At 40.4% G+C, this 280,287-nt stretch overlaps 2 protein-coding genes and 2 long non-coding RNA genes across 7 annotated transcripts; 2 read left to right on the top strand and 2 right to left on the bottom strand.

Annotated features, from left to right (window-relative positions):
* Positions 1 to 7,293: 7,293 nt before the first annotated feature.
* LOC122560156 (transcription elongation factor A protein 2-like) lies at positions 7,294 to 69,569 on the bottom strand. Of its 4 annotated transcripts, XM_043710490.2 has the most exons (11): positions 69,379 to 69,426; positions 68,284 to 68,346; positions 64,388 to 64,493; positions 64,210 to 64,315; positions 53,007 to 53,094; positions 49,788 to 49,918; positions 32,890 to 32,946; positions 31,804 to 31,958; positions 26,079 to 26,225; positions 17,184 to 17,255; positions 7,294 to 7,626 (listed from the first exon to the last, which is right to left on the bottom strand). In XM_043710490.2, the coding sequence occupies exons 4-11, from the start codon at positions 64,298 to 64,300 to the stop codon at positions 7,618 to 7,620; spliced, it is 750 nt and encodes a 249-aa protein (XP_043566425.1). In that variant the 5' UTR covers positions 64,301 to 64,315; positions 64,388 to 64,493; positions 68,284 to 68,346; positions 69,379 to 69,426; the 3' UTR covers positions 7,294 to 7,617. The 4 variants fall into 4 exon arrangements, with proteins under 4 accessions (XP_043566425.1, XP_043566419.1, XP_043566423.1 ...); XM_043710484.2 differs by lacking the exon at positions 64,388 to 64,493 and having other exon boundaries at positions 69,379 to 69,569; XM_043710488.2 differs by lacking the exons at positions 64,388 to 64,493; positions 69,379 to 69,426 and adding an exon at positions 68,553 to 68,600.
* Positions 69,570 to 99,687: 30,118 nt separating this feature from the next.
* On the top strand, positions 99,688 to 229,098 carry LOC122560157 (uncharacterized). Its single transcript, XR_015759562.1, has 3 exons — positions 99,688 to 100,933; positions 215,432 to 215,546; positions 227,889 to 229,098. It is a non-coding gene; the product is annotated as an uncharacterized LOC122560157 (long non-coding RNA).
* LOC148147637 (uncharacterized) lies at positions 111,330 to 148,171 on the bottom strand. The gene is made up of 5 exons (XR_015759477.1): positions 148,071 to 148,171; positions 139,771 to 139,867; positions 132,349 to 132,501; positions 122,950 to 123,071; positions 111,330 to 114,296 (listed from the first exon to the last, which is right to left on the bottom strand). It is a non-coding gene; the product is annotated as an uncharacterized LOC148147637 (long non-coding RNA).
* Positions 229,099 to 239,940: 10,842 nt separating the features above from the next.
* LOC122560159 (transcription factor Sox-18B) lies at positions 239,941 to 242,276 on the top strand. The gene is made up of 2 exons (XM_043710491.2): positions 239,941 to 240,329; positions 240,874 to 242,276. Exons 1-2 carry the CDS (start codon positions 240,050 to 240,052, stop codon positions 241,725 to 241,727), a joined length of 1,134 nt encoding a protein of 377 aa, XP_043566426.2. The 5' UTR covers positions 239,941 to 240,049; the 3' UTR covers positions 241,728 to 242,276.
* The last annotated feature ends 38,011 nt before the right edge of the window (positions 242,277 to 280,287 follow it).

The raw sequence follows: 280,287 nt of genomic DNA, 5'->3' as shown, positions 1-280,287 counted from the left end.
TCTACATCCAGCCCATGGAATGCACATTCCTAGACAGCTTTTCCTTACCTGTGCTTCACTAGACACTTGTCACAGGTATATGTTGCTTCCTGAAACAAATTCTATTTTCTGTTGAGCTGGGTAATCTGTGCTTTTTCTGAGGCATATGTCACCACCTTTGTCTCAGGTTATTTACAGGACTTTAGAGTATATTTCTTGCAGTTCACAAATATATTAAGCATACCACCAACACCCTTTGTCAGAGCCAACAAGGCATCATTTGACTAGTTGAACATCAAAATACCTTAGTAAATTGAAATCAATGGGAAATCAGGGAAACCTTGCAACTGTTTGAAGTCATACTTATCACAAAGGAAGATGGTTTTGGTTGTTTGAGGCTAATTAAGCCAATGCCAGGATATTGTTGTAAACGTCCTCAACCAGTGTCCTAAAACTAATTATTTTCTACCTGCTCATCCGTGACATTCCTTCTTATTTAAGATCAGAATTGGAGTTATTATTGATGATTTCAGTGTTCAGTATCCTGTGCAACCCCTCAGAACATGCAAGTCCTGCTCAAAATTCAAACGTAGACTGATAAAGCGGCAAGTCACATTACTTCAAATTGTTTCAAGTACAAATACAGGATGTTTTTTGTTTTGTCAATGGACGGAACAGCTTGATGGAATACAGCTTTTCCAGAATACTTAATTTGGGAATTTGGTGAGTGAGATAATTTGATGTTGTGATGCAAGAGTTGGGTTCTGGTCTTCTATAAAACAAGAACTGGTCTAAGAGAAGTAATAAGAATGAATAAAATTGAGATGACACGGTAGGTGAAATGTTACAACAATAGCCCATAGGAACTGATGAGCGCCAGCCTGATTCACTGCAACCACATCTAAAGTAAGAGTCTGCAACTTGAGGACCTTCAGCTCACAACTATTGAACTTGAGTCAGAGCTTTGGGCACATTGATAAGTGAAGAAGTGAGGAAATTACCAGGACTTCGTTCCAGGAGGCAGTCAAACTCCTTACGAACGTAATGTTTGTTCTGTAGTTAGGAACAGGAGTGTCCAACTGCAAGTAGACAAAATGAATTTGTGGAGGTTGCAGTGAGGGTGCCTCAGACTTTACACTTGCCCAACAGACACAGACTTTTACAGATTGAGGATAAGAGCAGGAATTGCAAGGTGGGTAAGCAAACTGGTAACAGTATTGTACAGGGACATTCCAGTTGGGGAGCAAAAAGGAATGTAATAATTTTAATTGGTGATATTTAAATAAAGAGGTTCTACATCAGGAAAATGAGCAGCTAGAGGCCAACTTGAAAAGCAGAACCACAAAGATAATAATCACTGGATGATGAACAAGTAAATTATCAACTGTCTAATCTTATTTATCTTTGCTAATGTTGCTCAAAGATTGACCTGGAAGAAGTGGATTTTAATTCATCGGCACTGATACTAATACAAGGCAAATAAGAATCTGTTATGTGGTTACTTAAACCAGGCTGGGACCACTGTCCCAGTGAATTGAATAACTAAGGCAGTAGATGTGGCTTTTAGCTAAATTTGCTGGAGCTTCAACTGTACAGCAGGTGTAGGGTTCAAGTGAGGGGAGCTTTAGAAATTTAAAGTGAATGAACAGATTTTTAAGCAAATCAAACTATAACTGCTTTCCTAGTCACATAAATAAATACAGTATATAAATGAATACGAACAACTTCCACAAACATACAGCAAGGAATAGCAAAGCTAAAGTGGATATTGATCCCTTAGAAGATGAGATTAGGAAATATAGAGCAGGAAATGGCAGACTCCGAACAAATAGTTGTCATCCTTCTTCACAGGAGATACTAAGGGCATCCCAAAAGTGACAGAAAATCTAAGCACCAAACAAAGAAAGGAGCTTAAAACAATGATTGACAGGAAAAATGTACTGTGAAAATAATGAGTAAAAGGTGGCATACCCTGGACCTGATAATAGGGAAAGTGGACGCATTATTGTAATCTTCCAAAATTTCCCAGGTTAGAGCAAAGGTCCTTTTGGCAGACTGGCAAACTCCAATTGTAACACTCTGTTCAAGAAAGGAGGGAGAAAATAGGATACCATAAGCCATTTAGCCTCATGCTCTCATTGGGAAAATGCTGATATCCACTATTGAGGGAATAGCAGCCATTTTGAAAATCATAATATAATCAGGTTGAATCAACATGACTTTATCAACAGAAATTGTATTTTAAAAGTTAAATTGAGGTCTTTGAGGATATTACAAGCAAAGGGTAGAGGAACCAGTCAATGCAGTATATTTGGATTTTCATAAGATATTCAAGAAGTTGTCACATAAAAAGTCTACTATGTGAGGTAAGATCTTATATCAGTGAGAATTATATATTAGCAATGATTGGCTAATATTAGCAAGGATAGACAATCGTCTGACAGGAAAATAGTTAAATAGTTCAATTTAATATTCTGGGGATTACTATTGACCAGAAACTCAAATGCACTCACCACATAGACACAGTGGCTACAACAGCAGGTCAGAGGCTAACAATAGTACAGCAAGTAACTCACCTCCTAACTTCCCAAAGCTTGCCCATTATTTACAAGGCACAAGTCAGAGTGTGATGGAAAACTCCCCACTTGTTTGCTTGGGTGCAGCTGTAACAACACTCAAGAAACCTGACATTATCAGACAGAGCAGCCCGCTTGATTGGCACGGCATCCTCAAACATCCATTCTCTCCACCACCAACGCTCATTAACGGCAGAGTGTACTATCTACAAGATGCACCGCAGAAATTCACCAAAGACCCTCAGACAGTATCTTCCAAAGCCACAACCATTTCCATCTAGAAGGACAAAGGCTAAAGGTACCTGGGAAGACCACTACCTGCATGTTCCCCTCCAAGTCACTGACCAATCTTGAGTTGGAAATATATTGCCATGCCTTCAGTTCCTGGGTCAAGATCCTGGAAATCATCCCCTAATGTCATTGTGGGTCAACCCACAACAGGTCGAGTGCAGCAGTTCAAGAAGGCAGCTCACTACCTTCTCAAGACCAACTAGGGACAGGCAATAAGTACTGGTCAGCAAGCAAAGCCCACGTCTGATGAATATTAAAAAATGTTTTGTATTATGAAATTAATTCTATTGTTCCCTTATTAATTCCTTGGTTCTCCTTTACTGTATTCTAAAAACCTCCTAATCCTCAGATTTACCATTTCTGGCCACTTTACAAACCTTTCCTTTGAATCTTATACAATCTAACTTCATTTTGCAGCCACGGTTGACTGAGCCTTTTTGAGTTTTTGTACCCTGGAGGAATGTATAATTGCTGTAAACCATACAACAGTTCTTGAAACTCTATCCATTGCCTATGCAGTTATGTTACTTAAAATATTTTCCCAATCCACCTCAGCCAATGTGGTTCAAAACTTACAATTTTCCATATTCAATTAAACACTTCATTAAACTATCTCACTTGCAAACATAATTCTAGCGTACCATGGTCACTCATCTCTAAAGGTTCTTTACAAGATTATGAATTAAACCTTCTTCATTATATAATACTACATTTAAAATAGCATGCCCTTAAGTCAGTTCTTCAACATACTGCTCTAGAAAACCATTCTTAACGCATAAGTAGGCCTACACAGTTTTAGCACTGAACTGGTTCATCCATCTATCTGCAGATTGATGTTACTCATAATTACAGTGCCGCCCATGTTACATAAATCGGGGCAATCTTCATTTCCAATGAAGTGGTCATTTGTTGGATGAGAGAAAAAGATATAATGTAATCCTTCAACATAATACATTTGTTTTTATAGCAATCTCACCCCTCTCCAGTCTTTGAAACTAAATTAGCCTATTTTGGTCTTCAGCGTTATTTAATACTTCCTGATCCTTCCAACAAAATAAGTGGCTTTCACCTTATGTGACATACAGCTTTTGGAGGCTCAAGATGCTTCAGTAAATCTAACTTTGAAAATAATGGGATAAGTAGCAGCGCATTCACATACAACTTCTATTATTCCAAAAGGAATGCACATTCAGTGAAAGCACAGACTAAAATAGTCTAAACAAAGCCATTATTAGCATCACAGCAAAAGTGTTTGTCAATTGGCTGCGCTTACAAGTTGTTTTATGATTATATATCATATATACAGGTAAACCTGCTTTAACTTTGGCAGGAGCATTGGATCCAATTTGGTACCTATGGGGGGTCTGCTTCACACTCCCTCATTAAATTCCTTTTTCTTTTCAAAGGACTTAGGAAAGTTTTACTTCCAATATGGGTTGAAACTCAGAGTCAGCGTTGTACAGATCGGAACCAGACCCTTTGGTCCAACCAATCCATGTCAATCATAATCCCAAACTTAACTAGTTCCACCCTCCTGCACTTGGCTCATATTGCTCCAAACAGTTATTATTCATGTACTTATCCAAATGACTTAAATGTTGTAACTATACCCACATTCACCACTTTCTCTGAAAATTCATGCCACACATGAACCAGTGTGTACAAAATGTGCCAGTCATGTCTTTTTAAAATCTTTTTTCTTTCACCTTAAAAATATGCCCTCTACTCTTGAAATCCTCCACCCTAGGGAAAAGTCACCTGCCTTATCTATATCTCTCATGATTTTATAAATTTCAGTAAGGTCACTTCTCAACCTCCTAAACTCCAGTGAAAAACAAAAGTCTATCCAGCCTCTTCTTATAACTCAAACCCTCCATTCTCAGCAACATCCTTTTAAATCTCTTCTGAACCTTCCCTAACTTAACAACACCCTTCCTATAACAGGGTGACAGTACAGGTCTCCCCCATGTCTTGCACTACCTCAACATGACATCCCAACTCCTACAAAGATCTGAACAATGAATTCAAGAGTGCTAAATGCCTTAACAACCTTATCTATGTGACAACACTACTGTTCTACAAAACTATCAAGGCTCTACTTAAGCATACAAACCCTACTCTTGTTTATTTTACCAAAATGCAATACCTTGCATTTATCCAAGCTGAACTCTATCTGCGACTCTTTACCTCCATTGACTCAATTGATCAAGATTGCTGAAATCTTAAGACTACCTTCTTCACTGTCCACTATACCACCAATTTTGGCGATTTATTGCAATCTGCCAACTACAGAAGATTATATAAATCTGTTGCAAAGCTCAAGTTTCAGCTTCTACCTAGTAGATGGTTTTCATAATATTAAGAAACCTGGAAAGATGCCACATATACCACTATTCAGCACAAAGGGAACTATGACCTTTGCTCATTAACCGACATACTGAACAGTCACTTTCCTTTGTGGAATGGTAATATTTGCACAGCCTCATATGCTGCATGCAAGCCTTGAATGAGCTGGTTAATGCTAGGAATAGTTTTTTCAATTGAAAGTGTAAACTCAAGTAGGATAAATAATAAAATTACTTCCACTCTTGCAGAAGCAGGAACCATTTTAATTGAAAGGTGAAAATTAGAATAAATCTTATCACAGACAGAACTATTAGAACGTGATATGCTTTACCACTATCAAGGAAAGGTCATAATGTTATTTGGAAGGGAATTTCATGGTAAATATTGAAAATATGAAATGATAGTAAGAAAGGGAAGCAGGGAGCTCCAGTTGAAAAGTTAGCACTGACACAACTGGCTAAAGTTCTATGTTTTAATTTTGCAATCCAATAAAAATCTAACTATGAATTTAAAGTAGCATTACTGCTGAGTGGTGCATGGATCTGATCCTTGAAATGTTTTATTAGCTCATTCTAATTGAGAAAGAGCTGCTTTTCACCAAAAAGAGTGGTGAGGTCTCACAACAGAGAAGCCCAAGACATTAATGTAGGAATTTGAACCACTCCCCACCATAATCAGCCATACCCAACCTATTCTTGTGAAAATATGAAACAAATCAGGTTGTCTTTGTGCATACACATGTTCACTAAATTGATTTCAGAGGTAAGGGGTTTGCTTTACAAAGAGGCATTGAACATTTCTCTGGAGTTTAGATGAATGAGAGGAAATCTAATGGAGATCTACAAATGCTAAAGGGGGTTGACAAAGCAGACATGGAAAGGATGTTTCCTCATGTGGAGCAATCAGGAATGAGAGGTCATAGCTTTAGGATAGAGGAAGCAGATTTAAAACTGACGAAAAATTATTTCTCTCAAAGAGAGTCATTAATCTTTGGAATTCATCACTTCATCAGAGACAAAGAAACTGCAGATACTGGAATCTATGGTAGACAAGCTGGAGGCTAGACAAACACAGCATACCAGGCAGCGTCAGGTATAGGAGAAGTCAACGTTTCGGGTGTAACCCTTCTTCAGGACAGGTGGGTGGATGTAAGGGGAGCTGCAGATAAAGGTAATGCAAGGGCAGGTAGGTGAGGTGGGGGATAGATGAAGACTGGCAGACAGTACGACCTGGTTGGTCAATGGGAGGAATGAGTCCGGTAGGCAGCAGGGAGGTGTGGAAGGGAGGGAGATGATCTAGGGAGGGAGTTAGGGGAAGGAAAGGGAAGTTATTTGAAATCAGAGAACTCAATTTGTTGAGTAATCCTGGCTGTAGGCTGCCCAAGCGGAAGATGAGGTGTTGTTCCTCCATAACGAAGGCACAAAAGTGGGGCTGAAGCCAAGATGAGATCAGCCATGATTGTATTGAATGGCAGAGCAGGCTCGAGGGCAGAATTTTCTGCTCCTATTTTAATCTCTGGTCGAAAGAGCTAATTTTTACAACTTCATTGCAATTAACTCTCACCCATTTGACTGTACAAAACGCAATAAAGTCACCTAAGTGTTTGTAAAAGCAACAATTATAACTACCAAAAAAAACATCTCAATAAAAGGGGAGCACTGGATACTTAAACTCAAAGCCAAAAGCAAAAATTACATTTCTGACAGCAACTCTTCCATAAGATCCAGTTGTCATAATACTTGATGCATATTCTTTATAGTTTAGGCATTGGAATGCTTTTCTCATCTTACATCAAATGTTTTTGGAGCAGTCTCATTTCAGCAGTTATGGTGCATGGAGAATTGTTTTGCTTCAATAAGCTGTGTATTTTGAAAAAACATTACAACCATTTTCCCAAAAGCTTATGGCAATTTCACTGCCTTCTGCCCTCCCCCCACCCAAACACATTTTATGGTAATAGAAAATTGATCTTTCTCACGATAACAAAATATACAAAGGAATTGCAACTTTATGAAACAAAGTATTTCTTGTTTTGAGCTTTTTACAACTTCAGTACAATATGCAAAAAGAAACAGAAAAGAATACTACGTTGGAAACAATGGGCTGTTGTGGACAATCACATTTTAATTAAAAATGATTTCAACAGATCCATACTAGCAATAGTATTTCATTTTTGAAACCCTAACATATAAAGAAGTTTTAAAACACTGAAGTGAAATGCAACTTCTTGTACCATACAATGCATTAATTAACAGATTCAATTACAGTACAAGTTTAGATTACATCAGCTGAGCTGAAAAGGATTATAATTGCAAAGATTTAATTTACAGCGATATATCTAACAAAATGTGAGATTTAATATACATGATGATCCTTTATAATTTAGGTATTTCATATACTGGTCCAGCTGTAGTCTTCTCGTTACTTAAGAAAACTGAAAAATAAACAAAATAGCTGTTAAACACGAGATCACAGAATGTAATCAAATTCTATAGACAAATTACATATTAAAATCAGATTAACACACAGCATGAATTAATGCAAATGCAAAGTACTACACATACTGGTGATCTGAAAGAGAAACAAAGTGCTGGAGAAACTCAGCATCTGTGGAGAGAGAAAAACAAAGGAAATTATTTGAATCCATATATTTCTTCAGAAATGAAGAATGAATTCATGTAATCTTGTGTAGCCTTCTTTTAAAATGTGAATTTAACACTTCTCCCCCACATTTATTAGATTCAAATTTATTCCAATACGCACATTTTTGCTTGTCTGATTGACTATTAGGATCAACCAAACATCCAGACAACTCCCATTTCATCCTAACTCAACACAATTGAAGGAAGCAATTCTATTTTGATTAATGAGTACCACATACCTTTGAGTACTTGCAATTTCTGTGGAATTATTCAAAGGAGTAAACATTAAGTCTGACTACTTATATCTGTTCAAATATTTAAATCAACCCAAACTTGTAGCTCCTCATGACAATCTGCAACTGGTTTCAAATTCTTCAATATGCATACTTCAACTTTACTTTGCTAGTTGGATTTTATATGCTATCTGGAAGGAGGCAAATCTTCTGGTGTAGGAAAGACAGAAGTTGATGGACCGATGCACATCTGACAGCAGCTCAGATTCAGGTTCAGGCGGAAGAGGACCAGAGATATGGTTTGACTCAAGCACAGTAGGAAAATTAATACTGATGGCAAAGTCCTGCCTGCCTGTGGCAACTCCAATTTTCTCAAATGTTCTAGCATCTTTATTGCCATAGAATTTAAGATATTTTCTAATTAACTTGCTCATCGATGCTCTGGAGCAGGTGGGACTCGTATCTGGCTAAGAGGTAAACATGCTATCACTGTGCCACAAGGGTTCCTGACTCTCATGACTGTTTCTTCCACTATATTCAAAGGGCTAGTATCCTCTGCTCGTTTTCTACCAGTCACAACCCTCAGTTTTCTAGGAGAAAGTGAGGACTGCAGATGCTGGAGTTCAGAGCTGAAAATGTGTTGCTGGAAAAGCGCAGCAGGTCAGGCAGCATCCAGGGAACAGGAGAATCGACGTTTCGGGCATAAGCCCTTCTTCAGGAAAGATTCCTGAAGAAGGGCTTATGCCCGAAACGTCGATTCTCCTGTTCCCTGGATGCTGCCTGACCTGCTGCGCTTTTCCAGCAACACATTTCCAGCTCTGATCTCCAGCATCTGCAGACCTCACTTTCTCCCCATACCACCTGATCACAAGCTCACTTTCATATCCCAAAGTAATCAATCCTCAACAGATATTTCGCATTTCTGTAACACTTTTATATAATTCTCAGTGAATTTAAAACAAAGTTTCAATGACTTCTGTCTTCTCCAAATCCAAATTTAACAAACTTCATGCAAGCCAATACTTAGGATGAAGCAGGAATTTTGTACAGGGAATGAGGCAATGCTGGAAATGTGGAGATAATACTGAATTTGCAGCAGGAAATATTTTGCTTCTGTTTTCTGTTCAGCTGGCAGCCACTGTCTGGATGTCAGGTAGGAAATCCAACATTAAAAGGATGAAGTTGAGGAACCTTAGGCATAGCATTGGGTTATTGATCACAGAAGGGGAACAGTAAGATATTGGAATTGTTGGGGGGTCAGGTGGTCAGACTCTGGAGAGTTTGAAGGCATCAAAGGAGTCATGATATGTCCAGTGAAGAACTGTTTGGAACAAAAATTCCTTGAATCAGGAGCTTCAATATTACATCTAAACCAGGCTCCCTGGTGTTCTGCATGTTGAGGGTCAGACACTGACAACAGAAAATTGGTGACACATACTACAAATGCTGGAGGATGTAATCCAGATTAAATTTGTAAAAAAAAAATTCTGCTCTTAACACTCTTCCACTCACTGCCAGCAGCTCTGGAGGTTAGGAAGTAACAAGGGGTATTACCTGTAAAAACAAGAGTCCAGAATGAGGACTTTCATTATGAGAATAGATCGAAGAAGTTGCAACTGTTCCTCTTGGACAGAAGGTGGCTAGAAGAAGACTTGATAGAGGTTTTCAAAATCATGAGTGAGCTGGATAGGGTAGATAGGGAGAAAGTGTTCCTGCTTGCAAAAAGGAACAAGAGGGCATAGATTTAAAATAGTCTGCAAAAGAAGCAAGGGTGATATGGAGGGAGAAAAAAAACAGTAGTTAGTTATGATATGGAATGCATTGCTTGGATATGTGGTAAAGGCAAGTTCTGCAGCATTCAAGAGGGCATTAGAGGATCACAGACAAAAGTTATGGGAAAGTTATGGGAAAAAGAACAGGTGATTGGCACTCGATAAATGATGCTAATTTAACATGACAGTGCAAGTATGAAAAGCTGGATGGCCTTCTTCTATACTGTAATAGATCTGTGATTCTGAACTCAGGCCTCCTAAATAATCACACTAGACTAATACCAGACCAAATCCCAAAACATCCTAGTAAAAAATAGCTGAGCATGAATATCAACAGCACCTTCACTGACCCTGGTGCAAAGCTTCTTAAATTTTGCCATTTAAACTCTGTAATCTTAATAGGATAAACACTGCTATAGAGTTAGGGATTAGTACTACCAACAACTTGTACTATATAACAGCTTTAATGTTTCAAGGTGCTTCACAGAAACATTATAAACAAATACGATACAAAGCTACAAGAGGAGACATTATGTCAGATAGCCAAACCTTTGTTAAAGAGACAGATGGTAAGAATTATTTTACAAAACTGAAAAAGGAGCTAAAGAGGCAAAAGGGACGGAATTCCAAAGGTAAGAGCCCAGGCAACTGAAGGCATGGACATCAATGATGGAACAATAAAAACTGGGGATATAAAAGAGGCCTGAACTCGAGAAGCACAGAGGTCAAAGAGTGTTGAGAGATTGGTGTCGATAAAGAGGAACAAGCCCACAGAAAGACTGGCAAACAAAGAAAGATGAGAATTCTAAACCTAAAATATTGGTGGACCAGGATCCAAAAAAGGTCAAGGAGCACGGGAGTGACAAGCCAACAGAGCTTACTGCGACTTAAAGACAAAGTTTTGGATACACTCAAAGTTAGAGTGGGGATAGTCACCAGTAATGCACTAGAAAAGTTGGTCTCAAGCTAACAAAGTCAAAGTCATCATAGTCATAGAGATGTACAGCACCGAAACAGACCCTTCGGTCCAACTTGTCCATGCTGACCAGATATCCTAACCTAATCTAGCCCCATTTGCCAGCATTTGGCCCGTATCCCTCTAAACCCTTCCTAATCATATACACATTCAAATGCCTTATAAATGCTGTAATTGTACCAGCCTACACCATTTTGCCTGACAGCTCATTCCATACATGCACCACCCTCTGCATGAAAAAGTTGCCCCTTAGGTCTCTTGTATATCTTTCCCCTCTCAGCCTAAACCTATGCCCTCTAGTGCTGGACTCCCCCACCCCAGGGAAAAGACCTTGCCTATTTATCCTATTCACGCCCCTCACTATTTTATAAACCTCTAAGGTCACCCCTCAGCTTCCGAAACTCCAGGGAAAACAGCCCAAGTCTATTCAAACTCTCCCTATAGCTCAAATCCTCCAACCCTGGCAACATCCTCATAAATCTTTCAGAACCCTTTCAAGTTTCACAACATCCTTTCGATAGGAAGGAGACCAGAGTTGCATGCAATATTCCAACAGTGGCCTAACCAACATCCTGTACAGTCGCAACATGACCTCCCAACTCCTATACTCAATGCTCTGACCAATAAAGGAAAGCATACCAAACATCATCTTCACTATCCTATCTACCTGTGACTCTACTTTCAAGCAACTATGAACCTGCACTCCAAGGTCTCTTTGTTCAGCAACACTTCCTAGGACCTAACTATTAAGTGTATAAGTCCCGCTCTGATTTGCTTTTCCAAATCGCAGCATCTCACATTTACCTAAATTAAACTTCATCTGCCACTTCTCAGCCAATTGGCCCATTTGATCAAGATCCTGTTGTACTCTGACGTAAAATTCTTCGCTGTCCGAACTGAGGATTTCAGCAGCGGATGAGATTAGAAAGGGGTGAAAATCAGGTAATGGTACGATGGTGGAAATAGCTGATCTTATTGATGGCTCAAATCAAGTCTCAATTTCTGTTTCAAAAATGGCACCATGAATGCAAAGCCTGATTCAATTTTACTGTTGGTATGGGCAGCGATGGAATAGATAGTTACGAAACAGAGTCTGGGGCAGAGGTGAACAGTTTGCAAGTATAGGCTGTGACAAAGTTGATGTCACTGGACTAGTAATCCAGGAACCCAGGATAATGTTTGAGGACATGGACTCGAAATCCATCATATAAAAATGGTGAAATATGAATTCAGTAAAATATGGAATTAAAATTAAGTCTTATGTCATTGCCTATCATTGCAAGAACGCATTTAGTACTCATCTGGTTCACAAACATCTTTTAAGAGAGGATAACTGTGGTCCTGCTGGGTTTCTCTAGCAATCTGTGTTTTTGTCACTGTGGTTCTTCTCTGGTCTGGTCTATGTGACACCGGTCTGGTCTAAATGTGACTCCAGACCAACAACAATGTGATGGACTCTTAACTGTCTTCAGAAATGGACTAACAAGTCACTCAGTTGTATCAAAACTGCTACAATTTCTAAAGGAAGGAATAAAACCAGATGGACTATCAAGGATCAAAAAAAAAAGACTGACAATCCAGCTCTGTACACCCTGCAAAGTCCTCTTTTCTAAATCTGGGGGCTTAGATCTTGTGTTTGAATACAGTTCTCATACACACGCAGTTGAGTTGCTAGATCTGTTTGAAGTCTGTCCCATTTAGCATAGTTATAGTTCCACACAAAATAACAAAGACAGTGCAAAGACAGGACTTGGTCTCCAAAATGTGCAGTGGCATGGTGCAGCTATAATTGGTAAGTTAGTGACAATGAGGTGAAAAAGTTCTCTTTTTGTTGGTTTCCTCACCACCTAAGATCCAGTCTTAGGACTATTGGCTCAATCAATCAGTATTGCTGCTTCTGAGCCATTCTTGGTGCTGGACATGAATTCCTCCAGCCAGAATACATCTATGCCCTTGCCACACTTAGTACTTCCTCTCAGTACTGAGACTTTATAAGGCAGGGAGTCAAAATGTTGATGGAGATATAATGGGAATGTCACTGGAATAGTAATTCAGAACCCCATTTTATATTCCGAGGATATGGGTTTAAATCCCACCATGCCAGATGAATTCAATAAAACAATTCTCGAAAAATTGGACTAATGCCACCCATGTAACCAGTGGTTATTGTAAAAGAACAAAAATCCATCTGATTCACTAATGTCCTTTAGAGATGGAAATCTCATCCTTTGCTGGTGTGGCTGGCATGACTCCAGACCTACAGCAATGTGGTTGACACTCAATTCTGCTCTGGGCTGGCTGAGTGGGTGACACCCAGATCTCATGAATAAAAAAAATCCCAACTGTATGTCACTGTACTACTCTCTGCCAGTGTAACAGGACATACGCAAATGAATCTGACCTAAACTTGGCAGTGTTGCCATATCTAGTTATGAATGGTAAACATTTAAACACTCAATAGGAGGTGAATGCTACATAAATAGCCTTATTAATAACAGAGCAGCATGAGGCACATCAGAAGTATTTGTTAAAATTCCAAGTCAGGATGGATGCAAGGTTACTTCACTTTCGTTGGGTCAAAAACCTGAAACTCCAACAGCACAGTGGGTGTCCCTACACCCCAATGACTGTAGTGGTTCAAGAAGGCAGCTCATTGCCACTTCCTCAAGTATAACTAGGGATGTACAATAAATACATGTATTGCCAATGACACCATCAAACCTGGAAAAAGTTGAAAACATTTTATGCGCAGTAAATTTCCACTCATCCAATGCTGTCACATGAGCTGGGTATTAGCTTACATACGAAAACTAACATTCTACCTTTGCAGGATGCCAAAGGCCAGCACTTAGATGAAAAATGTACCTTCCAACCTCTACCACTGATAAGAACACTGATGGTTGCCATTACGAAAGAGATAGTGCTAGAAAAGTTAAAAAGTCTTAAAATTGATAAATCTCCTGGCCCCGATGGGATACACCCTAGAGTTCTGAGAGAGGTGGCTGAGGAAATAGCAGAGGCGTTGGTTGAGATCTTTCAAGAGTCACTGGAGTCAGGAAAGGTCCCGGATGATTGGAAGATGGCTGTTGTAACCCCCTTGTTCAAGAAAGGATCAAGGCAAAAGATGGAAAATTATAGGCCAATCAGCTTAACCTCGGTTGTTGGTAAAATTCTAGAATCCATCATTAAGGATGAGGTTTCTAAATTCTTGGAAGAGCAGAGTCTGATTAGAACAAGTCAACATGGATTTAGTAAAGGGAGGTCATGCCTGACAAACCTGTTGGAATTTTTTGAAGAGGTAACAAGTAGGTTAGACCAGGGAAACCCAGTGGATGTGGTCTATCTAGACTTTCAAAAGGCCTTTGATAAGGTGCCACACGGGAGGCTGCTGAGCAAGGTGAGGGCCCATGGTGTTTGAGGTGAGCTGCTGGGATGGATTGAGGATTGGCTGTCTAACAGAAGGCAGAGAGTTGGGATAAAAGGTTCTTTTTCAGAATGGCAGCCAGTGACGAGCGGTGTCCCGCAGGGTTCGGTGCTGGGGCCACAGCTTTTCGCATTATATATTAATGATTTGGATGAGGGAACCGGGGGCATTCTAGCGAAGTTTGCCGATGATACGAAGTTAGGTGGACAGGCAGGTAGTACTGAGGAAGTGGGGAGGCTACAGAAGGATCTAGACAGGTTGGGAGAGTGGTCCAGGAAATGGCTGATGGAATTTAACGTGAGCAAGTGCGAGGTCTTGCACTTTGGCAAAAAGAATAAAAGCATAGACTACTTTTTAAATGGTGAGAAAATTAATAAAGCCAAAGCACAAAGGGATCTGGGAGTGCTAGTCGAGGATTCTCTAAAGGTAAACATGCAGGTTGAATCCGTGATTAAGAAAGCGAATGCAATGTTGTCTCTTATCTCAAGAGGGTTGGAATATAAAAGCAGAGATGTACTACTAAGACTTTATAAAGCTCTGGTTAGGCCCCATTTGGAGTACTGTGTCCAGTTTTGGTCCCCACACCTCAGGAAGGATATACTGGCACTGGAACGTGTCCAGCGGAGATTCACACGGATGATCCCTGGAATGACAGGTCTAACATATGAGGAACGGCTGAGGATACTGGGATTGTATTCTTTGGAGTTTAGAAGATTAAGGGGAGACTTAATAGAGACGTACAAAATAATACATGGCTTGGAAAAGGTGGATGCTAGGAAATTGTTTCCGTTATACGAGGAGACTAGGACCCGTGGACACAGCCTTAGAATTAGAGGGGGTCATTTCAGAACAGAAATGCGGAGACATTTCTTCAGCCAGAGAGTTGCGGGCCTGTGGAATTCATTGCCACGGAGTGCAGTGGAAGCCGGGACGCTAAATGTCTTCAAGGCAGAGATTGATAGATTCTTGTTGTCTCGAGGAATTAAGGGCTACGGGGAGAACGCTGGTAAGTGGAGCTGAAATGCGCATCAGCCATGATTGAATGGCGGAGTGGACTCGATGGGCCTTACTTCCACTCCTATGTCTTATGGTCTTATGGCACAGGACCACCACCTGCAAATTTCTTTCCAAGCCACACACCATCCTGACTTGGAACAGTCTTCATTCCTTCACAGTTGCTGAACCAAAATCCTAGAATTCCCTTCCCTAACAGCACCATCAACATACCTGCACCACACGGCATTTCCGCCACTTCCAAACAGACCCCACCACCAAGGATATATTTCCCTCCCCACCCCTATCAGCGTTCCGGAGAGACCATTCCCTCCGCGACTCCCTAGTCAGGTCCACACCCCCCACCAACCCAACCTCCACTCCTAGCACCTTCCCCTGCAACCGCAAGTAGTGCAAAACTCGCACCCACACCTCCCCCCTCACCTCCCTTCAAGGTCCCAGTGGATCCTTCCATATCCGTCGCAAATTCACCTGCACCTCCACACACCATTTACTGTATCCGCTGCACCCGATGTGGTCTCCTCTACATTGGGGAGACAGGCTGCCTACTTGCGGAACGTTTCAGGGAACACCTCTGGGACACCCGCAACAACCAACCCAACCGTGGCTGAATACTTTAACTCCACCTCCCACTCTGCCAAGGACATGCAGGTCCTTGGCCTCCTCCATCGCCAGACCCTGACCACACGACGCCTGGAGGAAGAGTGCCTCATCTTCCGCCTAGGAAACCTCTAACCACACGGGATGAATGTAGATTTCTCCAGCTACCTCATTTCCCCTCCCCCCACCGTACCTCAATCCCAACCCTCAGATTCAGCACCGCCCTCTTGACCTGCAATCTTCTTCCCGACCTCTCCGTCCCACCCCCTCTCCGGCCCATCAGCGTCACCTCCTTCCACCTATCATATTCCCAGTGCCCCTCCCCCAAGTCCCTCCTCCCTACCTTTTATCTCAGCCCGCTTGGCACACTAGCCTCATTCCTGAAGAAGGGCTTATGCCCGAAACGGCGATTCTCCTGCTTCTCGGATGCTGCCTGGCCTGCTGTGTTTTTCCAGCACCACATTTTTCAACTCTGGTCTCCAGCATCAGCAGTCCTCACTTTCTCCCTGTAGTGGTTCATTACCACCTTAAGTGCAATTAGTGATCGGCAATAATGCAGGAATGTCAGGAATGTCCACACCTCATGAACAATTTTTAAAAAATAGGTAGAGGCCAAATCTTAATCCCTGAGCACTACAATGTCATATCTCAACCCAAATTACTGAATATCATGACTGTAATGTCACATTCAATCAACCCAAGCAATGACATAGGAGGCTTGCTTTTCTGCACACAATTTTAAATTATCCATTCTAAAACACAAAGAACATTTCTCATTAACAATCCAATAGGAAAAACTTTTAAAATGTCCAACACATTTCAAACATTCTTTTAAAATTCCCTTTCTTCCCACCTCACAATTCATTTCTCATCTCTTGACGGCAGCATTTGATTGAAGGAGCAAATTACTGCAGATGCTAGAATCTGTACTGAAAAAAAATGCTGGAAAGCGTGTCAGGCAGTATCCATGGAGAAAGAGCATGCTAACGTTGAGTCTAGATGGCTCTTCAGAGTTGGCCATTTGTTTAATGCACTGAACTTTAGGCTTCAGCAATCCTTTTTTTTTTACTATTTGCCAGCACTTGGTAGGTTTGTGTTTTCCACTCAGGTTCTTGATGACAGGAACCTGACTCCTCAGATGATTTTTTTCTTCCCCCTTTTTTAAAGCCAGGGACCCAATGGTTTGAGATCAGTTAACTCAGTACAGAGGGTACTCCAGCCCTTAAACTGGCATGGTACAATATTACATTATTCAGATCGTCAGAGCTTAATGAAATGCCACATTTCTATATATTTTAGAAAATTACTAGACTACAATATGAAAACATACTTTCCATCGGTTACCACATTCATTACAAAAGACAAATGTTGTCATGGGTTCATCAGCACTTCGTGTTTGAACCTGGAGAAAGACAAAAACAAGGATAAATCAGAAAATGGCTTTCTTGATAAAGCTTTGTTCTTATAAAGCCAGAAAACTACAGGCAATATTTTTTTCTGAACACATCTTGCAGAACTGTGTTTGAATTCCAGGTGACAAGAAACAAAACATATTAAGTATTTCTGTAGGAAACTTGTTTTTTATGTGGCCTGCTCTACAGGAAGGAAGAAGGAATTAACAGAAAAATAGGTCAATAATACAGGTTTGGTAGTTTAAATATTCTGTTATAAATAAAATTGTTTAAATTTCAATAAGTGGCAAATCTACATCTTTCTCTAGAAAAGAGATGCTTATTCCAAGTATTTCCTTCAAATATTTTAAGAGTTTAATATTGCCTTTGATTAAAAGGTTTTAAGATTAGAAAAATTTTGAAAGCAGGTTTGAAAATAAATTAAATGTGGTTGGTTAAGGTTTACTCAGAAATATGGAGCAATTACAAGGTGGCAATAGGCCTACCTAGAATTGATTCTATGATTTTGACTTGGACAGGGAGTTTTGCAAATTGGAGAAAGCGTGGCTTACATGTTGGACATTAATATCTTCACTCTTATCACTATGGTTACATATTCTCATGATTCATTCAGTGTAAAAGTGTTTCTGGCTGACTCAGTCATCAAAGCTAAAAATCATTAAAACCACTACAATGGTGTAAAACTCAGCTTGCTGAATGATGCAAAGCCAGCTTGAGGCTTGCAGGGATAGATAATTAAGCAGAGTGAGGCAAAGAATGTTGAAAGCACAGAGCACAAAGGCTCAAAACCAAAAGCAAGCAGCAAATTTAAAATGTATGGAATAACATGTCAGAGCATTTAGAAATCACCTGATAACTGTTGCATCTTTGTTCAAGAAAGCTGTAAGGAGAAACCAGGGAACTATAGACTTGTGAGTCTGACTTCAGAGGTGGGTAAGTTGTTGAAGATGATTAGAAAAAATAGGATTTATGGAGATAAATACCACAACACCGAGTTATAATCCAACGAGTTTATTTGGAAGCACTAGCTTTTGGAGTGCTGCTCCTTCATTGTGTGATTGTGGAGTATAAGATCGCAGGACATAGAATTTATAACAAAAGTTTAGTGTCATGTAACTGAAATTATATATTGAAGACGACCTGGATTATTTGTTAAGTTGCTCATCTTTCAGTTTTTTCATATGTAAATCCCAGAACTTTTTAAAAGTTACACCCTCAAGTGAACGTTAACAATAGGTGACAACGTGGGGACACCTCCCACCAGGTTCATGGCATGTACATATGTGACTCGGCCAACATTGTCTGTCTATCTCATGCATCAGACAAGGATGGTGAGACCGAGCAGAGGCTTCAGCAATGGATGAATGGACACTGCACAATAAATCAACAGACCGGAGTGTTTCATTCCAGTCGAAGAACACTTCAGGGGTCCGGGACTTACGGGTGACCATCCTCCAAGGCAGACTTCAGGACAGGCAACATCACAAAGTGGCCGAGCAGAGGCTGATAGCCAAGTTCAGTAACCATGGGGACGGCCTCAACTGGGACCCTGGGTTCATGTCACACCACATGCACACAGACCCCATCTCATACGCTCACACATACTTATAACCCTACCCTACCCCACCCCCCGACACACCAACTCAAGTTTGTGGGGTGAAATTTACTTGCAGAATTAAATTTTATTTTGCTCAAAAACTTCATGAATCCATGTAATATTCCATAAATCCCTTTATTAGATTAGAATCAGTCTGAACATCCTCACAGAGGGCACCTCAATGCATTCTCTGGACCAACATGGCACCTATTGTTAAAGTTCACTTGAGAATGTAACTTTAAGTTTGGGATTTACATATGAAAGAACTGAAACCAACATGCCCTTTGTAAAAGATGACAGACTTGAACAATCCTGGTCTTTTTCAATATACAATTTCAGTTACATCACAATGTAAACTTTTGCTATAAATTCTGTGTCCCACAATCTTATACTCCACAACAACTGATGAAGGAGCAGCATTCCGAAAACTAGTGCTTCCAAATAAATCTGTTGGACTATAACCTGATGTTGTGATTTTTAAAACTTTGTACACCTCAGTCCAACACCAGCAAATCCAAATCAGGATTTGGACATTTCGAGTGGCAAAAATTGATTATGGATAGTCAGCATGGTTGTGTGTGAAGGAAATCATATCTCACTAACTTGATTGACTTTTTTAAGGCAATTACCAAAAAGACTGATGATGGCAGAGCAGTAGACACTGCTGATCTGGACTTTAGTAAAGCCAGTGACAAAGTTCCACATGGGAGACTAATCAATAAAGCTAGGTCATATGGGACTCAGGATGCTCTTGCCAATTGGATACATAATTGGCTTAACAGGAGACAACATAATGGTGGAAAATTGCTTTTCGGACTGAAGGCCTGTGACGAGCAATGATCCAATGAGATTAGTTTTGGGTCCTCTTTTGTTTGTCATTTATATAAATGATTTGGATAGGAGTATAGAAAGCATGGTTAGTAAGTTTGTAGATGACACCAAAGTTGATGGTATGGTAGGCAGTGAAGAAGGTTTTCTAAGATTACAAAGGGTTCCTGATCAAACAGATCAATAGGAGCTTGAAAAATGAGAATGAAAAACGGTAGTTGGAGTTCAACTTGGATAAATATGAGGTATTGCATTTTGGTATAAAAAATGATAAGGCCTTGATTAGAACAGGTGGACCTAGGAGTGCAGGTACATTAATCTTTGTAGTTTGTGTCACATATAGACAGGGTGGTTAAAAAGGCATTTGACACTTGCCTTCATTGCTCAGTCCTTAGAGTAAAGGAATTGGTAAGTCATGTTGAGGGTGCATAGAACATTGGTGAAGCCTCTTCTGAAATACAGTATCTAATGATCACTTATTGTGATGATGTTGCTCCTTTACCAAGGTTAGGTTGTCCTTGGTTTTTTTTTCCAGAGGGGTCATAAACCCATACATTTCGGAATCTGTGTTTATCTACATAAAGAAACTTTTAAGTTTTAAAACAAATACTTGCACAATGAAATGGGAGTAGCCAGTTAGAACATAACAGCACAGTTTTGTCCCTCTATGTTGAATCGACCTGTGAAACCAATCTGAAGCCCATCTAACCCACACTATTCTATTTTCGTGCATTCCACGCCCCTACTACTCGGAGTAAAGAGACTACCTCTGACATCAGTCCTATATCTACCGTCCCTCAATTTAAAGCTATGTCCCTCGTGCTAGCCATCACCATCTGAGGAAAAAGGCTCTCACTGTCTACCCGATCTAATGCTCTGATCATCTTGTATGTCTCCATTGAGTCGCCTCTCAACCTTCTCTCCAACGAAAACAGCCTCAAGTCCCTCAAACCTTTCCACATTGCACATGCCCTCCATACTAGGCAACATCCTAGTAAATGTCCTGAGCCTTTCTAAAGCTTCCACATCCTTCTTATAATGTGGTGACCAGAACTGTATGCAATATTCCAATTGTGGCCGCACCAGAGTTTTGTGCAGCTGCAGCATGACCTCATGGTTCCGAAACTCAATCCCTCTACCAATGAAAGCTTAACACACCGCATGCCTTCTTAACAACCATATCAACCTGGGTGCAACCTTCAGGGATCTATGTACATGGACACTGGAGATCCCTAATGTCCTATGCAACCTCAACATGACTTACCAATCCTTCATCTCCACTAACAAGAATCTTATGCCAGCACTCTGCATTCCTGCTGCTCCTTCCAAAGTGAATCACCTCACATTTTTCCATATTAAACTCCATTTGCCATCTCTCAGCCCAGCTCTGCAGCTTATCTATGTCCCTAATGTCCCTTCTGCACTATCCTCAACTCCACCAACCTTCGTTTCATCCGCAAATTTACTAACCAATCCTGTTACACCCTCATCCAAGTCGCTTATTAAAAATGACAAACAGCAGTGGACTCAAAACAGATCCTTGCAGTACACCACTAGTAACTGAACTCCAAGATGAACATTTCCCCTCAACCACCACCCTCTGTCTTTTTTCAGCAAGCCAATTTCTGATCCAAACCACTAAAACAACTCAATCCCAGCCTCTGTATTTTGTGCAATTACCAACCGTGGTGTACCTTATCAAACACCTTACTGAAATTCATATACACCACATCAACTGCTTTACTCTCATTCACCTGCTTGGTCACCTTCTCAAAGAACTCTAAGGTTTGTGAGGCACAACCTACCCTTCACAAAACTGTGTTGACTATCCCTAATCAAATTATTCCTTTCTGGATGATATCAATCCTATCTCTTATAGCCCTTTCCAACACTTTACCCACAACTAAAGTAAGGCTCGGTGGTTTATAATTACTAGGGTTGTCTCTACTCTTCTTGAACAAGGGGACAACATTTGTCATCCTCCAGTCTTCTGGCACTATTCCTGCAGACAATGACGACATAAGGATCAAAGCCAAAGCTCAGCAACCTCACTGGCTTCCCAGAGATTCTTAGTATAAATCCCATCCGGCCCAGGAGCCTTACCTATTTTTACACCTTCCAGAATTGCTGACACCTCTTCCTGGTGAACCTCAATCCCATCTAGGTAAAAACAATGACTGCAGATGCTGGAAACCAGATTCTGGATCAGTGGTGCTGGAAGAGCACAGCAATTCAGGCAGCATCCGAGGACAGGCAAAATCGACGTTTCGGGCAAAAGCCCTTCATCAGGAATAAAGGCAGAGAGCCTGAAGCGTGGAGAGATAAGCTAGAGGAGGGTGGGGGTGGGGAGAGAGTGGCATCGAGTACAATAGGTCAGTGGGGAAGGAGATGAAGGTGATAGGTCAGGGAGGAGAGGGTGGAGTGGATAGGTGGAAAAGGAGCTGGGCAGGTCGGACAAGTCCGGACAGGTCAGGGGATCGAGTTACTGGAGGTTAGAAGCTAGGATGAGGTGGGGGAAGGGGAAATGAGGAAACTGTTGAAATCCACATTGATGCCCTGGGGTTGAAGTGTTCCGAGGCGGAAGATGAGGCGTTCTTCCTCCAGGCGTCTGGTGGTGAGGGAGCGGCGGTGGAGGAGGCCCAGCACCTCCATATCCTCGGCAGAGTGGGAGGGGGAGTTGAAATGTTGAGCCACTGGGCGATTTGGTTGATTGGTGCGGGTGTCTCGGAGATGTTCCCTAAAGCGCTCTGCTAGGAGGCGTCCAGTCTCCCCAATGTAGAGGAGACCGCATCGGGAGCAACGGATACAATAGATGATATTAGTGGATGTGCAGGTAAAACTTTGATGGATGTGGAAAGCTCCTTTAGGGCCTTGGATAGAGGTGAGGGAGGAGGTGTGGGCGCAGGTTTTACAGTTCCTGCAGTGGCAGGGGAAAGTGCCAGGATTGGAGGGTGGGTCGTAGGGGGGCGTGGACCTGACCAGGTAGTCACGGAGGGAACGGTCTTTGCGGAAGGCGGAGAGGGGTGGGGAGGGAAATATATCTCTGGTGGTGGGGTCTGTTTGGAGGTGGCGGAAATGTCGGCGGATGATTTGGTTTATGCGAAGGTTGGTAGGGTGGAAGGTGAGCACCAGGGGCGTTCTGTTCTTGTTGCGGTTGGAGGGGTTGGGTCTGAGGGCGGAGGTGCGGGATGTGGATGAGATGCGTTGGAGGGCATCTTTAACCACGTGGGAAGGGAAATTGCGGTCTCTAAAGAAGGAGGCCATCTGGTGTGTTCTATGGTGGAACCGCTCCTCCTGGGAGCAGATACGGCGGAGGCGGAGGAATTGGGAATACGGGATGGCATTTTTGCAAGAGGTAGGGTGGGAAGAGGTGTAATCCAGGTAGCTGTGGGAGTCGGTGGGTTTGTAGAAGATGTCAGTGTCAAGTCAGTCGTCACTGATGGAGATGGAGAGGTCCAGGAAGGGGAGGGAGGTGTCAGAGATGGTCCAGGTAAATTTAAGGTCAGGGTGGAATGTGTTGGTGAAGTTGATGAATTGCTCAACCTCCTCGCGGGAGCACGAGGTGGCGCCAATGCAGTCATCAATGTAGCGGAGGAAGAGGTGGGGAGTGGTGCCGGTGTAATTACGGAAGATCAACTGCTCTACGTAGCCAACAAAGAGACAGGCATAGCTGGGGCCCATACGTGCGCCCATGGCTACCCCTTTGGTCTGGAGGAAGTGGGAGGATTCAAAGGAGAAATTGTTAAGGGTGAGGACCAGTTCGGCCAAACGAATGAGAGTGTCGGTGGAGGGGTACTGTTGGGAACGTCTGGAGAGGAAAAAATGGAGGGCTTGGAGGCCCTGGTCATGGCGGATGGAGGTGTAGAGGGATTGGATATCCATGGTGAAGATGAGGCGTTGGGGGCCGGGGAAACGGAAGTCTTGGAGGAGGTGGAGGGCGTGGGTGGTGTCTCGAACGTATGTGGGGAGTTCCTGGACTAGGGGGGATAGGACAGTGTCGAGGTAGGTAGAGATGAGTTCAGTGGGGCAGGAGCATGCTGAGACAATGGGTCGGCCAGGGTGGTCAGGCTTGTGGATCTTGGGAAGGAGGTAGAACCGGGCAGTGCGGGGTTCTCGGACTATGAGGTTGGAAGCTGTGGGTGGGAGATCTCCTGAGGTGATGAGGTTCTGTATGGTCTGGGAGATGATGGTTTGGTGATGGGGGGTGGGGTCATGGTCAAGGGGGCGGTAGCAAGAGGTGTCCTCGAGTTGGCGTTTGGCTTCAGCGATGTAGAGGTCAGTGCGCCAGACTACCACTGCGCCCCCTTTGTCCGCTGGCTTGATGATGAGGTCAGGATTGGAGCAGAGGGATTGGAGGGCTGCGCGTTGTGAGGGTGAGGGGTTGGAGTGGGGGAGGGGGGTCGACAGGTTGAGGCGATTAATGTCCCGGTGGCAGTTGGAAATGAAGAGGTCGAGGGCAGGTAATAGGCCAGCGCGGGGTGTCCAGGTGGATGCAGTGTGTTGGAGGTGGGCGAAGGGGTCCTCGGAAAGTGGGCGGGAGTCCTGATTATGAAAGTAAGCTCGGAGGCGGAGGCGACGGAAGAATTGTTCGATGTTACGGCGTGTATTGAATTCATTGATGCGTGGACGGAGGGGGACGAAGGCGAGTCCTTTGCTGAGGACTGATCGTTCGTCCTCAGTGAGGGGGAGGTCTGGGTGGGATGGTGAAAACTCGGCAGGGCTGGGAGCTGGTGTGGGTGTAGAGCTGGGAGTGGGGTCGGAGCCAGTTCCTGGAGTGGGTGTGATGGTGGGGGGAATGGGGGTAGAGTCATGAGCAGGGGTAGTGTTCCCCTCGGGGTTCTGGGGGGTGGGGATAGTGATAGTGGGGTCTGTGGGGGGCGTGACACCCGCACCAATCAACCAAATCGCCCAGTGGCTCAACATTTCAACTCCCCCTCCCACTCTGCCGAGGATATGGAGGTGCTGGGCCTCCTCCACCGCCGCTCCCTCACCACCAGACGCCTGGAGGAAGAACGCCTCATCTTCCGCCTCGGAACACTTCAACCCCAGGGCATCAATGTGGATTTCAACAGTTTCCTCATTTCCCCTTCCCCCACCTCATCCTAGCTTCTAACCTCCAGTAACTCGATCCCCTGACCTGTCTGGACTTGTCCGACCTGCCCAGCTCCTTTTCCACCTATCCACTCCACCCTCTCCTCCCTGACCTATCACCTTCATCTCCTTCCCCACTGACCTATTGTACTCTATGCCACTCTCTCCCCACCCCCACCTTCCTCTAGCTTATCTCTCCACGCTTCAGGCTCTCTGCCTTTATTCCTGATGAAGGGCTTTTGCCCGAAACGTCGATTTTGTCTGTCCTCGGATGCTGCCTGAATTGCTGTGCTCTTCCAGCACCACTGATCCAGAATCCTCAATCCCATCTAGTCTAGTAGCGTGAATCTCAGTATTCTCCTCACCTACACTGTCTTTTACTACTGGGAATACTGACAAAAAGTATTCATTTAGTGCTTCCCCTATCGCCTCTGGAACCATGCACAACTTCCCACTATTATGCTTGATTGGTCCTAATCTTACTTTAGTCATTATTTTATTTGCGATATATCTATAGAAAACTTTAGGATTTTCCTTGATCCTATTTGCCAACGACTTCTCAAATCCCCTCCTGACTCTTCTTTACACTTTCTTTAGGTCTTTCCTGGCTAAATCTGTAACTCTCAAGTGCCCTAACCGAGCCTTCACATCTCCCTAACACAAGCCTTTTTTCTCTTGACAGGAGATTCAACTTCCTTAGTAAACTACAGCTCCCGTGCTCGGCAACCTCCTCCCTGCCTGAACAGTACATACTTAACAAGGACCCACAGTAGCGGTTCCTTGAATAAGCTCCACATTTCAATTGTGCCCATCCCCTGCAGCTTCATTTCCCATCCTATGCATCCTAAAGCTTACCTAGTCGCAATATAGTTGCTTTTCCCCAAGGTATAACTCTTGCCCTGTGGTATATACCTATCCCTTTCCATCGCAAAAATAGATGTAACTGAATTGTGGTCACTACCAAAGTGCTCACCTACCTCAAAGTGTTAGGGTCATCTAAATCAATATTTTTCTTGGCAGCACAATACAGCTTCTTCAACCAGAGGTGCAATTACTTTTGATGTAAATAAGCACAGAGAGGGAGAGAAAAGAAAAAGCATCCTTTGTATTCATGAAAACCACAAAAAAAACCTTAAATAGGACAACCCACGAAATAAGTATTTCACTAATTAAACAGGTAGCCTGAAAGAAACTGGTTCCAGTTCTGCTCTACTAATTTAATGATGCTTCTTTGCAACTTTTGCACAAATGCTCAGGACTACTTAACTGGCCCTCATAACATCAACCTCATTCTTACCTGTGTATAAGTACAGTTCTTCTGTTTGCACCTCCCACAAGTGAAGAGGGCAGTTTCAGTACCACCAGTCTTGGCCATCTGGCGCTCTCTGATAGCTTCATTTGTTAAAGCTTTCCGAATCTCTCTCAGTTCGTCACTTGCCATTTCCTTTATTTTTGGTGAAAAAATAAGTCAGAAGGTAAAATGTTTTAAATAAAAACACATTTGAGCCCAGGTTACATGTATTTTAAATATGTCTTATGAAGAAGGCTCAAAGTGAATTTTCATTTACAATATTCTTCCAATTTAGATATTTTAGCCTTTCAAACTACAGGAAACTGAATGTGTTTTTGTAAAAATCCCTACCTGGTAGAAAACACTAATTGCATTGTTGATTTTCAGCCCTGATGATCTACCAGTTCACATATTTCTTCATTTAAAGAAGTCACACAGTTAAGGTTGGTTAAAAGCATATCAAGGAGCAATTCAGTATGGTTCAGTATCCAGCCAACCCAAGAACTGTAACTGCAGTTTGTTTCTTGCTGCTTCTGCCCAAGAAATGCTCTCGTGTCAATACCACTAAGTGATTTGACAACTCTTAATAAGCCAACACACATAAAGCTACTTTAAAATGGCTATGTTACTCAATTCCAAAGAAATTACCAGGTTTTCAGGCTGAATGTCTATTACGTGTGAGATGACCAATGTATGTATCCATTTTGATACAAGTGTAAAAGTCAGGATGATGATCAGTGATAGCAGATTTTGAGTTATGAAAAGTGCGTCAAGCACAACTAGCTGAATATTTAACTTGCTTCCTTTTTAAGTTGGGGGGTGGAGAGAGAGAGGCTCAAAACAATCAATATTTCAGGTCAGATTCCCACGTAATGTGAACATCAGTATACAGATATAGTTGCACCAAACACCAGTAGGATCCAAACTGTTTAAAAATATCAATACTTTATTTGAACATGAGCTTGATTCTTTGTCAAATTGCATCTCAATCCAGAATGAAACTAATTTTAAAGAAATCGTTAATGCCCCTTTCTACTCTAAATACTACATGAACTTTATCAAAGTGAAAGAAAATTCCACTGCCTGGGAATAACAGGGATATAATTTAATCTTTCTACACCTATTCAAGATAAATTAAATCTTAATGTTTCTACTTCACCTTAATCACACGGCAGCCACCTTTTAAATCACAATGAGGTCAGGGTTGCAAATTTCAAAATGGTGTCACCTCCAACATGCGTAGTGGGATCACTACATCTTTTGATTGTCACAGCCGATTTTCAAAGAAAAAACACACACAAGAATTGAAATATTGGTTAAGTATGTAGTGTATTGCAAGTTCCTCGCAGCAAGTGTTTTCAACTCCAAATCACTATTTAATGTATTTAATTTTTGGTTAAATGTGGTATCTAATGTCATAATTTAGAACATTAAAAGTTAGGACACTATAAAAAATTCATCCCATTGGGAATTCTGAAGTACCTAGCTATTCACTTTTTTGCTTGTATATAAAAAAAAAGTCAGAAAAAATTTCTTTACACCTGCTTTTAGATTAGATTAGATCACTTACAGTGTGGAAACAGGCCCTTCGGCCCAACAAGTCCACACCAACCCGCTGAAGCGCAACCTACCCAGACCCATTCCCCTTCACCGAATACTACGGGCAATTTAGCATGGCAAATTCACCTAACCTGCACATTTTTGGACTGTGGGAGGAAACCGGAGCACCGAGGAAACCCACACAGACATGGGGAGAATGTGCAATCTCTACACAGACAGACAGTCGCCTGAGGCAGGAATTGAACCCGGGTCTCTGGTGCTGTGAGGGAGCAGTGCTAACCACTGTGCCACCGTGCCGCCCACCGTGGACACAACATAGTCAGTACATTGGAAATAGAAGTAAGTCTGGAAAGCTGTGGTCACCAATTTGTCATCCTGATGCAGTTCGCCATTTTCAAAGAAAGAAAATATTGCACTGGGTTCATATTACAGATGTTTGGCCTGCTTGTATGTGGCCGTAATGGGCCCAACATTTATTTCAGCCCAGTATCATTCATACATCACCTGCAATAAGTTGGCAAAAAGACCTCTGCCAAATTTATGGCGAACAACCGCTGGCTGTGGCTTCTACACAAGGAGCGCTTTTTCATTGGGCAACAACATTGCATCTCCTCAAAACTCTCTTCTCTTTAGAGGATCTCTTGTGGCACAGTGGTAATGTCCCTGCCCTGGACCAGGGATGGCCAGGTTCAAGTCCATTTGCTACAGAATGATGTAACGACATCTCTCAACAGATAGATTTTAAAAACCGGTTCGACATAAATTTGCATAGAGAACATAATTATATTGATACTTTTTGCCTCACTAACCTCTCTGCCCTGTCCCTAACTGCCTCCACATTAAATACTTGAAGAAAGGTCACACCAAGTATTAACAATGAAAAATCAGGGTACACCCAAATTTCTGGGAGCACAGGCAGCACGGTGGTTTAATGGTTAGCACTGCAGCCTCACAGCGCCAAGGACCCAAGTTCGATTCCAGCCTCGGGTGACTGTGCGGAGTTTGCACATTCTCCCAGTGTTTGAGTGGGTTTCCTCCAGGTACTCTGGTTTCCTCCCACAGTCCAAAGATGTGCAGGTTAGGTGAACTGGCACTGCTAAGTTGCCCATAGTGTAAGGTGCATTAGTCAGAAGGAAATGGGTCTGGGTGAGTCACTCTTCAGAGGGTCGGGTGTGGACTTGTTGGGCCGAAGGGCTTGTTTCCACATTGTAGGGAATCTAGTCTAATCTCTGGCAAGGGATTTATTTGTAATTAAATGTGTGGAATGCACTTGGCTATGATCAACATTTCAAAATGTATCGAGAGGGTAAACGGCCTAGTGCACCACAACAGTATTGCAACAACACAGAAGACCAGGAAAGAGAGAACTTTAAATTAGTATGAAGCAAAAATACAGAGAACAGTATAAAGAGTGGACTGCAAGAGCAAGGAGAGACTCCGAATGAGATTAAATCTATGGACTGAAATATTGCTTGTGTGTCTGCCTGTATTCTCTGGGTGTTGTAAATTTAATCGACATTGCAAAGTCAAGTGTGTAAACTGAATCAAGGGTTATAAGGAATAGAAAGGATTTGCAATAAATAAAGTCTTTTGCAACCTGGTGACAGCTCAAAAAGATCTTTACAGCCAATACAGTATTTGTGAAGGAAGGTCACTGTTGTACAATAGGGAAATGTAGCAGCCAATTTTCACACAATAGTAGTATCTCGTTGCTGTTTGAGGAATGAAATGTCCAGATAATGTTGGTGGTTGAGGGATAAATATTACTTAGGATACTGACAACTCTCACTGTATCTTTGAATAATGCTATGGAACCTTTTATGTCAGCATAAGGGGAAAAAACACAGGGCTTTGGTTTTGTATTTAATTCAAAAGGCAGTATCTCTAACAACATATACTACTTTCTCAACACTGCATGCAAAGGTCAGCCTGAAGGATATTGTCAAGCCATGGAGTGGGGTGTGCAACCTTTTGACTGAGGGGCAATATCAATAACACTAGGCTAAGTATAACTTATCAGTTAAGAAGCTGATTTGTGTTCATACACAATTGAGGGAAAGCTCTGTTTCTACATGTGGGTAGAACATAGAACAGTATACCATAGTACAGGCCCTTTGGCCTCAGATGTTGGTCCGACCTTTTATCCTACTCTAAAGATCAAACTAACCCACACTTTATTTTGCTATCATCCATTTGCCTATCCAATAGTCGCTTAAATTGTCCCTAATGTATCCGACTCTACTACTACCACCACTGCTGACAATGCATTCCAGGAACCCAAAACTCTAAAGAACTGACTTCTGACATCCCACTTAAACCTTCCCACAATCATCTTAAAATTATGCCCCTTTGTGAAAGCCATTTCCTCCCTAGGAAAAGTTCTGATTGTTCACGCTCTCTTTGCAGCTTAACATCCTGTACACCTCTATCAAATCACTTCTCATCCTTCTTCATTCCAATGAGAAAGCCTTAGTACCATCAACCTTTCATCAGAAGATATTATCTCCAGTCCAGGCATTATCCTGGTAAATCTCCTCTGCACCATTCTAAAGCTCTCTTCCAGACTCTTCCTATAATGAAGCGACCAGAACTGAACACAATATTCCAAGTGTGGTTTAACCAAGGCACTACTGCGCTACAGTATAATCTCGCAGCTCTTAAACTCAATCCTCCTGCTAATGAAAGACAACACACCTTACGCCTTCTTAATAACCCTATCAACTTGGGTGGCACTTGGAGGGATCTGCGGACGTAGGCCCCAAGACCCCTCTGTTCCTCCTCAGTGACAAGAATCCTGCCTTTAACCCTGTACTGTGTGAGGGAACCAGATAAAAGCATTTTTAAAGTGCAATGAGAATACATTCTCAAAACAGCAAACATCCTCAAATTTTAGCATGTGTCAATGTAGATGAAACCTGCAAAATATAAAACACCCCTTCAAACACTGCTATGTGAAATAATTCTGAACCAATTTATAATGGAGGTGGCATGGTGGCTCAGTGGTTAGCACTGCTGCCTCACAGCACCGGGAACCCAGGTTAGATTCCAGCCTCGGGCAATTGTCTGTGTGGAGTTTGCACATTGTCCCAGTGTCTGCAAGGGTTTCCTTTGGGTTCTCCTCCCACAGTCCAAAGATGTGCAGGTGAATTGGCCATACTAAATTGCCCATAGTATTAGGTGCATTAGTCAGAGGGAAACAGGTCTGGGTGGGTTACTCTTCGAAGGGTCGGTTTGGACTTGTTGGACCGTAGGGCCTGTTGACACACCATAGGGAATCTAATCTAATGCCCATAATTTTCTCTCAGATATTTGAAAGTTTTGAATTTAGAGGGCTAATGGAGAATGGGACTAGGTGGATAGCTCTTTCACTAGCTGGTACAGACACAATGGGCCAAACAGCATCCTGCTGTACCCCAAAATTCTATGATTCTAATAATTAGCAAAATTACAAATCAGCACGCTGCTAATGGCTGCCCTGTTAGAATAAAATACCAAACTATTTTGATTTCAAGATTTCGGACAGAGTAGTTATTACAAACATTTGAAAGATCACTCGATGTCTGGAAAGATGGCAATAACATTCAAAAACACTGGTTATGCAACAAAACTGTTCTTCACAGAACTTTTGAACCATGTATTCAAGTACAATTATGTAATCATTAAAAGTTGTTTTAAAAATGTTTAACAGAGTTCAGCTTCAGTAATGCTCATTAATGAATTAAGGTTCTGGAATCACAATGAAAAAGTATTTTTAATTAAAACAACTCCAAATCTTTAAAAAGGCCCAATTCTAATCTATATAAATTTGTTACATGAAGGCAGCAATACAGGTCAACATGCAAGCATTAGAAAATCTTTCTTGCATGCCATTAATAGTTTGACAGCAACATCTAGTGGCAGATATTTTAATGCAAACAGGACTTAATTCCAATGCATTTAGTATCGGCAGATTAGTGAAATGGGAGAATGTATTTAGAGCAAGTGTTGTCAACACATTCTGCGCTTTTAGAATCTTCTGTGGCAACTTAAATTGTTTTACTACTTTTAACAAACTTTATAATGACAGTAGCCATTTGGCATGACGATTCTGATACATGTATTTGCATTACTGAAAAGGGCATGATTTTGTTTAAATGAGAAATAAAACATCACAATAATAACACTGCCTTACCTCAGCAGTCATTCTTGCAATTTGTTCTGGTGTAATATTTCCACAGAGAACATTCTTCCTTAAATTGGGGTTTTTGGTATCTTTTAGGTTAGCTATCCTGCTTCGTACTCGGTTTTTGTATTTCATATCTGTATTGCCCATCTCTTGGAATACAAGTATCAATTAAATTAAGGAATCATAGCCAAAATCCAGAATAATTACATTTTAACTTAATTCCATCATAAAACATCAAATTTCAAAGAATATCAATTACAGAAGCCGCTGAATGAGCTTATTTTGAACTTTGGTTTAGGAGATAACCAAAAGCGACTATCCTTTCTGCTTTGGCTCATTGGTGGCTATCCTTTAGAAAAGCTAATGTTTCTAGAGGTTGGAAATAAGAGGTGGAAATCACTATCCAAATAGCAGCTTTACAACATAAATTGGCTTTAGCTCCTCATTCAATATATTGAATGTTACATTACCACCCCCACCCACACAAAGGCTTGACACAAAAAATCGTTTTGCATAAACCAGTTTTTGATTTTTAATTCTTGTATTTGCAGAAGAGGAACTACAAATCAACATATACTATAGGGACTCAAATGCCTATATCTTTGTTGGTCAAGAGCTTGTAAATTTATTGCTGCAAAAACAAACCAAACTTTCTCAATGTTTATTTGCAAGTCTATTTCTGCTAGGCATGGAATTTTGTATACTTATGCTCAAGATTAGCAATGTTAGCAGAAGGAATGTTGAATTCACAATCAGTATACAGCACGCTCAGACAAGGTAAAGAATGGCAATACATGGTAAAGCCATGTTGTACTTTTAACAAAGCGTATAAATTGTCATTACAAAAGAAAAATGCACGTCAGCACTCCACTTCCTACACCAAATAGCCTTTATACCCCATTAAGTCAGATGGGCAATTTATTTTAGCTCATGTTGAATTATGGGCAGTTCTGATTGGTGATGGTCATTACAGAAATGACAAGACAGAATGTACACTCCATCACTTAAACATTCAGCAAATGAAATATTTTCTAGAGGACAGCTTATGAACATCATCTGGAGAGGATATTCTGATGAAAAAAAAAAGGATATTCTCTTCAATTTGAGCTGCCATATGGTCACAGTCAGTTCCTATTGCAACATAATCATCTGCAATTGAGATGCAATTAAAATCAGAAGCTGAATGTCCTGTTCAGCAATAAATACATAGAATCAAAGAGGATAAGCAAGAGAAGTTGATCATTTCAAATGGTCTTTCATTCAGATCTGAATTTTATATAGAATGGTTTCTCTACTTCAGTATATGTTTCAATGCATGATTTGCCAGGAAATCTTTTCAGTTAAATCTCGAGATGAAACAAAATTATATTGCTGCTCCTTAATATTAGAACCTAGAACATTTGACTAAAATAATACAACTGTGCTTCTGAAGTACAGCTCTTTGTGCTGTTTATGCAAACCATACTGGCTAATGACGATTCATTCCGAATATTTGGATCAGTCCAAATTCCAGTCATTCTACGATAAAGTAGAAAGGAGTGCCTTCTGCAGCCAATAAAATGAATTCAAGGCCTTGCACAAAAAAAAAGCATGCTTTGCAAACATCCATTAAACAAATTATATAAATCCCATAATTTCACACTTGCAGGAACTACAGTATTTGCATTTGCTTCTCATGTTAGAATATTCAACATTAGATTTCATTTTCAAGATCTTTTGGCTAAAATACATTGCACTTTTGATTTGTAAATCACTGTTTATTTCTGACTAACATTCTGTTAACTCTCAGTATTTATAAATAATACGAGTTTTGAGATTTGTAGGTCAGGTTGAAGTTCTGGGTGTAGGTTTGCTCACTGAGCTGGAAGGTTCAATTTCAGATGTTTCGCCACCATACTAGATAACATCAGTGAGCCTCCGGACGAAGCACTGCTGGTATGCCCGGCTCTTTCTTTATGGTTCAGGTTTCCTTGAGTTGTTTACATCATTTCCTGTAATGTCATTTCCTGTCCTTTTTCTCAAGGGGTGTAAATTGGATCCAAGTCAATGTGTTTCTTGACAGAGTTCCAGTTGGAATACCATGCTTCTGGGAATTCTCACGTGTATTTGTTTGGCTTGTCCTAGGATGGATGTGTTGTCCCAGTCGAAGTGGTGCCCTTCCTCATCTGTATTTAAGGATACCTGTGAGTGTAGAGTCATAGACTCAGGTGTACAGCATGGAAACAGACCTTTTGGTCCAACTCATCCATGCTGACCAGATAGCCCAACCCAATCCGGTCCCACCTGCCAGCATCTGATCCACATCCACCACTTCCTCTGGCAGCTCATTCCATATACGTATATCCTGTGTGGAAAAAGTTGCCCCATAGGTCTCTTTTATATCTTTCCCCTCTCACCCTATGTCCTCTAGTTCTCAATTCCCTGACCCCAGGGAAAAAAAACTTTGTCTATTTATCCTATCCATGCACCTCAATTTTGTAAACCTCTATAAGGTCACTCCTCAGCCTCCGACGCTCCAGGGAAAACAGCCCCAGCCTGTTCAACCTCTCCTTATAGCTCAAACCCTCCAACCCTGGTAACATCCTCGTAAATCTTTTCTGAACCCTTTCAAGTTTCACAACATCTTTCTGATAGGAAGGAGACCCGAACTGCACGCAATATTCCGTATATACAAATGTCCTGGACAGCCACCACATGACCTCCCATCTCCCGTACTTAATACTCTGACCAATAAAAAAAAGCATACCAAACACCCTCTTCACTCTCCTATTTACCTACGACTCCACTTTCAAGGAGATATGAACCTGCACTCCAAGGTCTTTGTTCAGCAACACTCCCTAGGACCTTACCATTAAGTGTATAAGTCCTGCTAAGATTTGCTTTCCCAAAATGTAGCACCTCACATTTATCTGAATTAAACTCCATCTGCCCATTGGCCCATCTGGTCAAGATCCTGTTGTAATCAGAGGTAACCTTCTTGAATGTCCACTACACCTCCAATTTTGGTGTCATCTGCAAACATACTAACCACGCCGCTTATGCTCACATCCAAATCATTTATATAAACGATAAAAAGTAGAGGACCCAGCACCGATCCTTGTGGCATTCCACTGGTCACAGGCTACCAGTCTGAAAAACAACCCTCCACTGCCACCCTCGGTCTTCTACCTTTGAGCCCGTTCTGTATCCAAATGGCTAGTTCTCCCTGTATTTCATGAGATCTAATCTTGCTAATCAGTCTCCCATGTGGAACCTTGAACGCCTTACTGAAGTCCATATAGATCATAACTATCGCTCGGCCCTCAATCCTCTTTGTTACTTCTTCAAAAAAACTCAGTCAAGTTTATGAGACATTATTTCCCATGCACAAAGTCATTTTGACTATCTCTAATCAGTCCTTGCCTTTCCAAATACATGTACATCCTGTCCTTCAGGATTCCCTCCAACAACATAAGGCCCACCACCAACGTCAAGCTCACTGGTCTATAGTTCCCTGGCTTGTCCTTACCACCTTTCTTAAACAGTGGCACCACGTTAGCCAACCACCAGTCTTCCGGCACATCACCTGTGACTATCGATGATACAAATATCTCAGCAAGAGACCCAGTAATCACTTCTCTAGCTTCCCACAGAGTTCTAGGGTACACCTGATCAGGTCCTGGGGATTTATCCACCTTTATGTATTTCAAGACATCCAGCACTTCCTCCGCTGTTATATGGACATTTTTTTTTTAAAAGGTGTCACCATCTATTTCCCTACATTCTGTATCGTCCATATCTTTTTCCACAGTTAATACTGATGCAAAATACTTGTTTAGTATCTCTCCCATTTTCTGTGGTTCTACATAAAGGCCACCTTGCTGATCTTTGAGGGGCCTTATTCTCTTCCTAGTTACCCTTTTATCCTAAATGTATTTGTAAAAACCCTTTGAATTCTCCTTAATTCTATTTGCCAAAGCTATCTCATGTCCCCTTTTTACCCTCCTGATTTCCCTTTTAACTATACTCCTACTGCCTTTATACTCTAAGGATTCACTCAATCTATCCTGTCTATACCTGACATATGCTTCCTTCTTTTTCTTAGCCAAACCCTCAATTTCTTTCATCATCCAACATTCCCTATCCCTACCAGCCTTCCCATTTTCACTCTAATAGTTTACTTTCTTTGGATTCTCGTTGTCTCATTTCCGAAGGCTTCCCATTTTCCAGCCAACCCTTTACCTGTGAACATCTGCCCCCAATCAGCTTTTGAAAGTTCTTGTCCAATATCATCAAAATTGGCCTTTCTCCAATTTAGAACTTCAAAGATTATGTCTTTTTGTGGCTAGTTTATGTTCATGTATCTTGGTGGCTAGTTTTCTGCCCGTTTGTCCAATGTAGTGTAAGATTGCAAGAACTGTAACAAACACTACAGATCACTTCAACTGGGACAACACATCCAACTTAGGACAAGCCAAATCGTGACATCCACGAGAATTCCTAGAAGCATGGCATTCCAACCGGAACTCTATCAACTAACACATTGATTTAGATCCCATTTACCACCACCTGAGAAAAATGACGCTGAATTGTACCCCTGCAAAGTGCTCCAAAATAACAAATATGTTTCATTCAGAACAAAGATCGCAACACAATGCAAGGAAAAGAGCAAATTTGATTTCAAAGCCTTCGATTATGCAGAACATTATGTTTAAAATGCTAAATTACACCATTTAGGAACATAAAATAATAACAAGAGAATTGATTTCAAGGTAATACAGAGTCAAATCGCACGGATGCAGACCCTCTGGTCCAACCAGTCTTTGCCAAACATAATCCCAAACTAAACTAGTCCCACATCTCTCCAAACCTTTCCTATTCACGTATCTATCCAAATGCCTTTTAAATGTAATTGTACCCGTATCCACCACTTTCTTAGCAAGTTCATTCCACATGTGAACCACCCTCTGCTTAAAAAATTTGCCTTTCATGTCTTGTAACAAAAACCTCTCTCCTCTCAAATTAAAAAGTGCTCCCTATTCTATAAATCCTTAAGCTAGGGGAAAAAAATTGCCATTAACCGTATCTATACCTCATTATTTCAAACTTTTATCGGTTGCCTCTCAACCTCCTACACTCCAGTGAAAGAAGCCCCAGCCTTTCTTTACAACTCAGACCTTCCATACGTGGCATCATCCTGATAAATCTCTGGGGCTTGATAATATCCTTCCTATAACTGGGTGACCAGAACTGGACACAAATCCCAGAAGAGACCTCACCAACATCCTGTACTACCTCAACATGACTTGCCAACTCCTACACTCAAAAGGACTGAGCAATAAAGGCATGCCTGCCAAATGCCTTTTTAACTACCTTGTCGATGTGCGAGGCAAACTTCAAAGAATTATATACCCATACCCCTAGATTCTTCTGCTCTACAACACTACCCATGGCCCTACCATTAAATTTTATAAGCCCTACCCTGGTTTGTTGTACTGAAATTTAATACATTGCATTTCTTCAGATTGAACTCCATCTGCCATTTTTCAACTCATTAGTAAGGGATCTTGGTCAAATAGGTTAATCTTTAGAAAACATTCCTCACTGTCTACTATGCTACCTATTTTGGGGTCATCTGGAAATGCATTAACCCTGCTTCTGGAACACCACTGACGACAGGCCTCCAGTACGAAAAGCAACCCTCCACCATTACGGTGTCTCCTGACGTTAAGCCAATTATGTATCCAATTGCCAGGTTCATCCTGAATCCCATGTGATCTAACTTTACTAATCAGTTTATCATGCGGAACCCTGTTAAAAGTCTCACTAAAATTTAAATAAACAATGTTTACTGCACTGTCAACCACCTTTTTGGTAACTTCCTAAAAAGAAAACTCAATTAAATTTGAGACATGAGTTTCCTTGCTCAAAACCATGCTGACTATGCCTAATCAATTTCTGCCCCTCTAAATGTCCACAAATCCTTTTTTTTTAAATAATCATCTCCAACAACTTACCTACAACCGAAGTCAGACTCTCAGGTCTGCAGTTTTCCAGTTTCTCCTTACAATCTTTCCTGAACAAAAGGTACATCATCAGCCACCCTCCAGTCATCAGACCCTCACTCAGTTCTAGATGATGCAAATACTTCTGCCAGGGGTTCCACAATTTCCTCCCTTACTTCCCACAATCTTCTGGGATACAATGGATCAGGACCCAGAGAATTATCCACCTTAAATAATATAAAGACCTCCTGAACTTTCTCTTCTGTAAAGTGTTTTTTTTACAACATCAAAGTTTATTTGTCTGCTTTCTCTAGACTCCATTTCTTTCACCACAGTAAAAACGGATATGAACTATTCATTTAGTATCTCTCCCAACTCCTAGGGTTCAACACAATGAAAATCTCCTTCATCTTTAAGAGGCCTTATCCTCTTGCTTTTAGCATATTTGTAAAACCTTTTTGGATTATCCTTACTTTACCTGCCAATGGTATCTCATATCCTCTCTTTGCTGCCTTGACTTATTTAAGAATGTCCGTACTGATTAAAAAGATTTATACTGATTAAAAAGATTCAATTGAACCAAGTTGTCCATCTCTAAACTAAGAGGTACGCAAATGTATCATTACAAATCAAACATATATTGTACTAAGAATCATTCAGTAACCAAAATTTCATTGTCTGAATTTCTATAGAATATTAGCTAATCTATATAACTATGTACAAGATAAAATCATGAACACAGAAGAAGAAGTCCACCAAATAGGCCTGACCACGGAAGGATGGCAATTTCCTTCGCTAAATGGTATTAGTGAACCACGTGGTTAACTCTTAACTGCCCTCTGGGCAATTAAGGTGGGTAATAAATGCTGGCTTAGTCAGCGATGCCCTCATCTGTGAATGAAGAAAGAAAAGCAGCTAAGCAGGCTTTCAGTCTCCAATATTTGAGACAGACAGATTGAATTTTTTTTGATCATCAACAGGATGAAGTTCTTAAAGCAGATTGTAAGAATTTTCCTGGGCAAAAGTATGACCTGCCTGTAAATCAGAGGCACTGTAAAATCTGCTTCTGAACAAAAAACTTCTTTAAGTTTGAAACATAGGAGCAAATGTAAAAGTCAAAAAAGTAATCTTGCATTTAAACAGGAGGATATAATTCATCTGTTTGACTAGCTGAGACTTTTGTCATAGACGTGGACGTTTAAAAAGAAAATCAAAATTTGCTGGAAATGCTCAAATCTGGTAGCATCTGCAGAGAGAAAGTAGAGTTAACGTTTCGAGTCCAGTAACCTTGCTTAAGAACCAGTTGTAGCTAGAATAAGATTGGTATATATACACTAGGGATGGGTGTTTGGGTAAGGGGACAAAAATAAATGATAGGAGGAGGTGAAGCTGAGACAGAGGAACAGGCGAAGGCCTGTCTGGGAGAATGAATTGTTGCTAAAGGGGACTGTTAGTCACAGAATCGCCACATTACAAGTAGAGACCATTTGGCCCATTGATTCTGCACTATCATTATTACTGAAACTGGCAACCATTTCTGGTGTCAGCTTCTGTGTAGTTAAACACAAACAACAACCTTTTGAAATCAATGAACCGGGAACTTTCCTTTTCACATTGTAATACTCCTGTTCAAACACCATTGTAAAACATGCACCTTGTTAATGAGGTGTAGGCAAACCTTTAGGCAATAAATCACAACTTCTTAGGAACAAGCTCTCCGGTCCAGGAAGAGAACTTTTAAATCTGTGGAATGTTAAAATTCTCCAGATAAGGCCAGATCTGATCCAATGAAGAAAACTTCAAGTTTATGTCTTGTAGCTACTGGTCCCAAACACAATTTCTGCATAAAGTATTTTAAAAAGTGAAGACTAATCAGTACATTTTGCTTCCTGGTTTGCTGTCAATTGAGAAGCCGAGAGAGTGAATGCCTGAGGCTGTGATGCAGGCTGTTTTGTCCTAGATAACGTCAAGCTTAGTGTTGTTGGAGCTGCACTCATGCAGGCAAGTAGGGTGTATTCCATCACACTACACTGCGTGTCTTGTAAATGACAGACAGGCTTTGGAGAGTCAGGAAGTGAGTGACTTGCTACAATACTTCTCACCTTTTATTTGCTCTTGTAGCTACTATATTTATATGGGAAGTCCAATTAAATTTCTGGTCAATGGTAACCCCCAGAATGATGACTGTGAGGGATTCAGTGATGATAATGCTGATTAATGTAAAAGGACAGTGGTTAGATAGTCTCCTATAAGAGATGGCCATTCCCTGGCATGTGGGCCAAATGTTACCTGCCACTTGTCAGCCCAACCTGGATATTGTTCAGATCTTGCTGCATTTGAACATGGACTGCTTCAGTACCTGACAAATTGTGAATGATACCGAAAAGTGTGCAATCATTGGCCAACATTCCCACAAATGTACCAGATTTTTGCACGCCTACTCAACTCCTCTGGCCACTGCATGCTCCAACTACAGACTTCTCTTAGATAGTGCCCATTATTTAACGTTTTGCTTCTTAACATTCTCACCTGCTGATCAATAGGCATATGGGGTCAGGAACTCCACTACAGCATTACTCCTCAACCCTCTGGCCTATTTGTCTCTGTCCATATACTGTTCAAACTCCTGGCTCCTGTGCTAATTGCATGCCGCTAGCTAATCCAGTTTATCTCCCGCCATCAACTTCTCAACTGTTGACTCAGTGGCACATCCTGCTTTATAATGAAGTAGAATGAAAACAAATTTCATAATTAGTTAGAAGTCGACTGTACTGCTTTCATAACAAAATTCCAATGCAAATCATGCTCTCCAGCAGTCACAAAAGTTATCTCGCAAAACAGATTCAGTAGAACAGCTCTAGGATGAAAATATTACAATTACGTGGATATACTGGAGAAACTAAGATTGTTTGAAGAGAGGAATACAAGAAGTTTTTTTTGGACATATTAGGTGAAATAAATCAAGTATAACCGTTTCCACTGGCTGATGGATCAGTTAACAGAAGACAAATTCTTAAAGATATTTTTCAAAAACTGGAGATGCCAATGGGGGGGGGGGGGGGGGGGGGGGGGGACTCTTTAAAACTATAAAACTGGCTAGTATATCAAATGTATTTTCCTGATGAGAGGGGTGCAAACAGATTCAATGGACACTTTTGAAAAGGACTAGAGTACAAACTCAAAAGAATGCAAACTTACAGGGGAGTGGGATTAACTGAATTACTCGTCAGTATTTTCCTTTGGTGCTGTACCATTCAAATTCACCAAAACTGGAAAATCTTACATCCAGCTACAATACTTTAATAGATACAACTGGAGCAGTGTTAAAATCAAGTGGAACAACATGCTTTCTAAATAAATAAGCAACTATTGCCAGAAAATTAAAAGTAGAACATGTAGGCTGTGTTGACAATAATGTTATATGTTTTAAGGCAATATACTTGCAAGGTCATACCTTCAATGAAAACCATAATTTGGAAAATAAGTGATTTTGAAGGACAGAAGATAGAACTTGAGAAAATAAACTTGACAAACAGAAAATAAAGTAGTGGAAAACATTTTGCAAGCGATCACAGTACTAAAAGAACGAACAAACTAAACACCTGTTGGAGTCAAATTGATGAATCAAGATGGGAACAAGCAGGGTTAGGAAAAGGCATATCAATAGACAGGCAGACGAATGCATGATAAAGAGAACGCAAAGAAATTTGGAGAGAAGCCAAGAAAATTAATTAGTAAGATAAAAAAAGAACTGTGCAACTAAGCTAACAAGGATCATTAAACAAAATAGTAAAATATTTTACAGGTATATCAATTACGATGGGATTTGGACCATCAAGGGATGGACATGATAACATCATGAATAATAGAGAGAGATAGAGCAGATTGTAAATAATTATTTCACTTCAGTATTTACCAGGGAGATAGAACAGGTAGGCAATATTGAAAGAGGAGATGAGTGATGAGATTAGTGTGTTTCAAGTTTTAAAATGCAAATATATTGAACAAACTAAAATCCTAAAAAAGACAGCAACTTGCTGGGATGGATTACATCTACATGTTTTGGAAGATTCTAATAGTAATAGCTGTGCTATTACTGTGCTTTTCCCTAATATGTAAGGAGATGGTGTAGAGGTAGAGGTCTGGCAGACAGCTGGAATAAAGAAAAGATAGGCAGAATATGTCCAGGGAATTATAGACAAGTCAGCTCATCGTTGATACTCAGAAGCAAAATGGAATCTCACTAAAAAGGAGAGAATAGAAGAATATGTAGAAATGAGAACTACAAGACTGAATAGTCAGCATGATCTGCAAAAAGGATTGATTTACTTGTTTGTTTCTGAGGTGGCAACAGGCATAGTTGACAATAGTAATACAGTTGGTGTGATTGGTTTTAACATAGCTATTCTCCAGATTGCAAACGGTTTCCGTTCTGGCGTTTGTTTGCAGGCCAGAATGCAATGTAGGACAATCTAAAATAACTGTTCGAGGAAACAGTACCCCTGTATGGGCTTGTATTCTTATGTACAAATGTTTGTAAAGTGGGGAACCCTTTTACTTCAACAGGTTTTGATAAGGTCCCCCATAATAGACTAAAATGATTAAGATTACAGAATGTGAAACCAGGGAAGAAGTGGCCTTATGGAATGCTAGTTGCCTTCAAGACACAAGGCAAAAGAGTGTAACAAAAAAGTGTAACTATTTGTTTAGATCAGCAAAATTGTAAAATGGTGTTCAACAAGGACCTTTTCTGGGACCATTATCTTCACAATTTACATTAAAAATTGGAATTGTGCATTCAAAAACAGGGAGAGTCAATACTGTGGAGGGAGAGTCAATACTGTGGAGGGAGAGTCAATACTGTGGAGGGAGAGTCAATACTGTGGAGGGAGAGTCAATACTGTGGAGGGAGAGTCAATACTGTGGAGGGAGAGTCAATACTGTGGAGGGAGAGTCAATACTGTGGAGGGAGAGTCAATACTGTGGAGGGAGAGTCAATACTGTGGAGGGAGAGTCAATACTGTGGAGGGAGAGTCAATACTGTGGAGGGAGAGTCAATACTGTGGAGGGAGAGTCAATACTGTGGAGGGAGAGTCAATACTGTGGAGGGAGAGTCAATACTGTGGAGGGAGAGTCAATACTGTGGAGGGAGAGTCAATACTGTGGAGGGAGAGTCAATACTGTGGAGGGAGAGTCAATACTGTGGAGGGAGAGTCAATACTGTGGAGGGAGAGTCAATACTGTGGAGGGAGAGTCAATACTGTGGAGGGAGAGTCAATACTGTGGAGGGAGAGTCAATACTGTGGAGGGAGAGTCAATACTGTGGAGGGAGAGTCAATACTGTGGAGGGAGAGTCAATACTGTGGAGGGAGAGTCAATACTGTGGAGGGAGAGTCAATACTGTGGAGGGAGAGTCAATACTGTGGAGGGAGAGTCAATACTGTGGAGGGAGAGTCAATACTGTGGAGGGAGAGTCAATACTGTGGAGGGAGAGTCAATACTGTGGAGGGAGAGTCAATACTGTGGAGGGAGAGTCAATACTGTGGAGGGAGAGTCAATACTGTGGAGGGAGAGTCAATACTGTGGAGGGAGAGTCAATACTGTGGAGGGAGAGTCAATACTGTGGAGGGAGAGTCAATACTGTGGAGGGAGAGTCAATACTGTGGAGGGAGAGTCAATACTGTGGAGGACTAACACACAATGAAGAGGATATAAATAAACTTTCAGAACAAGTGAATAAAAGTTCAACACATAAATGTGACATACCACTTTTTGGTGGGAAGAACAGGGAGGTCACTAATTCCATGAAAGGACCAAATCTAGGTGAGGTGTAGAATCAAAAGGGACCTGGGAATACAAACACACTGAATTGCTAAAAGTTGTGCCACAGGTTATCAAGGTTTTTTTTAAAAAAGCAAAGTACTCTGAATTCTAATCAGTCTAGGAATAAAAAGTAGGGAAGTTATGTTAAACCACACTGCCTGCAGTTCTAATGGCCACATTGCAAAAAAAAACGATACAGAAGCACTGAAGATGTTGCAGATATGATATAAAAAGCTAACACCAGAAATACATAGGTTTACACATCAGAAGATGGTTGACAGCTTGTGATTCTTTAGTCTTGAAAAACAGGCTCAAGGGTAACCAAATGTGTCTTTAACATTATGGAAGTCAGGGAAGGGTAGGGTAGGGGGGGGGGGGGGGGGGGGGGGGGGGAGAAAACAGGCAGGAAGTGGGAGAGTGGGGGAAAAAAAAGTCAACTGATGGGGAGCGGGGGTGGAAGAGACAAGGAGAAAAGGAAGATAAAGGCAGACTGACAGAGACAGTGCGTGACTAGGCAGGCATCAGGCTGTTACCAAACAAAACCAAACAGAATTCAGAAGAAATGAATTATTTCAAAGATTGATAAAAATGTGGAAATCTATAATCACAGGGAATGAAATGAATGAAGCAAATATTATACATGCATTCAAGCAGAAGCTGGACCAAGCATTTGAGGGAAAAGGTTAAATTATTTTTTAAAAATGGAGGAGCTACGTTGCCTCCAGCTACTCTGCTGAGAAACTGCAAGTGAAAGAGTTGGCATGCTCTCTGGGGCAGCTGTATAGCTTAGAGGAAACACTGAAGAGGTGGATGATAAAACCAACAAGGAGTGATTGGACCAAAAGCCCTGTTTCGGTAATGCACATTGTGACAATACTGTCACTTTAAGAGGTTATTTGTCCTGGTTGTAAGGCAGAGATAATGAGCTGTCTCTAAGAGGGTAAACAATTTATGAGATCTTGGTGTTGGATTTTAAGTTGAAACAATCAAAGCAGCTTGAGTGCAGCCAGCTCTCTCAGACCAGGCTTTCTAGTTTTTAGGTTTAGTTTTAAGCAGAAGCCATTTGGGTCTCAAGAGTTGGATGCTTCAGTGAATATCTCCTAGTCGCTATTCTCTCAGAATTTTCTTTTGATGTTATTTCTTCCTAAATTGGAGAACTATACCAGAGAATCTCTTTTTGCCAAGGGATGTATTTATGGGATGATACTATACTGGAACAGTTAATTCGTGATAGTTACTGTACATATTAGGTGAAGTTTACCAGAAGTTCCTCTTTATTTTGTTTGTATTTTAGAGATAGTGTTTAAATAAGTAGTGTTTTGCTTGATGTTGAGCAGCTTGACCAGTAACATCTGGTCCACAGCACTTCACAGGTACCTTTAAAATAATAAGTAAGTTAAGGTCTAGGCTATCTTAAAATATAGTGAGTGGGTCTGGCACATAACAATATCCTAAGAATTTGAGCATTTTCTCAACCGTAAAGTTTCCTTATACAAAACCTAAGATTCTAAACTTTTTAGGCGTTGACTGGGATTCATTTTATTATACAAATTCATGGCATGTCATATGGGGGAGCTGCACCTCAAAATCTCTCATTTGAATCCTGTGACAGGGCTACTTCTCCTCCATTTTAGGCTCTTACTGTTTCCCTCATTGGTCCAGCAACCAACTGGGAGGAGGAATCCACAATCTCTTGATCCAAGAATGGGGCACAAAACAAAATCTAGTGGAGATGTGCTGCAGCTCAGTTAGTAAAAGGTGATTGCAAAGACAAAAGTAAAATTCTATCCAGTGGTTTTGTTGTTTGGGTTATTTGATCATTTTAGTTCTTTTGACTTGTTTGTCTCCATGGGAGAAATCACATCTTTAAAACGGAGGCTAAACTATGCCAGAATATCAGATAAGATAAAAGATAGGGAGGAGGGACTTGAGGGAGGGGTGTTGGGAATATGATAGGTGGAAGGAGGTTAAGGGGAGGTTAAAGGCCGGAGAGGGGGTGGGGGCGGAGAGGTCGGGAAGAAGATTGCAGGTCAAGAAGGCGGTGTTGAGTCTGAGGGTTGGGACTGAGAAAAGGTGGGGGAGGGGAAATGAGACCACTCCCTCCGCGACTCCCTCGTCAGATCCACACCCTCCACCAACCCAATCTCCACTCCCGGCACCTTCCCCTGCAACCGCAAGAAATGCGCCCACACCTCCCCCCTCACTTCCCTCCAAGGCCCCAAGGGATCCTTCCATATCCGTCACAAATTCACCTGCACCTCCACACACATCATTTACTGCATCCGCTGCACCCGATGTGGCCTCCTATACATTGGGGAGGCAGGCTGCCTACTTGCGGAACGTTTCAGAGAACACCTCTGGGACACCCACACCAACCAACCCAACCACCCCGTGGCTGAACACTAACTCCCCCTCCCACTCCGCCAAGGACATGCAGGTCCTTGGCCTCCTCCATCGCCAGACCATGGGAACACGACGCCTGGAGGAAGAGCACCTCATATTCTGCCTAGAAACCCTCCAACCACAAGGGATGAATGCAGATTTCTCCAGCTTTCTCATTTCCCCTCCCCCCACCATTTCTCAGTCCCAACCCTCAGACTCAGCACCGCCTTCTTGACCTGCAACCTTCATCCCGACCTCTCCGCCCCCATCCCCTCTCCGGCCTATCACCCTCACCTTAACCTCTTTCAACTATCGTATTCCCAACGTACCTCCCCCAAGTCCCTCCTCCCTACCTTTTATCTTAGCCTGCTTGGCACACCCTCCTCATTCCTGAAGAAGGGCTGATGCCCGAAACATCGATTCTCCTGTTCCTTTGATGCTGCATGACCTGCTGCGCTTTTCCAGCAACACATTTTTAAGCTTTGATCTCCAGCATCTGCAGTCCTCACTTTCTCCCAGAATATCAGATACAATTGTCATCCACCCAGTAGTCATGCTTCAATTAAGATAATGTGTGCAACACTAAGCAAATAAAATTATACAAACAAAACCCTGCATCTACAAGCACATCATATCAAACCCAGCCATTATAAATTCCAATGCCAAACATGTCATGGAGTTTGTCAGGCTTTAATTATATTCTCCTGGCAATGGACAGCTGCAATGACACCACTGTTAGGTGGTGCAAATGCATGGTTACACACAGTTTACATTATAAATAGGGATTTGTTTAGCTTAGTTGGCTGGGGGGGGGGGTTTGGTTTGTGAAGCAGTGTGATGGGTTTCAAAACCCATCACTGACTGAGGTTACCACGTAGAACTGTCCTTTTAAACCTCTCCCCTTGATAGAGATATAATGGCCTTCCGGTAAAATCACCATCAGTCATCTCTCTCTAACGAGCACACAGCCCTAAGACCTGGTGAGACAGTGGTGATAACACAAGATTATAAATGTGAACTCAAGAATTTGTAACAGATAAGGACAAAAAGTACAACTTTAAAATTAGGATCCATATTGCCATCGGTGACCCCAGTCCTATTATAGCCTAGCCTCACTTAACCGGAGGAGGTTTGGAATTCCAGTATGCAACCTCTCAGCATATCAACCAATTCCATCAGTAAGTATACTTTAGAATCGTACAATTAAGCTGAATAATGTGCATTTATCAAAGCTCCTTGTATGCAAAGTACAAAAATAAACACAGAAAAGAGTAGTTGGAGATGCTTTGATAAGACAGGAGAGAGAAAAAGTTCAAACATTGGAAATGACCAATTGGGCATGCTTCTTTGTGACATTTCATCATTCACATATTTAATAAAGAAAATTTCTACAACATTTAGAGATTAGAAAACCAGAGAGTGGAAATACATGAAAGCAAAAAAAGAAAGGATAAATTCCAGCCCAATGCCTTCAGACAAAAACAGAAGTGATTTCCTTCATAGGCTGTGTTCCCTGGAGTGTTGGAGACGGAGGGGTGACCTTACAGAGGTGTATATATAAAAAAAAGAGGGGCATGAATAGGGTAAATAGGCCTTTTTTCCTGTGGTGAAGGTGGGGGGGGGGTGGGAGTCCAGAACTAGTAGCGATAGGTTTAGAGGGAGAGGAGAAAGATTTAAAAGGGACCCAAGGAGAAACTTTTTCATGCAAAGGGTGGTGTGTTTATGGAATGAGCTGCCACAGGGAGTGGTGGAGGCCGGTACAATTACAACAACATTTAAAAGGCATCTGAATGGGTACATGAATAGGAAGGGTTTAGGGGGATATGGGCCAAGTGATGACAAATGGGCAGCACTGTGGTTAGCACTGCTGCCTCACAACGCCAGAGACCCGGGTTCAATTCCCGACTCAGGCGACCGTGGAGTTTGCACATTCTCCCAGTGTCTGCGTGGGTTTCCTCCGGGTACTTCGGTTTCCTCCCACAGTCCAAAAATGTGCAGGTTAGGTGAACTGGCCCTGCTAAATTGCCCGTACAGTTAGGTGAAGGGGTAAATGTAGGGGAATGGGTCTGGGTGGGTTGCACTTCAGCAGGTCAGTGTGGACTTGTTGGGCTGAAGGGCCTGTTTCCACACTAACTAATCTAAAAAAATGTGAATAGATTAATTTAGGATATCTGGTTAGCATGGACGAGTTGGACCAAAGGGTCTGCTTCCGTTCTGTACATCCTTATAACTCTAATGATTAGATGAATGTTTTGTGCTCTCCTAAAAAGACAGCAACATTAGTAGGGAGAATAGCAATCAACTTTCACAGCCATGAACCAGAAAAAAAAAGATTACTGGAGGTTTCAGAGCAGTGCACCAACACTCCCTTACTACTCCAAATAATTTATAGCTGCTAAAGTTTGGAGGTTGAGAAAACAGTGAAAATGGGGTAATAAAAATCATACGTCTTCTGCATCAAGTCATACACAAGTTATAGCCTCACTGCAGCACAAAAGGAGAATATTTGGCCCAATGGATGAATGCTGGCTCACTGTAGTGAAATCTGTTCAGTTTCATTCTCTTGCTGGATTGCCATAACTCTATAGATCTACTTCCCTCAAGCACATAAGCTGTTTCCTTTTCCAATCATTGCTTGCAAGTGTGAAAAACATCAAGATAGAGTCTTCACGGTCATCCCGTTTAAGTCTTCCTCAAATCCCATTTGCATTTCTTTCTCCATACCTTAATTCTGCATTTCCCATGTCCATTTTTATTGGGATGGAAGGGAAACAGCTAATGTAGCAAGATAATATCATTGATTTAGTGGCAAAAACAACTGTAGAACTAGCAAGCACTATGAGAAACTTAGGGGCTGAAAAAAAAACTTACATTTATACATTCTCAAATATCCAAAATAGCTTCAAATTGAATTACTAAAATCTAGTCGGTCACTTATTACTTCAGGAAATGCAACTGTGAACATCAAGTCATATGATCAGAGAAAAAAAAAAGAGTAGGATATCCAATTTTAGCCAGTTTGTGGAAGGAATGTTGAGATGTCACAAATGTAATTCATAAATTACACATTAACTGCAACCATGGTTACACTGTGCAGACAAACAATCACCAATTTGCAATTAACAGAAATAAGTAAGCAGTTTTATTTTACTTTAAGAAAGTGGCTTGCATTTATAGGCAGCATATTGGACTCCCCTGCCTCTCTTTGAATCGTATGCAGTTTTAACGTCCACCTGACAGTACCTTGGTTTAACTTCTCATTCAAAAACTGTCTCCAATGTAGCTGTCCCTTAGTACCATACTGATTATATCCAACTCATGACAATATGACTTTGACAGATGTGCTACTACTAACATTTAGTCTGAATTCTGGAGAAAGGAAACAGCTAGAGAGGAAAGTAGTTTTCATGGTATTATCATCATGGTTTCGATCAGAGAACAACAATCTCGGTTTCAAAAATAGCTGGAAAACAGGGAAGAACATTCATAACTGAGGCTAGAAAACGTTTAGACAAAGAGTGCTCTTAGCAAAATTGATAAAGAAAGGCAAAAAGAGCTTTTGATGACAAGATGATGATTAGAAGATATAAAGTGGAGAGGTTTTCATCATGTGGCATTCCTCTTCTGTGCCTGCTATCCAAGATCATGAAGAGCTATCTCAGCAACAGGAATACTGCAGGACAAAAGTAATCACAAAGCAAAAAGAGAAAACTAGGCCCTTTACAGGCAGCTTTAGGAATGAAGGAGATTTAGCAGCTTCAATTTAAGTAACAGAATAATAAATTAATGCATATTACTCACTGTCTGTTTGGAGAGCAGCCGTCAACATTTCTCTGCACTTATTGCGAACAGTATCACTTGTAACAGGAACTGGAGGGAATGTGGTCATCTTTGGAGTAGTAGGTGTTCTTGGTTCTGGTCTCTTACTAGAGCTACAAGACATTGGGTTTTCATTAATTGGATCAGATTTCCAGTGAAAGCAGTCAACTTCAAAAATAAAAAAGGTGACACTAATACTGACCTGATTTACTGAATACCTTTAACAAGGTACTATACAGAAGACAGCTAAACAAGATTTGAGCTCATGGTGTAAGGGACAAAATACTATCATGGACAGAAGATTGGCTGATGGGCAGAAGGCAGACAGTAAGGATAAAGGATGACTGCTGCTGAGTTTGATTTCCACGAGGGTATGTGTTAAGTCCACAATTACGTGATGGACGAAGGAACTGAGGGCATTGTGTCACCTGCAAACTTAGCAGCAGGGTAGGTGGAGAGACAGGTAGTGTTAAGAAAGCAGGGCTTGGATATGCTAAGAGAGTGAACAAGGAAGTGGCGATGGAATACAATCTGGCAAAATGTTAGGTTATGCAGTTTGTTAGGAAGAAGAGGTGGAGATTATTTTCTAAACAGGGAAAAGCTTCAGAAATCTGAACCACTAAGGGACTTGGGAGTCCTAGCTGAGGATTCTCTTAACATTAAGATGCACGATCAATTGGCAGTTAGGAAGGCAAATGCATTCATTTCAAGAAAGTGAGAATACAAGAAAAGGAGTATACTGCTGAGGCTCTAGAAGGCTCTGGTCAGACTGCATATTGAATATGATGAGCAGCCCCTGGGCTAACTGATCTAAGGAAGGATGCACTGGTATTGGAGGGAGCCCAGAGGAGGTTTGAAAGAATGATCCCTGGCTTGTCATATAAGGAGTGGCTGAGGACTCGAGGACTATACTTGAAGTTTGGAAGGATTGAGTTTTTTGGGGGGGGGCAGGGAAGAGGTTGGGTGGGGAATAATCGGACTGAAAGTTATAGAATACTGAGAGGCCCAAATAGAGTGGTCTTGGAGAATGGAGTATCAGAGGCTGAGGGGTGACCTTATATAGAGATTTATAACATTGAGGGGGTACTGTTAGGTAAAGGGACAAGGTCTTTTCCATAGGATGGGAGAATCCGAACTAGAGGGCATACATTTATGGTTATAGGGGAAAGATTTAAAACAGACCTACGGGGCAACTTTGTCACAAAGGGAAGTGCACATATGGAATGAGCTGCCGGAGGCAGTGGTGGAAGCTGGTACCATTGCAACATTTAAAAAGGCATCTGGATTTGTATATGATTAGGATGTGGGCCAAGTGCTGGCAAACGGGATTAGTTTAATTTAGGATATCTGGTCAGCACGGATGACTATTTCCGAGCTGTACATCTCCATGATTAGATTAGATTAGATTTTTTTTTATTAGATTCCCTACACAGTGTGGAAACAGGCCCTGCGGCCCAACAAGTCCACACCGACCCTCCGAAGAGCAACTCGCCCAGACCCATTTCCCTCTGACTAATGCACTTAACACTATGGGCAATTTAGCAGTGCCAATTCACCTAACCTGCACATCTTTGGACTGTGAGAAGAAACCAGAGTACCCAGAGGAAACCCATGCAGACATGGGGAGAATGTGCAAACTCCACACAGACAGTCGCCCGAGGCTGGAATCAAACCTGGGACCCTGGTGCTGTGAGGCAGCAGTGCTAACCACTGAGCGAAAGTGTTTCCACAAATAGGGAAGACTAGAACCCAAAGGCACAGTTTCGAGATGAAGGGACAAGCCTTTAGAATTGAGACGAGAAGGAATTTGTTCAGCCAGAGGACAGTTAAATCGATCGAACTCATTACTGCAGAGAGCTGCGGAGGCCAAATCATCGAGTGTATTAAATACAGAGATAGATAGGTTCTTCATTGGTGAAGGGGTCAAGTGAGATGGGGAAAGGCAACAAACTGGGGTTGTGAAACATATTTGCCACGATTGAGTGGCAAAGCAGACTTGATGCTCCTACGTCTTATGATACCATCCATTCCCCATGCAAATATCCAAACTAAAAAATAGTTTTAAGGTTTTATCTCTTTTTATAAAACAGGTTATTCAGATTACTGTGTGTTCAATGTCAGTACAAAAGAATATATGATACTAAGGAAAATGAAATTAAGCCACTTAGGCATTCATTTTCAGTAACTATTGAGGTTTTGCTGTTCTATTCAGGAAAAAAAAAGCTGATTTGTTAATTATTTTCATAGAGAAAAACATTTCATTCATTGGTATGAATTACCAAAAATATTGGATAATTTGCTAAGAGAGAAACTATTAAAACAGCATGTGAAAAATTTCTATTTTTTCATAATAGTCTGGTAGAATAAACACATATGCTCAATATTACAGACAATGTTTGAATATCCTTTGCATCTCAAGTCCTCAAAACCCTTAGTTCTAGAGAATAAACTTATTTTGAATGAGAAAACCTGATGTTTGAATTTTTGGTAAAGCAATGTACAAATGGTAGGTAATTATACCTTTATCATTATCAATACCTGCATCACCATTACTATTTCCAATTGCATCTCCTCTACTACTGTCAAGTTTATTACTACATTAAAATATTCTACACAAGTACCAATAATACTTATCAGAATTGTCACAAAATTGGACAAAGAAACAGTACCACATTTAATCAAGTGTTTAGTCAAAAACGATACCTTTTAGGAACATCTGAAAGGAGAAAGAAAGCATTTAGGGCAAAGCTTAGAGGGTCATTTCAGACTGCATGGCCTTGGCAGCTGAGGGCACACGGACAATGTTGCAATAATTAAAATTCTGGACACTCAAGATAGCAGAATTGGCCGAATGCAAATATCTCAAGAGGGCTGTGGGCTACAGAAGACTACAGAGCTCAGAGTTGAGTGTGCATGGCAAAATACATAAACAAGGATGAGGAATTTAAATTGAGGCACTGCTTAATATGGGAGCAATTATTGGTCAAACAGCACAGCATTGATGTGTATCAGGATCTGATGCAAATTAGGGCACCAGCAGTGAAATTTTGGATCATGTTAAGTTTTCAGAAGCTAATGAAGTCACAGAGAAATTACCCACTGGGAATCTGAAGAGTGGGGCAACAAGTGGTTGTTCCATTAAAATGGAACTGTATGCATTATAGAAGGTAATTAAATGTTAAAAAGGAGCTCTGAAAAGACCTTTGTTCTGTTGAGTCTGAAATGTTCTTTGAGGAAGATGAACATTCCTTTCTTTTGTCTTCAGCATCTTTGTCTCCTGCAGGGCCATCTGCAAACCATTAGACAAACATCAACTACAGTACTTTGAAATTAACACACCATCCATTTAATATATAATCACTGATCTTGAGGTTTTCAAAAGCACAAATTAAAATACAAGAGAAAGCTAGCCATAACTAAATAGAATTTCTGCAGGCATTTAAAAAAGGAAAAGCATAACTAATGTGTGCACTGGTCTTTCAGGAAGTGAGTCGAGTGTATGAGATGCTGGAAAAGTATAGCAGGTCATGCAGCATCTGAGGAGCAGGAAAATTGACGTTTCAGGCAGGAGCCTATCAGGAATGTAGGGCACCTGCTGAAATGTCAATTCTCCTACTCCTCAGATGTTGCATGACCTGCTGTGCTTTTCCAGCACGACACACTCTTGACTCTGATCTCCAGCCCTCACTTTCTCCTTCAGGAAGTGAGTCTGGAGAATTAATAATAGAAAATAAGGAAACAATAGAGAATTGAAGAAATATTCTGTCTGCCTTCACTGGACAGTAAACATACCAGGAGTAATTATAAAATCAAGAGGTAAAAGGAAAGGATGATGTTAAAACAATAATTAACAGGTTAATGGTATTCAAAAAAAAAATCTCAGCGCTAAAAGCTGACAAATCCCCAGGTCCAGAAGGACATCATCCTGGGACTTAATAGAAGTGGCCGCTGAGATAAACCTAGTATGTGTATTAAATTTCAAAAATTTTCTAGATTCTGAAAAGGACCCATTGCGTGGAATGATGCTTGCTTTTTCCTCTATTTAAGGAAAGAAGGAGACAAATCAGAAAACTACAGGCAATAACAATAGCGTTAGGGAAAATTTGAGAATCTACTATGAAAGAGGTTGTATAAAGCTGGGCACTTAAAATCTCAATGCAATCAGACAAAATAAATACTTGTTTGTGAAAGGGAAATTATGTTTCACTAAATTAAATTAGAGTTCTTTGAGGTAGTAACAATGTGAATGAAGGGGAACCTGCAGATATACTTAGATTTTTAGAGGCATACAACAAAGGTGCCACATCATATGTTACTACGCAAAATAAGACCATAGCAAACATATTGACTTGAACAGAGGAATGATTAGTTAACAGGAGGCAGAGAGTAATCATAAGTGGGTCATTTCAGGTTGGCAAGATGCAAAAGAGTGGAATGCACAGTGATCAATGCTGGGGATTCAACTATTTATAATCTATCAATAACTGGGATGAAGAGACTAAATGTATGATTCAATTTGCCTTCATAATCACTTATTGTAACATGAAGCCACTCAACTCCTACTCTTCTGCCCTGACTGTTTCAAGTTAAAAACCACACAATACCAGGCTATAGTCCAACAGGGAACACTGCTAAATTGCTCTGCTGTCCAAATGAGCTAATTATCTCTAAGAAAGCTGCACATCGTCCTTCTAGTGGACACTGCAGGGACAAATCGATTCATCGGACAGCTTGTTGCTCAGGAACAGCCTATTATTATTTTCTTTCCCTCTTCTCCCCATATTACACATTTAATGAACAACGCACCTCAAAGAGGTTAAAAACTACATTAAGTGAATATAAACAAAATCCAAGACATTTTCACACTCTGAATTCAAACAAAAAGAAACTAGAATGAGGTCTTTATTTACACAATATAGAAACACAAATCAAGCTAAGTTCTACATGGTTCTTCGACATTAGATTCTAAGTTTCCAAATAATATTTCATTGTGGACCTGCATTACATTTCTTGTATATTGGAGACATTTTAACCTTCATATTACAATTTCCTCCCTTCACCATATCTTTTATTTACAAAGACATCACTTCAACATTAGCAAGTACATCCTACAATTATATTCTACACATATCCATTTTGATCATGACCTTCATTGTTGCTCATGATTAGACATCCGTTACGAGGTTCGAGTAGAGAATGTGGTACTAGAAATGTACAGCAGGTCAGGCAGCTTCCGAGGAGTAGGAGAGTCGACAGTTCGGGCAAAAGCCACCACGCTCTCTACTCTAATTGCCAGCATTTGCAGTTTTCACTTTTGCCTAATCAGTTACGAGCTTATCTGTTCCAGTGTGAAAAGTTTTCAAACTGTATGGTTGATAGCATAAAATAGTTGAGACTATTTCATTAAGCATTAGTGTGAAATATTTTGAGAGCGAGAGGATTACGATCCATATAAGTAACAGTATCTTCAGGATTGTTTTATATTTGGACTTAAAGCAAATACTAAACTCAGTCTTGTTCGCCACAACTGAAAATTCCTGTTGATACACTGAGTTTACATGAAAAGCAACAATCATGGTGCTGGCATCAACAGTCAGTTAAAATGGAGTCATACGGTCATAGAGACGTACAGCACGGAAAAAGACCCTTCTGTCCAACTTGTCCATGCCGACCAGATATCCCAGCCCAATCTAGTCCCACCTGTCAGCACAAAGCCCATATCCCTCCAAACCCTTCCTATTCATATACCCATCCAAATGCCTCTTAAATGTTGCAATTCTACTAGTCTCCACCACTTTCTCTGGCAGCTCATTCCATACACGTGCCACCCTCTGCGTGATAAAGTTGACCCAAGGTCTCTTTTACATTTTTCCTCTCTCAGCCTAAACCTAGGCCCTCTCGTTCTGGATTCCCCCACTCCAGGGAAAAGACATTGTCTATTTAACCTATCCATGCCCCTCATGATTTTATAAACCTCTATAAGGTAATCCCTCAACCTCAGACGCTCCAGGGAAAACAGCCCTAGCCTATTCAACCTCTCCTTATAGCTCAAATCATCCAACCCTGGCAACATTCTTGGAAATCTTTTCTGAACCATTTCAAGTTTCACAACATCGATCCGAAAGAATGGAGACCAGAATTGCATGAAATATTCTAACAGTGGCCTAACCAATACAGCCGCAACATGACCTCCCAACTCCTGTACTCCATACTCTGACCAATAAAGGAAAGTATACCAAACGCCTTCCTCACTATCCTATCTACCTGCGACTCTACTTTCAAGGAGCGATGAACCTGCACTCCAAGGTCTCTTTGTTCAGCAACACTCTCTAGGACCTTACCATTAAGTGTATAAATCCTGCTAAGATTTGCTTTCCCAAAATGCAGCACCGCGCATTTATCTAAATTGAACTCCTTCTGCCACTTCTCAGCCCATTGGCCCATCTGATCAAGATCCCGTTATAATCTGAGGTAACCTTCTTCACTGTCCACTACACCTCCAATTTTGGTGTCATCTGCAACCTTACTAACTATACCTCTTATGCTCACATCCAAATCATTTACATAAATGATGCAAAGTAGTGGACCTAGCACCAATCCTTGTGACACTCCACTGGTCACAGGCCTCCAGTCTGTGAAACAACCCTCCACCACCACCCCTCGGTCTTCTACCTTTGAGCCAGTTCTGTATCCAAATGGCTAGTTCTCCCTGTATTCCATGAGATCTAACCTTGCTAACCAGTCTCCCATGGGGAATCTTGTTAAACGTCTTACTGAAGTCCATGTAGATCACATCTACCACTCTGCACTCATCAATCCTCTTTGTTACTTCTTCAAAAAACTCAATCAAGTTTGTGAGACATGATTTCCCACACACAAAGCCATGTTGACTATCCCTAATCATTCCATGCCTTTCCAAATACATGTACATCCTGTCCCTCAGGATTCCCTCCAACAACTTGCCCAACATGGACCTCAGGCTCACTTGTCTATATTCCCTGGTTTGTCCTTTGGCTGAGCTTACGTTGGTGCTGCCAGAACTGTAGCGGTACTGGTACCAATTTCAAAGATATCAAAGACAAAGACACCTTGACATTCTTTTGTCAATTCAACTTTCTTGAAAATTTTAAAGAAAGGCAAAAGAAGCCACTACAGTGCAAAAATTCAGAACAAACCTCCACATCAATATATTGAAAAATTTTTTGTTAAGTTTCAGGCATTAGAAAAATCCAAACTAACCTAATTATTCTCTGGGTTCTACCGGGCCTCATCCTATAGTATGACTTTGGTGTGCTTTGCTTCAAATCTGGTAGTGTGACCAAATTGCATTTGGAACGCTACACCTGGCACTTGTATTCAAAATAATAAAAAGCTCCAATCGAGGCTATGTTCTTCATATATTTTTGAAGGGGTTTGGTCTGGTCCATAACATAAGCATTCTGAAGAAGTCACATTAAACTCAAAATATTATCTTTTTCTCTGTTCAACTACCAAAGACAACTTCACCAGTAAACTCAATTGCAAAAGCGGAGACATTCAAATATCTGCTCTTCATAAACCAAACACTAATCCGTACATCCTTGGACTAATGTCTCATTTCTAACATGTAATTAGTAAACCCATTCTATTACATCAAGAAAGCCTGGCTAAGTTGGCACCATTTTGTAGCATAAATTCGTATGGCCTGAGATTAAGGTAGGCACAAGGGAAGGGATCCTTCTAAATTAACCTTTATCCAATGAGCCAAGAGGTAAGTGAATAGAGGCACAGAACCAATTCATCGCTCATCTGTAAGCTTAACAGTTTTTAGGTATCCCATTTGGAACTGTAATGAATTGGAGAACCTTGCCCTATATCTAGTTGTGACATTGCCAGATAATGTGTGAATGTCATTCCTTAACTTAGGATGGCAGGTCCTCCCTGGAGGATATTTCATTATCGGATTATATATACCCTGTGTATTCTGAAGGAAACTTGTAAATATCCACCACTATGTCTCTACTGACCTCCCCTGTCACCTGGTGTTCCAGTTCACTTTAGCTAGCTCAACTTTCACCACTCATAGCTGTCTTTGAGGTTTACAATATTAGTCTTGGACCCAATGTTCTCCCATACAAACTGGATGTAATATGTACAGTGATTGTTGCTACCAAATGTGCCTGAACTCAGATTATTAAATAAATTGTATCATATTGCACAGTACCAAGTCTAATATAACTTTGTCTTTTGATAGGTCCAAAACATGCTGCTCAAAACTCTCTCTCTGAAGCACTGTGTCAACTCCTTATCACATTCTTAGCACCAATGTGACTTTTTTTTAATTTATACATAGATTATAAGGTCTCCATTTTTATCAAAAGCACCAAACATTAATGTTTGTTATTTTGCCTCATATTGTGATTACTGTTAAGAGACGCTGTAAGCCACCCCCACTAGTGACTTATTTCTCCTAGTGCTCCACATCACCGCCCCCCCCATCCTGATCTCCTGAAATCTCTTGTTGTACAAATGACAACTTCAATTAACAGTCCTCCCCCTCCACCGTGATATCATAGACCTCTCAATATTCTCAACTTAAACCATGAAGTTCTGAAGCCAAGATCTCTCACAGACTGGACTTATTTACTTCAATGCGTGATACCAATTTTTGGTGAATGTTGTGCAGATAGTGTGTTTAGTTTTGTCTGTTGTTATATTTGCAACATCAAGTCTGGATTGTTGGTACATTCCTAGGTTTATTTCTTTGAGCCCTTTCTGAACATTCTCTAACCTTCAGTTCACATTTTTATTGCTTACCTTGTTTCTACTCTTTGATCTACCACATATTTCCACATTTGACTCCTTGCCCCATTTAGAGTCATAGAGATGTACAGCATGGAAACAGACCCTTCTGTCCAACCCCCGTTCATGCTGACCAGATATCCCAACCCAATCTAGTCCCACCTGCCAGCACCCGGCCCATATCCCTCCAAACCCTTCGTATTCATGTACCCATCCAGATGCCTTTTAAATGTTGCAATTGTTCTAGCCTCCACCACTCCCTCTGGCAGCTCATGCCATACACGTACTATCCTCTGCGTGAAAATGTTGCTCCTTAGGTCTCTTTTATATCTTTCCCCTCTCACACTAAACCTATGCCCTCTAGTTCTGGACTCCCCGGCCCCAGGGAAAAGACTTTGCCTATTTATCCTATCCAATTTTGGTGTCATCTGCAAACTTACTAACTATATCTCTTATGCTCGCATCCAAATCATTTATGTAAATGACAAAGTAGAGGGCCCAGCACTGATCCTTGTGACACTCCACTGATCACAGGCCTCCAGTCTGAAAAACAACCCTCCACCGCCACCCGCTGTCTTCTACCTTTGAGCCAGTTCTGTATCCAAATGGCTAGTTCTCCCTGTATTCCATGAGATCTAACCTTGCTAATCAGTCTCCCATGGGGAACCTTGTCGAACGCCTTACTGAAGTCCATATAGATCACATCTACTGCTCTGCCCTCATCAATCTTTTTGTTACTTCATCAAAAAACTCAATCTAATTTGAGAGACATGATTTCCCACGCACAAAGCCATGTTGACTATCCCGAATCAGTCCTTACCTTTCCAAATACATGTACATCCTGTCCCTCAGGATTCCCTCCAACAACTTGCCCACCACCGAGGTCAGGCTCACTGGTCTATAGTTCCCTGCCTTGTCCTTTCCACCCTTCTTAAACAGTGGCACCACGTTTGCCAACCTCCAGTCTTCCGGCACTTCACCTGTGACTATCGATGATACAAATATCTCAGCAAGAGGCCCAGCAATCACTTCTCTAGCTTCCCACAGAGTTTTCGGGTACACCTGATCAGGTCCTGGGGATTTATCCACCTTAAAACCATCTCTAACTCCCTAGGTATCCAGTTCCCAAGAGAATGAGCCCAACACTTAGGTGTACGTCCTTCCGACTCTCCAGCCCCAATTTTCCCCAGTATCTGTGCCAATGGCACATGAACCAGAAACCACCTTACCCATCCCAGTCTTTGAGCAATGTATTAATCTCCAATCTTATGTACACAATGCCAATTTGCACATGCCTCAAGGAATAACCCAAAAGATTTTTTTCAATTCAGTGCCTAGATCCTCTCTAACTACAGCCAGTTCTAGTTTTGCTTATGTCCCTTTTCTCTATATGAGCCATAACCACCGGATCTTCCTCCCTACCAATGCAAGTTAGTTTGTTTCCTGCAGATATGCCAAACACTGGCACTGGGCAAGCAATAACGTCATTTGGACTCTCATTCTTTATTATAGCGAACAATATCAATCCCTGTCAGTATACTATCACCTACTATTCCTTGTTGCTTCCCCACTTGAGTCGCTTCCTGTGTTATGGACTAGGCCAGACTACTCAAAACATTAAGCAGGCAGCCCACATCATAACTTTGCAATTTGTCTCAATAAGTGTACAGTGAAAATTACCAGAGTAAGCTAGCTAGGTTGACTACCAGGTTTTAAAAAAAGACAAAAATTTATTCACAAAAGTATGGAACCAAACACAAAGAACAGAACAAAGAACATCTGCCAGAACTCAGTCTATCCAAACTAGACTTGATTATGCTGTCCTGAATATGTACAACAGTCCCCAAAAACAAACCCCTTAAACACAGTAAAAATGAAACAAAGGCTTACAAAACTGAAGTTAAAAGGGTAGAAGGAGAGAGAATTTAGCAGCCTGTTCCCACACAGCTCCACTGCTGAACTGACTTGAATTGTTCAGCTCGATGGCTGGCCACGCCCCCTTGACTTATACAGGTTACTTCTAAAGCCATAAAAGCTTTGGCCTAAAGTCTCATCTGTTTATATATAAACAAAAAGGCCTTTCATCGCTGTACCAAACCAGTGGATTCTGAGCCTGAGTTCAGAGATGAACTGAAAAAAACCAAAGGACATAGTAGTATCCTTGAGAAAAGGAACAACTTTTAGAAAAAAAGCTTTTTGTGACAGCTGTACCACAGAACATAGAAAAGTAAAGCACAGAACAGACTCTTCGGCCCACGATGTTGTGCCGAGGATTATTCCCAATCTAAAATAAAATAACCTAACCTACACGCCCCTCAATTCACTGCTGTCCATGTGCATGTCCAGCAGTCGCTTAAATGTCCCTAACGACTCTGCCTCCACCACCACCACTGGTAACGCATTCCATGCGTAAAGAACCTACCTCTGACGTCTCCTCTACACCTTCCTCCGAACACCTCCAAACTATGACCCCTTGTGCCAATCAATCCTGCCCTGGGGAAAAGTATCTGGCTATCGACTCTATCCATGCCTCTCATTACCTTGTACACCTCGATCAGGTCACCCCTCTTCCTCCGTCGCTCCAGAGAGAAAAGTCCAAGCTTAGTCAACCTCTCTTCGTAAGGCAAGCCTTCCAGTCCAGGCAGCATCCTGGTAACTTCTTTGCACCCTCTCCAAAGCCTCCTTATCTTTCCTATAATAGGGCAACCAGAACTGGACACAATATTCCAAGTATGGTCTCACCAGGGACTTGTAGAGCTGTAGCAAACCCTCGCAGCTCTTAAACTCTATCCCCCTGTTAATGAAAGCCAAAACACCATATGCTTTCTTAACAACCCTATCCATTTGGGTGGCAACTTAGAGGGATCTATGTACTTGCACACCCAGATCCCTCTGTTTCTCCACACTGCCAAGAATCCTGCCTTTAATCCTATATTCAGCATTCAAGTTCAACCTTCCAAAAACGTGTCACTTAGCATTTATCCAGGTTGAACACCATCTGCCATTTCTCAGCCCAGCTCTGCATCCTGTCTATGTCGTGTTGCAGCCTGCAATAGCCCTCAATACTATCGAGGGCACCTTCAACCTTTGTGTCATTTGCAAGTTTACTAACCCACCCCTCAACCTCATCGTCCAAGTCGTTTATAAAAACTATAAAGAGCAGAGGTCCAAGAACAGAGCGCTGCAGGACCCCACTCAACACTGACCGAGGCAGAATACTTTCCATTTACAACCACTCTCTGCTTTGTCAGCCAACCAATTCAGAATCCAGATAGCTAAATCTCCCTGTATCCCATACTTGCTGATTTTATGAATGAGCCTACCAGGAGGAACCTTATCACATGCCTTGCTGAAGTCCACGTACACCACATCCACTGCTCGACCTTTGTCAACCAGACTTGTCACCTCCTCAAAGAACTCAATAAAGATTTGTGAGGCATGACCTGCCCCTCTCAAAGCCATGCTAACTGCCTTTAATCATGCCATGCTTTGCCAAATAGTCATAAATCCTATCCCTCAGAATTCTTTCCAAAACTTTGCTAACCACAGCAGCTTAGCAACCTTTTTCACTTTCCAGAGCAACCTAGGATAAATCTGGGGTCTTTCCCTGGGAACTTATCAATCTTAATGTCTGCCAAAATTTCCAGCACATCAACTTCATCAATCTTAATCTGTTCAAGCCTATTGCCCAGCTCCTCAAAGTTCTCATTTACAACAAGGTCCCTTTCCTTAGTGAAATCTGAAGCCAGAAAAAACTCATTTAAAACTTCCTCTATCTGCTCAGACTCCACGCACACGTTCCCTACACTATCCCTGATCGGCCCTACCTTCTCCCTGATCATTCTCTTATTCCTCACGTATGAGTAAAATGCCTTTGGGTTCTCCCTAATCCTTCCCACAAAGCCTTTCTCATGCCCCCTCCTGGGTGCCGTCAGTCCATTTCTGAGCTACATTCTAGCAAGCCTGTAATCCTTGAAAGCTGTGCTAGGCCCTTGCTTCCTCCACCTATGTTCTTCGTTTTGACAATAAGCTCCTCTGTTCTAGTCATCCAAGGCTCTTTAATCTTACCCTTTTTTCCAGTCTCAGAGGAACAAATTTATGCATCACTCACAACAACTGCTCCTTAAACAAACGAAGTCTCCACATGTCTGTCGTGCTCGATCTGTACTCCACAACTCCTGTTTGGTAGCATCGTAATTTCCTTTTGCCCAATTAAATACTTTCCTATGGTAACTGCTCCTTTCCCTCTCCATGGCTATGGTGAATGTGAGGCAGTTGTGATCACTGTCACTAAAGTGTTCTCCCACTGCAAGATCTGAAACCTGTCCTGGCTCATTGCCAAACACCATATCCAAAACGGCCTCTTTTGTCCACCTGTCTATATACAGAGTAAGGAAACCTCCTGAACACACCCAACAAAAGTGACTCCATCTAAACCATCTTCACTAAGGAGGTTCCAGTCAGTTTTGGGATAGTTGAAGTCACCCTTAACAACAACCCTGCTACATCTGCATTTTTCCAAAACGTGCCGGTCTACGAGTTCTTTGATCTCCCTACTGCGATTGGGGGTTAATGAGGTGCCTGCTCCTTTGCTGTTTGTAACTTCCACCCATACTAATTCAGTAGACAAATCTTCCTAGACAACCTTTGTTTCTGTAGCTGTGATGCGCTAATTAGCAATGCTACACCCCCTCCTCTTTATCCACCTTCTTTGTTCTTTTTACAGATTTAGGGAAAGGAAAAACCCATGTCACATAGTTCACTAAATCTTATGGACAGAGGAAGCAACACAGAGCTATCCTGATTTATCACATAATACGCAACATACAGAATATGGTCTGTGGAGTAATGGAACAATTATGTTCGATGTCATCATGAACTTTAAAGTAATACAATCAAGGGCAACCAGGATGGCTCATTGGGTTAAGACAGCAAGCTTACTAGAACTATTTGTACAGGTTAGGAAAAAAATTGCATCATATCAAAGTATTTAAATTTGGAAAAGAGTGTAGGATGGTAAAGATGTGGTGGCCTTTTTGTGGTTCAGGAATAGGTACTCAAGAACCATAATTAATTATAAAATACAACATTACTGGAAGTGTAATGAATGCTGAGTCCATACTTATAAAACTAAAATACAAATTCCAGGGTAAGACAAGTGAAAAAGTACACAATGCTGGTGCAGCAGGTCAAAAGTGCAACAGTTAATCAGAACGTAGTCTTGAACATACATTCATTGGTAGCTTGTCAAATTCAGCTTTTATTGAATTATCTCCAAAGGCCAATGCATTAGAAATTTTTAATTACACAACTACAAAATTTTATGTCTGATACCATTTTGTAATGGATAAAACTAGGTTTTACTATAAAATGAATTGCACTTGACTTCTATTATCATTCAACATTAGTTTAGTTTCACCACAACAAAAGCACAACTTCCACTAGTCAAGGAGCACTTTCTACCTCCCTCAAATATACCATTTTTCATCAGTTAACTTCAAAAAAAAAATCTCATACATGTATAGTAATTTTTTTTTTAAAGATTACTTGGATTATAATTTATAGGTCATATACATTCTGCCAGTTGTTAGCCAAGCTTACAATGACTAGAGCAGAACTTTACCTAGCAGCTTTTTCCATGATTTGATGAGTGACTTAGCAAGTGTTGTGACTTCTTCATCTGTGCTTTGTTTTCTAACAGCATTCACAGACATCCCAACCCGTGTAGACTAAAGAACAAAAAGGAACAGATATTATAAATCATCTTTAAAATTGCAATAAAAATACCTTCCTTATTTTACCTGATTTTGAGCTGCATTAGGAGAGAAGTCCCCCTTCCTGTGAAATAGGCTCAAGGTTTAATGCTGCCGGACATCAAAATGTCTACTCTTCAGGAATACAAGCAGCCTGGTAAATTTAACAATATTTTAAATTCAGTCTCCAAAAAAATAACTTAATTCATCATACTTTCAACAATTGTGTCAACAATGTAAATTTAACATGTCCTTATATAAAGGATCCTTACTCCTATGTAGTTAATAGAGATGTATGAAGTGCCAATTATCCCACTTCTCATTCCCTGAAGCACCTGCAGCAGGAACAAGGTGAACTGTCCACAAAGCTCCTGTCACATAACACGAAGGCACTTGAGGCAAGATGTATTCCTATGAAAAGTGTTTTTCTTCACATTTACAGCATCTGCAAAGGCTTGCAATAGATTTTCGGATCCATTATTCAAAGGTTATAGGCAATGTTTTGTTAGGATTAGTGGTGCTGGAAGAGCACAGCAATTCAGGCAGCATCCGAGGACAGGCAAAATCGACGTTTCGGGCAAAAGCCCTTCATCAGGGATTTTGCCCGAAACGTCGATTTTGCCTGTCCTCGGATGCTGCCTGAATTGCTGTGCTCTTCCAGCATCACTAATCCAGAATCTGGTTTCCAGCATCTGCAGTCATTGTTTTTACCTCAATGTTTTGTTAGGGTCAAGATTAGAGTGGTGCTGGAAAAACATAGGTCAGGCAGCATCCAAGGAGCAGGAAGATCGACGTTTCGGGCAGGGATGAAGGGCTCCTGTCCGAAACATCGATCTCCCTGCTCCTTGGATGCTGCCTGACCTGCTGTACTTTTCCAGCACCACTCTAATCTCTAGCATCTGCAATCCTCACTTTCACCTCATGTTTTGTTAGGGTCGAACATGCAAAACTGTTTATGTAGGGATAATTGGATTGATAATAGCATTTGCCATTGCTGTTAAAAAAAAAAAGGCACTTTGTTTTGCTTACTTGACCTGGAATTTGTACAGTGAAGGAGGAAATTAATGTCAGGTGCAGGATTGGGATAGCCTTTGCAATTCCTTTTTAAGCAGGTGTTAAAATGGAAGAAGGTTCAAGTAGCATAGTCAAAAGCAAAGGTGGTGAGACCACAATGAAGTAGGAATTACTGAGCTGATTAAACTTGAAACAAATTGAGGCATTCCTTGATCTCTCAGAAGAGTTAGTAAGAAATGAGTATGAGAGCTATGTCATTTTCTAGGACAAAGCAAGTAGCATTCTTCATAGACCTCAACATCACTATGTTTACTAGGAAATTTCCCAATGCAAAACAATGCCTGCTGGAAACCAAGTCTGAGCCCCTCACTTTTAATATCCAACTGGTTTGCATGAGGCCATTACATGAATCAAGAGTTAAAACCCAAAGCGGAGGTAAGACTTCTATCAACTTTTTGCGGCCAGTAAACTTGGCATTCTCCTCTACTTCTCGCGAGAGCTGTTCAACAGCCTAGTCATAGGACAGGAAGCTTGATGTGATTGGGCTCATTTTTCAGATATGTTGATATCTTGCAACTGACAAGGTAATTTGGCTCTTTTGCACAGTTGTGGCAAACTCCACATACAAGAAAAGGAAATTACAAATTAGAATCACTCCAGAACCTTTTTTACAAGTTACAATTTTCTATTTTTCTCCCCAGGATTGAGATCATAGTTTTAACAATGCCAAATGATGTGCCAAAAGGACTAGCCACACTACCATACATCAGGAGCATCTCGGAACTGACAGCCAGACTACTGCGACCCCTAGGACTCATAACGGCACACAAACCAACAGCCACGCTCAGACAACAACTCACCAGAACAAAGGACCCGATACCCAACATGAGCAAAACGAATGTAGTGTACAAAATACCATGCAAGGACTGCACAAAACACTATATAAGACAAACAGGAAGACAGCTAACAATCCGCATACATGAACATCAACTAGCCACGAAACTACACGACCAGCTATCCTTAGTAACCACACACGCAGACAACAAGCAACACGAATTCGACTGGGACAACACTACTATCATAGGGCAAGCCAGACAGAGAACAGCCAGGGAATTCCTAGAGGAATGGCATTCATCCACAAACTCCATCAACAAACACATCGACCTGGACCCAATATATCAACCACTACAGCGGACAGCTGAAACTGACAACCGGAAGCGACAGGGACAGACCACTATAAACACCGGAGGAAACATCAAAGAAGCGCTTCGCAGGAGGCTCCCAAGCACTGATGATGTCGCCTAGCCAGGGGACGAAACGTTTGCAACAAAAACTTCCAGCTCGGCGAACAGAACCACAACAATAAGTGTGAATAATGGAGCTCAGAGATATATAGCATGAAAACAGACCCTTCAGTCCAACTTGTCTACATCGACCAGACATCCTACATTAGGCTAGTCCCACTTGCTAGCACTTGACCAGATCCTTCTAAACCCTTCCTATTCATACACCCATCCAGATCCCTTTTAAAAGATTGTATTTTCTGGTCAGTAAGTTTGTGTAATTTGAACGTCCAAGATGGCAGCAGAGTAGGACTCCTCAGATGGGCCTTGCCCACTCAATCAGTTTCTTTTTTTCTCTCTGTTGCGTTTCTTTCCCCCTCTTCTCTCAGCCATGTATTCCCGACCTTGGACTCAGTTTGTCCTGCCATGCCAGAGGCCCAGCATGGCGGTCTTTCAACGGTACATGGCAGTCCCTCGGCTCAGTGTGAACTTCTGGTCTTGGGACTGCACTTTGAGGCATCATCATATCATGGCTAAGCACTTAAAGACTGTAATGTTTGAACTTTCGGCTTTATTTATTTTGTAATTAAAACTAAGACGGTGTTGCTGTACTATAATTACTGCAACTTAAGTTTGTTCTTTCTTTCTAGCTTATTCTTAAGATTCTGTACCTAGGTACTCGTACCCAAGATGGCACTTTGTGTGGAGACATTATACACTTTCCACTGTAATCCTGCATTTGAGTACATGTGACAATAAAATAAAAGCAAAATTGTCAGTGTAGAGAACAGCAAAGAAGGTTTCCTCATTACAACAAGACCTTGATCAGATGGGCAAATGAGTCAAGGAGTGGTAGATGAAATTTCATTTAGATAAATGTGAGAAGCTGCATTTTGGTAGGCAAACCAGGTCAAGACTTATACGCTCAATGATAAGTACCAGGGAGTGTTGCCGAACAGACAACTTTGGGATGCAGATTCCCAATTCCTTGAATGCAGAGTCACAGGTTGACAGGATAGTGAAGGCAGCGTTTGGTACACTTGCCTTTATTGGCAAGTGCATTGAGTATTGGAGTTGGGACACCATGTTGTGGCTGTACAGGACATTGGTTTGGCATGTGATTCTAGCTTCCCCGTTATAGGAAAGTTGTTAAGCTGGAAAGGATTTACAAGGATGGAGGGTTTGAACTACAGGGAGAGGATGAATAGACTGGTGCTATTTTCCCTGGAGCATCGGAAGGTGAGGAGTGACCTGATAGAAATTTATAAAATCATGAGGGATAGGATGAATAGTCAAGATCTTTTCTCTAGGATGTGGGGGGGGGGGGGGGGGGGGGTACTAGAGGATATAGGTTTACAGTGAGAGGGGAAACATTTAAAATGGGACCCAAGGGTCAACTTTTTCATTCAGAGGATGGTGTGTATGAATGAGCTGCTAGAGATAGAGATAGTGGTGGAGGCAAGCACAATTACAACATTTAAAAAGCATCGAGATGGGTATATGATTAGGAAGGGTTTAGAGGGATATGGCCCAAATGCTGGCAAATCAGATTAGATTATTTTAGCATATTTGGTCAGTATGGACAAGGTGGACCAAAGGTCTATTTCCGAATTGTATAACTCTATGACTGGTATTATTGCTATTTACCTGCAACAAATCCAAAGTCATGGGAATGCTTTTAAGTTCTTTCAATAAATCAATCGCACCACTCTGCAGAATTAACAGAAAAAGCAGAACAAAAAGTTATTGCAGTATAAGCTGAGTAATTGAGGACCCATACACATTCATGAAAATGTATAATAGTGTTACCAATCGGTGGATCAATCAAGATTAGAAAATACTATAAAATGTTACCAAACACTACAGAAGAATTTTAGAAATAAATGATGTTCAGTCTGCACCAGGCAGGAGATTACCTAAGGTTGTCCCATGTTTTGAGCAGCCTAGACTTTGTTTGCATTTTGCTGTCTACATCCTAATGACTCCTGAATCAAAACCAAGACACAAGTAATAAACCTTAAGGATTAAAAACCATGACACTGCTGCAGCTAACAGTATACAAAAAATGTTCATATGCCAAATATAATTACTGAAGTTGCAGCACACACAATACTAACTGCACTCCGTATCCCTCCCATCCACACCTTCAAAGTAATCAACTGAAAAAAGTTTAACTAGAACCAAAGACATAACATAAATACATCAAATGCAAAGTCAGTGATCCTCATCCCTTGTGGAATTACTGAAATATTTAACTTCACATATTTTAATTCAGAATAGATTAAAAATAAAAATAGAATTTAAAGTTGAAACATGTTCTCTCTGAAAATAACTATCAATAATCAGCATCCATAAAGGAAAACTTTCATTCAAATATCTATTACTGAAAACAATTATATTAAAATATGGAACTCCCTCAAATAACCTTGTCTGTCCACAATTCACCGCGTCCCCCCCCCATAAAAACTACAAGCGATATGAATTTAAAAGCTGATGAACATAAAGGATCAAGAGGGCGTTCTCCCATCCACCATTTATCTACGTTACAAACGCCAGAAGTCTCAGCATTTCCCCATAAAGTTAACGTTTATTGCCCGAGGGTGTCCTTCAGCCTAACCATTCACTGTACATGGGTTTGTTCACATCCCGCCGGTTCCGGAGGCAGGAACCTGCAGCTAAGCAGCCGGACTGGGCACGGTACTGCATCGACCCCGGGCAGGCAGCCACCTTCTACACACCCACCGTGTTCTTCTTAGACACCATCTTATCCATCTTCTTCGCTATGCGTATGATTTCCTCCAGCTTCCCCATTCTTCTCCTGCAATTCCTTTTTTTTTTAATTCCCCCCCACCCTTGGTCTCGCAACGCTAAGATGGAAAAGAAACAATGGCCGCAGTCATCAGTACCAAACAAACCAAGCTCCCTGCCCCTCTGCTCAGCTTCGCCTCTTGTATATGGCGCTTACCCCAGCCATTCACAGTCTGAGGCAACGAGGGCGCAAGGATCCCTGGGGGTTGTAGTTCCGGCTGGGACAAAGAATGCCGGTTCCCACCATCACTCCGGCGACTGGGTGACTACACTTCCCAACATCCATCGCGCTGCCCGAAGAAGGTTCTGGGCGACTCGGTCATTTGCGTTTCAGGTAAAAACAATGACTGCAGATGCTGGAAACCAGATTCTGGAGAGCACAGCAGTTCAGGCAGCATCTGAGGAGCAGCGAAATCGACGTTTCGGGCAAAAGCCCTTCATCAGGAATAAAGGCAGAGAGCCTGAAGCTTGGAGAGATAAGCTCGAGGAAGGTGGGGGTGGGGAGAAAGTAGCATAGGGTACAATAGGTGAGTGGGGAAGGGGATGAAAGTGATAGTTCGGGGGGGGGGAGGGTGGAGTAGATAGGCGGAAAGGAAGATAGCAGGTAGGACAAGTCATGGGGATAGTGCTGAGCTGGAAATTTGGAACTAGGCTGAGGTGGGGGAAGGGGAAATGAGGAAACTGTTGAAGTCCACATTGATGCCCTGGGGTTGAAGTGTTCCAAGGCGGAAGATGAGGTGTTCTTCCTCCCGGCGTCTGGTGGTGAGGGAGCGGCGGTGAAGGAGGCCCAGGACCTCCATGTCCTCGGCAGAGTGGAAGGGGGAGTTGAAATGTTGGGCCACAGGGCGGTGTGGTTGATTGGTGCGGGTGTCCCGGAGATGTTCCCTAAAGCGCTCTGCTAGGAGGCGTCCAGTCTCCCCAGTGTAGAGGAGACCGCATTGGGAGCAAGGGATACAATAAATGATATTAGTGGATGTGCAGGTAAAACTTTGATGGATGTGGAAGGCTCCTTAGGGCCTTGGATAGAGGTGAGGGAGGAGGTGTGGGCGCAGGTTTTGCAGTTCCTGCGGTGGCAGAGGAAGGTGCCAGGATGGGAGGGTGGGTTGTGGGAGGGTGGGTTGTAGGGGGGCGGGGCCATTTGCATTTCAGGGTGAACCGTCTTAGTGGCGCCTTCTCTCCAACTTGTAGTCAGTTCGTTGGGTTTGGGTTCTTTTTCGAGAAACTTCTTCACACCTTCCCGGTTGTGGAAGGAGGAAATACAGGTTGCATCTATCATTGCCATAAATCGACAAAGCTGGACCCTATCTATGTCATCAGTTGAAGTTTTCATCCCTTGTCGAGTAGGGAGAGTGGGTGGAGAAGATTTGAAACACAACCTTAGCAAAAAAAGCCTCATGTCAGCACTGAAACAACATCACTCGTAAATCATAGAAATGGGATTGGGTAGATCCTATTTTTTCATTTTTGTATAGGTTTGCTTTTTAACAGCTGAAACACCCAATTCAAACGATACACTGAAAAATCAAACAACATTGTTTCAGCAGTGGATTGATTGGCATAAATTTACTGCATCTCCTGTCCAACATTTTAATTTAGATAGTTAAGATACATATTAATTTGTGTTTATAGTAAAGCTGAATCTGATGCAGAAATAGCATACGTCACAGAATCCCATTCATTACTGCAAAGGAGTATTGTCCAGGATGTCTGTACCAGTACTATTATCTAGTGCCAATCTCTTGACTTTTACTCTATATTCTTGCAAAAATATTTCTATCTAAATAAACATCCAATGCCCTCTCGAATGTCTCCGTTGAATTAGCTTCCATCATATTTCCAGGCATTGCATTCCATACCCTAACTACTCTTTCTCAAGTTGCCCTTTTGGGCTAAAGAACTTGGTTTTATCTTAAGTTTTCAAAAACTTAAAAATCAAAGGAATAAGAACAACCTATGTGGCAGTAAAACATTTAACTTTAATACACAAACTAAATTCAAAATTGAAAGTTCAGACAAAGTATATTTTAATTATGTGAATTGATTATCAATTAACAACTCATTTGGTATGAGTTAATTTTAATTGTCTCACTGGAGCTTCATTGCTTCAGGTTTTAATTGGAAAGTTTCAAAAATGTACTATTTGAAATTGGTTTACTTTTTCTTTCAATATCTAGTGTACTTGCTAAAAGTATCAAACAATGGTATTTGCACTACAAATATATCTAATATAGTTTATTTAATTTCTGCAATGTAAGGAGGACTTACCAGCATACTGAAGTTTAATAATCAACTTTCCTGGACCACAGCTACCTTCACCTCAGTTCTTGGAATGGTACAGCTCAATGCTTTTTGGGTCTAATCTAATAGCTCTACCGTTTCCTGCTCTTTCCTAATCTCCCTTTTCTTTCCCTTCTAAAGTACTTGTTCAACACTCTTTTGAAAGTTACTCTTCAATCCACTTCATTATCCTTTCAGCCAATGTATGTCAGATCACAACAACTTGCTGCTGTTATGAGCCAGACCCCCTCAAAACATTGCAAGTAGCTCAAACCCAAACTTTTTTAGTTGGAAGCAGTGTAAAGTGGAACTTTATTGGTCAAACCACTAAGTTAAACAAAACAGAATTTATTTACAAGGTTACTGAATGAAACACAAGCAAAAGACAACAGAATACCAAATAACAACCTATCCGAAAACCTAACAGACTAACCCAACTTAATGATGCTGTTCCAAATACTTGCAATAATCTCCATAAACACTCCTCGGCACAAAAGGTAAAATCAAACACAAGGTCTTACAAGAGAGAAGTCAGAGAGTATCAGCCTGAACCTGCATCTTTGGGTCCAGCAGCTTCCATGCACCACTGCTGAAAAAAAACCAAAGCTGAGCTGGGAGAACTGGCCACTCCCATTTCATTGTCCAGTAGTTTTTTTCAAAAACTTGAAAGCCTGTTTCCTGTTGGCTATAATCAAACTGGCTCTAAAACCCTTCAACTTAGACTCTTCGGAGTCTGTGTCTTTTATGACCTCTTTGACAAAAAACCAAGGCCAACATAACCTTGTTAAAGGAACAGCATTGTCACACTTCTCCCCTTAAAATAAATGAACCATTAATATCCAAAGATGGCTTCCTTTTAAAAACCCTTAATCCTAAATTGTTAGTACTCTACAACACACATATACATTACATTGACTATAAACAAGCAAACATGTGCAACTACATTCGCTTTCAGTCTCTTTTACTTCTGTCACCGAATGCCTCTGTTTCTCATTCAAGTCTGGACAATGTGTTGATAATCACGTTGTCTCGTCCTGCTACTTGCACAATTTTCAAATTGAATGGCTGTAACAACAAGCTCCATCTAAACAGTCTGGCATTTTTGTCTTTAAATTTCTCCAATGGGAGAATTTTACCCATTAAACTTCAATGGGTTGTGGTCAGTGTATATGCTTGTCTTAGATACGATACTGGTAACATAAATATTGAAATGTTGTAACGCCAACACCAAGCTCAAAGTCTCCTTCTCAACTGTCAAATATTTCTGCGAATGAATGCTCAATGTTCTGGAGGAATACCCAATAGGTCTGTCTTTTCGTTGTCTTCCTGTAAGAGCACAGCACCGACACCCACATCATTTGCATCGATAGTCACCTTGAATGGTTTTGTGTAATTAGGTAAGACTAATACTGGGGCAGTGTTAATGCAGCTTTCAGGCTGTCAGATACCTTTTGACAGTCCACAGTCCACTGAAATTTCTTGATTTGGAGATGCCAGTGTTGGACTGGGGTGTACAAAGTTGAAAATCACACAACACCAGGTTATAGTCGAACAGGTTTATTTGGAAGCACTTGCTTTTGGAGTTCCGGAACTCACTAGCTCTGAAAGCTAGTGCTTCCACATAAACCTGTTGGACTATAACCTGGAGTTGTGTGATTTTTAACTGAAACTTGTTGCCTTTCTTTAGCAATTCTGTGTTTGGAGCAGCTGCACTGCTAAAACTTGGTATGAGTTTTTGATAAAATACACAGTCCCAGGAATCGTAGAACTGCTGTTTTTGTCAATGGCACGGGAAACTCCACAGTTACCTTTGTTGTTGCATCCTGTGGAGTCATTTGTCCATGTCCAAAACCATGACCCAGGAAGGTGATTTACACTTTAGCAAATTCACTTTTAACCGGGTTTATCACCAAGCCTGCCTTCTGAAGTCGATCGACTAAGTCTGATAAATGTTGCAAATGTTTCTTCCACTTGTGACTAAAAATCACCAGGTCACCTATATATACAACACAGTTGGATAGTCCAGCAATGATCTTATTGGTTAGTATCTGAAATGTGGCTGGTGCATGTTTCATACCAAATGGCAAAACTTTAAGTTGATACAGTCCATTTGGCATTACAAAAGCCAAAATTGCCTTCGCTCTTTCTGCCAAAGGTACCTGCCAGTATCCTTTGAGCAAGTCCAACTTAGAAATATAAGGTGCTTGTCCAACTTTTTCAACATAGTCTTCCAAACGCAGAATCAGAAATGCCTCAGTCTTTGTAACTACATTGACTTCGCGATAGTCCACACATAACTGTTGAGTACCATCGGTTTTGGCACCATGACTATTGGTGAGCTCCAATCAATGTTACTCACTTTAATTATGTTGTCTTGGAGCATGCATTCAATCTCGTTTTGAACCTGTGCCAACTTTAAAGGGTTATGCCAATAAGGATGTTGCTTAGTCGGAACAACATCTCCTATCTCTACATCATGCATAATTAGGTTGGTACTTCCCAGCTTTTTTCCACATATATCCCCATGTGATAGTAATAACTTTTTCAGGTAATTTTGATATTCCTCTGGAAGGTAACTCAATAAATTATCCCAATTTTGACAACTTCCTCATTGAGGAATGTCCAATTCAGAATCTTCTGAACGTGATTCTTCCCTCTGTGTTATAACCAATAACACAGTCTCCTTTGGCTTTCCTTTCCTGTAAAACATACCTTTTGAGCATATTCACATGACACATTCTAAGGTTTCTTCTTGCTTGGAGTCATTATCAAATAGTTCACGTCACTCAATTTCTTTTCAACTTGATAAGGTCCACTGAACCTTGCTTTAAAAGGATCACCTATCACTGGAAGTAACACTAACACCTTATCTCTGATAGCAAAATTGCAAGTTTTTGATTTCTTGTCTGCTTCCTGTTTCATTGTATGCTGTGATACGTTCAAATACTGTCTTGTCAGCTCCCCCACTCTATTTAATTTTTCCTGAAAATTTGACATATCGTCCCAAATATGTGGTCTCTGAATTCTGACTTACCAATTTCTCCTTAATCAATTTTAGTGATCCTCTCACTTCATGCTCAAACACTAATTCAAATGGACTGAATTTGGTCGATTCATTTGATGCATCTCTGATTGCAAAAAGCACAAATGAAATTCCCTTGTCCCAATCATCTGGATAGTCTTGACTAATAGTCCTCAACATGGTGTTTAAAGTCTGATGCCACCTTTCCAGTGCTCCCTGTGATGCTGAATGGTATGCAGTAGATTTGAATTGATTTCTACCTAACTTCCTTGAATAATTTTGATGTAAAGTTTGACCTTTGATCTGATTGTGTCTCTGTGGGTCGTTGATATCTAGTGGAAAAAATTTATAATTCCTCTACAAACATTTTAGCTGTGATATTGCATAATCGAACAGCCTGTCTGAAATCTAGTGGACACATCAACTGTTGTTAAAAAATACTGATTCCCACTTTTTGTTTTTGTTAGGTGTCCTACACAATCAATTAAGACTCTTTTAAAAGGTTCCTCAAATGCAGGAATAGGTATTAAATATGCGGGTTTTATTACTGCCTGTGGTTTTTCCAATTACCTGACATGTATGACTTATCTGGCAAAATCCAACTACATCCTTGTGCAGTCCAGGCCAGTAAAAATGTTTTTGTATTTTAGCTTGAGTTTTTCTCACTCCTAAATGATCCCTTTGAGGTAGCTTGTGCGCCATTCACATCACCTCCTTTCTGGCAATACAATTTAATTAATGTCTGCCTGTTTCTCATCTGTCTGAATATGCGATAGTCTCCATTTCCTCACGAAGACATAATTTTTAAGAAAATAACATTCAGGGATACATTCGGATTCATTTTCTGTGTATGCCTTTGATACAATTGTTTTAAATTTTCATCTTTCTGCTGTATCTCAGTTAATTTATCTAAGCTAAAGATGTCAGCTTTGCCATCTGTCTGCTCCTGGTTTATCTTCAACATCTAATCAAATAGAGCCTCTGCTAATTCCATATCAACTTTCTTATCTGTACTCTTTGATCTCTCCTCTTTCGACTGGTGACTTTGTGACCTCACATAGTCAGGAAATGTCCCATGATATATGTCCTGCAATAGTTCAGTTGTCAGACTTTCCACTAGCTTTTCATCAACAGTTGGCAACCCTCTTACCTGTGAACCAGCTATATCATTAGCAAGGACAAACTGTATTCCTGGAGCTGAGAGTTTGTTCAGTATTCCTACCAGGACTTCCCCATTCTTCACTGGACAGGACACTCTAACCTCATTTTACAAAATTGAGCACTTTTTGTCTCACCATGAATTCCTGTAATTAGTACCTTTTCTGGCGGTAGTCCATCAGAGGTACATATCTCCTCATCTTTCAATGTCACAGATTGAGAGGATCCTGTATCTCTTAATATTGTAACCTCTTTTCCTGCTGCTCCTGGCCTATGTGAGCAAACTTTGCCTTCGCAGGTATAAGGTTTAAGAAGATCTGGCACTTCCACCTTAACCAACCTCCAACCACCTTGTACATTCTAGTGCAGATTTTTAGCCTTCACTGTGCTTTCCATTACAACTCCAACAAAATTCACTGGTTTTTCCTGTTTTCCTATATCTGGCTTCCCAGTGCTTTTCCTAACCAACCAAAACCATGATTTCATGTGGCTTATGTTATTGCAGTGAAAACACCGGAGCTTTTCAACTTCTCTTTTCCCTTCAAGGGTTTTGTTTTTACCCTGTGCTAAATTATCCTTATGATCTTCACCGAGCTCTACCTTTCGCTTTCCATGTGAGGATTTCTCTTTTCCCCAATTTATATCCCTCATGGATTGAAATTGATTTTGGAAGCTAAACTTTAATTTAGGGACCAACTCAATCTCAGCCATTTTAGCTGCTAATCTTGCCATTTTAACTCTCTGCTCTTCCACATGAGTTCTCACTACTTCAAGAAGTGAACTTTGAACTCATCCAAAATAATTCTGTCTGTAAGAGTGTCATGGGTTTGCTCTATTTTTATTGCCATTATCCACCAACCAAAATGTCTTTGTTTTATCCTTTCAAACTCAATGCAGGTTTGACCAGGGTCGTTCCTTAGATTCCTGAAATGTTGTCTGTAGGCCTTTGGCACAAGCTCATATGCATTTAAGATGGTTTTCTTCACCTCATACACCCCATATACCTCTTCTGGTAGTGATGTGAATACTTCACTAATTCTACCTACAAATTTTGTTTGGATTAACAAAACCCACACAGTCACAGGCCACCGTATTTGTTTAGCCACCTTTTCAAATGGTCACTGGCCACCTTCTCATCAAATTTAGGCAATGCTTGAATATATTTAAAACAGTTTCTCACCAGGTCTTTATCTACCATGGGTTTGCTCATCCTCACTCTCTTCCTTGCTACACTTACCTTCGGCCTTCATCTCCAGCCTTTTAAGCTGACTTTCCTGTCTGAGTGCCAATTTCTGAAGTTCAGACTCCCTGTCTTTCTTCCTTTCCTCTCTGTTTTTCCTCTGCTTCTAATCGTAATTCCTTGTCTTTTGCCTCTAACTCAAGGTGCTTCATTTTCAATTGAATCTTAGCCATCCCTAAAAGTTCTGATGGTAGCAAGTTTTGAGAAGATTTGTAACTCAGGTTGAGGTTCTGGATGTAGGTTTGCTCACTGAGCTGGAAGGTTCATTTTCAGACATTTCATCACCATTTTCAGAAACTTCGTCTGGAGGATCACTGAAGATGTTACCTAGTGTGGTGATGAAACATCTGAAAATGAATCTTCTCAGTGTGGTGCCTAGCTGAGATTTATTAAAAATGTGAGAAGGCCAAAATGAGACAATATTCTAAGCAAAATTAAACTAAGATTCATTTTATTGCCTAATGTCCTCTTGAAGGATTTTAGTGAGGGAGCCCAGAAAAGGGAAAAATCTTCCTTGAGCTTTGCCCACACCAATCTACCTATTGCAGATATATCTAACCATTACAATATTGTAGCAGTGACCACATAGTCCTTGTGGAGACAAAGTTTGTCTTGTTCATATGATTATGTTGTGCAGTGATGCTACTCTGCTTAATGGGATGGATTCAAAACAGATCTAGCAGCCAAAACTGGGCATCTTTGAAGCAATTGGGTGCAGGACCTGGAGTGTAGGGAGGTTAGGAACATGGCATCAATCTCAAAGGAGGGTGCCTGTAAACAGGAAAGTGGCTTGAAGTGTGTATACTTCAATGCAAGAAGTATACGAAATAAGGTAGGTGAACTTGCAGCGTGGGTTGGTACCTGGGATTTCGATGTTGTGGCTATTACGGAGACATGGGTAGAACAGGAACAGGATTGGCTGTTGAAGGTTCCAGGGTTTAAATGTTTTAGTAGGGTCAGAGGTGGGGGTAAAAGAGGGGGAGGTGTGGCATTGCTTGTCAAAGATAGTATTACAGCGGTGGAAAGGGCGATGGATGAAGACTCGCCATCTGAGGTAGTTTGGGCTGAGGTTAGGAATAGGAAAGGTGAGGTCACCCTGTTAGGAGTTTTCTACAGGCCTCCTAATAGTCCTAGAGATGGAGAAGAAAGGATTGCGAGGATGATTCAGGAGAAGAGTGAAAGTAATAGGGTGGTTGTTATGGGGGCTTTAACTTTCCAGATATTGACTAGGAAAGCTATAGCTCGAGTTCGTTAGATGGGTCGGTGTTTGTCCAATGTGTGTAGGAGGGTTTCCAGACACAATATGTAGACAGGCCAACAAGAGGTGAGGCCATACTGGATTTGGTTCTGGGTAACGAACCAGGCCAGGTGTTAGAATTGGAAGTAGGTGAGCACTTTGGGGACAGTGACCACAATTCGGTGACTTTTACTCTAGTGATGGAGAGGGATAAGTGTGCACTGCAGGGTAAGAGTTATAGCTGGGGGCAGGGAAATTATGATGCGGGGAGGCACGACCTAGGATGTGTGGCTTGGAAAAGTAGGCTTCAAGGCATGGGCACAATTGATTGTGGAGCTTGTTCAAGGAGCAAATATTGAGTGTCATTGATAAGTATGTACCTGAAGGGCAGGGAGGAAAGGGTGTGTGAGGGAGCCGTGGTTTGATAAGGAATTGGAATCCCTTATTAAATGGAAGAGGGCGGCCTATGTAAAGATGAGGCGTGAAGGTTCAATTGGGGCGAATGAGAGTTATAAGGTAGCCAGGAAGGATCTGAAGAGAGAGCTAAGAGCAGCAAGGAGGGGACATGAAAAGTCCTTAGTCGGTAGGATTAGGGAAAACCCTAAGGCTTTCTATAGGTATGTCAGGAATAAAGGAATGACTAGGATAGGAATAGGTCCAGTCAAGGATAGTAGTGGGAAGTTGCGTGTGGAGGCTGAAGAGATTGGGGAGACACTGAATGAATACTTTTCGTCAATATTCACTCAGGAACAGGACATTGTTGCCGATGTGAATATTGAGTCACAATTAATTAGAATGGACGGCTTTGAGGTATGTAGGGAAGAGATGTTGGAAATTCTGGAAAGGGTGAAAATAGATAAGTCCTCTGCGCCTGATGGCATTTATCCTAGGATTCTCTGGGAAGCAAGGGAGGAGATTGCAGAGTCATTGTTGTGTCCTCGTCTACAGGAATAGTGCCAGTAGACTGGAGGATAGCAAATGTGGTTCCCTTGTTCAAGAAGGGGAGTAGGGATAACCCTAGTAACTATAGGCCGGTGAGTCTCACTTCTGTTGTGGGCAAAGTCTTAGAGAGAATTGTAAGGGATAGGATTTATGAACATATGGATAGGAATAATGTGATCAAGGATAGTCAGCGTGGTTTTGTGAAGGGCAGGTCGTGCCTCACAAACCTTATTGAATTCTTTGAGAAGGTGACTAAGGAAGTAGATGAGGGTAAAGCGATAGATGTGGTGTATGTGGATTTTGTAAGGCATTTGATAAGGTTCCCCATGGTAGGCTACTGCAAAAAATACGGAGGTATGGCATTGAGGGTGAGTTGGAGGTTTGGATTAGGAATTGGCTGGCTGGAAGAAGACAGAGGGTAGTAGTTGATGGTAAAGGTTCATCTTGGAGTGCAGTTACTAGCGGTGTTCCACAAGGATCTGTTTTGGGACCATTGCTGTTTGTCATTTTTATAAATGACCTGGAGGAGGGGCTAGAAGGTTGGGTAAGCAAGTTTGCGGATGATACAAAAGTCAGTGGAGTTGTTGACAGTGAGGAAGGATGTGTCAGGTTACAGCGGGATATAGATAAGTTGCAGAGCTGGGCAGAAAGGTGGCAAATGGAGTTCAATGTAGCTAAGTGTGAGGTGATTCACTTTGGTAAGAGTAACAAAAAGACGGGGTACTGGGCTAATGGTCGGATACTTGGTAGTGTGGATGAGCAGAGGGATCTTGGTGTCCATGTACACAGATCTCTGAAAGTTGCCACCCAGGTAAATGGTGCGGTGAAGAAGGCATATGGCGTACTGGCTTTTATTGGTAGAGGAATTGAGTTACGGAGCCCTGAGGTCATGTTGCAGTTGTATAAGACTCTGGTGCGGCCACATCTGGAATATTGTGTGCAGTTTTGGTCGCCATACTATAGGAAGGATGTGGAGGCACTGGAACGGGTGCAGAGAAGGTTTACCAGGATGTTGCCTGGTATGGTAGGAAGATCGTATGAGGAAAGGCTGAGGCACTTGGGGCTGTTTTCATTGGAGAAAAGAAGGTTTAGGGGTGACTTGATAGAGGTGTACAAGATGATTAGGGGTTTAGATAGGGTTGACCATGAGAACCTTTTTCCACGTTTGGAGTCAGCTATTACGAGGGGGCATAGCTTTAAATTAAGGGGTGGTAGGTATAGGACAGATGTTAGGGGTAGATTCTTTACTCAGCGAGTCGTGAGTTCATGGAATGCCCTTCCAGTAGCAGTGGTGGACTCTCCCTCTTTATGGGCATTTAAACGGGCATTGGATAGGCATATGGAGGATAGTGGGCTAGTGTAGGTTAGGTGGGCTTGGATCGGCACAACATCGAGGGCCAAAGGGCCTATACTGCGCTGTATTTTTCTATGTTCTATGTTCTATGTTCAATAGCAGCAGAATTATATTTAATCAAAATCTGAAACCTCGTGGCTCAGCATTTTCTTTACCATTACCATCAAGCCAGAGGGTCGACATTCATTCAATGGGGAGTGCAGGACAGCTTACCAACAGCAATAGATATACGCTTTGCCATTCTGATTGCTTGCTGCATCTGCATGTCAGCTTTCAGCCCTTATTTAAAATGACGTCCAGGTCACTTTGGATATAAGAATATTTTAATCACTCACTATTTAGCAAAGGTGCACCTCCATTTCTATTATCAAAGTACATATCTTCTCACGAATCCACATTATGTTCCACCTGTCATGTTTTTTTTTGCCATTTGCTCAGCTTATCCAAATCCTCTTGTATCCACTTTGCATCATCTTCGCAACATGTATTCCCACCTAGTTTAATGACATCTACAAACATAGAAATACTCTGTTTGGTCCCTATGTGCCAAATCATTTATATAATTAGGGCTGGTTCTTGCCAGTTTACATTCATATCCTGTACTTTTATCAATTTCTAGGTCCTCCTTTATTGAATTCTAAAATATTCCCAGTCTTCAGATCTATCACTTTTTTTGGTATTTTTATATACCTACTTTGATCTAATGCAATCTTTTACTTTTGTTAATCATAGCTGGAAATATGTTGCTGGAAAAGCGCAGCAGGTCAGGCAGCATCCAGGGAACAGGAGAATCGACGTTTCGGGCATAAGCCCTTCTTCAGGAATTGCTTGCTGCATCTGCATGTCAGCTTTGAAGAAGGGCTTATGCCTGAAACGTCGATTCTCCTGTTCCCTGGATGCTGCCTGACCATTCCTGAAGAAGGGCTTATGCCCGAAACGTCGATTCTCCTGTTCCCTGGATGCTGCCTGACCATTCCTGAAGAAGGGCTTATGCCCGAAACGTCGATTCTCCTGTTCCCTGGATGCTGCCTGACCTGCTGCGCTTTTCCAGCAACACATTTCCAGCTCTGATCTCCAGCATCTGCAGACCTCACTTTCTCCTTTTGTTAATCATAATTGACTCTCATTTCTTGTTAGGTTTTGAGTCTTAAAAGAATGTATGCTTGTTGTAAACCAGGTTTTATTTTAAACAAAAAATCATGGCAATCGACTACCACATCATTTAATATATTTTCCCAATCTACCATAGCAAATTTGCTTCTTATTCCTTCAGTTTACTTCATTTGGATTAAAGAGATTAAAATTTTACTAATTCCATGCCCCCACCAAATATGGATTATATTTCATCATTTTCCAACCTAATGGAAGATACCAGCATGTTATGGTCATTCTTCCTAAAGATTATTTTACATTAAGATTATTAATTAGTCCCATCTCAATATGTATTACTAGATTTAAAAGAGACTTCTATAACTGCTCTACCAACAAAAAACATCTTGTACATATTCTAGCAATTTGCATTGGTGCTCATTATATTTAACCAATCTTTATGTATATTAAAGTTACAAATGATTACTGTATTATACTTGTTACATGCACATCTATAATTTTTTGATTTATACCATACCTAACATTACCGTTATTGTTTGGTGGCATACAAATGTTTGCTGCCCTGTTCAAAGTTGAAAGAGCTCAGTTTAGGAGATGAGGTGATATCTAGCCAGTATTGGACCAAGTGCAGCATCAAAAAGCCCGAGCAAAACTGAATTTGGATTCAGTAGGAAAGGTCTCCTCTGATTTGAGTCTTAGCTAACGTAAAGGAGGTCAGTTATCTCATCCTCACAGCAACATGCAAAACATTTTCAGTGCTGTATCCCAGGCCATACATTTGTGACTCTTCAGATAGTGAAGAAATCCATATCGACATGCAGTAATACCTGGATGATATTCAGGTCTGAACCGATAAGTGGAGAGCATATTTATATCACACAAATGTCAAGCAACAACCATCTCCACCACAAAAGAATTGAACTATTTCTCTCTGTTATTCAACAACCTGTGGGCTATCATTAAACCAGGAACTTAACTGGACCAGCCCTATAACTACTAGGACTACAAAAGCGGAGAATTCCTCGGGGAGTATCACATCTCCTGACCAATATTCCTTCTAATTTTAGTGTGCAAACCTCCAAGATTCATGTGTGGTAGCAATTTTTTAAACATCGGAAATCAGTACGTCATACCAATCGTTGTGCACAGAATGACACGCAGAGCAGGCTCTGTTGCTTAGAAGGACGGTTGCTTCTGACTTTCCAAAGTCTAGCTTCCAGGATGTGCCTTGCCTAGCTGGTGCGGCCCCAATCACACTCAAAGTTCTACTTCATCCAGGACATAGCAGCCGTCTACAACTGTAAACATTCACAGGACCGCAGGTCCTTCGACAGCTGTTTCCAGACCTACAATCTATAAAAGGGCAAGGGCATGTGTATAGACTCTATCATGTTATTCTGTATTTTTGATTGTGGTCTGAAATGGGAAAAGGACTGTTTTAAAAACCAACCATTTTGTAAGGGATTTTTGCATTTTTTAAAAGTAAGCTGCCAACATCTTAGCCGAGGGAGAAGCTTAGTCACAAATGCACTATCACCGAGAGATGTGTAGAAAATTAGATTGGCTGGTAACGGGTAGCTGATTGTCACTTGTGTCTAAGAAGACAAGTGAATTTAGGAATATGCTTACTTTTTGAAAAATCTTTAACTTTTGAGAAGCATTGGAAATAAAGGGGCTTAATTTCCACAGCTCTATCCCAGAAAGGCATGACAAAGTATTGGAGCTTGACCAGGATGGATTTTGAAACAGAGGCAATGAGGATTTAGGTGTAATATTAGTAAATAACAGGTGAAGGAAAATGCCAAGTTCTGTAGTGCATTCAAGACATGGCACCAGTAATGGCCAAACATTTCCTGCTTATGGTAGTTGTCTCTAACAGTCTTAAGGGAACTTTCAAAGCTCAGGTTGATTGAATTGCTGGGTAAACTGGAAGTAGTTTTGCCAGAAAGTGCTAAGAAGCCAAATATAATTAAGGTATTAGTACAGCACTTGGGTTTAAAGAAAATGCAAGAAAGATCAGATATTTCTAGTCATGAGACGTTGGAATCAGGTGAAATTCAGTTATGGTTCAAGCAACTTGAGCATGAGGAGAACATGATGAAATAAGAGATGGCATAAAAACACAAAGGAAAAGGAGAGAGATAAGGAACAGAAATGGAATTAACAAAACAGGGAATGAACATGAAATAAATAGAATTGCAAAGGAAAGAGAAGGAAGATGAAAGAGAAAGCAAGAAAATATTGTTATCAGCATAAAAGGTATGGCTGAATTAGGGATCGTCAGATGCTAATGCCAACCCTGGTGAGGAGAATTGGAATCATAATTTGAAGTCCAGTCAAGAAATATTTAAATTGGCGCAGGACCTATGAAGAACATGATGTGGAAGCATTCTTTGAGAAAGTGGCTAAACAAACGACTTGCAAAAGAATACTGAACCCTAATCAGGCAGAATAAGTTGATAGTTAGAGCACAGGAAATTTATGCTTCACTGTCATAGAAAGCTTTTCGGAATCATGATGCTGTAAGACATACTACATTGCCTGCAAGTAACTTAGTGCTTGAGGTCTATACAGAATGCCCAAATTTCTCCTTTTCTGCATGATTTCTAATATTTTCTCTGAGGTTTTATGACTCTTGTTTCTTTGTCTACATGTGTAACACTGCATTTATCCATTGTGTATATCACTTGCCAGTCATGAGCCTAATTACCCAACATACTAAGATATGTGTGGCGTCACTCACACAGATCTTAGCATTGGTAAGTGTGCAAATTGTGCCTCTAGCACTTGTTTCTTTAAATAGGAAGACTAAAACTGCACACAGTTTTCAAAATGTGGTCTCATCAATACCCTATTTAACTGAAACAAAACATCCTTTATGTTTAATTTCTCTCATAATTAAGGATAGCATTACATTAGCCTTAATTGCTTGCCCTACCTGCATACTAACTTTTTGTGATTCATGCAAAAGAACATCTAAATCCCTCAGAATTCTCCAGTTGTTCTCCATTTATTCTTGTTGTCAAAGTGAACAATTGCACATTTTCTTACATTATACTCCATCTGCCTGATTTATTCATGATTCAACATGCCTTCCTGAAAAAGTGGTACGTGGATCTCTTGTTGACTCCCTGGCTTGCCCACATGACTCCCAACACCTCAACAGGATTCTATCCAGAGAATTTAGTCTGCTTAAGCAATAATTTAATGCTCTAAATAGTACAACAATTAATTTATTTTTTTTCTTTGAATAATTTGTGAGCAAGAAATCAGTTATTATCAAGTCTTGGAGAAAATTTGAAGAGTGCAGAGGCATTGTATAAGACTATCTGGGACACTGTTCAATTTAGGAAAATCGGCTTGTAATGAGAGGGAGGGTCACAGTGAGTGGAACAGTCCTAAGGTAATAGGTTATAATGATAAGCACTGTACTTCTCGATCATTTCAATCTTTGCAATCAAACTTAAATTCCCATAGTTATGAACAAAATTCCAGATTATTTTGCAACTGCTGGAGATAAGCATGGTGCCCATTTGTGCCTGAGATGTTGATGTGTTTGTAATGAAGGTCTTGAAGAACAGAGTGCAGTACTTGAAGGCTGAATGTAGGTACTGTGATCAATCATAACACATGATAGAGCTATCATATCTAAAGCCAAATTCCCAAAGGTGGTGTTCAGGTATTTCAGGAGGACTTAATCGCTAGAGGGAAGCAAAAACTGTGGGATATATCAAAAAATCTTTTGGCAAGTTCAAGCGTTGGATAAATGTTCAGGTCAAAGACCAAGAAATCCTTGGATTCACAAAATGGTGTGATGAACAGGAGAGTAAGAAAGCACAATTGAAGGGTCATAGTAACTTTGGAAATGATTCTTGTGCTCGAAAGCAATTATGACTGGAGAAAGGACTTCTGATAGAACAAAGGGCAAGATCTCACGTGGTTCTATAATTATGACAGACATAGAAGTGGAAGTAGAGACTTTATCTCGATGAGATCAGCCCCAATAAAATAAAGGCCAAAGAATAGTCTCCCAACAGAACTGGAAGCAGAAGACTTCAAGACTGTACTAGTATGTTGGCTGCCAATAAATCAGAGGATAAGCTAATAAGGGATACAAAGGTAGTCAAATAGTTGGAGTGAATTTGGAGTTTATTCTGAAGTGCTGGATAATGTTCAACCAACTTGTTACAAAGTGTGCTTGTCCTGAAAAAGTTCATGTAGATGGGATTTAAAACTAAAGCAAGGCCTCCAGGAGTTTTGAAGAATGATTGGGTAATACAGATGATAGTGTCTTCAATAACTGGAAAAGTAGTCTCAATCTTTTTAAAGATTTTTTTGTGGCATATTCACCAGAGTGGAGGTATATTGGCATAAGTCATATTTCTCTACCTTTTAAACAGAACTGCTTCGAAGACTGCCCAGAAAGGTAACAGATGCATAGGAACTAGGAACAGGAGTAGGCCATTTGGCCATCAAGTGTGATCTGCAATTCAACAAGCTCATGTCTGGTCTACTCAGATCTCAATTCCTCTTTACTACCAACTCAGCATAGCCATCAACTCCCTCAAAAAAACTCTCTCTTCTTTGAATACTTCCAGTGATTTAGCTTCCACAACTCTCTCAAGTAGATAATTCAAGACATTCACAGCCCTCTGAGATAAGAAATTCCTTCACATTTGTTTTAGATGAGTGTCCCCTTATTGTGTAACTATGTCCCCTTGTTTGAGATTCCTCACTGGTGGAAACATATTTCAATATCAACCTAAGATTCTTGTGTGCTTCAATGAGGTCACTCATCATTCCTCTACACTTCAATGCATAAATCAACCTCTTCATCCCAAGAATCAGCCTAGTGAATCACTTTGAAAGTGTCTCCAATATCAGTGCATTCTTCTTTGAATAAGGGGACCAGACCTGCAGTATTGGACTCAAAGTGCAGTCTCACCAACGCCCTGTACAGTTGTAATGAGACTTCCCTGTTTTTAAACTCCAGCCCTCTAGCAATAAACAGAATTCCATTTGCCACCTCAATTACTAGCTGCACCTGCATACTACCTTTTTGTTTCATGTACAACAATACTCAGGTCTCTGCCTGCTGCATTTTATTTTGGAGTTCCTCTTTCTCCATTTATATAATCGGAAACTGAACAAAAGTTTCTATAGCCTAAATTATGCCACCAGCATATGGCATTTTTCAAAAAGAGGTGTTTTTTTGCTGAAAATCTGTGGTGTTCAACTAAAAGCAGATCTTACATTTGTTTGTACCAAAATGAACAACTTTCAGGCAGCTTTACAAGATATATGATATCATGGGGTGGTACTGTTTAATGGAACTGAGGAATTTGAGAAATGTATTTGTTAGGCATTTAAATACTTTAATATTTAGCAAAGTAGGTAAGACTAACTTTCATTCACAATCGTAGTTAGTTTTAACTATTAATCTTACAGTGAGCATTACAGAAAAAAACTGCTGTATCTTAAAAAAAAGTCAGAGGAGTTGCAAAGCTTGCTTGGATTGAAATATTTGTATAATTAGACTAGATCAGATGCTGGTTTTGATGTATTTGGGTTGAGTACTCTGATAAAACACCCTAAGTAGAGGATGTTTTAAGGACAAATGAAACATTATCAAAATTTAAGTTTTTTTATTGATTTGTAGAATGTGGGCATAACTGGCTGACCAGCATTTATTGTCTGTCCCTAGTGGCCCTTGAGAGGTGGTCGTGAGCTGTCTCTTGAACTGCTGCAGTCCACCTTCTGTGGATTGATCCACAATGCTATTAAGAAGGGAATTCCATGATCTTGACTGAGCAACAGTGAAGGATTGGCGATGCATTTCTAAGATAGGATTGTAAGTGGCTTGGGGAGGAAATTGCAGGAGTTCGAGGGCTGGGACTGAGACAAGGTGGGGGAGGGGAAATGAGGAAACTGGAAAAATCTGAGTTCATCCCTTGTGGTTGGAGGGTTCCTAGTAGGAAGATGAGGCGCTCTTCCTCCAGCCGTCGTGTTGCTATGGTCTGGCGATGGAGGAGTCCAAGGACCTGCATGTCCTTGGTGGAGTGGGAGAGGGAGTTGAAGTGTTGAGCCACGGGGTGGTTGGGTTGGTTGGTCCGAGTGTCCCAGAGGTGTTCTCTGAAACGTTCCGCAAGTAGGCGGCCTGTCTCCCCAATATAGAGGAGGCCACATCGGGTGCAGCGGATGCAGTAAATGATGTGTGTGGAGGTGCAGGTGAATTTGTGGCAGATATGGAAGGATCCCTTGGGGCCTTGGAGGGAAGTAAGGGGGGAGGTGTGGGCGCAAGTGTTGCATTTCTTGCGGTTGCAGGGGAAGGTACCGGGAGTGGAGGTTTGGTTGGTGGAGGATGTGGACCTGACGAGGGAGTCACGGAGGGAGTGGTCTTTTCGGAATGCTGATAGGGGAGTGGAGGGAAATATATCCCTGGTGGTGGGGTCTGTTTGGAGGTGGCGGAAATGACGACGGATGATATGATGTATATGGAGGTTGGTGGGGTGGTAGGTGAGGACCAGTGGGGTTCTGTCCTGGTGGTGATTGGAGGGGCGGGGCTCAAGGGCAGAGGAGCGGGAAGTGGAGGAGATGCAGTGGAGAGCATCGTCGACTATGTCTGGGGGGAAATTGCGGTCTTTGAAGAAGGAGGCCATCTGGGTTGTTCGGCATTAGAACTGGTCCTCCTGGGAGCAGATGCGGCAGAGACGAAAGAATTGGGAATATGGGATGGCATTTCTACAGGGGGCAGGGTGGGAGGAGGTGGAGTCTAGGTAGCTGTGGGAGTCGGTCGGTTTATAGTGTAAATGTAGGATTGTATTTGTCCAGTATGTTTAGTGAGATTCTGTACAATGGGTACACTGAAGGTTGTATAAAGTTATGTAGATAATTAACATCCACCCTTTGACTATGAGCATGAGTAAGAAATCTTTATGAATTGATTTTTTAAAATTTACTAATTGGATGTGGGCATTGCTGGTTGGGTCAGCATTAAATGCCGATCCAGAATTGCCCAGAGGCCAGTTAAGAGTCAACCACGTTGCTCTGGATCTGGAGTCACATGTCGGCCAGATCAGGTAAGGGTGGCAGATTTCCTTCCGTAAAGGGCATTAATGAACCAGGTGAATTTTCTGACAATTGACAATGGTTGCACAGTCATCATTAGACCCTTTATTGAATTCAAAGTCAAATGGTGGTATTTGAATCTGGGTCTCCAGGATATTAGCTGAGTTTCTGGATTAATAGTCTTGCAATAATACTACTAGCCATTACCTCCTCTTAGTTTAGATTACTAGTCAAATGACATGACCGCAATGCCATTACCTATAAATGGTGACTTGAGTCAAATGTTAGAGGGAATTGAATGCTGTAAAATTAAATAGATCAATGCAACTCATTAATTCATCATGTTTTTACAAAAAGAAATGGCCTAGAGAAACATCATTTTAAGATGTAATGCTTTGTACTGAATATAAAATCATAAGAAATCGGAATAGGGGTAGGAGTTCGACATCTAGAGCCTGCTTTGCCTTTTAATGAGATCATGGCTGATCTGACATGCCTGACATCCATCTTCCTGTGTTTTTCCTATAACCGTCAATTTCCCCTTCTGATCAAAAATCTATCTTGGTCTTGGATAAACGCAAAGGCTCTGCCCCTCACAACTCTTTGTGGCAAAGAGTTCCAAAAACCCTCAATCCTCTAAGTAATTCCTCCTTATCTCAGTGGTAAATTGGCACCCTTTTATTCTGAAACTACACCCTTTGGTCTCAGACTGTCCATGAGGGGAAACATCTCAGCAGTTACCCTTCAAGCTCCTTAAGATTCCTATGTGTTTCAGTGAGATCGCATCTCATTCTTCTAAACTCCAGTGAGTACAGCTCCAAGCTGTTTAGCATTTGCTCATCGTACAATCCCTCTGTATCAGTGATCATCCCAGTGAACCTTCTGTGAACTGGTGGTCTTTGATTTAATTTGCTTTGAAACTTTTTGGTTGCACATACAAGTTAAATTTTTAGTTAAACAGAGAGAAAGAAATCTGTTCATTGTATTTAACTTGCATTTAATTATAGGCAGCTGGTGGACATTAAATAGAAACATAGAAAGTTGAAGCAGGAATAGGCCATTTAGTCCTTCAAACCTATTTCTCCATTCATTATGATCATGGCTGATTATCAAACTCAAAAAGCCTATTTCCGCTTTTCCCCCATTCCTTTGATCTCTTTTGCTTCAACTGCAATATCACAACTCCTTCCTAAAATCATAAAATGTTTTGAATCGACTGCTTTCTGTGGTATTGAATTCCACAGGCTCACCACTCTCTGGATCATGTAACTGAGTTTCTACTGGCAATCTGAGAAGCTACTACTGCTGGGGATCCCCATTAAATAATTCTAAAATCAATTGCACATCATGAGAATTGAATTTCTTACTACAGAATTTGAGGTCTCTCTCAGTGCAGTTTTCTTTTGAGTCAGCAAAAATTATTGTTTCTTTGTCGCTGACCACAAGTGCCAGGCCGCTATGTTGATAGTCACAACTGCAACAAAGATGGATAACAGGTTAAAGGCTCTTAGCAGGAACCCATGTTGGGGGAGTGGGGGGGGGGGGGGGGGTGAAGGATGGAGGGGAAGAGTTCAATCCCCAACTGTAGGGAACTTTGTACACACTTCTGCTTTTCCTAGCCTTCATCAGCGCTGTGACATCACTTTTGGAGATAGCTGTTCTCGCCTCCCTTCATCTGCAGGGTTTCCTGAAGGCCATAGTTAAGCCTGTTAATAATAGGGTTAAATCAGATGCTGGCAGTCATACTGAAGTACTAAAATTGCATATCTACTTCCCTATCCTTGTCTTAGCTCTATTAAACCGTGAATAAAGGATAACTAGGATTTTTTTTAAACCCATAACTTCTGACTTGACCCGAATCCACTAAATTCTTTTTTCTTAATTTAATGAATACAGGGAATGGAAACAAGATGAGGATGTATTTAAATATACAAGGGAATTGTGGATTTGGACATGAGCAAATAATTAATCCTGCTGAAAAGATTGCAGAATCAGCATCTCTATTGATCTAGAAAATGCAATATTATAATTATGTTTCCACAGATTGCAGAAACTTTTTGTGCATGTACTTTTAATTGAAAAAGGTTTGAATTCACACATTGCAATATTACAGAGGAGGAAGTGCTGGATGTCTTGAAACGCATAAAGGTGGATAAATGCCCAGGACCTGATCAGATGCACCCTACAACTCTGTGGGAAGCTAGGGAAGTGATTGCTGGGCCTCTTGTTGAGATATTTGTATCATCGATAGACACAGGTGAGGTGCCGGAAGACTGGAGGTTGGCTAATGTGATGCCACTCTTTATGAAGGGCGGTAAGGACAAGCCAAGGAACTATAGACCAGTGAGCCTGACATCGGTGGTGGGCAAGTTGTTGGCGGGACTCGTGAGGGACAGGATGTACATGTATTTGGAAAGGCAAGGTATGATTAGGGATAGTCAACATGGCTTTGGGCATGGGAAATCATGTCTCACAAACTTGATTGAGTTTTCTGAAGAAGTAACAAAGAGGATTGATGAGGGCAGAGTGGCAGATGTGATCTATATGGTCTTCAGTAAGACGTTCAACAAAATTCCCCATGGGAGATTGGTTAGCAAGGTTAGATCTCACGGAATACAGGGAGAACTCGCCATTTGGCTCAAAGGTAGAAGACAGAGGATGGTGGTGGAGGGTTGTTTTTCAGACTGGAGGTCTGTGACCAGTAGAGTGTCACAAGGATTGGTGCTGGGTCCACTACTTTGCATCATTTCTGTAAATGATTTGGATGTGAGCATAAGAGGTATAGTTAGTAAGTTTGCACATGACACCAAAATTGGAGGTGTAATGGACAGCAAAGAGGGTTACCTCAGATTACAACAGGATCTTGATCAGATGGGCCAATGGGCCGAGAAGTGGCAGATGGAGTTTAATTCAGGTAAATGCGAGGTGCTGCATTTTGGGAAAGCAAATCTTAGCAGATCTTATACACTTAATGGTAAGGTTCTAGAGAGTGTTTCTGAACAAAGAGACCTTAGAGTGCAAGTTCATAGCTCCTTGAAAGTGGAGTCACAGGTAGATAGGATAGTGAAGAAGGCATTTGGTATGCTTTCTTTTATTGGTCAGAGTATTGAGTATGGAGTTGAGAGGTCATGTTAAGGCTGTACAGGACATTGGTTAGGCCTTTATTGGAATATTGTATGCAATTCTGGTCTCCTTCCTATTGGATAGATATTGTGAAACTTGAAAGGGTTCAGAAAAGATTTACAAGGATGTTGCCAGGGCTGAAGGATTTGGGCTATGGGGAGAGGCTGAACAGGCTGCGGCTGTTTTCCTTGGAGCGTCGGAGGCTGAGGGGTGACCTTATAGAGGTTTACAGATTTATGAGGGGCATGGATAGGGTAAATAGGAAAGTTGTTTCCCTGGGGTTGGGGAGTCCAGAACTAGAAGGCATAGGTTTCGGGTGAGAGGGGAAAGATATAAAAGGGACCTAAGGGGCAACCTTTTCACGCAGACGGTGGAACGTGTATGGAATGAGCTGCCAGAGGAAGTGGTAGAGGCTGGTACAATTGCAACATTTAAGAGGCATTTGGATAGGTATATGAATAGGAAGGGTTTGGAGGGATATGGGCCGGGTGCTGGCAGGTGGGACTAGACTGGGTTGGGCTATCTGGTCGGCATGGACGGGTTGGATTGAAGGATCTGTTTCCATGCTGTACATCTCTATAACTCAATGACTCTATTTCTTTACTACTACTATGACAGATCAAGACCACAAGATGGCAGCATCTTATCTAATATTGAGTGTTCTTATCAACACTGAAAATAGTCTTGTTTCTTTTCTTTTACATCTGAAAGAAAGTCTTTGTTTTCAGAATTCTTCTATGATAGTAATTCAGTCAGCTTCAGATATGATTGTCTCATATTTGGCAATTTAGAATATTATAGGGGACTGGAAAAATAGACATCTGTCTCATACAGTGATTTACACATTCCAGTCTATTAGTGAGGTAAATTGAGCATAATTTGCCAGCTATCCTATTTTGCTTTACTACAAAGCTTAAATGATATGTGGAAATTTTATTGTGAATTCTATGTCTAGTACACTCTTGACTTTTTCTATAACAAGTATATTTAAAATATTTTCCTAAGCAGAATTTGGAAAGATGCTATCAGTCTGAAATGAAAGATGAAAATGCTAGATATATTCACTAGGTCAGGCAATATCTATTGAGAGAACACAGAGTCAATGTTTGAGATCTGCGACCTTTCATCAGAAAATGTGTCATGTTTATCTGATGTGCAGCTGAGTACTACATACCAGAAAAATTGCAGATTTTGTCTAATTAAATTGACTAATCTTGTCCAAAGTAGTATAGAAGATATTATAGTTGGCTATCTTAGTTCTTGGATTGGAGGAGTGACATTTTCTTACATCCAGATAGCTATGGATAGCAACTCTGGGACTGACAAACTGTCAGTATCAGATAGTTGTGGAGTTGAAATGCCCATCAGCCATGATTGAATGGCGGAGTGGACTCGATGGGCCGAATGGCCTTTCGCTCCTATGTCTTATGGTCTTATAAAACCTTGGATGAAGATTCAGGCAGGAAATCAGCCATGGAACTGCAACTGAACAAGCAGCTAATGCTTCAGGCATGACAGAAGTTAAATTCTGAACACTCTTGCACTAAAACAAATCCCAATATTCAGGCTAGAACAGAAATTGCAATATCTTTCAAATTCTCACTTTTATTTGCCACTTGTATTCGTACATTCAAAAGATAAATATCAGTAAAAACTTCTGTTTATTCCATACATTCATTGTCATGTAAAAACCATTTCCAGAAAAGAAAATTCAAGTGGCACAGAGTATTTGTTAGCATAGCTGAGTGCAATGCCAACTATTACCAGTGACTTGATTTTCTATATGTTTACAAGTTCGGCTAAATCAACAGCGATTATATGGATCAGAAAAATTGGAAAAGCATTTAATGAGAATGACAGTTGTGTAACTTCTGGCAAATAGCTGCAAAGGAATGACTGCTGCAATGAACGATCGGATTATATTTCGAAGGCAAGACATTGTGAAATGTCAAAAGTGGGAAGAAAACATTATTTAAAAAATAGGAAGAAAAATATTTTTCTACTTTTCCTCTATAAAAAGAACAAAAAAGTAAAATTAGCTGTTTCACAAAAGAACTACTCCGGAAGTATATACTGGAATTAAGAAGACCTGAGTGGATCCAAGATTTTTAAAATTAAGAGCTCAAGTGGCAAAACAGATCTAGTGTTAGGCACACATTGAATGATCTTCATCTTAACATTAATATCTATGAAGGGTGAAATAATTCCGTTTTTCTGTGAAGCTACCTCTAAAGCATGAAGTAACAATGGCAGGATAGTTCTCCCTTTCAGTTCCGATTCAAATGTGTTTATGTACATATTCAGTTGCTTTTCAAATTTTAATTCTTCCTCTACATTTAATAAATTTTAAGTTGTACCAAAATATTAGCATGCCAGTAGAAACATCACACCAGCTTATTTATTTTAAGAAGAAATATCTAACAAATACTAAAAAGCATTCTTAAGAATTCCTTCAATCACATGTTTTACTGACTTTCAGGAAAAAGTTATTCTGGAACGTTTTTTGACCTGTATTTCCTCCACAACAACACACTGCAGTGAAGTGAAGTGACTTTGGGATTACATGTAACGACATTAGCATGAAATGAATCATAAATCTTCCAATTTATCTTGGATTTTGATCCACCCATTTAATCTCATTAGGAAAGATTTTGTACATTTCTTCATCAATAACCTGTGTGCTTTCAAAGTTTGATTGATGCTTTTCTTTAGATTTAGATGTAGTTCGAATGATGTATTTTTAAATTCCTTAATGGTAATTTACCAATAGGTCATATGACAGGAAGCTTTTTCCTGAAACATCGATTTTCCTGCTCCTCGGATGCTGCCTGACCTGCTGTGCTTTTCCAGCACCACTCTAATCTTGACTCTGATCTCCAGCATCTGCAGTACTCACTATGGCCGAAATGATAGAATGTGTTCAGTTCCAAACATAAGGTAGTTTTAAAGCTGATCAGAAGGTACAAGAAATGTGACATTATACTTTGAATGTTTTGGAAATATCTTTTGAAATATGTTTAGTTATTTGGTTATTTAATTCTGTAATAATATTCAATGATGCTGATAAGTAATAAAATTGAGAACATTAATGAAATGAAGAACCTTTGCATATCATACACAGATGTTGACGTTTACAATAGCTGTGTCTTGATGTTAGTTTATTATTAGAGACTAATTAATTATAAAGAAATCAAATTCTAAACAAGTCATATTGCAATGTTAAGTAATCTATAAATATGCCCCCAGGAAAGAGGAGGTAGGAAGGGAGTGCCTAGTGACTGAAAGACTTTACTGACAACTAACAAATTTTTTACTCTGTTTATATTAAAGTACACGGCTTTTTTTTCTTTGAGACTACAAAGGAAGTTATACAAACAGAACAAAAAATATATATGTCATCAGCTTTCACTGATATGAGACTTGTGTCTCTTAGAAAAGCCCCCAGAGTGTGAAGCAGACATTCTGTGCTTTCTACTTCTGTTTGGGTGGTTCACAACTAGAGGAAACCACACCTCTGTACAGTTAACCTGCTTTAATGGAAAATCCCACTGAGTCACTTATGAAGAGCTGAAATGGTTTGATTTGCTATCGACTTAGAAACTGATATATCTTTTTATGGAACAGAATAGTGCACTGAACATTCCTGTATAACTGGAATTATTGAATATTGTTACACCCATTTAACATCCAGTCTGTCAAGAGCAAATGTTTGCAGAGCAGAATTTTACTACGATATAGTACTAAAACCAATTTATTTGCCACTTCAAATATAGCAGGTTGGTTTTGACAAGTTGTATATCTACTATAGACGATTTAGACCTAAGTCAGTCGAGATTAAAGTGAAAGTGTTTATTGTTGATTAAGTATATGAAGTGGAAGTGATAAAAGCTAATCAAGCATTGAAAATATAATCAATAGGTTCACCAAACGTTGGGGATTGGTTTAGTTCAGTTGGCTGGATAGCTGGTTTGCAATGCAAAGTGTGTTTTTATTTCAAAAATATAATTTATTCATAAAAAATATATGTATACATTGTCACAAATACAAGGTTTGGTTCTGTACAATAGCAAATCAAGGAAACAAACAAACATTGGACTTTGACCATCTAAACAAACCAAAAGCATCACGGACTTGAACCAGACTATACTTACATGCATTTGAGGCACCAGGAGGATCTGATAACTGAATGGACCCCCATTTAACTTCAGCAGGAAATGATCAGACAGAGTTTTGATAAAGACTTTCCCACTGCAGCTACCCTAAACTTTAGTGCAACACTCAGTCAAGGAACTCCTTTTTCTGGAAAACCAAAGAGCATTTTTCACAGAGTTGATGGTTCTCCAGGTGTAGGGGATGTTTGTCTTAGTGTGTCTCCTGGGGAACAGACCGTAAAGCACAGAGTCTTGCATCACAGAACTAGTCAGGACGAACCTTGACAAAACCACTACATCTTTCTCCAGACTTGCTTTGCAAAAGCACATTTCATAATGAGATGTGTGACAGTCTCACACTTCCCCACCTCCCCGGTTGGTGCTTCGAGGACAGCGTGCGATAGTGCAGACTGACCAGGTATACAAGAAGGATCTCATAAGTAGTGCCCTTCTTACCACCACTTAAGTCTGCTGGAAAGTTTTTGTGATGAGGTATACTGCCAAACGACTTTGACAGTCTGCTCAGGAAACTGTGCAAGAGGATCCACGCTCTCCTTTCCCGCAGGGTCTCAAGGACTCTAAGACTCTATGACTTGATTGTCCCTTAATCGGAGGTGATCTACATGAATGCTTCTAAATCTTCCCATCTCTAAGTATCACAAACATTTGCAATATTTCCCATTTTTCACTTGTGTGAGGGTGGAGAAGTTGAGAATACAAACATCTCAATTTCCCCTGAAACTACCTTTTTCTTTTGCTGGTATCACACAAACATTTCTGACTTAATTATTTGCGCTCTTCATCAGCGGATGCAATACCAATGCTATGGGTTTCTCAATGATCTTCCAAATCATGACTGACAACTGCCCAACTCTACAGTTTGAAACATTGCATGTTATCTTCAGGTCACAATTTATGACATAATGTATATATAGTGCATTACTGGTCAAAATTCTTCTACTTCATCTTAAGCATCTTGTGATTTACATCATTCCCCTTTCAGATTCTCTGTTCTAGAGTTGACACAGTTGCAAGCTCAGGTAGAAATCATGCGTAATATTGTACCCTGTTGTTTTAAAAGGATATAAGATCAGTTAGGTCTATGGTTTAGAGTATTGACTATAACCTCTATCTGCTGTTTCACTATCTGTAACTCTTTTGCATTGATTTTCAGGCCATGGTACATTACCCCAGATTGCACAAAAATACACTTGTTCTTTTTCAATTTCATTGAGCCTTCTATAAAACTTCATTCAAATCTTGTATATTCTCCTTTTCTATTGTGGTTGCAATCAACACATCATCCTAATTATTGAAGCAATATGGAATTTTTGCAAAATTGTATCCATTATATCTTGGAAGAGTTTTGACAAAGACTTTATCATAATGCAGCCTTGGTGTCTTTTAACATCCCCAAATGTGTGTTTATCATTAAATGTCATTAACTTTACATTAAGCTGAGTATAAACATGGGACAATCCAACTATGTGAATATCTTGCATATGCTAACTCTGCAAGCATATCTTGAGAGCTCTGGAGGGAGTCCTGCTTATCATCAACAACTTGACTGATTTGGATTTTGTTAGTCTCAAGGCTTTTTTTTGTGGTTTTGGTATTACATGAGGGTTATCCAATCACAATGCTCAGTTTCATTAACACACCATTTTCGCAAGCTTCTTTAGTTCCTTCTCAACCTAAATACTGAAAGCATAGGCAACTAGTCCATCTCTGCATTATCCTTATTTCAAAAAAGTCTCTCTCACTGATTATACTTTCATAATGTTTTGATACTACATGCCATACAAAATAACATTGACCCAGAAATGGCTGAATATGTTGCTAGGTATGGAGGCCATACATCTCAAAGACTAGTAGATTATTATTAATCAGCATATCCCATTAGCTGTTCATAATAAGCAAAGTACTATATGGAAAACCCTTATCAAAAAAAAAATGCAGATGCTGAAAATCTGAAACTCAGCAGGTCTGGTAACATTTATGGAGAGAAAACAGTGTTACTATTTCAGTTGGGAAAATGAGGACTGCTGGAGATCAGAGTTGAAGAGTGGAAGGGTCACTGGAACCAAAATGTTAGCTTTGCTTTCTCTCCACAGACTCTGCCAGACTTGCTGAGTTTCTCCAGCAATATCCAGACCCCTGTTCTTTGCATAGAAAATGTACACTACCCATGTTTGGTTCAACTCAAAAATATAGATAAGTCATTTGCTGGCTCATTTCTCAGCACAATGCACTAACCAATCATAGTCACTCTGCCTTGTTCAAAATTTAAAGAAGGCCTTGTTTACTGACAATCATTGCTAATGGATGTATGCTCCATGGCAACGCCTCTACCAAGCAGCACTTTTCTTTCTTGCAGTGTAAATTTTGCTTTTCCCCTTTGAATTGGTATTCTTGTGAATTGTCCTCATGAGTGCAAGATAAAAAGTTTCAACAATACGTTTGTTTTTTTTTTAAGCAGTACTCAAGTTCCTTACCCTTACACATCAGTGGGGTATTGCACTGGCAATCAAGCCTTCCTATTCAGAGTTGTCACAAAAATTAAATATTTTTAATCAAAATACACAAGTCTCCAATTTACCTGCCTTTGTAGACCCAGATTAACTGAAAACACGGACAGATTTTTTGTATTTAACAAGAATTATATTTATTACAAATAAATAGGTTATAGCTGCAGGTAAACAACTGTAAACTGTTAACATATAACTCTACAAGTTCAAAGCTCCTTATAAGACTCCTCACTACATGCACATACAGACAAAATAAAGTTGGTGAAGGGAAGAAAACTGAGAACACAGGTCAGTGATCTCAGTCAGAATTAACTGATATGATATGATCTTTTTGATTGCTAGGGCTTGCTGTTCTTTAAATTTTCTATATCGGATAGTTTTCACTTCCTTTCAGGAGACATAAAGCAACTGGTTCACAAATTATTGTTTGAAAGCAACAGATTTCAGCAACAAGTGAGGTAGAATAAACTGCTTTGTTCAGGTTTTAGGTATTTTACTGCAAAACTACACACTACTTCCCTTTCCAGATGTCCGATGGCTTCTGGTCTTATTGGTCATGCAGTTACCCAGAAGCCAATCACACAGTTGTTCGTAGGTTGATAGAGTAGTGATCAATTATTATTGCTCACTACTCCACAAACCAATCAGCTATTTGTTGCTGGCTGAATACTACTTTGTATACACCCCCTGTTTCCGGCCCATCTGCAACTAGCCTCCCTCATTTGTTGTTCAATGCAGCAGTCCAAACATTCTACTTACAACTTTTAAAAATGCAACAGACCCTCCCACAATCCTTGGTATTTAAAATCGTCCTTTTCTAATTTCAGTCCACAATCAAAAATACAGAAAAAAATAATCTTTTCAGTACTTACAAACAACTATCATCAGTTTGTTGACATATCTTGCTACAACAATTGCCCTTATATTGGACATTGCACTTCACTTGGTCACATGTTACATTACTATATTTTTGATTAAGCTGTTTTCTGAATTTAGAGGTGTGACATGGAATTTGTTCTTGCAGATGTCTCTATTCATAATCTGCAGCCCTATCACTACATATGTTGATTTACTAACATCTTCCTACAAAAAACCTCTTGACGTTTGAATGATTTCTAATGGTGTAAGTAAAATCATACAGCCCTAGCTGTTCATTGTTCAAACATTCTGAATTCACTTCAGAATTGTGAACTCTACCCTTGTTATGTCACTGTTTTCCATTACTACTAGAATGAATTCTCTGTCCTGCTTTTGCCTTTGCCCAGTAAGCAGTTAGTATATGCTTTATCTTTTGACAATTAAAGTATTTATTGTATTTGTCCTATACCACCTGTTTTCCATTACAGTGATAACAGATCATGAAGCCTCTTCTGAACAGGTCTCCCCATTTTAGTCTTGGCAGAAGCCTGATGAGGACAGAAGAGGTGCAATTCACTTTCTGAGGATGAAATTCCCAACAATTCTTTGATGCTATGTCCATGATAAAAGTAATACTAGCTTGAATGTTAAACTCTGTCTTTAGTAACTTAGACTGGATTTTTACATCCACAAATCTACATACAAATCTGTCTTATGTTGTGTTAAAATTATAACTTCATGGTGAATTTTCCACTACGTTAATGCACTCTATAATTATTTAATTATTTATCTAGTTTTGGTTCCAAATTTGTAACTTCTAGTGGTTTAAGATTAAAATGTTCCTCCAACTTGGGGGTAATTATTTTAAATGACACTTGTTTTGCCTTGTTAGGAGGCAAAAGGTTTGTTTGTATACCCTACAATACTGGATTAATTATCCATTAGCAAATATGTCTTACTTTGAGGCAGGACTTCACTTTCACTTTGAGTTCTCATAGTACAATATTAGTTGTGAAGGACATGCCCATTCCTTCAATGTATGAACTGAATATTCTTGAGCTCTGTCATAATATTCCTAGCCTTCTGATGTGTGTTGTGGGTGTAGCCAAGTTCTCATTTTCACATGTAACAGTGACCCATGAAACAGTTCACTGTGGCTATCAATGATGTACTGTGTGTAATGGTACAGAGTTTATGAGATAGATTTTATTGAGTTGGGCTGGCTTTCAAACTGGCACGCAAGACCCAAAAGTAGAGGTCCCTCACTCATTTATGACTGATACCATTTTTGTCTCTAGGGAGAAAGGTGTAAGGCATGAATCACATAGGTGGAGCATTTGAACATAGTGCACTGCTCTTCAGGCCTTAACCCATTGTGTCGATGTCATGGATTTATGGAGTAAACGGAGCTGCATTTGAAGGTCAGATAAGGTCTGTTTACTTGCTATGATCTGACACTTTTAAAACGTCCTGCTCTTTAAACATGGAAAAACCAGTCAAAGCTGTCTATTGCAGTCATGAGAAACATCCTCTACTTTAATTAATAGACTTGCTGGTGTTGTTTAGAAAGAAGCCATTAGCATCTGTTCCTGCAGTTTCAAGAGGGATCTTTATTGACATTTCCCCAGGGCTGTTATTTGAATATATGACTGTTTCAAAAGCCATGAACACTTATTTCAGGAAGGAGAGACTTTCTTTAAATCATTTTTACTAACTTCTTCATTAGGTGAGATGCAGTCATGTCGTAACATCATCTTCCGGATTTGTATTCATATATGCTGAAACTGGGCTCTCAGAAACAGAAATAAAAGAATCCATTGATATTTCTCAGTTATTATCAATCCTTCATTAAACTTATAGCAGAAACACATAAGGAAGGCTTAAGTTTTGTCAACCCCACAGTATTTAAATTGGCAGAAGAGAACAGCCAAAAGTTAGCAAAAGATTTATTTTCAATAACTGGTACGCTTTTCATGAAAAGCACATTAAATTGAAGGGAATTCATTGCATCTATCTGAAAGTGTTTCTGGTCTAGTTGCCCTTAATAAATTGCAAGAAGTATCCTTGGTGAGGGAAAACAATAAGTTGTGGTCCAGAACCGTGGGACATAGTCTCAGAGAAAAGAGTAGTCCATACCTTGCTCCCAGTTTGCTTGGTATTGCTTTGTTGACAGGTCTCTCTCTTTAGCTACTGAATTCTCCATCCCTCATCCACCTTTTTAACCATTGGTTGTTCTCCATCACCTCTTCTTTGCACCTACTGCATTGCCCTCCTCCACCCCTTTGCATCTGCTCATTTCTTCGCCATTCCAAAGGAAAGGTTTAGAGGGATATGGGCAAAATGGAGGCAAGTGGGATGAGCTTAGTTTGAGAAACTTGGTTGGCATGGACTAGTTGGATTTACGAGTCAGTTTCCATGCTGTATGACTCTATACCCAATCAATGGAAACAGAATATCCTTCTGTACCCTGTTGATATTGTTCATAATTGTGAACATCTGAATAAAGTCACCTCTTAATCTTCTCTACTCCAAGGAAACACGCCCAATTTCTCTAGTCTTTCCTTGCATCTGAAATACCTTATTCCTGGTATCATTCTATTCAATCTCTTTTGCATTGTCTCCAGGGCTTTTACATCCTCTTTAAATAAGGTGTCCAGAACTGAACACAATACTCTAAATGTGGTCTGACCAATGATTTGTACAGTTGTAGCATGACTTCCTTGCTTTCACATTCCGTGCCTCTATTTATTAACCTAAAGATCCAATAAGCCTTCTTTACAATCGTTTCAACTTGCCTGGCCACCTTCAAAACAATCATGTGCATGAACCCACAGGTCCCTCTACTTCTATTACCTCCTCAAATTGTACCATTGAGCCTGTATTTTTTTCTCCATGCTTCTTCTACCAAAATGCATTAGCTCACATTTCTCTTTATTAAAATTCATCTGCCAAGTGTCTGACCATTTGGCTAACTTATCGTATCTGTCCGAAGTCGCTCAGAGTCATCCTCGCAATTTATTATTCTCTCTAGATTAGTGTCATCTGCAAATTTAGAAAATTTGCCCTCAACACCGATCTTCAAATCATTTATATAAATGAGAAAATGCAAGGGTCCCAACACCAATCCCTGGGAACTTTACTTTCAACTCATCTCCAATCTGATAAATGCCCTCTGTTTCCTGTCTTTTAGGTCACTTCTAAATCATGCTCATTCCATCAATCCTAAACATTTCTAATTTGCTAACCAGGCTGCCATGTGGCACTCTATCAAATGCTTTCTGAAAGTTCAAGTGTATTATATCCACTACTCTTATCTACTGCCTGTCACCTTGTCAAAGAACTCAATCAAATCTGTCTGACATGACCTTCCTTTGACAAAGCCATGTTGACTATTCAATATTAACTTATTTTTCTCAAAGTGTATATTTATCTTATCCCATATTATGGCCTCCATCAGCTTTTCCACTTATGACGTAATGCAGACAGGTCTGTAATTTCCTGGGTCATTCTTTGTTCCTTTATGAAACAACATTTGCAACCTCCAGTCCTCCAGGACTAATTCTGCATTCAGAGTGACCTGGAAAATTTCTGTCGACAGCTCTGCAATTTGCTTCCTTACCTTTCTCAGCAATCTAGGATGCATCCCATCTGAGCCTGGCAACTTCTCTACCTGGAGTACTGCTAGCTTTTTAAACATCTTTTCTTTATCTATCATCTATCTATTTTGCAGCAAGACTCCAATTTCTATTGAAATTGTCTTGCAATAGAGGCCAATAATCCAATTGATTTCCAAACTAACTGTTTGCTGCATCTGCATTTACCTTTCAGTGACTCATGAACAAGGACACCCAGGTCCTTTTAATAATCAACATTCCACAATTTCTCACTATTTAAGTAATATTTTATACTTCTGTCTTTTCTACCAAAGTAAATGACTTCACAGTATGCCTTCGGCCCTCGATGTTGCGCTGACCTGTGAAACCAATCTGAAGCCCATCGAACCTAAACTGTTACATTCTCACCCATATGCATTTCCAATGACCACTTAAGAGCCCTTAAAGTTGGCATGTCTATGACTGTTGCAGGCTGTTGTAGAATTAGATATTCTATCTAATTTAAAATCTTTAATGGGTTTCATGAATTAGAGTTTCTTTCAATATCAAGTATTTATGACAGAACATCATCATCTGTTTCTGGGATCTGCTCATACTGGATGAATGGATATGCAGGCGACATGGGAAGGTGGGTGAGGGCTGGAGCAGGGTGTCATTCATGGAGATGGTATGAGGGCATGATTTGGCAAGGAAGGGACATGGGAGGGTTAATGGCACGATGGCCAGAAGTTTTCACATGTTCTTAAACAACTGGGACAAAGTCCAAGAGAACTGAGCCAGACCCCTAACCAGCCCACCTCAGCATTCACCTTAAGTACTTGCTGTCTGTCAATTTGTGTAAGGAAAGCTCTGACAGACATTTGAAAATATTTAATACCAAAATGTTAGTTGGAATATATTCAAATGCATAAGTAGTATTATTTTGTGTCTCACATGTATCAGTATCAACATTTCAGCTCTTCATTCATAAAACTATCTAGACATGGCATGAAGAGGGATACATCCAGATTTCCAAATAATTATCAGATAGAAGGTACAAATTTGCTCTTGCTTGCAAATAGTGGTCTTCACAGAGCATAGTAGCAGAAAGCAGTTAGCAGAGTTAGCTGGATAGCTGTATGAAGGCAACTGGATATCTGCCAGCAACCCAAACACTCTATTGGGTTCTGTTAAGGAAAAGGTAATGGATCACATAACCAGGAAGAGAATGGAAGGCTCCCAATAAAATTTTACTTCAATACTGAATTGGTTCAAACATGGGTAACATAGCTGTGTGTCAGAGGTGAGGTGAGAGTAACTGCTGATGACATCAAGGCAGCATTTGATGGAGGAATCAAAATGGTGCTGGGAAAGCACAGCCGGTCAGGCAGCATCCAAGAAGCAGGACAGTCGACGTTTCGAGCATAAGTTTTTCATCAGGAATGTGATGAAGTATGGAATGTGATGGAGTATGATATCAAGAACCCCAGCAAAACTGAAGCCAGTGGGAATCAGAAAAAATCTCTCCACTGATTAGAGCCATAAGTAGCACAAAGGACAATGGTCATGGTTGTTGGAAGTCAGTCATCTCAGCCCCAGGATATTACTAACAGAGTTTGTCAGGGTAGTGTCCCTTCCTATCTGCACTGTGGGTGTCCCTACACCCTAAGGACCTCAGTGATTCATGAAAGTATCTCACCACTACTTCAAGGCAATTAATGATGTGGAGGTGCTGGGATTGGACTGGGGTGGATAAGGTCAGAAGTCACATGACACCAAGTTATAGTCCAATGGGTTTATTTGAAATCATAAGTTTTCAGAGCACTGCTCCTTTATCAAGTGAAGTGTAGAGAAGCACACAGGCACATAAGAATGTGGCAAGGATGCCGAAGACATGGTATATTGATGAGACCATGCAGACACTACAGTAACAGATGAATGGACAAATGCTACAATTGTCAAACAAAAATGTTCCCTCCCAGTTGGGGAATACTTCAACGATCAGGGACATTTAGCTTCCAACCTTGGAGCAAGCCTTTGAGATACACAACAATGTAGAATCGCCAAGCAGAAACTGATCTCCAAGTTTCGTACCCAAGAAGATGGCCTGAACTATGATCTTGGGTTCATGTCGCACTACAAGTAGCTTCACTATACTGTTCTGTATCTGTAAAAATCTTCCTTACTGTCTGTTTTAACACCATCATCTTGATAACTTGTTATGATCTCTCTACCTTAATTAGTTTGTACAGTCTTGGACTACTTGATACTTTGGTTAGACCTTCTGCATGTGACCCTTATACCTATCATGCTATTCCAACCATTTGGTTTGCTTCCAGCACCACCTTATTTTTAATTTTTTGGAATTATCTCTCTGCCTCAAGTAATCAGATTATAGGTCAGCCCTTCACTTGCTATTCAGCTGTTGACACTTTACTCACACCATCTGACATTTTTGATCACCTGCAGAAACTTATTATTCAGCCTCTCGACACTCCAGTCACACCATTTGTATGATCCTTTGATATCACTGTCTTTATGTGAGCCCAGGTGTATCTTTTAAGTTTATCTTAGAAAAAACAAATGAACCTTTGAAATTTGATGAGTAAAGGAAACTCTGGGGCTAAGTGAGAAATAGAACTAGGTTTGTAGCATAAATCTTGTATCTTGTCAGGAAAGCATGAAGAGAGAGTGAGATCCTAAACTATTTTCCATTTTAAAAATAATCTATATTTTCATTTTAAAAGTTTCTTGAAAATTCATACTTTTTGCTGGACTGACAATTTGGCTGCTATTGTCAGTTGTAATGCCAGTTGTGAACTATTTCTGAAAAGTTCTGATTAGCAATAAGCAGAGCCAAAGACTTACTCGGAATATTATACTCCTTGCATTGTAAACATTCCAGTCAAGCCAACATGAAAGCAGCAAATGCATTTCCTGCAGTCAGAGTGGTTTGCAAGGAAACTATTTGAAACTCATTATGTCAGAGATAGCACCAATGCCTCCAGTTATCTTATACAAAACACAGTGGTTACTGAAGGGATTATTTCGACAATGTTGACTTCTTTGGTTAGTCTATTGTAACACTAGAGAAAACAGTAAAGCAGCCCCAGGCTTAGCTGAGGCAGCCTTGGGTCTCAATCTCTCCCAAGAGTCTGATTTCCAGAAATAATCCTGCATTTCACCTGCAAAGTGAGTCAATTCTCTCAATGAACTGCCAGAGGAAATTGTGGAGGCTGATACAATTACAACATTTTAAAGGCATCTAGATAGATATATGAATAGGCAGAGTCTACAGGGATATGGTCCAAGTGCTGGCAAATGGACTAGATTAATTTAGGATATCTAGTCAGCATGGACAGGTTGGACGGAAGGGTCTGTTTCAATGCTGTGCATTTCTATGACTCTATGACCTCCATTGTTGATTGACCTATTGGATTTTAATTCATATGAATTGATTCCAATATATTTTAGGTTGTGTTAAGAAATCAATGGGGAGGACTTTTTGCTGTAGTTTAGCAAATTCAATCTGTGTAATTTTTTAGTAGATGTTGATATCAGTTTGTTTATTATGTCTTAAACTGAAATGTTGTGCAATTCTGTACGTCATTCACTGTAAGATTCATATTTCTACTTAAAAACTATCAATCTGTATGAGAATTGTGATATGTGCCAGATGAAAATAAAAGCTACTGATCAAAAAGGTGCAAAATTAAAAACTTACCCTCTAAGACTTCTGCTATAACATCATTTGAAATTGAGGCCAGCCTTAAAATAAATGTCACATGCTTATATGGGGACCCAGGTTCAAATCCCGCCATTGCAGATTCAAAAAGGGCCGGCACGGTGGCTCAGTTGTTATCGCTGCTGCCTCATTGCTCCAGGGACCCGGGTTCAATTCCCCCCTCGGGCAACTGTCTATGTGGAGTTTGCACATTCTCCCAGTGTCTGCGTGGGTTTTCTCTGGGTGCTCCGGTTTCCTCCCACAGTCTAAAGATGTGCAGGTCAGGTGAATTGGCCATGTTAAATTGCCCGTAGTGTTAGGTGCATTAGTCAGGGGTGAATATAAGGGAATGGGTCTGGGTGGGTTGCTCTTTGGAGGGTCGGTGAAGACCTGTTGGGCTGAAGGGCCTGTTTCCACACTATAGGGATTTTTCTAATCTAATCAAGTTCCACAGAGTGGGATTTCATTGACGTTAAAACAGGCTGAAGAACTGGCAAGGAACCCCTCGGAGTTCTATGCATAAAGCTGAACAATATATTAAGTGCCACTGATGGGCTATTCTTGGAATTCAAAATGAGAGATCGAAGTCCTGGTCGAGAGTGTAGTGTTGGAAAAATACAGCAGGTCAGGCAGCACCAGAGGAGCAGGCGAATCGATGTTTCGGGCATAAGGCTTGTGAGCCAAGGGGGTGGGAGATAAATGGGAGGGGAGTGGGAGATAAATGGGAGGGGGGGTGGGGCTGTGGGGGGAAGGTAACTGAGAGTGCGATAAGCAGATGAAGGTGGGGGTAATGGTGATAGGTCGGAAAGGAGGTTGGAGCGGATAGATGGGAAGGAAGATGGAAAGGTAGGACAGGTCATGAGGGTGGTGCTGAGTTGGAAGGTTGGATCTAGGATAAGGTGGGGAGAGGGGAAATAAGGAAACTGGTGAAATCCATATTGATGCCGTGTGGTTGGAGGGTGCCAAGGTGGAAGATGAGGTGTTCTTCCACCAGGCATCGGGTTGTTAGGGAGTGGCAATGGAGGAGGCCCAGGACTTGCATGTCCTTGGTGGAGTGGGAGGGAGAGTTGAAGTGTTTAACCACGGGTGGTGGGGTTGGTTGGAGCAGGTGTCCTGGAGATGTTCTCTGAAGCATTTTGCAAATAGGAGTCCTGTCACCCCAGTGAAGCAGAGACCGCATCAGGAGCAACAGATACAGTAAATGATATGTGTGGAAGTGCAGGTAAAACTCTGATGGATGTGGAAGGCTCCTTTGGGGCCTTGGATGGAGGTGGGGTGCAGGTTTTGCAATTCCTGCGGTGGCAGGGGAAAGTGCCAGGAGGGGAGGGTAGGTTGGTGGGGCGGCATGGACCCGACGAGAGTCACGGAGGGAATGGTCTTTACGGAACACAAATAGAGATGGGGAGTGGGGTCTGTTGTAGGTGGCGGAAATGGCGGAGGATAATGCGATGTATATGGAGGTTGGGGTGGAAGGTGAGGACTGGGGGTTCTGTCCTTGTTGCGGTTGAAGGAGTGGGGTTCAAGGGCAGAGGTACGGGAAGTAGATGAGATGTGCTATAGAGCATCATCGACCACAAAGTAAATTGCGGTTTTTGAAGAAGGAGGCCATCTGGTGTGTTCTTTGGTGGAACTAGTCCTCCCGGAAGCAGATGCAGTTGGAATAAGGAATAGCATTTTTACAGGAAACAGGGTGGGAGGTGGTGTAGTCCAGGTATCTGTGGAAGTCAGTGGGTTTGTAGAAGATGTCCATGTTGAGTCAGTCACTGCTGATGGAGCTGGAGAGGTCCTGGAAGAGGGAGGGAGCTATCCAAGATTGTCCAGGTGAACTTAAGGTCAGAATGGAATGTATTGGTGAAGTTGATGAACTGTTCAACCTCCTTGTGGAAGCACGAGGGGGTGCCGATACAGTCATCACTGTAGCAGAGGAACAAAGTGGAGAATGGTGCCAGTGTAACTGCGGAAAATGGATTGTTCCACAGAACTGACAAATAGACAGACATAGCTAAGGCCCATGGCTATCCTTTTGGTCTGGAGGAAGTGGAAGGATTAAAAGGAGAAATTATTGAGGATGAGGACCAGTTCAGTCAAACAAATGAGTGTGTCAGTAGAGGGCTACTGGTGGGGCGCTGGGACAGGAAGAAGCAGAGAGCTTGGAGGCCCTCGTCATGGTGGATAGAGGTGTATAGGGACTGGATGTCCATGGTGAAGATGAGGCATTGGGGGCCAGGGAAAAGAAAGTCATGGAGGATGTGGCGGGCGTAGGTGGTGTCCTGAATGTAGGTAGGAGTTCCTGGACCAGGGGTGATAGAACAGTATCAAAGGTATGTGGAGATGAGTTCAGTGGGGCAGGAGCAGGCCGAGATGATAGGTCGGCCTGGTCAGTCAGGTTTGTGAATCTTGGGTAGGAGGTAGAACTGGATGTTACGGGTTCACGGACTATGAGATTGGAGGCTGTGAGTGGGAGATCCTGCCCTGCTAGTCTTTCAGAGCTGGCAACTCCTCATTTTGTTTATCCATTTGTGGGATTGTGGGCATTGTTCATCCCTCTAATTGCCTGAAAACAGTTGAGAGCCAATTACATTGCTGAGGGTCTGGGATCACATATAGGCTGGACCAGATAAGGATGGCAGATTTCCTTCCCTCGAGGACATTAGTGAACTAGATGGACTTTTACACTAATTAACAGTGCAACAAACTTTTATCAAATTCAATTACACCATTTGTCATGTGGGATTCAAACACATCTCCCTATGACATTAGATCATTGGACTCAATTCTGTTCTTTTCTCTCTACAGATGTTGCCAAGCCTGGGTTCCTTTAAAACTTTGTTTTCGTTTGTTTCGGCAGAATATTAGCCGAGGTTTCTGTATGACTAATCAATTACAATACTACTATGCCACCTCCTCTCTGTTAGGCACAAAAAAACCCTGCAGATGCCGAAATCCAAAGTAAACAAGCAGCAGGTGCAAGAAGAAGGGTTATACCCGAATTGTTGACTTCTCCACCTCCTGATGCTGCCTGGCTTGCTGTGTTCTTCCAGTCTCCCGCTTGTCTATCACTTCTCCTGTAGCAGCTGCCAGATGTGCACCCACCAGAGCCACTAGCCTTACCTCCTCACTTCCAGCAGACTGCTGGTAAACCTGATAGTTTAGCTGTATCTTCTAAATGCCATCCAACATGTCTCCTAATTCAATCCCTGAGCCACCACTGAATTGTACTGGACTAAAGAATACTGTGCCTCAAATCACTCAGTATTGAGCCAAATTATCATTCTTCTGGCAACAGCCTGAAATCCCATATTAATCCCCTGTGGGTACTAATTTAAATTGGGGTTGGTGAGGGGAAGTTTGCTGCCATCAAGGAACAAACATGAAGTTTATCTTACAGTTAAGATGGCCTGGCATTCAGGTTTCCACATGATGGACTGGATTCAATTCTGCCCTCTGAATCACTATCACTGCTGTATAACAAAGGTTCTTACAGAATTTGAGTCTGTCGTAGGTTCTCTCTTGGTAGCAACAGGACTGATTTCTCTTGGAAGTGGACGTTGCATTCTTTACACTCAAGAATTAACTTATAGCTTCTAGTATCTAGTCACGTAGTAGCATGGCTTGAAGAAATAATATCCTTACTTTTTATTGCTATGTGGACTGAGTATTGTAACCTGCATAATCCCTTCCGCATTTCCGTTCTAATTTCACTATCATGAAACAAACAGGATATGAGTCTATGAATGCTATGTTTCCCAGTTAAGGTAACACACTTTAACTCAAACATCATCATTGTCTGCCTTTTTGTTTTATTTTGGGGAGGGGGCAGTTTGTATTCATACTCCACTTTAAGCAATAATGATGACAAGGCCATAATTTTGAACCAAAGTTATGGCATGGTTAAGGTTACTTTTACATTCAATGGTATAAAATAATTTATGTTAAACAAGTTGTTTTACTTCTGTGATGAGATACAGAGGAATGTGGTAGACCATTTAGCCCAGTGAGCCCTCTCCACCATTTACTATGATTATGACTGATCAAATACTTTAATGTCTTAGGTAATCAGAAATCTATTAATTTCTAGTTTAAACATACTCAGCCATGAGGAGTAGAGAATTCTAAAGATTCGCAATGCAATAAATTTAAAAGAAAATCTCCTCACCTCGGTCCTAAAAGCCTCCTCTTATTTTTGAATTATGCCCCCTAGATTCGCCAACCAGGAGAAACATCTTGCCTATGTCTACCTTGCCTACCCCTTTCAGTATTTTGTATGTTTCAATGAGATCATGTATCATTGCTTGAAACTTCAGTGAATTCAGGTCCAGTTTGCACAATCTTTCTACAGTCCCAACATCCTAGGAACAAGTCTGATGAGCCCCCACATTCTACATTTAATTGCACATTTCAATGTGTTTTCAATATTTTTGTATTTTTTCTGAATTAATGCTAACTTCCTTCATAGGATCTAATTTTTCAGAGATATTTGTGTGTATTTTTTAAAATGTTGTGATTGATAAATTATTTGTACAACCTTATTCTAGCTCTAATTGTAATTATATGTATCAATTCTGTTATAAATAGAATGGTACATTTGTGTGGATACAAAAGAAGACTAGATGTGTTTATGTGCAGTGAATAGACAACTTGAAATGCAAATTACCTCCAATGTACTGTTCAAATTATTAAGGCTCAGTGAAGCTTTTAGCTGAAATTGCTTTTGGAAAAAATATAAGCACTAAATAAATTATGCCTTTTTTCAACTCAATCTCAGGTAAACAGGTGGTATTGGATGATATTAAAACACTTAATGTACTGTGTCTGATACTCTGGCTAACTTGATAACTGCTGACTTGTAATCTATAGTTAGAGTTAACAGCTTTTTATTTGCCGATGAAAACGAATACCAAGAAAGTGTGTCTAAAGTATACCTATAGGCGTCCTAATATTCGTACATGCCAGCTTTATCTTATCTTGTACAAGAGGTATATTAGAAATATAATCACATCAAATGTAACATTTTTATTGCTGAAGGAAGATTCATTTTGTCAAAGCTTTTCATCTTATACTCACCAGGACAATTTGCAAGAAATACCAAACTAAACAGAAAACACAATTTACACTATATAGGTAGAAAGTTGATTGATTGGCAGGTGGACTCTTCTTGGTAGAATTGTATCATGCCGAATGCATGATGACTGATATTTAAGTTAAGTTTTGTTTTAAGTTTAAAGCAGGCAGATAGACTTTGGTCAAGGCATTGCCATGAGAAATGCACCAGCGAATAGTTATCATCAATTTTGTTGCGTTAATCGGACAAATTGATGAGGAGTCAGGAATCAGACATTTATAGGAACACGAGTACCTTGTTCAGACTCTCAAACCTGTTTTGCCGTTTAACAAGATTATGTATGATTGTGGCCTGAATCTCTAAGTACCTTTGCTGAACAAAAATTTCTCTGACACCTCCGAACTTTATACAAAACATTACAACATACGTATTTCAATCCCCACATTTCTTTATGCATGTGTCTTACATTATGTACTCTTCCCCCACCCCAAAACACTCCACTGTATTCTAAAGCATTGTCTACCTTACACCCAAGTTTTATTTTTAGTTTTATTTTACACCCTTGCCGCTAGTGCCAATAGCTTCTACACTTTCTAGCCTTCCATCGTACATCTATGGTTGTCATTTGCTTTTAGATTATGACAGAAAATTTTATTCTTATTTAACAAATTGATTCAGACCCTTCAAGTTGAAACAGGCGCAGGATGTGTACATGTTGAACTGTGGACTGGTTTGGGCAGTCAGCAGCTTCCAAGCCCAGTTAGACCACATGTGGAAGTCTCCTTTGTTGATCTACTGCATGTCCATTATAGAAAGTCTATAATTTTTATCTTTTTAACTGTATTTCTTATTTTTCTTACTTATAATATGAATGACTGTAAGGTAATATGACTTTTTTTGCTTTATTTCTCTATTTTGTATCTAAGATTTGTACTTAAGTACCTTTATACCTAAGATGGTGTGTGTGGGGCAGTGTTGTAAACCTCTCACTGTACTCCTGAATGCACCACACTGTAGACCTAACTGGCAGTCTTAAATTGGTTGTCAGTATAATTACTTGCATGCTGAGGATAGTTGAGCAAATGTTATCCAATTGCAGAATTACATCTAACACCCATTTGAGAGTTTCTGCAAATATGGACTGATTGTGTATGGACAGTATCTTGCTTGTTGCAAACAGCTGAAAGAGCATGCTGTTTGATACAATTTGCCAATCTAGCGTCACATCAGCACTAAATTTCAAAAACACGTTATTCAGTTGTGTGATGGGCAGAATGTCTATTTGGTTTGTTGGTAGGATTCTGTTAGTGATTAGCACCATTCAGATTGCTACTGTTGTTCTCCTTTTATTTTAGTATTTCTTGCAAATTGTCCTGATGATTAAAAGATAAAAACTTAAAAATAGGTCTTTTTTCAGCAATAATCAAGTGCTGTATGAAACAAAAACTGAAAGAACTGTAGATGCTGCAAATCAGAAGCAAAAATCAAAGTTGCTGGAAAAGCTCAGCAAGTCTGGCAGCATCTGTGAAGAAAAATCAAAGTTTATGTTTCAGGTCACATGACTCTTCCTCAGAATCACAGAATTGTTTTTTGATCTGTACTACCAAATGACTATTTGCAAAATCTTGTTTATTTCTTTTGTATTTTGTAATATCTAGTAGAAAGCAAGCTTTAACATCAATGGCAGAAAAGAAAAATATAGTTTGACACATAGTAATTGTTCTGAATATTTGGAACACGTTTCTACAGAATGATTTTAAATCTTGGGCTTTCTGAGACAACATGTATCCTTTTTTAAAAAAAATCAAGATTAAGTATTGTAAAGGTTGATCTAATAGTACGCCACAATTATGTTCACTGGAATATTTGGAAATAAAGTTATGTTACAATATTATATTGGAAGAACCAGCCATTTATCATTATTGGCTTTTGACCAAAACTTTTTAAACACTGGAATGAAAACATTGAGAAGTCAATCCAATTTATAAACAGGAGAAAACAAGTAATCATGTTGCAAAAGGCAGACTACAGAAAAAAGAAGTTCTACTCTGGATCTGCAGGTCAGCATTTATAGAGATTATTCTGCTTAAGTACATACATAGATCCATTAAATTGGGATATTGTTGCAAGGCATTAGCAGAAACTCTGTGTGGCAATCGTGCCTTGTCAGAAGATTGTGTATTCATGTCCCACTCTTATACAAGCCCATCAGAGCATAAAATTTAAGTTAACAAATCGAGTTCAATACCCAAGGGACTGTTGCAGTGTCATGTATGTTGTCTTTTGGTTGAAACATTAAATTGAGGCTTCCTCAGATGGAAAATGATCACTTTTTGGCACGATTTTGAAGAATAGTGGTGTGGTTTCCCTGGGAGCAAAAGCAAAATGCTGCAGATGTTGGAAATCTGAAATTTAAAGCAGAAATGTTTGGAAATAATCAGCATATCTGACAGTAACTTGAGAGAAAAACAACATAAACAATTCAGGTTGAAGACCATGCATCAAGTTGTGCACACTGTACTTGAGGTATTTTAATCAGACAAGACTGCTTTGGATTTTTTTTGATGTACTGAGAAATAGATCTACACTATGAAAGTAATTGAATACCATTTTAATAAGCTTATGTTAACAGATGTCATATGGAAATACGATAAATATGCAGAGAGAGAATTAGCAGAAAGTCCTCCAGAACATGGAGGAGAGGAGGAGACCCAGAATCTATTCTTCCCACTGTAAGTTCCAAGATGTTCAAAGCTGAGTGCTTCTGAAATCTTCACAACAGTTTTAAATTGACAGATACTGTGGTTTCAGCGTCTTTTCCCACCAGAACAGTGTGCAATAAGGCAGAGTTTGGATGTGAATGGAGCACTGGAAATCCCCTAACCTTGAATGAGCGTGTGATCCCTTGTAAAATAGATAAAATGAATCTTCCTCTCCAGAGATGCGTGCTCCTTTGAAAGATTACAAAGTGACACACATGGTGCCAGTAAGTGTGAACCGTGAGCGGAGGCCAGCCTATCACATTAATGAGGAGACAATAATCAAGCATATTCCTCTTGATTAGTACCACATCTACATGCATCCACTCCATCCATGACTGATGCTCAGTAGTAGCAGCGATCTACAAGATGCACAAGAGAAATTCACCCAAGATCCTTAGGCAGCACCCTCCAAACCCATAATTACTTCTATCCATAAGGACAAGGGCAGTGTAAAATAAAGCATATGGTTCTAAAATGGATGCAGAAACACAGGGATCTGGTAGTGTATATGCACAAATTGTTGAAGGCACCAGGACAGATTAAGAAAGTGGTTTAAAAGGGAAACGGGATTTATAGACTGAGGCTGGAGTACAAAAATGCGAGAAAGTAGTAATTAGAAACAGCTAGTAAACATTAATTCATCCTCAACTGGAGTATCATGTCTAATTCTGACCACCACATTTTAGAAAGAAAATGAAGGGATGCAGGAAAGATTCACAAAAAAGTAAGAGATACCAGTTATAAGAACCAAGAATGTGAATATCGTTATAACATTTATTTATTAACTCAAAGGCTTGCTGACATTTATACAATAATTTTTCACAACCAAAAGAAAAAACAAGTATGCACAATTCCCATAGAAAACTAATTTTTCTGTTCATATTATGCTTACTTTCAAATAAAAATCTGGCAAAACATCAAACTTACACACGTTAAATGTGAGGGATTCCTAGCATTTTTGATTTGATTGTTTTAACAGTGCCAACATATTTCTGTCATTAAAGGATTTTGGAATCTGTTGAGAGTTATCTAAACAGTGCATTGCCTGTTCTGTTCCTGACTTGGGTGTTTCTTTTTGGCGACATTAATATTTTAAATTTAGCTGAACTCTAAACAACCTATAAAACTTTTTCTGTGTGGTTCACTAGACACTTCAACATAATACTGCAGTCATTACAATTCAGAATTTTGCCAATATGTTAGTTAACTTACATGAAAGATGATTAAGTAATAAAATTGTCATTATTTTTCATACTCCTCAAATTTATTTGTAACGTTATTATAACAAATAATAACTTAAAATATTACTCACTTACTGCCTTGTGTTATAACAATGCTTAACTAGGACTAGTTGAACCTTCAAATAGTAATCATTCACAATGCCATCAATTAAATAGCATGAAAAGCTATTGGTTTATTTACCCTAAAGTTTGTAGATTTGCATGCCATCTTGTTCAAGTTAGGCAGCTGGAATCAATGGATCCTAATTTTATATCTTCCAGTTGCTTCATATACTGAGATGTCAAAACAGACTCATTGTCCAATAACTACTCTATCAACACATTTTGTTCAAAACGTTCTGCAAACTCAAGGTCACACCTCCAAGAAACAAAAGAGCCTGTCCAATGCATTGAATTAGCAATTGCTCAATTTATCTCAATCAGCAGCTGTCTTTCCTGAAGAGGATGGTCACAATCCTGCTGTAGCCATTTGGAAAGATGCTAGCTTGTTTATATACAAGAAATCCTTTACGACTATTTGTCAATATCTCCGAGAAAGAACAAAGTTTTTTTTTATTAATTGCTAGTGCCAAATTCCATGACTGTAAAACTAAAGAACCAGAGTGCAACTAGAATGCACACTGGGAGATTTAAACATGGTGCCTCCATATCTTAATAGGGTATATGATGGATGACAAAAATTAGATTGCTATTAAAACTAATTATAATTCAAACTAGGGAACAAAACAGTGCACCAACTATTGGCCCCTAAAACTCTATTTGGAATGTAGTTTAAAACAATGTTAAATGTTGATAATCCAAACAAAATTTCACAAATGTCATCATTACAGGCCAAAATTCCTACAGTTTTGAAAATATCCCCAATTATACAAGTCTTCATACTTTCAACCCACGCGGCATCTTCTCTTTCAGATATTAAGACATTTTAGTCCTTTGTCTGAAACTATTGATCTAATTCTTTAAGATATCATAACACATGATACTCCACAGGCTAAAATGAAAATTCAGTGATAACTTTTGTTTCATAACAATGTAGGAGCAGGATTGGCCTTTCAGCCCAGTGATCCGACTCCACAATTCAACATGAACCTGACTGATTCTGTATTTCAATGCCATGCACCTGCTCTCTCCCCATACCCCTTAAATCCTTTTGCTCCTGGAAATCAATGCACCAAGCATTCATACCTGAAGTACCCCAATTGTCAACACCTTCCAATCCAAAACAACCTATTTATTCCTACTTTGTTGGTGTGGACTGGTTGGGCCGAAGGACCTGTTTCCACACGGTAGGAAATCTAATCTAATCTTGTGTCGTGTTTGCTAACCAATTCTCAATTCATGTAAATATATGTTCACCATGTACTTTGAGTTTGAACAATAATCTTTTAGGTTGGCCTTTACTGGGAGCTTTCTGAAAATCGAAACACACATCTACTGATTCTTCCTTATTTATTCTACTGGTCACACCCTAAAATATTCCTGTAGGTTTGTCATACATGATTTCCTCTTAATAAATTTATGTTGATTGGGTCATACATTGATGTGTCTGAGTGTCCTGCTATCACATTCTCTGTGACAAACTCCAGCAAGTTCCCTACTACTAATGTTTGGCATTCGACAAGGTTCCCCATGGGAGACTGGTTAGCAAGGTTAGATCTTATGGAATACAGGGAGAACTCGCAATTTGGATACACAACAGGCTGAAAGGTAGAAGACAGAGGATGGCGGTGGAGGATTGTTTTTCAGACTGGAGGTCTGTGACCAGTGGAGTGCCACAAGGATCGGTGCTGAGTCCTCTACTTTTTGTCATTTATATAAATGATTTGGATGCAAGCATATGAGGTATAGTTAATAAGTTTGCAGATGACACCAAAATTGGAGGTGTAGTGGATAGCGAAGAGGGTTACCTTAGATTACAACAGGATCTTGATCAGATGGGCCAATGGGTCGAGAAGTGGCAGATGGAGTTTAATTCAGATAAATGCGAGGTGCTGCATTTTGGGAAAGCACTTATGCACTTCATGGTAAGGTCCTAGAGAGTGTTGCTGAATAAAGAGACCTTGGAGTGCAAGTTCATAGCTCCTTGAAAGTGGAGTTGCAGGTAGATAGGATAGTGAAGAAGGCGTTTGGTATGCTTTCATTTATTGGTCAGAGTATTGAGTGCAGGTGTTGGGAGTCATGTTGCGGCTGTACAGGACATTGGTTAGGCCACTGTTAGAATATCGCATGCAATTCTGGTCTCCTTCCTATCAGAAAGGTGTTGTGAAACTTGAAAGGGTTCAGAAAAGACTTACAAGGATGTTGCTATGGTTGGAGGATTTGAGCTATGGGGAGAGGCTGAACAGGCTGGTGCTGTTTTCCCTGGAGCGTCAGAGGCTGAGGGGTGACCTTAGATGTTCACAAAATTATGAGAGGCATGGATAGGATAAATAGACAAAGTCTTTTCCCTGGGGTTGGGGAGTCCAGAACTAGAGGGCATAGGTTTAGGGTGAGAGGGGAAAGATATAAAAGGGACCTAAGGGATAACCTTTTCACGCAGCGGGTGGTACATGTATGGAATGAGCTGCCAGAGGAAGTGGTGGAGGCTGTTACAATTGCAACATTTAAAAGGCATTTGGATGGATATATGAATAAGAAGGGTTTGGAGGGATATGGGCCGGGAGCTGACAGGTGGGACTAGATTGAGTTGGGATATCTGGTCATCATGGATGGGTTGGACTGAAGGGTCTGTTTCTATGCTGTACATCTCTATGACTCTATAACTGTTCTGTTAAACTTTGTTTTCTCCCTCCATTCTTTTTTTAAACGGTGGGGTTATATTTTCCACCTTTTAATTTGTCAGGACTGAACCAAACTCTACAGAAATTCAGAAGATATGAACCAGTGCATTCATATTTCTGGAAGTTCTTAGATTTTTCTTAAATTGATTCTTGTAAATTCATTCTCATTTTATTTTCTCCATCTTAGTCAACATTTGTCCTCTCATTCCTCAGATTTGCTACTGTTTTGAACAATTTCATCTGACTCCCACCCCCCATCTGGATTAAATACTGAATTAAAATTTATATTTTCATTTTTTTGTTAAACAAAGTTGGACCACTTTTCCTGTTGTGTTCTTTTACCTGAAAGAAATATGATTTCTGCAACATGTGTATTCAGTTTTAAATATTAATTATTGCTCAGACACTGTCATGTCTTTAGATGAAATTATTCATTTTATTTCAGCCAACTCATACCTTCATGGTTTCCTTTGTTGAAGTTTAGGATCTTACTTTTGGATTGGGTCACGTCACTTTCTATCCCAAATAAAGAATTTTCTCATGTCATTGTTACTTTTTCCCTAAAGGACCTCACACAACAAGATTATTAATGATCTTTTACATTGCACAAAAGCAAAGCCAGTGATAGCCTGCCAGTGAGAGAGTTCCTCAACACATTGATCTAAAAATCCATCTTGTACACACTCCAGGAATTCTTCCATCACAGTATTGTTGCTAATATGGTTTACCCAGCCTACATTTATATTAAAACCACCCATGATTATTGTAGCATACTTATTGTATGCAACTCTAATTTCTAGTTTATTGCTTTTTCATGCCTCATCACATGGAGGCCTATGGACAAGGCCCACTAATGTTTTCTTCTCCTTCTTGTTTACTAGCTCCACCCAGACTGATTCCACTTTTAGATTTCCTGCATCATTATCCATTCTCACTGTTGCATTGATTTGAGTTTTCACTATCAATGATATCCCACATTCATTTTTATTTTACCTGTCCTGCTGAAAGGTTAAATAGCCTAGGATGTTCAATCCCTTCAGCACCCATATCTCAGTAATCCACAACCATATCATACTAAGTACAACTATTCACATTCATTCATCTACCTTATTCCAAATACAGGTACTTTAGGCATTCAGATATAGTACCTTTAGTCTGGTCTTTTTGACATTTTTCCACATTTTTTGTGCTCTAGCTATATTTGCTGCTGATTGAGAAATCAGTGCAGCTCATTTTAATTCTTAAACCATCAAACAATTGCAGTAAGCTCAGGGATAATTAGTGTCAATTGGTTCATTAATGAGTTTGAATGAACAATCCACCACCAATGGCTGGGAGTTCCACATCAGTCACTTCCACCCTCTGACTTATTGGGAGGCAATTTGCTGCTTAGAGGAGACTGATTGGGGGCCTCCCCCACAATTCAATAGTCTTGGCTGCCATGGTTCCCACCTTGACAAGTTGGATTTAATCCAGCACAACATATTTCACAGCTAAAATCAGCATTAAAAAAATTATAGTATCAGATTCCTCATGAATACTTAATTTAGAGGTCTTAGTGAAGAAATTTGCCTCAACATTAACCTCTCACAAAATGGGAAAACTTTCAATTTTTAAATAATATTTTTGTTTATTTTAATTTTAAAGTGAGCATTAATAAGTTATTACTAAAATTAATGAATTATATCAGCATGTGATCTAAATGTGAGAAAGAGAAAAAAAGTGTATTTTAAATTCTTATCAGCTTAGTAATTAATGGTGGTTAAAGTTTTAGATTATAGCAAGAAAGCATACATTCCAAACTAAAAAAAGTGAAAAAATTATTTATTAGATATGGTTATTATATCTGTGTGTGTACCATACAAATTGACTAAAAGTTAGACAATGCCTTTAGAAAGGGTAATTTAGTAAATAAACCTAGGAAACTAAATTCATTTGTAATTACTGAATGAGTGCTTTGACCTGAGAGAACCCTATATATCCTTGACCTCCAGAATTCTGGTATTATTACATTTCCCCTTTCCTAAGGAAAGCAAGGTTACGAAACTGTGACCTGATAAAGCCTGCTGTGGGAAGGTACAGGCATCTGAACTCTCACACTCCTTCCCATTTGAAATTTCCTATTGGATTGTAACCAGATAGATCTGTTAAGGTATTGTCCAGTGGGGATGCATGCTATTAACAGTACCAGAAGGACTACTGTTGCTTCCTATTAAGGTTCCTGAACATGGAATTAGGCCAATATATCATCATCAACATGTGTTGTTTGGGGATAAACACATGTCACTAAACATAGTCAGCTTTCCTGATGTTATTGTTACACCTGATAAAATGCAGATTGTGCTTCAAAAAGTCAAAATAACAGTGAACTACTTCCTATAATCTGTACTGACCTATTTGCTAATGCACAACACTTTGAGAGTTCATTATATTGCAGCTCCTCGTTTCACACCGGTGGCAATGTGAAATAATCAAACAGCAGAATTGGTAAAATTCCAGGAAAGGATAACACAAAAGAACTTTTGTAAATATGTTTATACTTTTGCCTAACACCATGTTTCTGGTAGTTTTTTTTAAAGTTTGAAGAAGAAACAGGAAAGAGCTACCATTTTCTTTTAACAGTATCAGATTCCATGTAAAATTTTAAAAATCGTAAACTGCAGTCTTTCCTTTGTGGAAGTTGGAGGCAACCACTTTAGGTGCAGACCAGTGTAGGATAGCCTCCAAGTTAAGCATTTTTAATGGCAATTCTGACACTTAAGTTTTACAGCCACTTTTAAAGTGGTAAGCACCTAATGAAGTGGAAAAAGTTGATGCATGCTCATTTATTCATTTGAAGCTAGAACTATATATTTACTTATTATAATAGTAAATAAAGACATTCAAATGATTTATTTACAAACCAAATATTACTCGATTGAAGTGAAGCTAGGTTGTGTGACTTCAAACATACCCAGCTTTTAAAACATTTTCTTTTAATTCCTTTTAAAAGGCTGAAAGTTCCTGTTATTGATGTTATCAGAAAAAAAATTAAAATATTGGTACCCTATGGAATCACTGAATGTTGCTTTAACCCAAGCATTTTTTTAAAATCTGAGTTATACCCCTCATTAAAGTAGTGGCCAAAGTAATATCATAACATTAATTATGCCTTCACTCATATTCTCAACATAATTTCTAAGTTTATTTGTTTATATGAGAATTAAATGATGTCCCGGATGCTGTTTAGGTTGTTGTAGCAGTGAAATGCATCTCAGTTTGTCTGAAATTTATGAGCAAGATAACCTTGACAAATTTACTTTTGTAAAACATCAAATGGAATTGCATTTGAAAAGGATTATTTGTGAAGATCTAAACTAAATTTTACAGAATTTATTTCTGCTAAACTGCACTCTTGAATGGCAGTGGAATATTTGAAAATCATCTGATTTGGACAAATACTAGAAAAAGTTAACTTTTAAATTATCCCCCTCACTACAATCATCATTTACCTGTTTCAAACTTCATTAACAATGCCCTTGCTGTTTTGAAAGCTAGAGCTTCGATTGATAGCAGAACTCCAGCTGCTCAAAATGACATTCGTTAAAAGGAGCATTGCTCTCTTGGTATAATAGATCATCCTTTACATCTGAAATAATTTTGCTGTCTCTTGTGATGTACAGAAAGCAGGTTGCTCATCCCCAGCAAAGCATTTGCAGCAACAGACTGAGAGGCCATTTGAGAATAAGCCCATTAATCAATAGCTGCCTCACTTTTATTGAAAGGGTCTTCAGAATGATAGTTATGATATTGAATGTGAGAAAGAGGAAATAAAGTGCCAGTAGCATAGGTGGTAGTGCCAGTTTATTTGTTTAAGGTATTATTTAATCTGAACCTGAAGTTGCCTTTCAGAATTCCAGTGACCTCTCCACCATCTTCCTGAATGTTCTACACACACAATTGGTAGTACTGCTTTGGTACACTATAAATTGGATGGCAATGTGTCAGCAGCCATGACATCAGGAAATAGGGCTTTTTCTCCCAAGGTGCATTCATAAATATGCTTGAATGGCTGAACAGTGCAAGAAAAAGGTGCTGTGGCAAATTCCTATATGCATTGCAATGACATGCAACGTCTATTGCTGGACGTCAGACATTCTGAGCATTGAGTGCTGTGAGTAATAAAGATCTAATTTAATGCTTTCAACTTCATAATGCACATTTATACATTTAAGAACTATAACAATTAGATTGCAGAGAGGAAAACAGTTCAAAAAGAATACAGTGTGTTCTTACTATGATCAGAAGAATATTGGCAATGTACAAATGGCTTATGGTGAGTTGTACTGCTCAGCATTCCCCTCACAAGAAGCCTCAGGTGTCTGATAATAAAACAAAGAACTGTGGATGCTGGAGATCTGAAACAAGAACAGAAATTGCTGGCAAAATTCAACAGCTCGGGCAACATGTGTCAGCAAAAAGGGGAGTTAATGTTTTGAGTACAAGCTGGGTTCACATGTGTGTCAGATGGTTGCTATTAATTGTCTGAATACATATAAATAATTGAGTACCTTGTGGCACAGTGTTAGTGTCCTTAGTTGTGACCCAGGAGGTCCAGGTTCAAGTTCCATGTGCTCTAGAGGCATGTAATAATATCTCTGAAGAGTTATACTTTCTACTCAAAATGAGGCACTTGGGAGAGCCCTGGTAGAAAGCAATCTTCAGTAGACTGTTGATTATCAAAGTCAAGATTAAAGTGGTGCTGGAATGAGTCTCATTCCTGATGAAGGGCTCCTGCCCAAAACGTCGATTTTCCTTGGATGCTGTCTGACCCGCTGTGCTTTTCCAGCACCACTCTAATCTTGACTCTAATTTACAGCATCTGCAGTCCTCACTTTTGCCTTGCTGATGATCAAAACAAAGCAGATAAACAATTGAAGAAGGGTTCTTGAGATGCAATGGTAGTATCCCTACCTCTGAGCCAGAAAGGTTTGGTTCAAGTCCCACCTACTCTAGAGATACATAACATCTCTGAACAGTTTGCTTAGAAAATATTCTCTTGTGGTACAATGACAGGTTCTTACCTCTGGACTAGGAGGCTCGAGTTCCAGTTCCACCTGCTCCAGAAGGGCATAATAACAGCCCTGAACAAGTTGATTTGAACATAAACAACTAAGAATCTATTAATACTTTGACCAATTAACCTGACTCATTGGCTGAACCTGGCTAGACTTGTCGTGGGGCATGAAACTTCTTAAGCTCAGCTCCAGATAATGTATAAGACAATACTGCATCTTACCTCAGGGTCATCCTAAAAGGGAAAGCAATGGAAATAATTATGGTAAAACCATAGATTCAATTAATTATGCTCAAACAGAACCCTTCCAATTTACAGCTATGCACTTTGGGACTTATATATCATGTGAGAGGGGATAAAGAACTTGCCAGAGTGTTCATGATGTAGGAAAACATGACTCCTAGGATTAAGGAGTTGTCTTACAGGAAAAGTTGATCGGCCAATACTCGTGTGTTGAGAAGAATGAAAAGTGATCTTATTGGAACATTCAAAATTCTGAGGAGGTTTGAAAGGGACGATCTTTCCCCTTGTTGGCAATCTAGAATTAGGAATCTTAGTTTCAGAATAACCGAGTCTCACAATTAAATAAAAATAAGGAATAATTTATTTTCTCAGAGGGTTGTTGATCTTTTGAATTCTCAGAAAGGAAAAGAACTTAAGCAATTGAAAGTATTCAGTGCTGAGTTAGATGGATTTTTGTGTAGCTATGAAATTGAGAGTTATGGGGGATAGTCAGGTCAGTGGAGTTGAGGCCATGATGAGATCAGGGCAGGAACAGGAAGCTTACTTGCTTTATCAAAATGAGTCACTGATTCAAATGCCAAAGTCTCTTCACTGCCACCCAAAAGTTACCCAAATGCATTAGATGCAGTGGCAAAATATTTACAAATATATATTTATCATGGGACCTGCCAAATGTTGTTGGAATCTGGTTCCGTCAGAGAAAAGCAAAGTCTCATAATTTTGATGGCCTGGTAGGTATAGTGATTATTTCTCAAGTGGGATAAATAGACATATTTTAATTTTTTTAATGAGGATATAGAACTTTTTTTGTTTCTACAGATTCAGTTATTCATTTAGAGGCCATGACTTCAGTTGTGAATGAGTTAATTTTCTTATCTCTAGTGCAGACGGCCCACTCAGCATACCATCTCATGGCTAACAGCAATAGCTCTGATCTCATCAGCAAACTGCACTTGCAGCTGAACAATACAGTCCTCTCCTCAGAACACAATTACCAGAAATTCACAGCTTTTCACTGAAACCTCCCTATGGACGAGAATGCCAGTCTGTATGTCTGCTCCCAGAATAATAGTTGCTGCCAATCTCTTCCACCTTAATCATATTTTACATGATTTAGTGGCAATTTCATAAATATATGAGCATTGTACTTTAAAATATGATTCCACACCAAAATGTAAAAACACCAACAAGATATTTCAAATAGGGAAATCCTTAATCCCCTTGTTTAGGAAGCTGATAAACTGGGGATACATTCAACATGCACAGTGCAATCCTGTGAGAAGCAATAGGTCAAAAAGAAAAGAAAATTACATAGGGATGACTAGTGTACTAGAGCTCTATTTAACATTTCACAGGCCAGGGTAGCGAGAGAATTTGGAATGTTTTTCGATATAAGTTTCAAGCTGTTCACACATTGTTCAGGAAAATAAGAATGATAACAACTGATATCTTCTGAAATGAATGATTTTCAATTTATCTGTCTTGTGGATATTCTGATAATATTAGGATGAATTTTTTGCAAAGCATCAAGATTCCTACATTGGACACCTATCTCCTTTCAAGTTTTCCTGTACCATCAGCATAGCTTTTAGTGCAACATTCACAGAGGTCTCTTAATTGGCTGCCTCTGTGTTTACCAGGTGAACTCAACTTGTCCCAAGGCGAAGAGAATCCAGCTCATTGATGTGGCCCAGGGATTTCTCGCCTAATTTCAGATGGACTATTATGATCCAAATCTGACACCAAATTTATGTTATGATTTAGCAACAAGAAATATAACTATACAATGTTAGAATAGTAATACAATACATATATAATTTATTCTTAACATTTAGAATTAATATATGGTAAATATGGTTAATAGATGATGGCTGAATAGTGTACATTAAATAACAAATGTACTCATGATAGATACCATGTGAGCAAATCCTCCACCCACACTGCCATCATCACCAAGACAGTAGGTCATCAAATCTTCACAAAGAATTACAATTCTTCAATTTCACTGATCTAGCCTTTGAAACTTTCTTCTAAGAACCACTCTGTCATGGACTACCTCCACAATTACTCCTGGTTGATCGTCCTCCTTTCCTGTGTCTATGAATACCTGGACTTGAGGATTGCACTCCAGTACTCAGTAACTCTAATTCTTCATGATAAGTAGCTTTACTAAGCTAAAATGGCTCTGGACGTTTCTTGGAGCTAAAATTTTGCTAATTTACATTCTGTTTGTGGGTTTTTCCAGTTCCATGCTCAGCTTTAGTGAAGTATTAATTGTGCACAAATGCCTTTTGAACCCTTCACAGTTACTCAAACTTCCAAGAACTAACTCCAACAGTTGGCTATCTACTATTCCTAGAAATGTCTTCTTGGGTTTTACAACAGAATCATCCAACTCTTCCCGACTTCCCATGAAGACTCCCACCTGTCTTCCCTGAACACAGTAGCATGGCCTAACATGGAATCTATCTTTGTCTATGTCTGTCTCTTTTCAATTGCATGTAATTTTTGAGCCACTCCTTATTACCCTCCAAACTGCCTTAAGTGACCTGTTGAAAAGTTTGCAACAAACCTCTCCACTGTTGCTGGTCAGAATTGACTGTTTCCACCTGGCGATGCTTTGAACTTGTTATTTTCTCCCTTGTGAGAACTGCCAGTTACTCAAGGGCTGACAGCTGTCCTCTGCTCATCAGGGAAAGGTGATAGCTGCCACTGGTTCCCAGTGAGGGAGCCAGGTCACAGATGAGAGAGGACTGGATGGTGATTGTTGGTAAAGGTGATGAGGCAGTCAGATGAAAGGGCAGGGAAAGTGACTCTCACTGAATCCTTCGTAACTAGGGACCTCCCTTCCTCATCTCATGTCCACAAGGATTGTTTTTCAGATTTCCCACGCGGTGACTGTCCCACTGGTGGAATACTCAACATCACTGAATTGGTGTTGAGGTGTGAAGGCCATTCATGAGCTTTCCTGCCCCTGTATAACCAGGGTAGCAGTGAGAGGATGACAGGATTGAAAGCTTTTTATTTCTTGATACAAGCTTTTCAGCAATGATAAGGAAGGAAATAAAAGAGGATAGTACTTTTAATGAAGGGAAACATAGTGCTGGAAAGAAAGAATATCCTTGAAGTGCCAAAGACAGATTGTACTTGTTCAGAAACACAAGACAACAGAGGAACTGTTAAGGTATATCGTGCATTTTCTTCTTCAGTTCTCTGCCTGAAGAGATTACTTACTGAAATATGGCAAAGTCGGTGAGATTATGGCAAAGAGGCAGGCTAAGGGCAACAGACCATAAGACATAAAACATAGGAGCAGAAGTAGGCCATTCAGCCCATCAAGTCACACCTCCATTCAATGGGATCGTGGCTAACCTGAAACACCACTTTCCTGTCTGTTCCCAGCAAACAATGATTCCCATAATGTTAGAAATCTGTATATCTCAGTCTTGAATATACTTATTAATTAGCCAGCTTCAATAAAAGTCTGCAGTAAAGAATGCCCCAGATACATACCCCCTGAAAGAAGAAATTCCTCTTTTTGGTAAAGAAAAAGAAAGAAGCATATGTCAGGTATAGACAGGATAGATCGAGAGTATAAAGATAGTAGGAGTATACTTAAGAGGGAAATCAGGAGGGCAAAAAGGGGACATGAGATAGCTTTGCCAAATAGAGTTAAGAAGAACCCAAAGGGTTTTTACAAATACATTAAGGATAAAAGGATAACTAGGGAGAAATTTGGGCCCCTCAAAGATCAGCAAGGCAGCCTTTGTGTGGAGCCGCAGAAAATGGGAGAGATACTAAATGAGTATTTTGTATCAGCATTTACTGTGGAAAAGTATATGGAAGATATAGAAAGTACTGAAATAGATGGTGACAGCTTGCAAAATGTCCATATTACAGAGGAGGAAGTGCTGCATATCTTGAAATGCATAAAGGTGGATAAATCCCCAGGACCTGATCAGGTGTACCCTAGAGCTCTGTGGGAAGCTAGAGAAGTGATTGCTGGGCCTCTTGCTGAGATATTTGTATCATCAATAGTCACAGGTGAGGTGCCGGAAGACTGGAGGTTGGCTAACATGGTGCCACTCTTTAAGAAGGGTGGTAAGGACAAGTCAGGGAACTATAGACCAGTGAGCCTGATGTCAGTGGTAGGCAAGTTGTTGGCGGGAATCCTGAGGGACAGGATGTACATGTAACGTGGGCGGCACGGTGGCACAGTGGTTAGCACTGCTGCCTCACAGCGCCAGAGACCCGGGTTCAATTCCCGCCTCAGGCGACTGTGTGGAGTTTGCACATTCTCCCCGTGTCTGCGTGGGTTTCCTCTGGGTGCTCCGGTTTCCTCCCACAATCCAAAGATGTGCAGGTTAGGTGAATTGGCCATGCTAAATTGCCCGTAGTGTTAGGTAAGGGGTAAATGTAGGGGTATGGGTGGGTTATGCTTTGGCAGGTCGGTGTGGACTTGTTGGGCCGAAGGGCCTGTTTCCACACTGTAATGTAATCTAATCTAAAAATCTAATCTAATCTAATGTATTTGGAAAGGCAAGGACTGATTAGGGATAGTCAACATGGCTTTGTGCGTGGGAAATCATGTCTCACAAACTTGATTGAGTTTTTTAAAGATGTAACAAAGAGGATTGATGAGGGCAGAGTGGTAGATGTGATCTATATGGACTTCAGTAAGGTGTTTGACAAGGTTCCCGATGGGAGACTGGTTAGCAAGGTTAGGTCTCACGGAATAAAGGGAGAACTAGCCATTTGGATACAGAACTGGCTCAAAGGTAGAAGACAGAGAATGGCGGTGGAGGGTTGTTTTTCAGACTGGAGGCCTGTGACCAGTGGAGTGCCACAAGGATCGATGCTGTGTCCTCTACTTTTTGTCATTTACATAAATGATTTGGATGTGAGCATAAAAGGAACAGTTAATAAGTTTGCAGATGGCACCAAAATTGGAGGTGTAGTGGACAGCGAAGAAGGTTACCTCAGATTACAACAGAATCTTGATCAGATGGGCCAATGGGCTGAGAAGTGGCAGATGGAGTTTAATGCAGATAAATGTGAGGTGCTGCATTTTGGGAAAGCAAATCTTAGCAGGACTTATACACTTAATGGTAAGTTCCTAGGGAGTGTTTCTGAACAAAGAGACCTTGGAGTGCAGGTTCATATCTCCTTGAAAGTGGAGTTGCAGGTAGATAGGAAAGTGAAGAAGACATTTGGTATGCTTTCCTTTATTGTCAGAGTATTGAGTACAGGATTTGGAAGGTCATGTTGCAGCTGTACACAACATTGGTGAGGCCACTTTTGGAATATTGTGTGCAATTCTGGTCTCCTTCCTATCGGAAAGATGTTGTGAAACTTGAAAGGGTTCAGAAAAGATTTACAAGAATGTTGCCAGGGCTGGAGGATTTGAGCTACAGGGAGAGGCTGAACAGGCTGGGGCTGTTTTCCCTGGAGTGTCGGAGGCTGAGGGGTGACCTTATAGGGATTTACAAAATTATGAGGGGCAAAGTCTTTTCCCTGGATTTGGGGACTCCAGAACTAGGGGACATAGGTTTATGTTGAGAGGGTAAACATATAAAAGAGACCTTAAGGTCAACTTTTTCACGCAGAGGGTGGTACGTGTATGAAATGATCTGCCAAAGGAAGTGGTGGTACAATTGCAACATTTAAAAGGTATTTGGATGGGTATATGAATAGGAGGGGTTTGGAGCGATATGGGGTGGGTGTTGGCAGGTGGGACTAGATTGGGTTGGGTTATCTTGTTAGCATGGATGAGTTGGACCAAAGGGTCTGTTTCCATGCTGTACATCTCTATGACTCTATCTCTGTCATAACTGGATGATCCTTTACTCTGAGGTTATGCCCTCTTATACTAGACTTGCCCAAAAGGAGAAACAGCATTTGCCTTGTCAAATCCTTCAAGAATGTTATATGTTTACTTCTTATTCTTCTAAACTCCAATAAATATAAGTCCAACCTACTCAACCTCTCCTCAGAAAATAATCCTGCCATGTCTGGGAACAATCTAGTGAACCTTCTCTCGGCTGTCTACATTGCCAATATACCTTTCCTTAGATAAGGAATCAGACATGTTCCCAATATTCCAGGTGTGGTATAATTAATGTCTTATAATTTTTTAGCAAGGCTTTCCCATTTTTATATTCCATTCACTTTGAAATACAGTTGAGATTGTGGCACTGGAAAAGCACAGCAGGTCAGGCAGCATCTGAAGAGCAGGACAATTGCCATTTCAGGCATAAGCCCTTCATCAGGAATCCTGATGAAGGGCTTATACCTGAAACATCGATTCTCCTGCTCCTCAGATGCTGCCTGATCTGCTGTGCTTTTCCAGTACCACAATCTCTACTCTGATCTCCAGCATCTATAGTCCTCACTTTCTCCCGCTTTGAAATAAAGGCTAACATACCATTTGCCTTTCCCATTACTTGCTGAACTTGAATACTAACTTCTTGTGATTTATGCACAAGGATCCCTAAGTTCCTTGCACTGAGCTTCGCTGTAGCACTGCAGCAAACCTGTTACCGAGATGCTGGCCAGGGAACAGGGTTGTGTGTTAAAGTGACAGGCAACTGGAAGCTCAGGGTCTTTTTTGTGGACAGAACATAGGTGTTCTGTGAAGTGGCCACCCAGCTGATGATTCTTTTCTCCAATGTAGAGGAGATCACATTGTGAGCAGCGAATGTAGTGGACTAAATTGTGTGAACTGCAGGTAATATGCTGCTTCATGTGGCAGGTATTTTGGCCCATGGACACTGAGGAGAGACTAGATAAACAGCAAGTGTTACACCTTCTGTGGTTGCAGGGAAAGTTGCTGTGAGGCTTGGGGAGGGTTGCTGTTGAGAGTGAAGGGAGAGTGGACCAGGGTGTCTCAGAGGGAATGATCCCTATGGAAGGCTGACAAGGGAGGGAAGAGGACTATTAACTGGTCGTGGCATCTCACTAGAGTTGGTGGAAATTGCAGCTCTGATCCTCTGGATATAAATTCTTTTGGGATGGTAGGTAAGGACCAGGGGAACTCTTTTGCTGTTGCGGGAGGGAAGACAGAGAGCGAGGGTCAAAGTGCAGGAGACAGGTTGGACCCAGTTGAGGGACCTGTCAACAACAGTGCTGAGGAATCCTCAATTGAGGAAGATGGTAAAAAATACAGAGGCTCTCTTGTGAAAGTTGGCATCATCAGAACAGATGTGACGGAGATGGGGGAACTGGGAGAATGGAATTGAGTCTTTATAGGAAGCAAGATGTGAGGATACATATTCTAGGTAATGTGGGAATTAGTGGGTTTATAGTGAATATTGGTGGCCAGCCTATCCTCAGAAATGGAAACAGAAGTGTTGAGGAAGGGAAGGGAGTAGTCAGAGATGGACCGGATGAAAGTGAGGGTGGGGTGGAAACCTTCTGCATAGAAACCGATATTTTCCTAGCTACCATCAGTTCTAAGGAAGGGTTAACTCTACACAGATGCTGCCAGACCTGCTGAGCTTTTCTAGCAATTTCTGCTTTGTTTCTGATTTAGGACATCTGCAGATATTCTCCTTTTTATTTTCTATTTAAGTGATACTCATCTCTTCTATTCACCTTGATTGAGTCTTGAAAATTGAGGGCTATATGGCATTCAATAAAAATAGTAAACCACCTAAAAGGTGGAAGGGTAATACTGTTAATCAAGGATAGCATTTGTGAAAATAGTTAGAGATGACATTGATTCAGGGGATCAGGATGTAGAATCATCTGGGTGGAGGTGAGAAATAGTAGGAGAAAGTTGTCTCTAGTGGGAGTGATCTATAAGCCCCAGTAGTAAACAAAGTGTAGGACAAAGAAGACCAGAATAAATATTGGATGTTTATGATAAAAGGATGAAAATAATCATTGGTGACTTTAATCTACATATAAACTGTAACCTGGATGAAGAGCTCCTTGAATCCTTTTTGAGATTGGTTTCAAAAGGTGCAGCATTAAAAAAATTATCAGGCAGCATGTTATATTAGACTTCGTATTGTGTAATGTGACAGAATTAATGAATGATCTAGAGTTAAAGCTCCCATAGGTAGCAGCAAGCAAAATATGATTGAATTTTACGTGTAGTTTAAAAGGAAGAAGAATGGGTCTAAGACTAGTATTTTAAACCTAAAGCAGGTTAATTAAGTAAGCAGAAGAACTAAACCAGCATTCTTAACTAAGGGATGGATCAAAGAAGTACAGTAGTAGCAATTTAATGAGATATTTTAGACTAACAGAATATTATTACTCTAAATAAAAGAAATTAATGAACGGACCTTTCATTTGTGGTTTATTAAATAATTAGTGAAAGCATTAAACTTAAAGTAAACATATAGAATTAGGCACTAATTAGAACACACCTGGAGTACTTTGAACACTTTTTGTCTCCTCAGCTGAGGAAAGATATACTGGCATTGGAGACTGTCCAGAGAAGGTTCACTAGGTTGGTCCCAGGTCTGGAGGGCTGAATAAAAACAAGAATTGCTGGAGAAACTTAGCAGGTCGAGCAGCATCTGTGGAGAGAAAGCAGAGTTAACATTTTGGGTTCTGCGACACTTCTTCAGAATTGTGTCAGTTACGGAAAGATTCTCTTTGAGGAGAGGTTCGAAGTCAGACAATACCAGGTTATAGTCCGACAGGTTTATTTGAAATCACAAGTATTTGGAGCATTGCTCCCTTGTCAGGTGAAGTGAGAGAGAAGCATACAGGCACAGAATGTATAGGCAGAGAGATCAAAAGGTCATACAAATGGTCTGACTAGAGTGTCGACAGGCCGAATAATAAGTCTCTGTTGATGATCAAGAGTGTCAAATGGTGTGAGCAAAGTTTCAACAGCTGAAAAACAAGGGAAGGAATGACCTATATTCCAATTAAATGAGGCAGAGAAGAATTACAAAAAATTGCAGGAGACAAACCAAATGACTGGCATAGCATGATAGGTATAAGAGTCGCATACGGATGGTTTAATCAAAGTAATAAGTAATCTAAATCTGTACAAACCAATTAAGGTAGAGAGATCATAACAATTTATCAAGATGATGGTGTCAAAGCAGGACAGTAAGGAAGATTTTACACATACAGAACAGTAGGATCACATGTAGCGCAACGAACTGAAGATCATGGTTGAGGCCGTCTTCATGAATACGAAACTTGGCTGCTTCGCGATTCTGCGCTGTTGTGTATCTTGAAGTTCACCTTGGAGGATGCTTACACAGATATCGGAGACTGAATGTTCTTGACCGCTAAAGTGTTCCTCGACATGCATGCTCAGCTTAGAGTAGTGCTGGAAATGCACAGCAGATCAGGCAGCATCCGAGGAGCAGGAAAATTGACACTTTGGTAGCCCTGATGAAGGGCTCCTGCCCGAAACGTCGATTTTCCTGATCCTTGTATGCTGCCTGACCTGCTGTGCATTTCTAGCACCACACTAATCTTGACCCTAATCTTCAGCATCTGCAATCCTCACTTTCACCATGTATGCTCAAGCTGTCAGGAGATGCATTAACCTCAGCTCCATCAGGGCCGCACACACAAGATAATGCAGAATGTCATCCAAGCACAACGCAACGCCATCCAGGCTCTCAAGACCAATGGCAACATTATCATCAAACCAGCAGACAAAGGAGGAGCCAGAATCATAAAGAATAAAAATAGATTATTGCAAAGAGATATACTGACAACTGAATAACCAGGAACATTACTGACAACTAACTGCCAATCCAACCAAAGGACACATCGTCAACTCAACAGACCGATCAAGCTCTTTGATCCAGACTTTCAGAGTATCCTATGCACTCTCATTCCACATACTTCTTGCATAGGAGACTTCTACTGCCTTCCAAAGATATACAAAGCTAACACACCTGGATGGTCAATTATATCGGGCAACGGGACCCTTTGCTAGAACATCTCTGGCTATATCGAAGGCACCTTGAAACCCATTGTACAAGGAACCCCCAGCTACTGTTGCGACACCACGGATGTCTTTCAAAAATTCGGCACCCATGGACCAGATGAATCAGGAACATTCCTCATCAGAATGAACATTTCGGCATTCTGCACCAGCATCCCCCATGACAACAGCATCACTGTAACAGCCTCAGTATTCAACAACAACTGCCAATTCTACAACTCAGCTGCTTCATCCAGACACACAGAACAGCCATGGGGACCATATCTGCACCCAATATGCCAACATTTTCATGCACAAGTACGAGCAAGACTTCTTTGCTGCACAGGACCTCCAATCAATGCTAATAAACCAGCTACACCGGTGTCATTTCCTTCCTTTGGGCTCATGGCAAGGAATCACTGAAATGACTACAGAGTGATATCATCAAGTTTCATCCCACCATCAGACTTAGCATGGACTACGCTTCAGAATCAGTCTAAAATCAGATTACTACCTAAATGAGGGATAATTGCAGAATTTTGAGGCAAAGAGGAATTAAGTAATTCTGATGCTTGAGTCACAAAAAGATAGTGCACAGCACATAATCAAAAATGTCAATGGGATGCTACCCTTTATTTTGAGGGGAATTGATCTTATAAGTGATTATATTATGCTTCAGTTCAACAAGGTGTTGGTGAAACTCTATCTCAAATATCATTGCAGTTTTGCTCTCATTCATTGGAGTTAGTTCAGAAGAGGTTTGATACTGGGAAAAAGTCTTCTGTGGATAGGTTTCAAAGGGTAGGCTTGTTTCCACCAGAGTTTAGAAAAGTGAGGGATGACATAATTGAAGTGCATAAGATCCTGTATGTTTTGACAGATTAAAGTAGAAAGGAGGTATCCTCTTGTAGATGGAAACTAGGGGGGAGAAAACAAAACAAAGAACTGCAGATGCTGGAAATCAGAAACAAAACATTCTGAAGATGATCATTCGTCCCAAAATGTTAACAATGCTTTCTCTTCACAGATGCTGCCAGACCTGCTGAGTTTCTCTAGCAATTTCCATTTGTTTCCAAACTTGAGCCCTGTTTTAAAATTAAGGATTGCACTTTTATGAGTCTTCTTTTTTTCTTAGAGGTCTGTGTGATTTGGGAACTCTTTGCCTCAGAAGGTGATGGAAACAGGTTTTCAAGACATAGATAAATTCTTTTTAGGATGGGGAATCAAGGGTTATTGGAGGTAGAAGGGAAAACGGAATTCAAACGCAAACAGTAAGGCCATGACCTTACTGATTGCCAGAGCAGGCTCAATGTGTCAAATGGTCTACTTCTGCTCCTATTTCTTATGCTTGTATGTTCAAGTTAAGCAGTATATGAATTCTAGCGGAATATGAAAATAGGTTATATCTCCTTCGGAGTGTCCACGAATTTTGCTGATTTTTGTTTCAGCATAATTTGACCAATTTTCTCCAAAGTTAATTCTGCCAGGAATTGCAAAGACTTATCAATAATTTCAAAATCAACTTTGTCTTTGTGAATTTTTATTTCTAATCTCCATAGTCATTGTTTTCACTAACTTGTCAACATAATTAATGAAATTGATTCCCCTGGAAGCTAAACTCTTCTGCTAAATTTTATTCACTTTAGACTTTTGTTTATTCTCAGATTGACCTAGTTGTTAAAGTCTTTTAAAACTTTATCAGAAGTATCTGAAAAGTCTTTGATATTCTGGCAATATATTATGCCATATGCTATAGGACACACAGTGTAAATATATTCAACCACCAATGTGATTTTAATTTTTGAGCAATTTTGTACTTTAAGAATTTTTTTTTCAAGATGTGCAAGCCTGTGTTCCTTTTCTGCACCCTTTCAACTTTAACAACATCCTTCCTATAGAAGGGCAACTAGAAATGTACGCAGTATTCTAAAAGTGGCCTCACCAATGTCCTGTACAGCCACAACATGACATCCCAACTCCAATACTCTGTGTCCTGACCAATGAAGGCAACTATATCAAACGCCTTATTCACCACCCTGCCTACCTACGACACAACTTTCAAGGAACTATGCACATGCACCCCTAGGTCTCTTTGCACGACAACACTCTCCAGAGCCCGAGCATTAATTGTGTAAATCCTGCCCTGGTTTGCCTTACCAAAATGCAACACCTCACATTGATCTAAAACTCCATTTGTCACTCATCAGTACATCTGATTAAGTTCCCTTTGTACTCTGAGATAATCTTCTTCACTGTCCATTTCACCACCTATTTTGGCGTCATCTGCAAACTTACTAACCATGTCTCCTTAATGCACATCCAAATCATTCTTATAAATAACGAAAGGTAGTTTTCTGTATTTCTTATTAGGGGTTTCCTGTCTTTTACAGTCCAAGATGGAGCTCTTCCTGCTTCTTCCAAAGTAAAATGGATGTTTTCTCACTTTTTCAAATGCTAAGCATATCCCCCTGCACAACTTCTAACTAAAGTTCTTTGGCCATGACCTTAATAAATCATCCCACTGAAATCTAAGTATAAATCATATAGATCCTGATCTGGTAAAAATCCTCTGCACTGGGGAGACAGGCCGCCTACTTGCAGAACGTTTCAGAGAACACCTTTGGGACACCCGCACCAACCAACCCAACCACCCCGTGGCTGAACACTTAACCTCCCCCTCCCACTCCGCCAAGGACATGCAGGTCCTTGGCCTCCTCCATCGCCAGACCATGGCAACACGACGCCTGGAGGAAGAGCGCCTCATATTCCGTCTAGGAACCCTCCAACCACAAGGGATGAATGAAGATTTCTCCAGCTTCCTCATTTCCCCTCCCCCACCTTATCTCAGTCCCAACCCTCGGACTCAGTACCGCCTTCTTGACCTGCAATCTTCTTCCCGACCTCTCCGCCCCCACCCCCTCTCCGGTCTATCACCCTCACCTTAACCTCCTTCCAACTATCGCATTCCCAACACCCCTCCCCCAAGTCCCTCCTCCTACCTTTTATCTTAGCCTGCTTGGCACACCTTCCTCATTCCTGAAGAAGGGCTTATGTCCGAAACGTCGATTCTCCTGCTCCTTGAATGCTGCCTGACCTGCTGCGCTTTTCCAGCAACACATTTTTCAGCTCTGGTCTCCAGCATCTGCAGTCCTCACTTTCTCCTGGTAAAAATCTTAGAATTGTTCAAATATTCTTGTTGATTAGACTTCTTCTAACTTTTGCTTTTTACCTTTTCAGTTAATTCTGTTGTCTTTTCAGTACTGCGGCAGTAGAATTATTTCTCTGGCTTAAACTTTATCCTATGCAGTTCTCTTTGTGCAGCCTATTTGCAATGGTGCAATGCTCATTTTGAGAAGTGAAAACTTTATTTTCACCCCTTTTTGTTCCCTGTCTGGCATTTGAACAGTTTAGAAAAACATTTTACACTATTCTCTCTAACTTCACATCTGGATCCTTTACAACCCTCTAAAGCACCTTTCAATTTAAGTTCTTTGCCTTGTCCCAGTGTGGCTAATTTTGACCACTTTCATAGCCCACACTATTTACCCTGAATGTCATACCACCTCTGAGTTGAAGTTCATCTTCTGGAGTGCTGCTTTCACCCTGTTGCTACTGTGTAAAGTACTGCTGACTACTTGTCAGTTTTCACATTACAGTCATTGACTGCTTCTTTTTAAAGCAGTAATGTTCTTAAAGTGGCAAAGTCAATTGTGTTCAAAACATTTGTCCTTTGATGTCAATTGGAATTTGACTCTGTAACATTTCTGCAATTTTATATTTTCAGATACCTGCACTGCCAATTTGTATCTTCAAGGTACCATCCACTGGTGGTTTGTGGCTAGGTGGTTTGCTGCCACCAATCTTCCTTTCTATGCTAAGAGCCTATCTAATTATCAGTGGTAGAGGATAGACTACAATACGAGCTTAACAAGAAGAGGTACTTTGTCTTATATGAGGAAAGGATTATTGTGTGATAAAAATAAATATCATTAATATGAGCAACATAGTCAAGACTATAACTATCAGGTTCCTGACACATTACATCTGACCCGATTTGGATCTCATATACGATAAGTTGTTTCTCTACCCAAAGACTGTGATTTGATCAAATTGGCTGGAGCTCAAAACAGCTCAGCATTAACTCTTGCAGAACTAATACATTATACAACAGTAGTCTCTATCCATTTTTTAAAGAGAAAATGTATATAGAATTTTGCAGTGATGCAAAATGGTTTTAATTTTGAACTGCCAATAAACTTGTGATGTTTTGGTGTCTGAATGCACCACACAAAAAAAAAGTTCTAAAATACTCCCAAATTTCATAAATTACCTTTACATTGTCAATTGTGAAGTTTGCTCACTTATTTTGGAGCCTGATGAATACTATTGGAAAAAGCTCCTGCTCATGAAAGAATATCCAGTCTTTGCAGTGCTGATAACCACATTCATTCTATTCCAACATGGAATGAATAAAAGAAAACATAATATAAAATACCAATCATAGCTTTCTAGTCAAGTGCCAGAATAATAGAATATTCTTTTTGCTGAGCGATATTGTTAGAGGTCATTGACACCACTTTCTTATCAATTTTCTTAATGCAATGCTGCAGAAGCATCCAATATTTCCTTTAAAATTTGATCAATTTTCTTCAGAATCTAGCATTTCTTTAAACCAATAGTGATTTCTTTCATAGTGTTCACCTGCATTGAGGTTGCAATCACTTAAGATGAAATTTATTCTCTTTCCCATTGTTCACTTGTCTTTTACCAAATCATTTTTAGAGGAGGTACTGGTAGCAGAATTGTCTTGCTTTTCTTTAAAAGTGTTAGGGTGGACGGGTTAGGTGGCAACTAACACACAATCCACACACTCTCAGTGTCATCAACTGACCAGATTTTTAAAAGCTGATAGACAGGCCTTGAAGCTGCCATGTCTTAATATTTACTGATCGAGACTTACTCTTCAGCAGATACAAAGATGGGAAAGTAAGTACTTTTTGTTCTCTTCTTATGGAGTTGAAGTAATGGGGAAGTTTAGGTGGAGGCAAAGACAAGTGTTTGCTTTTAGAGACTGGGGCAATTGAAGGCCCCATCCTAATCCAGCTGGTAGGTCACCCTGACTTCCTAATTAGGAAACCAGCTCCATTTCTCTCTTTGGAGGAAGAGCGCCTTATCTTCCGCCTAGGAACCCTCCAACCACAAGGGATGAACTCAGATTTCACCAGTTTCCTCATTTCCCCTCTCCCCACCTTGTCTCAGTCAAATCCATCGAACTCAGCATCGCCTTCCTAACCTGCAATCTTCTTCTTGACCTCTCCGCCCCCACCCCAGTCTGACCTATCACCCTCACCTTGACCTCTTTCCACCTATCGCATTTCCGACGCCCCTCCCCCAAGTCCCTCCTCCCTACCTTTTATCTTAGTCTGCTGGACAAACTTTCCTCATTCCTGAAGAAGGACTTATGCCCGAAACGTCGATTCTCCTGTTCCCTGGATGCTGCCTGACCCGCTGCGCTTTTCCAGCAACACATTTTCAGCTCTGATCTCCAGCATCTGCAGACCTCACTTTCTCCCCATTTCTCTCTTACCAGGAGTGCAGATAACTGGCGAGGTGGAAAGCTGAGACCCTTAAATGGCCTTCTCACACTGAACATATTCAGTGAGGTGGCTTCAAAGCCATCTTATCCCTTTATTTCCCCTTCCCATCACTTTTCGCTTGACACTTTCAAAGAAAGGAGAATTGGACCCTGACAAACTGACATGCTGGTTGCTGTAATGTAAAGATGTTTGCTCTAACTCGCTTAATGGTACAGCTGTGATCAAATAAGCTGCTTCATAAATCAGTGCCTTATTTCAAGACAATGGGAGGAGAAATGAAGAGTATGCTTTACCTTAAGACACGTGACATGGCCTTTGAAAATAGATGCTGTGTCTTGAATGATCATGTCTTCTTCTCTAATGTATAAGACTGCAAGTTTTTCTACAAATCTAGGAGGAAGACAAAACAACTGAGTGAGAAAGGAAGAGGCAGACACTTTTTGAAAGTCTTTTCTAAAGTTTGTATCATGAGCAACTGAGGTAAATTCAAAATGAAATTCAAAAATCTATACAATAAATTTAGTGGTAACTTAAAATTGGCCTTAATCCTAAACATTTCCAGTGGGTTCCAAAATATCCTGAGTATTCACAGATAAGCTATAAAGTTTTGTTTCATTACTCTCTATTGGAACCACCAATTTTACATGTAGTTATTTTCCATTCGCATACCCAAAGTGAAGAGGTCCCAGGCTCAACATGAACATTGACCAACTGACAAAAGCACATGGAGAAATGAGCGCTATGTAGCTGAGTTCCTGGCTAGTGCTATTGTTGCCTTCCAACTATAAACAGAAGACTCTCAAGCAAGAATATTAAAATGAGCAAGTTTAAAAACTTATCTAACTTGATTGAAAAGTGTTTGGCTTGTTTCTGAGACATCTTTCAATCTCACAATCTCAGGGCTCCTAGAGCAGAATTTTGCACCAATAATCTTCAGCTGTCACATGTTGCAGTCCCAATTATCTCAGATGATATGGAATGAGTGGGATGGGAGAGTGGATTTGAGAATTCCCTGTCTGTTTCATTATAACACAATAAAGAGCTAGATCAATTGCAGGTATGACATGTCTATTATAAGCAGAAAATGCCAGGCGATATGGAGGTACAGAGGCTCAGCATTAAAGTTCTCAGTCTTATTTACACAAATCAACTTATGAATCTGAAACAGATTTTGAAAATAATATTCCATCTAACATTTCAAACATCCAATTTAATTATTCAATAATCAACTTTTGAAATTTTGATATCTGATTCATTCTTGAACCATTCATATTTTTATGTCATCTCTAATTTTATCACTGTAAATACACTCCTTTTCCAGCTGTTCTCCCTACCATAATATCTCTAACTTATTAACATGACACACTCGCTGATGTTTTCCTCCTGTCACTGCATAGTTTACGTCATTGGGTTTGTTTTTGATTTAATGGAATAGAGCAATACTTGCTTTAATAGTATTATTTTAACAATACTATTACTTTGTTTTCAGCAACAAAATTCCATGCTTTGGCCTTTTTATCTGCTCTAATTTTCATTATTTGTTGAGTTTTTCTCTGAAACTTGACCCTTAAGTTTTTCTTTAATCAAAGAAGTCCTCTCACCTCAAATTGGTTTATTAGTTAAAAGAACTGATTGTGTAGGCTCATTAGCAGCATCCCTAACAGCAAACACTAACAACGGAATTCATCTATCTCAATCATCAGGACATTTTTGACAACAAGCTTGAATTGTTATCTTTTTAAGGTCGTAGATTCGTTCACCGAGTTGTTGTGGTCTTCAGCAGATGTTACGTCGCCTCACTAGGTGACATCATCAGTGCATCTTCGATACAGTGTTGATGGTCTGTCCAGCCTGGTATTTATGTGTATCTGGTTTTAGGTACTTAAGATTCCATATCTGCGTGGTTTGTATGTGCAATCCAGTTCAACATGTTTATTGATTGAGTTCTGGGTAGAATGCCAGGCTTCAAGGAATTCTCTCGTGTGTCTATATTTAGCTTGTGCTAACATTTTCCCAGTTGAATTCATGCCCTTTGTTGTTGTGTGGTTGGAAATGAGAGAGTACTGATCAGGTCTGGCAGTAGCAAGTTGATGTTTGTGCACAGATATGGTCAGTTTTCATCCTGTTTGTCTTGTGTAGTGTTTTTCACAGTCCTTGCAGGGTATCTTTAAATAACATTTTTCCTGTTGGATGTGGGTGTCGGGTCTTTAACCTTTGTGAGGAGCTGCTGAAAGGTGTTTATTGATTTGTGGGCCATTAAGATTCCTCGGGGTCTGAGAAGTCAGGTAGTCATTTCTGATATTTCTTTGATGTACAGTATGATCACTATCATATCTGGTTGTGTAGTTTTTTTCATCTTTAGGTTTGTTGAGTAAGTATCGGAGGATAGTGCTCTTGGGGTACCTGTTTTGCTTAAATCCCTTGAATAGGTGCAGTGTGTCTTTGCTCATTTAAATCCTGTTCTAATTCAGCTTTATTTATGGGTGCTAGGGTCATTGCTATTATAATTCAGTATCTAGTCTGTATGGATGTTCTTCCTGTACACACTGGTCTGGAGTTCACCTGTAGGTATGCGTTCCACTAATACATCCAGGAAGGGTTGTCTGCTATTGTTTTCCTCTTCTTCAGTGAACTTTATTCCAGTGAGGATGTTATTGATGTGGTGGTGGGTTTCTTCTAGTTGTGTATGTTTAGTGATGACAAAGGCATCATCTACAAACCAAATCCAGAGTTTAGGTTGGATAATGGGGAGAGCTATCCATTTTAAGTGTTGCATTACTGCTTCTGCTATCATTCCAGATATTGGTGACCCTACTGGTATACCGTCGATTTGTCTGTACACTTGTCCATTGAATGTAAAGTGAGTAGTGAGGCATAGCTCCAGTAATTATAACACAGAGTTCTTGTTGATACTGCTGGTGTCGTCGGGTGTCCTAGTAACTGCTTCATCCAATAATGTGGCAATCATACTCTTGGCTAAGTCAATGTCTATAGATGTGGTCTTTTAGTTTTGATGTCATATTCCCAATGTTCCTTGAGATCATGAATGATGAGCTGAAGATGTAAATTGCTTTATTCGTTATTTCTTTGAATGTTTGTAACACAAAATTTGAAACTTGATCTAAATGTATTTCTTTGGAAATGCCACAGTTTGTAGAAATTTGTACTGACATTTCCATTTTCTCCAAAGGCACTGCCTCAGAAAACCTATGAAAAATATGCATAATTGTTAAAAGGTACGCATTGCTATCCTTGGTTTTAGGCAGGAGATCCACACAATCTGTTAAGACATTGCTAAAAAGGTTCTTTAAACGCTAATAGCAGAATTAAAGGCATAGGTTTAATTAGTAGAGTTTCCACATGACTGATTTGTATAGCATATCTGGCAACATTTCACCATTTATTTACATAATCTTGATCAATAAAAATGTACTCAAGTGACCTACCACTGGAATTTTATGAGGAACTTGTAAAATTTGTTTACGATACTCAGAGGCGACTACCACAACCTGATAGTCTACTGCTCATTCCTGATTGTTATTTAGATGGTCTCTGTTTCCTCATTAGCAGTTTGGCTTTTAAATAATAAAACCCACATATTGATTCTGATTGAGTTTTTGATTAGACTGTGTGATCTAGTTCTTTCAATTCAGGAGTTGCCTGTTGCATTTCTGTTAAAGGCGATAGATAAAAAAAGAATAAAGGTGACATATTTAACTTAAGTGTTTGAAAATTCTGTCAAATAACTGAATTTCAAAGCCATCTCCCTTCTTCATAAGCTCCTCCTCTTTCTGTCTTATTCATTGGGCCTGAGATCTAGTCACAGTACAGTCAGGAAAACAACAAGGGTATTCCTACTCTAGCATCTCAGTTCCTTTTATTTCTATTGAGTAATCCACCACTTCTGGTGAAGTCAAAATTTTGCTCCCAAAGCTTAAATCAATTTTTTCGATAGGGATTTGTTGCAGTCCTCCAATTACAACTTCTCTATTTTCTATGTCACTTCTTAATCTAACTCTACTTAATGGAAAACACTGGAGAAACTCAGCAGGTCTGGCAGCATCTATAAAAATCAGAATACAAACATTTAAGACTCAAACATTTAACTTTCAGCCTCTCTCTACAGATATTGTCAGTAGGACCCTGTGAAGCAGCAAGGACTGGAGGGATCTTGGTTTGCATGTCCATTAGTCTCTTAAGGTCGTGGGACAGTAGATAAAGTGATTCAGTAGACTTATGGGATACTGGCCTTTATTGGCCAAGGGATAGTGTTTGAGAGTGGGGATGTTATTCTGGAACCATTTGAAATGTTGGTTCAGCCACAGCAGGAATATTATCTGCAGTTCTGGAATCATTGTCATCGGAGGGATACAATTGCACGGGACAAAGTGCAGAGGAGATTTACCAGGATGCTGCCTGGACTGAAGAGTTTTTGTTTTGTCTGTGGAGTGGTGGAATGGAATTGTCAATGTCAAAGGTCTTCTGCCTGTCAACCACAAAGTGATTTGTTTCCACATAGCTGAATAGTATGTAAGTGTGAACAATATAGCCAGGAGCCTTCTGAACCTAGGCAAAGAAGTTGGTATTCTTGTTTCTGCAATAAAAACACCTAAAGCCAGAAGAAAGTCAGTTAACTTTCTCTTGTCAGTTGCTGTAAGCTGTAGTTTTCAACGAATATGTCAGTGACTCCATAATTTGTTATCCAGTCCCTCTGTACCTCCTGCAAGCAAATGAAAACCATCCAGAGAAGAGAGAGATCGGTGTACAGCAAGTCCTGACAAGCAAAGGATAATCTCAGTAAACCCTGTGCACAACGGTCATTTAACTGCCTTCCCAGTTTTCCCTTCCATCAAAACAATCACTGTTTTCTTTGTGTCTGTCTTTATGTATGCATGTGAGGGAGTTTTATAAAAAGGTTGAATTTCAATTGATAGCATTACATGTAGACATTTAAAGTTGTTTATTTGTAATTATTTGTAATAAATGGTAATTCTTTATAAGTTCAGAAGTCAGTCTGATTGACAGATTTCACTTCTCGATGAGATGGGGTGGGTTGGGGGAAGATATCAAAACAGGCCTCAGAAGCAAGTAGATCTGTCTATAACCTGGTGGGTAAAGGTGCCCAATCTGCAATAAGAGTCCAAAATTAATTGTGGTGTGGTAGGATGGCAAAGGCAAATCTTTGTGGAATACGTCAGTTTCCAATCCTGATCTCGGGAGTCTTTGTAAAGTCAGAGTGTCTGACTGGGGAATCACTTAGTATGCTGAGATGAAGTACTGCTGCTGCTCTCCTGTTGATCCACAAGCAATGAAGATATTTATCTATTCCTCAAACCTGGTCTCTCCTCCCTAGTTTCCTCAATCCTGGGAAACCGACGGCCATTGCAAAATTTACAAAGAAGCTTAAATAAGAGGGTGCCAGTTTGATTAAGATATTTGAATGACCTCATAGGAGGAGGTTGCTACCCTCCCCTTCTTCGATTTCAGTTGAATTTAGGAATTGAGGTTCAGAGACAGGTCCGGGTGAGGTTTTAGGTTTTTAAAATTTTAACAACTGATGTGATCATAATCCAGCCATTTTTGAGAGTTAAAAATTTCAGTCTGCTGCTCTGTATTGTACAGAGTGAATGTACATCCTCCACTTGAATCTCTCCAATTTTAATCACTCCACTCTGGACAGCCATTCCTTCAGTTTTGAGCCTTTAAATCTGGAATTCCATTTCTAAATTTCTCATCAACTCTCCCTCTTTTAGCACACTCACTTAACAACGTTTTGACCAGCTATCACAATAATTTCTTATTTAGCTAGAATGAATTAATAAGAATGATGTAGTGTATTTGTAGCTTCTTTAGGTCCAGGTCAATTTCATCTGTTGTAGAGATGTGTCTATAACATGTCTGAACAGGTTGATTTTAAAAAAAAATACAGACCTAAAAAATATTTTGGATGTTCAATTTATAGTTCAGTTTAGTGATGGAAATATTAAATTAAACTGCATTGACGATACTTAAGGGTTGATGAACCATTAATTATCCTAGGATATTAAAGCTGTATGATTAATTTAAACTTCACCAATTTCAGTCAGCTATAATTGCTCATAGGTTCCTTCACCAGTCCTCATTAAGTTACCTGCCATCTTGATCCAAGTCATGGGTGTGACAGACCCTTAAGAATGATTGCATTATCAATGAAGTTGAGGAAAACAATTCATACAAGTCAGCATCCAAAATGTAGCGGATTCATTGTTTTATTTATCCTCTCATTTCATTGTTGTATTGTGAATGTAACTTACATTGTATAACATGAGTGCTCTTGTGATTTCTGAAGTAAGTAGGAAGGAGTGATTTGCACATTTGTTAAAGTCTGATGTGAATATTTGATGATGCAAGAGTTGATGAAGCCTGAAACAAAACCTTGTAAAGTGATTCTGAAAAGGTAATCTTCAATCAGTTGGGGTAGACTTAATGGACTGATACAGGAACAGATGATGCAGATGTACTGTAATTACTTGGTAATCCGAATTTTAATTCAAGTTTTCTGTTTCCTTCTATCATTTGCTGAAACATTGGGCTCAATCTTAACCTGTGACTATTTTATGCTCATTTAGAGCTGTCAAGGACCAAGATCTGATTGGTCAAAAAATCTATAAACTCATCACCAGATGATAGAAAGCTAATTTGAAGTATTTATTAACTTCTCATGATGACTATAAAAAGGTCCTGTGGAGGACTAAGCTAAAGTGATATAATAATGAAGCCTTCAGGGGTAAGAACACAGGGGGGGAAAAAAAAATAAAGCACAGAGGAGAGCCATTTGGCCCATTAGTGATTTAAAAATCCAAGACTTTGTTCATTGTTCCAACTCAACACAGAATTGTGATGAATTTAGGCTTGTTCTGTGTGACATGGTGATTTTTTTTCAGTTTCCCCACCACATCACATGTTATATCTACCTGTGTCTAGGGCCTGCTTCAATGCTCCTCAAATCCAACAAGAAGCCAACCCTGCCCTATTTTGTTGAACAAAATACTCATCAACCTTTTTAAAAAAAGTTTAAGTTTTTCACCATTATTAAGACCCACTGGTTTGTTTATTCCTCCTAAGTCACTCCAGTAACATAGAATTATACCAGAAGGCTTTCGGGCTTGATACCAACATATTGGTGTCCAATAACAACCACCAACTACAAAGCGATCTTAACCACAAGCACTAATTTTAGTAAAAATGTCTTGCATACACTTGCAAATACAGGAAATTAACAGTTACCAAATATATACCACCTTCAACAAGGAAGACAATAAAACACTCAGAATAATCAAAGAACACTTTTTCTTGGTAGTTTTAACAAGTAAAAAAAAGGTTAAAGTGCATATGTCTAATCTGTGTGAAATCATGTACTCAATGATTGCCTATTCCTCACCTGCACATTTACCAATTAGAGAAGCAATTAACACATTTAGATTTCCACCTGGCCACATGTGGTTAGTGGTTAATGTATTGAACAACACTGGAATAATAAGGTTAAATGAATGAGCATGGGGGCTGGCTGATTTTTTTTTTGTCCTCCCGAAACATCAAGTTGCAGTAGATTGCCCACTATAGCTACATGTAAGTAAAACTAATGCCATTAAATGATTTGGGTTTCACAGAGACAACATTCAAATTAAACCTGTTTTGAATTCTAACAACATACGTTTATAGCAGTACCCTTAACCAAATGAGTTGTCCCAAAGTGCTTCAACTGAAGGACCATGAACTATGGTACACTGATCATTGCACTAGCTGATGAATAGCTTGGTTTTAGAAGTAGATTTTATGAATAATGTAAAGGAGGAAAGTACATTAAAGCAGAGGGGAGGGAATTCCAGAGCTTGAAGACATAGCCATCAATGATGACACATTTATAATTCAGAATGCATTAGAAAATTACAGATATCTTGGAGAGTTATGGACTGGACTTTTAATCAAATAACACTCCAGTTTCTTGAGTTTAGAAAAACTGACCCTTGTAGCTTTCTGTTTAAAAACATGATTAAATACTTGGATTTCTACTTTTTCTTTAACCTTAGTGTTCACAACATAAGATCCTAGGCCACACAATCTAGCACTGATCACACACATCGAATGAGAGGTGGTTCAGAAGTAATGGGGCAGGTTAACAATGTTTTTATTATTTACAGCATTTGTGAAGCAACCTTAAAACCCAGTCTATCAGAATTTTAACAATCTTCTGTCTTGATATATTTTGTTAAAACTTGTGAATACATTTTGTTATAAAACACAACTCTAAATGTTATCTCGTAAACTGACAATCATTTGTGAGCAAAAATGGTCAAAATACTATACATAACAAATACGTTACTCAGTTTCTACATTTTTATAGCAGACTTTCAGTCTTTACTCCTAAAGACGTGAAATGCTCCAAACCTCTCAATCAAAGACCAATAGCATTTCCTTCCTGCCTCCTCACAACTTCCTACAGCAGGTCTTATCGATGCAGAAATACTGAGATCATCAGTCTGCTTTCAATGCCAAGTCAAGTCTTTTAACAGGAAACTGATGGCAAAAAGGTAAATTAAAACAAAATTCTCACCTCCTTCAAGGCGTCTGCAGTTTTGTTATTTTTTAGGAACATGGGAGTATTATGACAACTGAGACCCAGATATATTTGCTTATCTGAAACATGGAGTCCTGCATCCATAAATCCTGATCACCTTATGAAGACTGTTTGTTTATTTTTATCCCACAGTCATTGCCAGATTTCAATCTGGTCAGTACCGATAGCGTCCGTTTTAGCTAGGCTTGTCAGAATAATCTGATAAGCTCCCATGCGACCTCTTTTGATAAAAATTGGCAAAGGATTAAGAAGAAATCTTTGTTCTTCCATCAGCTTAAAGTAAACATTACAAAAATAATTCATTATAATCAAAATAGCTATGGTACACAACTGTTTAGTGCGATTATTCTGTAAGAAATCTAATTAGCAAAATACAAATGCAACCTCAGAATTATTCTTGTTTTCTTTATCAGTTCTTTCAGCTAAAGCTGCAATTGCCTACTCTTTATCTAGCTGAAATACATATTGGAATAAAATCAAATAAATTTATGACAAGAAAGACTATCTCAATTCAGTAAACACTCAGGAAATATGATAAATTTAAGAATCCTGTTTTAATTGAATCCTAAAGTTTAACATGTTTGTTAAACTCTGGTTTAAAAACTCAAATTACATATATTAACATTGAAATTGCTTTATTCCCTTTTGTGTTTCCAAGTCATAAATGGGGTTTTAGTTCAGTTCTTGGCTGAGTCCAACACATTTATAATTACTTTAATTAGATCACCTAGTTTGATAATATGTGCTGATACTGCCACTCCTTGATTTGATCATCATCTCTCTGCTGTCTTTCAAGTTACTTGAATTAAGTAAACATGCCAATGTAATTAACTATGACTCATATCTGGATTCAGCAGTCTACCTTTAACACAATCATAGGAGTACATTAAATAGTTACAAATAATCAGAGTAAACCAAGGGTTTTCAATCATTTTACTTGGAGGCACTCCCCTCCATTTTTAAAATTTCATACATCTCTGGAGCACACGCCAAATATTTTTCTTATGGTGAAACACATACATTTGTTATTTTGTTTGATTTACTTAATGTGTCAAGATAATTGATTGCATAATTTCCAGTGCTGTGTGTGCTGTGTGAGAGCTGCAAGGGATAGATTGAAAACTTCAGGCAAGATGACAAACTTTTGTGTCATGTTAGCAGAGTGAATGAGGCTTTTAAAATTAGCTGCTGCAAGACATTTTGGTATTTTAGAATTAAGAACTGCTCCTCTTTAGAGATACTCGTTTGGCGTTTGGCAATGTAGTGGTGTTTTGGTAGCAGACAATTCAGGAAACAATCTTAAGATAGTGCATCAGAGTTTAGCATTTGACAAGTTATTTCATGAGTGTCAAGGAATCTATATACTTTCAAGTTATATTTTTGAATAAATAATCTGACCCCATGCATAAACAGTTAAGTCCTATGTATTACATAGTTGATTTAAAAGCCAATTGTATAAGATATTTTAATTGACAACTGGATGTTGGGTGCAATTTGAGTTATCCATTTACCATCAAATCAGGGATAAACTTATAAAGGATATGACCTGAATCATGCCCCAAGTTGCAACATTACTGGCTTCTACAGAAATGAATGAGTGTAAAATCGAAGCTCCTATTTGGTGCTCATTGTTTCAGCTAGATGTTTATCATTCACAGACTACTGAATGAATTGAGAAAATCTTTGGAACCACCTTATAGTTCAGTCATCACCAGTAGGTCAAAGCCCTGGAATTCCCTACTATCCTTCCTCCCTCTCATTTTCCCTCCCTCCCTAACAAGACTGCAGGAATACCTGCAGAGTTTATGAATGTGGTTCACCATTACCTTCTCAAAAGTGATCAGGAATAGTCAATAAATGCTAGACTTGCCACATGCCATAAACACATTTTTAAAAAGCTATCTTTTCAATGTGTTAATTCAGTCCTAGCATACTTTACTCTGCACGGAATCACAATAAAAACTATGCAGTTAATTATTGCATAAGTTTAATAAAAATTGAGCATTCAGTTAGAATTATTGATCACAAAAGTGTTTTTGTCAAGAAATAATTCATAAAATTAATTGCATTTTTATTCAACAATTCAAGCAACCAGAATTGCAAATGCATTTAATACAGTTTGTATCTTGAGTGTTCCATTCTGTCCCCATCAGATACAAGATGAAGATGTGTTTGGTTGAGACATTTATGTAGATTGCTCATTCACATTCAGAGTCACCATTTGAAACAGGTACAATAGATTATTTTCTGAGGGGCTTTGGACGTATATGAGGTCAAGAAGATACTTCAAATTTGTTCTCAGTGGGACTGATCCACTGGTTGATATTTAATACTGGGTTCATGTTTTAGAAGACTTGCATTCTATTGCTGAAAATCAGAATTTGTCATTTTTTTAGCTTTGCCTTAAACATATATTAAGTGTTGTGGTGAGGATGATGTCTGTGTTCCACTGGCCAGCTCTTCCTGCATCCAGATGAAGGAGTTGAGGTCATGCATTCACGCCAAGAGTGTTTCTCCACTGTATTCTCCACTGGATTCCATCTGCATAGATGGCCTTTTAGCTCTGGGCTGTCAGACAGCCTTTTTAGTATCACATACAGTAGGGGATCAACTGAGGTTACAGCTTGTGGGATGCTGTGGAGTGTGGTCAAGGACATTTATGTTGAGTACTGAGGAGATTCTTGATGTCTCCTTCCTATGACCACTCAATGTTTCTCTGTCCTTGATGAGTGCAACTCTGTAATTGGCTCTCATTGAGGTAGGTCCTTGGGTTATTGGGCCAGAGATGTACTTGATGGTTCTGAAGATTCCATGCATGTCATAGCCATTAGAATACTGCAGGAATTCTTGTGCTGTTTTCACCTATTGTCTGTTCTTTTGGTCACAGGTTTGTTGTTTGACCTCAACTGTCACAATGATTTCCACTTGAGTGGAGCTTTTTTACAGGATGAGAGGGACACTGTTCAACTTGCATTGCCTCTAGTCAAGAATCAAGACCACCCTAACCTCTGTCATCAAGCTGCATGATGCGGATAACGCTTGTATGTGTGCATACTCAGAGGCCAAGCTTGAAACCATTTTCAATGCATTCACAAAGGCTTGGGAGAAATGAGCTTTAGGCCAAACATCTAAAAGTCAAAGGTTGTCGACCATACTACCTATACTGTGCAACACTACCCCCTTAGTATCAAGAGCCATAGACAATATGAATCAATTCTTATGCATTGGGATATTTTCTTTCAGCAAAGGGAAGCATGAACGATAAAACTCAACACCTACTCCAGTGTGCCAGAGGAGCTTTTGGACATTCAAAGATGACAAAGACCTCAAACCTGGTACCACAATCACAATCCACAGGGAAGCAATGTTAACCACTGTCCTTTGGAGACATGGAAAATGAACAGCAAACATCTCAAGTCTCTAAGCAATACCCCATGACCTCATGGGAATCTCTTGTCCAAGACTGCCCAACCAGGTAAAGCAGCATCTGCAAAGTTATCAATCATTTTGAACATCTCTGACATGACCAGGTAGAAGTGGAAAGTATGTGTGAACATCTGAGCCTCCCACCAACTCATCCAACTCAATAAACGTCACGTTTTGTGGCATGATTTGTGGTCCAGCATTATACGTTTTAGTTATCTCAGGACCCACAATTTCAAAGTGGAAGAAAGTCATCCTCAGTCTATAGGACTGCCTAATAAGAAGGGATATTGTTTAGTATGAATTATGTAATTTCAGTTCAATGATTCATGCATGTAACACTGATTCCTGCTTTTATCTTCCACAAATTGTAATTCAGCTTTTGTTCTCATCCACATAATATCCTGCATTTCCTTAATCTCTTTCCGAGAACTCAGAGTTCTAGTGAATTGGCTGCACAAAATGTTAATGTTAGGGTTCCCTACACTAAGCTGCAAACAGCAAAAAGAAGCATTAGTCTCGGAACATAGTAACAAGAGTAGACAATCTCTTTTGGTCCCTTAAATAGTTGAGTCAATTTAGAAAAGAGATTAACTTTCTCAAATTATTATTTGAGTAATTCCATTTAGATCAATAATGGCCAAGAAAGTATCCAAATGTAACCAAATCATGTTTACTTACTTCTGTCTCGAATTATATAAACTAAATGTAAACATTTCCAGCTTGTTACTATTTGTATGATATAAGGTGTGAAGGAGCAGCACTCACCCTAGCCTCAAATAAAGCTGCCCACAAACTTTAGTGATCTAGTATATGGCACAAGCCCTATTAAGCCAACTAAATCTCAATGCAACCAATGGAGGTTGAGATTTATTTTAGCTCCTTAATTTTGCCTTTCTACCTTATCTAAAGTCACTTGCGATGTACATAACTCTAACAGAGTGAAGAGGTTTTTTTTTCTGTCACCAAATCACCAAGATATTTACATGTGCACAGTACACTGGCTGTGGTCAGCTCGGTCAGAGTCAGTCCCTTGAACTGAGGAGATTCTAAATCCCCTGGTTATACTTATTCTAACCCCCACCCCCATCCCCCGCACCCATGTCATGTGCGTGTAGGTGTAGGACACAGTGACAAAACATTGAGTGCTGAAAACTTTATTCATATTTCCCCAACAGGAAGCAAAGCCAATTGAGTGTCCAGTAACAAGCAACACCCTTTTCATCAAGGGCAATGCCGAAGTGAATACAAAAGCGAAGGGGAGTAATGAACAGCTTTATAATGGAAACATCAGACCAGGTTTGCAAAGAATAGAAGTATAAACCTACTTCAAGCTGTTTATTTAGATAGTACACTTGATTATTATTATGCTCTAATCTCTGATACACTATCATTTACACAAAAGTTAAATTCACATCTGGCCATGCAAGATAATTTAATACCCATAAAATTTGTAGAAATGCTGGATTATCATGTTTTGCAAAATTAACAAACATCTTGGAGATCTATCAAAAAAGGGGAAGTTCCCAGCAGAATTTATACAAACAGAGCAAATTGTTATTGTTCCAAGTCATTTGAAACTGTTCTCACAAACTGATCACATGGATTTCCGTTTACATAATGGAGACCTGAGAAAGCAGATTTGCATGGAGATCTCATATCAGAAAGTAAAACTTCCATGGGTAATCAGGCAGTTTGATGGCTTAACCCTATTGCCTCACAATGCCAGGAACCCGGGTTCAATTCCAGCCTCGGGTGACTGTGTGGAGTTTGCACTTCTCCCCGTGTCTGTGTGGGTTTCCTCTCGGTACTCCAGTTTCCTTTCACTTGGCCTCTTTCTGCACTGTGGGGATTCTATGATTTTAAAATCAATTACAAATATTCAATGCTTACATATTTATTTTGCCTTAGTTCTGATTTATTTTAGTAGGCAAATTATTGTACAGAGAAACTGGAAGGGAGTGTTTTGTATTTGTTTACATTCATCTGTGCCAGGAATTGCATGTTGAAAAGGCTGACAATTACGTGCCCTTTCCTTTTGTGGGTTTGATATTTTATATTAATGTATCATTTTGTATTTATAGTTTTCTGTGGGGAATAAAATGACAGAAGGTGCAAAAGTTGAGATGGAGGTTACCGCTGGCTAGAAGGAGCAGGGAAAAATGTAGGAAAAGTGTTGCAATCTCAGCAAGATTGAGGATGATCTCAGACATATCAAGAGTGATCTTAATTGCACAGTGTGATCTCAGGAAGGACAAGAAAGTTCACAGCAATTTCATGGAGGTCAGGCTAATCTCAGAGAAGATAAGGTGATTGAAGGGAATTCAGGGTGATCTTGAGAAGATTGAAGGTCATCTGGGATGGGGTAGTTTTCAAGGATAGTCTCAGGAGGGCACAGTGATCTTGGGGAAGACAATGCAATCTCATGGAAGTCAAGGATCATCTCACAGAAGTCGAAGATGATCTCAGGAAGTCAACGGTGAACTCAGGGAGGTCAAGTGCCAATCTAAGTGCTGTAATATATTGGCAACTTTGGTAAAGGCTTTCAACCATGGGCAACCACTATTTTTTGAAAGCCAGTAGATCCAGAGTCTTGATATCTGAGAGTATTTTGGTGCCAACATGTACATAATTTACCTTGTGTTTCAGAAGCCCTTGGCAGGGAATCATTGCAGGCAGAAGACTACCAATAGGTTTGAATTACAGCTCGAACAAATGCTGAAGGCAGTCAAGAAGGGACCCAACCAGCAGTCAGTTCAACGATGATCAGTGTGTCCCAGAGTCTACTGCTGTTACCTCTGAGGCATTGACATTGACAATCAAGGATGCTTGGGTTACTGTCCTGTGTGCTCTGACACACGAAAATCTGTGGCCCCTAGCTGTGGCTGGAGCCAAATGCTTGTGGCTTTGCAAGTGAATGCATCATTAAACCCCTACAGCATTAGAACCTTCAGGGGCACCACAGAGTGGAACCTCCCAGGCAGACACTTTGTCAAATAAATTATGAAAGACCTGTTAGAAAAGGCTAAGGAGTCATGTAATATAGGATAAAAGATCTGTGGGTTTCAAGGCCATTGTAGGGATTTAATGTATTTAATAAGACCTCCAATTGACATCATTATAACTTGTCAAGAGATAAAAGGATGTACAGGTATTTTTTATGAAGTTCTACAAGCTTTTGATAATTACTAAAACAATGAACAAATATAACTTTTGAAAGAGTAAGATTTAACAGAAAATATCCCAAGAGAATCCATAGAGGCCATGCTGAATTGCCCATAGTGTTAGGTGCATTAGTCAGAAGGAAATGGGTCTGAGTGGATTACTCTTCAGAGGGTTGGTGTGGACTTGTTGGGCCGAAGGACCTGTTTCCATACTGTCGGGAATCTAATTTAATAAGTTCATTAACAATCTCTACAGATCAAATAAAGAGTTTTGAAATCATAATTAATGGACAAGATTATATTTGATTTATTACTGTCATGTGTACCAAGGTACAGTGAAAAGTGTTGATTTATGTGCCTTACAGGCAGATCGTACTATACAAGTGTATTGGGATAACAGAACAGAGTGCAGGACACAGCGTTACAGCTGCCAAGAAGGTGCAGAGAGAGATCAATATTAACATTAAAGAGGTCTGATGGAGTAGGGTAGAAGAGCATATAACTTGCTGTGAGGGATCTTTGATTATGTTGGTTGCTTTCCTGATGCAGTGGGAAAAATAGTTGAAGTCAATGGGTAGAAGGCTGATTTGTGTGACAAACTGGCATGTGTTCACAATTCTCTGTGGTGTCCTTCGGTCTTGGGAAGAGCAGTTGCCATACCATCCTATTATGCATCCAGATAGGATACTTTCTATGGTGCGCCTATAAAAATTTGTATGAGTCTTTATGGACTTGTTAATTTTTCTTAGCCTCCTGAGGAAGTAGAGGTATTACTGTGCTTTCGTAAATCTAATGGTGGACCAGGACAGATTTTTGATGATCCCAGGAACTTGACACTAATGAATTATAGGAATTATTGATGAATCTTTGTCAGATTTATTACAGTCCAAGGAGGACTTTATTCTCAGATATTCAGATTGTTCTGGAAGCATACAACAGGAACAATCACAGGAAAATCCTGAGATGTGATTATCAGAGGAAGGCAACAGACTCCATTCAGTTTATAAGGTAGAAAAGCCCTAAAGACATTTGTGACAAGCCAACACAAATATTAAGCCAAACAGTGGATGCCAAGAGTCATTGTCATTGCTTTGGAACAATAAAATCTCAGGGTATAAGGAGTACCTACTGGTTAAAATATCATGCTTTATCTGTAAATCTAAAGGTCAGTTCAAAAGATATGTAGAAGCAAAAAATAAATGCAATGTAGCAAAAATTCAAATATCTACTCATTCAATTATGCTAATGAGGTTGAGCCACCAGCATTTGAAAAGATACCCAATGCATTCCTGGAAGAATTTGATGATCAACCAATTCAGGTTTGACAGAACCTTTTATGTCAATGGAAATCTCATTAATTTTAAATTTGATTTTGGGGCAAGTGTCACTATGTTATTAAATGACTTACAATAGTGAAGGAGTAGAAATTGTAGCCTACCATGATGAAACTGAATGGCTCCAGTAGAACAGCTCGCACAGTTAAAGGGATGTTATAAGCAACTAAGCAACGGAAAGGGTGCAGGAGGGTAGAGACTTCTAGATAATTCATAATCAAGAAACTGCACTCTTGATCATGCATGATGTCTTGACCTTAATTTTTCTGATGCAGTGGAAGGAGCTCAACTAGTTATAATGAACCACAAACAGGTCGAGAGACCATCAGAACAATATAAGAAATTAGAACTAGAGAAGGCTATTTGGCCTCTGAGCCTGCTGTGCCAAGAGAGAGACATAAATTATGCCACGCCTGACCAAAGACAAATCAAACCGAATAACTTATCCAGAAACAATCTGTTGCTGAACAACTGGTCAAGGGACAATTGGTAGAAAAGTTGCGTTTCTTTAAAATTCAAAAATAATCTATTGAGCTAAGCTATGATAGTATTAAAAATATATATCATATAACTAAGAACAACCAGTGGGCAGCAATATATTCCTAGGAGGAAATGGCCAGTGGCCACCTGACCTGAGCAAATTTGACAAGAACAAAAGAATGACAAAGAATGTGTTATCATTCACTGGTATTGTACTGAAGCATAGTCAAACAAAAACTCCAGTGAATTGGCTGAGAACACATAATTTTAATGCAACAGCATTTCAGAACCATAAATTTCAGGACCAGTGTGTGGCAGCAGACTGTGTGAAAATGTCCAGAAAGGGATACACTTGGAATGTTTGGGGATCACCAGGTATATAGCCAGAAGTGCGGTGAGCAAAAGATATCAAGAGTGTTTGAAGATCACATAATGAAAATAAATCTGTGATTACACACAATTTTCAGAACATGAAAATGGTCCTATCATTACTGAAGAAAATTCAGGTGATAGAAACCAGCAAGGTTTATGAGAACATGCAGATGAAGAGGAAAGAATGAGCAGTACAACCCACTTGAGCTCATTGGTCAATCATTAAGCGAAATTGTTGTGGCACCAACCACAGCCTATTGAGCTAATTTTAGATAATGTCAGATGAAAAAACAACATAAATTCATGAGAAATATTTCTAATCTTCATCTCCCAAGGAAGAAGTGTCAATGTCAGTGACACAGTTAAATCAGTACCAGTTCTCAAGTAGCATAACAGAGGATGTGAACATGTTGGATTCACCAGCAAGACAGTCAAATAATGATATTCAACCTAATTGGCAAGTTGAAGTAGAGTTTATATCCTCTAACCCAGATGTATCAGCAGACTGAGAATGAAAATCTGCTCATGTAGATTGAGAATGGGCTGCATACAATGCTTAAGGTGTAGGACAATCAACATCTACTAATTCAGGACATAGTCATGAAGATATTACCTGGTCAGAAATCCAGGATACTGCAAAAAGGAAAATACCTGCTTCAACTGAATTACCATCTTCCATGAATGAAGTTCATGAAAATAAAGATTTTCTGGTTGATGTTATGGAACAACCACCTGATTTGTCAGGGAACAGATCTTTGGTGAAAGCGACTCAGAAGATCAAGACTTTTCCAGATAAGGTAATGGACTACTTAAGCAGAAATGATGTCCTCAGTGAGGGACATCTAAGAATTAAAAGGATCACTAAGGGAACAAGATTTTTCAGACCACACAGACTCAAAACAGAACCAATGTCAACAATCCTCAAGCCAAAAATCTTACAAGTTCAAAAATAATGTGTTCTGGAAGAATTGAGAAACTTTCAGACTGTCTGAAGTTGTGAAGCCAGAGATTTAGTGGTGGAGGGGGGAGGGAATATGGTAGTGATAAATATAATTTTATATTTATATAAATGGCTAACTTTGAGACAAATGCTTGGGGGATATTGTATAACCTAATAGTTCATTAAAAGAAGGGTTATGATTGGAGACTGCTCCACACAAAGTGATGAGGTCTTACTGGTTTGGGTTAGAAAGACAGAGCATCTTTGAATCTTCTAGTCGATGACATGTCTTCACAGGTCTCCCAATAGTCTTAATGACAATGTCTAACTTATTAATGTAACTTGTACTGACATTGTGCTTAAGACAAAAGCCTCTCCTCGTTAAGATTGTTTAGCGGCATTCCTCTACCGTTTAAACCATGACCGAAGGAAAGGGAATGGTGGCAGCAAACAATCCCAAGCTGGTAGTGATCGGCATCAGAGTACTTACAACATAGATCATAATTAAACAAGCTTGTTGTCTCAGTGAAAATCAATTATCTTACACTTGACTTCAGGATGTGCCTACTTACAGCAGTTATTCACAAAACTACAGATACTTCAATAATGTTCCACTTTAGCAGCAGACAGCTTTCCTTGAGACTGTCCTTTTATATTGTTCAGGAAATAGATAAAAAGTTGTAAACATTCCCAAGTGAACAGGCTGTAATAGATTCAGAGCAGAGTAATAAACTGAATTTATCAATAATCTAATTATAAGGAACACCGAGCTAACAGTGACCACAACATGATAGAATTCAATGTTAGTTTTGTGAAGGAGTAGGATGAGAAATTGAGCATAAAAGACTGTTCAGAAATATAAACAAGTAAAAATACAGATGAAAAAGGTTGTTCAAAAGAGTATGTGATAGAACACAAGACCAGTGTATATCCTGCAAAGCAAGTGTAATTATAGAGTCATGGAGTCATAGAGATGTATAACACGGAAACAGACCCTTCGGTCCAACCCGTCCATGCCGACCAGATATCCCAACCCAATCTAGTCCCATCTGCCAGCACCCAGCCCATATCCCTCCAAACCCTCCCTATTCATATACCCATCCAAATGATTTTTAAATGTTGGAATTGTACCAGTCTCCACCACTTCACCTGGCAGTTTAATCCATACATGTACCATTCGCTGTGTGAAAAAGCTGCCCCTTAAGTCCTTTTTATATCTTTCCCCTCTCACCCTAAACTTATGCCCCCTAGTTCGGAACTCCCCCAACCTTGGGAAAAGATTTTGTCTATTTATCCTATCTGTGCTCCTCATAATTTTGTAAATCTCAATAAGGTCACCCCTCAACCTCTGACGCTCCAGAGAAAACAGCACCAGCCTGTTCAGCCTCTCCCTATAGCTCAAATCCTCCAAAGCTGGCAACATCCTTGTAAATTTTTTCTGAACCCTTTCAAGTTTCACAACATTTTTCTAATAGAAAGGAGACCAGAATTGCAAGTAATATTCCAACAGTGGCCTAACCAATGTCCTGTACAGCCGCAACATGACATCCCAACTCCTGTACTCAATACTCTGACTGATAAAGGAAAGCATACCAAATGCCATCTTCACTATCCTATCTACCTGCAACTCCACTTTCAAGGAGCTATGAGCCTGCACTCTAAGGTCGCTTTGTTCAGCAACACTCCCGAGGGCCTTACCATTAAGTGTGTAAGTCCTGCTAAGATTTGCTTTCCCAAAATGCAGCACCTCGTATTTATCTGAATTAAACTCCACCTGCCACTTCTCAGCCCCTTGGCCCATCTGATCAAGATCTTGTTGTAATCTGAGGTAACCTTCTTCGCTGTCCACCACACCTCCAATTTTGGTGTCATAAGAACAAAGAAAATTTACAGCCCAGGAACAGTCCCTTTAGCCCTCCAAGCCTGAGCCGATCCAAATCTGCAAACTTACTAACCATACTTCTTATGCTAGCATCCAAATTATTTATATAAATGACAAAAAGTAGTGGACCCAACACCGATCCTTGCGGCACTCCACTGGTCACAGGCCTGCAGTCTGAAAAACATCCCTCCACCACCACCCTCTGTCTTCTACTTTTGAGCCAGTTCTATATCCAAATGGCTAGTTCTCCTTGTATTCCGTGAGATCTAACCTTGCTAATCAGTCTCCCATGGAAACCTTGTCAAACACCTTACTGAAGTCCATATAGATCATGTCTACTGCTCTGCCCTCATCAATCCTCTTCAAAAAACTCAATCAAGTTTGTGAGACATGATTTCCCATGCACAAAGCCATGTGACTATCCCTAATCAGTCCTTGCCTTTCCAAATACATGTACATCCTGTCCCTCAGGATTCCCTCCAACAACTTGCCCACCACCGACGTCAAGCTCACTGGTCTATAGTTCCCTGGCTTGTCCTTACCACTCTTCTTAAACAGTGGCTATAAGAAATACAAAAAAATTGGCAAAGAACAGTGGAGATCCTGAGTGACATGAATAATAGCAAAGAATTGGTAAGAACTGCAAAAAGGGAGTGCTATATAAAGAAATGGTTTTGAAGGGATTATTGTTCATTACACCTATTCTACTGACAGCATGCTCAATTCTGGCAGTGGAGTGGAAGGTGGAATTGTTTCATGAGGCACAGTATTCGTGTGCCTATCTCTGAATCAGGAGGCCTGGGTTCAAATCCTGCCTACTCCAAAGGTGTGGTATCATTTGTCTGACAGGTTGTTTAAAAATATCTACTCAGTCCGTGGATGGAAATAGCTCTAGCTCTTGGAGGGAGCATTTGCAGTTCCCTACGTTTCTAGTAGTTATGCCTGGCCAATTAAAGTTGTATTTGTTGCTGTCTTCCGTGAACCTGGTTACCTGCCTCTTCTGTAGACATGTTATAAACTGTATATCCTCTACCTCAAATTACTACATAAGCCCACAGCAAAACATGCATAAAAAGGATTGATGGCAGTGAACTACTTCAAACAACCACATACAGATAGAGGTGGCAAATATTACATGATTATATCACATATCCCATGGTCATCTGGGAAAATTCCATCAGAAATGCAGGAATCTTACAAGAGCTATTGGACATATCATTAAAGATTTTTACAAGCATATTAAGGGAAAGAGGGCAGCTAACAGGTTTGGCTCTGTTATAACATGTACATGTTATATTGTAATTGGATAATGAAAATGTCAGAAATTAAATAGTTATGGTGTATCAGGTTTCATGAGGAGGTTATAGAAAAGTACCAGAGCTACAAGGGAAAATAAAAAATAAATCAATAGAATAAAATAAGGATCTAGGAAATGTGGCCCTACTTATATAACATTGTTGAGAAGATACTTGGATCTGTTACTGTGAGCAGAACAACTGTGTATTTGGACAAGGATAAACTTCCCAGACAAAGCCTATATGGATCATGTCTAATGAAACTAGCTGAATGTTTTGAGGTGGTAACTAACATGAGAGACACTTGTGACTGCCTATGTGATTTATCTGAATTTCCAGCTCGGTCAAAAAGGTTCTATTCAAAAACAACTAAAAAAAATGGTTATCTTGAAATGAAGGAAACCTATTGCCTTGAATAGTGAATTAGTTAGCAGGTAAGAGTCAGAAAGTAAGGGATAATTGGTATATACTCAAATCGGCAGAATATAACGACTATACTGGAGCAACAGCTTTTTACTATATAATTAATGACTTGTATGAAGCAATAAAGAACTAACTATACACGTTTACTAATCACACTAACTTAGATGGCACAATAAATAGTGTAGATGGGAACAGAAAGATGCAAGCAAACATTGCAGATTAAGTGAGTGGGTAAGACTATGGCTAATAGAGGTCAATGTGAACAGTGTAAAGTCATCCAGTACCAGTGTGTTTCCTGAATGGCAAGGATAAGGAGAGTTAGGCATCTAAGAATCAAGAAAATAACCAGAACCTTGTTGACAAATACTAAAAGGAAAAATTGAAAGGCTGGTGGAATGTTGAACTTTACTCCAAGAGGATTGGAATACAAAGGGAGCAAAGTGATATTTCAGCCACACAGAGCTAAGGGTCATTTGAATCATTGCATTCAGTTCTAGCACTTCAGAAAGGATATACTGATCTTGGAGGGAATATAGCACAGAATGATATCAGAGTTTAGAGGGTTCAGTTATAAAAACAGGTTGCGTAGACTTGTGTACTGTTGAATAAAGAAGATTAAGAAATGAGCTAATTGAGGTCTTTAAGATGATTATAAGATTTGATACATTAGAAGAAAACAGTTTCCTTTATGTGCTTAACCTTAAAATTAGAACCAGGGCCATTCAGGGCTGATGTCAGAAAGCATTTTGTCACTCAAAGGGTAGTGAAAATCTAGAAGTCTTTACTCCAAAAAGCAGTTGTGGCTAGGCCAATTGAAAAATTTAAGAAACTGAAATTAAAATATGTTGTTAGTTAAGGCATTCAGGAATATGGATTTGAAATGGGTTTGCAGGGTTGTGAGAGAGCAGCCATGACCTATGAATGGTGCATCAGGTTTGTCGTTGAATGTTCCTGTTTCTATATTCTTTTGTAGCCTTTTCTTACATAACACACACCTATCATTGAGAAACAACATTTCCACTCAGAAATCCACAGTCACACCAAGAAGATGGGTAATAATGTCAAATTCAGTGCACACATGAATAGTAGTGAATTATGGGAGGTTTTTTTTTGCCTTTCAATTCAGTTTACTTTAAATTGAAAGCAACTAAAATGGAAATTCAGACAAACATGGAGCAAATATGTAGGCAGTTCATGTACATTCAAACAAAATTCAGTAAAGCAATTTTGCCAGGTGTGAGTGAAGGATGAGGAATTGGGATTTCATTTGCATAGCTCTGTCTCTGAATCATGTTCTTGTTTAGTGAGATTCCTCACTTGAAGGACAGCTGCTGTAATTTGCCTTGAGTATTTTTATTCTCTGCCCAGTGCAATGATCTGATTTAAATAAAACAATTGGAATAATTGGGATCTAATAAGTTCAACAAGCATGTTTAGCAACAACCTCAGATTATGTCTTTGCAATTTGTAAATCACAGAAAAATTGCTAAAACTAAGATTAAAAGCAAGACAATATGTACCAATGGAACATCAATGAGGGATCTACGATGAAATGTCAGTTCACTTCCCAGTCTAACTGACACTGTTTCCAGAAGTGTAGCATCATGGTGCAAAGAGACTTTCAAAAATTCTTCAAAACATTACCATAAATCCTACTGGCAAGATAAATATACTCGTTCGTTTGATGATAACTCAGGATAGAACAATAATGGAATAATTTGAAATGACAGCATGGCCTACTTTCTGTTAATGATAAGTTTGAGAAGATGAAGAGCAAGTTTGACAACTATCTCCACCCTTAGTATGGTGACTAATACATTTAATTGTGTGTAAATATTTAATGTCAACTATACAATGATTTATAGATGTTTGGTGGAACAGAACTTGAGCATTGCTAACAAAAAAATATTTTGAAGGTTTTCATTTTCACTCTTCAAAACAATTTGCAAGAATACCAATTTAAAGGAAAAACTAGCATTAATACTACAGGAGAGGAGAGTGGTGATTGGTTGTCAAGTGGAGTCTGATTGATAGAGGTGTTGTCGTTGGAGAATGCACTAATTGAGGATGAGTGACAATAAATTGCCAGGCTTGATTTCAATTTTAAAATAGGCAGATTGACTGATTGGTCAGGGAAGCATCCTGTAAAATGAACCAGTGAATGGCTGTCAATTATTTTGTTGAGTTGGAACAAATGATGTGTGTATGTGTTCTTTGTATATGCAAAAACAGTGGACTATGTACTTATATATGTAATTTCTTATAAACACAAGGGAGCCACATTGCGAGTCTGTTTGTCAATCTAAAATTCTTTGCACATTCAGAATTATCCAATGAAAGTTGATCAATTGCAAAATTACATCAAATGTTGCACACTTTGTTGTGAGTTTTGCAAGCAGGGACTGGCAGGATACAGTAATACATTGCTTGCTGTGAGCAAGCAGAAGAATATATTGTTTGATACAATCTACCAGTCTTTGGATTATACTGCATTTTTACTTGGCATTATATCAGCATGGAAATTCATATGCCACATTATTCATCTGTTTAAAAGGCAGAATGTATTTTTCATTGTTGACAGTATCCTGGTAGTGGGAACACCATTATAAGATTGGCTTTATTGGCAACCTCCTAAATATGGCTTGAGCCATTTGTTCACTCTGAAAACCTAATGCAAAATAGATTTACATCAAAGCCATTCCACAGGGTAATCAATAGTCTGATCAGATTCCTCCACTACCAGTGTTTAGTCATAGCTGTGTGTGTGATCTACAAGCTTCATTGCAGATATTCACCAAGGCTCCTTAGAAAATACTTTCTAAACCCACAATCACCATTATCTAGAAGGATAAAATACATGGGAATACTACCACCTGCAAGTTTCCCTCCAACACATTCACCAGCTCACTTGGAAATATACTACTGTTCCTTTAGTGTCGCTGGGTCAAAATTCTGGAACTCCTTCCCCAGTGGCATTTTGAAGGGTACCTACACCAAATGGACTGTAGTAGTTCAAAAAGACAACTTACCAACACAATCTGAAGAGCAATAAGGGGTGAGAAAAAGTGATGACGTATTATCCACGTCCTCTACATGAATAATTAAAAAAACTTCTCATGCAACTCATGAACGACATCCGGTCTTTGTCCTGAGAAGTTACTTTTCTACCCTGTGGTATCACAACCATCTGAGCAACAAGTGAAGACTGTTTTATGCTGCTACTATGCAGCAGCAATACAAGCCTTTGTCCACAGAAGATTGTCTGTTAGTTTGTGAAGATTTCTTATAGCTATCCCCTGCTAGTGAAGTTTCAGGTCAAGAAAATTGGATAAATTTAATGTTAAGAATTTTCTCAGCTTTTCCAGGAGTTAATCAGACTTTTTTTTAAACCTTGTTTCAGTTGTGATTGAGGAGGATGAGCATCTTTCTTCAGAGATTCCTAGCCATGAGACACACTCAAAGGATGAGTACTATCAAACCCAGTTCCATCATTTTAGGAAGAAAGTCCTGTGACATCTAACTTTTCAGTTCTTGATGCAGTACATTGGCGTCCCTCTGATTCACGTCTAGGTCAGAGTGTGCAGAATTATTCACCCATCTCTCTGAAAACACTAGGTTCTGTAACCAATAGCGATAATGAAGAAATGCTATTGTCAACATGATGCAAGTTCCAATACTTTCAACATAAGATGGACAATAATCTTTCAGTCAGCAGCAAACAGAGTGAACTTGATAAGGTTCCTCAGGACAATAGAAAAAAGGAAACTTTGTAAAGGCAGGAAAATCGTTCAGCAATTTTGAAGAATATGAATTATGCTCTACATTTATATGAGAGCCCAGAAAATTCTCTCTCTCTGTCTAATGCTACAAACATAGTGTCAGAAGTGGTAGCAGTCAATGTTAAAGTTTCCCTTGTGACAGCTTTTCACAGAGAACGTTTTTACCGTACCTGTGCATTCAGTCTTAACAGTCCTAACTGCAAATCTTCCAGTGCAGCCATCAATTTTTGAGTACATTTTTATTGATTGATCTTTTGCATTCCTTGTGCAATTATTTTGAAGAAGTGAATTCTTATTCTGCCAGTGATTTATTCCTCTCTTTATCTCACAGTTGAGAACATGACACAAGAACCTCAAAGTGCCATTATATAGCTATTACAATTGAATGGTTCTACTCCTCGGCTCTTCTTCGATGGTGCAATTCCACCAGTTGGCGATTTTTCATTGTCAGACCTTCTCTTCAATTGAATCATGAAAGAGACAAGATTAATCAGCATCCAGTGGCGACCTATGCTTTCACTAATATGAGCTATATAATAGATCACTTACAGTGTGGAAACAGCTCAACAATTCCACACCGACCCTCTGAATAGCATCCCACCCAGACCCATTCCCCTACACTTACCCCTTCACCTAACATTATGGGCAATTTAGCATGGCCAATTCACCTAACCTGCGCATTTTTTTTGGACTGTGGGAGGAAACCGGAGCACCCAGAGGAAACCCACACAGACAATGGGAGAATGTGCAAACTCCACACAGACAGTTGCCTGAGGCGGGAATTGAACCCAGGTCTCTGGCACTGGGAGGCAGCAGCGCTAACCACTGTGCCACTGTGCCGCCCGTACTCTTGTATGCTTTGCGTTTCAGCTGTTAAAAGTACAGTTCTAGGCCATCCTTCAGGTCAGCATTGCCCTGCATTATTTCATAATTCCAGATTCGGGAGAATTGTGAAATCTTCACAGCATCTGATTTTGAGGGGAGATGGTGGCCTGGAAATATATTCAGTTATATGAAATATTTGTTGTTACATGTTTCAGTTAATAATGTTTAAAAAAATTCTGGTTAATAATGTTACAAATGAAAAAGGTATTGGGGTCAGGTGGGGGAGATGTAGAAATGGAGTTTAATGACCACAAAGATGGGCTTCTGAGGTAATCTGTGAGATAATTATGAATTCTGTAGTCAGATGCTAATACTCAGCTAGAAGGTTGGAAACTATACACTCTTCATCAAAAACAGTCTGTTCGTAAACAAGGTTTAAAAGTAACTGAGAAATCTTTCCTGAGCACATTTGAAGATCCAAAACCCTATTCTAGAACTCAGGTAACCTATTAGAAGCAAATACAGTTAACATCAGGCAAAACTGTGATAGGGAGAGGACAATAAAATCTAGGGCTAGTCATGGTGGGAGCAGTCCATAGGAATGTTACACAGCTGGAAGGCACTTCTCCTATTCGTTTGGACTTCATATCAACCATAACTGTATTGGCATCCACTTATTAGACTGAAGCAATACCAGAAAAACTGTAGATAGCTCAGTTTCTCAACAGGAAATTTTAAAAAGCTTGGCCACCACATTAACAATTATAAAAGGATTAATGCTGTTTTAGACAGTCATCAGTCAGAAGTGTTATTCTGCAAAGATAATGGGGTGCTTTTTTCCTGAACAACTGCATTCCTTGTGATGATTTTCCCATTCGACAGTACCATGGAATTGATGCTTTGGAGCCCTTTATTGCTCCTTATAATCACAAACTCCATGGGATTAAATATTCAACCATAAATGTAACCAGAAGTCACTTCTAAGAAAAATAAATAAATATAATAATTCTCCAGCATTGTGATTTAATAAAAGCAATGTTTTCAATAAATTTTAGATTCTATACTATTCACACCTTATTGATTTTCAAGGCCAAATGATCAAAGAATGCTTTAGAGATAACGTATCACATTAAGTAAATATCCTCCATTTTTTCTGCACGTAGTTATGTGATGTGCTTTAAATGCAAAGCAAAAGAGTTCCCTTAATGTATATCATGATAATTCAGATCATATGACAGGAGCCTTTTATCAGCCAATGCACAATTCATTAACTATGTTGTTTAATGTGAGCTGTATCAAGATCATCTAATCAAATTGGCATACATGTGAAAATAATCCAGGATAGAGCAGTCCACTTGATTGCACCACTGCCCCTGGAGTCAATATCCACCATCATCATTGTTAGTTCACAGTGACTGCAAAACATATTATCTGCAGGATACACAGCATCAACTCATCAAACTTACTTTGACAGCATTTCCCAGCCCCATAACATCTACTACCATGAAGGACAAAACAGCAAGGTCATGGGAACGCCGTCACAAGTGACAATCCAGAGTTGGAGATATATCACTATTTCTTCATTGTTGGTTCAAAATCCTGAAACTTGCTACCTAATATCATTGTGAAACATCATCAGCACAGGGAATGCAGTTGTTCAGAAAGAAAGCACCCCATTATCTTTGTAAAATAAAACTTCAAAAATACCAACAAATGTTCATACAGCAAGTGCAAAATACGGACGATCCATGTTTAATTCTTGCTGTGGTGAGAAGTTAACAGGGGGTCCCATATTTCTAGTTGCAACCCAGTAAACAAAAAGACTGACATTTTATTTTACACTTTTAACACATTGAGGTGTGACATCTGCCATGTGACAGACTCAATCCTAGAATATCTGACATTTTCCAAGTAGAAAAAAAGACATGAATTGCTCCTTGAGATATGAATTTCATTTTTATCTTCATTATTTTTAAGTACAAGATACAGAGTAAAATGCTAAGAAATGTGCACTGTTGCTAGATTAGTATATAATAGAAACTCAATGGGATTAGGGTCAGAGTTATCTTTGGAATTACAGAACTGGGAGATCCTGGGTGTGAGTACCACAAGTACTGGTTTGACAGGAATTAACTGTAAATGGAAAGGGTGGTGAGGATTTGTGGTGATTATGGTAGTAGGTGAGGTCCTTAGATTTCTTACATGATGGGAGTGGTCCTGGAATTTTACAGGATTGAGATAGCCACCCAGTTGGTGTTAGCATGAAAGAAACGTGACTGGAGTTGACTTAAAGGGATACATTTCCTGCCATTTTCATTCCAAGTCATGAAGGCTGTGGGTTTGGGAAGTGCTGTTCAAGAAACTTTGGTGAGTTGTTGCAGTGCATCCAATTTGTGGTACACACTGCAGGCAGTGTGTGCCAGTGGCGGAAGGAATGGACATTTGAGGTGTTGGGTGGGGCATTGATCGAACAGACAAATTTGCCCTTGGTTGTTAAGCTGCTTGAGTATTATTGCAGCTGATTCATTCAGGTCTCACAGCACTGACAGGATCCACCCTGACCTACCTGTCACAGCACTGTCAGGATCCACCCTGACCCAGCTCTCCCAAACTGTCAGGATCCACCCTGACCCAGCTCTCACAGACTGACAGGATCCACCCTGACCAAGCTCTCACAGCACTGTCAGGATCCACCCTGACCCAGCTCTCACAGATTGACAGGATCCACCCTGACCCAGCTTTCACAGACTGTCAGGATCCACCCTGACCCAGCTCTCACAGACTGACAGGATCCACCCAGACCCAGCTCTCAGACTGTCAGGATCCACCCTGACCCAGCTCTCACAGACTGACAGGATCCAGCCTGACCCAGCTCTCTCAGCACTGTCAGGATCCACCCTGACCCAGCTCTCACAGACTGACAGGATCCAGCCTGACCCAGCTCTCACAGCACTGTCAGGATCCATCCTGACCCAGCTCTCACAGACTGACAGGATCCACCCTGACCCAGCTCTCACAGCACTGTCAGGATCCACCCTGACCCAGCTCTCACAGACTGACAGGATCCACCCTGACTCAGTTCTCACAGACTGTCAGGATCCACCATGACCCAGCTCTCACAGACTGACAGGATCCACCATGACCCACTCTCACAGACTGACCGGATCCACCCTGACCCGCTCACACAGACTGTCAGGATCCACCCTGACCCAGCTCTCACAGACTGACAGGATCCACCATGACCCGCTCTCACAGACTGACAGGATCCACCCTGACCCAGCTCTCACAGCACTGTCAGGATCCACCCTGACCCAGCTCTCACAGCACTGACAGGATCCACCCTAACCCAGCTCTCACAGACTGACAGGACCCACCCTGACCCAACTCTCACAGACTTGACAGGATCCACCCTGACCCAGCTCTCACAGACTGACAGGATCCACCCTGACCCAGCTGTCATAGCACTGACAGGATCCACCCTGACCCAGCTCTCACAGACTGACAGGATCCACCCTGACCCAGCTCTCACAGACTGACAGGATCCACCCTGACCCAGCTCTCACAGCACTGAGGGATTCACCCTGACCCAGCTCTCACAGCACTGTCAGGATCCACCCTGACCCAGCTCTTACAGACTGACAGGATGCACCCTGACCCAGCTCTCACAAGCTGACAGGATCCATCCTGACCCACCTGTCACAGCACTGTCAGGATCCACCCTGACCCAGCTCTCATAGACTGACAGGATCCACCCAGACCCAGCCCTCACAGCACTGTCAGGATCCACCCTGACCCAGCTCTCACAGACTGACAGGACCCACCCTGACCCAACTCTCACAGACTGACAGGATCCACCCTGACCCAGCTCTCACAGCACTATCAGGATCCACCCTGACCCAGCTCTCACAGCACTGACAGGATCCACCCTGACCTAGGTCTCTCAGCACTGAGAGGATCTACCCCGATCCAGCTCCCTCAGCACTGAGAGGATCTACATTGACAGATCTCACAGCACTGTCATGATCCACCCTGACCCAGCTCTCACAGACTGACAGGATCCACCCTGACCCAGCTCTCACAGACTGACAGGATCCACCCTGACCCAGCTCTCACAGCACTGACAGGATCCACCCTGACCCAGCTGTCACAGACTGACAGGATCTACCCTGACCCAGCTGTCACAGACTGACAGGATCCACCCTGACCCAGCTCTCACAGCACTGACAGGATCCACCCTGACCCAGCTGTCACAGACTGACAGGATCTACCCTGACCCAGCTCTCACAGCACTGACAGGATCCACCCTGACCCATCTCTCACAGACTGACAGGATCCACCCTGACCCAGCTCTCACATCACTGACAGGATCCACCCTGACCTAGCTCTCACAGACTGTCAGGATCCACCCTGACCCAGCTCTCACAGACTGTCAGGATCCAGCTCTCACAGCACTGAGGAATCCACCCTGACCCGGCTCTCACAGCACCGTCAGTATCCACCCTGACCTAGGTCTCTCAGCACTGAGAGGATCTACCCCGATCCAGCTCCCTCAGCACTGAGAGGATCTACATTGACAGATCTCACAGCACTGTCATGATCCACCCTGATCCAGCTCTCACAGACGAGGTAAAAACAATGACTGCAAATGCTGGAAACCAGATTCTGGATTAGTAGTGCTGGAAGACCACAGCAGTTCAGGCAGCATCCAAGGAGCTTCTGTCAAGATCCACCCTCACCCAGCTCTCACAGCACTGAGAGGATCTACCCTCACCCAGTTCTCACAGCACTGTCAGGTTCCACCCTGATCTTACTCTCTTACAACACTGTCAGCACCACCATACCCCTATTTTGACAGATCTGACACAAGCACCCCCAACCCCATCTCCACATGCATAAGGTATCCCTCCATGCCACTGCGTCCCTTAAAGATTTCACCAAGATTCTGGTCATTCTGACTTGCCCAACTGAGTATTTAATCACTGTTGAACATTAACTGTTGAAGAGTGTGGTACTGGAAAAGCACAGCCAGTCAGGCAGCATCCGAGGATCAGCAGAGTCGATGTTTCAAGCATAAGCTCTTTATCAAGAATAAGGGGTCCTCATTCCTGATGAAGAGCTTATGCTTGAAACACCAATTCTCCTGCTCCTCAGTCTCTCATTCCTGACGAACAGCTTATGATTGAAATATCATCTCTCCTGCTCCCCGGATGCTACCTGACCTGCTGTGCTTTTCCAGCACCACACTCTTCGGCTCTGATCTTCAGCATCTGAAGTGTCACTTTCTCCTAGTTGAACATTAACTGTTAACATTTGTAATTGTTAAACATTTGCCATTAATATTAACTTTGACAGTGCCCTTAAAGGTTTGCAGTTGGTGTTCCTCTTCAGTCTATTGACAACTACATACGAAACGTTCATGTTTCTGCTTTCAAGTCACTTGTGTCTTTTTATCTAGTCATTCCAGTTCTGCTTTCAGTTTAGGGAAGGCGATGTCCTAGTGGTATTATTGCTAGACTATTAATCCAGAATTTCAGCTAATGTTCTGGGGACCCAGGTTCAATTCCAACCATGGCAGATGGTGCCATTTGAATTCAATTTAAAAAAAACTGGAATTAAGAATCGCCCAATGACCATGAAACAATTGTAGGTGTTTGCGACAAATCAAACCAGACAGACCACCTGACATTGACCTAGTCACTGAAAAAGGCAACAGCAAAAAAATCCCTGTGACCCTGCAAAGTCCTCCTTATGAACACCTGGGGCCTAATGCCAAAATTGGAAGAGCTGTCTTACAGATCAGTCAAGCAACAGCCTGACATAGTCATATGCAAACCTGACAGGCAATGTCCCAGGCACCATTATCACAAAACTCTAGGCATATCCTGTCCCACTGGCGCAGAGGTGATGGCACAGTATACAGTTGGGAGGGAATTTCCCTGGGAATCCTCAACATTGACTCCGGACCCCATGAAGTTTCACAATTTCAAGTTAAACATGGGCGTGGAAACCTCCTGTTGGTTACCACATATTGTCCTCTCTTAGTTATTGAATCATACTCCTTCATGTTGAACAACACTTTGAAGAAACACTGAGGATGCTAGTCAGCCATGCCACTGATCCAAAAGGATGTTAGCTGTTAGACTGAGTCTGAAGGCATGTAGTGAGGGAACCAACAAGAGGGGAAAATATACTTGACCACATCCTTACTAATCTGTCAGCTGCAGATGCATCTGTCCATGACTGTATCGGTAAGCGTGACCACTGTGTAGTCCTTGTGGAGATGCAGTCCCACCTTCACATTGAGAATACCCTCCATCGCATTGTGTGACATTATCACCATGCTAAATGGGACAGACTTTGACCAGATTTAGCAACTCAAGACTGGGCATCTACTCCAGCACAATCTGCAACCTAATAGCCAGCCAGCATATCCCCCATTCAGCCATTACCATCACACCAGGGAATCAATCTTGGTACAATGGAGAGGGCAGGAGGTCATGCTAGGAGCAGCACTAGCCATACCTAATAATGAGGTGTCAATCTGGTGAAACTACCAAACAGGACTACAGAACAACCTCGGTTATCCAAACATCAATTATCTGAATTTTGTATTATCTGAACAAGATCTCAAGGTCACTGTAAATGCATTTCAAGGGAAGTAGGAACATTCTAATCCTCATCCATTTAAACCATCATTTTGTAAATTTGAACCGGAATATAGATGCAAGAATGCTTTAATAAATAATTAACTTCAAATATATACTCGTGACGTGACGTTAGAGTTAAGTGTTATACTTTTTATAAAAAGGCTCTTTGATACTTACTCTCCTGGAGGACAAAGGTTGTGACTGTGAACACACAAGAACAATATACGTGCAAGCCTGAGCTGTGTGCTCTAACAGCCAGATTCCCTCTTAACATTGACTCACTCCATTTTGCGAACCCAACAATTTTTTCCTCAGCTCGTTCTCCGGAGAGTTAAGTCAAGAAATGTGCTTGCACTTTTCAATTCCGTTGCTTTTTCCTCCCGTTATCCCATTACAACTCCTTTTTTTTTTCGAACAAAGAGTAGTTCAATATCTTTCAGCTGACAAGAAAATTTAATTTATTTTTTGATGGGAGAGAGCAAATCGGAGGGAGTTAGCACACGTGAAAATAAGCAGGAGGAAAACTTGACAGGAGGAAACACAAGGAAAACATTACCCCCCATAAAAAAATTGATGAGAGGAAGGAAACTGAAGTTAGCGAAAAAATCTTCCCTCTCTCTTGTGTTCCCCTATATTTTGCACCTCTCTCTCTCTCTCTAAGTGGTCGCTGAGGAGGGAAGGACAGCGAGACGACACCTTTAAAGAAAGATGCTGGCTGCTGTCAAGGACTGGGTTTAAACCGAGGAAAACATGTCCCAGACTTCAGCCAAACTCTAACCAAAAGTGATTTTATTTTTAAAACCTCATGAATTTTTAAGCACTATCCAGTGTTTGTACGCATTTTATCGATTGAATGAAATACAAACTCTATAAACATGCTTTTTATGTAATTATGTTCAGTATGGCTTCCTTTGTTTACAATCAGATCAGTTATCCGAACAATCAGTTATCCAAACAAAATACTCCCTGCCCGTCTAGTTCGGATAATCAAGGTTGTTCTGTACTTACATGCAAAACAGCATAAGCAGCAAGTGAAAGACTGAGCTAAGCGAACCCACAACCAACGAATCGGATCTAGGCCCTGCAGTCCTGCTACATCTAATCATGCATGGTGGTGGACAATTAAACAACTCACTGGAGGATGAGGCCCCACAAATATCTCCACCTCAATGATGGAATAGCCCAGCACATCAGTGCAAAGGTTAAAGCTTCACAGCAATCATCAGCCAGAACTGCCAATGGGTGATCCATCGCAGCCTCCTCCAGTGGTCCCCAGCATCACAGATACCAGTCTTCAGCAAATTCAATTCACTCCACGTGACATCAAGAAACAACCGGAGGTACTGGATAGTGCAAATGTTATGGGCCCTGACAATATTCTGGCAATAATACTGAAGACTTGGGCTCCAGCACTTGCTACTCCACGACCTAAGCTCTTACAGTACAGTTACAATACTGGATTCTACTGGACTATATGCAGTACACAAAATGTAGGACAAATCCAAACCAGCCAATTATTGCCCCATCAGTCTTTTCTCGATCATTAATAAAGTGTTGAAAATTATCATCAACAGTACTATCAAGCAGCATCTCCTCAGCATTAACCTGCTTAGAGATGCCCAGTTTGGGTTCCTCCAGGGCTAGCCAGAAGTTAGGATTACAGTCTTGGTTCAAACATAGACAAAAACACTGAATTTCAGAGGTGATGTGACAGTGACAGCCTTTGACATTAAGGCTCTATTTGACAATGTATGACATCAAGGAGACCCAACAAATCCAGACTCAATGGGTATCAGGGAACAAACTCTCTGCTAGTTGGAGTCATACCTGGAACATAAGAAGATGGTCATGGTTGTTTGATATCAGTCACCTCAGTTCAAGGACATCTCTGTAGTAGCTCCTCAGGGTAGTGTCCTAGGTCCGACCACCTTCAGCTGCTTCATCAGTAACATTCCCAGAAGTGGGGATGTTCACCAAAAATTATTCAATGTTCAGCACCATTCCCTACTCCTCAGATACTGAAGCAGTCATGTTCAAATGCAATATGATCTGGATAGTGTCCAGTCTTGGGCTGACAAGTGGCAAGTAACATTCATGCCACACATAGAGTCATAGAGTCATAGAGATGTACAGCATGGAAACATATGCTTCGGTCCAACCTGTCTATGCTGACCAGGTATCCCAACCCAATCTAGTCCCACCAGCCCATATCTCTCCAAACTCTTCCTATTCATTTATCCATCCAAATGCCTCTTAAGTGTCACAATTGTACCAGCCTCCACCACTTCCTCTGGCAGCTCATTCCATACACGTACCACCCTCTGCGTGAAAAAGTTGCCCCTCAGGTCTCTTTTTATCTTTCCCCTCTCACCCTAAACCTATGCCCTCTAGTTCTGGACTCCCCGATCCCAGGGAAAAGACTTTGTCTATTTATCCTATCCATGCTCCTCATAATTTTGTAAACCTCTATAAGGTCACCCCTCAGCCTCCGACGCTTCAGGGAAAACAACCCCAGCCTTTTCAGCCTCTCCCTACAGCTCAAATCCTCCAACCCTGGCAACATCCTTGTAAATCTTTTCTGAACCCTTTCAAGTTTCACAACATCTTTCTGATAGGAAGGAGACCAGAATTGCACGCAATATTTCAACAGTAGCCTAACCAATGTCCTGTACAGCCGCAACATGACTTCTCAACTCCTGTACTCAGTACTCTGACCAATAAAGGAAAGCATACCAAATGCCTTCTTCACTATCCTATCTACCTGTGACTCCACTTTCAAGGAACTTTGAATCCGCACTCCCAGGTCTCTTTGTTCAGCAACACTCCCTAGGACCTTACCATTTAGTGTATAAGTCCTGCTAAGATTTACTGATGTCCATCTCCAATAAGAGACAATCTAAAGACTGCTCCTTGACATTCAATAGTATCACCATTACTGAATCCCCCACAATTAACATCTTTGAGGCTACCAGTGACCAGAAACTCAATTGGACTCATCACATAAACACAGTGCCTACTCTTAATACACCATTTACAAGGCACAAGTCAGGTGTCAGATGGAATATTCACCACTTGGCTGGATGGCTGCAACTCCAACAATGTTCAAGAAGCTTTGACACCATCCAGGACAAAACAACCATGCTTGATTGGACCACAAACATTCATTCCGCCAACAATAACACTCACCAGCAGCAGTGTATACTACCTACATGATGCACTGCAGAAATTCACCAAAGATCCTTAGACAGTGCCTAGCAAAGCCATGACCACTTCCATGTAAAAGGGCAAGAGTAGCAGATACATGGGAACACCACCAACTGCAAGTTCCCTCCAAGCCCCTCATCATCCTGACTTGGAAATATATCACCATTCCTTCACTGTCGCTAAGTCAAAATCCTGAAATTTCCTCCCTAATAGCATTGTGGGTCAACCTGCAGCACATGGACTGCAGCAGTTCAAGAAGGCAGCTCATCACCACTTTCTCAAGTGCAAGTAGGAATAGGAAATAAATGGTGTCCAGCCTGCAATGCCTGCATCCCATGCATGAGTAAAATAAAGTTTCACATTATTTAGGCCTCTGTGTTGAACAAACTTGGAGTTTGAATCATGTGTTTATGGAATTTTTCAGTTCTCTGATGTCAGTTTTGGTGCATACTCAAACAATCTCTTTCCTCCAATATATTCAAGAATTTATGTTCTGATGTTTTATCGTTCACCTGCTCTTTGACTGAATCAAACTGCAATAAGACATCAAATTCATACACTGTGTTTGTTTCTGAGCAGCCTTTTCTTATGTTTTCTGAGACCGGTGAGATCCAACAGTACATTTCCATCCACGATGGAGAACAAACCACTATTTCATGATCTGCTTTGTGAATGATTAATTATTTATACAGAAATTGATACTTGTCTTACATATTTACATTTAGGTTAGCAAATTATATTCTAACATTGTAAGTACATAATGGAATACATGAAATACAGGTGAATAAGTTCCAATGCGAAAGAAGTTTATATTTCTAATTTTCCCACTTAATTCTATCCTAATACTTCCAGAGTGAATCTTTCAGACAAATCACACCTTGACGAGTGAATAGTAACCACTCAGTCTCAAAACATGTATGCATGCAGCTATTTAACATACTTAACATAAGCTGGAGCAAAAAATAACTATCTATACCTAGCTTGTTATGACATGTATAATTCTGATATTGCCTGAAAGGATTCTATACTGTGATACAACTGCTTACTTATTGTTGCTTTTGTGTAATTTCAAGAATCTGGGTAGAGAATTGGTATATACAAGACAGAATTTGTCATTTTTTTTAGTTTTAATTAAAATTAAGACCAGAGTTTGAACGTTTACAATGTCACTATAGCATTGGCAAATGATGTTAAATCACTGTGTGCTATTGAGTCAAATAAACATGTACGTGGTAATGATAGAGCTGGCAGGTCAGTGGAATGGAGACAGTACATCGGGGGAGCAGACGTGGGAGATAAAAAGAGACAGGGCCAGAGATGAAAAAACGAAGGTCATACAATAACAAAGCAGCGCTGAAGATAATGAGGTCAAACCTAGGATAGCAAAGATTTATTTTGAAATGAAGAGAATTAAATGAGACAGAAAAATAGCCAAGCAATACTAAACACAATGGAAATGGACTTTATAGACACATAAATTATAGAGTGGAAATGGGACTTGCAATAGCAAGGGCAATTTGTTTGAACTTGTGTGTGATACTGCTGTTTTGACAGCAAAAGTTAAAAAAACCTGAAGATATCATCTGTTGCTGAAACATGATTCCAAATATTGATGGGGTCGCATATTCAGCCATGCTTTATCTGTGAATCCACACCGCAGGCAGCTGCTATTACCAGCACTACAAAGCCCAAGACCATTCTCACCTGTCACCCACTGATAAGAACCTGCCAAAGTAGACAGGCAGGAGGCTGAAAGAACACACAGCAAGCCAGGCAGCATCAGGAGGTGGAGAAGTCAATGTTTTGGGTATAACCATCCTTGACCAGCACGAGGAACTCTGACTGCTTTCTACTCCTGAATGAATAAACCACTCACAGTGTGCATTTTACATTGAACTCAGCTCTCTTACAGATAGTTCTTGGATGAATACCTCTAAAACATCTCCTTCCACTTTGACAGTTAAACACATGCAAAATCTTATTTTAATTCTCAGATGATAAATTGCACACCGATCTCAAAGCAAAACCTCCCAATGTTTGCTTAATCTTGTTGCAGGAGAGAAATTCTTCAGATACGGAAGCAATCCCTGCCTAAATGCACCAAGACCTGGACAATTTTCAGCTTGGGCTTAAAAATGGTAACTAACATTCACATTGTACGAATGCCAGGCAATGACCTACTCCAATCAGTTACCATGCAATCACCGTCTTTTGACATTCAGTGGCATTAACATCACTGAATCACCCAGTAAGATTGTGGGGATTATCATTGACCAGAAACTGGACTGGACTAGCAATATAAATACAGTGGCTATAAAAGCAGGTTAGAGGCTAGGAATAATGCAGTGAGTAACTCACCTCCTGACTCTTCAAACCTGTCCATTATCTACTAAGTAGATGTCAGGAGTGTGATGGAATATTCCCCATTTGCCTGGATGGGTATGGCTCCATCAACACTCAAGAAGCTTGACAAGAACCATGATGAAGCAACCCACTTGATTGGCATCGCATTCACAAACATCCATTCCCTCTAAAGCTCAGTAGCATCACTGTGTACTATCTACCAAGATGCACATCAGAAATTCACCAAAGATCCTTCGACAGCACCTACCAAAGCCAAAACCCCTTCCATATAAAAGGGAAGAGCAGCAGATATGTGAGGACATCACCACCTTCACGTTCTCCCTCCAACCCACTCACCATCCTGACTTGGAAATATATCACTATTCCTTCAGTGTCATTTGGCCAAAATCCTGGAATTGGCATTGTGGGTCTACTTGCAACACATGGACTGCAGCATTTTAAGAAGACAGCTCATCCTACCCCTAACTCCAAGAAATTGACAATATTTATCCAAAAAAGAAAGCATTCTCTGATAGCAGAAATCCTGTCAAAACCAGCCACTCACCAGGCCATGGTTGAGGCTCTAAAATATAGTGACCCAAAGTTTCATAGTTTGTCATTTTCCCTGAGGAAGGTCTTCCTGCCATGCACTTGCTTTCTATAATCTTCTCGGGTGTAGGCCCAGTATGAAACTCATGTACATTTCAGAATGTTATAATCCCAGTTGATAGTATTACTGGACAGGTCAGATTCCAGAGGGAGAGCTGGCTTGATAGTAATAATTTATCTACAGGTAGGTGTGGATATCAGTCACTGCAAAAGTTGCTAAAAGACTGCAAAATGTGCCTTTAAAGGAATCTCCAAAGATATACAGTATCTGATGTGGGTGATTCTTGAGTCTCCAGCTCTAGTTTGCAGCAAGATTTCTCTTCATTGCAGACAGCAGTGGTGTGTAAGAAAGCTTCAATGGAATCTGCAGCAGAATCCCCTATCTCTAAGAAATCAGCCAGAGATCTGTCTGTATTTCTATCTCCCTCCACAGAAGGATGGAGTGCACCTCAGGTGGCGGTGGTGAGAGAAAAGAAATAGGGCAGAATCTTCCAAAATCTGGAACAATATGGGCAATGGCAAATAATTTGGGAGAATAATAAGAAGTTGAGTGAGGCTTTTCTCAACATTGAGACCAATAATTTGCATTTCCCAAGTAAATTCTGAAAGGTTGAGACAAGATACTTTCCAGTGAGCGGCAAGGGGCCTATTATTGAGGATTATTGCTCATTATCACCCTCAATATTACTTTGTCTCACCTTATTTATATGCACTCCCTTATTAAACTACGTACTGGGTAGAAACTGGACACTGAGAAATCCTGATATGAAAGTCAGTGTGGGCTTGGGATTCCAGTTTGCTGCTTGTTCCTTCAGATGTCAATCTTGGACACCCAGCATTAACAGCTAAGGGCATGCTCCATAGAAAGCGACTGCATACTTCCTTGTCCATGGATGCTGGCATCTAACATGTACTATCTTCACAGCACCATCATGGGCACATCTTGGATCCACTTATTGTATGCCTCTGCAATTTGAGGTGCACTAGCACCTTTCCTTGCATTGCTGCTGCAAGGCCACTTTGTGTGCAGGATCAGAGACCTAGCTCCCAGACTGGACCAAGCTGCATCTCAGGGCTGCTCGCTTATTCTCTTAGCACACACTCACAGCATCCCTGCCTTGCATTGCCTTTATGCCCTTTTTTCTTTTTGGCCACATTTTGAAAACTCCCAGTAGTTGTGGTTACCTTACCATTCATGAGGCACAAAGCCAGGCAGCGTGTTGTGCTTGTCACCAACCATCAGTCAAGAGGGTGGAAATGTTGCCGTGGTACTGCACTGTATCAATTTCATACACACAGTGTGCACATGCCATGCATGCAGCAGCAAAGGCACTGTGTATGCTATGAGCCAATAGCCATGTCACAAAGTCTAGGGGAGCCTCAGTCAAGCCAAGGGAGGCACCCTCAGTCAAAGCGTTGTGGCACAGGGTGTAAAGGGTAGACTCCAATATCAATCCAGGGGCACGGCACAGTCAGTTGGCATTCAGGACAGTCAGGGTCAGGGGCCCCTATCTCTACTCTTTAGGGAATGTGCCACAGTCAGTCCAGTGGGCTGAGTGCAACCAGTTTGGGGAGTTGTGGGACCACAGTCAGGGGAACATTTCGATATCTGTCAGGAGCCTGGTCATTCATAATTCAGGCAGAGGTTGTTCAAGGGGTTGAGTCACTCAGTCCTGGGAGTCTGTCCCCTAGAAGTCAAGTGTGGGGTTATCAGGGGTCACTTCTGTGAAAAGGAGACTGTGGAAATTAGTTGTAAAGAAGATTTGAGATGTTAACTCTGCTTTGTCTCCATCGATGCTGCTTGACCCATTGAGTTTCTCCATCAATTTCCGTTTTGGTTTCAGATTTCCAGCATCGATTTATTTTAACTTATTCCCGGGGATTGGAATCAGAATGTTAACATGAAGAAGGGATGAGAATATTTAGAATTGGGGGTGGATCGGTGGGATGGGGCAAGAGATGTTAACAATTTATATGGGAGAAGCAAGAAGATAGAGCCTGGGAGGGAAAGGGGTCACGTGGGAGCAGGAGATCATCAGCAGTAGGCAGCACTTGCTTCGTTAGGGGATCAGTGTACTAACAGACCTGGCATTTTTATTTGATAATGTGGGCAAATGAACCCTTAGATAGGTTGGATGGGAGACTTGGGGAAGGGAACAGCTCCTAGCATTTACAGGAAAGGATATCAGGAAGGGGATGTTTATGTTTAGGTTCACCAAGACAGAGATGCTGAGCCTAGACTCACTATTTGACAAGTGACTGTTGTGCACAATAGGAATTAAGAAAATGACCGTGGCCACACCCAGAATGGTTGGGGTAGTGCTTCTTTCTGTAGGGGAGGGGGCTTCAACTTCCTGCACTGGGAGGAACTTCAAACGGCAACATCGTTGCACAGATTCCCATTTGTTCAAGCTGAAACACATCTGCAAACACTTCATGTTTTGTGAACTATTAGCATCAGTCTACTGTGTTGTGTATGAATCTTTGCCCCAAGCACTCCTGACTATTTCATGCATGATAACGAATGAATCACACAAATGCCTATGAAGCAATTACTATGTTTGTCTATCCAGTAAGATGGATCATTGTTGCCAAAGTATCAATAACATGGAGTAGGAGCTGCTAATTACACATTTTTCACCAAATTGTGTAGTTTGTGTAGTTCTCAGGAAGAGCAGGTTCCATATCTTCAATAAAAAACAAAAGAACTGCTGATGCTGTAAATCAGAAACAAAAATAGAAATTGCTGGAAAAGCTCAACAAGTCTGGCAGTACCTGTGGAGAGAAATCAGAGTTCTGAGGAGGGGTCACTTGACTCAAAACATTAACTCTGATTTCTCTCCATACATGCTGCCAGCCCTGCTGAGTTTTTCCAGCAATTTCTATTTTTGTCTCTGTAGCTTCAATGTTATAGTCGCAGCGAGACAAAAGTTTGCACACACCGGCGATGGTGAAAACTGAACACAGATTTGCAAATGTGAAAACATATTTCCAGTGACATGTCACTCCTGCTGTCATGTAACCTAAGAAGGTCTTCTTATTTCTTTCCCTCCCACTATTTCTCAGTACAATCCTGGATTCTGTATCTGGGATATAGGGTGCTGGCTGTACAGAGGAGCCCATTGACGTTGGATGTTTGATCACTTAGGGTGATTTTGTCTTGAGAGCCCAGACATACTCTGTATGTCCTGCCCAGAGGCAAGTGCACCTTCATTGACTTGACCTCCCACAAGGCTAAAGGTGGCAAAGGAAGACCTTGTCACCTCTGGAATGTCCTGATATGAGACTTTGAAGAGAAAGGAAGCCTGTGTTTGTTTCTCCTTCAGCTGGGCACCAACTGGCACTGCCTTGTTTCCTTGTGAGGAAGGGACATCTGGAGTGAGGTCAAAGTTCATCATTCTCCTTTTGCCTTCCCATTGGTGCTGAGCACCAACAGCTAAAATGATAAAGTGCAGGTTTGTGCACAGATACAACAAACTCTGAGGATGCTAGACTTAGCTCCCAATGGCAACCACACACTCACGTGCTTGAGGCAGTAGCGTCGCAACTGCATTGCTGCAGATGTGCAGTCTTTATGTTCAATTCCCCTGTGCCCCCAAAAAGATTACCTGCTGCTCCAGTGTCTATATGTGCATGCCAATGAAGTCCCTGAGTGCCGACACCATGTAATCATCTCCTGCATGGGGCTGAGCAGATGCCTGGTCTCCCACAGTCCTCTGAGTGCCAGTAACCTCAGCATTTCTCCCTCAACTAGCTGTGGAGATATTGTAGTCAAGGGCTCACCAGGAGGAGCTCCCAACTTCAATCTAGGAAAATTACCCACCAAAATGTCAGTGTCTGAACTGGTAAAGGGTGTCGAAGGTAGCCTTCCCGATGCTTCCTCTGAGGCAAATCATCTATCTTCCTCAGAAACAACACAACATCAGGTTATAGTCCAACAGGTTTATTTGGGAGTACTAGCTTTCGGAGCGCAGCTCCTTCGTTAGGTAGCTACCTGACTAGCTACCGGATGAAGGAGCTGTGCTCCGAAAGCTTGTACTTCCAAATGAACCTATTGGACTATAATCTGGCGTTGTGTGATTTTTAACTTTGTCCACCTAATCCAACACCGGCACCTACCCAGCGTTCCTCAGAAACAGAAGAAAATGTACTGTGGGGTAGCCTTTTGACAATGGACACCATGGATGTGTCATTGGTGAATGTAGGAAACAAAAGAGAAAATATTGTGAACAAGAGTTAAATTTGTAGCATGTTAATGGTAAATGCCCCTTCTGGATAATGGAAGAGTAGCACAACAAATGCTTCTTACTTTGTTGCCGGGACATAGCGGTTTATAAATAGCCAGGACTAAGATCCTCTATATCTAAGGAGTGAGGAGACAATTAGCCTGCACACCTCCATCCCTCCTGGCTCTTTCAGCTTTACCACAGGCCATTTTCTTTTGTAATCAGAGAAAGTGACGAATAGAGTGAGATGAAAGTGGATGAAATAGCTATTTGTTGGGAAATTGTGTTGATGTGACCCAACTGAGTTGGCAGTATACAGGGTTAGTAATCTGGGGAATTGGGAGATTGAGAGTGAGTGAGGGCAAATGTTGCATGCAGTAGTGAGAGGGTTACAGCATAAGTCTTGTGTGAGGTGGGTGCAGTGGCAGAAATAGAGTGAGAGTGAGGTAGCAGAAGGATGATGGTGGCACTTGCCATGGTAGAATGGAGAAGGTCACTGACTTACTTCTTGCACTGCTGGCCATTTATCTGTGGAAACCGCAGACCAGGCTGGTAGTGTCTGGCCTCCTCTGCTCGTCCTGGGGGATCCCCCTCTGCACAACCTTGTCAATGAGATTTTCCAGGTGTCAGCCCGCAAAACAGGCTGCCAATTTCCCATCAACCACCACGCCCAGGACAATTGTCTGCAACTGTTCAGGACCATTCTGGCTGTTAACACTTGACTGTGTGCACAACAGTTTTTTAAAATATAACACCAGTGCCAGAGATGGCTGTATATCCTGTGATGTCCCAGCCATGGCGAGTACCTCCAGCTGCAGTAAGTGGGAGAATCAGGCCAGCATTGGATGAGAGGACTTCCATGGTGACATGGTAGATAGTTAGTGAGGTGAGTTTGGGATGATCGTGCAAGAAAGCTCACAAGGCTTCATGGAGAGATCCTCCTGGAAACCTGATGAAAGTGGGAGTATTCAAATCAAAATCTTGCATTGCAGCTGGTAGACCGTGATATCTGAAATGCAGTCTGCTGAATCCCTGGAGTTTTAGAATCTACTGCTACCATTGGCATAGACATCAATGGCAATACAAATGCATGTAGCTGTGGAGTATCAGTGGCTAGAGTCCACTTGTGTAATATTGCTGCCTCATAGAACAGAAGCATATAATAGGCTTTTGATGGTAACAGAATGTGGGAGACAACATAAGTCTCCTCAGTAGGAACATTGAGATGACTTTACCCTTTTTTGAGCTTAAGCAGTCAACCATTTATTGTGATGTTTGCCCTCCAGTTGCACTTAGCAGAAGCAGTGAAATGATTGAACGAAAGGCACAAAAGCATTCCAAAAACACAATGTCAGGAAAGGGCAGTTTGATTCCAGTTCACTTCGAATTTGTTTGGAGAAAATTGAATGTGTGAATTGATTCAATAGATTAACACATAATTAATATCAGGTCTGTTTGTTACTATCTACAATTCAGTTGCTATATTTGCCTGAATAATAGTTGTACTTCTAAATAATCAATTGGGCATCCCAGAAAAATCTGGTAATATAGCATCGCTAGGCAAGTTCTTGTTTACATATCACATTTTGACCTTACGGATCCTCAGTTTTAAAAATGTCATGTTTTTCTGTTTTAAATTATTAGAGATATTCTCATAGCACACCTGCAAACAAATGGTAGATTTAATTTTTTGATCACTATGGGGCACAATCATTTATTTTCAGGCAACATAATTATTAGAGATATTTCAACCATATAACATGAAAGTAAAATTGAAAAAAATAAATATTTATAAACAAAGCCAATATTTGAAAAGTCTGATATTTAATTTACATTGATGCAATTATAGAGAGGAGTCCAGAAATATTCCCCTCATAATCTATTTCCATCCTGGAGTTCTAAAATAGACTATGGGAACCCCTTTGTGAGTGTGACCTTGCTGAGAAAATTGTGTGTTTAAATGAAATAAGTCATGGAGTCTGGAGCCTGAGCCAGATTTCCTTTGTTAGGTGTGGTGCAGCTGCAGTTACTGTGCAGGATTGTATGAGACAGAGGCACACTCTGAGCAAAAGTGTCAGCAGCTGGGTGAGGGCCAACTAGTCGGACGCCAGGCCTGGTGAGCTGGGTGGTGGGAGAGGTCACCGTGCTGACTTTTACAGCGATCTTATCTGCATCCAGCCATTGCAGCAGAAACATCAAACATTTCCTGTCCACAAGGCAGAAATACAAATTGTACAGCGTCCAATTTTAGGCAGTCACTTTAACCTAATGCAGGATGCCAGAGATTTACTTTTTACTTTATATAGAGGGAGGGAATGTATAAAATTTGTCTCTCCCAGTCACAATTTCATGCATAGACAGCGAATCCAGACTTATGACACATTTAATTACTAAGTAGGTGAAATAAATTTGCAAATAGTGCAATGATAGATTCAGATTTTCATATTGTTCTATAATGAATGAAACTTACAGATTGAAATACGAATGTAAACTCTCTAAAAGAAAAGCTAAACTAGAAGGACAATTTTGACCATCTATGCCTGATAGAACTGTGCAGAACGCGTTTGTGGAGTGGGAAAGGGTGGGGAGGGCACATGGGGATGCAGTTACAACTGGACAGGTGACTTCCTTACTAATGTCATTGACTTCCATTTAAATATACTCTTCTGAACAGAAGTAAGGCACCCACTGGAAGTCAATGGGACCCTTCTTTAAGTCTGAAGATCAGCTTGGTTGCCATTGTGGCTTTCTGGCAGGTGTGAAAAGCAGAGGACCTGAGACCAGCAGTGGTCATTTATGGTAAGCTCCTTCCTGTTTTTGTGGGACTTTATCCTCAGGTCCCACAGAATAGCTTTAAACCTCCTCCGGCCAAGACCAACTCACTTACTTCCTGCAAAACCCTCGTAAAAGCTCTGTCTTATGACTATCTTCTGGTTGGTTAGCTTTTCCAGAAGAACCTATTTGTGTTATTTCCAATTCCCGGTTGTGCCTTATAACCAAACTTTAAATTTGGTTTTAATGAATCCTCCATCATTGCTGCTTTAATAGGAAACCTATAAAATTACAGATATCATATTCATATCTATGGTCACATTATTTCATTATAATCTTGCTGTTAGACATTTGTTATAATAACAATATACAAAGTTTCTTAGTTCATTGTAGCAATGTTTATCTTACTTTTACCCCAGTTAATTCAATTCCAGAGTAAATTCATAAAGTACCACTAAAATGTAATGTACAATCATTAAATTTATAACAAAAAATTATAATTATAATAATTATTATGTACCGGCTGTTCCATTAATACCAAATAATGGGGCCATTTATAATCATAAGTTTTTGAAAATAGCTTCTGCAATCTGATTTCCTGGGTCTCAGCCGACTTCATCTTAGCTCAGACTATGAAATGGGTGGCATGTTTCAAGCAGGGTACTTATTTAAACATGTAAAATGTGGTCTTAAGTACTGATCTGACTCTTTAGAATTCATTTGTGGGATGTGGGTGTTGCTGGCCGGCCAGTATTTTATTGCCTGTCCCTAGTTGCCCTTGAGAAGGTAGCGGTGAGTTGCCTTCTTGAACCACTGCAGTCCACCTGCTGTGGGTTGACCCACAAAGCCATCAGGAATGGAACTCCAGGGTATTAACCCAGTAACAGTGAAGGAACGGCAATATATCTCCAAGTGCGGATGGTGGGACTTGGAGGGGAACTTGAAGGTGGTGGTGTTCCCAAATATCTGCTGCTTCTGTCCTTACAGAAGGAAATGGTCGTGGATTTGGAAGGTGCTGTCTGAGGATCTTTGGTGAATATCTGCAGTGTATCTTGTACATAGTGCACACTGCTGCTACTGAGTGTTGGCGGTGGAGGGAGTGGATGCTTGTGGATGTTGTGCTAGTCAAGTGGGCTACTTTGTCCTGAATGATGTCCAGTTTCTTTTGGGGCTTCACTCATCCAGACAAGTGGGGAGTATTCCATTGCACTCTTGACTTTTGCCTTGTAGATGGTCAACTAGCTTTCAGGAGTCAGGGGTGAGTTACTCGTTGCAGTATTCCTAGCTTCTGACCTTCTGTTGTAGACACTGCATTTATATGGTGAGTTGACTTGAGTTTCTTGTCAATAATAACCCCCAGGATGTTGATAATGGGGGATTCAGTGATGATGACGCCATTGAATGCGAAGGGGTGGTGGTTAAATTGTCTTTTATTCCTGATGGTCGTAGCCTGGCATTTATGTGGTGCGAATGTTATTTGCTACTTGTCAGTCCAGGCCTGGATATGGTCCGGATCTTGTTGCATTTGAACATGGACTGCTTCAGTACCTGAGGAGTCACAAATGGTGCTGAACATTGTGCTATCATTGGTGAACATCCACCCTTAGCGTCATACAGTCATAGAGAGGTACAGCATGGAAACAGACCCCTCGGTCCAACTTGTCCTTGCTGACCAGATATCCCAAACCAATCTTGTCCCACCTGCCAGCACCTGGCCCATATCCCTGCAAACCCTTCCTATTCATATGCCCACCCAGATGCCTTTTTAAATGTTGCAATTGTACTAACCTCCACCACTTCCTCTGGCAGCTCATTCCATATATGTACCAGGCTCTGAGTGAAAAAGTTGCTTCTTAAGTCTCTTTTATATCTTTCCCCTCTCATCCTAAACATATTCCCTCTAGTTCTGGACTCCCTCACCCCAGGGAAAGACTTTGTGTATTTATCCTACCCATGCCCCTCATGATTTTATAAACCTCTATACCGTCACCCCTCAGTCTCCGACGCTCCAGGGAAAACAGCCCTAGCCTATTCAACCTCTCCCTATAGCTCAAATCCTCCAACCCTGGCAACATCCTTGTAAATCTTTTCTGAACCCTTTCAGGTTTCACGACTTCTTTCCGATCGGAAGTAGAATTGCATGCAATATTCCAACAGTGGCCTAACCAATTTCCTGTACAGCCGCAACATGACCTCCCAACTCCTATACATAATATTCTGACCAATAAAGGAAAGTATACCAAATGCCTTCTTCACTATACTATCTACCTGTGACTCCACTTTCAAGGAGCTATGAACCTGCACTCCAAGATCTCTTTGTACAGCAACGCACCCTAGGACCTGACCTTTAAGTGTATAAGTCCTGCTAAGATTTGCTTTCCCAAAATGCAGCACTTCACATTTCTCTAAATTGAACTCCATCTGCCACTTCTCAGCTCATTGACCCATCTTATCAAGATTCCACTGTAATCTGAGGTAACCCTCTTTGCTGTCCACTTCATCTCCAATTTTAGTGTCATCTGAAAACTTACTAACTATACCTCTTATGCTCACATCCAAATCATTTATATAAATTACGAAAAGTGTGGACCCAGCACCGATCCTCGTGGTACTCCACTGGTCATTGGCCTCCAATCTGAAAAACAGCCCTGCACCACCACCCTCTGTCTTCTACCTTTGAGACAGTTCTATATCTAAATGGCGAGGTCTCCCTGTATTCCATGAGATCTAACCTTGCTAACCAGTCTCCCATGGAGAACCAAGTCCATATGAATCACATCGACTGCTCTGCCCTCATCAATCCACTTTGTTACTTCTTCAAAAAGCTCAATCAAGTTTGTGAGACATGATTTTCCATGCATAAAGCCATGTTGACTATCCCTAATCAGTCCTTGCCTTTCCAAATACATGTACATCCTGTCCTTCAGGATTCCCTTCACCGAGGTCAGGCTCACTGGTCTATAGTTCCCTGGCTTGTCCTGACTAGCCTTCTTAAACAGTGGCACCACATTAGCCAACCTCCAGTCTTCCAGCACATCACTATGACTATCAATGATACAAATATCTCAGTAAGAGGCCCAACAATCACTTCCCTAGCTTTCCACAGAATTCTAAGGTACACCTGATCAGGTCCTGAGGATTTGTCCACTTATATGCATTTCAAGACATCCAGCACTTTCTCCTCTGTAATATGGACATTTTTCAAGATGTCACCATCTATTTCCCTACATTCTGTATCTTCCATGTCCTTTTCCACAGTAAATACTGATGCAAAAATACTCGTTTAGTATCTGCCCCATCTCCTGCAGGTCCTCACAAAGGCCACCTTGCTGATCTTTGAGGGGCCCTATTCTCTTCCTAGTTATCCTTTTGTCCTTAATGTATTTGTAAAAAGCCTTTAGATTCTCCTTAATTCTATTTGCCAAAGCTACCTCATGTCCCCTTTTTGCCCTCCTGATTTTCCTCTTAAGTATACTCCGACTGCCTTTATACTCTTCTAAGGATTCACTCAAACTCTCCTGTCTATACCTGACATATGCTTCCTTCTTTTTCTTAACCAAACCCTCAATTTCTTTAGTCATCCAGCATTCCCTATACCTACCAGCCTTTCCTTTCACCCTAACAGGAATATACTTTCTCTGCATTCTCGTTATCTCATTTCTGAAGGCTTCCCATTTTCCAGCCATCCCTTTACCTGTGAACATCTGCCACCAATCAGCTTTTGAAAATTCTTGCCCAATACTGTCAAAATTGGCCTTTCTTCAATTTAGAATTTCAACTTTTAGATCTGGTCTATCCTTCTCCATCACTATTTTAAAACTAATAGAATTATGGCTGCTGGCCCCAATGTACTCCTTCACTGACACCTCAGTCACCTGCCCTGCCTTATTTCCCAAAAGTAGGTCAAGTTTTGCACCTTCTCTAGTAGATACATTCACATACGAATCAGAAAATTTTCTTGTACACACTTAACAAATTCTTCTCCATCTAACCCCTTAACACTATGGCAGTCCCAGTCTACGTTTGGAAAGTTAAAATTCCCTACCATAACCACTCTATTATTCTTACAGATAACTGAGATCTCACAAATTTGTTTCTCAATTTCTCTCTGACTATTAGGGGGTCTATAATACAATCCCAATAAGGTGACCATTCCTTTCTTATTTCTCAGGTCCACCCAAATAACTTCCCTGGATGTATTTCTGGGAATATCCTCCCTAAGTACAGCTGTAATGCTATCCCTTATGAAAAACGCCACTCCCCCTCCTCTCTTGCCTCTCTTTCTGTCCTTCCTGTAGCATTTGTATCTTGGAACATTAAACTGCCAGTCCTATCCATCCCTGAGCTATGTTTCTGTAATTGCTATGATATCCCAGTCCCATGTTCCTAACCATGCCCTGAATTTATCTGCCTTTCCTGTTAGGCCTCTTGCATTGAAATAAATGCAGTTTAATTTGTCAGTCCTACCTGTCCTGCCTGTCCTGACTGTTTGACTCGTCTTTGTTCTCAACTGTACCAGTCTCAAATTGAAATCTTTGTTCACTATCTCCCTGGCTCCCAACTCACCCCCACCCCCCCAAACACCTTACTTGTTTAAATCCTCCCAAGCATCTCTAGTACATCTCTCTGCCAGTGTATTAGTCCCCTTCCAATTTAGGTGCAATCCGTTCTTCTTGTACAGGCCACTTCTACCCCAAAGGAGATTCCAATGATCCAAAATTGTGAATCCTTCTCCCATACACCAGCTCCACAGCCATGCATTCATCTGCTCTATCCTTCTATTCCTGCCCTCACTAGCTCGTAGCACCAGGAGTAATCCAGCTATTACTACTCTTGAGAACCTCCTTTTAATTTCCTGCCTAACTCTCTGTAATCTCCCTTTGGAATCTCAACCTCTTCCCTTCCTATGTCGTTGGTTTCAATGTGTACAATGACCCCCTGCTGGTCCCTCTTCCCCTTGAGAACATTCTGCATCCTCTCTGAGACATCCTTGATCGTGGCACCAGGGAAGCAACACACCTTTCTGAATTTTCGCTGCTGGCCACAGAAATGTCTCTCTGTACCTCGGACTAGAGTCCCCTAACACAATCGATCGCTTGGAACCCAACTTACCTCTCATTACATTAGATCCAGTCTCACTACCAGAAACTTGGCTGTTCATGCTACTTACCCCAGAGTGTCTATCACTCCCACATTTTCCAAAACAGCATACTTGTCTGAAATGGGGATAGCCATAGAAGACTCCTGCGTTACTTGCCTACATCACTTACCTTTCCTGGAGTTAACCCATCTATGTGACTGTATCTGAGACTTTCCCCCCTTCCTATAACTGCCATCCATCACATCCTCTTGCTCTTGTAAATTCCTCATTGCCTCTAAGTGACTCTCCAACCAATCCATTCGATCTGATAGGATTTGCAACCAACGGCATTTATTGCAGATATAATCCTCAGTAAATGTAAACTCTCCCTAAACTCCCACCGGACAAGAAGAGTATATCACTCTACTAAGGGCCATTTTTGCTTCTTTCAATCTACAGACCTAGAAAAGAACACCATCTTAATCCTCTACAAAACACTGCTCCAGGTTAAATTAATACTTATGGTTTATATTTTAAGTTTAATCAAGAGACATAGCTCAATAAAACATATATTCAAGAAAGAACCCACTCTACTTACTACTGAGACTTACTTTAAGGTCACACTTAAAATCAACTCATCTGCTTCTGTGCTGTGACCTCTCCCAAACAGGTTCCTCCAAGATCAGTTGTGAATTTCATTGTTTTTTAATTTTCCCAAATACACTCAGGTGCCCAGTGATACATGAATTCAACAGCAAAGGCAGTAACTACTAACTGTTAGTTAGCAATGTGGGTTTCCTTCTGTCTCCCCCTCCTGCACTGACCTCACCATGTGCTTCCTTTGTCTGTTCTTCTCCCTTTTAAAACTGCTGTTGTTCTGACATTTGTTTTTCTTCAAAGTTCCAAAACAATGCAACAGCATATAAAACAGTAATTGCTGCTCCTGGAATTCGAGGAAATCACCTCCAATGGAGGAAAGCTCATTGATGAAGCAGCTGAAAATGATTGGGCCTAGGATACTATCCTGAGGAACTCCTGCAGAGATGGCTTGGAACGGAGATGATTAACCTCCAACAACCATAATTATCTCCTTATTTTTCAAGTATGACCCCAACCACTGGAGAGTTTGTCCCCGAATAGCTAGTGATTCCAGTTTTACTAGGGCTCCTTGATTCCACACTTGGTCAAGTGCAGCCTTGATGTCAAGGGCTGTCACTTTCACCTCATCTCTGGAATTCAGTTCTTTTGTCCATGTTTGAACTAAAGCTGTAATGAGATCAAGAGCTGAATGGCCTTGGCGGAACCCAAATGGGCAGCATTGAGCAGGTTATTGCTGAGCAAGTGCTGCTTGATAGCACTGTTGATCACACATTCCATCATTTTACTGATGATGGAGAGTAGACTGATGGGACAGTAATTGGCTGGGTTGGATTTGTCCTGCTTTTAATGTATAGGACATACGTGGGCAACTTTCCACATTGTTGGGTAGGTACCAGTGTCGTAGCTTGGTTAGGGGAGCAGCACGTTCTGGAGCATAAGTCTTTAATACCATTGCTAGAATATTGTAAGGGCATGTAGCCTTTGCAGTATCAATGGTCTCCAACTGTTTCTTCATATCACTTGGAGTGAATCGAACTGTCTGAAGACTGGTATCTGTATTGCTGGGGACCACTGGAGGAGGCTGAGATGGATCATCCACTCATCTCTCCTGGCTGAAGTTTGCTGCAAAGGTCTCAGCCTTCACTTTTGCACCGATGTGCTGGCCTCTTCCATCATTGAGGATGGGGATATATGTGGAGCCTTCTCGTCCAGTGAGTTGTTTAATTGTCCACCACCGTTTACAACTTGACGTGGCAGGACTGAAGAGCTTGCTTCTGATCCATTGTTTGTGGGATCGTTTTGTTCTGTTTATCACTTGGTTGCTGCGTTGTTTGGCATGCAAGTAGCCATGTTTGGTGGCTTCACCAGGTTGACACCTCATCTTCAAGTATGCCTGCTGCTGCTGCTCTTGTCATGCCCTCCTGCACTCTCCATTGAATCAGGGTTGATGCCCTGGCTTGACAGTAATGGTTGAGTGAGAGATATGCCAGGCCATGAGGTTACAGATTGTGCTGGAGTACAATTCTGCTGCTGTTGACGGCTCACAGTGTCTCATGGATGCCGATTCTTGAGTTGCTAGGTCTCTTTGAAGCCTATCCCATTTAGCACGGTGATAGTGCCATACAGCACAATGAATGTTATTCTCAATGTGAAGGCTGGACATTATCTCCACAAGGACTGTGCAGTGGTCACTCTTACTGATACTTTCAGGAACAGATGCATCTGCAACTGGCAGATCGGTAAGGATGAGGTCAAGTATGTTTTTCTCTCTTGTTGGTTCCCTCACCATCTGCTACAGGCTCAGTCTAACAGCTATGTCTTTTGGGACCCCCACCAGCTAGATCTGTAGTACTGCTGCCAAGCCACTCTTCATAGTGGACATTGAAATTCCCCATCCAGAGTACATTTTGTGCCCTTGCCATCCTCAGTGCTGCCTCTAAGTGGTGTTCAACATGGAGGAGTACCAATTCATCAGCTGAGGGAGGATGATACATGGTAATCAGCAGAAGGTTTCCTTGTCCATGTTTAACCTGAAGCCATGAGCTTCCAGAGTCAACATTGAGGACTCCCAGAACAACTCCCTCCTGACTGTATATCATGGTGCCGCAACTTCTACTGGGTCTGTCCTGCTGGTGATTCCACGAGCATGACTATGTCAGGCTGTTGCTTGACTTGTCTGTGAGACAGTTGTCCAAGTTTAGATGCTAGTCCCTAGATGTTAATGGGGAGAACTTCGCAGGATCAACAGGGCTGTTTCTTCCATTGTCTTTTCCAGTGCCTCAGTCGATGCTTGGTGATCTGTCTGCTTTCATTTGTTTGAGACTTTGTAGCAATTGGTACAATTGAATGACTTCCTAGGCCATCTCAGAGGGCAATTGAGAAGCAACAACATTGCTGTAGGCCTGGAGTCACATGTAGGCCAGTCCAGGTGAGGATGGCAGATTTCCTTACCTGAAGGACATTAGTGAACTACATGGGTTTCTCCAACGATCAACAATGATTTTATGGTGATCAATAGATTCTTAATTCCAGGTTTTTATTTGTTTCAAAATTCATATTCTACTATCTACCATGGCAGGATTCGAACCAGGCTCCATAGAACATTACCTTGGTCCCAGGATTAATAATTTGGTGATAATATCATGAGGCCATTGCCTACCCCATCACATATTGGATAAAATAGTTTGAGAGTTTGATATAATGTGGCAAGATATACTGATCATCTGTAACTATCAAGCTGTGACACCTATGTAACATATGAATGAGATGAAGGTCACATTGTACTAAAGAATTCAATGAACTTTTATTATAACTCCTGGTATTTACATATGCACATTACAATCGCAGATATTTGTAAGTCTGGGCTCAAACTAAGTAATTCTGAAGTACTGGAGCATGCCTCCCTCAGTGTGTCATGTTGCAAGGGAACAGAATTCTGTAATTTGGAGGCCTCAGCATAATGGCATTATCACTAGATTATTAATCCAAAGACCCAGGTAATGTTCTGGGGACCCACGTTTTCATCCCATCATGACAAACAGCGAAGTTTGAATTTAATAACAATTTTGAATTAAGAGTCTAATGATGACTGTGAAACCATTGCTAATTGTGGAAAAAAAAACCCATCTGGTTCAATATGTTCTTTAGGGAAGGAAACTTCCATTCTTACCTAGTCTGACCCCCATGTGACTCCAGACCAACAGCAATGTGGTTGACTCTAAACTGCCCACTGGGCAATTAGGGATTGACAATACATGCTGGCCTGGCCAGGGATTCTTACATTCCATGAATGAGTGAATTTAAAAAATGGAGATGGTAGCATGCCATGAGGTGGTGATATCTCCTTAAAAGTATATCATAATGCTGCTACGAGACCAAGCAGATCTGAGTTAAATTGATTAGAACCCACAAATGTTCTTGGGGATCACAATGTGCAATTAACCCACACTTGTTGAGTGGAATTCACACTGGCATATACTAACATGTCAACAGCAGCCTGCGTCTTATCATAATGCCTACATGCAACCTGCATTCCCTGCAGACTTCATTGCCATTCGCATTAGCAGGGTTTTTTCAAATATTTCAGATTTCAGATTTTCCCTCAAACTTCTAAATTGCACTATTTAAAACTAACTTCCTAAAAGGCTGGAAGAGATTCTATGAGTTAATCTCCAAGTGAATCTGACTGGGAAAGCATGATTAATAGTCCATCACAGGAGAAATTAAACACTTACATTTTTAGATGCTGTACTGAAGATCTTGATGGAGCTGGTTAAGAGGATGATGTCTTATACTCTCAGGGAAAGGAGATCCTCTCAAAATATGATATAAAACCAATGGGTACAGACAGCTGTGGCTATCAATACAAGGAGAAGTTACCATTGTCCTAGAGGATTACATGCTACTCTCTCATTAGAGAGAAAGAGGTAACTGGTGGTGGTTTAACCTGAGGGTCACCACGCCTCAGCTGGTAAGCAGGGTTGAAAAGGTTATCTTCATGGTAACCTCAGCTAGTGTAGGAATTGAACCCACAATGTAGGTGTCACCGAAGGAGTATAGCCCCAAAGACCAGAATAGCGTGCAGCAAGACATTCAATTAGCTTGTATAAATAGCCAAGTTCAGTGAATGCATCTTCAAATGTCATATCCTCCCAAATCCACCACAAACTGATGCCAATGCCACTTTACTAAACTCCCACCATGACTCTATCAACAATTTCTATCAGTCTGTAAGTTAGCTTGCTGAGCTTCAAAGGTTTTTTTCAGAAGTTTTGTCACCATACAAGGTAACATCATCAGTGAGAGTTTCTGGTGAAGCACCGGTGGTATGTCCTGCCTCTCTATGTATAGTCTTGGTTTCTTAAGGTGGGTGATGTCATTTTGGGTTCTTTTTTTCAAGGGAAGGTAGATAGGATCTAAGTCAATGTGTTTATTGATGGAGTTCTGGTTAGAATGCCATGCTTCTAAGAATTCTCGTGTGTGTCTTTGATTCGTCTGACCTAGGATGTATGTGTTGTCCCAGTCAAAAAAATGACTTTCAGACTACTCAGACCCCTTGCCATCATGGTAGCCCACAAACCTACCAACACACTGACACAGTGACTAATGAACCTAAAGGATCCATTAGATACCACCAACAAAACTAACATAATTTACAAGACACCATGCAAGAGCTGTAAAAAACACATCAGACAAACTAGTAGGAAACTTGCCAACAGGATACATGAACACCAACTAGCCATCAAAAGACATAACCATCTCTCACTAGTTTCCAAACATATAGACAGACATTTTGACTGGGACAACACACACATCCTAGGACAAGCGAAACAATGACATGTACGAGAATTCTTAGAGGCATGGCATTCTAACCAGAATTCCATCAATAAAGTTAAAAATCACACAACATCAGCTTATAGTCCAGCAGGTTTATTTGGAAGCACTAGCTTTCGGAGTGCTGCTCCTTCATCAAGTGGTTGTGGAGTATAAGATCATAAGACACAGAATTTATAGCAAAAGTTTACGGTGTGATGTAACTGAAATTTCAATATATAATTTCAGTTACATTACACTGTGAACTTTTGCTATAAATTCTGTGTTTTATGATCTTATACTCCACAACCACCTGATAAAGGAGCAGCGCTCCGAAAGCTAGTGCTTCCAAATAAACCTGTTGTTCCAAAACCTGATGTTGTATGATCTTTAACTTTGTACACCCTAAGTCCAACACCGGCATCTCCAAATCATGTTGATTAATAAACACATCGACTTAGATCCTATCTACCTTTCCTTGAAAGAAAAACCGGAAATGACCACCTTAAGAAATCAAAACCTATAAATAAAGAGGTGGAACATATCACCAGCGCTTCACCAGAGACTCTGACTGATGAGGTTACCTAGTATGGTGACAAAATGTCTGAAAACAAACCTTTAAACTCAGCGAGCTAACTTACAGACTTATCATCGACCTGACCTACAAATCTTCTAAAAAATTGATAATTTCTATCAATCAGGATTCACTCCTAATATTCATATGCTTAAGCTCACACTCAGACACTGAACACTATTGCAATCTCATATCACTTCACACAGTTTGCACACTCTGTCAGCTATTCACCAACGACAGCTAGGCCAGCTAAACATATTGCATGGTACACTCTAAAATACTTCCTTCTCATATGCAATAGGAGTAACAGACACCCAGAGAAATAGGAACTAACAGGAGGGGAAGAGGTACACCTTCATACTTTAACCTGTGGAATAGATAATATTGGTCATGATGTTAAGACAGTGGCTGCTGAGAGGCTAAACCCAGTGAAGGTGTGAATATCCAGGTACCTAATCATTTTTTTTCTCATTTGTACTTCTCCCTCATCCCACAGTTACTTCTGACTGCAGATGGTGTAAACCTGGACATCTTACTGACTCCTTTCCTTACACTACAACCAATCTTTTTCCCTTCTTTCTTTCAGTATACCCAAGATAGTAAGGCTACAGCCGGAGAAATATGTTGCCACACTAAAGAAAGGAAGTGATTGCACTAGAAAGAATGCAGAGGAGATTCTCCAACATGCTACCAGCGCTGGACCATTTCAGCTGTGAAGAGACTGTAGGTAGACTGGGGTTATTTTTCTCAGGGCAGAGAAGACTGAGGTAGGACCCGATTGGCATAGGTAGGGTCACTAGGAATAAATCTTTCCCCTTGGTAGAGAGGTCAATTACCAAGAAGCATAGGTTTAAGGTAAGGAACGTGAGATTTAGAGAGGATTTAAAGAAATATTTTTTTCACATTGAGGGTGGTGGATATTTGGAACTCACAGCATGAAAAGATAATAGAGGCAGAAACATGTATAACATTTAGGAAGCATTTAGATGAACACTTCAAATGTCATAGCATATAAGGCTAGGGTACAAATGCTGGGAAATAGGATTCAGCTAGATAGGTGATAACCAGCATGGAAGCAATGGGCCAAAGGGCCTTTTTCCGTGCTGTAATATTCAATGACTATGGAGGCAGAAGACACCGGTGATAAAGATACACTATCAATTGTTTACATATTTGCAGCCACAAACTAAGCTACTGACAGTGTAATTTCAAGGATAGCTTAGAGGTAGATTCCCTACATGTTAAGAACTGGGTGTATGCACTTTAGCCACATCCAACAATCACACCATCCAAAACCAGCTCTGAGGGGTTTGCCAATAAATAAAGCCTTATTCTTTTGTAAATGTTGTTGTTTTACATTTTTTTCCAGAAATTAGAATATGTATAAGTGCTTAAAGATTTATATTGTCACCTAGGCATAAAGTCCATTCTATTTGGCTTTAAGATATATATGAAAGAAAAAACATGTGTTGCAAAAACATTTTACTTCCATTTGATTCAGGAATCTGCTATGAGCTAGTAACCTCTAATTGATTGAAGAATGCATTGTGACTACATTTTCTAGCCTCAATAAGAATGCAAATGTATTTCAACAGTAGAATAATAATTTTATATGTCAGTCCTTATAAAACAGCAGGTCCACCAATCTGTGAGAGAAATCCATTGTGGTATAAAATAATAAGCAATAAACTGGGCATTGTCTTAATACAGCAGGATTTCTTCATGCTAGTTAAGATCCATTTTATATAGATATCTTACACTCATATGTCCACATAATCAACAAGACTATCTACTTCCATCACTGCAACATCACTCACTTATATTCCTTTGGGCATCCCACATTTTTTCCTCTAGAAACTTGAGGTAATCTAAAACCCAGGATCTTAGTTGCACCAAGTCCTATTCACCTATCACCCGAGTTAGATGTATTGGTTCCCAGTTAAGTTATGGAAGGTGCCATTGACTGAAATATCAAATGGCACTTACTCACAAATAACCATTTCCCTGATTCTTGGTTGTTTTTCATCAGGGCTACTCAGCTGTAGACCTAATTAGACAGTTGATCAAAATAGGATAAAAGAGCTGAATTCCAGAGGTTAGATGAGAAAGACTGTATTTAACACCAAGGTAACTTTTGATGAAATGTGGCATCACAGAGCCTATTAAAGTCCCTGCCAAATCCCGCATAATTTAGGAAACCTATGAAGCTAGAATCCAATTCAATTAGATTCAATTGAAATGTTAACTAAAAATTTAAGTGACTGATCTAACAGATCCTCAGGGATTTTCCACTCACCTTTGAATGTGCCAAGGTAAAAACTGAGAGTGACAAAATTATGTTGGGTCTACAACATGAAGATATTTTGGGGTGATCTAACAACCCTACCTCAATTCGAACACTACCCTATCTTAACGGATAAAATTCTGCCACTAATGATCTGTCTGTCTGTCTCTTATATTCAAAACAACATCAACATTGAATCATGTAATGTACACTACTCTAATACAGAGAAGGAGCCTAACATCAATTTACGTTAGTGTTTTAAAAATAAACAAAATAAACATTATAGAATCAGAAAGTATTGGAAATACTTAGTCAGCATCTGTGGAGAGAATCAAAGTTAATGATTTCCTTCAACAGAAAGGAAAGGTTAATCTAAAAATCTAAGTTTGTCTCATCAATTAACTTGCCGTGGGATGGATTTGAGGGTACGAGCACTAAAAGAACTGCCAATATGTGACTTCTTGTTATTTTAAAGGTGTGGTCAGGTTTTACAATTTTGATCTAAAGTGTTCTATAAAGTGCCTGCAATATGAAAATTAAATGTTGGGATTATGCAGACAGCTAGAGCAATGAAATGGTTTTACCCTATGTCCACATTAGGTAGCAGTCCATAGCACTGTCAATGCTTGATTCGAATGCAGTTGGACATCTGCTGTCAGTACAGTCATAGACGCATGGGCATTTACAACACAGAAAGAGGCTCTTTGTTCCATTGTGTCCATGCTGGTGAACAAGGAACTTATCCCTTTTTTCCCAACTTGTGGCCCATACCCTGGGAGCTATTGAGAGAAAATGATAATCCAAAAATTGCTTCCATGCACGAAAGAGTTTCTGACTCAACCATCCTTTCAGACAGTTATTTATAGACTCCCATCACTCTCTGGGTGAAAGATATTTCTTCTTCACTCCTCTCTTAGCCTTCTATCTTTTATTTTAAATCAATGTTACTTTGTTATTTGTCCCTCTGCTAATGGCAAAAGTGTCTTCCTATCATCAAGTCTATGTCCCTCATAATCTTATACATCTCTATCAGGTCTCCTCTCAACCATTGCTGTTTGTAGCACATCCAATCTTTCCTCATGGCTCAAATCGTCCTGATACATCTCCTCTGCACCCCTTGAGTACAATCACATCCTTTCTGTAATGTAGTGATCAATGTAGGACATTAACAACTTTTTAGGCATTAAAGTATTAATATTTGAAAAACAATTATCAATATTAGAAATATTTACAATTATATAATAACTGGAATTTCATCAGATGTCTCCATGCACATCCTAGCCAAAGTGTCTTTTCTGAAATGTAGTCATTGTTTAGTGCGAGAATGCCGCAGTCACCTTTGTGCAGAGTAAAATCCAGCAAATATTGGCTGGGATACTGGGAATCACAATATTGCATGTCTTTGAACTGACAATAATGAGATCTTTTACATTCACTATGGTATATAGGCAGGTGGGACCTGAGTTTAAAATTCTCTTCCTTGGCTGTCAGTTTTGACTTATGTCTAAATCATGGAGTGAACAGAGAACATAGAACATAGAATATAACAGCACAGTACAGGCCCTTTGGCCCTCGATATTGCGCCGACCTGTGAAACCAATCTGAAGCCCATCTAACCTGTACTATTCCATTATCGTCCATATGTTTATCCAATGACCATTTAAATGCCCTTAAAGTTGGTGAGTCTACTACTGTTGTAGGCAGGATGTTCCATGCCCCAACTACTCTCTGAGTAAAGAACCTACCTCTGACATCTGTCCTGTATCTATCATCCCTCAATTTAAGGCTATGTCCCCTCGTGCTAGCCATACCATCTGAGGAAAAAGGCTCTCACTGTCCACCCTATCTAGTCCTCTGATCATCTTGTATGTCTCTATTAAGTCACCTCTCAACCTTCTCTCTAACGAAAACAGCCTCAAATCCCTCAGCCTTTCCTCATTAGACCTTTCCTCCATACCAGGCAATATCCTGGTAAATCTCCTCTGCACCTTTCCAATGCTTCCACATCCTTCCTATAATGTGGTGACCAGAACTGTATTCAATACAACAAGTGCAGCTGCATCAGAGTTTTGTACAGCTGCAACATGTTCTCATGGCTCCGAAACTCAATTCCTCTACCAATAAAAGCTAACACGCCGTACGCCTTCTTAACAACTTTATCAACCTGGGTGGGAACTTTCAGGGATCTATGTACATGGACACCGAGATCTCTTTGCTCATCCACACTACCAAGAATGTTACCATTAGCCCAGTACTTTGTATTCCTGTTACTTCTTCCAGAGTGAATCACCTCAGACTTTTCCATATTAAACTCCATTTACCATTCTCAGCCCAGCTCTGCAGCTTATCTATGTCTCTCTCAATACCTACAACATCCTTCTGCACTGTCCACAACTTCACCGACTTTAGTGCAAATATACTAACCCATCCTTCTACACCCTCAAGCAGGTCACATATAAAAATGACAAACAGCAGTGGCCCCAAAACAGATCCTTGTGTTACATCACTAGTAACTTAACTCCAGGATGAACATTTCCCATCAACCACCACTCCCTGTCTTCTTTCAGCTAGCCAATATTTGATCCAAGCTGCTAAATCACCCTCAATCCCACATCCCTGTATTTTCTGCAATAGCCTACTGTGGGAAACCTTATTAATGCCTTACTGAAATCCATATACACCACATCAACTGCTTTACCTTCATCAACCTGTTTGGTTATCTTCTCAAAGAACTCATTAAGGTTTGTGAGGTACAACTTACCTTTCAGAAAACCATGTTGACTATCCCTAACCAAATTATTCCTTTCTAGGTGCTTATAAATCCTATCTCTTATAATCCTTTCCAAAACTTTACCCATAACCGAAGTGAGGCTCACTGGTCTGTAATTACCAGGGTTGTCTCTACTCCCCTTCTTGAACAAGGGCACAACATTTGCTATCCTTCAGTCTTCTTGAACTATTCCTGTAAACAATGATGACATAAAGATCAAAACCAAAGTGTCTGCAATCTCCTCCCTAGCTTCCCAAAGAATCCTAGGATAAATCCCATCCACCCAGGGGATTTATCTATTTTCACACTTTCCAGAATTGCTAATACCTCCTCTTTATGAACCTCAATCCCGTCTAGTCTAATAGCATGTATCTCAGTATTGTCCTCGACAACATTGTCTTTTTCCTCTGTGGATTCTGATGAAAAATATTCATTAAGCGCCACTCATGTCTCCTCGTAGTCCATGTACAACTTCCCACTACTGTCCTTGACTAGCCCTAATCTTAGTCTAGTCATTCTTTTATTCCTGACATACCTATTGAAAGCTTTAGGGTTTTCCTTGATCCTACCTGCCAAAGACTTCTCATGTCTCCTCCTGGCTCTTTTTAGCTCTCTCTTCAGGCCCTTCCTGGCTAATGTGTAACTCTCAAGCACCCTAAATGAGCCTTCACATCTCATCTTTACATAAGCCTCCTTCTTCCTCTTGAAAAGAGATTCAACTTCTTTAGTAAACCACGGCTCCCTCGCTCGACCACTTCCTCCCTGCTTGATAGGTGTATATTATCAAGGACACTCAGTAGCTGTTCCTTGAATAAGCTCCACTTTTCAATTGTACCCATTCCCTGCAGTTTCCTTCACCATCCTATGCATCATAAACCTTGTCCAATCGCATCATAATTGCCTTTCCCCCAGCTATAACTCTTGCCCTGTGGTATATACCTATCCCTTTCCATCACTAAAGTAAACATAATCGAATTATGGTCACTATCACCAAAGTGCTCACCTACCTCCAAATCTAACACTTGGCCTGGTTCATTACCGAATACCAAATCCAACGTGGCCTCGCCTCCTGTTGGCCTGTCTACACACTGTGTCAGGAAACCCTCCACACATTGGACAAAAACTGACCCATCTAAGGCACTTGAATTATAGTGTTTCCAGTCAATATTTGAAAAGTTAAAGTTCCCCATAACAACTACCCTGTTACTTTTGCTCCTATCCAGAATCATCATTGCAATCCTTTCCTTTCCATCTCTGGAACTTTTCGGAGGCCCTAGAAAACTCCCAACAGAGTAATCTCTCCTATTCGGTTTCTAACCTCAGCCCATACTACCTCAGTGGACAAGTCCTCATCCAACCAGCGGACTGCCACTGTAATACTGTCCTTGATTAACAATGCCACCTCCCCCTTTTTTACCACCTTCCCTGTTCTTACTGAAACATCTAAACTCCAGAACCTGCAACAACCATTCCTGTCTCTGCTCTATCCATGTCTCTGAAATGGCCACAACATCGAAGTCCCAGGTACCAACCCATGCTGCAGGTTCACTCACCTTATTCTAGATGCTCCTGGTTTTGAAGTAGACACACTTCAAACCACCTTCCTGCTTGCCGGTGCACTCTTATGACCATGAAACCTTATTTGTGACCTCACTACTCGCAACCTCCTGGACATTGGAGCTACAATTTAGGTTCCCAACCCACTGCTGAATTAGTTTAAACCCTCCCGAAGAGCTTTAGCAAATGTCCCCTCCAGGATATTGGTACCCCTCTGGTTCAAGTGTAGATCATCCTGTTTGTAGAGGTCCCACCTACCCCAGAATGAGCCCTAATTATCCAGGTATCCAAATCCCTCCCTCCTGCACCATCCCTGAAGCCACGTGTTCAACTGTTCTCTCTTCCTATTCCCCACCTCGCTAGCACATGTTACGGATAACAAACCAGAGATAACAATTCTGTTTGTTCTAGCTTTAAGCTTCCACCCTAGCTCCCTGAATTTCTGCCTTACATCCCCATCCCTTTTCCTACCTATGTTGTTGGTACCTATGAGGACCACAACTTGGAGCTGTTCCCTGACTGTGGCTTGAACCTGTAACTTTGTGGCTCAGAGACAAGAATGCGAAAGACCTTTTTAAATATTTGTGTGTACAGTCCTGTCTGCATTTGTAAAATATTTTAGTGTATAGAAAATAATGGGCCATTATCAGATGATGTTGTGCAATTAGTATAAAACTGAAGCTGCTCAAAATATCTACCAAGTCAGGTAGCACATATGGAGAGAGAAACAAAGCTATGATCTTTCATTATGTGTGTGAACCAGTGTAGTCCTAAGGAAGGAAATCAAACATATGACTTAGTTAATGCAATAGCATTGAAGTACAATATTTATAATCTTTAATCATGAGTTATTGATACCTGCAATTGAAATTAACTGTGTCCTGGTTCTTTGCAACAGATTATGGAACATTGAAAGGGAGCAAGGTTCATTTTTTGCCCACTCTTAAGTTAATAGCTATGTTGTGACGTTGATTGGTTGATTCCCACGATGTGGCCATTGACGGTTGATACACATCAGGAGCATGGGAAACAGCTGGATCATTTGAATTTTGAAGCTTGATAAGTTGATGCCGAGCGATTATGTTTTGAAAGCTAATTCAATCATATCAAAGCAGCATTTTAAAATCACAACTTACTGCACAGGAAATAATTTCGTTATTAAGAATGATTCTGAGCATGATTTGGGGGCTGGGTACTTATGCATATCCAAGAAAGGAATTACCAGTAAATATGTTTGGAAACAGAGATTTCAGCCATAACTTGGTATCTGAAGTTTACTGCTCATGGAATTATTATTATAAGTTATAGCTTGCCAGGAAAAGTCAACATTCTGAGAATAAGTAATGGTTTGAGAAATTAAGTTTGACGCTGCTTTTGGTCTGGTTATATTGGATGGTAACACTTGTGCCAAGAAGAACATTTGTTTCTCATAAACTCTGATCTTGTATGTCAAGGTGAACCTCTGTCAAATGTGACATTTCCACATGTTGCAAGCTCACTGCTTTCTTGTTAAAAATTTCAATAAGATGATAACTAAAGGTATCCAGGATGTAGCACCTCAAGGTGGTGGTTAAGAGGGCAAAAGTCATATTGATCTAAAAGAAAATGGTAAACTAATTAAATTTATCTATTGCTAACTAAGAATAGAAACATTGCAGAGAAAAAAGGTATTTTCATTTTAAATTTGAACATGTAAGTTAACACATTCATGTAACAAGTGAATGTAACATTTAAAGCATGCAAATTACATATGAAGTAAAAGATGGAAATAGGACTAGCACTTGTTAAGGAATAACCTGCTCACTGATGCTCAGTTTGAATTCCACCACTGACACTCAGCTCCTGAACTCATTACAGTCTTGGGCCAAAAATTGACAAAAGAGCTGAACTCAAGTGGTGAGATGAGAATGAGTGCATTTGACATCAAGGCAGCACTTAATTGAGTATAACATCAAGCCATCACAAAATTGGGGTACTTGAGGATCGGGAGAAACCTCTCCACTGGTTGGAGTAATATCCATCACAAAGGAAGATAATTGAGGTTGCTGGAGATCAACCACCCCAGACCCAGGACATCATTCCACCAGTTCTTTAGGATATGGGTTGTTACAAATTTTAATCAACCTGTTCATACATGGTATGACACACCTCTGGAGCAGGTGGGACTTGAATACAAGAGTTCTTTTGGGTAATGTCCTAGTGTAATGTCCTTGACCAAGCTGTCTTCAGCTGCTTCATCAATGAGCGTCCCATGAGTATAAAATCAGAATTGAGGATATTCGCTGATGATTGCACAATGTTAAGCATCATTTCCAGATACAGAAACAGTTTGTATCCACATGGAGCAAGTCCTGGACACCATCCAGACTTGGGTGACTAAGATGCAAGTATCATTTGGGCCACACAAATGCGAGGAAATTACCATCTTTAACAAGAGAGAATCTAGCCATGGCTGCTTGATGTTCATTAGCATTACCATAGCTGAAACACCTCTATCATATCTTGCAGATTATCAGTTGGCCAGAAACTGAACTGCACCAGCAATATAAATATTGTTACTAAAAGGGTATGTCAGACGCTGGGAATCTTGCAGCAAGCACTCAACTTTTGTCTCTCCTGTCTGTGACCTATAAGGCACAAAGGCTATGACAGAATACACTTGACTAAGTGGACGAAAGCTCCACTCAAGAAGTTAGATGCCATGCAGTCCAAAACAGTCCATTTGACTGGCAAACTATCCACCATCTTCACTATTTATTTCCTTCATCTGCGGTATTAGTGTGTATTATCTATAAGATGCACTGCTACAAGTCATCAAGGTTACTTCTTCCACACTCACAACTATCTATAGGAACAAGGCAGATAATCTATGGGAGCACTTATAAACTTCCCTCCAAATCACACACCCTGGTTTTGATTTGGAATTAAACTGCATTCCTATAGTGTCACAGAATCAAAACCTTGGACCTCCCTTCCTGACAGCACTGTGGATTTCCCTACACTCAATGGTCTGTGGCAGTTGAAGAAGGCAGATCACCTCCAACTTCTCCCAGGAAACTGAGATGGGTCATAAGTGGTGGACTAAACAGTAATGCTCACATCCCATGAACAAATAAAGAAGTTCAGAGAGAATGCAGCCCAACATTAATAACATAAATTTAACAAATATGGAGCGTACGTCTTCCCTCCAAATCCTTCCATAAGCAAACTCAATGTTTGAAAAATGACACCAGAAAATACCTTCTAATTTATTTCTGGAACATATTGAAATTAATTATTATAATGAGCACATTTAATTCTTCATAAAAATAAGAAAAAACAAAGCTTTGAAATTTGTGATTGGGTGATAATTTCTGCTATAATTATATTGCAAAATAATTGTATGTGTGTATCTAATGTACACAGAAATGTTCTAAGTTCAAATTTTTATAGGTGATTAGCAAAAGTCCAAAGTGCTTATGTAAAAGTAACTATGCTTATTTTGACTTTCAGTTGTAATGTCAAGTATATTTAATTAATTTAACAATTTCAAGTTATTATTATTGTTTAATACAATTTTCTTACAACATATATGTTCAATGCATTAGACTCCCTACAGTGTGGAAACAAGCCCTTTGGCCCACACTTGTTGTGTGGCCCAACAAGTCCACACAAACCCACAACCCACCCTGACTAGTGCACCTGTCACTACAGGCAATTTAGTATGGTCAATTCACCTAACCTGCACATCTTTGGACTGTGGGAGGAAATCGGAGCAAACCCGCACAGAGAAGGGGAGAATGTGCAAACTCCACACAGACAGTTGCCCGAGGCGGGAATTGAACCCGGGTCCCTAGGGCTGTGAGGCAGCAGTGCTAACCACTAAGCCACTTTGCTGCCCATTTTGCCAGATATTTTGCTTAGTTGCTTGCATTTTTGTAATGCTATGTCTGTGCTAGCAAACAAGGATAAATAAAAAAACAAGTAATTTAAATGTTAAGTTAAAATTATTGCAAGTATTTCAACTGTCCTTTTTATGTACTAAACCACTCAATGTTTTTATAACTTCCTTTTATTGCATACGCCAATTAGGAAACAAATGTAGAAGTTTGCACCTGGACAGGCCATTAGTTCATTCTCTAATTATTTGACCAATGGAATGTTCTATGGAAGGAAAATTCCTCTTGACATGACAAATGTCTAAAGGAATGTTCCAGTTTATAGTGCAGAGAATGTAGAAGGGGGAAAAAAATCTAGAACTGTAATAGAGCTATCTTTAACTGGTATACATTCAAAATAAAATTGAGCCCCAGCTGCACAGAAATTTACAAAACAGGTTCAGACCATTCAGCCCTTCATTTTCATACAAGAAAAAGGTATCTAATCTAATTTCACTTTCCACTACTCGGTCCATACTCTCCAGTTATGACAAAACAAGTATGAATCCAAGCACATATCTACCATTTTGAACATTTACTTTTTCCACAACAGTAAACCAGAATACATTGCATCAACGTGACGAGGCTTTTTTCAACAACAGTTCCTAATCCTTCAACCTTTACTACATAGATGACAAGGTCACTAAGCAAGGAGGAGATCCATCACTTACAAATTTCCTTCAATCGCACACCATTCTGACTGGGAAACATATCACTGATCCTTCATTCTCCCTGTGTCAAAATCCTGCAATTTCCTCTCTAGCAGTACTGCAAGGATACCTCCAATATATGAGCTTCCAACAGTTCAAGAAGGCATCACTAAATTCTCAACAGCAATTATGGATGACCTTGCCGACAATGATCTAAGTCATGTAAATAAATAGCAATGAATAATAGTAATTAATCCAAGCGCCAAAATTGCTGATAAAATTTTTACTCAGAGAGTAGTAAGAGTATGGAATACTTTGCCTGCAATGGTAGTAGATTCGCCAACTTTAAGTACATTTAAGTCGTCATTAGACAAGCATATGGACGTACATGGAAAAGTGTGGGTTAGATGAGCATCAGATTGGTATGACAGGTCGGCGCAACATCGAGGGCCGAAGGGCCTGTACTGTGCTGTAATGTTCTATGTTCTATGTAAAATTGCTGATGCTGTATGTGCAGACAGGGCTAGGTATGCTAGCTTGCCACAACAAGTTTCAGGGACCTTCTGCAAACGGAGAGTAGATGCCACCACAATCTGGGTGATGTGCCTCTAGCACCAATGTATACACAGACTCAAAGGAAATGTTGCTCACCAATCAAGGTCTACTCCAGAGAGGATCCAATGAAATTTTTTATCTTTGTGCCATGGGATGGGCGGGGATAGGGGGGTGTAGAGGTGTGTCAGTAAGGCAAAGATAGTGTTGATTTTCTGAGCCCTTTCAGATTTGGTCAAATGAAGCCCATTTGAAACATATTAGATCCAGAGGATTCTTGACAGGGTACATGTGGAGATGATGCTTCCTCTAATGGCAAATTATTTTCTTGCAGAGGGTCATGAGCTATCGGAACTCTCTTTCTGAAAGAATTGCAGAAGCAGAATATTTGAGTGCTTTCAAGAAGATGTGGATAGATTCTTGGTAATCAAAGGGTGAAAAGTTATCAGGGCTAGGCAATGAAGTTGATTTGAGGTGACAAGCCAGAATCATATTAAATGGCTGAGTAGGCTTGAGGCGCTGAATAACTACTCTTGCTCCTTGTTCAAATTTCATACAATAACCTATACCTGAAGAAGGGCTTATGCCTGAAACGTCGATTCTCCTGCTCCTTGGATGCTGCCTGACCTGCTGCGCTTTTCCAGCAACACATTTTCAGCTCTGATCTCCAGCATCTGCAGTCCTCACTTTCTGCAATAACCTATACCCAACAGGTAGGTTGCCCTGGTTTCTCAGTTGGTAAATTAACCACCTTTCTCACCCAATGGGAGGCAAGTGATCAGGGAAATAGAACGTGAGAGATATAAGCAGCCAATAATTGCTAACAATTTGAGAAAGTCACCCATGGGACTGCTTGCTCAACATTAACTGGCAAAACTGTAGGTAAGTCTTCCTCCAGAGAAAACTCACCCAATTATTTTCTCTTTTGACCACTTCTCCTGGTACCTCCAGGGAGGGAAGGTTTCTTCTCTTTAAGATTAACTTCTGGGTGAACATTGTTCTGATGCATGTTGTGCTTGTTCCATCAATCAAGTGCTAAGTCAAATTAAATATTTAGCTATAGTCCATGAGGATTCCTAGGCATCTAAACTGTTGGAGGGATACAAGTGGTTAGATAGCTTGATAGGTAACACTCCACATCAAAAATATAGCAAGGTAAAGAAGCAGCTCTCCATGAATGACGATAGCAAAATGAGAATTGAACAGAGGCCACCGATGTAATTCTGCATCACACTCTCAACGTCTGTGCTAATCACCCACATGTCATGATTATGGGTATGTTCGGCGAGCTGGGAAGTTGCTTTGCAGATGCTTCATCCCCTGTCTAGAGTTAAAAATCACACAACACCAAGTTATAGTCCAACAGGTTTAATTGGAAGCACACTAGCAATTCTCTAGCTGTCCTCTGTTTGGCTTGCCCTAGATGGGTGTGTTGTCCCACTTGAATTTGTGCACTTATCATCTGTGTGTATGGCTACTAGGGACAGCTGGTCGTAGCATTTAGTGGCTAGTTGGTGTTCGTGGAAACAAATTGCACAAAACACAATATAGGACAAACAGGCAGACAACTAGCAGTCTTTGCATGAAATCTTGTAAATTATATTAGTTTTACACATGACGGACATAGGGTATTTTGTTCTAGTGAGTTGTCTGAGCCTGGCTTTTGGTTTATGGGCTATCATGAATCCGAGTGGTCGGAGAAGTCTGGCTGTTAGTTCTGAGACATTTTTTATATAGGTAGTGTGGCTAGCGTGTTGGGTTGTGGCATGTCCTCGTCATGTTGTTTGTCTGCTAAGCATCTGTGGACTCCATCAACAACCACATAGACCTAATCCCAATATACTAGCCACCACAATGAACAACCTGAACTGGCAACTGGATGCAACAGGAATGGAACCAAATAATTCCAGAAGACACAGTATGGGAGCACTTCACAGGAGGCCCAAAGCACTGAAGATGCCACCTTGACAGGGGACGAAGCATCTGCAAATCAGCTTACAGCTCAGCGAACATCCCACAACTACAGCAAATGGCACCAGAGCTACAAATTTTTATGCAAACCTTGATAACCAACCCCATTCAAGTAAAAGCAATGCCCAAAATATTTAAACATCTAGGGTTGCAAGGTGCTTAGCAACACAAGTAAGCAAATTGTTGTAACTATTTTGAGGTCCAGTTTTAGCCATCCCATTTGTATCTTTTTTATTATTCATTTTCTCATGTCATTTTGATCTTTGTAGGCAGTTTTACTAAATGGTAATTGGCACAATCACCCATTTGTAGATCTATAGTTTTCGCAATGGCAATCTGCCTTCATGAAATACTAGGGAGAAGAGGAGGGCCACCAGGCAGACTGGATGCATAAAAAGTATTGGATACATGTGCTCAACGCAATCTGCAGAGAAGTGAATTAACTTTCTTTAACACACAATTACTTTTCAGTACTCATTACACATTAATATTCCAGGGGAACTCATGCTAGTCTCATATCATTACAGATTTCTTTTACTAATTTAGATAAATTGATCCCAATATGAATTTTTAATGGTTCCTTCAATAGCAAAAGTACAACTTCTTGCTTATAACTCAGCCTTGATTTCTTCATAAAGAATTATGGACATAAATAAAACATAAATAGCTTAATCATTGAGTTTGCATTTGCATTTGTTTATTTGTACTTCATTTTGACATGTCATGACCTACTGGCATAACAGTTGATCTGCTTGATGCATATTCCTGTGTTTGCAGAATTAAAGCCCAAATGACATTGTAATCCTTTAGTTGCACAAATGAATTTGCCAATTCATGGGACCTACGTGTAAATGTATGTGCTGTAGGAAAATACCATTTCCAGGTAATAAGATATTCAGCAGAGAAATTTGGCAACAGCAATAAAGTCGAGGTGAAATATAAGCACTTCCATATTGTGTACAAATGGCAAAGGAAGTCATAAGCAAGAAATATTCAGTACCAGCCAAGTACACATTTAATATTGGCCAAGTTTATTCAGCTGGTACTGAACTTTAACAGTGCAGATGTCTCCTCAGTTGACATGCAGGAAGGGAAAGGATCACAATGAGTGCTATTTTCAAATAAGCTTCTTGCTGACATTACTACATCTGATATTAACTCACCAGCTCCCTGCACAGAAGGAAACTTAAAATGTTGGGTTTGTTTGATTTCTACTTTTTTTAAAAATCAAAATGATGCAGATCCTGGAAATTTGAGGTAAAAAAAAGGAAGTATGAGAAATGCTGAGCAAGTCTACCAGCATGCATGGAGAGATAAACAGTGTTAAAATTGCAAGTTGAATATGCCTCATATTCAGAACAATAGTTGTTTAATTCTGATTTGAATTAGGAGATCATTTTTAAAGATATATTTTAAATAATCAGATGGGTATGATGTGAACTTGATATTAATGGAGGTAATCTCCTTTACACTTTCTTTCTCCATTGATTGTATGTATACATAGATTATCAAGTCCTTAAGGATCTCATTATTTATCGGTCAACATTTTCTGCTTCACTTCTATGAAAGCTTTTCTTTGGATCAATGGAGTTGTGCGTAATTTTAAAATTTGCAAGCCACAGGCTTAACCGTAGATATAGTTTCTTAACTGTCCATATAATTGAATATATCTGACATAAATATTATTCAACTGCAATTTCTTTGAACATTCTTAATCAGTAATATTACTTCCAATTCCAATGCATCATTTATACTATTATTCATAGGTAGTTTGGACCCTGGAGCACAGTTGTGATAAATAGAGATATGTTTAACTCACTGGTCCCTTTCAGGAAGCTGCTCCGGTGTTTCTGGCTAAATGGCTAAAAAGCAAATGAAGGTAATTGGAACTTCTTGTCAATTTTAGCTTAATAAAACAGAATACACTCCTTATCTCCCTTTGACAATGTCCTTTCACACTGGTCTTAGATACCCCTTGTTACAACCCTCACTTTCAGAGGAGGTCATTGTATAATTGCTTTCAACATAGAACAAATCATAAATTCATCTTATACTGAATCTTGAATGTAAACCAACTTCAAAACATAGCAAACTATTTTCCCAACATGGCTCACCATCATAATGAGGAATGATTGGATGAATATACATTTACTTTTTCTGCTTTATCATTCAGTTACCATTTACCAATTTAGTAATGGTAATTTACCAATTATTATAATGGTGATTACCAATTACCATTACAAATGCATATATTAAGTAATTATTTTGTCACACAAACAAAGTTTCAGCCAAAGAATTAATCATGGTCGCAGCCATACCTGGTCAACCAGGTTTAATGTGTGGCAAAACTTGTTGCGAGCTGGAAATTAAGCATTCACTACTCCACCCTACCAAAGTGACCTGAATTACTCATTCCATCAATGTTTATTATGTGAATCTCCAAAGACTGAGTTTCTTTGCTTTTGAGTTTTTAGAGTTTATTAAACTGTTAAAAATTTTATACAGTTTTACAGATAGGTTAGGTGGTTTAATAATTATCTTTTAACAGTTGATGAAACAGTGAACCTCTTCATCCATTGCCCCCTTGCTTTCCCCTACAACACAATACCAACCTACACCTTAATGTATCATCTGAAATTCACTTTCACATCTGAGTCAGAAAGTTGTGGTTACAAATCTCAATTAAGGAGATTGCCACCTAATTTATACTCATATTAAGATCATTACCATGAAAGTGGTATGTTGTGGGAGGTATCATCTTTGGGTGAGGCTTTAACCAGAGGCCTCATCTGATTCTTAAGTGAATGTACAAGTTCCCAAGGCATTCTTGAAAGAAAAGCAGAATACTCACCTAAAGTCTGGAACAAAATTTTGGACCGAAATTCTTCTGTATTGAGGGGCATTTTAATCTGGAGATTGTTGTTCTAGTCTCCATGTTATAATCTCTCTCTTCCTATGTTTAGTGATTTTTGGGGTGGAGCTAGGGTGGGGTTAATGCTGCCAAAAATGTCAGCAAGTTGGGAAATGTGGCCATCCTGTCAAGTTCCACATTTAACTACAACATTCTTTCTACTCCTTGTTTCAATTTCAATGAAATGTTTAAACTGTGCAGAAGTGCAAATATTTAAAAAGGATGTAAAGATATTGGTATGTTGCAGGATATTATTATATGGTCCTCTCTGCTGACCAATCTGTTGCAGAAATGCAGTTAAGTTTAGTTCAATAATAGCTGCCTACTGTTCAATGTTTGTTTGTCTTAGTCAGTTCATTACAAAACAGTGGGAAAGCTTATAGAAATGGGAATCTCCCACAAAATTGTTAGTCCCTTTTTTTTATTAGATTACTTACAGTGTGGAAACAGGCCCTTCCACACTGAGGTGACTCATGTCACCTCTTTCCCCAAACATCAACGTGGTCCCTTCCAAAAGCTCAGCCAATTTTGTGCTTATTAAGACAACCTGCACTCACATCCAGGTCTCCCTTAGTCCTTCAGTTTATGCTTAAGTCTGTAGATTTTTTTTCTCTCCTTTATCTGACAAAATAGCTTGTTAAGATTTTCATAGTAAATTAATACTTAAGTCTATGGGTAACAAATAGTTTTGAGTTACAGGATTCCAGGTCAGAAGGCCAAGTGAATTGTACATCCTGCAGTATGTGTGAAGTCATGGACATATCAATTGTCCTAGATAAATCAGTCTGAAGGATGTATCACTGGCTCTACAAACTTGAGGTCTGGATTCAGAATTTGAGGTTTGGCTGGAGTCACTATTATGCATCCGTGAAGCAGAGGACTATATGGATACCATATAGAGGGAGGTGGACAAAACACAAATTAGAACTACACTTGGCACAGAGGGAATGGTCAGTCTATGAAAACCAGGCAGTTAGTGCAATGAGTTCCCTAAATCAATCTTGCTTACTAATCAGTTTGGAAATTATTTGGAAACTGACACCAAGGGTGACTCAGTTGTACATAGGTGGAGAAAGAAGAATAGAAGGAAAAAGGTTGTCTGGGATTCCTCCCAGATCTTAGGATTACTCCCAGCACCACATGCTATGCATAAAAACAGGCAAATTGAATACATGGTGAGAGGACTGGTGCAGAAGAGGGAGGACATCAGATTTCTGAGGCAATGGGGTCAGTTCTGGGGCAGGTGGGACCTTTACAAGTCAGTCAGGTTACATCTTAATGGTATTGGGACTGATATTACCAGCTTTACCAAATTTGGGTTACAGATCGGGTTCCCATTCCCCTCACAAGCTAGTTTGGACTTAGCCCAGCAGCACTAGCCTATAGACTGCAGCAGTTCAAGAAAGCCGCTCACCACCACCTTTTCAACAGCATTAAATGCTGGCCAGACAGCAGCACTCACATCCCACAAATGAATTTTAAAAATTTTGAAAACAAAAAAAAATGACACGGCAAGTTTAAGAGAAGTTTAAGAGAAAAAAACCTATAAAATTGCTAGAAATAGGAGTAATTTTGAGGCTTGAGAGATTTTTAGAATACAACAAAGGCAACTGATAGTGGGATATTAGAATATTAATGCAATCTTGCAAAAAACATAAACACTGAAGTATAAAAACTTCACAGGTTTGTGTGAAAGAAATATTTGGCTCAAATCAATGTGGGTTCATTACAGACAGACTCGAACAATTTATAATGGGGAACAGAGAAATAAAAGAAATACTAAATGATTACTTTGTAGCTGTTTTCTCTGAAGAAAATGTAATAAATCTCCCAGAACTTGAGATCCAAGTGGCTCAGAGAATGAGGAGCTGAAGGAAATTAATTTTAGTAAGGAGATTATACAGGAGAACTTAATGAAGCTGAATGTTCTTTAATTCCTAGGACCTGCTAGTTTACATCCCAGGCTGTGAAGAAGATGGCTATAAACATAAGTGATGCATTGGTGATTATCTTCCCAAATCCTATAAACTCTGGAAAAATTCCTGCAGACTGAAAGGTAACAAATGTCTTCTCACTATTTAAGATGGGAGCTAAAGAGAATATAGGGATTGACAGACCTGTTAACCTTATATCAGTAGCAGGAAAATGCTCAGATCTATTATAAAGGATGGGATAAATAGACACTTAGATGATAATGATCTGATTGGGCATAGTTAGCATTGATTTCCAAATGAAGTGTATTGAAGAGGTTCATAATTATACTGTTAAAGGACAGTTAATGGATGTAGTATACTTAGATTTCCAAAAGGCTTTTGAATATGTCCTCTACAGAAGGTTGGTTAGAAAAGTTAAAGTTGATGGGATTGGAGGTAATGTACTGCCATGGATTAGTTATTAACAAATAGTCAGAAAACAGAGTAGGAATAAATGGGTCAATGTCATTTTGGCAGACTGCAACTAGTGGGGTACTACAAGCATCAACACCTAGGCCCCAGCTTTTCACAATAAATATCAATGAATTAGAGTTGGGGACCAAATAATAGTATTGCCAAATGTGCAGATGATACAAAGTTATGAGTGTTGTGAGAAAGATGTAAAGTGGCTTCAGAGGATCTTGGACAAACTTAGTGAATTGGCAAGAACATGACAGACAGAGTATAGTATGTGAGGTCATCCACTTTGGTAGGAAGAACAGGTTTGCAGAATATTTTTTAAATGTTAAGTAGTTGGAAAATGCAGATACACAAATCGACTCAGGTGTCCTTGTTGATAAATAAGTGAAGTCTAATACCATATCCAGAATGCAGCAAGCCATTAGGGAGGCCTATGGAATGTTAGCCTTTATTACAAGAGACTTTGAGTACGTGATTGGTGAAATCTTGCTTCACTTGGATAGGACTATAATTACACATCAGGAAAACTGAACAGTTTTAGTCTCCTTATCTCAGGAAATATATTAATATCACAGAGAGAGTGCGCCAAGATTCACTAGAATTGTTCCCAGGATTGTGCAGTGGTCCAGTGCAGTTAGGCCCACTTGGCCTGTATTCTCTAGAGATTCAAAGGATGAGACACAATCCTGTTGAAACTTAGAATATACTTAAAAGGTTAGGCAGGATAGATGCAGGTAAGATGTTTCCCCTTATGGTTGAGTCTTTAACTACAGCTAAAATTAAAAAATAACCAAGATGACATCTGTTCAAAGTAAGTAGAAATGATTTTTACTCAGAGAGTTGTAAATGTCTGGAAGTCCTCACCATAGGGGCTGCGGGAGTTCAGGCTTTGAGTATGTATGAGAGGTTGATAGATTTCTGATTACCAATGATGTACAGAGTTGTGGGGAAGGATGGGTAAAAGGCATTGAAGTGATGGGCTATGATCATATTGAACGCAGGGCAGGCTTGCCAGGCTTAATTACGTACTTCTGTTCTTTTGTGTTATGTTCCCAGTCGTGTATCAGAAAGAATTGATGAGGGTAATTTGGCTGATGTGCCAGCAAAGCTGAAGCCCATAAAATAAATGGGACAGTGATGGCATGAATTTGAAGTTATTTGAATAGCAGGAAACAAAACAACAATTGTTTCCAAATTCAAAGAAAATATATACTCGCACTCTACTGGAGTTGGTACTATGGTCACTCCTTTTCCTGGTATACAGTAGCAATCTTGAGTTGGGTGTAGAGGGTACAATTTCAAAGTTGGCAAATTCTTCCCAAAAAGAATGAAGAAAAAGAGGACACTGATTTAATACAATTGACAAAAGAAGGAATGATGGCATGAGGAAAATCTTTTACACACTGAGTACTTAAGATTTGCAATTCTCTGCCTGAGAAGATGAAGGTGAGATTTTTAATCAAGGTACTCAAGAGGGAATTTGACTATTCTCTGCAAAGGACGATTGTGTACAGCTATAGGGAGAAGGCAAGAACATAGCTCAACCTGAATTGTTCTTTCAAGGAACCAACTCAAGCATTGAAACATAGAAACATTTACAATAGGAGCAGGAGTAGGTGATTCATCTGGTTGATCCTGCTCCACTGTTCACTGTGATCCTGGCTGACCATTCCACTTTCCACCCATACCCTTGGATCCCTTTAGCCCTAAAAACTACATTCAACTTCTTGTTGAAAACATTCAATACTTTGGCTTCAACCGCTTTCAATGGCAGACAATTCCACAGGCTCACCACTCTCTGGGTGAAGAAATTTCTCCTCATCTTAGTCCTAAATACCCTATCCCCTTTCCTTAAACTGTGACCTTTTGGTTCTGGACTCCCCATCATTGGGAACATCCTTCCTGCATTTATCCCTGTTAGAATTTGAAAGGTTTCTATGAGATTTCCCTTCATTCTTCTAAACTCCAGTGACAGCGTCCTAACTGATCCCATCGTCGATCTGCCAGCTCCAGGATGATGGGTCAAATGGTGTCCTGCTATGCTGTAACTATTGTCTATGATGGAAATGTGTTGCTGGAAAAGCGCAGCAGGTCAGGCAGCATCTAGGGAACAGGAGAATCGACGTTTCGGGCATTAGCCCTTCTTCAGGAAGAAGGGCTAATGCCCGAAACGTCGATTCTCCTGTTCCCTAGATGCTGCCTGACCTGCTGCGCTTTTCCAGCAACACATTTCCATCTCTGATCTCCAGCATCTGCAGACCTCACTTTCTCCTGTAACTATTGTCTAACTCAGTAAGGTGGATAATAGACTTTAATAGGACACAGACAGGCTGACAGAATAGGTTAATATGTGGCAAATAAACTTTAATGCAAAGAAGTGTGAAGTGATTCCTTTCATAAGAGGAATGAACTGAGGTGATAGAACATAGAACATAGAAGAATACACCACAGTACAGGCCCTTTGGCCCTCGATGTTGCGCCGATCCAAGCCCACCTAACCTATACTAACCCACTATCCTCCATATACCTATCCAATGCCCGCTTAAATGCCCATAAAGAGGGAGAGTCCACCACTGCTACTGGCATGGCATTCCATGAACTTACGACTCGCTGAGTGAAGAACCTACCCCTAACTTCAGTCCTATATCTACCCCCCCTTAATTTAAAGCTATGCCCCCTTGTAATACCCGACTCCATACGCGGGAAAAGGTTCACACTGTCAACCCTATCTAACCCCCTAATCATCTTGTACACCTCAATCAAGTCACCCCTAAACCTTCTTTTCTCTAATGAAAACAGCCCCAAGTGTCTCAGTCTTTCCTCATACGATCTTCCTTCCATACCAGGCAACATCCTGGTAAACCTCCTCTGCACCCGTTCCAGTGCCTCCACATCCTTCCTATAGTATGGCGATCAAAACTGCACACAATATTCCAGATGCGGCCGCACCAGAGTCTTATACAACTGCATCATGACCTCAGGACTCCGGAACTCAATTCCTCTACCAATAAAAGCCAGTATGCCATATGCCTTCCTCACTGCACTATTTACCTGGGTGGCAACTTTCAGAGATCTGTGTACATGGACACCAAGATCCCTCTGCTCATCCACACTACCAAGTATCCGACCATTAGCCCAGTACCCCATGTTTTTGTTATTCTTCCCAAAGTGAATCACCTCACACTTAGCTACATTGAATTCCATTTGCCACCTTTCTGCCCAGCTCTGCAGCTTCTCTATATCCTGCTGTAACCTGCCACATCCTTCCTCACTGTCAACAACTCCTCCGACTTTCGTATCATCCGCAAACTTGCTCACCCAACCTTCTAACCCCTCTTCCAGGTCATTTATAAAAATGACAAACAGCAATGGTCCCAAAACAGATCCTTGCGGAACACCGCTAGTGACGGCACTCCATGAAGAAACTTTGCCATCAACTACTACCCTCTGTCTTCTTCCATCCAGCCAATTCCTAATCCAAACCTCCAACTCACCCTCAATGCCATATCTCCGTATTTTCTGCAATAGCCTACCATGGGGAACCTTATCAAACGCCTTACTAAAATCCATATATACCACATCTACCGCTTTCCCCTCATCAACCTCCTTCGTCACCTTTTCAAAGAATTCAATAAGGTTTGTGAGGCACGACCTGCCCTTCACAAAACCATGCTGACTATCCTTGATCACATTATTCCTATCCAGATGTGCATAAATCCTATCCCTTACAATTCTCTGTAAGACTTTGCCCACAACAGAAGTGAGACTCACCGGCCTATAGTTACTAGGGTTATCCCTACTCCCCTTTTTGAACAAGGGAACCACATTTGCTATCCTCCAGTCTTCTGGCACTACTCCTGTAGACAAAGAGGACATAAAAATCAAGGCCAATGGCTCTGCAATCTCCGCCCTTGCTTCCCAGAGAATCCTGGGATAAATGCCATCAGGCCCAGGGGACTTATCTATTTTCACCTTTTCCAGGATTTCCAACACCTCTTCTCTACATACCTCAAAGCCATCCATTCTACTTATTTGTGACTCAGTATTCACATCGACGACAATGCCCTGTTCCTGAGTAAATACTGAAGAAAAGTATTCATTCAGTGTCTCCCCAATCTCTTCCGCCTCCACACGCAACTTCCCATTACTATCCTTGACTGGACCTATTCCTACCCTAGTCATTCTTTTAATAAAAAAGTACAATTTTAAAGCTGGTTCAGGAACAGAGAGACTTGGGGTACAATTCATTGAACGTGGAAGGGCAGGTTGAGAAAATGATGAAAAGGAAATGGATTTGGATAAATTTCATTATTTGGTTGCTACTTCTTGTCTTGTGAACATGTTTGAAAATAATTTGTGGAAATTGGTATCATATGTAAAGAAAGAAATAGAGTTAATTCTTCAGGTCTATGAAATATCACAGACCTGAAATGTTAACTCTATTGTCTATGTATATCCTGTGTGATGTACTACTTCCAGAATTTCAATCTTCATTTCAAATTTTCAACTTCTGCAGTGGTTGTTTTCAGAGGAATTTGTTTGCTTGATTGTCCTTTACGCATCCTCCAAATCATTGCTTGTAGTCAATTGTAGTCAAATTAAATATTTGATTGTTAAAGTTTGTAATTGGTGATGTAAGATAATAATCCACACTTTTCAGATCTGTAATAGTGCCAAAGTGGTTGGGGGGGGGGGTGGGGTGAAGGTGGTTGCGGTGATGGTGGTATGGGCATGGGTGTGTGTGTGTGTGTGTGAGAGAGAGAGAGAGAGACCCTCACTTCCCAAGACTAGGGGTGGAAAGTAAAAGTTAAAAATTCCCGAAAACCAAATGAAACATTCTCAAACACATCCACTTCCAGTCTTCATTGAACTGAGAAAGTGATTGATTCCCACTCTTCTTTCAGGTAGTGGGTTCCTCATTAAATAATTAATGTTTAGACTCAAACTTTTTCTCCTGGCCTCTTGACCAGAATGACTTCTGAAGAACAAAAGTATATTTTTACCTTAGGGCACCCCAAACAAATTTTGTTAGCCTGCCAATGATAAGATGCCCGCCCACTGGAATCAAATATTCTCCCAATATTAATCAGAATCTGTGATCTCCTTTTCTTACTCATGTTCTCCATAGAATCCCTGTGACCTTCTTCTCACCTTATCCAAACTCTTCAAACCTCTCCTTAATGTTCTTCTTACAACCCTGATCTCAGATGTTTAAATGATCTTTTTCCCTGATCCTTGATTTCACTGGCTGTTTCAAAGATATCTAGCTCCTTCCTTGATCACTCTTGGCTCCACAATTGAAGTGTTTGCTCAAAATCCCAATCTCTTTAGCCATCTCCATAATCTCCCTGACCCTGATCCATTCTCCCCTTCTTTCCTTTGCCTGATGCAATAGGTTAAACTGCTCAATAGCCATTCAGCCTCTATCTGACTGAATGCAGGTAGTTCAAAAATAGTAAATAAATTTTACCTTTAAATTAGTCTGAAGATGAGGGAAAGCCACTTTTGTGAGTATTATCCTTGCATTCTTACACACATCCCTAATCTCAGTTAAAATTAAGGCCATTTAATATTTGATATGCCCAAAGTTAAAAATTTTCAAGATTATTTCACTGAACCTGCTTCACAGCCGGAAGTTACACTAAAGGAAGTATAGCTGAGAGATGAGACTGTAACACAGCTATTAGCAGGACAAGGAGCAGGTACATGGAAACAACACCATCTGCAAGTTCCCCTGAAAGCCACTCACCATTTTGACTCGAAAATATATCAACATTCCTGCAATGCTATTGGGTCTAAATCCTGGAACTCCCTCCCCTACAGCATTTAGATCATTTTCAAAGTCTGCTGTGTTCAGACTTGCAGAACAAACACTCATTAGAAAAGTGGTAACTACACCAAATGGATTGTAGTAGTTCAAGGAGATAGCTCACCACTACCTTTCACAAAGACAGCCAGGGATGAGCATACATAATGGCCCAGCCAGCAATGCTCACATCCCATGAATGAATAAAATAGATTACCAATTTGCTCGTCCTAGATGTATGGGAGTTTGAACTTAGCATCTCATTTACAGATGCCATAAGTTAACACCGGAGGATAACATATCATCGATTTTGTATATTTGTGATGTTCTTTGCAAATGCAAAGGACCAACATAGAGTTCAGAGTTGATTTGTTTTTCTCTATCATACTCTATTTAGGCAAAGTTGGATTTTATCCACAACAAGATGCAGCTAACTTAACTCCAATTTATACTGAATAAATTGTCTAACAATTTGAAGTTGCATGCCAGTGTATGTGCCAGTAGTATGGTGTTTTATTGTTGAGGCAAGCTGTCTCATGTCTCTTCAAAGTCAGATTATAAATATGTTATGTTTGTACAGATATTGATTGTAACCTGATTACTAGAAGCTGGTTTGACATTAACAAAGCAAAATTGTTTTGTAGTTTTTAACTGGAACAACTGAAAAGGAAATGGAGAGGGGTAATATCAGCTGTAATATGGAAGCTTATATTTTTCTGCATAGATGAGCAAAGTTGTAGAGTGATATATTTCCTATTTATCCTGTGAAGGGCTTTCCATTGTGTTGTGGGTTAGGTGGCAAATTTTTTTATTAGATTTTCATAACTTTTTATAATTTCAGGAAAGGTGTTTCAAACCAAAGAATTCTTCTTACTTCATTATGTACGTAAACTTGTGTTGGTGTGTGGTGCTGTTATGGTTCAACCTGTCCTGTTTGAGCACTGAGTCACGCATTTGGATCATTTTCAGAGCCTGCAGTGTTCAGACTCGTGGAATAAAAGCTCATTAGAAATATGCATCAATTTCTTTGCATTGACAATTTCATAATGCATTTGGCCTACCATAATGTTTCTAGCGCCAGGGACTGAAGGTTTACATAGAAACATAGAAAATAAGTACAGGAATAAGCCAACCAGCCCTTTGGGCCTGCTCAACCATAGAATATGACAATGTCTGATCATCCAACTCAGTCTCCATTCCCACTTTTGCTACAGACCCTTTGATCTCTTTAACCTGAAGAAGGTGTTAAATCCTTGAAAATATTCAATGTTTTGGCTTCAACCACTTTCTGTAGCAAAGATTTCCACAGGTTTATCACTGTCTGGGTGTAGGAATTTCTTCTCAATTTCAGTCCTAAATGGCCTACCCCATATCCTTAGCCTGTGACCCTTTGTTCTGGACTCCCCAGTCTATAGAAACATCCTTCCCACATTTATCCTGTCTAGTCCTGTTAAAATTTTCCAGATTTCTATGAGATCACCCCTCATTCTTAACTCAAGAGAATATATGATTCGGAGATGCCGGTGTTGGACTGGGGTTACAAAGTGAAAAATCACACAACACCACGTTATAATCCAACAGGTTTAATTGGAAGCACACTAACTTTCGGAGCGACGCTCCTTCATCAGGTGATTTCTGTGTTACGATCGAGCCCTCCACAATCACCTGACGAAGGAGCGTCGCTCCGAAAGCTAGTGTGCTTCCAATTAAACCTGTTGGATTATAACCTAGTGTTGTGTGATTTTTAACAAGTGAGTATAGTTCTAATTGATCCAGTCTCTCTTCATACGTCAGTCCTACCATTCCAGGAATCATAGAGTCATAAGAGTCATAGAGATGTACAGCAGGAAAATAGACCCTTTGGTCCAACCCGTCCATGTCGATCAGATATTCCAATCCAATCTAGTCCAACCTGCCAGCACCAGCCTATATCCCTCCTAACCCTTCCTATTCATATACCCATCCAAATGCCTTTTAAATCTTGCAATTGTACCAGTCTCCATCACTTCCTTTGGCAGCTCATTCCATACACGTACCACCCTCTGTGTGAAAAAGTTGCCCCTTAGGTCCCTTTTATATCTTTCCCCTCTCTCCCTAAACCTATGTCTTCTAGTTCTGGACTCCCCCACCCCAGGGAAAAGACTTTGCCTATTTACCCTATCCATGTCCCTCATAATTTTGTAAATCTCTACAAAGACAGCCCTCAGCCTGTTCAGCCTCTTCCTATAGCTCAGATCCTCCAACCCTGACAACATCCTTGCAAATCTTTTCTGAACCCTTTCAAGTTTCACAACATCTTTCCAGTAGGAAGGAGACCAGAATTGTACGCAATATTCCAACAGTGGCCTAACCAATGTCCTGTATAGCCTCCTAACTCCTGTACTCAATACTTTGACCAATAAAGGAAAGCATACCAAACGCCTTCTTCACTATCCTATCTACCTGTGACTCCACTTTCAAGGAGCTATACACCTGCACTCCAAGGTCTCTTTGTTCAGCAATACTCCTTAGGACCTTACCATTAAGTGTATAAGTCCTGCTAAGATTTGCTTTCCCAAAATGCAGCACCTCGCATTTATCTGAATTAAACTCCATCTGCCACTTCTCAGCCCATTGGCTCATCTGGTCAAGATCCTGTTGTAATTCGAGGTAACCTTCTTCACTGTCCACTACGCCTCCAATTTTGGTGTCATCTGCAAACTTAGTAACTGTACCTCTTATGCTCGCATCCAAATCATTTATGTAAATGACAAAAAGTAGAGGACTCAGCAACGGTCCTTGTGGCACTCCACTGGTCACAAGCCTCCAGTCTGAAAAACAACCCTCCACCACCACCCTCTGTCTTCTGCATTTGAGCCAGTTCTGTATCCAAATGGCTAGTTCTCCTTGTATTCCGTGAGATCTAACCTTGCTAATCAGTCTCCCATGGAAACGATCCTTGTGGCACTCCACTGGTCACAAGCCTCCAGTCTGAAAAACAACCCTCCACCACCACCATCTGTCTTCTGCATTTGAGCCAGTTCTGTATCCAAATGGCTAGTTCTCCTTGTATTCCGTGAGATCTAACCTTGCTAATCAGTCTCACATGGAAACCTTGTCAAACACCTTACTGAAGTCCATATAGATCATGTCTACTGCTCTGCCCTTATCAATCCTCTTCAAAAAACTCAATCAAGTTTGTGAGACATGATTTCCCATGTACAAAGCCATGTTGACTATCCCTAATCCGTCCTTGCCTTTCCAAATACATGTACATCCTGTCCCTCGGGATTCCCTCCAACAACTTGCCCACCACCGATGTCAGGCTCACTGGTCTATAGTTCCCTGGCTTGTCCTTACCATCCTTCTTAAACAGTGGCACCACATTAGCCAAACTCCAGTCTTCCGCCTCCTAACCTGTGACTATTGATGATAAAAAATATCTCAACAAGAGGCCCAGCAATCACTTCTCTAGCTTCCCACAGAATTCTAGGGTACACTTGATCAGATCCTGGGGATTTATCCTCCTTTATGCATTTCAAGACATTCAGCACTTCCTCCTCTGTAATATGGACATTTTGCAAGGCGTTACCATCTATTTTGCTATTTTCTATATCTTCCATGTCCTTTTCCACAGTAAATACTGATGCAAAATACTCGTTTAGTATCTCCCCCATTTTCTGCGGCTCCACACAAAGGCCGCCTTGCTGATCTTTGAGGGGCCCTATTCTCTCCCTAGTTACCCTTTTGTCCTTAATGTATTTGTAAAAACCCTTTGGATTCTCCTTAACTCTATTTGCCAAAGCTATTTCATGTCCCCTTTTTGCCCTCCTGATTTCCCTCTTAAGTATACTCCTACTGTCTTTATTTTCTTTTAAGGATTCACTCAATCTATCCTGCCTATACCTTACATATGCTTCCTTCTTTTTATTAACCAAACCCTCAATTTCTTTAGTCATCCAACATTCCCTATACCTACCAGCCTTTCCTTTCACCCTGACAGGAATATACTTTCTCTGAATTCTCGTTATCTCATTTCTGAAGGCTTCCCATTTTCCAGCCGTCCCTTTACCTGTGAACATCTGCCCTCAATCAGCTTTTGAAAGTTCTTTGCTAGTACCGTTAAAATTGGCCTTCCTCCAATTTGGAGCTTTAACTTTTAGATCTGGTCTATCCTTTTCCATCACTATTTTAAATCTAATAGAATTATGGTTGCTGGCCCCAAATTACTCCCTCACTGACAACTCAGTCACCTGCCCTCCCTTATTTCCCAAAAGTAGGTCAAGTTTTGCACCTTCTGTAGTAAGTACATCCACAGACTGAATCATAAAATTTTCTTGTACACATTTAACAAATTCCTCTCCATCTAAACCCTTAACACTATGGCAGTACCAGTCTATGTTCAGAAAGTTAAAATCCCCTACCATAACCACCCTATTATTCTTACAGATAGCTGAGATCTCCTTACAAGTTTTTCTCAATTTCCCTCTGACAATTAGGGGAATCCATCTAATAACCTTTGTTGCACTCCTTCCACAGGCAGAATATCCTTCCTTAGACAAGGAGACCAAAATCTACACACAGTAATCCAGTTCCGATCTCACCAAAGACCTGTACAATTGTAGCAAGGTGTCCCTGCTCCTGTATACAAATCCGCTACCAAAGTTTTCCAGCTGTAAATTTATAGCAGCCCCTCAAAAACTATTTCTGCATTGTGTTGGAAGCCAATTGCTACATGACACTGTAGTTGGAACCTAACCCATCCCTGGAGTAAAATGAAATTTCCATTGGGAAACCTCGAAAACATTTTTACAATTTTTCGGTTTGTTACTGTACAGGAAAACTCCATGGTTAAGTCCATGCAGATTTGAAAAGTTCACGTGACTTTTTAAGTCTATCTGGACCAGGAAATCACTACATGTATTCAAAAGACAGGAGCATAAGAGAATCCTACATTTGCATTTTAATTCAACTGAATGTTGTGATCATTCGTAACCAGGAAGTATCCATGGCCGTGACCGGAATTGACTTGGAGAGGAGCCTAGCAGCAAAGACAGTGGAACTGCAATGGCAGGAGTTTGAGAGAAATTTGGGAGACACAGCAAAAATTCATCCCTCAGACAAAGAAGCATACTGAAGGGAGGGTGAGGCAACCATGGCTGACAGGGGAAGACAGGGACAGCATAAAAGCAAAAGAGAAAGCATATAATGTGGCAAAGAGCAGTGGGAAGCCAAAGGATTGGGAAGCCTACAACAGAGGACAACGAGAAAAAAAATACGAAGGGAGAAAATCAAATATGAGGGTAAACTAGATGGTAACATAAAAGAAGATTACAAGAGTTTCTTTAGCTATATAAAAGGCAAAAGAGAGGCAAAGCAGACATTGGGCCACCGGAAAATGACACTGGAGAAGTAGTAATGGGGAAAAAAGGAACTGAACAAGAACTTTGTGTCAGCCTTCACGGTGGGAGACATGAATATCATCCCAAAAGTTCAAGAGAGATGGGGGCAGAAGTGAATATAATAACCATCATCAAGGAGACGGTGCTAGAAAATCTGGAAGGTCTAAAAGTGGATAAATCACCTGGACAAGTAGACTACACCATAGAGTTCTGAAGGAGATAGCTTAAGATATAGTGGAGGCGTTAGTGGTAATCTTCCAGAAATTAATGGAATCAGGGAGGATCCCAGAGGACTGGAAAATTGCTAATGTAACCCCCCATCCATGTTTAGGAAGGGAATAGAGTCATACATATGTACAGCACGGAAACAGACCCTTCGGTTCAACTCATCCATGCTGAACAGATATTCAAAATTAATCTAGTCCCATTTGCCAGCACTTACCCAATTCCCTCTAAATCCTTCCTGTTCATATACTTATCCAGATGCCTTTTAAATATTGTAATTGTACCAGCCTCCACCACTTCCTCTGGCAGCTCATTCCAAAAGATAGGAAATTACAGGCCAATTAGTCCGTGCTTGGTCATTGGTAAAATCCTGGAATCCATCGTGAAGGGTGAGATTTCTGAATGCTTGGAAGTGCATGGTAAAATAGGACAAAGTCAGCCTGGCTCCATACAACCCTGTCACGGGGTAGGCGCTGCAAGACGTGTCAGAGTGTGGACATAGATACCACCATTACGCGTGGGGACACCTTCCACCTTGTACATGGCAGGTACTCATGCTACTCAGCCAATGTTATCTATCTTATACGTTGCAGGCAAGGATGCCTGGAGGCATGGTACATTGGGGAAACCGAGCAAAGGCTACGACAACGGATGAATGGGCACCGCACAACAATCAACAGACAGGAGGGTTCCCTCCCAGTTGGGGAACACTTCAGTGGTCCAGGACATTCAGCCTCGGACCTTCGGGTGACCATCCTCCAAGGTGGACTTCGGGACAGGCAGCAGAGAAAAGTGGCTGAGCAGAGGCTGATAGCTAAGTTCGGTACCCATAGGGAGGGCTTCAACCTGGACCTTGGGTTCATGTCGCATTACAGGTGACCACCATTACACTTTACACACACACACAGATACTCCGCCTACACACACACTCTCACACACACACAGGCACTCCTGCGCACACAGATACCCACACACACCCTTACAGACACACACAGTCCCACACTCATACATGCACCCCCTCACAGACTTAAGACACTGCACTCATTACACATACACATACACTTTCTCACACTCACAACCCCCAACCCAGACAGACAGACACACAGACAGACAGACAAAGACCCACATGCACACATATATTTTGTGGGGTGAATTTGTACTCGCAGGGTTACATTGTACTTTGCTCAAAAACTGCATGCATTCATGTAGAACTCTGAGCTCAAAAACTGCATGAATTTATGTAAAACTCCGTTATCTCACTTTTTTGATTAGAATCAATCTAAACATCATGGCATAGACAGAGAACACAGGGGGCCAACACCTTCAACATATTGTCTAGCTATCACCATTGTTAACAGCTAACCCGAGAATGCAACTTTTTAATAAAAAAAGGGTTTTGTGATTTACACATGAAAGAAGTGAAACTATCACTGTATTCTAACAGATGAAAGGCTTAACAGACAATCAATTTTTCAATGTATAATTTCAGTTACATCACACTGTAAATTTTTTGCTATAAATTCTGTGTGTTAGGATTGAGCACTCCACGACCACCTGATGAAGGAGCGTCGCTCCAAAAGCTAGTGTGTTTCCAATTAAACCAGTTGGACTATAACCTGGTGTTATGTGATTTTTAACTTGGTTTCATCAAGGTGAGGTCATGTCTGAAAAATCAGTTAGAATTCTTTGAGGAGGTAAAGAGCAGGTTAGACCAAGGAGAGCCAATGGATGTTGATTAGATTACTTACAGTGTGGAAACAGGCCCTTTGGCCCAAGAAGTCCACACCGACCCACCGAAGTGCAACCCACCCAGACCAATTCCCCAACATTTTACTCCTTCACCTAACACTACAGGCAATTTAGCATGGCCAATCCACCTAACCTGCACATTTTTGGACTGTGAGAGGAAACTGGAGCACCCAGAGGAAACCCACACAGACATGGGGAGACTGTGCAAACTCCATACAGTCAGTTGCCTGAGGTGGGAATTGAACTCAGGTCCCTGGCGCTGTGAGGCAACAGTGCTAACCACTGTGCCACCGCGCTTGGACTTCCAGAAGCCCTTTGACAAGATGCTGTACAGGAGGCTGCTGAGTAAGATAAGGGCCCATGATGTTAGAGACAAGATACTAGCATGGATGGAAGATTAGCTGTCTGGCAGAAAGCAGAGAGTGGGAAGAAAAGGGTCCTTCTCAGGATGGTAGCTGGTGACCAGTGGTGTTCTGCAAGGGTCAGTGTTGGGACCACAACTTTTCACTTTATACATTAATGATCTAGATGAAGGAACTAAGGGCATTCTGGCTAAGTTTGCAGATGATACAAAAATAGGTGGAGGGACACATAGTATTGAGGAGTGGGCATGCTACAGAAGAATTTAGACAAGTTCAGAGAGTGGACAAAGAAATGGCAGATGGATTACAACGTGGGAAAGTGTGAGGTCATGCTCTTTGTTAGGAGTAATAGAGCAACATGCTATTTTCTAAATGGGGAGAAAATTCAGAAATCTGAAGTGCAAAGGGACTTGGAAGTTCTAGTCCAGGATTCTCTCAAGGCAAACTTGCAGGTTGAACAGGGATGTATTCTTGATGCTTTATAAGGCTCTGGTCAGACCACATTTAGAGTATTGTGAGCAATTTTGGGTTCCACACCTCAGGAAGGATGTATTGGCCCTGGAACAGGTCCACAGTAGGTTCACAAGGATGATCCCAGGAATTAAAGCCTGAACATATGAGGAAGTTTTGAGGACTCTGGGTCTTTTACTCATTGGAATTTAAAAGGATATGAGGGGGATCTAATTGAAATTTACAGAATACAGAATGGCCTGAACATAGGGAATGTTGGGAAGATGTTTCCATTAGCACGAGAGACCAGGACCTGAGTGCACAGCCTTCAAGTAAAGGGAAGAGCCATTAGAACAGGAATGAAGAGAAACTTCTTCAGTCAGAGTGTGGCCGCAGAAGACTGTGAAGTCCAGATCATTGAGTACATTTAAGACAGAGGTAGATAGGTTCCTGATTATTCAGGAGATCGAAGATTATGGGATGAAAGCAGGAGAATGGGGTTGAGAAACATATCAGCTATGATTAAATGGTGGAGCAGCCTCGACGGGCTGAATGGCCTAATTTCTGTTCCTATGTCTTATGATGGGCTCAAGACCATGAATAAAAGGTGGGTGTATAGATCAAATACTGAATAGAGATTTTTCTTTGCACTGAGAATGAGTAGGATATGGAATTCACCTCTACAGGAGAGCTTTGACAGATAGCTTAGTTGATTTCAAAACAAAACGAAACAAGCACGTAGGAACAGAAAATGGCGGGACAAAATGTCAAAAGGAGATGGATATGAGAGAAGGTTTAGCACAGACCAAATGGCCTATTTTTCTGTTGCATGTTGTTTGCGGTGCTGATTTGGAATCAGGTGCCTACAACTGATGTCATTAGCTGTACAAAGGAAGCCAAGAAACTGAAAAGGAACATCCTTTTGTTCACTATCTCATAGTTAATCGTATTAAGAGTTGTGTAAATGTAATGTACTGCCCATTTTCTACTCTTGCTAAAATGTACTCATACGAAGGTCGACTATGTCGAAGATTCATGCATTAATCAATATCACTTGACATAAAAGTGAGCGTGGAGTCAGAAATAAAGTGAGATTCCATGTAAACATGGATAAAATGATAGATCTCAGGGTGAGGTACAATACTCCCAAAGTAACTCGTGAAGCTACTCGGTTTAATAACATTTACTATGTTCTGAAAAATATAGAATAACATAATCGTTGTAGGGGGCATTGTTTTTTTTTCTGACGAACGCAAACTACCGTGGGTCAACCCAAGCGGATTAATTGTAATTTTATAGGTACTTCTCTTTATGATGTTAATGTAGGTGAGGGTGGATTAAAACTGTGTCAGGATGACGGAGTTCTTAATTTAAAGAAAATAATGTGTGAGTTCACTTTAAATGTAACCAGGCACAATATCACAATGTTGACGTGGAATTGGAGCAGCCCCTCCCTTTGCTCTGAACATTTCTTGGAACTGCAGGAACTGCATCCAACATTTAGTTGCCAGGAGAACAAAGCATTTTTCACTTGATGCCCATGATTATAAAGTGAGAAGCGGCGATTACTGATATATTAAATTCTCCAGCACCATTCCAAACAACTCGGGGCCATTTCAACCCAATATACGAAACTGTGTTTACAGCTTAAAATTCCTTGCACTGACACGGTCTCATCCACAGTTCGGATTCGAGTAAAGCTTCTTAAACTTGAATATTAGCAGTGTACCGCAGCAGTTATCAATCAGTTCTGAGATTTCTTCACGCAGTTCTGAGTGACACTGCAATTTATAGCCATTGTTTGCAAAAAGGAGATAATTGCACCCCTGATACAGACAAAGGCACGGCGGAAGATGCTTTATTATTTGGTTTTCATCTTTGCAATTATTCATTTCAATTACTTAAACTGTGATGTTAAATGCATTGATGGTTGCTTTGTACATATGTATATGAATAAAGATTATGTCTTACGGAACAGGGAGGTTGATTAAATTTGGTGTTTCTAATATAATAGAAATCCCACGTTAGTCATTTAAGTCGAATATTTAACAATTTCTGGTGTATTTGTTTTCCGAACTTATGTTTAAAAATTAACAGGAATAAAACGGAAGAAATACGGATTACTGGTCTATCATGGGAACAGCAAGACATTTTCTGGATTGAATTTAAAGTATATGGAAAGCTGCTTGAAATTTAACCATTTTGTTTCATCACTTAGTATTAACCGGGATAAAAGTAGGCGGAAGTTTTTACCACTAATATAATAACTGTCAACTTTTAATACGATTGAGAAATCTGAGAGCCAATTTACACCTCAGCCCTAAGCGTTTGCAAGACGAATGAGCTCTTGTAAATAGGTCTCTTCGTCTTTCAAACCGTAACACATTTCGAAACTATTAGTCGCTGCCGTTGCCCAAAACCAAATTCTTATCAAACGACATTGTGGTGGGACTGTGCTATCAACTGATTTAAGAATTAACAATCAAAACTATGAACTGTCCCTTCGATTGGCATGTCAACAGTTTTATCAAAATCGCTACGAACATTTCCAAATTATCAAAATTCAGGAAACGTTAAAAATGGAAAACCAGCATTTTGCACCAGTGTTTCCTTAAACGGAAGTCGCGAATTCCAAATGTACAAATTACACTACTTGGGCATCATAGGGAACAATTTTCATTTTTAGAAGTCTATCTGAACAGTAGTATTTAACCGCAAGGTCAGATTTGTAATTTATAACATGGTTAATTGTCATCACGGGTTCGATGAGTAGTACTCCCCCAATGGAGTCACAAAGTTGTGCTTTAAATTGTTGACAGGATTTGAGCGCATATTCCCAGTTCATCGTCCTCGGGAAACGCAATTCTATCTCTCTGTTAAAGAGACGCCTTGTTAAGTGTGTGTGAAAGATTACGACAGCAAGACATTATGTGCCAATTGACAACCAATGATCGTCAATCAAGTCCGGGTCAACTCAACCAGTTACTGTTTCATTGCTGTTTCTGGGACTTTCCCCGTGCGAACTGGCTATGGCCATAGCGAATACCTTAACAGTGTCTGCATTTCCAAAGTATATATTGCTTGGGGGGGAAGTGGACCCCGCAACGCCAACATCGTTAACCAGCCCTACATTCAAATTACTCAATTTGCGCAGTCCAGTGAACGTCCTATAAATATTAAAGCGAATCTATATCTGTGCACGCTTACTTATTTGTAACTATGAATAAAGAGAAATAGGCGATAAAAAGGACGTTTAATATGTTCAAAGTTTGTAAGATTTGTAGCTCGGGTGCTCGTTGCTGTGGTTCTGTTCGCCGAGCTGGAAGTTTTTGTTGCAAACGTTTCGTCCCCCGTCTAGGTGTCACTGAGGATGTCACCTCGACAGGGGACGAAACGTTTGCAACAAAAACTTCCAGCTCGGCGAACAGAACCACAGCAACGTTTAATATGGTACAATAGAATGTCTCACTATGATTCATTCTGACTCACCTCAGCAGAATAGCTAGGTAACAAGAATTACAGGAAGTTCACAGGAAAGAAAAAGTCGGGTGAATGCTGCGTCTTCAGGAGTAAATCTGGAAGCTCAGGGGCCCATTGGCCAAACTTGAGGCAGAGCTGCAATCCTCTAATGAAGAGTGGGAGGTTAGCAGGATATCTCGGAGTATTATTGGAGGTTATCCACTCCACAAGGTTGGAACACAGGGCTTGAGGAAGCAGCTCTAATCTGGAATGAGTACTCAAAATGTCAGGTAGCTGAAGTTCAAGTGCAAGTTCAAGAGGAGAACCAAAGGCTACAAGCCAGGACTGATACAAGCCAAGGGATTTCTCAGCAACACAATGAGTTGTGAAGGAGAGAGAATACAATGCAGGGAGGACATCCTCTTTCCCAAGTTATGGGTGACCAAAACTAGAGGGCATAGGTTGAAGGTGAAAGGAAAAGTTTTAAAAGAACATGAGAGACAACTATTTCATTCAGAGAGTAGTGCTTATATGGAACAAACTGCAAGAGGAGGTGATGACGGCAGCTACAATTACAACATTTAAAAGGCATCTTGATGGGTGCATGAATAGAAAGGTTTTAGAGGGAATATGGGCCAAATGCTGGCCAATGGGACTAGATCAGTTCAGGATATCTGGCGCGGTTGAGTTGGACTGAAGGGTCTGTTTCCGTGCAGTATGTCTCTATGACTCTAACCAAGCAACTGTGGAAATAAGAAAAATGTATTTTATTCATTTCATCTAAATCTTATTGTCAGTTGACAAATCTGTATTCCCCAATTCAGTTACTGTTATTTTATGGGAAAAATACATTACAAATGGACTAAATGTAATTTTCAGAGGATAGATGTCCTCACTTTCATTGCACACTGCTATTCAATGATCTGTCTCCATGGCATCTGGGTTGACATTTGGACAGGCCGTTTGAAATAAGCAAGTGATTGTCAAAGTGCATAAAAGAACAAATGAAGCAAATAACTCATTGAACTTACAATTATATAAATAATGAGTTTTTTTCCCAAATATTTGTTGTCATTTAAAGCTAAGGTAATTATTCTAAAGATAAACTGAAATGACAGAACAATGTTAAAGAATCACAGAATGGCTGCAACATAGAACTAAGCCATTCAACCCATCATGCCTGGTTTTCTGAAGGAGCAATTCACTTCGTCCCTCTCCCACACCGTTTCTCCACTGCACATTCTTCCTTTTCTGATAATAGTCAAATTTCATTTTGAATACCTTGATTGAATCTCCCTCCACTACACTTTCATTCATTGCATTCCAGGTCCTAACCACTTGCAGTGTAAAAATGTTTTTATTTTCTCATGATGTCATTGTTTCATCTGTCAATTATCTTATGTTTATATGCTTTGGTTCTCAATACTTCCAACAATGGGAAATTTTTTTTCTGTCTCTACTTCGTAAAGATCTCCCATGAGTTGAATACCAATGTCCTCTCAGTTTATCTTCTCAGAGTAGAAAGTTTTCTAATTTATCTATGTAAGTGAAGTTCTCCTCCCTGGAACCATATTGTGAATCTTTTTGGATCACTCTGTAAGATCTTTAATTTTTTAGACTTCAGATCCTTCCTGATGTGTGATATAAAGAACTAGAGGCAAATTTCCACTTGAAGCTGTACCAGTGTTTTATACATGTTTAACATAACATCTTCATGTTTTTATTTCATGCCCCAGTAATAAACAGAGGATACATGTTTTATTAGTCAATCACAACCTGTTCTGCCACCCTCAAAAATTCATATACATATACACATAAGTTGCACTATTCCTGCACCCCTGTTAGAATTACATCCTTTAGTATTGCCTCTCCATTTCTCCCTTCTACTAAAATGAATCACTTCCTACTTTTCTGCATTAACTTTGTCCTTTTTGAAGTTCTGTATTATCCTTCTTGCAATACTTCAAAGTTTTGTATCATCGGCAAACGTTGAAACTGTGCCAAGTACACCAAGGTATTGGTCATTGAACTATGCATCAGGAAGAGCAGGAGTCCTAACATTGATGCTTAGAGAACTACATTATAAAACTTCCCTTAGCCTGAAAAGAAACATGTATTAGTTAACCCATACTCTCAGTCAATTGATGTTGCTATTGTATATTTTACTCCACAAGCTCGAACTTTGCTTATAAATCTGTTGTGTGACATTATATTAAATTCCTTTCAGGAGTCCATGTACAACACATCAAAGCATTTGCTTCATCATCCTCTGTTACTTCATCAAAAAATAAAACTGCAGCAAGTTAAACACAACTTGTTCTTAACAGTTCAATGCTGCCTTTTCTTATTTACCCTTTATTTGTCCAAATGACCATTATTTTGGCCTTAAGCAATCATTCGTAGCTTCCTTCAGGCATATGTGATGCAAAACACCCATGTTGAGGTATTTGGGCCGGGTTGAACTGTCGCTAAACATGCTTGTTTGTCAACATTTCACCAAGATAGTTTCTTGTATTTACTATCTCTATTTAGAGAAGTAAATACTTGTACTAAAATATCAACTTATAGAAGGTTTGTATACAACTTATACAAACATGTTACATATTTGTAACATGTTTAATTCTCTTGAACAAGGGAACATTTAAAGATGAAAATATAAATTGTAACAAGTGTCTTTGATCCACATTCAATATATAGAGTCATGGAGCTGTACAGCATAGAAACAGACCCTTCGGTCGGAATCATCCATGCTGACCAGATATCTGAAATTAATTTAGTCCCATTTGTCAGCATTTGACCCAAATCCCCTCTAAACTCTTCCTATTAATGTACCCATCCAGATTCCTCTTGAATGTTGTACCAGCCTCCACCAATTCCTCTGGCAGCTCGTTCTCGACATGCACCACCCTCTGTATGAAAAAAATTCCCCTTATGTCCCTTTTAAATCTTTCTCCTCTCACCTTAAATCTATGCCCTCTAGTTTTGGACTCCCCATCCTAGAGAAAAGACCTTGTCTATTTACCTATCCATGCCCCTCATGATTTTACACTATAACATCACCCATCAGCCTCCGACACTCCAGGGAAAACAGCCCCAGCCTATTCAACCTCTCCGCATAGCTCAAGCTCTCCAACCCTGGCAACATCCTTGTAAATCTTTTCTGAACCCTTTCAAGTTTCACACATCCTTCCTATAGCTGGGATATTAGAATTGAATGCAATATTCCAAAAGTAGCCTCACTAATGTCCTGTACAGCTGCAAGATTAACCCCCTAACTCTGATACTCAATATACCTGTGTGACTAATAGCTCAGTTTATAATATTGCTCCCTTTAAGTTGGTTTATTTTTCATTTCAAGCCCAAATTAAAGATTTGAGTTGTTTAATTTAAGCTAACATTTCAGGGCAGCACTATGTATAGTTGGATGATAGGTAATTATAAGGAATTGAAGCCTTGTCTCCTTGTTCACAGCGATTGCATACATTCTGATCATTTTCCAACATTGCCAAAAACAAATGCTCTTAGTATTTAAGGCATGGTTCTGCAGAAATTCACTGATACGTAGAATCACACAATGGTTATAGCACAGGAGGCCACTCAGCTTGTCATGTTCATGCCATCTCTTTGCAAAAGCAATTCACCTGGTCCCATTCACCTCACTTTAGCATTTAGTTCTAGTGAGATGGTGATGCAGTTCTCTTTCAAGAGCAATCAAGAATTGAAAGAAACTTTCCTCCACTACACTTATATTCTCTAACTGCTCACACTCTGTGTAAAAGCATTTTACTTCATATTACCATTGCACCTCTTGCCAATCACCATGGACATTTTTGTGAATCATTTGTAAATGCATTGTGCATGGAGCTTTAGTAATACATTAGGAAGAGTTGGAGGAAATACCATCAAGGTTCTGATTTATTCTACCAATGACCTACAATTTGTCTGAGGAAGCATTCAAACCAACATTTTTAATTTACTGAAAGAAGTTTCTGCACTGCCAACTCCCAAATGTTAAGGCCTGTCAAACTCTGGAATATGGATTATACTTGAAAAGTTGCCTTACTTGAAATTGCACCTCCACAGTCAAGGCTCGCTTATCAAGATTTTTGATTGTCTTTTATTTCTTAGTCAAAGGTATAATCTATGTTTGGTTGGATAGCTGGTCATTCAGGCTAGAATGCTAGAATATAAGAGCAGAAGTAAAATGCTGAGTCTGTATACGGCTCTGGCCAGACTGCATTTGCACTGTTGTGAGCACTTTTGGGTTCTTCATCAAAAGAAGGATGTGCTGTCATTGGAGGAGATCCAGGCAGGTTCACAAAAATAATCCCAGGGATGAAAAGTTTGTCATATGAGGAGCAGTTAACAACTCTGGGTCTCTACTTGGAGTTTAGAAGGGTGAATGAGATTCCAATTGAAATTTTCAGAATGCTGAGAGCCCTGGATTGAGTGCATGTAGAGAAGATATTTCCACTAGTAAAAGAGATTAAGACCCAAGGACACAGGCTCAGAGTGAAGGGATAAGCCTTTAAAACTGAGATGAGGAGGAATTTCTTCAGTAGAAGATGTTGAATCTGTAGAACCCATTGCTACAAAGTTTATTCAAATGTATTGAAGACAGTTCTTATTTGGTAAAGGGATCAAGGGTTACAGGGAGAAGGCAAGAGAATGGGTCTGAGAAAATCAGTCATGGCCGAATGACGGGGCAGACTTGTTGGGGCTGTTTGGCCTCAATCTGCTCCTATATTTTATGATTTGTGATGCAGAGTGATGCCAATGTGAGTTCAATTACTGCACAGCATACTATGAAGGACTCTTGTCAGTGGTCTTCTCACCTGAGGCGTGGTGGTTCTCAGTTAAACCAACATCAGTTATCTCTCTCTAATGAGAGAGCAGCCAGTAGGACTATGGCGACTTCACCTTTTTAACATGTATAGCTGCCTGCCCCTCTTCCGCGGTTATGCTAGAGCCCGGGTGTCCTTGGAGAAGGAGCACGCGGTGTCGACCAACACCCTGGAGTTGTTCAGGGAGAGGTGGGCGCCGCAGGGAGTGGAGTGCATCATTTCTCCCTCCAATTCTATTTTGATTTAGTCCCTCCCCTCCCCTTCACTGTTTTGATCACACAGCACTGCCCTTTGATGTGAGGGGCAGTGCTTGTCACTGGCCACCCGGGTGTTTTCCTATCTCTCTGGTGGTGGAATTTGAATAAAGATTGGTGCACTTTGTGTCTTTCACTGTGTCTCACACCTGCACACACACACCATGGGTGCTGGGGATAAAATAAGCATTACCGCACTTAGGTGGTAGTGTGGGGTTAAAAAAGAAAAGGAAAAAAAAACAAGAAATAATAACCAGGAGAAAAAAAAAAATGAAATGTGAAGTTCCAACTCTAAAAGAAAAAAAAAAGAAAAAAAAAAATTTAACATGTATAGCTGCCTGCCCCTCTTCCGCGGTTATGCTAGAGCCCGGGTGTCCTTGGAGAAGGAGCACGCGGTGTCGACCAACACCCTGGAGTTGTTCAGGGAGAGGTGGGCGCCGCAGGGAGTGGAGTGCATCATTTCTCCCTCCAATTCTATTTTGATTTAGTCCCTACCCTCCCCTTCACTGTTTTGATCACACAGCACTGTCCCTTGATGTGAAGGGCAGTGTTTGTCACTGGCCACCCGGGTGTTTTCCTATCTTCCTGGTGGTGGAAATTGAATAAAGATTGGTGCACTTTGTGTCTCTCACTGTGTCTCACACCTGCACACACACAACCATGGGTGCTGGGGATAAAATAAGCACTACCGCACTTAGGTGGTAGTGTGGGGTTTAAGGGGGACAAAAAGAGGAAAAAAAAAGGGGAAAAAAAACCAAAACAAAACAGGGACATTTCGTGCACTTTGAGAAGAAAAAAAAAATTTAACATGTATAGCCCGGTTTCCAATCAAATATTCACCCATCCCTTAATTGGCATGCAACTCTACTGCATTAGCTCGAGGTTAATAGCATACGGCCATTTCTACTGCGTTTAGGACAGTTAGATTAGACTTCGAGTCTTTTAAATATTCAGCCTAGATAGCCTGCGGTCTCTCGTCAAAACTATGTTTCTTATGGACGAGTGGAAGCAGGTCTGTGACTTACACTTTCATAGTTTTATCTCGACAAGTACTTAGAGCTAGCACTTCGATAACAATTTCAAGGTGGGTTACTATTTTAGATTAGATTACTTAGATTATTTACAGTGTGGAAACAAGCCCTTCGGCCCAACAAGTCCACACCGACCCAGACCCATTCCCCTGCATTTACCCCTTCACCTAACACTATGGCCAATTTACCTGACCTGCACATTTTTGGGCTGTGGGAGGAAACCGGAGCACCCGGAGGAAACCCACGCAGACACGGGGAGAATGTGCAAACCCCACACAGACAGACGTTGAAAGCAGTTGTGTTAAGACTGTCCCATTGTGAGTTCGCTATCATCTCACTGTTCAAGCAACCACCTTGAGGAATATCGAAGCGCAAATCATTGGTTTGTTGGTTAAAATCCCCGCCTCTCTTTTGGTGTGATTGGTGAAATGACGCCTCCTAACCCCTGATTGGTGCTGTTACTGTATATTTGCTCTTGCGACGGGTTCGCCAGGAACAGAAGTTTCTGACCAAGATTTAAACGCGAATTGTGACTGACAGGGAAATCTGCCCGTTTTTTGAAAGCAGCAGGCTATAAGCTGTCAGATCAAAGTGTTTTGGCTGGAATGAGTATTTCTGAGGCCGATTTCTGCGGTGTAGAGGATTCGCAGCCCGGGGGCTCTGGCTTGGACACGGCCGTTTCTCCATGGGCTCAGTCCCAGAGCCCTGCCTCTCAAACCCGACTTACATCAGCTCAACCCGCGGCTAAATCAGACGGCAAGGCGGAGGGGGAGTCACGGATTCGACGTCCCATGAACGCGTTCATGGTCTGGGCAAAAGACGAAAGGAAAAGACTGGCCCAACAGAACCCTGATCTGCACAATGCAGTCTTAAGTAAAATGCTGGGTAAGTGGAAATCGTTTTCAATTCTTGTAATGATATCATCAGAGAGAGAGAATGAGTTTTTCTAAACTAAAACCTAAAACGGCAGATGTGTGCAATTTAATAATGGTCCATTCAGGAATCTAGACTAGATGAGGGCATGGAATCAAAAAGATTGGCTAATATAATTCGTAACTGACGTGTGAATGCCTCAAAAACTCTGGACACAGGTTTTTTTTTGTTTTTGGTGCGAGAAGTTTCAAAAACTGAAGTCTGCACAAAACAGAGTACGGGTCACTTGACCTGAACCGATAGCTCCGATCTTTCTCCAGAGGCCGCCAGAGCTTTTCCAGTAATTTTGTTCTTTTTCTATTCAAAACAACTTTGACTTTTCCCAAAATATTTTATTAAATCTCTTTCTCGAATGAACTTTGTTGAAGCATCTGACCCACCCAAATTGTTTATTTGACAATAAAGTACTTTAAATTTGACAGTGTGTTGAGTTGTGCCCCGCTCTCTGAGATTTCACTGTGTGCCAATTGATGTGTGTCTGTCTGTGACCTCGCAGGGCAGTCGTGGAAATCTCTCCCCTTTGACGAGAAGCGTCCCTTTGTGGAAGAGGCTGAGAGACTCCGTGTGCAGCACCTACAAGACCATCCCAACTACAAATACAGGCCTCGCCGGAAGAAGCAGAGCAAGAAAGTCAAACGAATCGAGAGCAATCTGCTGGCGCACAACCTGGCCCCGACCCACGGCTCTGGCCTCCGGGGCAGCCAGGGAGTTTGTGGCGACAGTTTCCCCAGGGCTCAGCACGAAGGGAGACACTCAGGCCAACAGCAACTTCCTCCCCTCTGTCACTACACTGAGCTGCACGGCATGGGCTCGGAGTTCGACAACTATGGGCTGCCCACACCGGAGATGTCCCCCTTGGACGTGTTGGACCCAGTGTTCTTTCCATCGCACATGCACGAAGACTGTAGCGTCTCTTACAGGAACTACCAGCATCAGCACATAGACTACAGCCGCGAGAAAGCAGGCGGCCTGTCCTACTCCGAGCAAATCTCTGCCAATGTGGCCGAACTGGTTCGGAATCCGCAGCATCTGTACTACAGCCAGCTGTGCCCCCCAGGCCAGGGGGCGTCGGCAGCTCACCTTGGACAACTCTCTCCTCCTCCTGAAGCACAGCACGTCGACAACGTGGAACACTTGGCTCCAACTGAGTTTTGGACAGATGTTGATCGGAGCGAGTTCGACCAATACTTAAATCTAGCAAGGACTCGTCTGGATGCCCCTGGGCAAACCTTTCAAGTCTCTCTGTCGAAACTGAACCCGAGAGGTGTGTCTTGTGAGGAGAGCAGTTTCATTTCAGCACTGTCGGATGCCAGTAATGCGGTCTATTACAGTGCCTGCCTCTCTGGCTAATTCAAGGCGGTTAAGTCTCTGTAATTGTGTTTTCTTTTTCTTTTTTTTTAAAACCAAATATTTTAAACTGTTATTGCGGCCATATATACGCTTCTAATTCAACCCAAGTATCCGGAAATCACTGGTTGGCTTCCGATTTTAGCCGAGCGGGAAATAAAGTGAACCAGAAATTGATAAATCACTGGTTGGAAAAACAAATGAAATGGAATTTTCTTTTTGATGTCGGAAACACACACTGGTATTAAAAACGGAAATGTATTAGTCAGGGATCATTCCAAGTGGAATATCCTGTTTTGTAAGCCTTATGTAGCAGCACGTACAACAATGTGGTCAGACTACTTTTGCTTAAAAATCCGAAAGAAAATGTAAATGTTGAGGTTTTCTGGAACTATGCTTTCAGCGTTTTGTAGATACACGATATTATTTTAGTGCTTTGATAACTTTTTTTACACATGTATAATCTTAATGAAGGCTCACACTACTGTAAATAGTGAATTCCGTTTTAATTGCATTTTGTAAATCTGTTAATAAAAACTTCTATTTAATACATTTCAATTTGTAACTTCATTTTTTAAAAGTTCATTTGTTTTATGTTCTAATTCAGATAATGTCATGAGCCAAATATAGATTATTTGAAAATAGCAAACTTTTTTATGCATTTCTCATTACATTACATACTCCTTTTTTTTCTAGCATCTGTTAGAAACGTGTATTGCAAAGGAATTAAGAATCTGTATCCTTACTGGGATTGACTTTTATCCTATGTTCCAGTTTTATGTTCAAGCATTTTGTAGTTTATTCTCTAAGAATGTCTCCAATCACTGTATGGTTTTGGAATGACTTTCACTCACTAAGACTTTTTTTACATCAATTGTTGCACTTCTTTGGAATTTAATAGTCATAGTGATACACAATGCAGGAACAAACCCTTTGGTCCCACTTGTCCATGCCAACCAGATATCTTAAATGAAGTGTATAGGAATTTTTCACTTTGTAGCTAGCTCTCCATTCAAGGAATGATGAGTTGACTCGTGAAGTCAGTTCTTAAGTCCAAGTCACAGAGCTATTACTTGGTCTAGTTGCAAAATGTACATCTAGTTCAAAAACTTGGCTTCAAGCACCCTAAGTGGCTGCAGGTCAATGACTGTGACGCACAGTGAAAGGCTGTTTACACACAGATACCTTAATTTTTTTTTTAACTCCAACACCCTTATTTTTCAATCAAGTAGATTTGGTTACTTAGTGTGGAAACAGGCCCTTCGGCCCAACAAGTCCAGACCGACCCACCGAAGTGCACCCACCCAGGCCCATTCCCCTATGTTTACCCCTGCACCTAACACTATGGGCAATTTAGCATAGCCAATTCACCTGACCTGCACATTTTTGGACTGTGGAAGGAAACCTACGCAGACACGGGGAGAATGTGCAAACTCCACACAGTCGCCTGAGGTGGGCATTGAACCTGGGTCTCCAGCACTGTGAGGTAGCAGTGCTAACCACTGTGCCACCATGCCACCCACTAAGTATGAAGGATGAACACAACCAAATAATTATGGCAAAGTAATGAATTAATTTAGTAACTAACCAGGGATGGTGCTTTTTATCAAAATCATCTTAGGATCTAATTTTAATCATATTTTTTAAAGGAGGGCATGCTGTCAGCATCACAAACTTTCTTATGTTCTCAATGCTGCCACAATACATTTACCTGCATCATTATCAGACCTTTCCAAATACTACAGTGAAATTTAAGCTCAAATGGGAAATGATTCATTTTCCTTATTTTAACCACGTGTGTTTTTAATAAGTATAATTATATTCTATACAGAAATCCCTTCACCGGAGAAGTTTTGAATGTCAGCACCAGCAAAATTGTAATATTCTTGAGAGGTTTCAAACATTCAGACCGGTGACTCGCACATTGTTTTGTTCACCACTTTCTCCTTTCTGCAGATAGACTATTCAGCTCTAATGTTGTCATCATATAATATTGGAAATCAAACTGCTACATTTATAGATCTAATTTTCAATGGACTTTGGCTATGAAAATATAAATGGCACAGTTCATTTTTTTTGGAACTAAAATAAGAATTAATAGTCATAGTGATATACAACACAGAAACAGACCGTTTGGTCGCATTTGTCCATGCCAACCAAATATCTTAAATGAATCTAATATCATTTACAAGTACTTGGTCCATATCCCTCTTAAACCCTTCCTACTCATATACCCATCCAAATGCCTCTTAAATGTTATTAGTGTACCAGCATCTACCACTATCTTTGGCAACTCATTACATCTATGTACCACCCTCTATGTGAAACAGTTGCCTCTAAGGTGCCTTTTAAATCTTTCCCCTCTCACCCTAAACCTTTGATTTCTAATTTTGGACTCCCTCACCCATGGGGAAAATACCTTATCTATTTACCCTATTCATGCCTCTCATGATTTTATAAACCTCTATAAGATCACCCCTCAGCCTCTGATGCTCCAGGGAAAATAGCCCCAATCTTTTCAGTTTTTCCCTGTAGCTCCAACCCTGGCTACATCCTTGTAAATCTTTTCTGAACCCTTTCAAGTTTCACAACATCCTTCCAATAGCAGGGAGACCAGAATTACACACGTTATTCCAATAGTGGCCTAACCAGTGTCCTGTGCAGCCACAACATGACCTTCCAACTGCTATGGATCAGAGCTGGAAATGTGTTGCTGGAAAAGCGCAGCAGGTCAGGCAGCATCCAGGGAACAGGAGAATCGACGTTTCGGGCATAAGCCCTTCTTCAGGAATGAGGAAAGTTTGTCCAGCAGGCTAAGATAATCTTTGTAGAGGGAGGAAGAGAGCTTCTTCAAGGAAGGCATCCTTGTAAGAGGATTCGCAGTAGGTTGAAATCTTTGAGGAGAAAGTGAGGTCCGCAGATGCTGGAGATCAGAGCTGGAAATGTGTTGCTGGAAAAGCGCAGCAGGTCAGGCAGCATCCAGGGAACAGGAGAATCGACGTTTCGGGCATAAGCCCTTCTTCCAGCTCTGATCTCCAGCATCTGCAGACCTCACTTTCTCCTCAAAGATTTCAACCTACTGCAAATCCTCTTACAAGGATGCCTTCCTTGAAGAAGCTCTCTTCCTCCCTCTACAAAGATTATCTTAGCCTGCTGGACAAACTTTCCTCATTCCTGAAGAAGGGCTTATGCCCGAAACGTCGATTCTCCTGTTCCCTGGATGCTGCCTGACCTGCTGCACTTTTCCAGCAACACATTTCCATCTCTGATCTCCAGCATCTGCAGACCTCACTTTCTCCTCAAAGATTTCAACCTACTGCGAATCCTCTTACAAGGATGCCTTCCTTGAAGAAGCTCTCTTTCTCCCTCTACAAAAATTATCTTAGCCTGCTGGACAAACTTTCCTCATTCCTGAAGAAGGGCTTATGCCCGAAACGTCGATTCTCCTGTTCCCTGGATGCTGCCTGACCTGCTGCGCTTTTCCAGCAACACATTTCCAGCTTCCAACTGCTATACTCATTGATCTGACTATTAAAGGTAAGCATACCAAACATCTTCTTCACTATCCTATCTACCTGCGACTCCACTTTCAAGGAACAATGAACCTGCCCTCCATGGTCTCTTTGTTCAGCAACGCTTCCTAGGACCTTATCATTATGTGTTTAAGTCCTGCCTTGATTTGCCTTTATAAATGGACAAACAAGTCTGGCGGAGTCTAGGGAGAGCAAAATTAAGTTAACATTCTGAGTCTGTGATCATTAAAATGATTCAGTGTTCTTCAAACCATTGGTATTTGTAATATACTGAGATCCACACTCAATGCCATGAATCAATGATTGTAATTTTGATGATCCATTCACTCTGACTTTAGCATCCTACAGTGTTCCAATGAAGTTTAAGGTACAGCACCTCATCTTATGATAAACCATTTTACAGCCTTTTGAACTCAGCACTGCATTCAACATTTTTAGACCATTATTGTTCTTGCCATTTTGTTTCTGTTTGATGAGTTTGATTCTTTTTCTCTTGTTTTTCTTTTTTTTTTGTTTTAATGGAAGCTGTTCAGAATTCTGACATTCACATCTCCTCTGGTCACATCTTTGTCATCTTTTTGGCCCATTGCATTTTGCTTCTGCCCAACATCATTAAGTGTTTTGCATTAGATCTCTCCTGCCTTCCATACTACTCACAAATCTTTCCATTTGATATTTTGATCTATTCCCCCACCCTTCACTTACTTAAACATTTCCCAGTTTAGGTCATTGTCTGAAAGTTTGTCTCTATTTCTCTTTCCATAAATGATGTCTGAGGATATCCAGCATTTTTCGCTCTTATTTCAGATTTTCAGAATGCACAATATTTTGCTTTTGTTACTTTGCTTAAAGTACGTTTCTTATTTACTGGCCACACAGCACAGTAGCAGTGACCATGGAGAAAGCTTCAAATAGAATCAATTCACATTCTATGAAAACAAATGCTTGGAAGCAATTAATAACATTAGGATTAAAAAATCTGACTTGGGATCTGATTCATCTTTCCTTGATTCATTCAATATTAATACTGCTCAATGTAATGTATAAGCGCACCGCACTATGCTCCGCTACAGTTATGTGCTGTTCTAATAACATTTCATGTAGAACAGGTAGAATTAATTCAGCAGAAATATCTTTCAATGTCCTCGGTTTTATTTAATTAAATTGCTTTATTCTTTACCTTTATTCAGTTAATAGCTCATGAGCTGTGCATTCAAACACCATAATCTGTGATGATACTTCAGTTCTGAGAGGATGGTGTTGAGTCAGAGCTGCCACAGCTGAAGTTCTGAATGGACTCCTTCGCAGAAAGTTACAGATATTAAGATGTAAACATATTTAATGTTTATTGTTGGGCAGCAATGAACAAGTCCCCAGTTTTAAATCTTCATGGTCTGATTTTTCTCCACCTTACTTTCTCACTGGAAAGTATTTATTAATTTCACAATAAAATTAGTGGAACAGCTGCTCATTTTAAACTCTGCCAGGTTATATAATTATCATTTCTTAACTTACAGAAAGCTTGAGGTGAGATGTCCTTAGGGATGGGTTTATATCCTGCCAACTCAGGTGGGTTTCTCTACTTTGGTCAGGAGGCAGTGTTCAACAGCAATATGTGAACTATGGCAGGATACCACAAATAACCAAAGTCAAGGTAGTTTGGTTAGCCAAACTTGTAATTTGTATGATAAAGAGATACATGTGGAAGTAGGAGCAGAACTAACCCATTTATTTCCTCAAATATGTTCTGCCAATCTTGGCTAATCTATTTTTATTTAATTAATATTTCTCAATTTCAAATTGCTTAATACCCATATTCACAAAAATCTATTAATATCAGGTTTGAAACTTCCAATTGACCTGGTCTTAATGTGCTTTGGGGAGGGAGTTTAGGGTTTTCAACATCTTTTGTGTATAGAAATCTTTCAGGTATACCCTAATTAGCATGGTTGCAAATTTAAAGTTATCTGTTTCTGTTCTGAATTTCCACACCATAGGAAATAGTTTCCCACTACCTACTCCCCTAATTTCTTCAATTATCTAAAATATATTTATTTGTTTATTCTTCTTTACTCAAAGAAATGTAAATGAAATCTATACAACATAATTTATTCCTTTCAGTTCTGGTTTGTCAATGTGGAGATGTACAGATACACGAATTCTGGGATTTTAATTCAGATATTGGTTGGCCAAGAGCCTGAATATAATATGTATGAGGATACATGAGTAGAAGTGAATTAATTCAGAATGACACAAGAAAAACAAGTTATGTTAACTCTAATACTGGAAGTGAAAATAAATGACAAGAAGACATCATAGACCCCCACTATGAAATATGAAAAAACCCCAGCAGCAAGTTTTGTTGATGTTATTAGCTTTAGTCAAATGGCATATGACTATTAAGTGCATCCATTTAGTTTTCTTTTTCATGAAATTTTCAAAGTGCAGAGGCAGAAATGTCATGCTCAGAATTAAATGTTGGTTGCTAAGCTTGGACATCTTTGTGCCTTTCACTTGTAGTTAAAAATAAATGTGATATGTGCAAATCAACTGATAGATTTTTTTCGTCTGACATAAGTTCTTTCAACTTTAATTAACTGTGTATGAGATGTTTTGGAATTTTTCTGAGAAAAGTAGCAAAGATAATAGAGAATGTAGGTCTGATTTCTGGAATGATAATGAGAAAGATTAAAAATGGATTTGATTGAGTTTGGAGAGAAGGTGTGTTTTGTCCTAATCAACTATTATTAAAGATGAATTGAAGTAGCAAGATTTCATTCACCCACGGCTGCCTTAGTATCAGAGCACTGAAAAGATCATCATGATACACTTTTTTATGGACGAATTCTTACCAGAAAATGCACCTGAATTTATCAATGAGTATTTCAGGAAATTCACAGGTACCAGCTAGGTGATGTGTTCTCCATTTCATCTTCAGTCATACAGCAAGTAGTAAAGAGCCTTCTGAACTGAGGTAATTGATGAACTTGAATCCAGACTAAGAATTAACTCTTAATAATAAAGAAACCCAATAAAATATTAGCTCTCACCAACAGAATTGTTAATGCAACGGACGATAAAATCACATTTGCCAGTTTCAGAATGCAACTTCAAGTCAAATACAAGCTGTCAAGACCACAACAAAGTTTTCATGGAGAAAACAATCTTTTTTCTGACTGATTCTAATTTATGTATAGATTGAAGTTTTATTTTTGGATGCAGACTTTGCATTTTGTGGTATTAGAGTATGTAATATTCAGTTGGTTCTCTCCCATGGATAATCACTGTACTGCATTTTCAACATTAAACATCAATTGCAAAAGTCCAGTGATTTTTATTGAAACTACAAATATCACAGTGATGTCAAATTGATGGAATGATCTGCCATTAAAATACCTTTAACTAAAATATCTTATTCCAAGATTTTTCCATTATTTAATTACATTTTCAAATGCACTCATTAATAACTGGGTTGTTGAATGGATTTAAGAGAATTCAGGAACAATGAAACATGAAATGCTGGTCCTTGGTCAATCACTCTTCGCAATGCTAACGGTGCTTCATGTATTGCTATTGAATCTCTGAGTAAAGTTCAATTCTCATCAACTTTTAAAGCTACTTTTAAATATTCAAACCAACCACTAGCAACCTTTAAAAACACTCTTAGCTATGCATTTCTGTTATAATAATTTGCAAAACACTAATTTACATAGTGTAATTATGAATACTAGAATCTTTACAAAATGGAAAGGTTCAAAATTTAACTTCAATCTGGTAGGAACCAAGCAAGTGCAAAACTCCATTTTCACTGGGCAGGTTGACTTCAGGCTCTAGCAGTCTACCTCATGTGTTTTCCCTCAATGTATGTGGTATTTTTGTCAAGATTTGCAGGTGGTTTTTAATTCATTCATAAATGAAAATGTATCAGTTTTCAGCATCTGTAATTACAATGTCTGATGCTTTAAAGAGGAACAACAAGTGAAAAAGGAAAGATGCAAAAAAGATTGTGGACCTGAAGTTGAAAATGACTTCCTGTTGAATGTCTAGGCATTGACCAAGAATGTCGAAATGAACAATCATTAGCATGAGCAACTGAAGCTACTGGGGAAAATGAAAGGTAGGATACCGTGATGAATCATCTGATAGGGAAATTGGATCCGTGAAGATGAGATTAGGGAACTAATGTGAGTAGTACATGTCAGCATGACATTTAAATGTTAGCCATTGATGGAAAACATTTTTTGATATCAATCTTTTCTGGATTACTTCACCTCAGGTCATCTTCCCATCTCTCCCCAATTATCTTTATCAGAGTTTAATTATCTTCTTTGTGACATTTAACAACCAGACAGTGGTTCATCCATTCTTTCAGGCATCACTCCTTGGATAGAAGAGTAGTTTTCTTCTCAAAAATGCATAGCAAAAAATGAAGGACCCAGTTCCCTGTTTACATATTACCATCGTGAACCAGTTGATTAGGACAGTCTAACAATGTTTTTTTTTACCCTCCTGGTAAACTAAATGTTCAGAAATGAGACTAAGAGCATCAAAGAATATCTGACTCATGATTTAGATAGAGCCAAAAGATATTGAGAACTGTGTGCTTATATTAAACAACATTGGGCAATCCTAAGAACAAAATTAATCATATAGTAAAATCATTTGACAAAGTTATGCACCAAATATTGAACATCATTCAGGCTATTTATCATAAACATTGATAGAAAGCTAAGGTGTTCCGTCATATATATTCATCTCCACAGTTAAGGTTACAAAGATAAAGTATTGCTAAGGATCCATACAAATCTCAAACTTTGATTAACATAATGTAAAAGCATATAACAGAGCTGAAAATGTGTTGCTGGAAAAGTGCAGCAGGTCAGGCAGCATCTAGGGAACAGGAGAATCGACGTTTCGGGCATTAGCCCTTTTTCAGGAATTTTTGCGGAGGCGAAGGCGGCGGAAGAATTGTTCGATGTTTTTGCGGAGGCGAAGGCTGCGGAAGAATTGTTCGATGTTCCTGAAGAAGGGCTAATGCCCGAAATGTCGATTCTCCTGTTCCCTAGATGCTGCCTGACCTGCTGCGCTTTTCCAGCAACACATTTTCAGCTCTGATCTCCAGCATCTGCAGACCTCACTTTCTCCTCAAAAGCATATAACAGCCAATTTTGAATCAAGTAGCTATATATGCTATTTAATTCTGAAAATTAGATGAAAAAGTACTATTGCTGCACTGCACTATTAAAAATATGTTTAGCTTTCCTGAAGATAATGGCTAATATTGGAGTAATCTCTGGACATTGGGAATTCTACCAAGAGCCCACAATAAATCGCAACATGGGAAAATAGGCTGAGAAAGATACAGAGGGGTGCCCCCCACCCACCGTTTGGAACTTTGTAATGGTAACTCACTCCGGACTATGTGTTCCAGATTGCAGACTGTGCAAAAATGGATCCAAACCAGCTCTTCCTGGCAGGGATCACAGGATAATAATGAAAACTTATAGAAAGCTTGCTGATTTTCCTCATTTCCATAGGAATCACTGAAACCGGTGTAGTATCCCTAAGATCGGAAAGTTCATTCGCTTAACTAATAGGCCATTAGTATTTCAATTTGATTTAATTTTCTATCCTCCCATACTCCTTTCTCAAAGATACCAGGATATGATTTCACAGGTGATGGGCACCCATTTGTACCTTTTTTTATTCATTCACCAGATGTGGGCATTGCTGGCTAGGCCAGCATTCATTGCCCATATCTATTTGACCAGAGAGTAGTGAGAGTCAGCCACTTTGCGCTGGGTCAGGAGTCATATGTATGCCAAACTAGGTAAGGATGGCGGATTTCCTTTCCTGAAGGATAGTAAAGAGCCAGGTGAGTTTTTCATATGGCAATCAACAATGGTGTCATGGTCATCAGTGGACTCTTAGTTCCAGTATTTCTTATTGAATTCAAATTCTACTATCTGCCTTAGTAAGATTCAAACCTCATGTCCTTAGAACAGCAGTGGAGTTCGTGGAATAACATTCTAGCGATAATACCACTAGGCCATCACCTACCCTTATCTAAATCATGTCGTGTCTACCTGAATATTGATTGTTCACTGTCTATTTGATCATAATTGAATATTAGCAAGTTTCCAATCCCAATAGATGTTTTCTTAGAGTCTTAAATTAAATCATGAGTGAAATAATTAATTGCATCAGTTCTAATTTTCTAAAATTTCACAGAATCAGGGAATGTTTCATGTTATAGGAATACAGTGAATGTAATTCCTTTATTCAAAAAGGGAAGAAATCAGAAAGCAGAAATCTACACAACATTTAGCTTAACATTTGTCACAGGGAGGATATTGGAAATGATCATTAATGACATTATAGCAGGGCACTTAAGACCAAGATAATCAGGCAGAATAATTCGGAGATGCCGGTGTTGGACTGGGGTGTACAAAGTTAAAAATCACACAACACCAGGTTATAGTCCAACAGGTTTAATTGGAAGCACACTAGCTTTCGGAGCGACGCGCCTTCATCAGGTGATTGTGCCTGATGAAGGAGCGTCGCTCTGAAAGCTAGTGTGCTTCCAATTAAACCTGTTGGACTATAACCTGGTGTTGTGTGATTTTTAACCAGGCAGAATAAGATAGTGAAAGGGAAATGAAAGGGAAATCATGTTTAACCAATTTTATGCAGTTCTTTGAGGAACTATTATGTGCTTTGGATAAATGGGAGCTGGTGGATGTATCATACTTCAATTTCCAAAAGGCATTTGCTAAGATGATACGTCAAAGGTTTTTGTGGAAAATAAATGATATGGAGGTGTGGTGTTGGACTAGGGTGGACAAAGTTAAAATTCTCACAACACCAGGTTATAGCCCAACAGGTTTCTTTCTAAGTATTGGCTTTCAGAGCACTGCTCCTTCATCAGGATCCTGCCCCCCTAGTTACCCGTTGGACTATTACCTGGTGTGAGATTTTTAACCTTGAAAATAAATGTTCATGGAGTATGGGTAACATGTTGGCATGGATAGAAGATTGTCTCACAGAAAGGAAACAAGTGGTATAAAGAAGTAAGTTTCTGGTTTTCAAAATATACTGAGTATATGCCAATAAGGATCAGTGATAAAGGGAAGGAAGATATGGTTCTAAAATTTACTGATGCCACAAAAAATACGTAGGAAAGTATTTGTGAAGAGGACATAAGACAAGGCCACAAAAAGATACAGATAGGTTAAGTGATTGGGCAAAGATCTGGGAAATAGACTATAATATGTGAAAATGTTGCATTGTTTATTTTGACAAGAAAAATAATTTTATTTAAATGGCGAGAAATTACAGGGCTTCAAGCAGCAGAGGGACCCACATATCCTTGTGCATGACTTGGAAAAAGTTATTGGAAATAATTCAGAGAGTGTCTAATGGAGTACTGTTTGGAATGGGCAGGTTGTCTCATGGGGAAATGTTGGACAGGTATGTATCCCTTTTAGTTTAGAAAATAAAGAAGTGACTTAACTGGAAGGTATAGAATCCTGATGGATCGTGACTGAGTGGATAAGGGATTGATCTTTCCTTTTGTGAGATAATCTAGAATTAGAAGTTACTATTTAAAAATAAATCATTACTGATTTAAGACAGAAGTAAAGATGATTTTTGTTCTTTCACAGAGGGCAGTAGAGATTTTGGAACCTACTTCCTTGAAAAGTGGGGAGTACAGAGTCTTTGAATGTATCCAAGGCAGAGGTAAATAGATTCTTGATGAGCAAGAGGCTGCAATATTATCTGGTGTAGTCAGGAATGTGGAGCAATCAGATGAGCCATGATCTTGATGAATGGTGGCACAGGCTGGAAGGGCTGAATGGTCCACTCCTGCCAATTTGTATATTTTTATGTTAGCCTTTACATTAAGGAGGCTGGAATGCAAATGGGTTGGAGTTATGTCAATGCGTATAAAGCTCTGGTTAGACTACATGTAGAGTGTTATGTTCAGTCTTAGTACCAACCCAAAGGGAGGATAAATTGGCCTTGGAGGAGATGTTCCTAGGTTCATGAGAATTATATCAATGCTTAAAATGATTGAACTGTGAGGCTAATTGGATGGTCTGGACCTTTAGTCCTTTCAGTATACAAAATGAAGGGACAACCTAATTGAGGTGTTTCAGATAATTAAAGGTTTTCATATGACAGACAAAAAATATTTCTGTTGATGGGTGAGTCCGGAAGAAAGGCCATAACTTTAAAATTAGAGCAAGAACATTCTGGAATCTCATCCAGAGTCTAGAGATGAGGTTTGGGAAAACAGTATGAATAGACATGGCAGCAAGAAGTTTCAATCCTACTGTGGAATAGTTCTTCACACATCACAGAGTGAAAATTTGGAACTCTTTTGCCCAAAATGGTATTAAGGCTAGGTTGATGGATAATTGATCGTTTTATTAGCTGAGGTACTAAGAGATAAAGAACCAAGGCACATAAATGGAGTTAAGACAGATCAGCTATTATCTAGTTGAAAAGGTTTGAGGGACTAAATGGCCCAGTTCCACTCTGTTAAACTGCCACCAGTCACGTCTCTCTAATGAGAAAGCAGCACCATAGTCTTCTGGGACTATGGCAATTTTACTTGACTTGAACTAGTTGGGTGAAAACCCAAAAATACTATAGGTTATTTGAGATAAATTGTACCTCCGTTGCTACTTTATCTGTGATTAACTAATCCAGCCTAAAGCAGAGATGAAACTTTTTAGGTTGTGTTGCATGGCTTAGCAAAGTACCATCTATTTATGGATCGAAATCCTGAAACACTGCCTTTTAGAAAAATAATGTTAACCTTACTGCAGATGGTGAAGCCTAATGTGACAGTGATGTAATTGTTAATATGTTGCTTAATTCTCTACTGGATCTCTCTACTGAGGTAACTGGTCAGGCATTGTGCCATGGGGCCATACCCTTCCTCATGTTGCCAGTAATACTGACTTCAGTCATTTTCACTCGTATCCTGCCCAAGTACTGCTTTTGAATGAAGTTTTTGGTGACAAATGTTGAATCACACCATAATTAAGGAGAGTAGACTGTCAGGAAGGAGACAAAGTTTACAGCCATTTCTTACTCATTTTCTGGTCTTGTATTTCCTTTCTATATTATACAGAGTTCAGAAATAATTTTATTTTTACTTCCATAAATTCTGGAACTTCAAATTTTTTGAGATATGACAACATTCAAAATGTGGTAGCATTATAAACTGGGATGTACTATGTCACTTTTCTAAAGTTCTCAAACAAGCTAAGAAAATGTAAGAAAATATGTTTCCCGGCTGGCTCTGCTATCATGATCACATTTCCGGGTGTTGTCTCTCTCTCTCTGAATACTTCAGTTTGTGGAGGATCACAAAGTGATCCTTAATCACAAGCATTTAACAAGGAGCAAAATTGATAGCATTGGCATTTAAAAAAACACTTATTCATGGTATGTGGGTATCACTGGCTGAACCAGCATTTATTACCCATCCCTATCTGTCCTTGAGAAGGTAAAGGTGAGCTACTTCCTTCAATTGCTTCAGCCATTGGCTTGTAGGGACACCGACAGCGCTGGTAGGCAGAGTGTTCCAGGATTCCAACCCAGCACCATTGAAGGAATAACACTATATTTCCAAAACAGGTTGATGTGTGACTTTTTGGGAAACTTGTAGGTGATGATGTTCCCATGCATCTGCTACCCTTGTCTTTCTAGATGGCAGAGCAAGTGAGTTTAGAAGATGCTTTTGACAGATGCCAATAATACACACTCCTGTTACTGTGCAACAGTGAGGAGGTGTATTAAAATTGAAGGTATTGAAGATGGTGAATGTGCTGCCATTCAAGCAGACTATGTCCCAAATGATGTTCTTGCGCGTTGTTGAGCAAGTGGAAAGAATTCAATCACACTCTTGTCTTGAATCTTGTAGATGTTAGACAGGCATTGTTGGAGACAGGAGGTGAATCATTAACCTTTGAACTGCTCTTGTAATGATGATACTTATAGTGCTGACAAGGTTCATTTTTGGGTCATGGTTATCTGCCAGGATATTAATAGTGGGAAATTCAGCAATGATAATGACATCAAGGGACAATGATTAGATTCCCTCTTGTTGGAAATAGTCACTTTCTGATATTCATGTGATATGAATGTTGTTTGCTGCTTATCAGTGCAAGTTAAAATGTTGTCTGGGACTCACTGCATAGAGTGATGGCTGCTTCAGTGTCTGAGGAGTCACAAATGGTGCTGAACATTGCACAATCATCAGTGAGCATCCCATTTATGACCATATAATGGAGGGATAGTGATTTGATGAAGCTGTTTGAAAAGGTTTGGGTCAAGGACACTGCACTGAAGAACTCCTGCAGTGATATCCTGGGCCTGAGATGATTGACCTCCCACCAGCACAACCATTTCTTTTCTACCAGGTATGATTCTAATCAGCAGAGAGATTTTCCCATTGACTCAATTTTTGCTAGGTCTCCTTGATGCCCCATTCTGTCTAATGCAGCCTTGATGTCAAGGGCAATCATTCTCACCTCACCTCTCAAGTTCAACTGTTTGTCCATGTTTTTCCCAAGACTGTAATGAAGTTAAGAGCTGAGTGGCCCCCTGCACAACTCAAACTGAGCATCACTGAGTAGATCAATCATTTGCAAATTTCACTTGAAAGCACTATCAGCAACCAATTCAATTAATTTGCTGAGGATCGTGAGTAGACTGTCAGGGCAGTGATTGACTGTGTTGGATTTGTCCTGCTTTTTGTATTAGGAAACATCTGGAAATACCAGATGCCAGTGTTATACCTATATTAGAACAACTTGGCTAGGGCCATGGCTAATTTGGGGCACACATCTTCAGTACAATTGCTGAAATGTTGTCAGGGACAATAGTCTTTGAAGTATCCAGAATGTTTAGCAATGAAGGAATAGTAATGGATGGCTGCACTGGTATTTTGTGAGTTTTGGAAAAGAATTTGGAAGTGATGATATTCTCTGAACATTGCTGCTCTTGCCTTTGTGGTGGTAGAGATGGCAGTGGGGAGAATTGCTGTCAAAATAGCCTTAGTGAGTTGCTGCAGTGCATTCTGTAGATATGATTTGGAGGAGCCGGAGTTACACTGGGGTGAACAAAGTTAAAAATCACACAATACCTGGCTATAGTCCTGGTGAGTTGTTTGAATGGTATTGAAGTTCGACGTTGTTGTGGACTCATCCATGCAAATGGTGAATATTCTATTGCGCTCCTAACTTGAATCCTGAAGATGGTGAGGAAGGTTTGAGAGTTCAGAAGGTGAGCTATATGTTAGTCTACCTGATATTTTACCTGATTTATCTGCTCCAGTCAAGCTTCTGGTCAATGGTGAAAACTCCCCTCCTGCCATACAATACTGTTTCTACCCACCAGCTCACTGTTCAGCTTCAAAGGGCTTATAAAAACTACACTTATACAGGAATGTATTATTGATGTACGGAGTCTCAATTCCTAGGAAACACAATGCAGCTGTAGTTCCTGTACATGTGCAAAGGAATGTATTTCCTTCCCACCCCTGGAACATTACAGACACAGCAGGTACTTAGTTAATTTTTTCTGTTGACAAATGTTGTTCACTTGTTTTTCTAAAAATGCATTTACCTTCCTTTCATGAGGTAATATTTGCAAGAAGACACTACATTTTCACCAACTAAACTTAGACCACTTCAGGCTAGTATACTCCCATTAGAAATAATCTTCTTTAAAAAAAAAGTATAAGTTTATTTTGTACATGTGAACATTTTGGTAAAAGATTCACTCACAAAAACTAATTGATTTACATTTCCGATTTTAAAAAGATTTAAGCACATGGCTTTGAAACTTTTTTGTTATGACAAGTTATATTTTCAGGAAGGGAGATAAAGAGTTGAGTTTGTTTAGAGTGTCGGGAAAGACAAAACATTATTGTATTGAGGTGCTTTCGAATTTTTATTGTACTTTGTGGATCTTTGTCATTTTTATGCAAAACATATCTGCAGTCTGCGGGGAAAGTGGAGTGTTTTTCAATTAGAATACTTTGTGCATTATATGAAGCAGTGTGTATCTTGTTGTAAACATATATTCCAACTTATTGTGAGAAAAGCCAAGAAAGATTCAACAGTATTGCAAAAAATAGTAGTTCCCATCAAGTGACTTCAAGTGTCTAAAGGATAATTGTGTTATCTAGAACTTCTACCAGGAAGCAGTGCTTGCAGGAACTGTGTCTCAGATACATCAAAGCTGTGATTTCCCTGAGATGTGCTTCCTGTAACTATCAGTTCCTGCTGAGAATACTGGATCACCCCATAGCCTCCTGTCAAGGTTCACGTATTAGTTCTTGGCCACTTTTCCTTTGCTGTACTCCAATGCCTTTCTAAAATCACTGTCATGCATACATCTTACCCTGAAACAAGTTGAACTGGTTTAATTTGGTATGGCAAATGCAATGCAATTTTTGTTTTCTGTACAGCTGGTAATCCAGTTGAACTTGTTTTTCTCATCTATACTTTTGAACATGTAGAATTTTAGAAATAAAACATAAACCATTTGAGAATTAAGCAGCATTGAAATACACTTGAAATGTATCTTTGTCTTGCTTATTTCAAATTTTCTGTGTTTCTATATATTTTCAGCAAGTAAGGCCTGAGGAGCAATCAGTGTTGAAACTTTATTGCTGGAACAGCACAGCAGGTCAGGCAGCATCCAGGGAACAGGAGATTCGACGTTTCGGGCACAGGCCCTTCTTCAGGAATGAGCAGAGAGTGTTCAGCAGGAGAAGATAAAAGGTAGGGAGGAGGGACTTGGAGGAGGGGCGTTGGAAATGTGATAGGTGGAAAGAGGTCAAGGTGAGGGTGATAGGTCGGAGTAGGATGGAGGTGGAGAGGTCAAGAAGAAGACCAAGCAGGTCAGGAAGGCGGTGCCGGGCTGGAGGGATTCGGCTGAGACAAGGTGGGGGGAGGGGGGATGAAGAAACTGGTGAAGTCCAAGTTCATCCCCTGTGGTTGGAGGGTTCCCAGTCGGAAGATAAGACGCTCCTCCTCCGACCGGCGCGTTGTTGTGGTTTGGATGTGGATGAGTCCAATGACCTGCATATCCTCGGTGGAGTGGGAGGGGGAGTTGAAATGCTGTGCTACAGGGTGGTTGGGTTGGTCCGGGTGGCCCAGAGGTGCTCTCTGAATCGCTCCGCAAGTAGGTGGCCTGTCTCCCCAATATAGAGGAGGCCACACCGGCTGCAGCGGATGCAGTAGATGATGTGGGTGGAGGTGCAGGTGAATCTGTGGCGGATATGGAAGTTTCCTTTGGGGCCTTGGAGAGAAGTGAGGGGGGAGGTGTGGGCGCAAGTGTTGCACCTCCTGCGGTTGCAAGGGAAGGTGTCGGGAGTGGAGGTTGGGTCGGTGGGGGGTGTGGATCTGACAAGGGAGTCGCGGAGGGAGTGGTCTCTACGGAAAGCTGATAGGGGAGGGGAGGGAAATATATCCTTGGTGCTGGGGTCTGTTTGGAGGTGGCGGAAGTGACGGCGGATGATGCGCTGTACATGGAGATTGGTGGGGTGGTAGGTGAGGACCAGTGGGGTTCTGTCCTGGTGGCGGTTGGAGGGGCGGGGCTCAAGGGCGGAGGAGCGGGAAGTGGAGGAGATGCGGTGGAGGGCACCGTCGACCACGTCGGGGGGGAAATTGCGGTCCTTGAAGAAGGAGGCCATCTGTGTTGTACGTATTTTGAACTGGTCCTCCTGGGAGCAGATGCGGCGGAGACGACGGAATTGGGAGAATGGGATGGCGTTTTTACAGGGGGCAGGATGGGAGGAGGTGTAGTCCAGGTAGCTGTGGGAGTCGGTTGGTTTGTAGTAGATGTCCGTGTTGATTCGGTCGCCTGAGATAGAAACAGAAAGGTCTAGGAAGGGGATGGAGGAGTCCGAGACTGTCCAGGTGAATTTGAGGTCGGGGTGGAAGGTGTTAGTGTAGTGGATGAACTGTTCAACCTCCTCGTGGGAGCATGAGGTAGCGCCGATACAGTCATCAATGTAGCGAAGGAAAAGATGGGGGGTGGGGCCAGTGTAGTTGCGGAAGATGGATTGTTCCACATACCCTACGAAGAGGCAGGCATAGCTGGGGCCCATGCGGGTGCCCATGGCTACTCCTTTTGTTTGGAGAAAGTGGGAGGATTGGAAAGAAAAGTTGTTCAGGGTGAGGACCAGTTCGGTCAGTCGAAGGAGGGTGTCAGTGGAAGGGTAGTGGGTGGTACGGCGGGAAAGGAAGAAGCGGAGTGCTTTGAGTCCTCACTTTCTCCTGAGGAGCAATCAGTTAAGCAATTGAAATCGAGTCTGTATTGCAGAGTTAATAAAGAACAGGATCCTGTACAATCAAGCTAATGATAATTTGTCTGCAGTCCTTGTTACCATGTACAGAATAGACAATGTTTGCTCATTTTGGATTGTAGATGCCAGTCTGACTCATCCTGATTTAGTCTAATGGAAATGAGAAGGAAGTTTGTCTTGGATGCTTTAATCTAAATGGAAATGTGTGTGAACTCAATCAACGTATACACCATTCTGTCTTCGGTACTACTTGAGTTCTTGTTAGTGAAGTGGGAGTTTGCACGGATCAGGGTGACACTAGGCACACGGACACGCAAGATGACCACTGAGCCATATGTTGACCACTTGACACACAGGATGGCTGCCAGACCATACTATGGAGAGAGACATCAGAGCAAACACAGATACCGCTTGTGGCCACCAGAATGCCAGCACAATGCGATAATCATCCTTCTCAGGAAGAGCCATTAGTGCCCATTACTGACAATGAAACTGACAATGTCTGCACTGAAACAGACAACAACTCCGCTGAAATTAACAAAGGCTGCACTGGAACTGATAATGACTGGACCGAAACTATCAACGATTCTGCAAAGTTTACAATAAACAAACCATGTTACAGAGACAATAACCTAATCACCGACCTATTATATCACAAAATGTATAAAAGTATCTTGACATGTGCTCCAGGTTGAGAGAAGGCTCACAGCTGATCACTGTGCTGTTGGTGTCTTTCTCCCCCAGAGCTCCGGTATTTCCTTGTACAATAAAGTCTGTCATTGAACCTTGACTCTGACTCCGAGGCTGGTGAGTTTCCCCATAACACTACATTCTCAGACATGACTTCCTGCCACTGAAAATAATGCATATCCTTGGTCCGAGGTGACCTGACGTACTATCTAGTATTTAATCATTATTTAGTTTATGACTGACTGAAGAAGCATCAGGTTGGTATTAGATCAGGTTGGTATTAGCTCGAACCATTTGTTGAAGGCAAGTTTGATTCCAATGGCTAAAGCAGTTTGCTTTCAATATATCAGAATAACCCCAAGTCTTTATGAGATGCAGGCCTTGCTTTCAGTCGCTATGACATGCATTAATTAAATAGCCAGTATTAAACCATATTCTGTAACATTTGGTTTCAAACAAACAAATATAAACACATTAACATTAACAAATTATTCCTGCAACTATATTTTATATTCATTCACAACGCATTAGCATTAGAGTGAATTGTTCCATCTTGTGCTCTCAGTGGGGAGCTAAAAAGGAAATATAGGTCAGAGAATTGTTACTATACTTTGTAGCTGTTCTCAAATTCGTGCTTGTTTCAAGCTAAGAGAAGCAATCCTTCATGCTACTTTCGTGTGTGACAATGTTCAGACAATGACTTCCTGTGATTTTGATGTGATTCTGACATTCAGCTTATAATGCAACATCAACAAGAAAATAATGAAAGTACAAACTACTGCAAACTTCCAATGCCATTTTCAAACTGAATCACTTTCATTTAATTGTAAAGACAATAATAGTACAGTAAAGTAGGATTTTACATAATTTCACGCTCTATCATATTTACTCTTGTATGCATCTATTTGCAAAGTAGTTTTAATATTTAGACTTATCACGTTAAACATAACAAAAGCATCATTGATGTGCTGCTAATTCGTATGTTGAAATTTTACAAGTATAATTGAATATAACCTTCTCAACGAGTCAGATTCTGTTTGTGACTAATTTATAATATAAACGTATCTTTAGAGCTGAGAAATAACATAAATTAAATATTAGCCAATATGGATAAAGAGCAGCTAAACACATGAGAAAAAGGAACCAATAATATTTTGCATCATTCAGCTGATAAAGTAAGAATGAGATATACAGATATTGAACCAGCACTGAGCAACATTATATTAGAAAATGAAAAAGTCAAAAGGATAGAATAAAAGACATTAAAATAATTTGGAAGTGCGAACACATAGGCTAAATAGCCTTTTTAGAACAATAAATACAATGAAAGGAATCCATTGAGGTATACAATATGGTAAATTCACCCTCTGATAGCTTTAGAACTGCAGATGCCAATTTAAGTTGTTAGAAGTTGAATTACTTCCAATGTTTCAATTTAAAATGTATTGTTTCACACTTGTACATGTTGTCTTCCACTTGTGATGTTTATACCCATTCCACTTTGTTAACATTTTCACCTTGAAGCTTTCTTTACTCATCACAATTCAATACAGGATTTCAAATCCATTTCAAAATAAGGTATTTCCCATTTCAGATGGCGATGAGGAGGAGTTTTTTTTTCCCTCCCAGATAGACATGAGTATTTGGAATTTTTCTCCCAATAAGCAGGGAAAGTTGAGCCAATTAATATATCCAAGATTGAGTTAAATAGAGCTTTTATTGACCAGGGAGTAATTTCTTTGGGACCTCTAAGAAAGTGGACTTAAGGCCACTTAATATGAGATTAGCTGTAATTTTATTAACTAGTGGAGAAGATTTGAATGCACAGAAAAGTCTACTTGCATTTCTTATTTTCCTTTTTGTATGACTTTGATTATTCACTGGCACTTTCATATGGTGTGAACATTTATGTGTGTGAGCACCTTCTTGATCTCACATGTACAGTACACCATGAATGATGCTGATCCAAGAATAGAAGCTTGTGAAATGTTGTACCTTTGTCTAACCATACTGAGAAACTACCCTTAACTTTTCTTCTCTACTTTCTCACTTAGGATGAGGCTTGAACCGTTTCTCTTCCTTTAATTCGATATCCTTTCATCTCTTTATTACAGTCCTCTGTGGTACATAGTCAGGGTTACTTTTGAAATATGTATTCTCATCTTCTGCATTGCCGACATTCCCCATAATTTGTTGCTTATAATGTCCTATTTCAATTTTAATCAATTCAGAATTACCTCCTCCTTAATATCTTTCCCTATTATAAACACTGACATATAGTAATTAAGTGTCTCCACCATTTCCTCTTCTTTCATTATTAGTTCATTATCTTCTTTCCCAGGAGTTCCACTTTACAGTTAACAATTCACATTAAAAATCATAGTAAAGCATGCAAATGTAATTTTGAGATTCTCACCTTCTTACCTTTTCATAAGTTAGCTTCTTCAGAGTTTGTAAATAGAAATCTATGACCCATGTTGTTTAATTTGGTAATTAAATATTAGACCACACATGTGTGTAGCAATGCAGATTGCATGTTTTAATACTTTTATGTGGCTAATAATTGGAAATTTCAAAATACAGTTAAAGGAAGATGTGAAATTCCATGACAACTTACTTGGTACAATTCCAGATTCTGATTCCTATCACAGATATCGCATAAGTATTGAACTCAGATATAATTGTCTTATATCTAATTGCCATGGATAAAGAATGAGATGTAACAAAAAAATGAAATATGGCTGAACTTGTTTGTGAATTATATGTTTTTATAATTTAAATGATTAAAATAGTGCTGGATTATGGTGACTTATATTTTACTGTATTTTCAAAAATACATATAACAATAAATTACTATAGAAACAGATGGGACAATGACAGATGGGTAAGGGACTGGAGGGAATTGTAAGGCCATTGACCTGTGTCAGACAGTACAGGAGGCAACCCATTACAATGGAGCCACAGCTTTTCTTGTTGGAAAAGACGAATGGTGAAGAAGTGGGTAAAGAGCCCCAGAAGAAGTTTTCAAAATGAGTAAGATTACACTAAGCTGTTTTTAAACAATAGGGATTGGATCAAAATATCCCCATCACCTTTTGAACATATGTGTTTAGTTAATCTAAACCATGGCTTTATATTGACACTAGACAAGAACAATTGAAAATCTTATCTCCAGCATTGGCTAGATCAGCATGTGCTGAAATGTCTGCTTATAGGTAACTAAATGTTGAAGTGTTCAGCTTTACTGCTGTTTGAGAAGAGACCAAGTAATTAAGTTCTTTAGGTAATCACCATTTAGTAATTTGATAAAATGGATTTTGAATAAGCAGGAACAAAAAAACCCAACACTGTTGATTTTAACCTTCCAAAGCTGGGTTCATCACAGTATGAATTAGGGTATGATACAGTATACTTTTAAGTTCTGAATTAATTTAAAATCAAATACTGAATGAGTTGAGTTAAATTTTGTATTGTTGCAGTTCAGCACCACCAAGTAGCTTTGATCTAAGAAAAATATTCTCAATAATTAAATCAAAACCTAAGTTGTTGTTAGTTCCAAGTTGACCTGATACGTTGTTACCTTTTCTGAACGATTGTAATGCAACACCAGAAAATATTCGTAGGAAACAATTCCTGGAAATGGGTTCACCTCAGAATTGTTGCAGTTTATGTTTGTAATCTGAAATCTTGCCAAATTTTCTTTTGGTTTCAGTCGTTAATGGCAGGTTGGGCAGTCAGACAAGCATTACAGGATGTTTTCTGGAAAATTCACCAAAGATCTTTAACAGCACTTTCCAAACCCACAACCACTTCCATCTAGAAGGATAAGGGCAGCAGATACATGGGAGCACCACCACCTGCAAGTTCCCTTCCAAGCCACTCACCATATGACTTGGAAACATATCACCATTTATTCGCTGTCGCTGAAACAAACTCCTGGATTTCCCTCCCTAAGGCATTATGGATCAACATATAGCACATGGACTGCAGTGGTTTAAGAAGGCAGCACAGCACCACTGTCTCAACAGCAACTAGGGACAGGCAATAAATGTTGGCCCATCCCACGAGTGAAAATAACACAGAAAGGTAACTGTTTACCCAATGCCAAAGAATGATCCCAGAGCTTGAATTGAATTGAGTTGAGTTTATTGTCACGTGTACCGAGACACAGTGGGAGCTTGGATTAGTACAAATATTGATACACACAATAAAATTCTCTTAATCAAATATTAATGTAGTTAAACTGCAGAAAAGTAAATCTGATTTAATGGCCTTGAAGGCATTTTGTTTTAAACTTTCCATAGTTAAACTTTTTCTTTTCTGACCAACCACTCACTTATACCCATAGGTACTTTAGGGGATTTTAAATCCGTATTTGTAAACAGTATAAGTAGGTCAGTTAGTTCAGCTGAATGCATGGCTGATTTGCAATATAGAGTGGTGCTCAGAGTATGGGTTCAATGTACTGTCACCACAAAGATCCCACGTCCCACATTAAATAGCTCTTGGAAAATAGAAACCAAAATTAAATAGAGAAACACAAAACAACTTTCTCTCTAAGCTGGGCACATGAGCAGTAGCTTCAAAGTTCCATGCACAGGGATTGGCATTGGCATACTGATCATGGTATTGGCTTCCAGTTCCAGATATTGTGTATTCAAGTACCTTGGAGACTTGTGCAGCCAGCAAGAATATTAGAGATGAAACTGATTGTAATTACAGTTCACAAAATAGACCTGATTGAAGGAGTCATCAGCAGCACTATCAAAAAGCACTTACTTAGTAATAACTTGCTCACAAACTCTCAGTTTGTGTTCCGTCAGAGCCACTCAGCTCCTGACCTCACGATATCCTTGGTTCAAACATGGATTAAGAATTGAACTCCAAAACTGAGGTTGAGAGTGACTCTTGATATCAAGGTTACATTTGACTTAAGGAACCCTAATAAAACTAGAGTCAATCGAAATTGAAGGAAAATTCCTCTGGAATCATGGTTGGAATCTTAGATCTTGTTGTTGGAGGTCAGTCATCTCAGATCCAGGACATCTCTGCACGAATTTTGCGAGGTAGTGTCCTAGGCTCAACCATCTTCACCAATGAGCTGACCCCCATCATAACATCAGAATGGGAATCATTCGCTGTTGATTGCACAATGTTCAGCACCATTTGTGACTCCTCAGGTACTGAAGCAGTCCAAGTCCAAATGTAGCAGACATAGACAATGGGTTTGGGCTGACAAGTGACAAGTAACATCTGTGCCATTTATGTGTCAGACAATGGCCATCTCCAACAAGAGAGAATCTTATGATCATTCCTTTGAAATTCAATGACACAACCATCACTGAATCCACCATTATCAACATATTGGGGGGTTATCATTGACTGGAAACTGAACTGGACTTGTAACATATAGATAGTGGCTCCAAGATTAGGTCAGAGGATAGGAATCCTGTAACATATAAATTACTTACTGAGTCCACAAATTCCATCCGCACTCTACATCTACAAAGCTCAAGTCAGAGTGTGATGGAATCCTCTCCACATGCTTAGATGAGTGCATTTCTGACAACACTCAAAACCTTGACATTGTCCAGGGCAAAGCAGCCCGCTTGATTAGCATCATATCCAAAAATATTCATTAACTCCACGACGGAGTGGAGTAGCAACAGTGAATGCTGTCTACAAAATACACTGCAGAAAATCACCAAGGCTTCTTAAATAGTACCTTCTAAATCTTTGATTACTATGATCTAGAGGGACAAGGTTAGCAGATACATGGGAACACCACCATCTGCAAATTCCTTTCCAAGCCATGCACCATCCTGACTTGGAAATATATCATTGTTCCTTCGCTGTGACTGGGTCAAAATCCTTGAATCCCTCCCTAACATCATTATGGATGTACCTATATCAAATGAACTGTAGCAGTTATCATCACCTTCTTGGGGGAAGCCCACATCCCATGAATTAATAAAGAAAAGGCCATCTAACCAACAATTAATTGGTCAGCTGAATATATGAATGAGTTTGCTGAGCCTAGTTGTCTTAGAAATGCCTTAACATCTTCAATACAGCTTCACTAGCAGTACTACCAGTGGGTGGCATGATTGGTACTATTTTTTAAGCTACTTAACATGTATAAATGTTTGCTGGATTCATTAAAAATGGAGCCCCTGAATTATGTATTTGCAATGTGTACTTGTAAAATGTTGCTTTTATAATTAGTCAGTCTCCAATTAACTGGTGATTAATACGTTAAAAATGGAAAGGTCAGCCCAATCAAGAAGCAAGAGGTAGTTTAAAATTCAGGTTGGTTGAGAGTGTAAAGTAGGTAGTTGCAAATCAGCAGCTCTTTCACTTCAAACTATTTTCAAAATGGCACAGAGTGTTAAAAGAGCCATCATTACTGTATTGCTCATTTCAACTGCACTTCCAAACACACATTTAATCATTAAGCATTTTCTGAACCCGAACTTCTCCATGGTTCCAAATAGTTGTAGCTTACTTACTGTAGTCCTTAGCCTTTACCACAGGTAGAATATGCTACAAGAGAATCCTCCATAATGGAAGGAGACCCTGATAAAATACGACTTCAATGTGCTGCTCAGCTTCCATGAAGGAGGAGTAGGTGGGGAAGTAGAGTGAGAATGTTAAAAACTGAAGATCAGAGAAGGTTCATGAATCTGCTATGTATATTATAGTCATGGTAGTGAGACGTCATTATGTAAAAGAGGTGCAATTCACTGGGTGGAATCTTCCCAGGCCCTGAATGACATGAGTCATTGTGAGAAATTTGAGAAAATGGGCAAGGTGTTGATGGCCCGTTTCGATGATGAATCATATTTTCCAATCAAGTCCAGGACATTAAGGTGAGATTCCTGTTGTTAAGCAGCAAGAGACCTATTAACATGAATATCACTCTTTATCACCCTCATTACTAACTAATCCCACCTCATTATTATGCAGTCTCCCAGCTGGAAAGAATGGAGATGATGAGAATTTTTGACCTAAAATCTGGCAACTGCTGCTCCCCCTTTGCTCCTCCACATTTCCATCTTGGACACCCAGCGCCAACATTTCAGGGCACCTTTGATGGGCAGTGGCCAGATGTTGGCATCTAACACATATCAGCTTCATGCACCCTCGTGGCACATCACTAAACCACTTACATTACGCTTCAGAATGTCAATACTGTACTTTGGTGTGCACTGGCACCTCCCGTGGCAATTCTGCTACCAGTACACTGTATACAGGGACAAGCACCCAGCTGTCAGTTTGGACAAGGCTATGTCTCAGGGTGGTGCACTCACTGTCTTGGTGCACACTGACTTTGCATCTACCTGGTTGTTTGTAGCATCCCTGCCTTGCCTTGCTTTAACTTGCATTTGGCATTTTTCCCTATCAGCCACACCTTAAAGACTCCAGTAGTTGTGCCTTGCCTTGCTGTTTAAGCACAGACACAAAGCCAGGCAGCTTGATATGGTTGTCAGAAGTCATCCATCAAGGAGATAGACATGTTGCTTATTGCACCACCCTACACCAAGCACACATCCACAGCAGGTGCCAGCAACACATGTGACAAATACACTGCATGTGCTGCAAACAAATGGCCATGTCTCAAAGTCTAAGGGGAATGGTCCTAAGCCACATTAAAGGACATTTCTGGTATTGTCAGTCAAGACATTTGTCTGATATCAGTCCAGGGGCTTTGGCACAGTCAGTTGGCTGCTTGGGGAAGATTCTCTCTTCATAGGGGATGAGGACTTGAATGTCAGACACCTCACTACTCATTTTGGCACATAGCATTCAGTCAATTTTTACCCTGGAATGAAACAGGAGGAGGATTTGAATAAGGGGAAAGTGGCTGATATTGCTGCTAGAGCTGATGCAGATCAAGGTAAGGTGGTAATGTGTCACAAGTCAGCGAATGGGTGGCACAGAGGCCATGCACTGTTGGTATTCCACGTGAGTTGGATGGATAATAGCAGTTGAGGTAAGATATGGCATGCAATAGTGAGAAGTGTAGAGCAAAAACATTGGTAGAAGGTGAGTGTAATAACAGAAATAGACTAAGTGTGAGGAGGTGGTGGCACTTGTCCTGGCAGAGCAGAAACAATTGATGACCATTCCTCTACACTGACCACGGTGTCTTCCTCAGAGCAAGCTGGCATTGTGGCCTCCTTTTCTGGACCTGGGGGCAGAGGACAACCCATCCACCTCAATGTCAAGGTACCTGGCCACAAAGTAGAACACCAATTTCTCCTTTTTTTCCATGCCCCAGGCTCAGTCAAATGTGCAACAGCCTTTTAAACATGGTGCTGGTGCCAGTGATGCTAGGATATCCTGACATTGGCAAATACTTCTGCCTACTGCGAGTGGGAGAATCGGGTGACATTGGAAGAGAGGAATGTCATGGGGACGTTGTACCTAAATTGTGTGTTGAGTCTGGAATGATGGAGTGAGAAAACATGGCATGGAAATCAAGGTTCCTAATTGGGGAAGGCTGATTTTAATAAGATAAGATCTGGTGAAAGTGGACTGGGATCAGCTACTTAAAGGAAAATTCACATCAGAACAGCAGGAGTCACTCAAAAGTGTAATAGTTAGTGTGCAGGGCAAACATGTTCCTGTAAAGGTGTCGGGTGAGACCAACAAATGCAATGAACCCAATATGTCAAGGAATGCACAGAACTGGATAAGGAAGAAAAAGGAAGCCTTGACAGAGAATGAGAATGCCCCAGAAGAATATTATAAGTGTGGGGATTACTTAAAAAAGAAATTAGAAGAATGAAGAGTTCACATGAAAAAACACTGGAAAGTGACATTAAGGAAAATTTTAAGGTGATGCATTAGTACAGAGGGGGCAAGAGCATAACTAGGGAAAGAGTAGGGCTCATTAAGCCGCAAAGTAACAGTTTGTATGTTGAGCTGGAAAATATGGATGAGATTTTAAATGAGAAGGACAATGTAGATACAGAAATCAGGAAGAGGAACTAAGATATACTTGAACAAATAAACATTGAGAGGAAGAAGGTATTAGTGATTTTAGTGGGATGGAAAGCGATAAATAATCAAGAGGCTGTATCCCAAGGTGCTGTAGAAGATGATGGAGGAGATTGCAGGGAGTCTGACATTCACTTTCCAATCCTCGTTGTTCCTAATAGGGGTGCCAGATGACCCAATGGCAGCTAATGTTAATACTATTATTCAAAAGGAGAAGTAGAGAAAAACCCAAGAAACTGTTATGATTGTAGTATGAATACATTATAAGTTCATTATAAATATTTAGAATTACAATATTATAAATATATTAAATAATCTTAGGGAACTGAAAAATAACCAATTGTTATATCAGAAAATCTTGGTTACATCTATGGTTAATGTTCTAGGTAACCCTTCAAAATCCCTGAATCCTTGAGCTTTCTCTGTGTCAGATTTGATTAACATAGAATTAAATGGGAGGTACAATCTCAGATCATTTCTAAAGCCTCACTTGAAGAAAAGTGAACAGTTACATTTCAAGCTATGCCTTGTGCTTGGTCATTAATGTACGAGTTATATCTTTGTTGTCTCATTTTGTGAAATTCAAATCTGATTCAGAGGCTCAGATTTTACTAGCCCTGGGATAGCAGTCTTCAAAGAGAGTGGGCAGATAAAATGCTCAGGTGCCTTTTTTGGGATGGCTTACTGATGCAGTGATATTGCTAAGGAAGTTTCCCAGCAGCAGGAATGGCAGTGACTTAACTGCCTGCCAACTGAAGGTGAACATCCAATTTGAATAACTAAAGGTCCAAATAAGGACCATCTTCCTTGACTGCTAGCAGTTTGCCTTTGCAAATGCAACAGATTTCCCCCTTCTCCTGACCCATGGGTGGCAACCAACTCCACGAAGCTGGCCCATCCCACCATCCCAGAGCTTTCCATGGGAGAAGGAGTTTTTGGGAGCCAGAACACTCCTTGCCCAAAAAGGGGTCTGCCAGCAAGCAAGGTTATCTCATAACCCTGACAGTTTCCTCAATCTGTCTTCATAAAACAGTGCCGCTAGGCAGGGTTAATCTGGTGAAGTTGTGTTGCACTCCCTCTATGAGAAGTGTTGTGCAATGAATGACACTGACAGTGGGTTTACTATGAGAGTTACAGTGGAACGAAAAGGGGTACTTACTCAGTTGCCAGGAAATGGATGTTTCGTCATCCCTGCAGTAGCAGTCTCAGTCTGCTCTTGCAAAGGCCAGAATGCTCTCTTCATTGGGACTGATGAATTTGAAGTTGGGTATCTTTTACCCATCTGGGCCCTTTCTGCTCTATTGTAGTCTGCCTTCTCCTAGAATGAGGAAAGTGGAGGGATTGGGCAGATGGAAGTGGGCGACGCAGCTATTAGTGCTAGTGCACATGGGGAAAAGGTGGTGGGATATTCCAAGATGAGCTGTGTAGGGGGAGGCTGGGGTGAAATGAGAAAGAGATGTTATAGATGATTATGAGAATGGCAGAGTATGAAACTTGGTGAGAGGTGGGTGCAGTATTAAAGGTATAGGGTGTCTGAGGTAGTTGAGTGTATCACGTACCCTAGTAGAGCACAGAAGGTCACTGGGCTTGTTTTGGTACTGCCAGGCATTCTTCTTCACCTTTGAGACCACACTGACCTGGGTGGCAGGCCATTGGGTCTGCGAATGTTGCTTCCTCTGCAGTCTTTAGGAAACAGGAAGCCCTCCTTTGCACTGTCCATCCTCCAGGACCTCCAGGTCACTGTTGAAGAATCATGGCACCATCTTCCCCTTGTAATGCCAGTGTTTATGCAGATAAACAGCAGCCTTTTAAAAATGCATGTGGCACCAGAGATGTTGGTCTTTCAGGGGATATCCTTGAAGTGGTGGGTTTTTCCAAAATGGTGCATGGTGGGTTGGGGATGGAATTAATCATGGGGGAGACCTATGAAGTGAGATGGGTAATTAATGAGGCGTTTGATAAGATACAGCAAAATCTTGCTACACCTTGCAGTGAAAATGCCTCTAAGAAACATGGCACAACTCTTGTTAACTAAGAAAATGTAAGGTTCCGTCCATAGCACCGTTTATTTTACCAACCATTCCCTGACAATCACCATAAATTTTCCTTTCTCTAATTGCTTTGGGCCCTTATTTATCCTACTTAACATTTTCATTTTCTCATACCAAAATAAGCTTTTACAATTCACTTTTCTATCTCTTAGTAATTTGCATTCATATTTTCTTTTCCCCTTCTTAATCAGTTTCTTGGCCATCTTTTTCTAGATTATGATGTGCTCCCTTTCCTCAGGGATGCCACTTCTTCTGCCATCCTTTTAAGTCTTTTATCTTTCAATACAATCTTCCAATTCGTTTATTAACCATAGATGGTTTAATTTCATTTTGGGTGTTTTTGAGGAATGTATATCTGAAGATGGGTTTGTAATTCTTTTTATGTTGCTTGTCTACAATTAAGTTTTTTGAAGGATTTCTCCAATCCATCAGAGATAATTTGTCCTTCATGCCTTCATAATTTCATTTCTTCAGAGTCAGGGTTTTAGTTTCAAAGTGAGCAATATCACATTCAAGCTTAATATGAAGTTTGATCATATTTTATCTATTATTTTCCAAGGGCTCCTTTACACCTTGGTTATTAACTAGCCCTTTCTCACAACACTATATCTAAACTATCCCAATCACTTGTTAACTCCTCAATGTATTGCTCCAGAAACCCATCTAGTACACAGTTCAGGACTTTGTCCTCCACAGCATGGCCTAATGGCATTATTGCCAGACTATTAATCTAGAGACCCAAGTAATGTTCAAGGGACCTGGGTTCAAAGGCAAGCAGTCAGGAAGACTCAGACTAGTGTCATAGAGTCACAGAGATGTACAACACGGAAACAGACCCTTTGGTCCAACTCATCCATGCCAACTAGATATCCTAACCTAATCTAGTCCCATTTACTAAAACTTGGCCCATATCCCTCTAAACCCTTTTAAACACTGCAATTGTACCAGCGTCCACTACTTCCTCTGGCAGCTTATCCATACACGTACAACCCTCTACGTGAAAAAAATTACCCTTTCACTCCCTTTTGTATCTTTCCCCTCTCACCCTAAACCTATGTCCTTTAGTTCTGGACTCCCCCGCCTTGGGAAAAGACTTTCTCTATTTATCCTATCCATGCCCCTCATGATTTCATAAACCTCTATAAGATCACCCCTCAGCCTCCGGTCCTCCAGGGAAAACAGTCCCAGTGTATTCAGCCTCCCCCTACAGCTCAAATCCTCCAACCCTGGCAACATCCTTGTAAATGTTTTCTGAACCATTTCAAGTTTCACAATATCCTTCTGATAGGAGTGGCAACGTGGCTGATCCATTCTGCGTCCGGTCGCTTATTATTACTATATTTCCCACATTACATGCAGCTCTAATTTTCTGATTTATATCATCTTCAAGATGACCACTGTGGATTGGTGACCATCATTTTTTTACTGTCCCTTGCTATTTCTTAGCTCCAACCAGACTGATGCTACATTTGATTCTTTGATCCAAGATCCTCACTTACTGATGTACTGATCTTTTCCATTGTTATAAATGCTACCCCCATCTCCTTTTCCCTTTTGTTTATTCCTCCTAAATGCTGAATATCCTTGAGTATTCAGTTCCCAATCTTGGTCAGCCTATAGCCATGCCTCCAAAACCACAATTCAATCATATTTATTTACTTCAATTTGTGTGTTCAAATAATTAACCATTTACAAATAGTATTTGCATTCTGATAGAGTGCCATGAACCTTGCTTTTTGAACATGATTTTCTACTCTGAACCTTTTGGACACTTCACCATGTTTTGTTTGTCTTCCATTTTTACTTTCAACTTTTCTACTCCCTTCTATCCAGTTTTGCTTCCCTTGAATCTAAGCTCTTTCTCTCTCAGGTTGCCATGCCCTTGTCAACATAGAAACATAGAAAAATACAGCGCAGTACAGGCCCTTTGGCCCTCGATGTTGCGCCGATCCAAGCCCACCTAACCTACACTAGCCCACTATCCTCCATATGCCTATCCAATGCCCGTTTAAATGCCCATAAAGAGGGAGAGTCCACCACTGCTACTGGCAGGGCATTCCATGAACTCACGACTCGCTGAGTAAAGAATCTACTCCTAACATCTGTCCTATACCTACCACCCTTTAATTTAAAGCTATGCCCCCTCGTAATAGCTGATTCCATATGTGGAAAAAGGTTCTCATGGTCAACCCTATCTAAACCCCTAATCATCTTGTATACCTCTATCAAGTCACCCCTAAACCTTCTTTTCTCCAATGAAAACAGCCCCAAGTGCCTCGGCCTTTTCTCATACGATCTTCCTACCATACCAGGCAACATCCTGGTAAACCTGCTCTGCACCTGTTCCAGTGCCTCCACATCCTTCCTATAGTATGGCGACCAAAACTGCATACAATACTCCAGATGCGGCTGCACCAGAGTCTTATACAACTGCAACATGACCTCAGGGCTCCGGAACTCAATTCCTCTACCAATAAAAGCCAGTACGCCATATGCCTTCTTCACCGCACTATTTACCTGGGTGGCAACTTTCAGAGATCTGTGTACATGGACACCAAGATCCCTCTGCTCATCCACACTACCAAGTATCCGACCATTAGCCCAGTACCCCAAGTTAGCTTAAACACTCCTGAACAGCACTAAAAGAAACCTCCCTACAGGATGTCTATTCCATTCCAGCTGAGATGCAGCCTGTCCACCTTTTATAGATCACACATACTCCAGAATGAATCTCAGTGCCTCGGAAATCTCATGCCCTCCCTTTCAAACCAGTTCGCCACATACATGTTCATTTGCTAAATTCATCTCTTTCTCTGCTGGCTAGCATATGGGAAGAAATCCTAAATTTATTGCTTTGGAGGTCCTGCTTTTCAAGATCTTTCCTAGATCAGGTCCTTGTCTCCCTTTCTGCCTAAGTCATTGGCACAAATATGACATCTTTGACCCTTGCATCAGAGTTTCAACACAACATTTCAAAGTCATGTCTATGACATAGAAAGGACTAATTGTTCCACTAACAAGTGCTTTCTCATTACTGATCTTACCCAATTCTTCCCTTCTTGTGCAGCTGAACCATCCATGTTACCAGAAACTTGGCTCTGACTGCCCTTCTCAGAAGAATCATCCCCATTTTCTCTATTTCCTTTAGATTAATTTTATTGTACTTTTGTTTACTTATATTAACATTATTTTACTTTGCCATAATTTAGCAAACATTACAACAGTTGATAAATGTATTAGTACTCATAAATTTAGAATCATACAATCCCTACAGTGCAGAAATAGGCTATTCAGCCTATCAAGTCTTCACTGACTGCCTAAAGGGCAGCTGTAATGGAAAAGGGAGCTTCTGTTGGAATGCATAATTGCTAGGAATGACGGTTTAGAAATGTCTTCTGCTAATGTTCATCTCACAAAGCTCACTTAGACAGATTTGGGTTTGAAGAGCTATTCCTATGGATTTCAAAATTCACAAACGTGACTGCCCCAGTCAACCCATCATCTCCACATGCTCCTGCCCCACCAAATGTATCTCCTCATATCTTGACACCATCTTGCCTCCCTTGGTCCGGGAACTCCTCACATATATTCAGGACACCACCCATGCCCACCACCTCCTCCATGACTTTCATTTCTACAGCTGCCAAAGCCTCACCTTAACCATTGACATCCAATCGCTGGATACGTCTATCAGCCATGACGAAGGCCTCCAACCCTTCCATTTCTTCTTCTCCCACCAACTCAACCAGTACCCCTCCACTGACACTCAGTTGATTGGCGGAACTGGTCCTCACCCTCAACAACTTCTCCTTCGAATCCTTCCACTTCATTCAGACCAAGGGGCTAGCCATGGGCACCCACATGGGCCCCAGCTATGGGCCCCAGCTATGGCTGCATCTTTGTAAGATACTTGGAACAGTCCACCTTCTGCAGCTGCACTGGCACTACTCCCTACTGTTATCTCCGCTACATTGATGACTGTATTGGTGTCACCACATGCTCCCATGAGGAGATGGAACATTTCATCAACTTCCACCCTGACCTCAAGTTCACCTGAACCATCTCAGACATCTCTCTCCCCTTCCTGGACCTCTCTGTCTCCATCTCTGGCGACTAACTCAACACAGATACCTACTTCAAATACACTGACTCCCACAGCTATCTGGACCATATGTACTCTCACCCCCTCTTCTGTAAAAACACTATCCTTTACTCCCAATTCCTCTGCCTGTGCCGTTTCTCCAGGACATCCACTCCAGGACATCCCAGACGGCCTCTTCTTTCAAGGAATGTAATTTCCCCTGCCACATGGTCAACAATGCCCTCCAGCACATCTCATCCACTTCCTACACCTCCGCCCTTGAACTCCACCCCTTCAACTGCAACGAGGATGGAAACCCCAGCCCTCACCTTCCACCCAACTAATCTCCAGATACAATGTACTATACTCTGCCATTTCCACCACTTATAATTAGACCCCAACACCAGAGATATATTTCACTTCAGCATACCCTATCAGCATTCCACAAAGTCCATTCCCTCTGTGACTTCCTCATTAGGTCCATGCTTCCCACCAACTCACTCTCCAGTCTCAGCACCTACCCTTGCCACCACAAGTGGAGTAAAACTTGTGCCCACACCTCCCACCTCAACCCCAACCAAGGCCCCAACAGATCTTTCCACATCTGACAGGGAATTTCCTGCACATCCAAATACCTCACCTTCTGTGTCTGTTGCTCTTGATGTGGTCTTTTCTATATTGAGGAGACAGGATGGAAACTTGCAGAATGTTTCAGGGAACATCTCTGGGACACATGCAAGAAACAACTCCACTGTCCTTTGGCCGACCACTTCAACTCCCCCTCCCACTCTACCAAAGACATGCAAGTCCTGGGTCACCTCTGCCACCAAATCGAAGCCACCTGATGCCTGGCGGAAGAACGCCTCATCCTTCTCTTTGGGACCCTCCAACGACATGGCATCAACGTCGATTTCACCAGTTTCCTCATTTCCCCTCCCCTCACCTTATCCCAGATCCAACTCTCCAACTCGGCACCGCCCTCTTGAACTGTCCTCCCTGTCCATCGTCCTTCCCACCTAACCGCTCTACCTTCCCTTCTGACCTATCACCATCACCTCTCACCTCCATCTACCTATCGCCTTCCCAGCTACCTCCCCACCAGCCACACGCCCACCCTCCTATTTATCTCTCAGGACCCCCTCCCCCCACATTCCTGATGAAGGACTCATGCTTGAAATGTTGATCCTCCTGCTTCTTGGATGCTGCCTGACCTGCTGTGCTTTTCCAGTGCACAATCTTTGGCCCCAATGGATGCACACCAAGACAAATATCAACTGTTTCTGAAAGGCTATCAACTCAGTGAAAGAGATTGTTTGGCCTGCTGTAAGCTTATTTGTCTTCCAGTGCAAGGAACTGTGCACAACTGAGTGTGGCAGCCTTACGTTCCAAGGTTTAGGACTACAAAACAAATTTGGGGCAGCCACACAAACTCAATGGCCATGGTCAATGCTTCAACTTCTTCTGCAGATAGAATTGATGTAACAAGTATAAAACCATTCAGGTTGTGTCTTCCAGGACACATTTAGTTAAATGAAAATGTCCATGCTAATCTCAAATGAGGCAGCCCGGTGTGTCATGTACTGTATTTAAATTTATCTGTTTTGTACTATCTGAATAACTACACTTGAATTTTACTGTAATGCACTTTAACAAATTTTATGAACAAAATATATATTTATAGCAAAGAATATTTTGTGCTGTTGATTTTATAAAGTTTTTTGGTGCAATATTGATGATACTTCAGCGTTAAAGGACAAATACAAAACTAATTGATTCATATAATTACTGATATCTCAGTGATATTACTTTATTAAGTAATTATTCACTTTTTCCATTATGTGTTTACAGTTTGTTGCTTTTCATTTTATAGATTTGTGAATTCAGTGTTTGTACTAGACAGATATTACAGTCAACAAAATTTATAGGTTAATCAAAGGTTTTTTAGTGTATTCAAATGAAATGTAAGGAATTTTCAAACTACAGGTGAACCACTATCTTCAAAACTGTTTCTATATAATGAACATATAGGAGTCAAGTGTGGGTAAGCAGCTAATTGACAGGATTATTAAAGCAAACAGGAACATCCCACTTTATTTAGATTTAGCTGTAGCCACAACCATCCCTGTGGTTTTCCAATCACATTTTAAATGGCAGGAATGTTTTGTTAGAAGTTGTTAAACAAAGGTAAATATTTTGATAACTAATGAGCTGACAATTACAAGATAAATAATTAATTATGTTCTCACACATCTGTATTTCCCTAATTTCATTAACAAAACAAGAGATTCCTCAAATAATCATCTCACCCGACACATGCTGTTCAACATGTTGAATTATAGGACCAATTAATAGCTTATCTGCTGTTTTGTATTTTGTCATTTTGAATTTCAGAAATATTCTTTCAAATTGTATATTTAACTTTGTTTAATTGATAACCTCATAAATGTTGCCTACAACAGGACATACACACTGCCAGGTAAATTCTACAATCAATGGCCAGTCTACTTTGCCTAATTTCAGACTACTGTTAACATTGTAATTTAGGGGACAGTCACTCTTCAAAGCAGTTTTTAAAAATCAACCTGTGCAAACACAGTATGACACACACCGGGCAATTGAACTCAGATCTTACTTAAATAGGAACTCTATCACTGTGCCACTAGAGCCCTTTCAAAGCAGTTTTGACTTACAGGGATGGTAAATTTGTGCCATACAAATGAGGTCTATAGACTTGAACCTGTTTTTGTACTGAACAGAAGTGAAGCCACAGAGTCTCACTTTGTTCTATCTTGGTGTCAGCACAGAATTTAACCCCAAATTCTGATTGTCTTCAACTACAATATGTTAAATCAACCACTTCTCATCAATGATGCAGCCACAACAAAACTGTGTCTTTAAGTTGTGGTTACATTTTTCAATCAGTCAGAGATGATAACTGCAGAGAATGGTTTGCTGACAACTATTCTGCTATATTGGTTGTTTGTAGATTTCACACTCTGCAAGTAGATTTTGGAAGGTGGCAACCATCTATTGAATCACATATTGGCAGTGGTTGACAACACATACTCATATAACAGTAATGTCAAGTGTTACACATATTACATTTGTCATGATTTGGAGAATCCGGTGTTGGACTGGGGTGCACAAAGTTAAAAATCACACAACATGTGGTTACAGTCCAACAGGATTATTTGGAAGCACTAGCTTTCGGCGGGCTGCACCACAACCACCGATGAAGGAGCAGCGCCACGAAAAGTAGTGCTTCCAAATAAACCTGTTGGACCATAGCCTGGTGTTGTGTGATTTTTTACTTTGTACATTGGTCATTTTCATTGAGACCCTTTTGGTGGGATGTTAGCGTGGACAGTCAGGGCATCTGATGACAGAATGCAGAGTAAAAGACCATGCTGCTAAGTATGAAGTAATGCTAGTTTGATGTCCAAGCAGCCATTTTTGACATTTATATTCAATCTTCATCCACTGGTTTGTGCTATTTAAATTTATGAACTGCTGTCCTATAACTACAACAACTTACATGTTGGTTATTGATAGATTTCTACAGTTTGAATGAAATTTTAAGAAATACTGTGAGGTTTTAAAGCATGATTAAAATTTGGTGAAATTAACATGGAGTGATGTTGCAAGCAGTGAAGATTTTGATTCCAACTTCAAGGGTTCTGGTCAGACCACTTTCGTCCAGTCATGGGTGCTATAATTACTGTCCCTCAAGGACAGGAGTTCATCAGGGTAATTGAATAGAGACTGCACAGAAGAGGTCAAGTTATTGATAAAGGGAGGAAGACAAGTGGAAGAAGAACCCTGCATTAATGACATTATCCATCCAGAATCTTCAGGTAGCATTTCTACTAATGAGACCTCAGCAAAAAGCAATCTGTGTGACCTGTAAACAGAAAAGTTGAGAAATAATCTGCAGATCTGTGGTATCTGTGGAAAGAGGATCAGAGCTAATGAATTTGCTTTGAACTCTGAAAGGGAAAAAGACTGAGTGAGTTAAAACATCTCACTAAAATGTTTCAGGTCAATGATCTTCTTTTTATCCATCTGACTTAAGACTTATGATTGACCTAACATTAATTGCCATATGTGAATTAAAAATCTCTACCTTACTTTGTGTGTAGACATAATTCATATGTTTATTTCAGTAAGCCAGGCTCTACTTTTTGCACTAATGCACTGACTGCTAAACTCTATATTCAATGAAAATAGATTCTACTTACCCTATCAGTCACCCTAAAAAACCTTGAAAACCTTCAGTTAAATCATCTTTAAGCTTCTAAATTTCAGGAAATGTAATACTAGTTTGTGTAAACTCTCTTTACAATTAAATCCTCAGAGCCCAGATATCATTCTGATAAATACTTTGTTACTATCCCAATTGGGAGTGATATTGGACAAGTTAGACACCTGACTTAAATCTGACTTGATGGAGATCATAAGTTTTATTTTTGTAGTTTGTTACTATGGTGGAAGTCACTGAATATATTCACATGAGGCTATCAATGATTTTTTTTAACAAAAGAGCATTAATTTGTCATATTAACAAGCCAAGCTCTCTTTCTCCATATATAAGACAACTTGTTAAAATCTTAATATAAATAGGAAAGCAAAGATTCTAACCTTCTTCTCAACAATATCCTTTACAGATACTCAATCCCAGCAAAGTATCACGTCTATTATAATTTTAAGGTTTTCTGAACTAATACTTTCCACTATTGATGAACTAGAGAACTCTTTCCAGTTCTGAGAGCCTGAAATTCTTTACAGTTCTTACTACCTGGAGTCCTCTACAAAATTCTCAAAACCTGGAGATTTCTACCAACTAAAAATCCACAGTTTAGAGATTTCTACA

Source organism: Chiloscyllium plagiosum, unplaced genomic scaffold (genome assembly GCF_037043375.1).
Source record: "Chiloscyllium plagiosum isolate Xiang-an unplaced genomic scaffold, Cpla_swu_hap1 HiC_scaffold_15, whole genome shotgun sequence".
Classification (NCBI taxonomy): Eukaryota; Metazoa; Chordata; class Chondrichthyes; order Orectolobiformes; family Hemiscylliidae; genus Chiloscyllium; species Chiloscyllium plagiosum.
Note: the sequence above shows the minus strand (reverse complement) of the source record. Positions and strands in the feature narration are given on the sequence as shown.

Coding starts and splice junctions, on each gene's coding strand:
- LOC122560156 (XM_043710484.2), bottom strand. CDS start 69,447: ATGGGGAAGCTGGAGGAAATCATACGCATAGCGAAGAAGATGGATAAG. Junction 64,316..68,283: donor TGACTTTGGATTTGTTGCAG/GTAAATAGCAAT, acceptor TTTGTTCTTTAG/TCTACACGGGTTGGGATGTC. Junction 49,919..53,006: donor TCAGACTCAACAGAACAAAG/GTCTTTTCAGAG, acceptor AATGTCTTGTAG/CTCTAGTAAGAGACCAGAAC.
- LOC122560159 (XM_043710491.2), top strand. CDS start 240,050: ATGAGTATTTCTGAGGCCGATTTCTGCGGTGTAGAGGATTCGCAGCCC. Junction 240,330..240,873: donor AGTCTTAAGTAAAATGCTGG/GTAAGTGGAAAT, acceptor GTGACCTCGCAG/GGCAGTCGTGGAAATCTCTC.